The sequence below is a fragment of the Clinocottus analis genome, unplaced genomic scaffold (genome assembly GCF_023055335.1).
Source record: "Clinocottus analis isolate CAN_PGR_092001 unplaced genomic scaffold, fCliAna1.0.p SCAF_23, whole genome shotgun sequence".
NCBI classification, from domain to species: Eukaryota; Metazoa; Chordata; class Actinopteri; order Perciformes; family Cottidae; genus Clinocottus; species Clinocottus analis.
The window spans coordinates 6,583,489-6,845,697 of record NW_027175965.1 but is presented as its reverse complement, the minus strand read 5'-3'; the positions used below and the strand labels follow the sequence as shown (position 1 = coordinate 6,845,697).

Sequence of the window (262,209 nt, the reverse complement as noted above, 5' to 3'; positions counted from 1 at the left end):
AATACCTCGAAGTTCAGTTTCCGTTTCCAGTATTTTCTTTTTTTCGATGGAGGTAAACACAACCCTGCACTCCTTCCGCCTCGTTCTTTTATGGAGCCCGGGGTTCATCAGATGCCCGATGCGCGGTGTGTTTGCTTTGGCTTCAGGTGCCAGGCACCCTCCGGCTATTCTGGGCGGCAACACAAACAGCGTGATTACATAGACGAGTGGGTATCCACAAGGTTGCCTTGACAGTGAGCGCGAGCAGGCTCCAGCTACTGGCGACATAACAACACTGTTGTTATGTGCGGCTGCTCGTGGCGCTACAGCAGCACTGATGAGGCCGAGATGAAAGGGATGAGATGACTGGTGGGTTTGAATAATGAGAACGGTGCTTAGGATTTGTGATGAAACCTGACAACATTTTGTAGGTACCTCTATCTAAAAATGAATCCTTTAAAAAGGGGTTAAAGTTTGATTAGTTATCTTATTAATGATTAATTTACTATTGTCATACGAACAAACTTTGGGTTGCCATGTTGAGAAAAATCCGTTATTTTTAGAAAAGGGTCCGCTGACAATAAACATTGAAACCTGCAGACATGATGGATTTTTAAAAAGATGATTGCCAACATTTTATTACATTATGACCTAATGCAAATACAACACACAAATGCCATCAATTGAAGTATTTGACCAATAAGCCTATGTTATCACTGATCTTTACAATATTGTTAAATGAGTTATTTAACATGAGCCATGATACCACTTATGAACACTGTATTGCCAACATCAGCAAGGAATTTAATTCCCAATGCATTAGTCATACGAACTGAGGGAAAGGAATTACGCTGGCTGCCACAAAAAATATTACTTCATCTCTTATAAATCTTTTAATGATTTCTTCAACGTCTATTGAACATATTTCTTTTAGTATCACCTTAGAGAGCTCAGTTTGTATTTGTGAGGAAAAAAAGTCCAAAGTTAAACAACTACTACGTTGTACAGGGGTACAGTGTAAAAACAAACTGAGATTGTGATGTTTGCCTTTTAAGATCTCAACGCTGTTGATTAACCCTTTAAACTGTTCTGTGAATGAGAAGATTATATTGTCCTTTTATGGTCCCAACATTTGTTCTTCTTCTCATGTAATGATACAGAAACAATGAACAGTGTTTAAAGTCAAGAGGAAGACATCACAAGTCATCCAAGTAAAACGTTCAGCAAGTTAGGGCAAGGTTTTCATGTTCATTGCAGCACAACAACACGCACAGTAAATCTTTATGAAGTATGTTTGCTTCACATCCCCTCTGCTCGGTCCTGCATTAGCACACAGCTCCACCGCTAGTTCTATTAGCCACCTGTAACGCTGTCGAGAGCTCTTGACAAAGTTTTGGACTTTTTTCGAAAAAGCTCCAGTAAAAGACAGACTTGCTGTGTTTCCCTGGAGGCCGAATAGAGGGATAAACAATGAGCAGAGCGGCGATGCACACAACATGCAGCGGAAAGGAAGCGTCCACCCCCCCCGGCCTCCCGCTGTTTTCTTCCTTCCTCCTACAAACACACACAAGCATGCACAAGCACAATCTATCCCAGGACTGACGCAGGTCTCCAAGAGCCACCGTTAAGCATTTCCTTTCCTTGAATCGTATTTACCCTTGTGTGTGTGTGTGTGTGTGTGTGTGTGTGTGTGTGTGTCTGTGTGTGTGTGTTTTGTTCACTTCCCAAACTGCTCAAAGAAATGGAAGTGGATTGAAATAAAACCCCCTGTGAGTGCACGCTGGGCTCTGAACCGGGTCCACAACTTTACTTCAGCAACACAAAGCTTAGAGGATTGACAGATGAAAGCCAGAGAGCCCGACTGCAGTTTGCTGGATCAGTCGAATCAATATCTTGCTTGAGTGACTGGAACATCTTTTATTTCCAGTTTTTCTTTTGGTGTCCGGAGATTTTTTCTTTCTTTTTTTGGTGAAATGGAAACGTTACATCTGATTATGTTCATTAACGTGGAGAATGATATTATGCAGTATGTAAATTATATGAGCTTAAGCAATGATTAAATCTATTTTAAATGTCTTTGCTTGTGTTTTTATTCCCATACACAAACTGCATCAACTATGTATACCTCCCTCCAAGTAAGAAACTTAAACTCGACCCAACATCTCTTCATCAGCAACTGTTTTGCTCTCCTGACCTCTCAATGTAAACTACTCTGAGTGCTTTCAGTGAACCAGATGTTGATGTCTAATCAATACTTGGCCCATCACTCCCACAAAGGTTCATCAATGCAGATACATTAGCACTCAAAGCACTCAATAGTCATTTCCCAAAACGTCAGTAGAGTGTGCTGTGAAAAAGTCTTTCCAGCAGGAAAATTAAATAAGGTTGAATTAAAAGGATTTTGAACACGATTAAATCTATTTCTACCGTACACAAACCATTATGTATGGATACAATACAATTTTAGCCGGAAGATTACCTGATATTCAAGACTTTCCCATTCTCAAGCATTCAGCTTCACTAAAAAAAACATCAGCAGCAGCAGTTTGGTATCAGAAAAATAAATAAATGTCCAGTCAGCGTTGGACAAATTATATGATGGATATAAAATTGTTGGTGTCAGTATCCATCTCGGGCGCCTTTATAGGGTCACACATCAAAAGAGTTTATCCCCACAGTGATATTTGATTGTTAAGTGCTTCTTAAATCAGCTGACATCGTCCCATGTGTGTGTTTAGTGTGTGCTCATGAATAAATGCCCTCCCCCCTCTTCTGGTCACAGTTCAGCATTATTGCAAGTGATCTGTAATCTAACAATAACAACCTCTGGAACCCTTTGTCTGTCTAAATTCTGGCTGGACTAGGATTATAAAGCAGGGGAGGATGGCGAGATCTGAACATAAGCTTGTCGGGGTTAACAGATTGAGGTGATGATGGCAGGGTGTGTGGGTGAGAAAGTGGTGAAAGGACCGGCGCAATGATGCCCTCTGGGTGGGTGAAAGCCAGGACACCCAGCTGTCAAGGCTGAAATGTGGATTAGTGAGGAGTGCAAAGTGTGGTCGTCTTCTTTTGTCCAGTTGTAGCTAAATGTTAGTTTCCCACATCCACTTCTCCTGAAATTGTATTGTTTCTGTCATCCTGGTGCTCAATTGGTGCAACCGTTTACATAATGAATGGAAATAGACTCTTACAAGCTGGATGAAAGCGTTGACATGTGTAGCTCTCGACACTGATGTGACCTACAGTTGAGTGAAATGAGAAACATCCGTCCACTCTGAATGATTGACAGGTGATGCAGTGGAGAAACACTTCAGGCAGCTTCTCTTTCCACCAATGATGCTCCAAAAAATATACATTTAACGCTATATTGACAATTTGCACATAACCACTTCTCTCACAGGTAATGCACTCCATTCAATGTTTCCCTCAGCTTCCAGAGAAACTGAAGCGGCGCTGACAATGTGCAGCTGAGAAGATGAAGTGCTGAGCTTCAATGCTGCTGGTGTCAATGTCAGCCATTGATTTTCACTGTGAGGGAGACAGTGGGTTTGTCTGGTAATGCACAGCTCTGCTAATTGAAGCAGGCTAAGTGTTTGTGTCTGTTGTTAGACGCCTTTGTCAGCAGACATTTGTATTTTACAACCAACAGCCACAAGGAGACCACAAAGCAGAACATTTCAACTGGTTTATCGACTGAATATGGAAATGCAACGGCTTTAACCTGCGTTCTGCGCTGACTGACGTGGTATTTTTATTTCCACTTGAGCGTGTTTTTTTCCACAGTGGGTGGTACGTGCATGGAGTGCACGTAAACAATTAGAGCAGGCTGTAAAAGCCGAGTTAAACAGTGGGAAGGTTTCCTGCTTAGGACCCAGCAGAGACACGGGACACTGAAGGGTGATGGAGACTCATGGACAAACTTGCTTATTTGCTTTTTTTGATGTGAAGATTCAAACTACGCTCATATCTATAAAGTGCATATGAAGCTTGCGACCGCAGCCAATTAGCTTAGCTTAGCAAAGTCTGAAAGCGAGTGAACAAAGCAAGCAGTACACCCGACAATGAAATGGTTCTAGCTAGCAGGTACTATAGCTCTCCCTTAAACTAGTTGTGTATTTTTTTTCAAGCTAATTGTTTCCCCCTGCTTGAAGTCATCATGCTAAGCTAAGCTAGCTGCTGCTTCCTTCCAAATATAAGTTACAGTTAAATGCACAACAGATTGCAAAAAAATGGAAAATAACTTAAATAGATATCTAGGAAAGTAAAGAAGTGTGAAATATGTTTCTTGTTGCTGTCAATATTCAGTGAGGTATGAATTAAACCACAACCCAGCACAGATGCATGTGAACTCTTGATGTACACACACCATCAACACATGAACACTTTGTGTCGCCTTCGTGAAACAATCTGCTTCTTCAGAGCTTCGTGGTTCTGTCAGCCATCCAATCAGGTTAAGGGTAATGGTTATAATGAGCCAGCGACTGCAGCCGCACCGTACCACTAATCTCCCCGAGTATCTCTCAACGTCATGACAGAAACCATTCAAAGTAGTTAGTCTTCCAAAATTGGAAGGGAACACACACCAGCGGCCCCTCCTGCCCTCAGTGTGGCGAGAAGGAACCACAGATCAGGAGCAATTTATCCCTGGGTGTTGTCTTTGGACTGAACGTCACCACAGAGGGGGCGAAGAAAGCATTTAAGGAACTAATGTGAAAAAAAGATATTGATAAGTGAAAAGTAAGATTTTGAAATTCACAACAAACAAAAAGCAATACTGTATTATTGCGAGAAGGTATGCTGTTCCAGATTGATCCACATTATAGTCTTCATTTCATGGTTGAGTATAAAGTGGACAAAGAAGCTTTGCAAAAAATGCAGAGTATGAGCTCAGTAAGTTTAACTTTATTGAAGCACTTTAAATAACATTTTATGTGGATTTGTGAGCATCAATCCAGCGGTGCCAAACTTTAGCTTCTTCAGGATCTGGGACCAAAAGGGCCTCAGTAGACTGGAGATAAATCTGACACAACAACAGAGATGATATTAACAAGTCAATAGAGTATGAGAGTAAAAGTATGGAAGCCCATTTCCGCAGTAAAATAAAAAAAATGAAGATAAAAAGTCATAATCATGAGATAAAAAGTCGAAATTTGTCAAAACTCTTAACTTTCTATCTCACAATTTCGACTTTCAATTGTTTGACTGGTGGAAAAGGGTTTGCATAGGAAAAAGACAAGTGGTACATTTTATATTATTTGTTCAGATTTACCAGTTTAGTTAAAAAAAAGCTAAGCAACTTTCTGATTTTTCTTGAAGTCATGGTGTGGTCCTCTGGGTACGACAGTTTATCCATTTAATTAAGATAATTAAGATTTCGGCAAAGAACATTTGGAACAAAAAACCTGTCTTTTCCTCAATACTTCATATTATAATAATATTAATATGAACCCTGCAGTCGCCCTCCCTCTGTGTGTGTTGTTATCCAAGCTTCTCCTTATAAGTTCATCGCTGTGAGGAGCTCCTTTTACGTCGTTATTTCATACATTGTATTATGAAAATAGCTGCTTTAAATTAGTTGACCGCCTTCCAGATCTTGCATTTTTCCGTTGTATGATCGGAATTTTCCTCAAAAAATGTGCACAACCATCATAATTGAATGCACCGATTTACGCAACAGAATAATCAGACAACAACAGAATTATTTCTTGTACATTTCGGGCAGTCGCAGATTAATGACGTCTACTCTTTCCTCTGTGCTGCCCACTCATACTGTCGCTTCATAGTTTTAATCCCGTGGTCTCTTCCTCCCCTTCACGTTAACGGCGACTCTGACCACGTGACAGTTTGTTGGGACGTTCGCAGACGGAGGAATGTGACACGAGCAGGTTGCTACTGTCTCGTGTTTTTTACTCCAGAGGTCCCCGGGCTCTCCGGGACCTCTACACAGGAAACAAAGGGCAGAACTAGGCCGTGGTGTTCCCACCGAGTGACGTGATCTAACGTGGGTCGAGGTCAGCAGAGGCCAGGGTTTCGGGGAATTGTTGTTTAGTTTCCAATGGCTACAAAAAGATTTTGCGGCGAAGTAACTCATAACACGGTGAAAGACGGAGCCATCTGTTTTGCGTTACAGCGTACGCATGTGTGCACACGTGTGTGTGTGTGTGTGTGTGTTTCAGTTTCTCAACAGGATTCCCTGGTTGCAGGATACACTTTGTTGTCATTGAGACCATTTACTATTTGAAAGGTCTAAATGCATTTTTTTTTGGCAGTCTCTAGTGTCAGATGTCTACGCAGCAAATTGACAGTGAAATAAGACACAGCCAATTATTATGTTCAACCCAGGGTTATATCACTTCCAGCCTGTTTGAAGACTGAATGGAGTCGTGATCATATAATCCCAGACCAAAAGAGTCAACATTCATAATCCACTTGAGTGATCGTTATGAGATTGAGGTCCTTGCATTGTCAGACGCAAAGAGTACAGTATTGATGGAGGCGTAGGGTAGATTAGTTAAGTAAGGACAATGATTGTATAATTAGACTTTTCTGAGCTGCGCTTACCTCAGTATTTGTTCTATGTATTTCACTTTAGCATCTTAAAATGTGCCTTTATAAATATTTGAGGAATCCGAGACTCACATACAAAAAATCATCGCACTCAATCACAGGAAGACGGGGTGTTATTTTATATTTAATTCATAAGTGGTGTGTCTTGGTGGTGTCTTCTCTTATTTCCTGTCATCTCTAATACCTCAAATAAAGTGTGTTTTATATAGTTTATCACCCTAGAAAGTCTAATTTTAACAGTACTATATTTATTTCTGTAAGTGATATTAGCTGAAACTAAAATTCACACCCTAATTCACTGTTAATAAACACTAAGTAGTTTATTTTATAGTGAGATATAACTGGACAATTTTGGACAATTATGGATCATGATGTACTGTGTCTCATCTGTATTTTGGAAGCAGAGTGCTGGGTACACGCTTTCATGTTCAAAGTCTCCCAAATGAGTCCATGGATCTATATCTTTACTTTACTGTGTATCACTAAGCCCTCTGTAAGCCTCCTACTTCTTCTATGGGTCAAATGAACTGTAAATATATCCAAGTAATTGTCTAAAATGGGTGTTCATGTTCAAAGAGAAAATAGGCTATCAACCCATTGGGCTTAAACCTACTTTGGTTGTTCAAAGATCAAAGGAATATTTCCAGCCAGAGAAAAAGGGAACAAGTGCACAGAAGCCCGGGGTGTCGCCACGCCGCCTGCCCGTTGTGGACCTCAAACCAATTAGGCCTTGATTGAGTGTCAGAGTGAAAGGGGGCCATTCAGCTGAACCTCTTTCACCCTGTTAGCCAGAGACAAGCATACTTTGTGACACACGTACCGACTGATCTGGAGGCATTTCGTCCATCCGACCCACTTACGGAAAAGGCCGCCCCAGGTCCCTTTTAAAGACTCGTGTGCGTCTCATGTTTCCTCCCACAAACAAGTGGACAAATGGGGTTTGCCATGCAAATGATTGGGTTAATGGTTTTTGGTTGCATGTCAGTTTGTGCCCTATAAATATGTGGGCTAATGGTTCTCTTTTTTCCTCCTGCGTACAAGGAGAATAATGAGACACAATCAACGGGGACACAATGTTTGATGGCATCTTTCAAAATACACAGCGTGGAAGTTTTTTTTGTCACCATCCTAGTTTACTTCACTCAAAATATGATGTGGTTGTGTTTGTAAGAGGGAAAAAGCTGGACCACGGTGTGAATCACACGTTTATACGTTGGTGAATGTTGTGTAGAATCTCATGTGGGTTTGCACACGTTGAGAAACTAATTCAGCAGTTAGATGAACAAAGATGAGAAATGAAAATATATTCATCAAGCAGGGGGATATTGAGAGCAACTGCTTCCTAAAAGACCGAGGCGAGTTCATGGTTCAGGGTCGATTCAGTTCATGGATGGGTGGGTTCAATTATCTTTACTTAGAGATTAGTTAGGGCTATTCATAAATAGTAAAAAGATGATACAGAAAATTAGGTTTAGAGATATATTAATTCCACAATTTTGGGTAAAAGACCCTAAACACATTTCAGCTCTTTTTTACTATCAACCCCCACCAACAGCCTTGGAAGAAGCAGATTGGGTACCAGACTCTTCAGAATACATAAGGAGGTTTTGTTAAAGGTGGTTAGTATTTTTGTCATAACTTTTTCTTTCCATACAAAAACAGTTGAAGCCACGTTTCAGACGTTCTAAAATGGCATGTTCTGTTTTGGCTGCATCAAAGTACTTTTGTGCCCTGTAAGCGCCGGTATATTTCCTTTTGTAAACCCACTTGACAATGCAGTCCAAGTATCGTCACGTCGGTCACTGAGTAATAAAATATGTTAGCTACGCTACGTTATCCAATCTTTTTTAGTGACATAGGATGCAAAAACAAATAACTGTCGGACCGAAATGTGGTAAGAAAGTAGTTTGCTGCGCTCGGTTCCACCTGCTGCTCAACATACTTTTACCTCCTACTTTTTCTCCACTGTGGCTTCTCTCATATTTTTCATTCTTGGCTCTGTTTTTCCTCGTTCTCTTTGTCACTCCCTCTCCTCGTGAATGCTGGACACATCGATTTCCCTACAACTGAGCTGCAGTTGATCTAGGATTACAGATTACAGGGAGACAGAGGCTTTACATTCCCAAAGAACCCAAATCTAACCAACTTCCAGCGTGCGGCGATGGCAACCAAACATAAAGTATGTTTTCTTACGCTATGTTTACTGAAAGACGCAGCACAGCCTTAGGCAGCGTGCTCATACAGCTCCAAACCACTGAAGGCAGATTTTCCTCATTTCCTTTGCGGCCGTAGAGTTTTGCAGTAAACTTGCCACAATCTGACCTTTACCCCAGATGTTAAGGCCTTCAAAGCCAACGTGGATAAACATCAGTAGCTAAAGCCCTTCACGATTGCTGCACGACTTAATGCCAGGCGATCAATGACGGGTTTAGTATGTCAAGCTCGTAAACCTTTCTCCTGATTCACATTAACAGGGTTGATGGCAAGAACTGGAGCATGAAGAGTGATGTTAATACACAGACACACGTTTCTTTTAGATCAGTTTGTTGATAAAACTGTTCACATTCAGCATAGAATGCAATAATGTCACAATGTAGCATAATAACAGCGAACAGGCTAAACTTAGCATGAGCACTAGTGGAAGACTTGACTTTTATTTATTTTCTTCGGTGAGTGATTTCAAAACATATTCGAACCGTCGTGTTTTGAAAGATTGGAGAGGATTTTCGTCAATTATTTTTAACATACAACGATCCCAGAAAACGGTCAATAACAGTTTGCTCTCCTCAGAATGAGCAACACCTGACTCCAATGCCTCTCCTAATTGTATAGGGCCGATAGCCGTAGCAGGTGGCGCCCCTAGTGGTAGGAGGTCCAACATACCCGAAACATGCAAAATGAGCCTGATCCCTCCAAAGTGCTTTCTTATGCTACATTGAGACCAAAAGTGTTGTGAATATTTGCACTACTTTTGGTGTGAATGTAGCATGAGGGAGAGGTTAGTGGTTGGGCCTTTAGGTTGCTGCAATCTGCAACCTGAACACTAGATGCCGCTAAATCCTCAGCTCTACAGTGTGTTTGAGCCTCTTTCAGCTCAACGTTTTGATTTTCCTGAATGGCATGAAAGAAAATTGTGGAACAAAGAGTCGCAGAACATTTAGTTGGCCGTTCATAAGTAAGAGAGAAATACAAACTTTCATAACATTTTGATACAGTTCAGTATATGTGAAACCAATTGATATCTGTAATGTTGAAAAATTACATCCATGTAAAACAGTAAAATTACCGATTTGTGATGTAATGTGTTGGATATATGCTAAACTATGTTTAGAGTTGGACGTGTAACCTGTAAACTCTCATTCCCCAGAGCAGAGATGTGGATCAGCTTTTCCTTTCTTCTCTTCTTGCAGACTATTCTCTTTGCCTCCTTGGTTGTTTTCTCCTTCTTTTTCCACAACCCAGATGGGATTCAATCACTTCCAGATGAGAACAGCATCCGGCTGAGAGATAAATCAGTCAGGACATGAAGCTTCGTTTTGTTGAAAGTTGCAACATCAGTCAGATATCTTCTGGTAGCAAAGGAGCTTTTCTTTGGAAGTGTTTGTGCCATTTCCAGAAACATGGATCCAGGGAGGGATGGAGATGATAGAATATCTAACATTAATGTCATTAAGTTATGTACATACCCAGGTATATTAAGTATATTTAGTATACTAAATAAGTATACTTAAAGAGCGCTATTTTGGAATAACTTATTTTGTACTTAAATAGTATTCAAGCACAACTTTAGGTGTATGCATGGCTATATGTAGCATTTATGTATATATAAAGTTTTTGTTTATCGGCCTTTGTTTTAATCTTAAAATATGACATATGTTGATTCATGCATTGCAACAATTATCATGTTTGAGCTGTTTCACAGCCTGTAGATTATTCAAGATTACAAAACCAGTTTTAACCAAAGATAACATCACAATTGACCACTATGAAATATGATTTCGTGAAACTATTTATGTTCTTCATTATTGGCATTTGAAGCCTCAAAGTATAAATCTCATGGCAAAGTTCATGGCTTTGTACAAAAGCGTTTTTACCAGGAACATTCAACAGCTTAGACGTCTTCAAAGGGAACATTTAAGTTAATATGTGTAATCTTTCACAGGAGTCAGTCGATCCCCACTAATGAACAACAGCTCCATTTTAAGATTACCGAATTTCACAAATACTTAATCTGTTCACGCCACCTCACTGGCAAAGTGTTTGGCTGAAGCTCAATCTTTCTTTGGCGATGCTGATTTCTCACAGCTGAGAGATCAGCAGCAGAGCGCCGAAGAACCTGCACATGTGCAGCGTTTCTCCTGCGGGCCGTCTTATCTCATGACCCCGTGTTAAGCTGGTAAGTTTGCAGAGCAGGAAGCAGGTACTGAGATCTGTTGCCGGGGGTCTTCTGGAGGAATTTAAGGTCACTAGATTACACAAAGCATCAATCTGGACGTGTGTTTTGTTTTTGGATAAAGAGTGTGCTTTTATCTGCATCTTAATTTAGATTAGGTTGTGATCTTTAATGTCATTATCACCTTACAGACGACCTCTCAGCACATTATATTTAACCGCGAGCCCCATCCATCCCTCTATTACCATATCCGACCCAGCATGGCGTCACACCTCTGGGCTTTCAATCCTCCCCTTGTTAAAGCCAGGAGCTCTCTGCACCATCATGTCCTTCTATGGTAAACACAAGAGACGCAGCACGGAGGGCCTTCAAGCACTCAGCTCCCTCCACAACACTGAAAGAGTTACTGGCTTCCATAAGTGGCGCTTTTCTGTCTCCCTGTGGCTATAAAATGCAAGTGCATCCAAAGAGCGTAACGCTTGACCACAGATAGATATCCTTCTACACTTTTTTAATGTGTAGATATACAATTGAGTTCCCTTCAGATCCGCCTAACAAAGTTGATTCAACAAATTAAAGAAATATATTTCCCTATTTGCTATAAAGGGAAATTAAATGTCCACCACATGGAGACATTTTTTCTCATTTACAGTAATTGCCGCTGCACTAAAAGTAAAGTAGACATTTAAATCATGTATAACACAATTAACTGCACTGGAAATGAGTTCTTCAATAAAGAAATTGGAACATCTTTCTTTATGTTTTCACTGTGATTGTTATTCATAACTTCTTATGATTACATTCACTGATCATACCAATCCTAGTCACGCAAACCAGATGAACTTCACAATAAACACTTTATTTTAACCATAAAAAATACGACTATCTCAATATACAATAACAGATTTAGTGAAGCAATATTTTTTCAAACTTTTCATTTCTGTCTTCTTATTTTAGCGATACATTCTTTTGTCTTTTTTTTTTTTTTACATGGCCAAACACCGAAACAATTGATACAAATCTCACAAACGATATCAAAGTTTTAAATACATTACAGCAAAACGTACAAAAACACATTATTTGGGTCGCATGCAGATGTTGTTGCATAAGCTAATTACAAATACATTCTGTTTTCAAATATCAAATATCGCTTGCAATCACACTTGCACTACATCCGTTTTCATCATTAACCTGCATGATAGTTAGTCACACTAATAGCTTTGATGTGACATCCAAGGTTTGCTTTACCTTCACAGTCCAATGTGCTTTGAGGAGACTGCAGATTATGAGCCTTTTCTCTCTCACTATTTGTGCATCTTTTTATTCTCTTTGGAGCATGTTTCACTTGAAATAAAGCCAAAACGATTCAGCAGAGAATGAAAAACAACTTGTTTCTACTTTACAGTGGCAGCAGATGAGTGATTGTAGGCACACACAGCATTCCCAAATGTTTTTTTTAATGCATCTATATTTTGTATGCATATATTTTGCATATTTAATGCAATATGCTGCTTGTATGGATGTATATATATACAGTATTTTGAAGCCACAGGATGCCTACCACCTCTATTACTCACTTCCTGAGCAATGCATTGCTTGTACAGTCTGCATGCTGCTCTCTTTAACCTCCATTCAAAGGATTCAGATTTCTCAGCAGGTGCTCCTGCATCACTCACCGTGTGCAAAGGAGCAGTTTCGCACAGTAGAATCTGGCTTTTAAAGAAAGAAATGTCTACAAATGAGGATTGTAACGCCTTCTCCCACAGAACACAATAGCAGCATTGATGAATATCAATTCGCAATCACACATTGGTCGTGGCATTTGGAACATGTTCAGCTCCACACCTCACTGTGCCTGAAGGAACATGTGCAAACCCGCTTCGGTAAATGCTGAATCATCAGTCTTTCAACGCCACGACAGATGCACATTTTCATTTAAATGCAGTCTGTGCGAGCGGTTTGTCGTCTTGAGCTTTGAGTTGTCTTGCACACAAAGCAGTTCTGAACTGAGGCAAGTAAAGCGGAGAAAAGTCTTGCATTGTCACTGACAGCAGCTCCATCGATTCCTCAGGGCCGAGCAAAGGGTGTGACTCCACAGAGCGGTCCTCTCGGTTCAAAACTACATTGTGGAGCAGCTGAATGTTTGTCTCTTCTTCTCCCTGCCCCTCATCTTCCTCACTTTCCTCATCCTCTGCTGGATAGTCCATTTCTAGATAGTACATGTCTTTTTCTTCTCTCTCCTCCTCTTCTTTTTCTTCTTCTTCTTCTTCTTCTTCTTCATCTTCTTGCTCCGGTGTTTGAGAAAGCTCCTCCACAGAGTTGTAGGAGCAGGAGCGCCGCTGGTCGTCCATCTCTCCACCTCGGCAGCTGTCCAGTGCCCACATGCCGCCGCGGAAAGAATCAGAAATGTCTGAGTTGTTGGCGGAGAAATTGCCCTCATCGCTGGAGTTGCTGCCGCTACCACTCTTGTAGTGGCGATCAATATGCTGCTGCTCCTTCTTCAGATCAGAGAGCAGCACAGTGGCATATGTGACTGATGACTGAGCCGAGCTGTCATTGAGGCCTTCTGGTGGCGGATCGTCCAGCTGTAACGGATCTAATCTTGGGTTTGATCTGACTAAGGCATCCAAATTAAGAGCTCCATCTCGGAGCTCCTCATTCTCCATGACCTGGGCTTGGTTGCCCTCTGAGTAAGACCCCGGAGGAAGGGGGAGAGATGATACAGTGGGTGGGTCGGGTGTTATGGTCACATGTGGGGCTTGGACTAAAGCTGTAGTCAAAGCTGAGAGATGGACCTTGTCAACTATGACTTTGGAAATCTCCTCAGATGGCAGGAGTAGCTGCCAGGCCGCCAGGCCCTCTGAAGGCTGGAACAAGTGGTCAAAGGTGTCAGTCTAGAAAGATGTACAAAAACACATTTAAAGAGTTAGTTTTCAAACTATGAAAACATATGGGCTAGAAAATAAATTGCAGCAATTGCAATTATGAGGAGATTTTTTATTTTTTTCTGTTGGGGTACATAGCACACTACTCATACAATAGCAGCCAGATGTAGATAATAACATGTAGATAACATTTTTTGACAGCACGTAAACATTTTTATGACACGGGTCATTGTTTAAGAAGAAAATTGCTGTAGTTGCATAATATTTTCACCTTTTTGAAGTCTAGTCCTTTGGCCCAGGAGCATTTGTTTGGGTTGGGAACATCCTTCCACACAAACTTTTTCATCCTGGAAAGAAATGCAGCATTTATGTTTCATCTCTTTGGTTTATAACTTTTTTTTTTTTTATCTCCCTCCTTCCTCACATCTCCCTTCAGCCAGCAGTGCAAGTGTAATTACACCCTTGTGACCTGTTAAATGTCACACTCCTTCAGTTTATCATGATCAGTGTTTCTGCTGTCTAAATTCGACTGCACCCCAGAGACTTCCATCATTTATCACTTCTTTCAGGCACCTGTGTAAAAAACTAATTTGGCATACACTGATGTACTATAATTAATGCTAAGTACAAGATTAAACATGCATGTGAAGTGTCTTTTATAAGATTTGTATACTATTGCCTCATTGAAACGCCGCAAAACCGATTTAATAACACAACTTTTACATTATGTTTTGTGCACAGCAAGATCTTTTTTTTTTTAAATGTGTCTTTGGAGATTTTCCACCAGAAAAAGCGTCTTACTGGTTTTGGGAGAGGATGAGGGTGACCAATAGGACGATGGAGAGGAAGGAGATGATCAGCAGCATGATGTAGGCTCCAGGGTCTCGTCTGGTGGCTGAAACACAAGCAAAAATACACATCTGACCTATAACTAACAACGCAACAAAAGTGCTGACATTGTGTCGTCTTTAGACACTTAAATGTTGAATATGATGCTGTTACAACAGCCAGAAAACTGGTGCATACTTGTAGCGTACACTGGCTCCCCCTCTCCATCCGCAAACACTGCGTACAAGCAGAAGCTCGACTGCTCAGGGCCGAAGAAATCACCTGAAACGATGCATTGAAATCATGTTGGGTTAGCTTACGCGCTCTTTTATAGTAAAAACAAACACGAAGCAATGAATAAACACACAAAAGCAGAGACAGAGCAGAGATCCCGTCACCTCTCAGATAGACGGGGCTGTCAGTGTATGGCAGTCTGACCCATGTGTCCCCGCTCCGGCCCTTGTGATGATCAGATACCTGTTGCCTCTGTGGAGACCACTGGACCACCATGAACAGAGGGACAGAGCTGTCGTCCAGCAGACTCCAGGACAGAGACACACAGGTGCTGTTGATGACCAACACACTGAACGAACGCACAAAGCGGCCTGCAGAGGAGAGAACACAAAGAGTGAATTCAATTCTTCCGGGTGATTTCTGCTCGTGTGAAAAAAACATATTCCTTTATTTTGCTGCTTCGATGATCGTGGTGGAGAGTAATAATGCAAATGCCTTGTGACCTGGAGGGACGTATCTACGCTCATGTGTCAATTCTCCATGTTGTTGTTGGTGTGTATGTTGTGAGCGCCTACAACTGCACAGTGTTTCAGTTTATGTCTACCAGCTGCTTGCTACAGCCAAACACAAAACACACGAGAGCAGCAAAGGTGAACCTAACAGTAAAGTTGTGCTGCTGAAAACATGGAGGTAAAAGGCAATTAAATGTGTGTTTGACACAACAAGCGACTACTCAAGCGATCCATTGTTGATGTAAATATATTGTTGCATGCTTTTTTATGTACCTGAATATATGAAAAACCTGGATGAAACAGGATAAAAACCTAACAAACGCAGAGGCTTCCATACAAGACGTCACTGTTAATGGTTGCTGAAGATGTTTCATAAGATTGCTGTAGATGATTCATAAGCCACTGTTTGTCCTGTGTTGTCAACATCAGTTGTTAAGCTTTAATTCAGCTTCTAAAAACGCTGAAAACATATTCTCAGAATACGCATGGGGACATGTATTACGTACTAGTAGTTTAATGGAAATACTTTCCCCTGAATTATGAGTAACAAGAAAGAGACACACAACTGTAACACACAAGCCCCACTCTAACAGTTATTTTAAAAATACCTGTTAGAGCCCTGCTAAAGGTTTTCACTACACTACAGCTAATGGCAGCTTTGTCATTCAAATATCATGCCCTAATTGATGGCTTTTTATTTCTCGGCTTTGACCTAAATTTTCTCAGCACAACAACCTTAAAAAAGAAGCCAAAGTAAATTTTTTTTGAGAGGAAATGAAAAACAAAAAATCAATTAAGTTCACTTTTTGTTTGTAAGCAAAGAAGACAAAAATTACTGGAAACCAGCTTGTAATTTTCTTTCCAGTAAATGTGCTGCTGTGTCCGCAAGTGAAGCACTGACCATAAATCTGTTTGATGTTAGCTTCACTTTTGGAGCCAGCATTATTTTTTCAGAGCGCAATAAGAAAAACCTTTTGATCTTTGAACAGTTTTCCTATCTTTACTGGAACGTAACATGTTACAGAAACTGTTGACTCTTTCTTCTCACTGTTTGAATCTGCACTTTTAATTGAGTTGTTTGGATTGATCTTGGTGGTATTTATGGTTTTAGACAAATCCCAGGTTGTTTTGAAGTTGTTTTGAAATTATGAAATCTTTTCTTCACTCTTCATGACTTAATAATCACATTCACATTTAATTCTTATATGTAGCTTGTTTGTGTTAATCTTCTTTCAGCTATGCCACTTTGAACAAACAATATATAAACTGCAGTAAGTCACATCAGCAAAGCTAGAATCAACTGATGTTTTGCATTTTTGCTCAATGAATGACATAAATTGTGTTTTTGGTCGTCTAAATTAACTGCAGATAATTGTCATGGGTCACTGTCCATCAGCATACTGTCTTTTCCTTTACTGCCTTAGACAGGCGACATAACAAGAGCTGTCAGATTACTGCAAAATACTATGTCTTTGTAGTTATTGAAAGATCCTGTAATATTAATGTATTATTGAGAATGTGGCACTTTCTGGATCTTCAGAAACAAACGTCATTTTCCCTGGAGTCACTGATAATCGCAGCTCACTCACGTGTGGGTTGTCTCTCCAGAGTCATGTTGATGTTGTTAGTGGAGCTTCCCAGATTATTGTAGGCCTCAACAGTCACAGTTTGGGGCTCTTGGTCCCACTGAAAGCTGTAGGAGGACGCCATGTCCACATGCTTCCTGACCACAACGCCACTCCTCGCCTGGTACTGGAATATGAATCCATCCACGCAATAAGAGCGGTCTGGTATTTGGAGTTGCTGTCCCGGAAAAAAATGCAGGAAAGCAAACATCTATTATGTTACGTCTTCATTACAACTTTGTATATAATGTATACGTTTGTCAGTTTGTGTACCTTAAACAGCAGAGTTACATTAATCTCATTTCTGTGCGGCTCATCTTGAAAGACTCTCCAGAAATCAGGGCCTTGGTCGGGAGCTAGAGGAAGAGCAGCCAATGACATCACATTAGCTCTTACGCCACTGCGGCGGAGGAGAGGGCACGATGCGTATCGTAGGGGTCGATTTTAATTAAAGTGATGTAGAAGGTCACATCAGGCCTCGAGCTGCAGCTGTCTTCTTCAAAGGTTAATATTATTTGAAGTTTTGGGGTGTGGTGCCATACCTCTGCTGTTCTGAGGTGTGGAGTAGACCACGTCGCTCCATTCGCTCCAATAGCCGGTGCCTCTGGTGTGCATGCAGCGTACTTGTGCCATGTACACCCGGCACATGTCCGACACTGCGACCTCCATCCACGGAACCCGTACTAGACTCTGGACCTGCAGGCATGACATCTTATTTAGAGCTCATTTTGGGTAAAGGAAATGGAGAAAATCAGACCTGTGGAGTACACATCTGGTTCATCCATCCAAAACAAATTGAGAAATGTACAATATGTCCTCATCATGCTCACCATATTGATATCAGTATCTGTCCAACTACCAAAATAATTTTTCAATCAGAAGACATCTTATTCTAGCTTGTATAGGGTCATGTTGAACCGACCAGCTGAGTTCAAGCATCCTGTCATTTAAAAAGATATTAGACTTTGTACCAGCTGAGTCCTGGACCTCAGTGATAAACATCTTTATTACAGTTGGAAGAACATTTTGGAAAGATAGTTATTTACCAATGTCGCTTTTAAAATAACAGGAAATTGGAAGTGTTCTGCGGTAATCATCCAGTTTGCAATGTGCTGGAATAATTTGTCTGTTTAACCGCCACAATAATTGTTTTTCCATTAAGGGAAGTGAAATGCCGGCCATAGTGCCTGTTAGCGAAACAAAAAAATGTCAAAGCCTGTGGTTAGTAAATGGTCAAATGGTAAATGGCCCTGTACTTGTATATATGGTTGGCAAATAATCCAACACACCAGCTCACCTGCCACTCCGGCTGGGCTCTTACAGCGGACGGCAAGCGGTACCGAATCTGACACTGGAGCCCCTCGGCTGGCAGAGGCGGAGGCTCCCACGTGACCATCAGGACTCCACCTCTTCGGCTCACAGCCTTCACATTAGTGGGCGTGTGAGGTTTTACTGCAAGAGAAATGGGAAAAGTGGGAGTTTGTCTTATGCAACATGATCATAAATACAGTGATAAAAAAATAACAATTACAATGAAATCAACAATCATGTGCAGCGACGTCCTATATATTTAACGGTTCGCTTCAAAACGTTACGACTCGACTAATATTGCCTTCAAAACTGCAATTTGCTTCATACACATTTTCAAAGTATGGCATTTAGATACACCAGAATTTCTAGAAATTCATATTCTTCAAAGATTTCAATGTGCTATTTTATTTTGAAAATGCAAATGATGGTTCTGTTCTGTTTACTTGTGATATGTTGCACACGGCGCTCGCTCACCATGATCTATGGGAGACAGGTAGACGGGTTTCGTCCTGACGGGGCCCAGCAGGGACGGCATCTCCAGCCACAGCTTGTAGCAGTTCATCCTCAGAGGCCGGATGCTGCAGGTTTCCTGCTTGGAGTGAACCTGCGGGCAAGACGGCCCCATCACCCCCACTGTCTCCCCGGCTCTGTTCCTCTCCTCCATCACGTCGCATGGCAGGTCGGCCCACCTGGACGATCAATGGATGAAGACTTTTTGTCACGTGATTCCGAATCTGATCAATGCAGCCTGAATGCCAATAATACAATGTCGGACGCTGAAGTTGTATAAAATACAGGATAATCCCACTTTCTGACAACTTGAGTCTCATTTTTGTAATTTTTTTACATTATTTGTTGGTTGTAGTTCCCAAAGTGAGGCAACTTTTGATGAATTGAAGGAAGACGAGGCCTCTGTTGGGCCCACAAGAAAAGGCTCGTTTGAGATGATGTCCAGCAATGCATGCCTGTTAGATTCATGTCTGACTTGATCCCGACTTGCATAATAGTAAACTCCTGGCTATCGCCAGATCAAAGTGTGGATTGGCGCTTAGATTTGACACCAAACGTGCAGATACTGTACTCAAACATTTACACGTGAATATATATTAACAAACACATGAATAGATTCAAACGAGGACAGCAAACTACTGATAGCCGACAGCTCGGATCTAACAACATGTAACTGTGAAATCCTGTTTATTCTTTGAAGGATGCTGAAAACTGTTTGACTTCTTCACCACCCACTGCTGCTGTCGTCTGCTCTCGTCCACTTTCACAGCTCATCTCGAACAAGCTTCCAGTTCTGCCGAGTGAAGCCAATGCGGAAAGTGTCTTAAAACTTGCATTCTCTGTGCTGGCGAGCAGCGGGGCGACTCCTCTGGTCGCGAAAAAAAAGTCAGATTGTATGGAAGTCTATGAGAGAAGGACTAGAGCCGTACGCGGCGTCTCTACATCACTCGTGTGCGTTCCAAATATGGTCGCTTGTGTTCATTGGTTATAAAAACAACAGGGCGATGGCGTAATCCACAAGCCCATGGGTGCCGTCACGATGACGAGGTCAACTTTTGAAACACAATCTATCACTAGAAAGCATTAATGCAGATCTCCAGATCGCAGACCCTGACTGAATCTAGGCCGATTACACTTTGATGGTTACACAGTATAATTAATCTGTGGCACAACTACTGTCAGGGTGGTGGGTCAAAGCTGAACCAGGAAGTCGATCTGTAATGTGTGATGACGACACGCTTTGGGATTAACTTTAATTTTATCTTCAAAATGAGTTTGGGGATTTATGTGAAAGCTGTATGATCGTCTGACTGCTCCGGTTTCTTGCCCAATCTTCTAAAACTATGAAAGTGATATCTAAATTGTGATAAAATGTAATTATACTTATTAGCACTTATCCCGTCACTTCTAAATGGCATAAAATATCTCATTTTGTACTTCAAAGACGAAGAATTAGAGGTAAGAAAAGAAGGAAGTACATAGTATTGTTGCTCGAGAGAGTGATGAAACATCATTCTGTCAGCCCTCATTGTTCCAGTGTTTTGTTTTATGTCAGGAATTTCTATTGCTGTGAGAAGAAGTCCTGCTGACATTGATTTGTAGTTTATGATGAAACACACTTCTTAGTAATACTTCACATAATTATTTCCAGGGCGTGTTCACTAAAAGTCTGGTACACTGTGTTTTGTAACTTCCACGTTAACAATGCCGACGATTGCACAAGCATCCAAATAGACGACACTAAAATGAGACGGCTATTGTCAAACGTAAATCGCTGAGTTACCTTGACCTGAATTCAGGATTAGTCAACTGTGTGTTGGTCCAGCTGCAGTCCATCGCATCGATATCGCCGTTGGTTACACAGTTTATATTGACGGAGGCTCCTGAAACATAATCAAAAAAATACATAAGAATTAGCCTCTGCACTGTGGGAAGATTTTCGGTTCACATAATTATGTTGTCACAGGTGCCCACTCTCTTGTCTTGTCCACTGTGATGGAAAACTGATTCAAAAAGGGACTTTGAGGAACTCAAAAATATCAGAGGTGAAATGAACTTTCGCTACAGCAAGTGCTCATCCATGTCTTATTAAATGTGACAAAGCTGCAACAAAGCTCACCTTCTACGTAGATCTGGTTGTACGTGCTGGTCCACTCCCGAGTGCACTGCAGCAGGTCGTACATCTGCGTCTCAGAAGGACGGACTGTGATCTGGCTGACCTGGTTTGGGAAAGGTTATTTGCATGGATTGTACTTACTTTCCTAAAGATACACAAGGAAGTCAATACGACGTGTTGGATACGTTTGCAGGAACACGCAAACGTTGATATGTTGTTTTTCTTCTCACCCACTGGTTGACTGGGCGGTACAGACTGCGATGAAGCCGTTTGAAGTTTAGCGTCCACGCGGCCGTGCTGGCGTTGACGCCGTGGTCGTTGAACACACAATACACTGTGACGTTGTCCCCTGGTCGCGCCACCACCTTCTCAGGGATGTAGCTCACCGCTGCACACACACACACACACACACACACACACACACACAAACATGATATAGTGATAGATATACTTTTTTTCTTCCATTATTATAAGCTCCCTTATGAAATTCCTCCTTATTTAATTTATATAGAGATCTCAATACCAAATTATAAAATTTTTATACGTAAAACAAAAATTGGAAAAGTAACAAAGGAAAATAGAACAGAGACCCTCAGCTGAACGTCTAATCTCTAAGTGACATCTCACTCCCATTTACTGAAAGTTTCAACATAGACCTTGAAGACAAAAGACTACAAACTTTTTCCGGGATTTTTAAATCCCTCTCTTGCATTCAAGCAAAACATCTGAGTCAAAAGAAAAGTGACTCATCAGCGAAATATAATTCATTTGAAAAGAAAACTTTGAAATGAGTTGTGAAAAGCCATGTGTCATGTGACTCATCATTGTTCAAATGCATTTTACTGCTGATACACTTTGGGGAAGAAACTTTTCTGATTTGATGTTGCAGCGCAGAGAGCACACACTAACAACCAGCAAACAAGAGCGTTTTACAGTTTCGGATTCAAAGATTCAACTCTCATTTTCAGCTTCAATTATGTTCATCAATTTTAACAGATTTGCTGCATGAGACATTTCCTTTATTTATGTTATACTCTCCGATTTGTAGCTGGTCACTCGCCTTGAGAACGGTCTCTGGCTGTGAGTCTGTTGGCCGCACTGGAATGACTTCTTCATTAATAGCTAATGAGCTGGACTCATTTCAATAGTTCAGCATTGACATAAATCTACCTGAGAATTAATCGGGATCAATCCACCACAGCTAGTGGTGGGATCAATGAATTCTAAACTGTTCTCCCAAGAGTCCTTCAGGAGTCATTGGACTCCTGTGACACATTTGCATCGGAGGAGAAAACAAGAATATAACGTCGTGTGTCTCAGTGATATTCTGTCATTGGGAGGGGGAACGGTTCTTACAGTGCAGGTAGATGTGGTGAGGTTCACTCCAGTCGCTCCACACTGGAGGATCTTCCAGGCCGGAGCAGCGGACCTGGATGGTGTAGTTTAGTCTGGCCTTCAGCTCCAGAGACAACCTGGGCTCTGCATGTGCCGACACCACCTGGACACACACCAACACACCGCACTGACTCCAGGGTAGTGGGGCGCATTAACATGTGAGAGCCACGTTTGAGGGTCACTATGTTTCCTTTGTCCACCTGTAGGAGTCTTAAACTGTAGGTCTGAAGTCAGACCCCTCTATGAATCATGGAGTTTCTGATCCACTCCTGAACACTGAGTGCACTGTTGAACGCTAAGCACACTGTATGGGGCGAGTCGCACTGAGTAAACACACCGTCTTGTCAGTGGAAATGTGTGCTGCGAAAAAGCGAATAGGTGTGACTCACTCAAGGTTCAGACTGACTTGTGTAGGTTTATCTTTTATATCATCACTACCAATATACTGTACGTTTTTTTAAACTCACATGGATCAAAATCCATTTGCCACCAACGTATTAACATTTACAACTGCAGACTTGATGAGATAAACATCAACATTATTAATGACTTAACGTTATAGCTGCAGAGAAGGTGGCCAAGAGCATTTATCAATGGATTATCTTCAAAAAATGGAAAAGTATAAACACCAGCCATAGCTCAAATGTTATTTTTAGTAGTTTTTAACTAATCAACAACAACCAATAAAGTCAATATCTACAGTTTAGAAATTCTCTATAAAATGTACCTTATCGTAAAATGAGCGTAGTGGCAAACTCTTACACGGTATCACATTTCATGTGATCATATATTCGTGTTACCTGCCATGTTGGACGAGCGGGGTTGGGAGAGTGTCGAACTTGGTATCTCAGCGGACCGATATCGGAGTCTGGCGGGTCGTCCCAGCGTAAAATCAGTTCAGCTTTGATGGTCTGAATGTGTGACAGGTTGACTGGAGGCCTCTGTTTCACTGTAGAAATGAAACAGATCGTCTTTTAAAATACCGTACAGATATACTGTTAATCACATTGCAACTTTGATCCTGGTTTAATATCATTGCAAAATACAACGGATCGTTACAATAACCGTACATGAAATTAGAGGATCATTTATTTCCTTTCGGCTTATAAAATTACGATATCTGAGTTTGCGTCTGGAAGAGATTTAAAGCTCCACTGTGTAGCCATGAGGTCACTTGTTACAGCGGTAGTTATTAAATATGACATAACAACACAGCACTGTATATCTAAAGATCCAATTTCCTGTAATTGGTCTCACCTTCATGCGACAAAGATCCTTAATCATGTATTCCTCATATCAATATTAAATCAATGAATGAATCTTGAGTAAATATTGACAAAATATGATTTGATTTCTCTGCTTACTTTAGTTTCACTTCACCGTTTGATGTTTACATATATAAAGCTTACACACTTAAATGTCAGTGAGTGGAATTTTTAATGAAAGCATGCAGCTGGGAAATGTGATTATCCCATGATTCATCTGTAAATGGAGCTTAATATTTGGACTATTTTATACCATTACATGTGGATTTCATAGGTGGGATTTGTATCAACTGCTTCAATTATGACACATATAGAAAGAGATTATTGACTCCCATAAAACCACAAAGATGTCTAGAAATGACTCAACATTATGAGTATAAACATGTAACCTGATGAGATGCAACATACTTTTTTTTAAATAACAAAAATATTAAAGTTGAAACTATCTTTGGCAATTTTTTATTTTATTTTTTTTTTTACAATATCCAGGTTCTCAAATGTGAAAATGTGCTACTTTTCTTGGTCCTGCGTTTTTGTCAATGTAATATTTGGGGTTTTGGACTAAACACAACATTTAATGACGTCACATAAGAACATGTAATTTTCACAATTTTCTTCTGAAAAAGAAAACAATGCTAATAATTACCAGTTGGAGTCATACTATTGATTTAATTATCACGTCACATGATCAGATGATCTCCTGTATTTAATCTATATGTACAGATACAAGCAAACAACTCCTACTATTGTAACTTTCATGAAAAGCTATCCTACAGCATGTATAGTACATATCACAAATTGTTTGCCCTGGAAAAGCCTTATACTCCATCCAAACATTACATTATTAGTAGTTAATTCTATGAGTAGAAAAAGGTAATTTAGAAGGATGAAGGTTTTAACACTTTAACTTGGACAGGATGAAAAGGAACACAAACAAACAACAAGTTTCTCTTTAACCTCATGGTCTGAATGAACGAACACAGCAGGCAAAGTGCTTCTCTGTCACTGTGGAGATCTCACAGCTCGTCTTAAGCCGGATGTTTTACTGACAGGAGACATACCAGGTCGGTCAGGAATCCTGAGAGGAACAGCCGGAGCGATGGCGGAGGAGATGCTGACGGTGACCACGCTGACAAAGTTTGTCGCAGAGCCGAGTGCGAGTGAACACATGAAGGAATCCGTCCCTTCACAAACAACGGGATTATCAGCCGCAGTATTCCCATCCTTCACCCGTGTGTCGTCTGTCTGTGATCTGAGAAATTGATCCAAAACATAGTTAAGTTTCTATGTTATCTCAGTGCAAAGCATAACTTTTAAATATGCAATCAAAACTAAATATCAATGAATGTCCCAAATGATATGACTTTATCTTCATCAGCTTGGATGGAAGGTCTTTGAACACTTTACACTGTAATTCCATGAAAACTGTGCAACTTTATGTCCTGATGTGCACCAGTATATAGCAGTTGGGAAAAGATCCGATTAGACTAAAGTATGGAGGCCCATTTCCTCCACACACAAAAAAGAAATTGGGACCAAAAAAAAATTTAAAAAAAAATTCTAATAATAATGATTAGGACCAAAAAAATTATAATAATTAGGACAAAAAAAAAAAAGATTTAAAAAGTCGATTAATTTATTTTTTTTGGTCCTAATTTATTTTTTGGTGCGGTAATGGGCTACCACACTAAAGCATATACACACACAAAATAATTTTAGTGCTGCTTAGTACTCACAACACTCGCTGTAGACTAACTGCCATCGGACCAGCCTCCACCATGGGGGATGATGGAAAGAGAGGCTGAAGGTCACATGTTAAATGTTCCCAGTCTTCATCAATTCTGCACAGTATGTCCAAACAGCTGCCTGACAAGGAATCAGAATGGCATGTTAGTGGCATGACCAGCACCATAACCCTAACCCTAACCACGACCCTGTGTCGTGAACATCAGGGGACTGCGCCCTTCAAATGAAGGCTTCTCAGAAAACAGCCTACAGCTTCGTATTCTGAGAAGAGTGAAATGTTAAAGCTGCATGCGGGAACTTAGTAACGAAGTAATCAAACTAAGATTAGAGAAATAATTCTGAGTTAGACTCATTATCTACAACAGAAGTGTCCTGGCCACCTATTGTACTGTAATCCCAGCCTGCTGCCCCACACACCTGTTCTGAAGCAACAAGAATAAGACCAGTGACGAACACGCAAACAGGAATGAGCAAAACAACCAGTAGCCTTCAAAAAGCTTCACAGAGCAGTCAAGAAAACAATGTGCCTGTCAGACAACTCCTCCTTGTCTCCCTCATGTCTCAGCATTGCGTCACCTCCATCTTCACGGCCACGCTGACATCATCAAGAGAGCGTTTTATAATTATGACTCACTTGAACTGGTCCCACGTTTGCTAATTAAACTCAACGAACAATTTCCTGGATAGTTAGAAAAGGTGAGAAACAGCTGGTTTGATTCTCTGTGTGAATCCTCGTGAGCCAGACGTTGACAGCACGAGACACACACACAAGGGCCACTAGCCCTGAAAAGCCATTAGAGTGTAATAAGTCTTTAGAGGCGTCTCCGTCAGTGACACGTGACGACACTGCATTGAGGATCGTGAGGCTCTGGCCCACTGACCATGTACTGCTTTAGCAGTTTGAGAAGCTCCTTTATTGAAATGGTTTGGATGCCATTAAACGTTGATATTTTCATTCATCATTTCAGATTCGCTCAACAAAAAAAAAAGACTCTTTGAATCTAAAAGCTAAAATATTTTGGGTACAACAGGTATAAGTTGGTCTTACTTTTAAAAGCCATTTAATGCCCCTTTATAATGTGTTTTCTTAGAGAAGGGAAACACTGATGTGAGGGAACGAAGCCCTGCAATAAAACGCTGGAGGCATCACACTGTGAGTCGAGTAAAGAGTCAGATATTCCTCACGAATAACGACTGGGAGTAGCCTCGGTGATATTTCATAGCCACATTCCTGCCGTTGGATTATCAAACGGTTATGACAAAGCCTGATGTTTATATGAAGCCACTCCAAAACCTGGCAAGAGACGTCTTATATGAATGAGTTCATGTTTAATTTCAACATGAAGATTCAGACGTGGTGTGAAATGCATCCATTCACATGCACTGACTCTTTCAAAAGGGCCTCATCAACCAGGACAGGAGCAACCCGACGAGCCTTCAATAAACTCATTCTTTGTTCAGTTAATGTTTGGATGTCAGTGTCTCGGGAGCTCTTACCTCCAGAGGACTCATGAGGATGTGATCGGTTCGCGGAGCCCCTGAAGCTGCAGACGGGGGAGAGTGGGAGGTTGGATTCAGAGCGGTTTGTCTCTGTCGTGACGTGTGCGTCGCCTCCCTCGGCGGCGAGGTGGGCTGAAGGTGAGTCACAGCACAGCTCATCCTGCCATGGGAGGTCCAGGGCACCTGCCTGGAGAGAGGCCCCCTCCTCTGGCTCCAAACTCTGAGCACCTGCTCACAGAGAGGCAAGAAAGTTACCTCAGGTTCAACATATGGATAGAAACAATTAATACTCAGTGGGTTTTTTTTCTTCATATTTTATGTTTGGGTTATATTTTCCGCATCAAACAAGTCAAATTACAATATCTATATACAAAGATGGTGTTTCTTTTTTTTATTTCACATTGAAACAACTGATTTCACTCTGAATTGCTAATATAAAGCTTTTTAGATGATTAAAATGTTGCAATATAACTGCATCTTTCTGAGACATCCTGCATGTAACTGTGTATTTTGAAGCGAGGCATCAGTCAGAGCAGTTTTTAATGACGGACTGTGTTTGTGTCTCATGAGAAAAGCATCGTGAGATGCTTTAGCTCCGGCGGAACTGGTTGATTTCCCATGTAATGGCGTTCATTTTCCCACCACATGGGAAATATATGACGACTGTGTGATTCTCAAGTGCCAACACGGATGTGAGGCGGCAGCAATATACTTGCAATAACTATTTTTGAACTGCACCTTTTTCAGGTAAGTTTATCTGCTTAAACTTCCAACGTGAATCGGCTGTATGACTATTTTTTTGAAGAAGGAAAACAGGTAGGACAAACTGTTGGAGGTTGAACTCACCGTGAGAAAGCAGGAGGATGTGCACCAGGACCGTCAACATCTCGGACCGAACCCTGTAGAGATGCAGAGAGAGCGTAAGTAATGGAAGAGAGAGAAGACGAAACACTCTCTGACACTATAAACTAAAACTGGAGCACCACAGAGCACAGTTCTAACCCCTTTTTATTCTCACTTCATACATTTAATTTATATATATATATATATATATATATAATCTTTTCTAGTGTTATTTATTCTTTGTAATGCGTTTTTTGTCTGTTGTGCACTGTGGATTGTTGTCTGTATGTTTCTGTGGCAAATTAGTTTGAGTGGGATTAATACAGTTTCTCATCTAATACAATTTAATCTAATCTAAACCTCGATTTGCAGCTGTAAAAACAAGGGGAAAAAACACCTGATCAATATACATGGTGAGAGAGAAAAGAGACACAGATGAAGACATACATTAAGCAAGATGTGTAGATGGAAGAAGTTGATTTAGGGTTGCTGCATGATCATGAAGCACGTGTAAAATTCATTTCAATACCTTTAATCTTGTCCTTATTCTAACAGGATTACTCCTGGAGTGTGAAAATTGAACAGATACGATCTATCTTCAGCATTTTAGTAACTACACTGTGTGTCGCGTTCAGATTGTGCTGGACGTGGCGGTGACAACAGTTCATGCTCAAAGAGCAAACATAATGGATTATAATCTTAAAATCATATTACAGCGGAACCACTACCTTGGTTAGATCAGTGGGAGGTGTGTATGTGCACAACTGTGAACGACTGTGTGCCAACAACAGTTGAAGAACTAGTGAACCGACATCTGATGACTCATCAGGCAACAAGCCTGCGCTGTGTCTCTATGCTGGTACACGGTTCACTATCTCTGCCCGCCAGGCTGTGGGTTTGGTTCGCTGCTTTAAGTTTAGTCGCATGCCTCGTTTCCCACTACACAGAAACATCAATCCCTTGTGAAAACTTACAACACTGATTAACCTGACATCCGCATCTTAATAACACTTATCTGGCACGATTTGATTTATGAAACAATCTTTTGATGACAAGAAACGAGAAGGCAAAGCTGCAGCCGACGTCAAGAAACCAAGAAAGGCTGAAGTTAACGACCGTCCGAGATTGTCTTGAGATTGTCGAGCTGCAGCCCAGAGCCCAAAGTATTGCAAAGGCGAGTCAACCCTCTCAGACACATCCTGTTTCAGAGGCAGATCTCACACGGATAAGAGCTCCCTCTCTCTCTCTCTAGCACTCTCTGTAACACATAGACTCAAACTGAGAGTCAGAGCAGTTGTTGATAGTCAGTACTCGCGAAAAGGTCAGGAGTTTGTCATCAGGTGATCAGTCGGTGAGGGCAAACAAAACACATATAGGCGACGAGATGCTGTCGTCTTGTATCAGTTTTCTCCTCCAACCTTCCGTTATTTCGAAATGAATGCTGGAGCATAAAAGTGTCATCCTAGTTTTCTCAGATATTTCTCCTTAAATTAATTCATGGTGTGCTTTATTATGCAGCTCGTTGTACAGCTAAATGTGAGCAGCAAGGCAAAAACAAATGAATACAGTGCAACTTCCCACAACCCAGTAAACACATCTATTAAACTTTTAATATGCTCGACCAGGACCAGGTCAGCATACTGGTGAAAAACAACGCAGTGGACAAAGTCAAGACGGTAATAAGTGTGTGTGTGTGTGTGTGTGTGTGTGTGTGTGTGTGTGTGTGTGTGTGTGTGTGTGTGTCCAACAGGGTAGAACAGAGGTTGTGCAATCCGAATAAACAGATACGAGGCACACTGAATCAATTCATCATGGGACGCTGGGCACATGAGAGACTGCTGGAAGAAAATAATACATTTCATGTATTTAAACATGACAGGTGTGTTCTGTACGGAGAGGAGCAGGTGTGTTCACCATCAGGTGTTCAAAACAAACCTTCTGGCATTCAAAGGAACATTTTCACATTGATGCTAAATAATTCCACAATAATCCAACATCGTTAGGAAGTCAATCATTTGATTTGCTCCACCACCTACGCAGGTTTGATCTAATCAGAGATATTAATTGGATAGCTGTCACAGTATAAACAGTATTGCATTCATATGATGCCATAGTATTTATCATCAGATGCACATTTTGTTTCTTGTGCGAAATATGAATCATGACACAAGTTATTCATATTAATATATGAAGACTAAACTAGCTTCATACTGAAGGTGTATGTGCCCTGATGAAGCCAATGATGCTCCAAAGAAGAGATGTGGGGTGAATGAATGAGGAAGCAGAAGAAAGGCAGATAAAGTCCATGATTATGGGTCATGACATGTTCATATTAGCATAGTATAATCATTTGGGACAGTAGACAAACTTTCAATAACATACTGGTATCTTAAAATGTTTGTTATGTTGTTTTTAAAATAACTTATTGCAACATGTGCACTTCTATAAAAAACACTTTATTTGGCTTTGCTGCCGCACGCTTCCTCGCTTTCTTTGGAAACAATCAGGCCGGATCAAGATAAGAACCACATGTATTTTCCACAGAAGAAAGCTTTGCTCGTCAGCTCCGTGTCCTCCGGGGACTTCAGCTCGCCAACTTTTTACGCGCATGTGACTCACTACCAGCGCGTCTCAAGCGGACGCGTCGGGGCTTGTTTCTCATCCTGCAGCAGCAACAGCACATTGCATTAAAAGTTCATTTAAAAAAATGTAAAATCTTTTTTGTTTCTGGATTAAACTTAATTTACAGTGGCGTTTCTATTCCTGACAACAAGTTTCCCATGAAAGGAAAAGTGAATCAAGAACAAGAGAAAAGTATGACTCACCGGTCATAAACCTATCTACCCATCAACTATCCATCCATGTCTGTAAAGTGTATCTCATCTATGGACTCTAAATATGCAGATATGATCACCACAAGTCAACACATTGGGAAAAAAACATTCCAGCTGTTAGTTTGACACATAAGTTGATGAGTAAGTCACATCTGTAAAGATACAGGAAAGTTTTTTAGATCACAATAACACAAACACCTCACGTGTGGTTATGGAAAAGAGAAAGTATAGATAGAGACGTTGTTCTTACATGGCTCCCGGCAGTGTGTGATGGTTGTGTGTCCCTTTTGTCCGGCTCACAGTTCATCCAGGTGACTTGAAATCCTCGGTGAGGATCTGCGCGCCTCGGTCAGAGTCCACTGTCCATGTTGGAGTCTGAGACCAACAACAAAAATGATGAAGATTTTGCCCAAACAGAATCGTTTTCTCTCTCACACACACATACACGCGCACACACACAAACACACACACACACACACACACACTGAAACTGTTTCCCTGACGTAGCGAGAAAAGAAAAGAGACTGAGCCCGCCTGGACCACAGACTGGAGAGATAAAGGAGAGGCTTCCACACACAGCCGCGTCCTGCCCACTGTGATGCGTTCAGGAGCGCCTCCGAGAAATCCTAACACTTCAGATGACAAGTAGACCTGCACAGTTTCGTACCATTTCTTGGAACAACCGTTTGTTCATGTTGAAAACTGTGAAGCTTATCTATTTATGAATGATTGTTTTGTTTGTGTAGTATGTATTCACATCGTGAGAACTCTATCGTAGGTACAGCAATGCATTTACTGCAATTTTAATATTAGTTGATTAAATGAATCCATCCATCCACCTCCACTCTCTCTGGTGCAGGGTCACACAGCTTGTTGTTTACTTATCTTTCAGTCCATAATAGTATTAGGATTCACCATCAGCTGTATGTGATTACTAGTAACATGACGAGCAACAGGATACTGAACTACACTATACTTCCCTTCCTCTGGATACCAAAGACCTCGACGGGACTACTCTTCAGCCTCACAGATGTTCCACATCATGTCAGTCAAACATGTGTGGTGCTCGTATGAAACAGAGTCAACAGATTGGAGTTATATGGAGCAAACACAGGTGCAATAAGTCTTGTGGTGAAGTGATCTCAAGCAGGCTTCTGCTGACACTCTACTTCTGTCTTGTGTTTTAAATTCATCCTCAAAACGCCTTCTGTCTGGGTCCTGGAAAGAAAGTCTCCATCCAGACATGACATCTTTGGTCAAACCACTAAGAAAACATACTTTTCCAAATGCAAACAGACATTTCAGCCGCTCAGTTATTTGAATGGAAAGTATGTCTGTGTCACTATTACCTACAAACTCCACAGTGAACCGTTAATTATGTTGCTGTTCTGATGATGTGGACTGACGTTTGTGTTTCATATTCATACATTCCCAAAAACGCTTAACTTCCATGACACACCAGTTGAAAATACAAGATGCCCTTTATTACAGTAATCCTGCCTGGTGTCATTTCTCTAACTTTGTCCACCAATTTGCCTGGATGGACACATGGAATAACATAATACTGGCTATTGTAACACTCCAACGTATAGTTTGCCAGATGAATATGCTCAACTCTGGGCGAGTATCAGATGGTTATATACGTGTAACTACAGAGCCTTTAGAGATGAATGTCAGCTGAGAAAGAGCACACAATGATTAAACTGGAATCAGAGAGTAGAATTAGTCTGAACTACTGTGTTTCAGGTTTACTGCTTTTTTTTTCTTGGGGGGGATCTCGAGGTCAGCTTTTGTGAAGAAGCTAAGAATCGGTGAGTCGTGCATGTGGAAGCGTAACCCGTATAACAGCGTTAAGTGTGTAAAGGTGCTGAAAAAGGTGCAAAAAAAACTTATTTGTCTGCGAGCGAGTGACGCAAGTGTTGAGTAGGCTCCAGTGATTGACATTTAATCAAACCTTCAACAAAGTTAGACTGATGGTAGAGATTAGATGAGTGAAGAAGATGGAACTATGAGTGTGAATTACAGATCGTGAGTCAAATATATATCAGTGATCAGTGATTTTAGGTATTAGATTAAATTGAACGTGTTCTGTAAAGCATAGAATATAAGGCGGGGGATTATGACCGGCTTGAGGTATCAGACACTGAATGCCCTCTGTACATTTTCCTCACAAGTGCAGTACTGTAGTAATACTACATTGTGGGGACAAAACCCCGGTACCATGGTTGACCATTTCTTTTAGGGTTATACTTAAATGTAGGGTCAAAGTTGGAAGTATCCATCCATCCAATAATATACTACACAGCTGCTGAGAAGCAGGGAACACCCTGGGATGGTTGTCGGTCCATAACAGGCCTAATGTAGACGCGCAGTGGCGCCCATATGGGCAATGCAGAGTTTCCTCCTCATCTAACCTGCAGCATGCCTTCAGACTGTGAGAGGTTAACAATACCATCAGGCTTTAAGCACTGAGCAGATATGTTGCAAGGTAGGGAACACTTCCAGGAAATCATACAATACAGGGACTTAACATTATGACAGAGTCAGGCTACCTGTTTCCAGTCTTTATGCTAAGCTAAGCTAACTGGCTGTAGGCTAAAGCATCACATACAACGAAGAGAATTGAGTATCGATCTGCTTATCTAACTCTGAAGAAAGCAAGTAAGCTTGTATGATCCCAACATATTGAATTATTATTCTGTGAGTGTTTGTGTGTGTGTGTGTGTGTGTGTGTGTGTGTGTGTGTGTGTCACGAAGTGAGAAACTGCCTGCAATCAAAATCAAACTTAATGACGTAGAAAGGATGCGTCATCGCGTGCGCGTAAAGATGGCGTTCTTTTGCAAAGAGATTTCCTCGTTCTGCGACGTGATGTAGGAGCATCACTCTCCGTTCACAGTGCACTGATCTTTATGGAGATGGATTTTGTTCATTACTTAGAGCAGTCTGGTATTGCTATGTCACTGAATGCTGCATTAAGCGGGATTCAAAGCATCTGGCGTCACCCAAATCCCTCCTGAGGAGTGAAGACAGAGGTAGTAAAGAAGACAATATGAACACGTTGTCTTCTCTTCCGCGATGTGTTACTGTAGAAAATCATAGTCATGTCATGTTATGTCATACCGGCAAACTGGGGGAGTCAGAAATCTAATACTGACGAAAGAATGACACCTGATTTATGATTAAAAAATTAAAAATCTAACAAAAAACAACTGCCATGCTGGACCCTGATATAAAATACTTTTGATGGGAGTTAACACACTGCATGGCGTCAACACACTGCAGCAGCCTCTCCCACACAATGCATTAAAAATGAGATGACATCATTCCCTTCAAGACTTCATCTCACCCTGCATGTGCAGGAATGACATCATCCTCTTGGTATGTAATCCCCACGTGAAGATGTGTGTGTGTGAATGGTGCAAAGATAAATACACAATTAATAATTAACACCTGAAAATGATCCATTATTGATCTCAGCATCTGATCAATGACTTCAGGAGACTAATAAAGGAGAACTCCGATCATACATGGGTTTACCATGCCAGGTATCATTGACAGACTATTCAAATACCATGATGGTAGGTTTCAGCAACATGTCATAACCTGCATATAAACACTTAATATTTGGTTGTTGAATTTAAAAGGTAAATTTAAAATGTTATACCACATTATCTTGGTATTTTAGTCCTTCCTCAGCTTCGCTGTATTAACATCTGTTCATTCATTATTTGCATGAAGGAGAAAAAATAGTTTATTTATTCATGTTTATTTTTCTTCTTGTCGTTTTTTACTTTATCACAATCATGATTAAAGATACAAGATTACATTATTTAAACACCATGAGTTGACTCTTTCTAAACAACAGCCTCACACACACACACACACACACACACACACACACGTCTTCTGACCTCAAATAGGGAAACCGCTCATAAATAATTCATCAGATTCCTCCCGAGAGATTAAAAAAACCCTGATAGGGGGATTGCAAGAGGATGATGTGATGCTTGAAGACTGGGATGATGTCATGCTTGAAGGCTGGGATGATGTCATGCTTGAAGGCTGGCTAGGAGGATGTCACTGAAAGGGATAATGTATTCTCTTTATTTTAAATTCATGAGATTCCAATGAGATAAAATTCCTTTGGGCCCCTATTTTATATGCAGATTCAATCTGTTTGAACACTGGAGGATGCACTGTAACTTGATTGTACATAATAAACTGCAAATCCCATATTTTTCTTCTCATATAAGTGCTCTTTTGTGAAGGAAAGGAATTAAGTTCAGATTTGTGAATGAGCGTGCTTTGTGTTTAAAGCCATGGGAAGTGGTTTCAAAAGACCTTCTAGTCTCGAATGTAAATGTTCTCTTCGGAGACTTTAGGAGACTTTCAGACGATTTGTACACTCATTCCACTCTTTTCTAAAACATAAAGTGAAGCACAACATGTACAGTCTTTGTGTGTGATTGGAAGAAAAAAAAATGAAGACGGAAATCAGATGCTCATTTTTCTTGGCGTCGGCATCGAAGTGAAACTTTGAAAAGTGAAGTTCATTTCAGTTGTTTATTGAATTAAGAGAAAACTATTTCCAATTGCAGAGCTGCACATGAGACACAGCACCTGCCTCACATCGAGTACTGTGAGAGAAGAGACAGATGGAGAGCGGCGTCAGAGAAGCAGAGGAAAAAGGAATGAGTCAAGTCAGTATATTTGCCCAAATCAATATATGAGGAAAAGCATTTCGACTGTGTCCAACTATTCTGACAATTAGACGTGTGGACCCATTTGCTCTCTCTCTCTCTCTCTCTCTCTCTCTCTCTCTCTCTCTCTCTCTCTCTCTCTCTCTCTCTCTCTCTCTCTCTCTCTCTCTCGTCTTATCTCTACACCCAACATGCTCTTTGTTAAATGTGCTCATTAATGGACTATTTCAATTAAACCGAATATTCATGATGGTCAATTATCCAGCAAAAATGGCAAACATACATCGATTCTATCTGATTTATATTATTGTGAATATAAAATCTTTGCGTTTCAATCCCTTGAGTCGACAAAACAAGACCAAATTGTTGATTATTTTCTATTATTGACCAATAAACAACCCGACTGTACAGTATGTGTGAATAGAAACAACGTGTTCAGCCCTAAAGCAGAGACAGCCACAGCTAATAGATTTAATGGCCTCTATTTGTGTCAATACTAATCCACTGGCACATAAACCTAACCTGGAAAACACAAGGAGCTTTTTGTCGATTCACAAAACATGACCAACACACATTAGTGCCAGATGTGAGTGAATAGCATCTGGCAGTGACACCAGCGAGGCGTGTGGGGGTGATGCTGATCATCCAGGACCAACGCACAGCCGCACAGGGGGAGGAGGGGGGGAATGGGGAGTTGAGCATTTCTCATTCATCTTGTTGGTCTTCCTTTCTATCTCTCTACCTCTGTCGCTCTCCCTCTGTGTGTTTTACGCACACTGGGCGATGAACACACATCAGCACACAGTCTGCAGCGGTGCGCGCACGATGACGGGATGATATCTCTGCACGGCTGAAACCACATCGTCAAGAGATGGAGTGACTCATGAAGCCACGATCACAGTCTCTCCCTATAGGATACAATCTCCACCTTGTTAGAGTACACACACACACACTCACACACTCATACATTCAACTGTTCTTTCACTTATTCCACACACAATTTGGCTATGTGCCCATACACTTTCTCCTTTGAGAGACAGGTCAGGTTGTAAGGGAGTGTGTAGGAAGTGCTGAGGTGTCCCAATGACAAGCGTGTGCATCATCAGGTTATTATCATTTTCATTTCTTTTTATCTGGTGGCTGTGTTAGAGCTGCTGTCACCTCATTATATATTCATGTGACTGCTTTAAAACCAGTTGGGGTTTTACGAGAGTCATTTTTGGTGTGCAATTTGAACAAATTGTCCTTTTGATCCTGCAACATCCTGCACTCACATGGAGGATGCTTGGGCTCTCCAAAATACCATTGCAGGGATTTAGTGTTTCCTGTGTGTATAGTAATGTTGTGTTATTTTATTTCAGTGTGTTTTGGTTTATCCACAAAAGCCGCACAGAATGACACGGCCCACCAGGAAGCTTAATGATCAATATCTCACACTGCAGCACATTGATTAAAAACATGCAGATTGGAGTATTCAACTAGTCGAGAGTCTGCTGAGGAGGCAACAAACAAAAGAAGCTCCAAAACATCTCTTTGAAGGAGAGTCAAACTGATCGCTGAGTGACTGTAGACACAGATTAATAATCTGTACCACCGAATGAGCTTTGTTATTTACTTTAGTCGAAAATATTTTTGCTGAAATGTGTTCTTATGATTTGACGATCAAGGAAGAGAGCAAGTGAAAGGAGTAGAAGGAAGCTGCAGAAGTTTTGTTTCATATTTAGCCGCTAGCTAATGTCCCATGTTAGCATCCACTCTTGCTAAAGAAGTCTGCACCAGTGAAGCGACCCGTGCACGCAATAAAAAACAGGCAGCGTTCCCTCTCTGAGTCATGCACCTTAATGCCTCTCTGCATCCTCACAGCCGTCGAGAGAGTCAGTTTGGCACCTTGAGCAATTCAAACACTTTTGTAGTTTTCTTAACAAAAGCTCCTCGGTCATAACGCGAGTGGGAAGTGACATTTGAGCGTACTAAAGTTTCCTAGTGTTTGTCTAAATGAAAGCTATCGTTTGGTTTGTTTTCCATTCACATGTTTTCCGAGCAAACCTGTCTTGTAAAGGTCATTTGAGTTGTTTATCTGTCACCTGAGGCCTTTATGTACGTCTCATCAAGCGACGAAATAAAAAAAATGAATTTCTCAAATGTGGGGTTTGAAAAACAAAAGAGTGCAAACAGACAGTTTAACATGTGTACATGCAAATGCCATTATATTAGTTCATCGTATGTCTTTTTCCAGCTTTCCATTCCTGCCACATCAATGCATGAAAGCTCCAGCCTGAACATGAAGATCAATTTGAGTAGCGTGGGTCAAGTAATCATTGACACTTTTAGCGCCTGTGTAAATTCAGCCCGAGAGGTCCAACTGAGCAAACAGGAGATCTCTTTCTCGTGGTCTCACCTTTTGCTCTCTAGTTTAAATAAATCAAATGGTCGAATTGGCTGCAAAATGTCCCCTTGCCAAATGGCCGTGGCTGTTAGCTCTGACACAGATTGAAAAAACCGAGTCTCTCTACTAGAATCGAGCACTGGACTGTCGATCGAAGCCAGACCGCTCAGCTTTTTGCCCGAGGCTCATCTGTGGCCAAAGCACCTGCTCTAAACATGGTCTTTGTTTTCACTGTTGTGCGGGAAAATACCTTATGCACAGGTGTAAGAGACTAAGAAGAGTCTCCATCTGTTTCCAGAGGACAGAGTGTTTCTGATATGAAGGCAGACGACAACAAGCTACACGTGGGCGAGATTGAATATGGCTTCAATTAAAGCACCATGTGAGATTTTCAAGAAATAGATCCACATTTTGCTCTTGGGTGATGTGAGAATATCAATCACAACCTCTGTATTTGAGGAAATATGTTTATTGGCTTTCTTGAATGTATGTCTGTCTATTTCATAAGAGTAAGCGGACAGTTAGCTCAGCCTTAGCAGACAGTTAGCTCAGCCTTATTATATCTGTCAACAAGGCTACAAGGTACTGCTTCTGGACAATAAATAGTTGAGCACGTAACCCCCCTGTTAAACCTCCAAATGTCAATTTCACAGATGTTTGAAAGAAACACCATATAACATATTAATTATTGGGCTCTACAAAGGTGCTTTCTTAACTTTGTAGAGGGCCAGTCTTGCAGTTCCCTGGCTGACAGTCATTATGCTAACCGCTACACTCTAGCTTCATACTCAACACAAAGACATAAGAGATCGTTTTATCTCACCGTTGAAGAGAGAAACTAATAAATTACGAACATGTGGGATTTTAAGGAATTTCTAATTTAGTGTATAACAACATCAAAATATATATATTTTTAAAACAGAAACAGTAGAGTGACTCCATTAAACAAAAAGCAAGCTTAGAATAAGTCAAATCAGGTGTGTGTCCTTCGCGTGTCATTCACTCCACACATTATGAAACATTTAGGAAAAATGACTCACCAGCTGCCCACATCGTGTACCTTGAACAGTAAAGTTTGCCTTCCCGCTAATATCCTGAACATGTCTGGTAACAAACACAGAGCTTTATGTGGAGCAGAGTGTCTCTGGGCATGAGGGGCTATTCCTGATCCAAGGTGTCGGAATACACACCAGTCACTCGCCGCACACAGGCCGGGATGTGGATGTGCTGGCACTAATCTGTGTATCTATCTGCAGGTGTATGCACTCAAAGTGTGCATGGGGATAAGAGTTTACTGGATAAAAGCCAATCTCTATTTTTGTGTCCATGGACTGGATGTGTGTATTTGTAGCTGTTGATAGAAAGATTTCAGGGAGCCTTAGATAAACATGAACACAGGGACAAGCCCCTCTGACAGCGGTCCTCTCAGGTCCCCTCTGGTACAGTTGAGGGGCTTTCTGTGTGTGTATGTGTGTGTGTGTGTGTGTGTGTGTGTGTGTGCGTGTGTGTGTGTGTATGTGTGACATTCAATCCCATAAATCCTCTGACGCACTCACCAAGAACTGCCTTTGTGAAAACCACACAAAACCACACACACACACACACACACACACACACACACACACACACACACACACACACACACACACACACACACACACACACACACACACAAAAGCCCCTGATCCTGATCAGGCAAAACACATTTGTGACTATTCTGTTCCATCAGTAAAGAAAAAAACCCCTCTAAAACTGATTTTCAATGAAAGTCAAGTTCCAACAGGCACAAACCTTAAAGCTGCTGTAAAAAAAATCACAAATAATGTATCAAATCTTAATGTTTGAAATGAAAGAATTTGTTCCCCGGAGTATTTTAGCATCTGCTCATTGTTTTGCTTTTGTTTTTCAGATGCAATTTACTGTTTCGGTTCTCTTTCAGCACTCGCAGAATGTTTTACATTTTTCACTACAGAAAGCCAACTGTGCACACGGTCTCAGTTTGCAACGAGCTGATGAAGACGGTGGAGCGTTTAGCAGCCGAGGAGACAGATATTTCCCTTAGGAGTTGGTGAAGCTCAAAGACAGTGAACATTGCACATTCATCATGTGAGCAGAGACACAACTGAATGCGATTGTTGCTCTCTAACTGTTAGAGCTGTGATGTGTTTTGTGTGACCACAAAGTGGTGGTATAATGCAGGTTTGAATGTGCAGAGAAAGTGATGAGGTACATCACAACTCAAGATTACACCTCTATCCTGCAAGCCAGGATTTCAAGAACTGATGCGGCACCTTCACAAAACGGGACGATGGGAGCTTCACAAGCACATAGCAACAAACCCCAACAATAGCCATTCTATTTTAAATGACTGTAAAAGGTATTATCATATTGACATTGATAGTTTCCATCACAGCTGTTGTTATTTTACCGGCTTGTGAAGTGGCTGAGTCGAAGGGCGGGGCCACTATTTATAAACTGCCAGTAAGAACCAAAACTCTGCTGACAAAAGCATCTAGAAAGTTGACCTGCATGACACCCGAAGTGGTTTGAAAACACCATTCAGCGAGTGCATGTAATGGATACAATGGAATTGAGGTCTTGCTACACGATGTGGAGGCCAGAGAGCGCTTCCCCCTGAAGGAGATATCATGGACTCAACAAGCCTATCTCCTGATAAACATAATGAGGCTTAAAACTAGAAGCAATGGATTTCCTGTTTAGCCTCAGTGTAGGAGCCATGCTTGCGATAAATAGAGAGCAATGTCAACCTGTTGGTCAATTTGTTTGGTCCACATGGTAATACTTTAACAACGATCAGATGGATTGCCGTGAGTTTTTGTACATACACACATGATGACCTGTCACTTTCCACCTTTTCAAACAGAAAGTATTTTTGCATTAAATATACTGTCGGACCATTTTGGATCTATTATGGAGATTTTAAACATTGCAGGTCGGACTTCACTGATGACTCTGTTCAGTTTGATAAACAAAAATGTGTTTTCTGCTACAATTCAAAACACAAATGAGCAGCGAGACTAGTATCTACAAACAAATTAGCCTTCCACAATTCTCAGTGCACGGTATTTCTATTAATAACAGTTCCCTGGAGAGACCGTGTGAAAACATGGTTGCGTGTTCGTAATAAAGGCTGGAGGAGAGCTTCTGCAGAGGGATGAGAATTTCCCAGCAGCCTTTAGATAATAAGTTCATAGTGAAGTCGTGCATTGACCGTTAAAGTTTCTCCTTTTTTTTTTTAAGGATTATTTCTTTTAATGGACCACAGCAGAGCAGTACATGCCCTGTTTTCCAGACGTGTTCCTGGATCAATGGACAGTGGTGCTTGACCGAGCAAGAGACATCAGATTCAGAAAATATATAAAAGCAGCTTAATTTGATTTACTGGTTGATGATAGTTTTTCCATCGTATTTAAAAAAAAATATTGTTATTTTATTATGTTATATGTTAAATCAGGAAGCAGCAGCTCTTTTGTGACATTCATGAAGATGCGTATCTGCTGCTTGTGTATTCATTTTCACCCAAAGGACTTTCATGTCCACACTGTTATCAAGATGTGTGTGTGTGTGTGTGTGTGTGTGTGTGTGTGTGTGTGTGTGTGTGTGTGTGTGTGTAACAGTTTTACATCTATATTAGACTTGTGTCTAATGATGTAGGATATAACGAAAAAGGTTAATAGTTATCATCCATCAGAGCTGATTCTGTGTCAGGAAGTGCGTCAGCAGCGCATGTTAGAGAAGGGGAAAAAGCGAAGAGTGCAGCAGTAACCTTACTCTACAATGAATCACTGATTCGGGCAAGTTATTTTAAATGACCCTAAATTTCCTCCTGGAGAGTTAAACACTGACACTGCAGTTCAGTTTTTTCCGCATCTGAGCCCCAAATGGAAAACGTATGGAAACCCTGAACTGGTCACATGTGAGAGGAGATGAAGTCGTGAACAGAAGCATTGTCTGTTTGCATCATCGTCAGAGGTGAAATGCTGCACCTCGACTGAGAGGGAACATCTCTGACATTAAATTACCATTCATACAAGGCATCACTGATAGAGCACAACAAAGCAAAACCTTTTTACTGGGACATGATGGACTTCCAAATGAGAAACATTACATGCGTTGAACTGGATGACACTGACTGTTGCTGAACAGAAAAGCTGCAAAAACAACACAAAATGTGTGTCTACTATTCTTGTCAGCACACAAAGTACATGTATTCAAGTATTGTACTTGAGTACACTTTTGAGCTTTTATTTCCATCTTGTTTTTACTTCTTCTCCACTTCATTATGTACTTATCAGATACATATTTTGAGTTTCTTCACAACAATTCACACAAAAGTGCCGCTTTTTCTTGGAACTAAGTCATGTATCATGTAAAAAAACATGACATTAAAAATGACTAAATAGACTAAAGACATCTTAGCCCAAAAATTTAGCAAAAGACACTTAAGATTTTACTTTTAATGGGGTAGTTTTAGATTGTGGTACATTGTGGTAGTTTGTGTGTCGTACGCTGCTGCCCTCTAGTGATCAAAAGGAGGAACTTTAAGAACCAGTCTGTAAAACTTGATGAACGCTGCTTCTGTTTTCTGTTTACTATTTATTGTTGTGCTCTGCACTTGATCATTATGTACATCTTGTAACGGTAAACAGACCTGAAAAGGAACACATGAACATCGTTTTTACACAGTTTTAGTAATACTTGAACAGCAGACAGGCAAACACATGACGTACAGTAGTCTGTTTACAAATGGGATCACTTCCATACGTACCACAACTTCAACCGACACACATCCATTGACTACAATATAGAGGTTAGCTTTTGAACATAGCCGTAAGATTGCAGATAGAGAATTCAGTCAGTGAGGGAGCTTCATGAGGGTTATTTCACATGTAGGTCGTCCATGTGAAGAGAGCACAGGAGCGAATACTACACGCGTCCTGTGTCTGGAAAGTCACCAAAGAAAGCAGTAGCCTCTGGACCAAAGTTCAGCCTTTTCTGACTGAGACCCAGAGTCTTTTTTTCAGAGACCCATTTCAGTCAAGACGCTCTGTCCAGTTGAAGAAACAGCACTTTAAAGCAGCCATACTCTCAGCATCCAGTCAAAACCCTTAACACAGCCATCGTGACTCCAGGGTCATAATGAAGTCAAAGAAAGGGGAGAAAAAACATTATGAGGGTGACAATCTACTCCAAAAAACAGAGAGAAAGCGAGAGCATGAAATGAAGGATGGAGGATAGTTCATGAATGTGTGAAGGCAAATATTCTGCTCAATTTGTGCGTGCGAAAATTGACTGTAAACATATTTTTGATGACCGATGTCAAACAACAGAATAAGATATCTCTTCAGGCGTTACAGTAGAGCTCTGTCAGTATTGCAAAGCTGGATGTTATACGATTATTGGAGTCCTGTAAACCTCAGACCACTCAAATAAATTGAGAATTGCTGCAGTTTCTGCTTCCCAATAGGTAATTACATAAATTCAGTTGTTGCATATGTGTGTCATTGGCCCGTGGCCTTCATCCAAGGACTGTGAAGTACTTTTTTAACACAAGGAGCGATGTCAGGAGTCAATTTCCAGCATACAGAGGAACAATCCCATCAGAATATTTGTGAAATGATATGGAGAGAATTCAAATCTGTTCTGGATTCAAACTATTAGAAACCTTCAACATGTCAAGCCGTGTGTGTTGTACCTTAATGTAGATATGAGATGCATTACAGTATTCCATCCAGACAAAAAGCTGCGTGATAATGATCAGTTATCAATAAAAGTGTCAGTGCTGTGATGGAAATGTCTCACAAAACATAAGCAAATTACATAACGTAATTTTTAAAAATCAACGTGCAATCACTGCAAATCAGTGTTTTGATAAAAGTGTTGAAATGACAGATATAATATATATATATGTAGAATCTGAGTGAAATTAGTCATTTGAGAAGCGATGATGTGAGGTACACTAAACCACATTAATTCTCTCTAACAGTTTATCATCTTACAGTATGAAGATATTTTCCATCCCTGCATAATCACCATAAGTCTGTGTTTGAACTGTAGGAAGAAGGAACATCAGATGAGCAGCATCTTCTGTGGTTATGGAATATAAAAGGATATGCACAAACAAAAATAGCACGTAGTCTTACAAGCTATTTCCATGCTTTGCTCGCTTGTCAGTCAGTTGATGAGTTCAACATAATGGCCCTAAAATCCCAAACATGTCCTTTACAGACATTAGCTGATGACCTTCTGTTCTTTTAAACCACCAACAAAAAAATGCAGCAGGTCTGATACACAAAACAATCAAATGAAAACAAGCCATAAGCCAACAAATAAATAAATAATAACGGTTTACCTTCAAAGCTGCACCGAGTAAAGTTTGTGCTTTTTTACGGAGCTCCCTTGCAAAAATACATGTTCATTTATGAATGGAGCAGGCACGAGGCCCCGAGGTGCTCCATGTATGCTATCATACATGTGCTGACCCTAAAATACAGTATACAATCCTCAGTTCTCTCAGACATGGAAACGCACACAAGGCTTGATGACATCAGACACACCAATAAGGACTCATTCTCCCGCGATACAGTATTTCTCCTCAAGCACCGTTTTGTTAATCTGACATCTGAATATTAAGTCGGCAACTGAAACCGTGGCGGCCCTCTGACCAGTGTTGTTATTATGAAGCGCCATCATTTCCATGTTAAATGACCCTCAGCAGACTAAATAAATAAGGCTCATGGAGATTGAAGCTGTCAGTTACTGTCAAAAGTGCGAATAGCAGTTTAAATCTCGTCGCCCTTTCATTATATCGGTCGAAATAAAAGAGATAATTCACACTGAAACAGCCTGTTTTGTCAGTGAAACCTATTGTTGCGTGACTTTTTTTCGTCCTCAAAACATTCAACTGCGTGAACAATTGTGAATTTGATACGACAGAACTGATCATGGATCCAATTTTCGCACAAAGTTCAACATAATGTGTTGTGGGTAAAAGGCTTGATTGCTGTTAAATGCTTGCTTTGTGCCGTTCAGACGACATGTGTTAAATTTTCTCCCTGATGTGTTTATCTCTTATCGGGTGTGTCCGTCGTCTCCGTCTCGTCTCAATCAAGCCTTTCTTTTGTTTTGTTTTCGCAGCCGTCCCGGTGGCTCTGCTTTGATTGGCTTGTGTGGTTCAGGGCTGAGGACACTCCCACAGAGAAAGGGCCGCGTTGCACCGCATCCATACAGCGGGCGGGCACGTTGGAGCTACAGGGAGTCGTTGGTTCGGTCACACTGTTCGTCTGGAGGGCGGAGTTCTGCAGTCTTTTGCCGTCTTTGCGGGTCAACTGGTTGTTTGGTGTTTGTGTGCGTGTTGAGAAGAGAAATACGGGTCAAAGCAAAGGTATAAAGGCAGAAGTTGTCGGGTGCAGGCTGTAGTATGTTGACCAGAAATGGAGACAGGTTGTTTTTTTTAGGATTGGATGACAAAACCAGGAGGGAGAGCCTCTCCTCGCTCGCTTCCTCTGTGTATTCAGTAGAGGGGTTTTTGTCCTTGGCTTTCAAATTCTGACCAGGCGTCATTTAGTTCCATGAAAATCATCTTGGCATATTGTTCATAGGGCTGTCCTGTCGCCTGCGAGGGGAGACAGAAAAAAAACTGATGAACCCAAAGAAAAATCACCTATAAATCACCTTTATGCATGTGCTGTGCAGTATGTGTGTACACCTTGTTTTTATGTTTTCTGGTGTGCATTTACTTTGTGTCATATTAAATCCATATGGTCTTGATTTTGTGTGCTTCTGAGTTGAACCATATCTGACATAAAGCATTATTTAAATCTGCCCTGTTTTGAAGCTCTTGCCTAAATTCAGTCAGCAAGACTACCGTAAATCTATCTATCTATCTATCTATCTATCTATCTATCTATCTATCTATCTATCTATCTATCTATTTATCTATATATATATATATCACTCTTGCATGCTTAAGCTCGTAGTTTATTTCTCATACGTCTGCCGTTCATTTCTCATGCATGCTCATTAATAATTTAATCGTGCAGGGCTGTCAATTGATCAAATTAAGAACCCGAGTCCAAGCGCCAAAGACTCATTCAAGACTTGTAATCACATGTCATCTGTTAACAATAAACAATCCTCTTTCCTTCATCTTTTGTCTCTCCTGATTGAAATGCTGCCGTCTTGAACTGATTGATCAGCGGGTATTGATTTTGTGATTCACTCACTCGGCCCCTGTGATTGCCTCCACGTTGGCTTGTTCGGATAAAAGAGAGAATGATGAGAAGTACTTTTTTCTTGCATTTCTGCCTGCCGTGATTGCACAGCAGATCCCCGGGACATAACCTTAATCCACTGAGTATTCCTGACGGTAATAACAAAACGAGCGCGACCACAGGTAAGCTCATTTTACCAGCTACTGTTATGATTGCCCTGACCTTGTCTTGACCTTTGTAAAGACCGTGAGAAGCCTCGGTTTGTTGTGCTGTGCTGCTGAGAGCCAGTTCTCAGTTCACTGTATTTATTCACAGGTTGACTGAAAAGATATGAAGCCAAACTTTTGTGGATTCATTGCAACGATGCCGCTGGTCGCACACCTCCTGACACTGATGTTGGTGGAGTCCGCCATGGGAGCCCCAGACGCCATGAAGGCCCGAGACACACCAGCGGATGATATCAATATTTTCATGACTGTGGCATGGCAAGTAGCCAAGCACATGGGCCCAAATTTCAGCTGTTATGTCTGTGGCCTGATGCCGTACACCGCCGGAGAAGGCCTCCCTCTGATGGCCGTACCCGCCTCTGACTGTGACACCTGCCACCTGATGCACATTCCGTTATCTCAGTCCTATTCTCATCCCGATTGCTCCAGGCTCTCCAAAATGAGACCGCTTAACTGTTGGAGAGGACATGGCAACTGCTACAGGTGCCAGAAAACTCCCAAACCTGTTCCCATCCAGCTCATCCCGCACAAATTCCACTGGTGTCTCCAGAATGACGGCGAGGCGCCGGTGGGACAGTCGGACTGTTCTCGTACATTCAAATGGGACCCGAGACTGACGGATTTTGAATTTAAATCTCTGGATTCTGCACCTGAGCATTGTTTAGCAGATGCGGCCAAGGGGCGCTTCAGCGCTCTAGCTCGCCGCACTGCCAGCTGCTCCATCTCCTCTCCCGTGGGAATGTACTGGGTGTGCGGAAACCTCGCATACCCGCACCTCCCCGTGGATTACAACGGCCGCTGCGGATTGGCGTACGTCATCCCGGCTATGAGAGTGGCTCACTCGCTGCCCCGGACAGCTCGCAAACGGGTGCAACGCGGAGTTTCAGATGTCTTCGGGACTCACCATCAATCAAATTTCAAGAACGTCCTCGGCCCCCTGCTTCCTTTTTACGGAGTTATGTCTGCGTTGGATCAAATCGCCGATCTGTCGCACGCAATAGAGGTGATAGCGAATGAAACCGGGAGGGCGCTCATGCTTCTGTCGAGCGAACTGGCCTCTGTCAGACTTTTAGCTTTACAAAACAGAGCTGCTTTGGATTTTCTCTTAGCGGCCCAAGGAGGAACGTGTGCCGTCATCGGTTCTGAATGTTGTACTTTTGTGCCGGACTACAATGCTACAATTGGTGATATAATTAGCCACCTTCATGAAACGGCTAAATCTGTCCACCAGGACAGTAGTTCTTTATTTGATTGGTTGAAAACTGCTTTTGGTTCAATGAGTCAACGCGCTGCTGGAGTGCTAATCATGGTAGTTGTTTTCATTGTTTTATTCTCTCTCTTTATATCGTGTGTGAAAAAGTTCATCTTTAATATGAGTTAAGTATGAATAACTCTCGAGCATTTTCATTTTAACTTTGCCAACAAGACTAAATGATTTATGTCTGTTAGATTACAGTAAAACTGTAACAATGTGGTTCAAAACACGTTGTCAATAACATTGTTTTATTATCTTGGTAACTCCTAATTTTATAAGAATTGCTCATAAAGATTGAACAGATTGTGTGTTTTAGAACTTTAAACTTCTGTTAAATAGAATAAATGAATAAATACAATGTGTTTTTTATATGGTGTTTTTAGTAAATATAAGAGCCGCCCCCTCCCTAAAAAACAAACAAAAATACGAATACTTATTCTTATATATATAAATATAATATGATGGGTAAAAATTGCATTAAATCAGCAACTATACTATGTTACTTAATTTGAAAATGGATGGTATATATTGAATACTACACTTGTGCTGATACTTTGTAAATGAAAAATGTCCACAAAAAAAAAACTGCAATCATTTTTAAATTGTGGAAAGAGACACAGAGTCTTGTTTTCTCCCCCTGCAGTCATACAAGTATAGATCCTCAGCTAATTATTATTAAGTCCAGCAGTCGTCGTGGGTCTCACCTTATCTGGATGGACGACCAGGACGGCTTTGCGGTAGACCTTTTTGACCTGTTCCGGGGTCACCAGGTCAGCCATGCCCACAGACTTCCAGCGCGTCTCCCCCTCCCACAGCACAGTGTGCATGGTGGACAGCAGAGCGCGGATGTTACGCTCCTTCCCCTCGATCCAGTCCAGAATCTAGGTCACAGACAGGAGAGCGAATGAGAGGGTCGCCGTCAGCGAGTGAGGACCAGATTTGGAACAATAATTAGCAGAAAGGCTTTCAGTGATTTCTGGCTCTGGTGAAATGTTTTGAAAGTAGCAATTAGAGGGAGCAAAGTTGGATCATTAACTCTGCAATACACAGAAAAGCTTTGCTCAGGAAAAAAGTTTTTGCGAACACTATCCTACTTTTGGGAACCACTAAACTTTGAGTGTGCTACACTGGACAAACAGGTGACAAAACCCCCATGAACTGCAATTCTACTCAGATGTAGTGACGCAAAAGTCATGAGACTTCATGGTGTTTCTCAAAGAAACTTCAACAGCAAATAAGAGCCACAAACGACTTCTTAAATCCGAAAAAAAAAGCCCCTGCCTTTATTTTCTCAGGGTCCATCTCTTTGGCCATCTCCTCCTTCCTCATCTCTGCTATAGTCCTGGGTCCTTTTCTTTCTTTGGTCCCTGCAAAGCCCTGACCTGACAGCAGGTCGTCAAAGTTGGCATGCGAGGCTTTGGGCTTACAACCTGGGAGAGAGGAATGCAAACAACAAGGACAGAATACATACTTTTTTAAAGCTGTTTTAAGCCACTTTCTGCCCTACACCAGATGCTGCAATGCTCTGTAAACTACCGATTGAGTGTGAGATTAACTGCCGCAAAAGAATGAATGTATGTACTTTAAGTAGCAAAGACAACACAAAACAACATGTAGAGAGGAGTAATGCAACATATGTAATGTATACAAGGCATCTAGATTCAAAGAATTATGGCAATTTATGGAAAAGATGTCATGCCTACAAGACTTTGAACACATTGTATTCATCATAAGACACCACATCTCTTGCTCACCTGTGCTAGCCTGTGGTTTGGCCCCAGCGCTGGGCGAGCCTCCCCCCATTGCAGAGAAGCTGACATTGTAGTTGGGTCGGTTCTGGGGCGAAGTGTGAGGCAAGGGGGTGTGACTGGGGCTGGGCTTTGGCTGCGGGGCGGAGCCCTGCCCTGGGTTTTGCCATCCTGCGCCGCCTCCAGCGCCGGCACCTGGCTGCCACGAGGAGAAGCCGGCTGCCGTGTGGGCCTGCCACCCTTCTGCGTGCTGGGGAGACGGAGGAGGTCGCGACGGGGAGCCCATGGGAGGGAGGGAAGGGGCGGTCCCAGTAGGAGTGGTGGGTTTGCTGGAGAAGCCGGGACCTGCCAATGCAAAAGAAAGATATGAGGATACATATAGTGAGGTTGGAATAACGGCAGCTCATGTGCTGCAGGGTATTTCCAGTGACTGACCTCCAAGGCTTCCCCCGAGGTTTCCTATGTCAGCGAACGGGTCCAGGGTGTTTGGCTTGGTTTGGTGGGTGGGGGTGTTGTTCACCGAGCCCGTGGGGCTCGTAGTGGCTGACAGACTGCCCATGCCAAAGCCTGCTCCTGGATGAATTAACAAACAGGTCATATATTTGTAGCCCTTCATTGTCTGTGTGTGTGTGTGTGTGTGTGTGTTACTGGTTTCCACCTGTGCTTGTCGTGGCAGGTCTGTTCCAGTCCCATCCTCCCTTTGCATTTTGCTGCTGAATATTGACGGTCGGGTTGGTGGGCGGGACGGGGGAACTTCGGCCTATTTAAACACATAAAGATGTGTCACACACTGAGCTGAGAAAATAATCACATTGTTGGGTCTCATGAGAGGCGATATTAGAGGCCAGTTTAATAAACTTCTTGAAACTTTATTTACTGTTGGTATCTCCTTTGGTCAAAAGCCAGAGATACATCGCTCCTAAAAATGTATCAGGCCTGTTTTAAACGTTACTGCGGGCCCGTGTTGGGTTCAGGTCAGCAATATTGTACTGTCAAATGTAAATGTAGCATGATACACTGATTCATAGATGTACTGATACAGTAATGGTGTGAGTGTCTTGCTTCAACACGCACACACTGACATCATGCAAGCACATTCATCTCCACACAGCAGCAATACAGAAAAGACAAACTCTTGCAAAACAAGTGTGAGTGAGCAAAAATAGAGTAATCGTAAAAATATTGTTGGAAAAAATAATAATTAAATGAATATAATTTGGTGGGGAAAAAAAGAAGTTTGAACCAGAGTTGTTGCACAGAGACAATGTCTTAAGAGCGTGGCGGCACACTAGCAGATATTGAATGACGTGCCTTACCCTGATGGACGCTTTTATTTCCTCCACAATGCTGTGAGGGTGCAGAAGCATGCCTTACCCAAGCTTGCAGCCTGCAGGGTGGGTGATGGAGAGCGAGCAGCATGCAAGAAGGCGTCCGGCTGCGCCACATTACCTGGTCCAAGGAATGAACCCATCATGTCCTGAGGCTTGGGCATGGGACCTGCCCCAAAGGGATCAAATGCTGAGGGGCACAAACATACCTCCTGTTAATATTGTCCTACTGTAGAAAACTGCACTGTGTAGCCAAGATGTTTAACTTTTATAAAAGTTGTTTAATTTTATTGGATGAACCTTTGCATTACAGAATGTGTTGTAACACTGTTTTTTAAATAATATATTTTCAAATAATCACAACTGTTTGTTCCCTGTGCCAAAATGAAAACTACTTTATCGTCGGATGTGTTTGTTATTGTTATTAATTATGATTGTTTGCGTAGCTGCATCACACTCTGTGAAATACCCAAAATGACATATAAATAAATAAAAAATAGAACTTATTTAAACCTTTTAGAAATATTATTTGCTTTATTTTTCCAAAATATTAAAACAATTCATTACAGTGAGGTAAAATAATTTGAGTATATCTTTTTTTTTTTGCCTTCTTGACATTTTTATTTTTATGCTTTTATTTTTTAATAGTTATTATCTTTATCAGTTTAACAATATTATTTTGAATCAAGGCCATTGTCTGCGCTCATGAACAGCATTGGAAGAGCAGAATTAATGTGATGTGATGAGATTATTTCATGAGATTATTTCAGTACTATTTGAAAATTTAAGAATGAACTTTCATGCTTAATAACAAAAAACCCACTAAATGTTAACTTAGCAATCTAAACCTACTTTCAGCAACATCACATTTGAAATATGTGTTTTATGGTTGTGTTTCAAATGAAATGGCTCACCTGTTGGTGCAGGAGAGGGACATGGCGAGGCGGTGTTCGGGACTACTTTACGTGGTGTGGACTGGGCCGACGACCCTCCACTGGTTGGCTGGGATGGGCCCCCGAACAAGTCCCCGAGGAGGTCAGTGGTCGCGGCCGCAGCGGACGGGGGATGAGCTGAAGGCCGGTTGATCCCGTCCCCATCGAGGCCGAGAAGATCCACCTCCTCGGGTTCAGGGGCGGCGGCCATGGCAGCGGGCGGTTCGGGTCTCTGCGGGGCCGCGCTGGCGTTGCTTCGCTGGCTGGAGAGAGAGAGCATCTCGTCGTCCGAGGGCTCGCTCTCCTCGCCGTGGCCTCGACCGTCTGCACCCCCGTGAGGTCGACTCGGCTCTGCAGGTGTATAGAAGAAAAAGAAGAAGAAGAAGAAGAAGAAGAAGAAGAAGAAGAAGAAGAAGAAGAAGAAGAAGAAGAAAGAGACGGTGCAGAAGATTATTAAATGAGACAGAGGCACGCAAAGTGGAGAAGGTAGAGAGAAATTACAGCGCAGACAAAGGAAATTAATTGGGACAAAGCAGACAGAAATACAGAGTAGGTTAAGAGGGAAACGTTGGGCATAATGGGCAACTATGTAGGTCATCTCTGCAATAAGCACCAGCTTTTCTCCTGATGCTGTGTACTATGTGCTATAATACACCAAGTCACACACTTTGCAGTTTGCCAATGCTAGCTGCTTGTAGCTAACAATTAGAGGACATTTCTATAACCACGCCCTCAATCTTTATTCATGGTCCAATCAATAAAATATACAGTATGCTTTTAACGAAAGGATGGGATGTACGTGTGACTATAAACCCGAGCTACCATTAATCTAGAGCAATATCTCACTTTGGTAGACCATGTTTAATCTGAACCACGTATTTGCTTTCTTTAGCTTTTAGCTCTTTGGGGGAATTACATACAAGAGCAATGTATTCATGTCTCCAGATGTTTGGTATATATTTAAGAGACAGATTAAAATCATCTACCAAAATGATATATGCATGGATGGGGTTCATTCCAATTCAATCAATACAGATTCTTCCCAATAACAGGAGATATATTGGGTTATGTGTTCAATGCTTCTCTCTACATTTTAAGAGAGTATGATTGAATTGAACCGACCCCCGGTTAACTCCTCTAACAAGTCTGTGTTCTCCTCTCTTGTCTTACCCTCCAGATCCAATCCCTCCATTTCATCTTGTCGGGACAAAAATGACAGTTAGTTCATTAGTGTTCTTGTCTGCATGTACATGTCTGTGGATGTGGGTTTGGCATGAACTACATTCTCCTACTTCAAGTCATCTATTGCAATTGTGCACCACCGTAAACCTTTGAGCATATATTTGGTTTGAACGGTAATGTGAATTTCTAGATGTGTATTAGTCACTTGTTTATATCCTTGTGGACACAAGTCTGAGTTTTAGACTTTTAACATTTGGCCAGTATCAGTTTTTGTAAATAAGTACTTTTGTTTAGGGTTATTTTAGGTTAATGATTAGTAAAGCAATGAACAAATGTCAGCTATTTTTAATTTATATCAAATTCAGGCTCGTAAGCCCTACAGAGCAACTCACATCCAGAGGCATTTACTGACTCAGAAATGCTGAATAAAGACAAAAAGCTAATGGATCATGCATTATAAAATAGGTTCCCATCTAAAGTGTGATGTACATTAGGCCCATGTTATTGATTTAACATACACGTGCAGTCCACGCTGTTGTTTGTGTGCTGTGTTTGTCCCCAGTGTAACTCTACCAGCAATAGCCAGTGCGTCCTGATGCTCCTGGTGGCAGGAGAAGAGCACGCTGGGGTTGAGATCTTTACATGGGAACTGCTCCCACGGTGGCGTCAGGTCTTTTTGCTTATCCACGCTCTCCACCTCCACGTCCAGTATGGCATGGAACAGCTGGGGATACTTCTCAGGAGAGTCGCACGCATCCAGCTCTGGTCTGAGCGGAAAATGATATGGCGAGAAGCACAGAGAAGGAAAAACAGACAAACATTGCGCTCATTGCATTTTTTAGGTTGTTGGTGACAGTATCAAGATCGATTTGATGTAAAGGGATCCGCAAAGTGATCAATCACAGTGATTACGTTGAAGAAATGCGCTCACTTGTTGAACTTTAACGTCGTGGTACCAGGAGCGATGAAGCCAGTGTGGAACTGGATCTGGAAGATCTGGGTGTTGGACACCTGTTGGAGACGGTCAAATGTAGTGGAGTCTCTCACTGTACAACTATCCGAACTGTAAGCAGAACTTTCTGTTGGACTGTGTCACGTTCACTCAGTGAGAAAACGCTCATGCTTTGCTTTGAATGTGTCCAAGGATCAAAAGCTGTGAAGAGACTGGTTGTACACATGTCTACTTCAACCCATTTACCTGAATGGATTCATACACTAACTGTAAAAAGAGGGTAAAGTTATTACCTAAAATGTCAGTTAGATTTTAGTAGCTTTCTTTGTTTAATGAAAAAACTGTAGTTTCATGCACATAGACCTTTAAATTGAAATAAAACCTACAAAGCGGGGCACATAACCTTTAAACCAATATCAGCAAAAATATACTGTTGGATGTAAAATGATATGATAACTTGAAGAAACAATAAAAAGGAGAGCTTTTATTTATTGTTAACTATGTTTTTTTTTTAAAAACAACACATTCTTCCAGCGCTCAGGAAATTAAAAAATCTGTCTCTGACGTGTCGCTTCTTGCACCTTCTTTCCTCCTGACAAAGTGTCAGTTTGTGTTCAGACTCATCCAAACAAAATATGCAGAAATATGCATAAATATTCAAATAAGTAGCAGCAACACCTGACTGATTCATGGCTGATAGTTCAATGTGATCTTGTGAAAACATTGTCATTGTGCAAAATGTGTTTATTAGTCAAGTTTTATTGAGAAGTTGACTTTATCAGTGGAGAGATGTGAGTTGTAGTTTACGTAGAAATACATGGTAGAATACAGCACAGAGCAGATGGAGTTTACCTTGGCCTGCAGGCGTCCCCCGATGGTGGACCTCATGTGGTAGACTGAAACAATGACGTCTCCTTGCACACTCACGCCCAGAGGGAACACCACCTTACCCTCTTGGACCCTGTGCTCTCTGGAAAAGCAGAGTGTGCGGCAGAGAGAAACAACGCAGAAGCATCAGACGCTGTATGAAGTCTTTTCTGAATGAAGACTTTATTTAAGGCTTTTTTGAAGATGCCCCTACCTCATCCTCTCGTACTCCTGTGACGTGGAGAAGATTTTTGTCTCCCCGATGAGGACGTCGCAGAAGGGCCGACAGCCGCTGCGCTGCTTGTTGAAACAGGGGACCGGAGTCACGGTGAGACCCTTGATCATCAAGGGCTTGGAGTGAGGGAGACTGGGCTTCTCTGAGACCATGCTGCACACGTAGCCGATGTATCTGCACACGAGAAGGAAGGATAATCACTTACTGTAAATGATAAGGGGGATGTTTATGCTGCGACTTCGATAAACTCTCAGTAAACGTGCACTTAAACTCTTAAAGGATGCTGTTAGATGCTCTGACATGAACTGATAAATAATACAGCTCCTGGCTGGTGAGGTAATAAAAGGGCAAAACCATGAGGGTCTGTTAGCCCTGCAGGCTCAGATTCATGCTGAGGACTGCTGGCTGCACTATTCAAGTTTTGACTCTGAAAGGGCAGATATCAGAACAAGCATGTGTCTATTTCTGAAACCCACTCATCATGTGAATGTGTTCACTTCTGAGAGCGTCGTTAGATGGCAAACAATATTGGATTCAGTGGTAGAGAAAACACAGGAAAGAAGACATTTTTTTTTCTCAGAAACACACACACACACACACACACACACACACACACACACACACAGGGTCACAAACCTGCGGTGTGATGGCCAGAGGCCAGAGCCGGGTCTTTTGGCGCTGAGCAACTGCATGGCAGGAACTGGGTTGTTGAAGAGGTGGCAGAAGCAGAACATGGCACAAACCAAAACACCAGAGGGAGCTCGGACATCCTAAAAAAAAACACACACAGCAAAGGAGACTCTGAGACACTTCAGGAAAAGCTGGGTAATCATTATATTCTAAAGCTTTAGCTAATATATATATATGTATATATATATATATATATACTGGTCTACTTTCATGCATGTCAATCTTTGCACTGCCTCCATTTACATCGTATCACTGCAGCAATGACACCAAGATGTGTTGGTGAATTCTTTGCTGGAGATCTTCAAAGTCCTCCTGCTTTAAGAAGAACTGTTAAAGTAGCCAAGAAGCTACTGGAGCTAGCTTTATACAGCTTAAGAAAGTTCACATGTGAGTTTATGGAGATGTCCGATGATGAAACCATGCGCCCAAACAGGACAGACGGCTAAGTAACGGGAGTCAACATTTTTGCACCCTGAATGAATTCACTGTCATATATTTACTCGGTTCATTCCAGGTTACAGGAAGACAAAAGCATTCTTGTCATCCGAAGCAGAGAAAACATTTTGTTTGGAAAGTAACCGTTTGGTGGAGGTTATGCAAGATGGAGCAATTTGCCAAGCCGCAGCAAAACCACAGCGACTTGGCAATAACATGCAGCACCATGTACAGTGTGGCTGTCACTGAATTAGAAACGACAGAATACTTCAGTAGAAGTGATTGTATTGCAAGATATTTTTATTTAGGGCTTTAGCTTTGCTCAAATATGCATGGCATTATCAAACATTTAAAGGGCCAGTGTGTAGGATCAAGAGGTGGCGTATCGAGTGGTGAGGTTTGCAGTTTTTCCAACCAACAGAAACTTCTCCCGTGACTTTTATATTCATTGCACGTGCCAAATATGTCGACAACTACGGTAAAAGCAACAGTCGGCTCTGGGCTATGGTAGAAACATAGCAGTGTAGATATAAACTGCTCATTCCTAAGTAACAAAAAGACAACTATTCTGGTTTTCTGGTGAGTAAACACAAAGAAAAACATACTTATTAATATGTAAGATTTCTGCCAATAGATCCCCCAAAAAGCTATAAACTGGCCCTTTAATGTGTAAGCATATGCATACTAAAAGAGCAAATAGTTGCTAAGGAAACATTGTTAATTATATCATTATTAATATTATTTTGTTTGTTTTTTAGCGAACACAGATATACAATAAGAGACTCAAGAATCCATCTTTTTTTGTGGGATAATAGTCTAAACAGGTCCTTATACATTAAAAGTGCCTTCCCTTCATAGTAAACTAAATGAAACATGGCAATGTACGTGGTTAGAAGTGCAAAAGAAACTCATATGAGACAATCAAATCAAAAAGAAATGGAGGATAGGAATAAATAGGATGAGCGTCTTCTTACCGAGCAGGTGATGACACACACATTTTTGGGATTCTGTTTGAGCCAGTTGTGCATGTTCTTACACACAGCAAACAGGTTGTGGAGGCTGGGAGCCTGACGGGAAGGCCAATTACACTCGGAAACCTGGAAATGAGTTGGTGCAAGAAACAGGAGACAAAGGAGCAACGAGTAAAACAGGGATTGACACAGAAACAGACAGAAAGAAGCAAAGAAGAGGCAGAGAAAAAAAGATAAATAGTCAGGACGGGAGGAGAAAGGAGAGGTTGAGACCGGCAACGACATTGCATTGGCAGAGCAACACAACACGTCTGTTGCCATCATAAGTAATCTGCTAGAGACACAGCAACTTCCACAAGCAGACGGGGGCTCAATGCTTCAGCTTTTCTGCATGTTTCTGCTGGATGGCAGCAGTGTTTTTCCTCCCACTTGAAACCAAACCCAGCTGTGCAAAAGTGCTGCATGACAAAGAAAGACGTGCTGAGATAGTCAGAACCATGAAGATGGATTAAAATACAATAGATGGAGCGATCAGATTCAAATCCTTTTGAATTGATAATTTAGCTGGAAAATGTGGGATAGTGAACCATAAGTTACATTTTTCATTGAGAGACATATCGGCTCACAAGTGATTATTGCTGTGGTGAAGCATGTAAAGGATGCATGTTGAATCACTGCTGTGTTGCATCTCTTGAAGATTAAAGAGTATCATGTATACTAAAACTAAAACACACACACCCTGATGGTGCTATATCAGTCAAGACCAGACACAAAGCAACATTGTAAGTCATTTTAAATTGTGTTTCTGGCCACCTGATGAATATAAGTCGGACTTTACCTTTGCTTTTAGTATGCATTTTGGTCTCAACCAACTCCTGAGGGAAATATCTGTCTCTTTAGCTCCTAAATGTGTTGGGTATTTTGCAGTTGGGTGTCACTTCTCTGTGCGTTTGTCACTGCTTCGCTTGACCTCATGCGCCCTAGTGGGAAAACAATGACGTATTGTAGCTGGCATGACAGAGGAGTGAGAAATGATCGACCCAATTAGGGGGAATTAGAGGTTTTTCTCTGGGGGTCCCCGTAGTCTATGAGCAGATGGAACAAAAATAGAGCCATCAAACTGGAAACACGTCCTCATATCTCACCGTAGTGAAAATTGTGCACAAAGAAATACATCTGTAAGGGCTTAATCTGTAGCTTCATGAGACAGTCTCGCACTCACCCTGTTGGAGAATTTGGCGCCGCGGTAGTTACGCTGCGATAGATTGAAAACAGTGTAGTGGTCGGCATGGCGGCTGTCGAGGAAGGAGCGAATGTCCTCGACGTGGTTCTGGCAGCCAATCTGGACTGACTCCGCTGGGTAGGTCATCACTGAAAACAAATGCGTCATTCAGCTGCTGGATGTTGAGAAGAGTTGCACGCAATGTTGGTGCAGATGTTTACACAATATGCTGCACGAGAGCCTCCAACTTGTATCTGACTTCACCAATATTTTGTTGGTGGATTCGCATTTTAAATGTGAAGAGTGGGTATATATTCATGCATGACCGCTAGCCGCTGCACACATTATGAGTTCGAAGTACATCACTTGTGATTTGAACTTTCAGAATGCAGTTTTTCTGATTTTGACTTAATTATTTCAGGAGACAATGTAAGACTGCATCTACGCTAAATCCAGCAGCTAAAACCAAACGTGCTTACCTATGATCCGAGAAGTGATGTAGGCAATATCCAGCTCCCCTTTAGTGTACCTGTAACAAGGAAAAGACTGTTTTAAGAATATTTTCCCATGCAATTCTCATGACACAGAGAAAAGTAAAAGAGAATTAATATCAAAAGCTATAACGACCTTCGGCAATATTTTGACCACAGCCGATGTGATCGAGTGCACTCACACCCCGATGAGTGATTGACTTTTGCACAAAAACAACTCTGTATTGTATCACAGGTGTTATCCAGGAAGCACATGCGTTGATAGATGTCAGCATTTAAACAAGAGACTCAAAAGATGCCCTGTTCTTGAAAAAAATATCAAATCATTCAACAAAAAAAAAAAGGAGGATCAATGCATGACCAGCATCCAAAAGGTTGATCCGTCTGCCTCCAGCTGTCAGTGCACCAGGCTGCATGTCATACATATCCGAGTAATTAGACTCAACAGCTTTAGAGCAGAAGCTTCCGTGTGTCTGGCTTTGGGGAAGTTTTCTTTTTCAGGCTCACCACACCGAGCCTGAAAAAAGGGCTGATCTGCCCGGGATCAAAGGAATATTATATGTGAATTCTTCAATTGAGCGTCACTGCCTTTCACGGCTAAATTTAGCTATTCCATATGGAGTTGTTTTTTTTTTCTCAAACTGTGAGAGCAGCTGGGGTGCACACACACACACACACACACACACACACACACACACAAACAAGTGATCCACCACACACACAAAAAGTGAAGGAAAACAGTGCATATGAAACACTATGACGCAGCTGCAGAGTGGAGTGTAATTTCTTGTAACGGACTCACTAATCTGCGTATCGCTTGTATTTGAAGAGTCATTTCTTGAAATGTTTTTTTAACCCGACTGTGGCACACGGTTCGACTGGACTGCAGTTATCATGCAAAACACATTAGGAGGCTAATGTGTATCCGATTGAGTTGACTTGTGTCCCGTAGTGAAAATCCCCCAAGCAGGGCTGATCACCTCTGCGTGGTCATGGAGGAGCGCCATATGGCCCCGATGCAATCCTTGACCTGGTTATGCAACACAGTGCTACTCAACTCGTCTGCTTTTGAGCGAGAGCACGCTCACTGTGTCCGGGGATTTTATTCATTTTACATCATCATATATATATATATATCAAATCCAAAAAAAAAAGAAGAAGGAAAAATATTTGTTGTGTGACAGACATTTGCTAATGAAACAGACAAACAACCAAAGTTAAGTCCAGCAGAGCTGTTGCCTCTGTAAGCCAACCATAATGAAGTAATTGGACCACAGTTCAGGTTTCTATTTTCATCCAATTCTGTGAGTTTATCCCAGACTGCAGGTTTCACACTGTCAGGGAAGGTGAATATCTGTATATCTTTATTAAGCCAGTATTTGTCACTCTTCTTGCCCTTATTTAGGTTCCTAGAGCACATATTGTGTATTACCTCGGGGTAAAAATAGCAGAACGTTTGAAATACATTTTCATAATCAAAAATGAAACCATTTTATCTTGTCCTTTTTTTTTTGTCCAGGAAATATATCCCACAAATCCAGGCTTCTCTCTAACAATAGCGTGTTGGTTATTAAAGGATGGAAGCAGGTCAGGTGTCAGGTTTAAATGGCCATGACCAATAGACACACACTATGCAAATGAGCAGTCTCCCTGACCTCTTGAGGTTGGAGCTGCAGCCAATTAAAAACTACCGCAAGGTGTGATACGGAGAATGAATAGACGGAGAAGGACACGACTGGAAAGAAGGGCACAGCTGACACAGGGACTTTTCTTCTTCCTGCTCATCGGGCTTGCCAATATACTAGCTGCCTGGGGCTAATGTGTTTTAAACAGAAGCAGCTAATAATGTTGCTAACTGTTATATGCTTGACTCATTTTACTGAAAAATCTGAAAAATGCACCTTATTTGATAGTCTGTATGAATTTACTTCTTTTGTGAGTGCACAAAAGGAGCCTACTTTGTGTCAAACTCTTGTTTATGGAATCTCATTTTGAATCACGATGATTCAATGTGTTCTCCAAGACTGCTTTCACAGTTTCGTTATTGCTTTCAGTCCAGCTTCTGTCTTCCACCTTTATTGAAAGTGTGTTTCGCTCGCAGCATTGCAGTGTACCTGCACGCACAGAGAGGGCAGAAGAGTGATAACACACACACACACACACACACACACACACACACACACACACACATAAGATAGGAACAGCATCAAGACCACAGTGCCTATTGTTTATATTGCCTACTAAAAAGTAAACACCAGGAGCACGAAAGTCATTTTAGGCTTCATTACAGTTGTGGAGAGGTGCTCAGTGAATATATACACTTACACACACACACACACACACTCGGGCCGGATCCTGATGGATATTAGATTTGGGTTTTCTACATTCCCTCAATGCGTCTCTCCAGAATGTTATTCTTTACAGCCTATTCGTCTTTTTTAACAGCATTGTGATATGTACATCGAAATGGGAACGTTACAGTCAGGAATGGCAACCAATTCAAAGCTAACAGAAAGGCACGGATCATAAAATGTTTGCACTGAAACCCACTGAACCCAGAGTCTCACACAGAGGACACGACACTGGATATTTTTGCAAAAAGTGAGGGGGAAAAATGTGTGTGATGGAGACATAATTTCCGAGAGACCAAAGAGAGACGCCAACAGAGCAGAGGTGTCAAACATACGGCACGCGGGATCAGGAGGAAAACAGGCGTCGTGACGAAATTCAGGGAGAAAGTACAAGCTGCCAAATGGAGGATAACGTTTTGGGACATTTCACTGTCTTTTTCACCGCGAGGCATGTTTGTGCGAGTCGTTAAAAACGGATCCCGTCATGAAAGTGGCGTCACAAACGCGTCACAGAGCGAGGGGATCTGCAGAGGAGAGCCCGGGCAGATAAACAGGGGGCTGATGTGTGAATTTATGTTTCTAGTTTATTGTTGAAAGATCTTAAAATAGGGTTTATCATCCAAAAACCTCCAACGATGATTTAAACATAGAGAAATATTGTCGTTCTGTATGCGTTATTCTGCTGTGGTTTTCCTGGTCCGGCCCAGCATGTGGCCCCTTCACGAAAATGAGTTCGACACCCCTGCAACAGAGTGTGTTCGTGCCGGGGACAGACGAGAAATCAAAAATCAGCGAGAGGCAGATGAATGTGTGTCTGGAGGGAGAGGGCGGAGAGGGTCGGGGTGCAGACTGAGGACACTGTGCCTTTGACGAAAACCAGACCAGCCATCCAGACTGATCTGGACCATTGCCATTGAGTTTCTCACAGACGGAGGAACACACAGCTGAGCGTTACTGACAGATTAGTTTCCCTGCAAAAATGCTCTTCGGCCAGGTAAACATTCAAGCAGCCTGCGTTGAATTATTCAGCAGCAGCCTTTGGCCTGGAATATAGATGAGAGGCCAAGAGGAACCAATGAGGTCCAGTTGGGGTGTTAAAAGAAAGTCTTGTTAACAACTGAGCTCGCAGGGTTTTGCCTTGTATCACACAAACTCAGAGGAATTGATACTGAAGTCTTGTATATACAAGCAATGGCGGAAATTATAGAAAGAAATAATGTATTGAAGTGTTTCTGAACCGATGCCGTGATCCAAATTGTGAAGCAATGGAATTCAAGCCCCTTTTTTTTTTTTAAAGCATATCATTGTGTAATCAAGAGAAACTTACACCAATGGGGGAAAAAAAGATATATTTATCTTTTGTGAAATATTTATTGAAAACCAAAATAGAAATCAAGCCACCACAAAATAATACCTGATAGTAAAGATAGTTTTTTATTTCTTTTACTATGTTGTGTGCACTTTAAATTCCCCCACCGCGGGACTGATACAGGACTATCTTATCTTATTTATTTTTTTAAATAGAATAAAATACGTGTTAAAGATATTACTCTCCTGTTTCTTTGGGGTTGACTCAAACCTGCATTCATTTTTTTCCCGCTCACTTTGGAGAAGCGCAAAAAGCTAAAAACACAACATTGACAACACTTTACTTATGAAGTTCATACGGGGAGCCTGTGAGCCAGCAGTTGTCTCTTTACACATTCAGTAACATACAGTAGAGCGCCATTATTACAGATTTAGAGTCCACCTGATGAAGTCTGATGTCTGTTTAGCTCTGTTTTGACCTCCATCTGCCTCTTTAGCGGTGAGACGCTCCACTAAGTTCACCAGCTGGTTGCTCACTGCGCTGGCTGCTGTTTGGTGCTGAGCAGGATGTGCAGTGGTTTGAAACAAGGTTGATGAGCAGTGAGGTGAAGCAAAACATTAAAGTTGCGGACTGTAAAACTGAACACTAGAAAAACAGCAGTTACCTTAAAACAAGTTTAACGATCAAGCAAACGCTTGAAACAATTATTTATTTCAGATCAAATCGACTAAATATAAGACATCATGACTTCCCTCTAATGGATGTCGTGATTTATATATTGAAGACAAGAGAGGCCAGGCGCTATTTAGAGGAGAGAGATTTATGGAGACCTGAAGATGTCAGTGAAGTTTAATGATTTGGGGACAAATGAAAATAAGTAAGACGGGAACATCCGTGAAAGAGAGCGAGAACAGAACCGCCTCATTGTGGGTGATAGAAATCAGCGGAGCGCTCAAGAATACATCATCAGATCCTGCAGCTTGTTATCAAATCCCCCTAATTAACTGCTGGCTTTGTCTCGAAGTTTTATGGAGCAAAACAGAGAAACTGTCAATGACAGATAATCTATTTAATCCTGTCAGTATGCTTGGAACGGCTCTGTAGATCTACTATGTTGTCTGTTGTCCAGCTCACTTCACAAGATGTTTATGTATCTATGAGGGCAACAAACCACATAGTGCACCCTCATCCTTGGAGAATCACTTATGTTGTCACAGTCACATATTTCCTGTCCATCCGTCTCTAAATACAGCTATTAAATACCGCGCATACACCAGCACTCTCCCGTCAACGCTCCAGTGTGTCAGATCACAGCGGGATAGATTATGTTGACACTTGTCATCAAAAGAAACCGGTCCAAGCAGTTTTAAAGAGTCCTGCACTAAACCGTGACACATTGTTGTGCCTCTGTCAAGCCGTTCCTTTCCGAAGGCTTTCAGCCCCGATGCCACGGTCGCCTGCCTTAATTCCACCGCCCCATTATCCCAACCACCCACTCACACATGCGTCCATGTACAGTGAACACACAAACACACACAGCACCGCACTGAAATGAATCCTTCAGTAACAGCAGCGCACTGGCCATTTGGCACAATGAACTGCCGTATGAATAATTCAGCCAGGACAGGAGACGGCAAAGAGAGGAGAGGAGATGGAGGAATCGGTGGAGCTGAGGTGAGGGGTGAGAGAGGCAGCCGGAAAAAAAAAAAACACCGAGGGGAACGTCACGGACAGGAGAGTGGGAGTTTGCTGAGATGTGAGCAGCTTTCATGCTCCTCTAGCAGAGAAACAACCATCAAAGTTGCTGAGTCAATAGTGAGAGAGGAGCTGTGTGTGTGTGTGTGTGTGTTTCTGACAATACACAGGCCCCTTTGTGCTGCCCTGTGCAGATGCCTGTACACAAACACACTGGGACGACCGAGCCGTGCCAGACTCTGCTGCCTCCCTCTTTCCTCCCTCCATCTACACTGCTCTGTTTCTCCTCTAAAGCTGTTGGACACTTACATGACATTGGAATTAGTCACTGAAACCACATTCAAGGGATCAAAGTCATCATTACATTTGATATTCATTAGATGATGTGCGAAATCCAACCGCGTGACCAGGTCTGTGCAGTGTGTGTTCATGCTGCCGAGAAAACGGTTTTTCGCTTTACTTTATAAACTGCTCCAAATGCTATAATCTCACCTGGTTCTTACAACAAAGAATAACAACAATGTCACAGTTTCATGTCACTGTGGGTCCAAAAAAGTAGGTATATCCGACTACACCACATCAGTGTTAAGCATTTCAGATGCAAAGGATGAAAATGCTATTCGACAATGTAAATAGAAAAAAAACAGATGACATGTCATCAATGTTTTGAAGAAATGTGTCCAAAGCTGGCCATAGCGCTCTCACACAAACAAGCGGGAGAATGTGGGACTTTGGGTGAAATGTGTTTTTCAGCAGTAGCATTATAGCTCACCAGTGTATGCTGGTCAAATGTAATTTAATTAGATTACATTTAACTAGATTTTGTTGGTTGTAATAGGTGTCATATTATGAAATTGGGTTCACAGAAGCACCTTATTGGCATATCTCTTACATTTGTAAATGGGTGAGCACTTCTGTACCGATCTTTCTAACCCAAATTGCAGGTAATTGCACTTGCACCAGCAACAAACGAGGCAACGTCAACCTGTGTTGTTTGTCCTCGGTGAAAGGACGGAGATGGCGAATCACATTTTATTGATCTGAAGTAAGAAAGGGAATAGAGACGCAGAGGCTGGAAGGAAAGAACATACTAGTACAGTACGTCATGTGTATGAATGCAGCACTAACTTACGTGGCGACCTGGTGCATGACCTTGGTGGACGTGTCTTTCAGCGTGTCCTTCAAGTTGTCCTTGAAGTTGCTGAAGAACTTGCCAGCTCCTCCCTTCACCATGTCCAACAGTCCTCCGCCAGAGTTGGCATCCACATCTGGGGACAGAAGACCATTAGCCAATGAGAATCCAGAGAGAAACAAAATATACATGTACACAGATAAAGACACACAGAAATGTTTAAATGTCTTTCAAGGAGCTAGATTATATATATATATATAATGTGTAGACATATGTCTATATAAATAAACATGATCCTTCAATTACAAACTGGAGTTCAGAGGTTTTCATTTTAAGAAAGCAGATAGCATTTGTGGTACAATTGTGGGCATGCTTTTGATTGATTTTAACAGCAAACTTTCACACTTACTTACAAATACATTACAAACATTGTCTCGGAGGAAATGTGCAATCATAATCACCAAGTGTTTTAAAACTCTCTCACTACCTAAGTCGACCTGATCTCTCCCGTCTGGTTTTCTCTCTTTTTCCTGATTCTTCAAAAAAAAAAAGAAACTAATGCCTAACTCTGTTACCTTTACTGACTGAATTCAACTTTTTAATCCTTTAATTTGTTGATTACATCCAGGGATAATGCCACAATTTAACCTTAAATTATCCACGGGTTAGATTAGCAGATCAATATCACGCTCATGTTTGTACACTAATATGAAACTACAGTCTGCAGCTGTTTAATTAGCTACACAAAATGTCATCCCTTGTTTGTTTCATCCATACAAATATGTCAGGATTGTCTGGAGGTTTATTGTGTTGTCTTTGGACAGAAGGTGCTTCCCCTGGTTCCGGTCTTAATGCTAAGCTAAGCTAACCATTTGGTAATTATAGTTTCATGAGGGTGGTCTCAATCTCTGAAGCAGAAGAGCGAGCACATTTCTCAAAATGTTGAACTATTCCTTTCATATGGCAACCATATTGAGCGCGTCTGTGCTGAGGAAGACAAAGTGAAACGCTTCCCTTGCATTTGGGCTGTAAGTTTTGGTGTATTTTTAAACCCCCTCACTATGCAAATATTCTAGAGAACATGACAGAATGTATTAGGAAAACTCTGCCTTGAAAATAAAAAGCTACGTGAGCTTGACCTGGATCAGCCAATCATGTTCAGATCCCTGCGAAGGTAAAGAAGGATCTGTTATGATGAAGGAACAAACGCGCTTCAAATAAACCTCACCATACCGAGAGAGCAAAAAAGAGGACCAGACCAGTAGCTCACCCCTCCTCCCTGCTCAAAGGCCTCCTATCGCTTTCACAGACGACCGAGAGAGAGAGAGAGAGAGAGAGAGAGAGAGAGAGAGAGAGAGAGAGAGAGAGAGAGAGAGAGAGAGAGAGAGAGAGAGATCTCGTTGTGTCCAGAGGGATCAGTGGGCTGTCTGAATTTGTCTCCCTCCTCCTACGGCCCCAAACATTTCTCCCTCAACATCCAGCTAGGTGTGAATGACACAGATGGAAGCATGCGCACAACAATGAAGCTTGATGAAGAAAAAAACGGACTGCGCTGCACCCGCACGTCCGTGCTGCTGCACTGTGCCGGGCCGCGTTGCGTCCTGGACCCGAATGACTGCGGCTTCCACGCGGGACTCTAATCTGCTTAATTATAGATGCTGCTGGTGAGACAATGATTAACCATCTACAGCTTAACCAAAGGAGAATCCCAATGCTTTGAATGTTTGAATAGCAAGCTCCTGCAGGCTGCTAACCCCATGACACAGTGGCACAAGATGTGTTAAGCAGGTACAAGCTGACAGGTTAATACTCAAATCATTTTGTATAAAAGGTCTGAAATTTAAGGTCTTAACTACCTACAAACTACGGAGAGGCAAACGTGCCTGGGTTGACCTTGGGTACTTAAGCAAGACTACAATCCTTCCTATAAGCATTATGCAAAATAGATTGTACAACCTAAACATTAGAATTTGCAAAACAGGGGACTTAATTAGCCTTTAGGTTGAGAAATGAACATTGCTGGAGATCATGCTGAAGGTTGACGTTGCTCTTATTACCCTATTAGAATATAAGCTTAGTTTTATAGGCACCAATTGGTAATGCGTGTCTTTAAAATAGAGTATTTTATAATACAGCAACAGGCTATGGCTCATGAGTTGTACTCATCTTTGGACCAGCAGACAGCCGTGTTTGCTAGTTAACACTTAGAAAGTTGGTATACAGTCTGGACCAGTGGATTGCTTTTTAGTGACCACTTGCTTGTGAGACATACTCAAAGATGAAATATGTCCATGTCCATGAGTTGTGAGATTGTATCTAACAGATATTTGAAGAAAACAAACACAAATACTGTTTCCTACAATCCTGCTCCCAACGCAACGGACTTGAGCTGTTTTTTATAAGTGATCATCTTTAAACAATATTGAAGGCTATTTTAGCTCATATTCTCAGCTCCATTTTTTTTTATCATCCAACTGGCTCTACTATGATGTGTCATCTTCTCTTCTATGTGTTGTTTCCCATCCTGAGTATGAATACTGCATTACTGGGTGAATGAATACCTGTACTCAATACATTTCTGCTTTGCCTCTATTTTAAGTTGCATCTATTTCTCTGCATATCTGTTAGCGGCTCTATGTGCCTCTCAGTCCGGGGCCAGATGGATGTGGGAGTGTGCAGCCTGGTGAGCCAGTTACAGTGACAAACCTTGCTAATATAGACACCAGGGGGAGGCTCTGATACCGGCTCCATCAGCTAACACAGCAGCAGCAGCAAAGAGCCAAGCCACTCACAGTGAAGAGAGAGCGGGACATCAACAGAATAGAAATCCCTCAGCATCGCCAGATAGATCAATGCACGGGTCTCCCCTTCTTCTACAGTGCCAACCCGCATACCCCATCCAGCTGTTGGTGAATAGGACAGCTGGATACATAGACACACACACACACACACACACACACAGGCATATACATACATGAAAGAGAGCATCCGTGAGGTCATGCAGACCAGACAGACATCTGACACTGGAGCCCCCCACCTCCTCCTTCTCCTCCGCCCTCCCTATCAACACCAACCTCCATCCCCTTTCCTCATTGACCCTTCTCATCCAGCTTCTTTTGTTTCACTCAAATGTCAAACCTCGTAGGGCTGGCTGACTCCACAGAGCCATGCAGCGAGGCTCTGCGGCCTTTAACTTCAAACGCCTGAAGTAACAGACGCTCCTATTAGCCTGCACGTATTGCAAATAAATGGTATTATGAGCAGTTAGCAGTTATGGCTGTAGTGGTGCTAATATTACTGGATTGTTGTCATTTTTGCTGGAAACTGCACAGAGATAAAAACAGAAAAGTATTTTAAAAACACTGATGAAGCACAAACATCTGGCATTTCTTTTCTTCCTCCTATATGTTATATTTATATTTATAAATGTAAATAAAAATGTTATTTGAAACTATACTGTGGCGATAATGATTTATTTGTGCATTTATAATTGATAAATAGTGGCGTCTCGCGATCCTTTTTTGGATGGGCCAAGTGTGCCAAGGCATGATCCAGAATTACAAACTAACTAAGTAGTAAATAGGAGTTAAGACGCTCTTTTACAGATTAAAGAATTGATCTCATTGAGGAATGAGGTGTCAAAACAAATGAGCTATTATCACTGAATTCAATACGCCGTGTAGGTGATTTACCATCAGATAAATTAAGAATTATTTTAGCTTTAAATGGATACATTAGGTTTGTAATCCATCATATGCAGCCAGTTGACTTCACTTGTAGTAATAAAAAAAAAGGTATTTTGTGTTTGTTCTGACTAATACTGAAGCAGGATTTGTTCTCACAACTGCTGACACATTTAAAGCCTGTATTGAAATGTGGCAATTGTGGTATATGACACATAGCTGTAAAATACATTTGTACATATAGTATTTCATATTTTATGTTTTTACACTTCATGCAAGAACAACACATACAACGCAGATTATTTTTACAAAGTTCACACACAGCTTAATCTGTTCTGCAAACAATAGCCCAATCTCGACATGTAGGGTTGGGTCTGGGAGCCACTATGAGCCCTGCAGGAGGATCCAGGAGGTGCACACATCGCATCTCTGTATACTTTCACTGTTGTTAGCCATTGTGTTGCCCACTGCTAACCCCTTACACCGGGACAGGTGCAGGCCACGTTAATACAGCGTAACGTAATCACATGTGTACCCAAGCAGTCTCCACGTCATCCCCCTCCGTGTTCCCGGAGGCGGTGAGGAGGACTCCTACCTGAGCTGTCCATGGTGCTGCAGTCCTCCTCTCTCAGCGGGCCTGCCTTCGGTCCGAGGGTGGCCGCTATGGAGCCTGCGAGTGTGCCGCCGCCGCCGCCGCCGCCGCCGCCGCCGCCGCTGCTGCTCCCTCTGCCGACGCTGAAGCTATCTCCGCCGCTATCGACCAACTGCAAAGATTCATAGCCATCGTAAATTGTCTTTTTCTTGTAGGCCCCCAGCAAGCTCATTACCGAAGCGCACAAGAAGGGGAGGGGAAAAAAAATAATAATTAAAGACAAAAGGAGCTCCAAATGCGCAGGCTACGCTGCGCCGTGAACGCCGCCGCCGCCGCCGCCGCTGCTGCTGCTACTGGTGCTGCTGGGTGCACCACATGTCCGAGCAGCAGAGGACGACCCTCCTTTCTCCTCTGTTTTCTAGGGGGGAGAAATATGTTGCCGGTCGGCCTCTCTCGCTCTCTGTCTCTCTCTCTCTCGCTCTCTCGCTTTCTCCCTCTCTCTCTCTCGTTCTCTCCCTCTCTCTCTCTCAGCTGCACCGCATTTTACTACGACGCTTCTTGCTGCTGCTTGCTGTCGCTGTAGTCCACCCCAACTCACAATCCTCTCATGTTATTGCTGCATCTCTTGTTCACATACTAAAATCAGGAGCTCTGGGTACGCTAATAAGCTTCGTTTTTCCCCGAACAGGACATTTTTATGTCAAGAAAATATAAAATAAGCTTCTATAACAAAAATACATCGGGATAGCATAGTAAAACAAAGATCGTCTATTGAGTACCACAACACAATGTTATGGGGATATTATAATTAAACGCCTCCTGAAATAGTTAAACATATTGAAACCGTATAATAATCATATTCTCATTGGTCGAGAAGCCAAGATTGTCACATGTGATGTGAAAATGTGTGAAGAGTATGTAATTCCTATTTAGGGTGGATTTTCTCTTGAATGGCTTTCAAAGCTTCTCGCCAATTATGAGTCCTATATGGGATGCTAGATGGCAATCCGCCCTGCATCCTTGTTTCCTCACAATATCAGCTGCATTAATTAAGATATTTGAGAAATTGAGAAGGCTTTGATGATTATGTTCATTATCACTTGATCTGCCAATTAAGATATTTTCTCAATTCATTGAAACTAAAATGGCCATCATGGTCCAAGAGTTCAGCCCTTTACATTTCTCATTTCATCCATGCACCTGTCAAAAACGATATTCAATTTACAGTGATATAACCGAAAATGTAAAGAAATAAAATACATATTTAGTTGTTTATAGGATCTGTTTTCTTTGATAAAAAAAAAAGAAGCAAATTAGGAGTCTGGACCCATAAAAGAGAAAATTTCTTATTTGGTACCCCTGGCTTCGTCATAATAAAAGATCAAATGAGAGGAGGCGTATAGTCAGCATCGCATGACAACAGCACCACGCTTTGTAAGAACAGGGAAACTCCCCCTGCGTCACAGGGAATTTTCAGTACTCGACTAATAGCTGCTGAATATTAACACGCTCTTTGTATTATCATTTGAAATCCAAAAGATTTGCAATTTTTTTGTTCTAAATTTGTCTTTTAGTCCGCAATTCCTTTGCATAACGAAACTGGATCCATGAAGGACAGAACGTGGACCACTGATGGCATGCTTCCCTCCTTGGCCTTGTCCCCTGGCAACGGAAACCCGGCATGGTTCTGCAAAGAGGACATGAGCCTGGGAAACTCTTTTAGGAGAGCAGACGGGAGCTCAAAGCACAGCGAGAACGGAATGTCCAAAAGGGAGGACCGTTACCCCCACCATCACCGGACACGACGTGCTGCTGCTCCATTGTTGCCCTGCAGCTTCCTGTGCTAACTGTGTCAACCAATGTTTACCCCTTGATGTCCTCATGCGCGTGACCGTTTAGGATGCAGCAAGCAGGTGTACGTCACAATCTCTGTCACGATCAAAGGTTTACACACAAAGACAAGGCCAGACCCAATAAAAAACTATAAATAGAACTGAAACAATTCATTGTTTTGTCCATGGACATTTGATCAGTAATTTTTTTAAGCAAAAATGCCAAAGAGTCCCTTGTTCAGCTTTTAAAATGTGAATATGTGTTGTTTATCTTTGTCATGTATCCTAATAAACTGAATATCTTTCAGACAAAACAAGCAATGTAAATATAGGTCACCATGGATTCTTGGAAGCTATAATGGGCATATTTCACTGCTTTTTGGACGTATTATTGACAAACAGATTCATTAGTTGAGAAATGAATCAGTATAAATCATTATTAAAATAATACAGCCCTGACAGAAAATATTTAAACACATGTATCTTCCAACTTGAGCCCGAGCAAACTTAAAAAAGCTGATAGATTTATTCTGGCCTTTATACAACATCTTATGTCTCTGATTCTAAATGTATTAACAATATTTAGAGGCATTGTATTGTGGATCCAGCTTAACTCATACATGTGTGGGGCAACCATTGCATACGCAACCGGCTCGCAACAATAAGTAAATGCCCACATAAAGCTGGTACGGCGCTTGTCGTGGTATCAAAGTAAAACAGATGACAAATAGTCTCTTTGCTAACTTTACACAGATGTTTTTAATAATAATGTGCACTGTCCCTTATCAAATAAACCAAAGAAAAAAAACACAGGTTTTCAGTGATCTCACAAATTTGCTTCTCACACTTCTTGAGTTTAGAGTAATTATGGTGGTTGAGGTATTCATTTACATCCCTCCTATAAGAATGTTTAAAGAGCCTTCAGATGCAATGCTCAGTGACATTTCAGCTGTTTTATGACATTTCTGGGGTACTGACTGTGGCCTTGTATCTCCTCGTTGGTTTTTACCATCACACTCAAGGATACGTTGAAGATTAATGATTAAAGTAGAACAGTTAAAGTAGAATCCAGGAATCTGCTGGATCAGCTCCAGGTCAAGTGACAAGACAGATGATGGACTTGAATCTGTGAATCTTGTTGTGTGTGGTCAAAACTGAAACATAAAGTGTGATAAAAGAGGCACTGTCAGCCATGTGTCTTCGTATAAACAATGTCTGCTCTGCTTTGCTTAATACTGAGCAGGCAGGCGGCTACTCTCAGGACAGAAAGCTAAAGGATTTTCATCAGCTATATTTATCCTGTTAAAATGATGCAGAGCACCACATATTCTCTACAGGTTACTTATTTACATCCTCTAGGTCACCCATAAAAAAGGCTTTTAAGCCCAGGCCTTGACCTGAGCCCATTCCCCAGCAACCTCTCTACTAGCCTCAGCCTAAATCCCAGCCTCCTCCTCCTCCTCCACTCCCTCGCCTCATCAAAGTTGGTCCTGTCTATGCTCATCAACTGCTTTGCTACCACCGCTGGGGCCGAGGTCTTCAGTACCAGGTTGACTGGGAGAAATGTACGAGCCAGAGGTTGCTCATAACATCTGCGAGCCCCGACTCATCGCCAGGTTTCATCAACTGCACCCGGATGCCTGTTTGGACAATGAGGGTCTTTCCAATTGCACTGGTTCCCTTCGACAAAGCCCACATGCGATTTTGGATTATCGCAGAAAACAAAAGGCAGAATCCTCACAAATGAAGACGGCTTTCTTAGTTTGTGTGTGCAATTGTCAGAAGCAAAAAGAGAACGTTATATAAATGAACTACATCATGGTCACACGAGTGAGTACACACAATGAAGCTGACTCGTCCTCAAGGCCGATTCAGTGTGATGATGTTTCACTACTTGTTAGCAACCACCTTTTTAAAAAAAAAATAAACTTAAAAGCTTAAAATTTTCTAAGAGCGACATCTGACTTATATCTTACAGCAAAATGTTGAAAACTCTTAAGCTTGTGTTAACCAAAGAACTTATTTCAGGTATTCAAGCAAAAACCCATTGACTTTCAGATCAGGGAACCAAGGTGCATAGATGCTAACTCACTTCCGTGTTTGTTATGAATCCCACATGCGCTTCACAATCATTATTCAAGCTTTATGTCTCATCCCGGAAGCTCTTTATTCTCCTTTTGGAGAGAAAAAAAACAAGAATTAAGATTAAAAAAAAGACTCTAATGCAGGTGAATAGGGGGTCTAACGAATGATCACAGCATGAAACCACGGTAAGCTGCTCACGTGACGTGCGTGATGCGAGCGCTGATGTGACGTATTTGGTCAAAACGAGAGGAGCTGTCCGCGCAATACAGAGCCAGAGATGATGAAGATGGTGATACTCATCAGTATTATCACTGATCGTGATAGTGATAATAATGATAATCAAGATACAATAAATATCGCACGTTCAAATGCCCATAATATCGAGAATATATATGTATGAATGACATGTTCCTCTTTAAATCGATTTGCAGCAGGGTGCTCGTGCCTTTCACTGGTTCCCTGACACGTCGTTTGCTGATACCGACATAAGCTGACATAAAAATCCAGCTGATATCAAAGCGGCAAACCCGTCACTGTTAAATCAATATCGCAATGTATCATCATGATAAAGCAACAGTAAGCACAGCAAGGACTCTCATACAGAAAATTACAAACCCCAAATGACTCATCACCATGCTGAACAAAAATAACCCAACAATCATCCATCATGCTCGTGTGCGCATCACGCCACAACGAGGCCCTGCGGTTGTGATTTTTGCATAATTACATCCCCCTGAAGTGAAGAACATGGAGTAACCTATTCACAGAACAAGTGCATGATGTTGGTGCTAAAACCTCTGTCCACCGAGTGGAGAACCAACATGCAGGAGGAGGGGGGGTTTCCAGAGTCCTGATATTATGTAACATCCACACACAGATGCTCCCTAATGTTTCTGCCTGGTTAGAGATGTGGGCTATACGAGCCACGTCTCTTCAATCACATCAAATGAACAGAAACAGACGACTTTACCTTTCAGAGAGCTTTCTGTCATTTCAATCTTTCCCGGGAACACCGTCTTGTGCCGTGGTGGAGATGCGCTTTATAACCCGGGCTCCGCCAACAGACACCGACCTTTGATTTGTCATTCGCTGCCAGTCAAAGGTCAACGCGTAAAACGTCCTGTGAGACCCAGGACTACCCTGCAAGCATCCACTCGGTATCTCCCAGTCAACCTGTCGTTGAATTGACAGAGGCTGTACCACGGCATCATCATCATCATCATCACATTTTGGCATTGGAGGCACGAACAGAGTCCAGCGATGGCGATTGGTAGATCTGTAAGTGATGTGGATGAGCGTCAACGAGGAAGTGCAAGGTGGAGTGGATGGTTATGAGTCTGTACAGTAGAAACTGCGCCGCTCAGCGAGCTGTGCTTGAGCTGTCAGTGAGGCGATACCAGCCTGGTAAAACCTGGGCTGGACCTGTGTTGACGAGCACGAATCCCAGCTGTTTGGTGAATGTGCTGCAGAGAAATCTTAAGGCAAGAAGAGCTGCGGTAATTTGGAATATAATACCGCTGATGGGGACCAATAGTGAGGAAAAAGTGGACATTGTAGAATTAAATGTGTTTTTTTATCAGGTCACAAAACGACAGAGCACCAATTTCAAACAGCAGAGGTCCCCATAACGACACTGATCCTAATGCGTTTAAAAACACCAACGATAAACTGAAATGCAACACCAACTGTGTTGCATTTCGTGGTTTGGACCCACAAATGCACGATCTGAATCTGCATCACGGTCAATGCATGCACAGACTACATCGCTGCACTCAGCTGTATCAAAAGTAAACACAGCCGAGGAGACGGATCCGTTACACTGGAGCACAAGTTGCACCCGAGCTCTATTGCACACGGGGTGTATTTACAGGTCCGAGAGGATTAGGCACCAGTAGAGGAGATATAAACAGTATTCTAAACTCGCATGCATGTGTATGTTTCAGTAGCCTATACGTGTTATAAATATCCAAAACAGTGTTTGAGTTAAGTGCAAGTTAGCACACCCTCCTCCTGCTGCTGCTTCCTGTTTTTCTCACATGATATAAAAGATCAAGGAGCAAAGACGGGAGGAGCAAAGCTTCTCTATTATTTGTATGTGATCCAGAACTGAAAAAAAAGAAAGAAGTATCTTATTACTTTAATGAATACCCAGAGATTCGATTACAGTAGATGAGACACACTTCCATTTTAATGATTTAAAGTACAGAGAGCTTTGTAATACCTAAAGTGAATGTCTTTTGCCCACTGCCCTCTTGCTTACAGTGTTCAAATTGAGAAAGAAGACTGTTTTCACCCAACCAAAGAATACGTTAGCTGCTATTCTCCCACAAAATATGGCATACAAGTACAAGTATACGTACAAAGACACACAAAAAAAGCAGCCTTGAGAAAATAGTTTTATTAATCTGAGAATGTAACATGTTTGGACAGCGTGGATTGAAAATAAGGAAGACAAATCCCAGAATACTGGTGTTACACAACAGCAGTGGGGTGTGGTCCCACAACAACACACTTTTACTCGACACCCTCTCATTCAACAACACAGGCTGGCATCCCGCTCCCCGACATGAAACCACAGTGTAAATCCGATGCTGTGAGAGAAAGAGAGTCCTCCACTTACAGGCTCATCCCATCCACACTAATCCACATCTTATCTTGATTTATGTCATTAAAGCTAACATATTGTATCTTTATGTGTATCTTTGGTCCGCCATCTCACAGGTCTTCAATCTGTACAACATGCAAGACCCACTAGAGACGAGTAGGAAAACATAAACGCTCACACAAGCCCGTTTTCACCTCGTAAAAGCGTTTTTTTTTTATTATTGCAAACCTTTACCAATCAGGCAAAATGCCTTTATACATAGATACATTCAATCAGAAAAATAATACCTTTACATATGGTCTGAGTCATGCTTCTGAATCATAACATTTACCTATTATTACAGCTTTCAGCACTATCTTAAAGTTGAACAAACGCTGCAAAACACTACTATTTGTTAATAATCAAGGACATTTTCGATTATTAAAATCTCTAGGCAACCATATATATATATATATATATATATATATATATATATATATATATATATATATATATATATATATATATATATATATATATATATATATATATATATATAAAAGATATGTAACAGTTTTGAAGGCACTCTATATTCTGCACATTGGTCTTCATCCCAGTCACAGAGTTTGATGTAAGGTGACTGTGAGGGCTTTTAAAATCATGTGCAAGTCCAGAACCTTCCGAGTTGATTGTGCTGCATGTTATGAGTTGCAGATTGCATAATATTCTGCAGCATTTCAGTACAAAAGTAAAGAATAGCTGTTTATACAGTGCACATTGTTTATGTTATTGATGGATAGGTCATAGAAAGACTAAGCCAATAAAGCCAGAGAATTCAAAACTGGTAACTGTAACAGCAGATGTGAAGGCATTATATACAGCAAGATGTTGACTTCAACAACACCTTACATATTAGATCATTTCCCTCCAAAACGATAGAGTAGAATCATCGAGGCAACAACGTGATCATTTATTTGATAGTGAAAATGTAAATTAAAGTCTGACATACTAGCTAATCTATTGATTTCATCAAGTTTTATTTTCATAATAATTCAGCTGAGTTTGGTATCACACGTGTAATGTGGAAGTGAGACACTAAATACTAAGGTTTTTAATCAAATACTGTACTTTACCCCGTGTTGTATTGACGAAATATCCATAAGTTGTAATGAAAGGCAAGCATTTTTCTTTTGGACTTTTGTTTTCCCACAGCTTCCCGGATGAGCTATTATTTATAATGTATGTGTTGGAATTTGAACGATTGCAGATAAAAAAAAAAGACAAACGTGTTGTCTGATGAAGTGTGTTTATGTAAAAGGATCATTTGCAAAAATGAAATGTTTTGCGATCTAAACGTTTTATTACGAAAATGTAGAAATCAACACGGTCAATAGAAATATTCCCAGACCAGGTTCATTTGAAAAAAAAACACCTTGCGATTAAACCGCACACATGTTTGAATATTTTGATCAGTTCCCTAAAACCTCACAAAGAAGGAAACAAAGAAACTAAGGCCAGCATGTGGAAACATCACCCCACTTCTTCTGGCTGCGTCTGGCTGTTTCCCTGCGGTCTTTTCAATCAGGCGATCATCAGGGTGCCCGAGTTTGCAGGGCGTCTGACGGCTGTGTGTGCAGCTTGGTGCTGAGGAGGGAGTTGATATAAGGCCAGATCCGATCAGTATCTGTACCGGAAAATGAGTGCAGGATTCCTTGTGACCTGAGCAGAGAAATAAGAAGTAAATGAAGAGGAAAACCTTTTGAAGGAAAGCTGGATCAGATTTAAACAGCAGGATGGGGCATATCCAGAATGTTCTTCACATGTTTACCCGTTTTTTACTTGTTGCATCTTTACTTACTAGTTTTATACTCTTTCATGTTGTATTATCTGTGTGTGTGTGTGTCTATATATATATATATATATATATATATATATATATATATATATATATATATATATATATATATATATATATATTTGAACGGCAACACATAATTTCATTTATTTTTACTATTATTCTCATGTTTAAACTCAAAACATATGTTGTGTGGTTGATAATAACAAAGTTTATTTACACGACACATATCAAAGCCAGCAGTATTGGATTTCACGGGCAGACATAAAAAGAACAGAGGATGCAGATACGCGCACATTTCTACATAAATATGTATTTGTAAACGCATACGAATAAATCCAAACGTGATTTGTAAACTACAAGTAGCCTAAAGATCGTAACTAACAGGAAGCCATCTTTCAGAGTTCCTGTGTATACTTTGAAGGCAGCTGAAAACTGTCAGACTTGACAGTTTTTTGTCAACGCCTCCTGCTGCTGCTGCTGCTGCTGCTGCTGCTGCTGCTGCTGCTGCTGCTGCTGCTGCTGCTGCTGCTGCTGCTGCCTGCTCTCGTCTGGATTCCTGGCGAGGCGCAGCTCACGTATCTGCTGGATTATCTATCTTAATAAAGTTTCACTCTGATTTTCACATGTTGAACGCAGAAACTGACGCTAGTGGCTGCCTGTGGAAAACATATTAAGTGGCGACTGTCCCATGAAAGAGAAGTATTTACTGACTTGTACAGGTTCACGACGGGCTTGGCCACATCTTTGTAGTGTCTCAGTCTGGACATCAGGGCTTCTGGTTTGTCGTCATCATGCTGAATCAGTGGCTCCCCAGTGATGTCATCCTTACCCTGACACAACACAAGGTAACACATGCAACAATGCAACAAAAAAAAGGCAAACTCAAGAAATCCAGTGAAATCTCAGAGCAGTATAACTCAGTTAAATACAAATCACACTGCATGTAGACACATATGAGCAGCCATTACTGTATCAGTATCTTTTGACTTGATCTTTCCAGCCATTGGTGAAGGTGCTAGATTCAGAGCATATCTATGATTAAGGCATGGCCTCGACACTGTGGTTCAGGAGAGCATTATCAGCTGTAACCCCCATATGAGAGAAGTGCAACGCGACGGCAAATAGCAAGCCTGCAGGGCACGCACACAGGGACCCGCATGCAAGCACAGCCGGAACGGCAATGTCAACAACGAACAAAGAAGCTCAGATGACACCGCTGAGAGAGAGAAAGAGCAACTTCATTCTCTGCTCCGGTAGACGTCACTCCACTATATCCTTGAATAGCAAATAGTTGTTTTCTGCTACATGAATGCTCTCTAAATTTAAAATTTAGGGAGGTATTATGATGTAGTATCTTTTTTTAAATGTTTCTTGTGTGACATACAATTTCCTCCATTTTTTTCTCTTTATTTTCTGTTTAATGAAGAAAATATTGCTCATTAACTGTAGAGATGCCATCTAAACAGCCACAAAGGCTCACGAATAGCCTTTCATTAAGGAGGCGTGCAATGTCAGCATCCTTTTTTAAAACTCTACTTTAAACTGAATTCCATTTTTACTTGTATTTATTTATTTTAGCCATGTATTTTGATTGCATTAATGATCCCCTGAACACCGAGCAATACACATTCTTAAAATCACAATCACCTCTTTACCTTAATTTAAAGATACGAAGTCCATCAAAGATGAAGATTTTTTATTTTAACGTTAAACTATTGGGCACAAGACATACTGGAAATGTAAATGTATATATTTATCATGTATGTCTTACATGCTCTTGTAAGAATAGTCTTGTTTTTTCCGTTCTATGTCTGTGAAGCAACTTGTAAAGTTGCTTTTGGCTTCTACAGATTTAAGTTGAGAAACATAACGATACAAAATGTTGTTAAATTCAGTTTAACAACAGAGACTTTTTGAATTGAAATATAAAACAGCAGAAGTTGTTGTTATCGTTGTGTAAGATGGTGGGAGTAAATAATATGGAGGTTGTGCTTCATCTGGTTCTATTCTCTCCTTTCAACAAGGCTCCACCCGGGTGAAGCCAGATATTCAATCCCTACCATCTTCAATACACACTGATTATAATCCTGTGTGGACGAAACTGAGCTTCAGAAAATCAACAAAGCGACACAAAAAAATAATCTGTGCTGAATATTTTAAGCACTAACTTTTAGGACTTTTCATACCTGCGCTCGTGGTGGGTTGAAGCCCATGTTGTAGACTCGTCCGCTGCCTGGGTGGATCCAGCGGTCGCTCAGTCTCTCCCTGAGAGTCTCGTAGGGGATGTTGAGGCTGATGACCAGGTCCAGCTGGCACAAGTTGTTCATGGCTTGGGCCTGCGACAGAGTGCGAGGGAAACCTAGACAGAGAGCACAGGGAGATGGAGCAACGTGAGAGGCATCGTTGTGTATGACGTTCATTTTCCAATTACCCACATGCTAGTCCATGACATAAAGAAGACATACTCTACATGAACAGGAAGCCATTTCACAGTTTCATACAGATATCAGTCGGTGATAGCAAATAAACATGCACTCAGGCTGTTTACAGAGTTTCATTGAGATAATCTGTAAAAGTGACATAATAATATCATGTATATGTGAATGAACTTACTAGCAGAAGAGTTATCTGACACACTAGCAGCTCCATGAGGCCGTTCTGACTTTGAGCTAAATGCTAACGCGCATATTTTCAAAAACTACAGTTGTGTTTACTATGGTCACCATCTTATTTTAGCTTCTTAGCATGCTACCATCTATAGCCCTAAACACAAAGTACAGCTGAGGCTGATGGGAATGTTATGATTTTTAAAAGGTATTTGGTCATAGTATTGGACAGATTGACAATTTGACCAAATAATGTGCTGGAGTAGAAGTAAGCTAGTCACCAACGTTGTTGCAATTCAACTTAAGGGGACATGAATGTCTGCAGTAAATCTCACGGCAATTCATCCAATAGTTGCCGTGAGATTTCTCTCCCAGAGGCGGAAGAGGTCATCACCACCATCGGAATGAAAAAGTCTGTATAAAATGCAACGGAGATGACTCACTCGGGACGGTGTGGTGTGTCTTTTATAAATGTCATGGCAATCTATTTATTAGTTGAGTCGATGAGTCATTTCAAATCTCAACCTCATGATGGGTCTGGAGGAAAGGTCAAAGGGTCACTGACATTAGTAGCATTCATGGCAATCCATCCGATAGTTGTCAAAAATATGTTCAGTATTTTCATCCCGAGGTCTATGTGTTGACATGGTCTGCTTACTGTAATGTAGGTCCATTAGTTTTAAGGCCATTTTCTCTCTCTCTCTCTCTTGTTTTTGTTTTGATATGAATGCTTTTAGCCTCGTCTTGAATGTGGTGCTTCCTTATGTGTGAGATCGGAAACTGACAAACCCTCAGTATGTTCCATTGTTTGGTCACTTAAGAGCTGTTAAATCTCTCCAACCACCAGAGCATCACACTGCCCATGAATGAGTGACAGGATATCAGAGGTTACTACACAAGGGAAAGACACAGCATACTTTAAGAGGGGGTTGATAATTGAAGGCATGTGTGTGTGTGTGTGTGTGTGTGTGTGTGTGTGTGTGTGTGTGTGTGTGTGTGTGTGTGTGTGTGTGTGTGTGTGTGTGTGTGTGTGCGTGCGAGACCTTGATTTGTTTGCCCTTTCGTATGCCAAAAAAAGTCTGTTTACTGATCCTGTTTCAAGGTTTAAATGTGAGTAGCACCAACTTGTCTATTTCATCAATGTTTGGCATCTCTCTTAGCGATGTGGGTAATATTTAACTTTGAAAAGACTTAGCGACGTGCTTAGTTTGTCATCTCAGGATATCTCTATGCTAGTGGAAAGAAAGTGTTTCTGTTTTTATAACACCTCACTGGAACACACTTCATTTTGTATATGCATAGTGAAAGGGTGAACATGTTGATTGTAATAACATCACTTCATGTGTTAGAGTGAATTGGTCTCAACATAAGGAAAGACATACACACATGGTGTTTTTTACTGGCTTGTAAGACAGGTGAAAAGACAAAATGTCTGAATGCTTCATTCGATCACAATTGTCTTCCTTTACCTCCCCCTCCTCCTTAATCAGTTAATTATGGGCGTTCACTTTTTTTGTTTCGGCCCTCCTCCACCCCATTCTCCTCCATTCATCCATATTTCAAGTTGAGCTGGTACTACATTCAGCACCTCCCAGCACTAAGTATCTAAAGATAATATAAGAGTACTTTACACACACTGGATATGCCACTTTTGCAGGCTACATTTCTGAGCATGCAGAGGTGTAGAAAATGCTTGCCTGGTGGCCTCAGAAAATGACTATCAGCCTGAGGATTTTGGGGGTGGCACCTGGAGTGGCCAATCAGATTTTAGGGCTGGCAGTTCCCATTACTGGCCCATGATGCTGCACTATGAAGAACATATGACCTCACTATAAATGTTCAAGACAATGGATGTGATAATGTTTGTAGAATGTCGTTTTGACCATGCTATCTAATTATATATAAAAACAAAAACAACATTGTCCTACCATCCAGCAGCCAGCTGTGGCCAATCATCTGTTCCAGTCTGGGCAGCATCAGTTTGGTCATCACATGGTCTGGCACCAGCATGCTTCTTTCTACGTAGCTCCTCACCAGCAAGCCTGCCTCTGATGTACATCAGACAGGTAAATATACAAAAGTTAATGGATGCCGGCTTCCCCCTTCCAAATTAAAAAAAAACAGGACGGGGCATGTCAAATTTCACACACACACACACACACACACACACACACACACACACACACACACACACACACACTTGGTAAGATATTTTAATGTAATCATCAGACTAAAGAGATAGTAAACAGTTGAAATTGTCACTGCACACTTGTATTTAACCTTGCAGATCGTATGTCTGTCTTAAAAGAACACATACACACTCACACAATATGGGGTTTGCTTTGGATTCACTAAGCATGTACACTTTTAAAACTCACTGGTTTATAAGTCCTGTAACTTGAGTTAAAGCAAAAAGGCGAAGTTACCGGATTCAGCACGGCACAACTTTACTGAAATGTTTCAGTAATGGCAACCATGAACACATGTTTTTACTTAAGCGCTCTGCACCACACTGAACTCCAATTTAATTATCCAAAGGAGCATACATGGGCTTGGCACAACCTTAAATAATCTCCAGTTGGAGAGCTATAATGAGGAAGTAAAAAGAAAAAAGATGGAATCAATGGTTTAAAGTGTAAGTTTGGGGAAGCATGATATAAAACCTTTCATAGGGACACTTCTGCACTATTAAAATCAGATGAAGAACAATCACGTTTGCAGTCAAACGTCTCGTCTTGAATGGCTTGGTTTGAAATGTGAAAGTTTACTGAACTTTTGGAAAACAACAGTGTATCAAAACATGCGCATATCACACCTTATTCTGCACTCGCGTCTTTTTACAACTACGAAATGAAGAGATGGATATTCACATGCAGCGTAAACAGTTGACTTTCCTGCGAACTGGTTCTTCCTGTCGACACCAGTGTGTACGTTCGGGCTCCAGTTCAAGGGAAGATGAATCCTACCTGTATTTGCCGCTATGCTCTCTCGGAGGTAGTGGCCGCTGGAGAGATATTGCAGGCCAAAGCTTTGCGCAATCCTCTTGGATATCGTTCCTTTCCCTGATCCTGGTGGACCCATGATAGCAGCTCGAAATAACTTGGCCATGTCTCCCTCGAACACAGGCGGCAAATGTAAAACCTCTAGGATGGACAGCTGTTATTGTTTGTTATTTTTTTCCCCCCTCTTTGTGCGCGAGAGAATAAGGAAGTGAATGATCTCTGAATTGAAGCCCTGATCAAATGCGCGCATGAGCGACCCAACTGGTCCAAAGCTCCAGGCTTCTAAATTTGTCTTGCCAATGAAAAAAAATCAGTGAAAAAAAGTCAGTTTATCTCTGGGTCTGTAGTTTTTAAGGCAGAGCCCTCTCTGCGCATACTGGGGCTATCCTACTCAGTGACTCGGATCAAGTCAAAACGCTGTTTCCTTTTTTCTTTCCGCTCTCTTAAGGACACACTACACCCGTCTGCGTCTTTACGGACAGAGACTTTCCTCTGCAAATGAATGAGACAGTCTCTACAACGCCCTATTTTCTCTGCACACATCATCCAGAAAAAATGCGGATGACTGAGTCGCACGAACTTTGCGGTGTAAACTGGTTACTGTAGTTTTTATGTGCAAGGGGCGTTCAACAACTCTAGTCAGTTACTTTAAGACATAGTTTGCACGTAGAGAGGGGAATTGTGACTGATTACGTTTTAGAAGCAAATGGATGTCACACAAAAACATCCTTTCAGCTTTTTAAGGATACCTTTGTATCTCAGACAATTGGGAGGCGTAGGAATTAGGAGTCGTGTTTGAGTATGTGTCATAGTAAAAAGTTTTTTTTAAGTGTTGTTTTCCTTACTACAACATAAATGCTACTATCAAGGTTCAAATTAGTTCACTGCAACCTATCTGAAAGTTAGTAGTAATAAATAAGAGCTTTTCCAGAGAAGGCCAACTTGGATGTGCAGTTTATTTGGGAAGTCTAATCTGCTACTGCAAATGGGAAACTAGACAATGACACCTTATTCAAGTTAGAGCTTGTTACACATTCTAATGTGGACAAGCAGCCGTTTGCCACTAATTGATTACTTGCCAGAAAGGGGCGTGTACTTGTTATCCAATGTTTTTGTCACCTTATACCATTAATATATTAATATTATACAATTAGAGCAATAGAAAACTATGTCATACATGATTCTATTGTTTTTTTATAGTTATTTAAAATGTTAAGTTCAAATGTCTAGACTAAAATCTGCAATAAATATATGACTAGATAACCTCATACATATTATCCCATTACTTCGTAAAGTGTCTAGTCTTGGATTCCACCACTTATTGTTGTTTTTGTCAGTGTTATGTGTTCATATCAGAGCTTGTATGAATGATTATGGTTCATGTGGTTGTCATCGTTCATGGTGTTGTACTGCTGGCTGACTGGCGCAGCAATGCACGAGTCGCTGTCAATCCGCGCAACGTTTGCGGACGGGCGGAATCTGGTGAAGTCTACTTGTTGCGAGCCACACGGCAGCAGCAGCGTCCCGGAGCTGTCAGAGAGTGCGCACAGCCTTCAGCCCTCAGTCAGTGGAGTGCCCAGACTAATCCATCAGACAAACAACTCGGAAGATTAACCTTCTTTAGCCTCGGGAAAGTAGTTTTCGTCTCCACACCCGGAAGCCTGGTTTTAATTCCACGATCAATTTTTTTGTCACATGGCTTTGGGAGAATTCAATAACAACAAAAAATGGCGACAATCACGTTGCTCCGTGTGGTCTTGCTGCGTCATTAAAAATATTCATGTAAACACGGGGAATCAAACGGGAATATAGCAGGTAAGTGAGTCAGATATTTGCAATAAATTGCATGCGGACTAGATGTAATTAACAATATATGATTATATTTTAATCTTACAGCATGGTGTTTGTTTTTGGCCAGAAAAGGGGTGTGTATGCAATGCTGGGCGTTAACGTTTGGCTGCACAATATTCACAGAACATTGCACTTCTATTTCGCCTAGTCGCTTTTCAAAGAGCATATCCGACCCAATCACAGCAGGTATGCGTATTATTATATAATGACATCAACAACGGCGTTGCTTTTATTTGGCCAACTTTCTTTTCTGTGGAGAATAACAGCAACAAGCGTGTATTTTAGTTGTCGGTGTTGTGCGTATTCTCTAGCAGTCTCGGAGCCGTGTATCTGTCTCAATGCTTGGTACCTTCACGGTTCGTAGGTTTTTAGGCAGTTATTTACTGAAAGGTTTATGTAATATGGACGCGCTTTCTTCACTGGGTGTCTCGTTACAGTCATTGATGACAACGAATGGAGCATTCAGACGTGACTATGTGTTTGTCTGCTGCCATGTTTAGGTATTTGCGCATGTGGCTTTGCTTTTCTGACATTTGTTGTTTTTTATTTTATTTTTGGCTAGTGCTCCGAGCAGCGGAGCTAATGGAGTTGTTTTCATGAAGTGCGGAGGGCGGACTGTCGAGGAGGAGGAGCCGCTACGTCGTCGGACAGAGACGCCACCGGACTGCTCGAGACGCGGCTCGCGCCCAGGGAGGGGAGGGGAGCCCGCGAGGAAAATCATAACAAGTCTGACGTCACTCGGCCTTGTGGTTGGTATGAATAATATACAGTAGTCTGTCTCTACCAAGTCCTAGCAGCAGAGCAGTTAAAAAAAAAAGAAGAAGTTGTTTTATGGGATGAAACATTAACGAGCCTTCTGTGCAAGAGCAGAATTGAAATAATATAAAACTGAATACTTTCATATGGAAAGATACAAATAACTACAGCAAGCTTCCTCTTCCAATTTACAACAACTGTACAGTGTTGTTTTAATCGTATATATTCACAGACAGTAGGTCGTACTGGTTTTAACTTTCAAGATGTTTCCCCAAAATATAAAGGAGTTGTATATAATTAAAATTTAATAAATGTGTATATTTATTTGTGTGTACATACATACATACATACATACATACATACATACATACAGAAAGAGAGAGAGAGAGAGAGAGAGAGAGAGAGAGAGAGAGAGAGAGAGAGAGAGAGAGATGTATATAACCTTTGAAAAATTCCTCAATATTTTGGGGAAACATCTTGAAAGTGAAAACCAGTACGACCTACTGTCTGTATGTATATATAAATATATATTTAAATAAAGGATTGTGATGTTGTATACTTTTCAATTATTATAAAACAATATATATATAGAAACAAATACATCTATGGAGACTCCACTTGCATATGTTTTGTATTAGATACCCAATATGCTTCCAAAATGAAATGGGCAGACTGTTGTATTTACACCTGTTGACCTGGACGGTGATGATGAATGGAGCGAAGACCCGGCCTGCTAGATTTGTCAGGCTGCCCTGGTTCAGTTATCACAGTGCTGATGCTGTCCCCATCGAAGGTACAGTACTGTGATAACTGAAGGATGGCTGCCGACTTGACACGAGTGCAGTAAATCAAAGCATGTTCGCCACGAAAAAGACGACAAAAGAGAAGGTGGACAAGTGTGAGTATATCATAATGTATATTATGAAACATCCAAAAGTCCATATGTTTTATTTACAAAATGATTTTGTCTCATTGAAACTGAAACAACTTGTATAACTTCTGCTTCACTATAAGAAATAAAGAGAACTTTCTTTTATTAAAATATGTATGGTCTCTTATTTATCTTTATGTTTGAGGATTCAGTGGATGTTAAATATAAAAGGTTACAGTCACAACACGACTAAAGACTCCACCTGATCAGTTTTAAAGTTTGACATTGAACATTTTCTGACAGCAATTTCAATAGCATTGCCATCAAAGTTAATTTAGCATAAAAACAAATATATATCATGCAAACGTTACAAAGAAAACACATTTCCTGCATTTAGTGTATCCTCTTTATTATCAGTGACTCTGATGCGTAGGAACCTTGCATTTCACCATAAGTCATAACACCTTATGAATATAAAGTTGAGAATAAAAGTGTGTTTCTTCTGATGAAACTATCAGGACATGCATTGTTCCTCAATGGGAGCACTGGTCTGCAGGCTGAAACGGAAAACAGTGCTAAATGGTTGTTGCACATTGTTGTCAATAGAGGGAGCTAAAGATCTATAAATGATGTGTTTTGGGATCTAAAAAACAAAGCGTACAACTTTGAAGCACTGTTCCTGAAACCTTAATAATGAACATGATGAGTACAAAGTATTCATAACAAATAAAAAAGTGCCCTATTGTCTTAAGGTATTGTTAAATATTGTGTAAATATGTGTCTGAATCCAGAGAACTGTAAAAGTAATGTTCAATATGTCATATGTATCATGGTTCAAAACACACTTGTACATGACTGTACAAGTGTCTGTCAACACTGAAAATAACTGTATTTTCAGAACTATGTTTTGAATAATATGTGCACTGTTTGAGTCATGTCTGATAAACCACAGGTCAATGCACCTGTCCTTGAAATGTTTCACCAAAAGGGTACATATTGCAGCTATACTGTGGAAATCCCCAGTCATGATACAAACTTTGTTTTTGTCTCACTCTAACCTCAATCTGCTCAACTCGCCTTGATCCACATGTGTTTTTCTGACTCACCTATACTTTGCGGTAAAGCATACGTTTTTTGATAATACAACAGTGACGTGAGGTTTACATTTATTGAAAGAACTATTTTCTAAACGTGATCAGGTATTCAAGCCATTTACATGTCATGATAATAAACCCAACTGTTGTACACTCATCAAAACTATACCTGCCAGCGAATTATAGGGAACTTCTGTCATACTTCCTTTATAGCAAGGAAATATGTGTTTACTGGGATGTGGGATGGGAAGTCCCTATAATGAACCTCCCACTTTTTTGTCTTCCGGAAATCTTCAAGTCCTCGTTCCTTCATTGTTGGAAGAAAGTCATTTTCTCTTTTCTTCACACAGCTCCCTCAACCTGCTGGATCATTTGGTGATGAAATGAACATCAACCGCATGAGAAGAACTGCTGTTGACACAGACCGCTGCTCATTGTAGACTGTTTGAGAAAATACCAAATGCAACTTGAGAACATTTAACTTTAAGTCTCCCTGTTCAGCATTTGTAAGCAATATTCGGACATTTTGATAAAGAGTTTATCACAAAACAAATATAAGTGTGTTCCGATGTATTTATCCACAACTATAACAAGAGGCTGGTATATCTACAGATAACGAATGCTAGTAAAACAGGTAAAATGTATACCTTGGAGAAAGTAATAATTGCTGTCAAATACAGTAATAACACATATTGTAAATATAGCTGCATACAACTATTTTATGATGTGTTCTAAACCATTTATCAAATATTTGTATACTGCTCATAAATGCTAAATGGAGGGAGTTGGGGGAAACTCCATTACTTGTTGACACACAGAGAGCCTGCTTACTAGTTTTAAGGAGAGAATCAGTCATGTATTTTCACATACTTCCTTGACTTATTTTTTAAAGGTTCTTAATTTCCTCTTTGTTAAAATGGCCCTTTGAAAGCAGAACATGATGTATTGCATAACATGCAACAGAATTTCATAATGCAAGACACAAAGTATGGTATACCTTCAACACATTTGGGATATTGTTGTATATGTACTTCGTCAATCCACATCCAAAAGGGCAGTTATGCAAATGTTCAGGATATGTGGTCCATGCGGTGTTATTGCAGACAAAGGCAATAACTGCATGTCACAAATTAAAAACACAATCTCAAAAATGTTTCAGATTGCAAAAAAAAAGAACCAGATGCCAGGAAGGGGCGTGTACGTGTCAACCTGCATGTTTGTCACATATGGCATACATGAATGATAACCCTCCATGCTACAGTGCAAAAGAAGTTGGAAGAAGGAGAATTTTCCTCAAATTTGGGAATGTGTGGTTTTCACTGGACAGGAAGGGCAGACAATCAGCAAGTAAAGCTACCAGACAAATGTAGTGGAAGTATAACGGTGCATACAATGAAAATACTCAAGTACAAGTAACTCAAGCTTGTACTTAACCACCATTTTTAGGGGTGGCTGAGGCTAAGAAGAGCAGGTCGTCCACTAACAGCAAGTGGTTCAATCCTTAGGTCCTCCTGTCTGTGTATCTCCATGGGGAAGATATTGATCCTAAAGACTGTTTCTTCTGTGTGTGTTGTATGTCTCTCTCTCTCTCTCTCTCTCTCTCTCTCTCTCTCTCTCTCTCTCTCTCTCTCTCTCTCTCTCTCTCTCTCTCTCTCTCTCTCTCTCTCTCTGTTTTAATGAGCATTAGAGCAGCTGACACCTTGCAGCATCTCTGCTGTTTACCTTGTATGGCAGCCTCTCTGAGTGGTCTGACCACCTGTCCATATACCATTTACCTGACATTTAAGTAAATGTACTTAGTTAACTTCCACGGGGCATATATGGTCAATAGATATAAAACATTTGATATAACATTTTATTTATTTTATTGCTGTTTTTACTGTTTATTCATCTTACTTTTAATTTTAATTTTACTATGTGTATATTGTGTGCACTTTACCCATCTGCTGCTGTAATCCTGCAAATGTCCCCACTAAGGGACTAATAAAGGAATATCTTATCTCTCTTATCTCTTAATAAACATGGATATGTCATGTTAATTCTTAATGTTAGATACAGAGCACACAAATTCTAAAAAAAAGACCAACAAGTTATGTTGTTATTGTTTCATGATTCATCTTATGGGACTACATTTTTGTCTTTTTAAGAGGAGAGAGTGAGTCACCCTGACTTGAGCAAATAAAACACATACTAGCTTAAGTGCAGTAAAGGGTTAACTTGAGTGACGGGCCTAACAGCCAATCAGTGGCCGAATTCTACAGCGGGTCATTACGTCGTTTACGGGAAAGGGGTTGCTACTTGTCAGGAAGGGTTAGCGAGAACGGAGGAGAATTGAGTCTTTGACCGAACTACCAACCATCAACACATTCCCTGGAATTTACCTGATATTTATCTCCCTTCGGATACTGGATATTTTTCTCGGGAAGTTTTAGAATCTAGTAGCCGACACAAACGACAGCGTAACTTAAAATCAGTCAGGAACAACTTGGCCGAGGCGTCTAATGCGCTGAACGAAACGGAAGTAACTTGCCAGCTGTCTGGCTAAGCTCGTGAGGTGAGTCCATGCCAGTTAGCCGCGTTCTGAACGTCCCCACGGAGTCTTCTGGTAGGTTCAACACACTCGCTTTGTTTTACCGTCTTTCCCCTTTGTTGTCACGCGGGGAAAAGCCCCACTTGTTCGTTTTCTTTGTCCCTTTTGAGGCAGCTAACGTGAACGGGCTAACAAGCTAACGTAACGTCACGTTCGTGCGCTGCTCGGCTCGGCTCGGCTCGGCTCGACTCGACGAGACTTCGTCCCATCGTTAACGGTGCTGTACGGGCAGATAAGTCAGATGATGGACAGTGTACAGTGTGGTTAAAATGTAACTTTAATATAATTAATCATGTTTAATAACCGAGTGAGAACTACATATTAGGACGGTGATAATATAATGCAATATAATGGAACAAGCTCGCGCTTTCTACTGTAAAGAAAAAGAAGAAGCTTGACACTATTTCAAGACAAGAAGTAGGTAAACTATTGGGTTAGTGTGTTTCACGGCTATTCTATTATTGGATTGAAGTATATTGGATTAGGTAACTACACCGTCAAACAAACTGGCAGTACTTCCAGCCGTCTATGTTGATTAATTGTGAGCAAGGAAAGTACAATGTATAGTTTGGATTTTTTTTAATCTCATACCAGGATACCATCGGGACCCATAACTGCAAATATGGATTTCAATACAATGTTTCGGCCGAGGTTTGATTGTAAACTGACATTTAACTTATTAATATAACAGGAAGAGGATAATCAAAGGTGTCAGCTGTCTGTCCCACTCTATCATTTGAGTTGTGATGATTGGTTAATTCATTGTTTATTCCATAATCAGAAAATTTAAAAAAACATTATTTTGATATAGGATGTGACTGGTTGTTTCATCATCTCAAATGGGATCATTTCCTGGTTGTCGTTCTTCTCCTTCATATACCAGTCTACAATTTGGATCTTGATTTTTACACTTGGTGGATTGTTCGACATTTTGAAGCACTTGGAATCATTTTTCAACCAGATAATGAATTGATGAATCAAGAAAATAGTCATAAATGAATTGATGATGGAAACCTGTAGTTGCCTCCTCAGTGGAGAAAGGTTTGGGTCATAACTCATGAATACATTTTTTAATTATAACCATTTAACACAAATGTTAAATTGGATAAATAATTAAAATGATGACAAACAGATATAAACTGTTAATTGATTGCTTTGCGGAGACATACAACCATGAGGTGGTAATTGTAGGTTACTATTTATACCTATTTGAAAAAAATGTGCGTGCTTGTAAACCCATAATTTTTTGGCTATTGAAGTTAGTCAAAGAAATGTACCTTTTTAAAATGCTTTATGATAAACTGAGAAGATTGATTGATTCTAATTGGGCAAGAAATGGAGAAATGTACTTTGATATAGGCTTGTGATACAAATTGAACATTCATAGTAGTTTGAGCTCCGCTTTTAAGCTTTGAGGTTTATTGCACAGGAAGAAAATAATAGGCCCATCTTTTCATATTCCCTTTGATAACATGATATTAATCATCAAAGAGCATCAGATGTCTCACTTTTGTGACCTTTTCTTGTATTAACCAAGTAGCCTTTGGGACGTTATTTCTTTAATATTAGTTTCAGGGCTTTCAAAAAGAGAGACATGGTGTTGCATATTTTGTTGAAATGTAATGAAAAGTGTTAAAAACACATTTTTTATGCTTTTTGTTAGTTTATGTTTTTTGTTGCAAAAAATTGTACAATTAAGCCAATTTGATGAAAATTTCTTCAAATATTAGTTTCAGTTTTTAAATGGCTGGGTCCTCCTGACTGACAAAATACAGGTATACCAGTAATGCAGGGATAATAAATGTGCACAGTTACAAGGTGCGGAATCATCAAAAACAGGTTTAAAAAAATAAAATATCCCTTGTGGGATAGTGCATTAATTAAATAACACAAGACCAAACAATTAATCAAAACTTATACCACACCAAATATTCAGAGGATCTTTTACATTTAAGTGTTCAGAACTACATGAGGGTAGTCACTCACTGAATGAGGCATTATGATGACTTCTCAAGAAATTCAGCTGTAATAATTGAAAAAAAAAATAGAAATGGTGACAGCCCACTTGCCAGGGTGACTATCACGTATGTCAAATGAAATGAGTTTTATATATATATGTTTTTTATTTTAGTTTAGACTCTTTTGTTTGTGACTTACTAGTCATGCTGCTGCATTTAGCTGTAGATGCTGCCAACACAAGGGCTCACAGCTGCTGCTGTTGACATGCTGCTTTTGCTATGCAGCTGCTGTAGAGGCTATTAGGCTCATCCTGCACTGAAGCCCAGACCGATCGCAGCCCCTGCGCAGCAGCAATCTGTCCTCCATGTTGATGCCATCAGCTCAGTTTAGAGGCTGACGTCATTGCAGTCGCACTCTAGTGAGACCTCATCACTGCGATCCGTGTGTTTGTGTGTTGGGGCTCTGCACTGTATTGATATGAGTCATGCTCACGATCACTAAGTAAAAGTACTTACTGTATCACAATCACCTTTAAAACACTTGCTTGGTTATGTTAACGACACAGTGATCAGACATTTCCTCAGAGTAAAGATTATAATATAAGGCAGGGACGCTCATGGTTGTGCGCTTGGTTTCAAAAGCTTTTCATAGGTTTAAAAACAAGCCATTGAAAATGCCTGTGTTATTAGTGATACTTGTAGTAATTAATGTATTGAATAAAAAGCAAAGCTTATTTAGTGTGCACATTAAGAAAGCCCAAAAGTGTAATCTGACACCCCCACTGACTGCCCAATTTCTCTTTTTTAACTTCACTTATCCAGTGTCTGAATGCCAACTCTGTGGGTGATGGAGTTGAGCAGGCAACTCTGTGGGAAGATGAGGAGGTCCAGTAAGAGAAACCAACTCTCCTCTTCTCCTACTTCCACTCGGGGCCTGGAGATCCACTTTTACACACCGGAGCTGAACCAGCTGGAGTACTTCAAGGGCTGCTACACGGCCTTGGACCTCTGCGTGGATGCTGCCAAGAAATGCCGTAAGTGACTGACCAGTTGGCTACTTATTGTTAAGCAAAGTGGTGAACAGCTGGTGGTCAAGTAAATTGTATTCGTATAGCACTATTATGTTACTATTATCATATTGTGTAAACACTTTTGCACGGTTATGGTCACAGACTTAAGTGTAATTAATTTGGCAATAAAAAAAAGTTCTTCTTTTCCAAACACTGACCTGAATACATATCTTGTTTTGTTCTTCTCTTTCCCCCTTCTCAGTAATCTCTCCCTTGTGCCATAACCTCTTTGCCCTGTATAATGAGACAACTGGCATGTGGTACCCTCCCAACTATGAGTTCAAGATCACGGATGAAACCAGTGTCAAGTTGCACTATCGCATGAGGTAAGAAAGACTACATTGGAGTTTAGTATTACGAGACCCAAGTCCGAGGTCATGATAATCCATCAGAAAACTCTAATGTATTCCCTTTAAAGTGTTTGCAAGTTGCTGTGTAACGTGTTATGTGAGTTCGACAAGTAGGTACCTCTGGTAGTGATGAGGGGACCGGGCGTGAAGGCAAAACTTTTTATTTACCATTTGATCTACATTCCAACCCTCATATTTGGTCCAGGTGCTTTGGATAAGGACCAAAGGATGAATTATGGGTTGATATGTTGACAAGAATGTTGAAAGAATCTATTTTGGATGAAGTTGCTTCCTGCTTGCCTCCCTTTGGAAGTCTTAAGGGTGTGTCCAAAGAGGACTGAATACCAATGAGCTGAGAGACATTGCAAGGTGGATGCCAAGGATACTTTTTAAATGTTTTTTATCCTGCTGCCATCCTGACAAGTGCCAAAACTATTGGTGGAACATTCAGAGAATAAAGTTAGTATTGAATGTATTTAGTTTGGAAAACAAATGGTCCATTTTTAAGGATACTTAAACGTGTTACAAGCTGAATTAATTTCACCATAACACCTTCAAAATATTCTTAACAATTTAAGCTATATAATAAGAGACTACATTTGCTCATCATACCTTTGAGCAAAGAGTGGTGGTGGTGGGGGGGAGGGACTGTGGTGTCTATGGTGTCTATGACACTTCCTCTTTCTCTGTGCTCTGCTTTGATAGTAGCTAGTGGAGAGAAAAGCGAGTGTGCATATAGACTTACGGTGGTGTGTGCTGTGTGTCGACGTTTTTTTTTCTGCAGATTACTTTGCATTCTGTAGTGCAGTCTGCTAAACAAAGCAGCGTATGTGGTCATGTCTGGATACAAGCACAATCTGGAGCATAAATAAATGTTCTATGCAAACAGTCACACACAGTAAAGTCTCACCAGTATAGACAAGTCTGTCAGGCTGTTGTTTGCCACAGCAATCATAAGCATGCTAATATGCGTACATAAACATGCTAATATGCTTACAATGTCAATGCAACAAGCTGATGTTTCGAAGTTATAGTGTTTACCTTGTATGCTGTCTTATTTTAGTGTACTAGTATGATTATAATGCAGCTATTTTCTATTCCATTCTTTTTTTTACATGTTCTCATTTGGATTACCCGATGCACTGTACGCTGGTCCATGTCTGATGTTGGTCTTTAAATAGTGTAAACAGACCTCTATGACCAAACAGACAGAGATGATATATATCCACTGAAAAGCATAAGCTAGCTGAAAATTGCTTTTATTTTAGAGACAAAAGGAAAAAGGCTAAACCTAAAAGGAAAGAACACATATGTTGTGTGAGAGTGGAGATAATGAAAGGAGGAAAATGGGCAACTGTTTGTCATGGACACTTTAAACACTGCATATACTTCAGAAGGCAATAGATCATGTCATGTAGAATTGTTGCTCTGTGCACGCAGACAAAGTTCATGTATAAAGCACATATTTACATTTTGAAATTATTTTTTTCACCAAAGACCAAAATCCCATCGATATAACACAAGGTTTACTTTGTTATGGATAGAACTAAGATCCTTCTTCCCTTTTAAGGAATAATGAACCTAGTATTAGTAGTGAGTTCCTTGTAATGCCATTGTTTCCACTGAGTGCCTTTTCAAGTCATGAATATCTTCTTGAACGGACAACAATGTTTACTTCTTTTTCCTCCTCCCCGATCAGGTTTTATTTCAGAAACTGGCATGGCACCACTGAAGGCGAGTCTCCAGTTTGGAGACACTGCATCAGTAAACTCAGAGGAGGACTTAGCCCACAGAAAACACCAGAAGGAACTCCCCTACTGGATGCTGCCTCTCTTAACTACCTGTTTGCCCAGGTGAAAAAAATAAATAGATTATTTATATTATTTTATATTGTCATTTTTAGGCATTGCTTTCTAATTTTTCATCATGTGAGAATATATATATATATATATATATATATATATATATACATATACATATACATACATACATACATACACACACACACACACACACACACACACAGAATACTTCAAGAGATTAAGCTGCAAAAACATTTGTTATATCTTAATTTTGGATGTGCATTCTGATTAAAAGCACGAATGTCACCGCTCACAGTTGAGTTTTAAAATGGGAGGAACTGCAACAATACCAGGAAGGGAAGTACACAGTACAGTTTAATTGAGAGCCACTGTAAATACAATTCTTCAATCAATTTAAATATAAAAGGAAAAGGTTGTAACTCAATTGTCAGTTGTCCAAAATATAAGACAACCGTTGGATGTTTTGGTAAATTAGTCAGTCTCCCTCTTTATTTCGTCTTATCGACTGGACTTTCTTGCTATTTAAAGAGCCAATTCACAGTATATTTCCAGTGGAGTTATGTTACAGTGTTTTTGTACATATGCATATATATATTTTTATGTTTGTTGCACAGGGCCAGTATGACTTTCAGACAGGCGTGGTTCCACTGAGGGTGTCCCACTCAGAGGCAGAGCAACACGAGATAGAAAATGAGTGCTTGGGCATGGCTGTGCTTGCTATCACTCACTATACCACAAACATGGATATGACCTCCACCACTGCTTCCAATGAAATCAGGTAAAACATTTGATTTTCTGTCAAAGTTGGGATGGTGCTACGTCGGCAGCCTTTTGATTAAGATGTTAAAATAACAACCCCATTTTAGAATGATAGTGGCCGCACCTTTCCAATGCTTTTTTGCAAATTTGTATGAAATGTAGTGTCCCATATCAGATAAGTGCTCAGCCCACATGCAGAAGTCACAAGTTCCATGTTCTTACTTTTAAAAGACTTGCACAAAGCACAGTAAGTACATACTGAGAGGAATTTAACGTATTCCTATCTCTCTATCTCTAAATCCCATCAGCTACAAACGCTTCATACCCGAGTCACTGAACCGCAACATTAAGCAGCGCAATTTCCTGACGCGCATCCGCATCAACAACGTCTTTAAGAAATTCCTCAGTGAATTCAACCGCCGCACAATGAAGGAGAGCAAAATCACGCCCTACGACCTGAAGATCAAGTACCTGGCCACTCTGGAGGGCTTGACCAGCAGCCTGGGCAGCGAGCTGTTCTCACCCATCTCGCTCAGTGTCACGCAGGAAGGAGATCTCTGCAATGGAGGTTACTATGGTAAGAATTCAGGATTTTTATTGGATTTAGTTCTCTGGCAGTGAGCATTGTTTGTGTCATGCAACAGCTCAGTCTGGTTTTTGTTTGAGATATAGTTTTTAATCCTCGTGGGAGTTGATGTAATGACTGTAAACGAAAACTGTCTTAAGAGAAAGAAAGATTGCTGAATTGATTATTAAATTCTTAAGTTTGACAAAGGAAAAAAATATAGTTGCTAACACAAAATATTTTCAAAGGCCTTTTGCTGTAGTTGAATCAGATGTATTGGATTATCGTGGTTATGTGAGTGGTGAGTTTGGTGCTAAAATATCTTTAATTTTTTTTTTAAAAGAGTTCACTTTATTGTCATCCAAATATTCCTAAAACATTGTGGGTGTTTGTGCAGATAATGAAAACCAAAAGTGAAAGAAACAAGATGTTTACATGTCTAACCCATTTCACAGACTAGGCCAGACCCTGGATGAGTTCAACCAATGTGTGACGTGTTCAACCACAAAATGCTGCGTTGATGGTTTGAGCAGCCTGATTTAAGATCAGAGTAAACATACAGTAGCCAATAAGACATTGTTCATGTCTTTGCTTGTCTTTGCATAATCACGGGAAGAGTTTTCCAAGAACAATATTGAAAAATCAATTGACTAACGTATGAATATTTTTCCAATTATTGATATCTCTATAGTCCTTGTGCCATAAAGCTGACTGCTGCTATGTTTGCTTGCTACTTCTAGGGAACTTCAACCAAAATCAAGAGCAGAGCCAAAGTCTGAACATGAAGACGAGCCATGACATGCTTGTCTTGGTTACTGGCACCACTGGCATTTCTTGGAAGAAGAAACCTGCTACAGTGAGTGAAACTGTGTGTGAGAGTGTGCTAAAGAAACGATGATTACTAATTTCAGAGAAACTGTCAAACGTCGTATGTGAAAACCTATAAATCTGCTATGGCAATTTGTATAACTCTGATTTCTGTTTTAAAAACAATACAATTATGTTTACATAAAAACAATTTGGATAATCAATATCATTAACTCCATGTTGAGTAGCTACAAAATATGTTTATATATGAAAGATTGTGATTAAACTAAAATTAAATGCAGTCGGCACAATATTGATACCAGGAAAAGGTATTCTCAGTACTCACAAAATGTAAAGTATGTTAAACTCAATACAAAGTCAGAAGTTCTAATTCCCTACAGTCTTATAATATTAGTATTAAAATAAAAAAGCTTTTATGTTAAATAAAACAACTCAAGAAATTAGACACGACGCACTGGAAACATTTCCTATTTTTTTGATTATGACGGCCAGAATGACATATTTTGTTACTTAATTAGTGCTTGAGATAACTAGTCTAAATGTGATGAACAAACCTGCAATGGCCATTGCAGTATTTTCAGATGACAATATTGTACATTTGAAAAATACTGATGTTTTTTTGATAAACTGTGTGTTTGCATATCTTTTAAATAGTCAACTGGGATCATTAAAGAAAAGAGCAAGTCAAAGAAGAACAAGTTGGATGGAAAACAGAAAAACGACAAAAAAATTGAAGCAAATGAAGGCTGGGTGGTGTTCTGTGACTTCCATGAGATTACACACACGGTCATCAAAGAAGCGACGGTCACCATCTACAGACAGGACAACAAGAGAATGGTGAGGCATCAAAGAGCACTGACAAGGCACCCACGTCTGTTTTATTAACTCCAACGGTATTACATATTGTGTAAAGGTACTAAAACATTCAAATATTTGCTCTGAAGCCTGCTTTTAGTTTTACAGAATAAAATTCAACATCCTCATTAATTCCTAACTAATGCCAGTATTTGCAATCATTGTTCCAAAAACGATTTTCTCAAATCGTTTTTTTAAGATTTTATGGTCCTGATATATCACTAATGATACAGATGAGTGACCTGTCAGGGTGTGTAACTTCCTATTTACTCCATGATGTATCGTGTCTTCCCTTGGCCCTGACCAAGTGAACCGAGCTACAGGTGTGAAAGCACCCTTTGTGCAACATCTGTTTTTGCATCAGCCCGCCTCTTGCTACATGCTATAAGCCTTGACTAATTGTGATAGCATGCAGCATCATTAGGATTGATTTTGTGTTTTATATTACATCACAGCTCTTAGATGGCCCTCTGGAGCATTGTGGCTTTATAATAGCTCCTGTTGTGATCGTCACCTCTTCCCTCCCTTCTTCCTTCTCTCTCACCTTCCCTTCTCTTTTCAGGAGTTGCATCTGGCCTCCAGGCACGAGGCTCTGTCCTTTGCAGCTCTCGTGGACGGGTACTTCAGGCTGACGGTGGATGCCCACCACTTCCTGTGCAAGGAGGTGGCCCCTGCGTCAGTGGTGCACAACATAAATAACGGCTGCCACGGACCCATCTGGTTTGTACTGGCAGTTTCATTGGTGTAAATGTGTATATACGCATGTGCCTGTTTCCTCACAAAAACACAGTTGTTTAAACACCACAGATGACGGGCAAGCTACGAGTACAAAGGTGTTTGTTGCATTATTATCCAATATGCCAGAGGGCGTAAAAACTAAATGTAATCCTGCACAGAAGCAAGAAGCCAGCCGTTACTGGCAAAACGCCATCATTGTAATGATCTCCAAACTCATATCTCATATTGATGTAAATACTTTTATCACCTTTATGCAAGTCAAGCGTTGAATGTATTATAGTTGAAAAAAGGTTGAATATCCAGTAAGCAATTTAATTTGGCTTACAAAATATTTATTCAAATGTAGATTTAAAGACTTTTGTTTCTAAAGTATTTTAAAAAATTGTCCTGAGACATGATATTAGTGATTTTATCAGTAAACTACTTGTGACAGTCATGTCTGAAAGCCAGCAAGTATGAGTTAGCCGCTTAGTCAGAGTTGAGCGCTGTCAGAGCATTGGGAACCTTTGCTCCCAGTGAAAGCAGTGATGAAGTGCTTTTCTGGCAAGCATAAACCACGTTTTAATGGTCTCAGGCACTCATATTACTAATCACAAACCATTGGTTATTGACCTTGATTTGCATCTCATTGGCAACAAAATGGATCAACATAAATCAGTGAAACTGGTTTAGTCACTAATGTACAAGGGCAAACAAAACTAGACAGGTGCACTCAGTGTGTCTGCAACGTCCAGTGCTGTATCGTGAGATTGAATGGATAAAACCCACAATTAGCTAAACTCCCTGTCTAGACACTAATGGCTTGCCAGGCGTCATGAAACGCACTTCTATCTAGGAGACATCCGTCTACAATATATGCAGGCAACTGGCTCGCTGTCGCCAAACATTTCATAAAATTTTACCAAAACCAAATTGCCCGCGTAGCTGCAGTTGAGTGGCGGTGATGTACTGGTAGTCCCATTTAGCTGTTAGCAAACACTTTGCCCCCGCTGTGTCTATGGCCACAAATTAGTGGCGTGGGGTCGGTGAAGCACTTTGTGTTATCACTTGCGACCCCTACCGACCGGGGGTGAGGGAGGATTTAGCAGGCACGCAATGGCAGTATAAAACAGGCAATCCAGAATGTATTATTTTTTTAGAAAGTGTGAAAAACGAGAGGGCCTCGAGAAAGCAGACATAACTCTCTATTTTAATTATGCAGTTTGCTTCGGCAGAATGCACGGACGCACGCTAAAGTGATGGCATTATTACTCCCACCATTCATTAAGCTTTTCCTTCCCCAGCACGGAGTATGCCATCCACAAGCTGCGTCAGGAAGGCAATGAGGAGGGCACCTACATCCTGCGCTGGAGCTGCACTGAATACGAGTACATCATCATCACTGTGGTCTGCAATGAGGTAGGTAGTGGAGACGTAGTCATTAGGTTTTCAAAACTGCAATTTCTCAATGCCTTGATAGTGTAAGACAATGTCTAGCAATCCAGTGATGTACTGGAAAGGTTTTGCGTAGGTTATTCACCAACCAGAGGGCATGACACACACATTCAGAACGCTGACCCACTCTGTTATCTGAGCCACTGTTCATGTCACGATTTACATTAGGACCGAATAAAAGTTAGTGTAATACAGTAGTAGACACTTTTTTGTAGTGTTTGTGTGTGTCTGCAGAGCTTTAACAGAAATATATAAACCTTTAGACAAAGAAATGGAAGCAAACTGTATAAATATGATTTCAAAAAATTACCTCTGTTATATATTATTTCTAAGATATTACATTAGCCTCATGTCATTACAAATGTTTCTTGCACTGCCAATATCTCTTCCTTACTTCTCACCATTTACTCTAATATTCCCTATTCAATCAGTTTCTCTATATCTAAAATTGCTCTTTGATCTCTTGCTCTTTTAATCAACCCTTCAGTATCATGTCCCTCTACGTTATGTTATTTCCAGTTAAAAATGCTCTCTCTCTCTCTCTCTCTTTGCGTCCAGCTCGACCTGAGTGAGTCTCGTCCTGTGCGTCAGTACAAGAACTTCCAGATTGAGGTGGCCTCCAATGGGTTTCGCCTGTACGGCACTGAGATGTTTCGGGACACTCTCAAGGAACTGCTGGATCACCTCGAGGGCCAAAGCCTTCGCACCGACAACCTCCAGTTCCAGTTGCTGCGCTGCTGCCCTCCACAGCCGAGAGGTAAACTTAGTCCTGCGACAGTACTTCAGATATTTCACGATATTGCAGAACAACAGCAATGATGGGAGTTTTTAAAAGATAGGACTAATATAAATCAAAATGTCTGAATATTGGCAAATCACATGGCGTATAAAGAATAAAGTATTTTGAATCTCAGGAGAAAATATTATTTTAATTTGCTAGTTTTCTGCAATAATGTTGGGAGATAAAACGTCTTTTTGGTAAATTGTGTGATAGATGTCATAAAGGACTAGTGAGGGGATAGAAAAGAAACCAAAATGATTGAGAACGTATGATACAGCAAGAATTTCATATATACCAATGTTACAACAGACATGCAGTAAAACTCCTATTTTGGAAATGGAAGGAGGTTAAGTGCCCCTTAACGTAATTTTACTGATTAATAGCAAGTTGCTTCATTATTTAATTTAATTATCCTTAATATGTCCATAAAAAAATCAGGACATCCTGCTCGCTCTGGCATCCAGCAAACTCAGCACACACTGCACACACTATAAAATCTGCACTATTTTCTCTAATGCTACATCACAGCTGCATGTGAAAATCTGTGCAACAGAAAGAGAGGGAGATAAGAAGTTGTGTTGTTGTGTTCCTCGCTGACTGAGGGTAGCTGAAGCTGGCATAAACAATGTGTGTGTTGGTGTGAAATGGTGTCAGGGAGGAAGAAAGTTGTAAATGTTGGTTTCCGGACCTAAACTATCACTCTTGTATTTACTTCACTCAGGAAAAGGTGGAGCCATGTGAACATGGATGTGTTGAGCTGTTTATGTTGGTTGAGGCTGTGTGGTTTTCATTATTATCTTAGGGCTTGACTTTGAGACTGAAGTGCTGTGTTGTTTTCTCCAGTAAGATATTCATGATGAGTTGTACAACCTTGTTGCTGCGATTGTAACACACTGGTAACCCGAGAATACAATACAAACAATTTACTTTTACTAGTGTTTCGGTTTTATGCATGATTTTGCACTGTTGTGAAAATAATATACAGTAAGTATTCAATGGCAGATGGGGGAGATAAGGACCACTTGTTTTGTGCAATTGTGTGCAACTATCTTTTACACAAGCAAGTCTGAATAGGAGCATGCTGGCTGAGTATACTAGGCTCTATGATAAAGTAAAAGGGTTAAGGAGTGGGTGCGGTGTAATACCTGGGGGCATGTTGTTTTTGCATAAAAACTTGTTACAACGTTAAATGTAGGGTGATGCTGATTGAGTGAAGATTCTCTCTCTCCCTCGCATTTGTCTCTTTTTCTTTTTTTCCCCCATAAACCACAGTGCGCTGGTTTTGTCACAACATTAGACACCCACAGAAACACACATGTAAGCACGTATAGTACGGTAACAGGCACAAAGAAAAATGTTTTGCTTTATCTTCCCACACAAAGTTCTGTGTATATACCAGAATAAACTGCATCAGTTTGGCAACCCGACCCGGATATTTGTCCACATCGTTGCCACATAGATGTAGTTATTGAGAGCTTTTTACCACATTTTCTTTTTTTTTTTTTTTCTGGTTGTGTGAATGCATTGCAGACTATTCAAAACAATCTAGAATTTCGACACTGTTACAATAACATGACTTTGACAACAACAGAAGCAGACATGTCATTCTTGTTGAGGGATTATCAAACTCAAACAATTGTAAAATATCTGCAGCTTGATTTGAACAGAAGAATCTAAAACACTATCATACATTTTGATTATTATTATTTTTTTTAACAAAAATGGTCATGCTTTGCAGAATGCAAAACTTCATGCAAAAGCCCTGGTATGGCCCTTTTTAAATGAGTGTGTGTTTGTGTTGCAGAGGTTTCTAACCTGCTGGTGGTCACTAAAGATCGAGCACCGGCCCCTCAGACACCCATGCAGGAGAGTCAGCTGAGCTTCCATCGCATTCTCAAGGAAGAGATTAATCAGGTACACCCGCTCATCTTTGTGTCTAGCCACAATGTTACGATGGTAATGCAGTGCTTATAATAGATAATACAGTTTAAGCGTACTATGTGTCACATGTTATATATGTAAGTAAGGGTTGGAAAATCCTTTTATTGTCACCCTCAATAGAAAATTCCATTATAAAATATGACACAATAAAATACAGTCTTAAAACATACCAAAGTTTAGTCAACCTACAAACAGCTAAAGGTGTGGCGCTATATTGCAGGCTAGGTGTCCATTTACTGTATTTCAGAAGGTATTTTCCCCCTCCACCCCATATTTGCAATATTTCTCTTTTTTAATATAATTTTAAAGAGAAAAGAGATTACTCAAATATCAAGACACTCATAAGATCCATGCAGACATTATCTTGACTCTTGAACTTATAAATAAATTCTCTTGACCTCAAATGTATTTATGATCTTGTCGGACTGTGTATGCTGTGTGTCACAATTTATTTATTTATTTTTTCTTGTTGTGTTAACCAGGAGGAGCACCTTGGACTGGGCACAAGAACCAACATATTCTCAGGCACACTGAGGGTGAAGAGTGAGGAGGAAGAGGATGCAGGCTACTCATCCTTCCAGGAGGTCAAGGTGGTGCTGAAGGTGCTGGGCTCTGGCCACAGGGACATCTCCCTGGTGAGACACACTCACGTATCTTGCACATCCTGTTCTTATGAAGGACTACACCCATTCTGTAACATCTTACTATGCTGAAACTCATTACTTATGAGCACCAAGCTGGTTCTTACAGTGAGTCAACTTTGTCCTTTGTTGTCAGGCCTTCTTCGAAACAGCCAGCATGATGCGACAAGTGTCTCATAAACACATTGTGCTGCTGTATGGAGTGTGTGTTCGCCACCAGGAAAGTGAGTGCATTTTTTTAAGTACTGTGTGCATGTTTATGAGAGTGTTGGGCTGTTTCATACACCTTTTTCGTCTCTTTGTGTTTGTGTGGAACAGATATCATGGTTGAAGAGTTTGTCCAGCCCGGACCACTGGACTTATTTATGAGGAGACAGCAGAGCCCACTCGGCACACCGTGGAAGTTCCAGGTGGCCAAACAGCTGGCGTCAGCTCTCAGCTACTTGGTGAGAAAAGGAAAAAACACACACACACACACAAAGTATAGGACGTTTTGTATGCTTACTTGGGATTTCCTGCACCATGTTAGATCCATTTGTATCAACACAATCTTTAGATTTGCCATCTTGTTTTTGTACTAATAGATTTGTTGTTGTGGTGTGTCTGTGTGTCTTTGTAGGAGGACAAAAAGCTGGTCCACGGCTTTGTGTGTGCCAAAAACATTCTGCTTGCCAGAGACGGACTGGACACAGATCAAGGAGGGCCCTTCATCAAGCTCAGCGACCCAGGAATACCAATCACAGTTCTCACCAGAGAGGGTGAGTACAAAGTAAACTCATAGACTCTCACTCTGTCTTTCTTGCCCTCTTTTTCCCTCTCTCGCTCTCTCTCTCTCTGGGTTACTAAAAGTGAAACCTAAGTGTTACATAATAGCTGCCATGGACATTTTCACAATAACTTCCTCTTGCTTTCCTAGTCATCTGTAAATGACAGTCAAAATGAAAACTCACAAAGTACCACAACTGCATGTTGACATTTTGCAAACAGGAACACATTAAAGCTCCTCTGCCAGGCTGAAAGTCTGATGATGATGATGATGATGATGCTTCATCTTCGACCTGCACTGCATTGTCTGAATTGGATTTCCGATCAAGCTTCCAACCAAGCAGAGGTTATCAGAAATAGGATTTAAATTTGTCACATAATCCATACACATTACATCATGCAGATTCCCTTTTAGCCTGTAATTTGTTTTGTAAAAGTTTCTGTTTGTCTATAAAATCTGCACGTTGTGTGATTAGACCACAATGTGGCTGCACAGATGGATATGCAAACCACTGGATAAACGGGAAATGTGTCTCTGAAAATGTTTATCGCAGCACACCCCTGGGAATGCTACTCCCGCCCTTTTTGTTCCCAGAAATCTTTACATTTCTACTTCTGCCTCCATCACTTTGCAGAACAATTTGTCTTCCAGTTACACATCGACGTCCTTGTATATAGATTTGATTGAACACGGTGGGGAAAGTGCTGCGAAATCCACAGGGAGGGCTCTTCCCTTCTTCCCAGCAATCTCTGATTGCTCTCATATCCATTCATTACTGTCTTTCTTTTTTCTCTTTTTCTGACTTTCAATTATTCCTTTCCCTGCAACCATTGTTTTCTCCATCTCCCCCCTTCACTCCATTCAGCCCCTCCACTGCTTCTTCTCCTCTTTAGTCCTCCTCTTTCCCTCCAGTCAGCCCTGTGTTCCAGTGTGAGTTGCATGCACTCATTAACATACACCCCTCAGCTGATGTTATGGATTTGTTGAGCCAAAAAGCCAATTGTGGAGGTCAGCCAATCAGTTAGTCCGTCTTCCAGTCAGACTATATTCCAGCCGTCCGAAGCCAAGGTTTTTTAGATTTAGTAGATGCATTGAGTTCGCTTTGCTTTTTTTTTTTAAAGCCAGATACCGTCCAGTCAGACTGTCAGCTGTATGGACTTCATTCTCAGTTCCTGTTATTGTAGCATGGCGAGAGTATGTTAGCTCAGATCCACCAGATCATGCTCTAAGTACTTCTAAATCGTATTTTATGTTTTAAGCATATATACTGAGTTAACATTTGGTCAAAGTGATCATATTAATCAATAACATACATTACTCATTTTCCTGAGGCCAATGATGTGGAACAACCGAGATACGGAAAAACTGCACAAAATGCACAAAAACCCTTTAATGAAAAGATGACAGACTGACATTCCATTGACGCCATTTATAGAGAGAAACAACAATATTACATAACAAAATTAGAAGGATTGATTGATTACATCTTGCTGTGGACACAGTGGGTATGGTTAAAATGGCGTTAGTCAATTATTATGATATTTCAGTCAATTGAAGACGTTACTGTGTCAGAAGATCAATGAGGAAATGTGTTCTCCACTAAAAAGATTGTCAGTAAATCAAACTAATGTCTGGGGAAACGTTCTCATCATCACATCTTAAAAAGCAAATACTTCCTTTTGAGGGCGTCGTCACTCAACTTCACGTCGGTTTTATCAAACATCATTGCAATTCAGAATGTGTTTCGGATCTCTAACAGCCATCTTCTGTTTTTTACAACGACACCAACCAGTAATGGATCCACTGTTGCTAAAGCTGACTTTGTTTGCCTCTGCAGAGTGTGTGCATCGCATCCCATGGATCGCTCCAGAGTGCATAAAAAGCGCGTCTTCCCTGAGTGTCGCAGCTGACAAGTGGGGCTTTGGTACCACCCTGTGGGAGATCTGCTATGATGGAGAGGTCCCCCTCAAAGACAAGAAACTCACAGAGGTAGAGGGCGCACATGAGGACCTAGTGTGGCGATGTACATACTCGTACATCTAAAGAAATGAATGCACCTCCTCATTTTTATGTGTGTCTTTGTGCTGAGCAGAGGGAGAGATTTTATGAAACCGAGTGCCAACTGGCCACCCCAGACTGCAAAGAGCTGGCTGAGCTGATGACCCACTGCATGACCTACGACCCCAAGAAGAGACCTTTCTTCAGGGCTATTGTCAGAGACATAGACATGCTGGAGGAAAAGAGTATGTATGAGGATGTTGTGTGCACTGTACATAATACAATGTTTGGTATTTTCATATAATGGGTTGGGTGCAAATATTATCTATATTTTGTTTCTGCGCGTGTGCAGTTTTCCTGTTTTAATTTGTTTGTTTCCCAAACATGTTAGTCTTGAACCGAATTGGCTAAAAGCAGGAACAGGTTTAAAAATGCAAAGCCGTTATTACAGTTGGAATATGATATGTTTCTGAATGTTTTGCATGTTTTGTATCTCACATAGCATCAACACAGTAAACCGTAGAGAGAGAGAGAGAGAGAGATGGTGTGCGTGTGAGAGAGAGAGAGAGAGACAGTTGTTTACGACTTGAGGAAGTTCACTGGGTGCATGATCACTGATCTGCCCCTTAGCTGGGCCCCATGGCAACATAATAGACTCTGTTCTTCCACCTTCTGGACAGAATGGATACTGCAGTCAGTCCTACGAACCTTAAAGTTTAAAGTATTCATTACCTCATTGACCTTATATTACAATCCAAAGACAGCAACAATACCAATCTACAATAAATGGCACCAGAAAAAGGTTAGAAAATTCCTTGAAAAAAAGTTTTTATTAAATAAACTATTTGTAATTTTTGATAATGGTGATACAGAATGAGTCATGCTTAAGTTATAAAAGTCCCTACAAAAAGTGGCCATTTTTGTTTAAATCAGGCACGCAAAACCACAAAAAAACTTTGACACTGTCAACCACAATAGACTTCCTCTGACGCAAGTGTGCCTATGTTGAATAAAAGACAAGTTTCACCCGGCATGTTTAATGCAAAAGTTTTATTTTTCCATTTCCCAGACCCATCAATCAAACCCCAGCCGACACCAGAGGTGGACCCCACTATGTTTGAAAAGAGATTCCTTAAGAAGATCAGAGATCTCGGAGAGGTAAACCCTTCCTGATTTATTTATGTTTGTTTACCTGTTTTTACTGTTCCTAAGAATGATCAAACTGACAACTTCTAAATTCGCAGGTAAAACCACACAACAATAAATATTTTGCATTAAATCTATAATTACCTAGTAGTAGTTTGGTATGCGTGTGGGATTTTTATTGAGTTCACATTAGCTTGATCCTGTTAAAAACTGAGTATAATCATTCTTGTGATCCTTCATAACCTAAAACGAGCCGTATGGAGACCAAAGATGAGCAATTTAGATGCAGAATGTAAGGACTATAGGTAATGATGAGAAACAACTGGTCCCACACAGGAAGTAGTCAGGTGCTTGTTTGTAAACAACCATTTCTCACATGTTCCTCATGCAGGGCCACTTTGGAAAGGTGGAGCTGTGTCGCTATGATCCTCGGGGAGATAAAACCGGTGAGCTGGTGGCGGTGAAATCTCTAAAGCCGGAGAACCCGGATGAGCAGAGCAACAACCTCTCGCGTGAGATCGACATCCTGAAAGCAGTCTACCATGAAAACATTGTCAAATACAAGGGCATCTGCCAAGAGGAAGGTAAGATGGACAGAGTGCACACAAACAAACATGAACGTTATTCATTTGTATATTCAGTTGCAGACACACCCGTGTGTGTTGTTAGACCTGTGAGCTTTGTGCATGAAAAGGTATATAATACTTGTGTATTTAAAGATAGCAAACACACAAGCTTGTGTCACAAACAGGAATGTTACGTACCATTATAGATAACATAGGGGATCTGAATAAGATATTCGTGGATACATTTATCTTTAGTTTCGTGATTAGCTGCTTAGAAGACGGAATAAACAGAAACAGACTAACTGCGTGGACTCAAACTGTAGTTTGCATGCATATCACAACACACAATGTCTCTGTCTATTAAAGCACAGTTTCTGCCGATGAATTTGTGCCTCCCTCTGATTGCATTTATGTAAAACACTGTTTGTAGGTGGTCAGGCCATTAAGCTGATCATGGAGTACCTTCCACTGGGCAGTTTGAAGGAGTATCTCCCCAGAAACAAGAGCAAGACCAGCCTCAGCACTTTGCTCAGCTACTCTGTCCAGATATGCAAGGTACCGTAGTTTCTTTTCCACAAAGCAGTTTCCTCAGACCAGCTGGAACCATCAGTCACCTGACCACGATGTAGTTAGTTAAATAAGATGGTTAACCCAGCACGCCAACTGTTTGAAATGTTTCAACCCTTCCTGTTTAGGCCTTTTCAAAACGCTGGCCATGTGATCATCACATGACCAGTCAAATGGTTACTGTTAAATAAATACTGCATATAAGCCAAAAGTACCTCAGGATTTGTGATTTTGGCCTAATGGCTCATACAAATATTGGATATATATATATATATATATATATATATATATATATATATATATATATATATATATATATATATATATATATATATATGCACGGTCAAATATTGGATATATATATATATATATATATATATATATATATATATATATATATATATATATATATATATATATATATATATCCAATATTTGTATATATATTTGTATATATATAATGACGAGTGGGTGCTTTTGATGTAAATGTTTAATGATGCAACGAATACAAACATTTAACCAACATTGCTGGCAGTGCATCAAAAGGATTTCAAGGCATCAGGTATGCGTCATGTTTTTTTCTTTCTTTCAGGGAATGGACTATTTGGGATCTCGAAATTACATTCACCGAGACCTGGCTGCCCGAAATGTTCTGGTGGAAAACGAGAGGACGGTGAAGATTGCAGATTTCGGCCTCACCAAAAGCATCAAGGACAACGAGGGGTATTACACGGTCAAAGACGAAAACGTCAGCCCTGTTTTCTGGTGAGTCGAGAGGAGATGGAAGTGAGAAAGGCTCTTTCTCTCTCAGAGATCTCATTGTTCAGAGAGACTTTCTATGAAATACTATACTATGATTTCTTGACAATTTTATAATGACTGTCGTATATTTTTTATTACATACAATGCTACGACCTTTTAAAAGCAATTATTTTCCATTTTTATGACTAACTATATGAAATACTACATGGATCCATTTGTAGGATTGTCTTTTCTTTTTGATTGGTGTGAAATACTTAATGTAAATATTATTAATCCATTATATTTAAGTAACAATATACTGTTACTGCTGAGCGTTCAACAGGGAAAGCATGTTTACAAACAAATGAATTATTTATTTTTTTAAAAGGTATGCACCAGAGTGTCTGACTCAATGCAAGTTCTACCTGGCCTCAGACGTTTGGTCCTTTGGGGTGACGATGTATGAGCTCATCACCTACTGCGACCCCTCCAAGACCCCAATGCTGGTCAGTTTGACGAAATGATTTTGTGTCTGTTTTTACTCTTGACACCATTTTTTCTGGATTTTATTGTCATGTTCCACACTTGAATAATATATCCGGTATTGAATGTTGTGTATTATTTTAACCCTTCTTTGTCTTCACCCGCACAGCTCTTCTTTGACATGATTGGTCTGTCTCGCGGTCAGACGACGATCATCAGATTGATCAAAGTGTTGATGGAAGGAAAGAGGTTGCCACATCCCGAGGGTTGCCCTGAGCCTGTAAGTCGTTAACAGCACAACAATAACATGGACACTGGCTTTTTTTTTCTTTTTTAAATTTGACATGTTTTATGAAGTATTTCTTTACAAGAAAAATGCACACACAAAAAATATTAAAGTCAGTTAGGAGCAACAGATCGAAGAAAGATCAACATCTTCTTTTGTACCGTATCATATCTCTCTCGTATCTGAAAGAAATTAAAAGCTGCTGCAGTTTAAACACTGCAGGCAATACATGTTACAAATGTCTGATTCTCTGATAAATTTCTCCATACTTCCTGTTTTTTGACACATCTCGTGGTCAACAGGTGTACGAGCTGATGCGCAGGTGCTGGGAGACCGCACCCGACCTGAGAATCACCTTCAAACGCCTCGTGGAGGACCTGACAAAAATGCAGCAACAGTTCCAAACACAAAACAACATTTAGACTTCCTCAAACTGTTTGGGGCTCCGAGAAGGACTTTTGCTCGCAGACTCGGGACCAGATGTGAACGGCGAGACTGACTCCAGATCTGCTTGTGGAGCATCATCATTGTCAAAGTCCTGATGGGTCAGAGCTTCACACAAAACATTGCTCATTTATACTCACACACACACACACACACACACACACACACACACACACACACACACACACACACACACACACACACACACACACACACACACACACACACACACACACAACCATGAAAAGACTTTTACCGTCGTCCTGTTATTGTAGTCTGCCATAATTGTAACATTTTTATGTTTTATGTTTGTTAAATACATCATTTGCGTTGAGTATTTTGGATGAAACAAGTAAATCCTATCAAATCTTGCAGCCTTAGCCCATGCTAAATGTGACCTTATAACCTAGAAAAAAAAAAGGACTTCCAAGTGTATCTAAGGGATTTAACTCTCTGCATTGCCAGAAATTTCATTTCTCACGTGGATTGGCCAATTATTATAATTTGCGTCGAAGGCTTTTATGATCACGTGAGGTTGATTTCTCTCTCACTGATGGACGCTTTGAAGACGGAGAGCGGAGGAAGAACTGTTTAACGCCTACTTACAAAAACAGTTAAGACGGTTGTGTGCCGGTCCCCTTTTGCAACGGACACAGAGGATTACACACGAATCATGTTGATCATTACTTGGATGGATACATGCATTAATACAGACGCCGAAGATGTAGTTTTTCAACCGTTTGTCTCGTGGAATCCTGTTTGGGGGTGAAACTCCCTCTGATTTGTATTTCTTTTATCCTCCGAAGGCGTCTGTGATAGATTTTGTCGTCACTAAGAAGAACCAGCTTTTAATTACAGCCAGCAGTCAATGTTTCTTTTCACTGTCTTTGTCACTAGGTTTAGCTCAAATGCTAAACATTACAAAACGAGCTATTGAAAGACATCGTGTTTTCGATTTTTGGAAGCTGTGACGAGCTTGTTTCACAATTTCTTTTCAGATATTTTATAGACCAATCGACCAAGAAAATAATCCACAGGTGAATCCCTTTGAGCGGGAGCAAAGCGAGCAGACTTTCTCTGTTAAGGAGCGGTTTGAGTTGCATCTGCAAAGAAACAGGAAATCTAAATGTTTTCTGTGACCCTTTTGTCTCTGCAATCATCATCCGTGGTTTCATCCTCTTCCAACCACCAGGAATCATCTTTGCACTGTTACGGTTCTCTGATTGTTTGAGGGGGTTCAGTTTATAATCGCTCAAGTTAAGTGTAACAAAACTTTTATTGAGAACTATATGCATCTGATTAGTGGAATAAATCAAATATACAGCACGTTGTTAGTTGAGGGAGACATTAAGATAAGTACCTACGAAATACACTTGAGGGCAGTATCCCTTCACTTTCCGCTCCCTAATGCTTTGAATGAACGGACTAAAGATGGTTAACGGGTTTGAAGTAAGAAAGAATAATCATTGATGATGCACATGGCATTTTATCTCCATTTGTTCTTTTTGGTTAGAAGTATATTCATTCTTCCAGTGACTGTTATGATTATGTATGTACATTGTATTTGTAATGTTTTTTCTTTTTTAATCCACCAATATGCCAGAGCACTTTTTAAAGTGTATTGTGTCCATGTGTATGTGAAATGGTTTTGAGCAGAAGGTTTTTTTTCTGTTTTAAATCCATCAGTCGATGCGAGCCGCAAAATCACACCCATGAGTCAAAGATTGTCATGATTTCGAGAAACAGTTAATTGTTGTTTATATAAATGATATGGCTTTTACTGTGAAGGGGGAAAACACAAAGTAGCACTTCATTAGGTTTCGGGATGTAAATCACAATTCCTTCTGCTCAAAATAAGAGAAAAGAAATATATATATTTTTCAAAAAATAAGATGAAAGTATGACTTATGGAAAGAAAGTATCCATACACAATGAAAAATACAAATAAACTCTGTGTATCTTGTGTTCCATTTGTGTCCAAATGTAAATCTATACTATTTCAACATATACTAATGTGGCTTTTTTCCATACAGTATAATATGATTCTTTTGACACTGTGATATTAATATTTTCGTAATGTTATCTATTTTCAACATTTTAAAAACTTTTTGGGACATACTTTCTTGTTTTTTCAACATACTATCTACAGTGACATTTCTTTAAGTTTCTTGGGGTCTTAAGTAACCGCTTATATCACTGAAATACTAAGAAATCATTCCATGGATGTATTCAAACTGGTATCCAGTAACAATAAGAGCAAAAGACAGAATCCATGACGGTATGATGGAGCCGTCGAGGCAGCATATAATCTGTTGGTATGTTGGGAAATACTCAGAGATGATTCAAAGTGTATTTAGCAAGAGAAAACTAACAGGATTAAGTAGACAAAACCACTAAAGTCCAACAGAAAACACGCTGGAAGACGTGGACGTTAACCTCCAATCCACTTCTCCCTCAGTAGGAGGAGCCACGCAGGTGTGAACTGAAGGACAGCGACGCGAGGCTCACCCCAAGCAAATCAGAGTAAATCCTCTTGGAAATCCAAGGACTCGCTGACCAATTTCTTTGATCAGCTCCAAGAAAAGAAGGTGGAGGAAACGGTTAGGAGGCATGACAGCGATCTTATGAAGGAGGAGACGTGTGACCCGAAAGCCTCATCAACACACCCGGGAAACACTCCATGACCTGAGGAAGATCGGCCCGATGATGGAGAGGAACGAGATGTGGATCCAACAATGATTCAAATGTGTTGCCTCTGGTGAGTAGCAACAGTTTGAAGAAAGAGTGCAAGCTTATTCTGTATCGTAGGACTCAATATTCAAATATTAAAACATCCAGTCAGGAAGGAAATGGAAAATAAGGATAAAAACTAATTCTGAGCATTTAGAAATAAAGCAGTTTTTATTTACCTCTATGATATCTAGAAATGCAAATAGTTTGAGTGTATTTTATTTAGGATTTTTTTGGGTACATTTTGGGGGAGGGGCGGGGCTTAACCAGAAGTGGGGGCGTGACCGAAACAGGACGTTGTTTTTCTCGAGAAAAAAAAACACCTTCCTGTTTGTTCAAATTTGTGATATTGGGTTTGACAAATAAATGTTATCAATTATTTGAGGTGTTTCACATTATATTCCTATAAAAAGAGCCAAGTGCCATTGCTGCTGATTGTGTTATAAAAGAATAGGGACGGCACACAAAGTTGTTATGTTATGTATTAGATATTTCAAGTACAAATATACTATACAGCGCCATTTATGATTAATGTGTGCATTTTATTTGTAATGTTTTCTTAATAATCCTCCATTACCAGAACATTTCTAAAAGGTATATTTTGTCCGTAAAATGGTTTAAGCACAAGTTGTTGTTTTTTTGTTAGCCGTAAAATTTCACTCAGCCATAGATTATTATGATTTCCAGAAATGGTCGGTTGTATTTCACATGCAGGCAGAAGCAAAGAGGACCGTAAAGAAGACAAAGTTGCGCCGCAGTCCACATTTTATTTAGGAATGTAAAAGACAATTCCTTCTGCTCAAAACAAGAGAAAAGAAAGCTTTATATATTTTCCAAAAAATAAGACGAATGTATGAATTATGGAAAGTAAAAGTATCCATAAATACACAATGAAATAAATAAATAAAATCAACGTTGTGTTTTTTCGGTCAGTCCAAAATGATTTGATCAACTACTGAACTACAGTTCTATGTATTACAGTTGTAAGTATGCATGCTAACATTGTTCTAGAAGTACCTTATTCACAGTAAAACAAGAGCAATGTCATCGCGTATAAAATGTTTGCAAAATCTACAGTATATTTCAGGTCAGGAAAAAAAAAAATCCACATACTTAAAAAGCAAAAACTGTTTACAAAGGAAGAAGCGTGACACATCGAGATTCACCTACAGCCATGAAACTGTTAGGAAACCAGAGATACTTCAGTATTGCAAAGCTTTGTGATCAACACACACACGCACACGCACACACACACACACACACACACGCAGTCATTCACTATTGCAAAGTCCAGCCTCACCACGGACCCTGTGTAATATGCAGAATACAAACCGGCACAATGGCAACACACTGAAGCGCATCAACCTGAACTGATTCTACAACAAACAAACAAAAAATCACAACTACTCAACACAAGACTACAAATGCTATTTTCTTGTCTGATGCTAATGAGCACTTTCCCCCCCAAAAAAATAAATAAATATTCTTATTTCAAAATATTTGTAATAATAAAAATGAAGAGCAACACAAATCAGCTGAGACTGCAGTTCAGGCAGAAACAGACGGATCCTGAACTGATGACCAGCGGTACATCGGCCCTCTTCACGTGCGTATGCAGGCTTTGTTTGTGCTGTGTATGTTAATATGTGACAGAAAAATAATATAGATACGACTTTCTTCACTCAACATCCCCCCTAATAAAGATATTCTACTTAAGCAACAGATATAAAACATGTTTTCCTCCCCAGTTATTTTATCACACTGAAACTGCTGGAGGCAGGTTTTGAAGATCATTTTGCAACATCAGTGAAATACAAGATATATATCTATCAATTCATCACAAATAAGTAGTCCTTTGTTGAGAAACACACAACGGGACCTGCAGCACAGGAACAGAATGACCTGGGAAACTACAAAAACTACAACGAAAGGCTTCCATTTTTCTTAAATAAGACACAATAAGCTGATTGAACGACTGACGTTAGCGATGAGAAAAGATTAAAAGAAGTGTAACTTGTGTAATGAAACGACAAAAAGCATTAATATTTTCTTCTCATGGCATCAGCTGTGTCCTAACGCAGGGGTTCGCCTCTCTTGAGGGATGGAGCCGATGAAGGCATTTCCTTAAAAGACTGAAAATACTGACTGAAACTAGTGAGGGGGGGGGGGGGGTTTAGCTTCAGGCCGCTCTCGCCAACATATTAACGTCATCATTTCAAATAACTTATCCCAGAGTTAACCCCAGACCTCAACTCCCCGATGCCGAGCGTGTGCCAGATCCAAAGTACATGAATCTAGATCCTTTATCTATATGAACGCGTAACATCTCTGCTGGTACACGAAGAACCAAAACATGAAGACGAGAGACTGAATGAATAAAGACACCTTCTGCTCACAATGTTGACAGTGGACGGCTGGAGGAGGAAGAAGAGGAGGAAGAAGAGGAGGAACTCCTCATCCAACACCAGAGAGGTTTAATCAAACTGTTATTTTCTCGGTCAAGTGTGAACATCGAAGCTCAGCTGTATCCGACCTCCTCGTGTCCCTCTGTGTACAGAACACGTCAAGGCTTCCAAACACCAAACAAACAGCGGCTTTCATTCCTCGCCTTCATTATTTACAGCCTGCTCTGGCTTCTCGTATGGATCCGGACCATGCCATGCAAACAACGGCTCACCGGAGCAATTTATTGAATATGTAAGTCAAAAAAAAAAAAGAAAACCTGGAGAGCAACTTTGATCCCCTTCGAATTCAGATTAATACATTTAAAAAAAAGCTGAGATGTCTCTTGCCAGGGTGAAGCCCTCTTGATCCATCGCTCAAGGAAGTTTTCAGTTTTGAAAAACAGACTCTGAACATTTGCTTTGTCCTGATTCAACAGTCACAGAAGCCGAAGCCGCGAATACTGACGGGAAATGTTCTGGCCAGACTGTCAGTGAACTGAAAGGATAGGTTTGTGTGTATTCTATATATTCTCAGTGTCAACAAATCCCATCAAAAGACTCAAATCAAGGGGACTTCCGGTTAGCGCTACAACAGGATGGACGTGTGGTGCTGAGCTCCTCAGAGTCGGTTATTCAATATACCTCTTAGTGTCAATAAATCCCCACAAAAGACTCAAATCATCAATAAACTGATGATCATTTTTTAAATGTGATTTGTCGACACACAGAATATCCTCAGTCGTATCCTTTCACTGTGCTTTGAGGCGATTTAATGGGATTACTTGTCAAGAAACCACAAGATAGTTTGTGATTGACAGGTTCGGGAGCAGATGTCTGTCCACCGGGGAAGATGTTTGTTAATTGTCTTGAGCTCAAAAGAAAAAGTTAAACGTATCGTCATTTTCTCTGAAGACACAATTTACTCCACGAGAGCGACGCCAATGAGCAGGAAAACACGAGGACGGCGATGCATTCATTTGGATCCGGATCACACGAGGTTGTGTGAGAGTCCAGCTGATACAAATACCAGAGCAGAGAGGAAACGCTTCCTGTGTGTGTGTCTGTGTAGGTGTGTGTCAGCTCTACAGGTGCCTGCAACATGCAAGAGCCTGAAAAAAGACACACAAAAAACCATCCCTACAGGCTGAAGGCAGCTCGAGTTGTGGTCTCTTTCTCAGCCCGTCTCTCCTAACCCACATTACCTGCCGAGGTTGTGAAACAGAAACACACACCTGCAGGACAGTTTCAGTTCAACTCTCGTGATGTGAAAAGCTATCGGGTGACTGCGTGACAAAGCGTGTGGTCGTGTCCAAATGTTTGTCAGAATAAAAGAACCAGAAAATGTGCTAAGCAACGAATTTCTGGCAAACCGGCTCCAGCAGATCATGCACATGGTTGTCAAATAAATAATCAATAACCAGACCAGACACCAGGTTGGGCTTTACTGGTGGATGGGAATACGATCAACACAACGAGGAGGAACGCGAACAAAACGAGCCGACGTGCAATAATCAGGGTGTGAGGGTGAAAAGTGGAAGACAGACAGTCTGGTTTCGCAGGTGAACTCCTGGAGGTCCCGAAGCATCAGTTACATTCCTGAGTCTGTCCTCGAATGTTTAGGAATATTTCCCTTGGCACTCTCAAATCTAGATTTGCCAGATTAGAGCTATACACACACACACACACACACACGCGCGCATTCACACGCAACTCCTGAGTATACAGAGCCATGGTTTTAGCAGGTGACACATTATGCAGAGAAAACGCTGACGCCATTAAAATAATTCCGGCATGGTGGACTTGAGTACCTGACTCCGTGGTGGCAGACAGTCCGACCGGGAGACAGACGGGCTCACGGCGTTTCTGCCGCCTCAGCAGTTCACGTCCACAAACACAGCGGCCCCCGTCGCTCGTCTAAACACACACTCGCACACACACACACACACACACAGACATCGTATCCTGTCTTATTTTTTTAGAGGGCTGGAGGTGAGAGAGAACCCTCTGGAGGCCGGCTGCCTACTTTTTTTTTTTTTCATCCGCTCACGCCGCGAAGCAAATCAAACGGAGGCTCCGAGCAGACGAACAAGCAGTCCAGATGGGACGCGTCGGCATGAAATGTGCCCGTGGTGAGGTTTGATTCAGGAGGGATCCGGCTGATGGAAGCGTGGTACGGAGAATCAAATCAATACCAACGAACTGCTGAGGGTGAAATGCAGAACGGGTTGGACAGTAACAGCAGACGCAGCGAGACGCCCCTCGAAAGGGTTTCTTTCTGAACAACTTTTCATTTTCAACACGACTGGAAAATCAACTGGATTTCTCGCCTTTCCCCTGAAATGAGATTAATTTGCAATTTCAGGAGAGAATAATGAACAAACAGACAATTCAGGTGTTGGTGCAGAACAGCAGAGGAGACGATGAGATGAGTTCAAAGAGTTTAAAGTGTTTAAATGATTTATAAGAAATGACAAGAAGCAGAACTAGAAACAGATCTGTCCACACTTTGATATATTAGCTGTGTATATGTTTAATATACAAGGAATTTCCTCCCTAAAATTACATATTTGATTGGTATGTGCTTGTGCATTATGGGTATTGGTGTTTGAAACGTTACACAGCGATGGCGATGGTCTGTTGTAATCATGCATAAATTACATATGTTGTCTTTTAATTGTCTGGCATGTAACAATATTGTGATAAATTAACTGAAACAATATTTTGCAGGGTATATTATTAAGATAATAATGAATTATACTTATTATTTGGGACTGAATGAATAAATATAAAGTTTATGATATAATTAGTGATGTATATAAACTCAGTTTTAGGATCATATATATATATATATATATATATATATATATATATATATATATATATATATATATATATATATATATATATATATATATATATATATATATATATAAGTTTAACAATGACTGTACACGATGGAGAGTTTATGAGTCAGATATAATAAGTCCATTCAAAGTATTCCTGAATCAGTAACACAAAAGAACAAAAAGGGAAGTCATTGAAAGAAAAAGAGAAAGTGTGAAAGTAATTGTGTTAAATATGTGCACACACACACAAGCACTCAAAGGACACACAACAGGCTTTGATCGGCAGCTCCTCGTCCTTTCACTGCTTGTATTTGTACAAATATTGAGCACAATATATTGTGTGTTTTTGCCTGCGAATACTTTTTTCTCCATACTGTCCTCATCATTCATCATCGTCAACAATCCGTCACAGTCGCACGTTCAATTCTTTACGAAGTGAAAGCGATACCATGACGTACGTCACCGTAGAATCGAGTGAGCAGACGCGTAATCGGATGAAGCGCAAACAGCTAGCGAGACAACAAAGAGGGACAAAGAACAGATTATTATGTTTTGCCCTTTAGTTATTGTTTTTTTTTCCTACTTAATGAGCGGGTCGGCGCTGACGCTCAACAATAAACATCATGTACAACCTTCCTCACACCACCGCGTACAGCAGGGTACCAGCATCACGTACAGCAGGGTACCAGCATCACATACACCGGGGTACCAGCATCATCTGATCTCGCCCGCCATCGGGTTTCACAGTGTGATGGACACCCGCGAGCAGAAAAAACAGACACATACAAAGAAGAAAAAAAGGTTTCAACAAGTGTCTAAAATGTTATGTGTGTGTATATCTATATACACAATGGTGGGAATAATTTACACTAGAAAATAAACATTGTACATTCAGTTTTCTACAGTAGTAGGAGCCTTAGTTATTGCCGGTTTGTGCGGGTACAGAACCAGTGTCCGTGCTGTTGTGTGGAAAGTCGAAGCCTTCTCCTTTGTAACGAGCATCAAACCCTCTGGAGGTGAAGTGATGAAGTTCACAGCCTCTGCTCTAAGAAAACAAACGAAACATCCTGAAGAAGTCGGTTTTCACAAAGAATATAAAATCAGTTGTAAAAATAGTTGGAAAGAAATCAGCTTTGCTTTTTTTCTTCTTCTACCAACTCCCATGAAATCAAACACGCACAGTGGCTGTTTATAGGAGGTTTTGAAGATGGTACAATCCTTCAGAAGATAAAGACCGTGTCCCAATCTCATACTACATACCAGCTGTACACAGTGTATTCTAACTGTAATACAGTACTACCGTGTACTGTCTTTTGCAGTCAGTACACCAACACATACTTTACTATTATATAGTCACAGGAACTTGTGCATCATGAACGCTACGCAACACAATACAAGAGAAAGAGAAATGTTTGTCATAAAATCTAATGTTTGTTTCTGGAGCCAGGTGACATTTTTATTTTTTTTGAGCTGCAGAAAACTTCTCCATTAGAAGTGCAAACGACGTACAAACTTTAAGTCGGTATGTAGTATGGATTTGGGACCAACTCACGGTCTGAAATCTGTTAAAATGTTTTATTGGTACATGGAAATGGAAGTAAAGCTGTTGGAACAGATCTTCATGAAAACCCTCTCATGTGTTACAACAGATAGAGGAGGGAATGGACCGCGCCCTAATATTTGGCTTAAATGTTAAAAACCATCCAACTACATTTAAGTCAACACAATTTCAATATTAATAAATTGCCTTGGAATATTATAATATTATATTACAAATATATAACGGTATAGAATAACAGATACAAAAAAATCATGTAGTACAATACACTCATATCAGAGCAGGGGAAGGTCCATTAAATGTGATATTGTCTGTTACGCATGGCTTTATATATTCTGTATTACACACTGTATTTACACCAGCCTTTCGTTTCCTGTCCAGTCTTTATAAAGAAGGGTCCTTTCATTGAGGGAAGCTATTGTAAAGTCACCACAATTAAGGGCTTTGATTGGTTCAGGCCCTTTTTGTACCTGATGTGCTCCCAAACCTTGGGATTGAAATGGCTGACACTTCCTACAGAGACAACACGCATAAACACACACACGCATACACACGCACGCGCGCGCACCCACCCACGCACACACCCACTACTTCACTATAAAAGAAACCTGGGCGATACCAGGAAGAGAGAAAAGACACTGAAGCGAAGAACAAACAGAAGTCAGTTGGACCGACGAATCAAAGCATAGAGAGTCAGACGGCGACGGAGAGTCCAGTCCAAAAGACAGCAGGCACGAGGACAGGTCGCCTGGCTGCAGGTACAAAAGCAGCTTATACGTACAGATACAGTATAATTTAGTTTACATTATATTAGAAAAAAAGTCACGAGATAATAGTAGTTGATTACGGTTCGACACATTGACTGAGAAACGACAGTTTTAAGTTAAAGAGTTAAGGCTTGAACAGGACAAAAGCAACACTGTGTTTGTGTCTATGTGTGTGTGTGTGTGTGTGTGTGTGTGTGTGTGTGTGTGTGTGTGTGTGTGTACATACGTGCCAGGATCAAAGAGCACTATGGCTTGCTTTCATTTGAGCCATATGCAACCCCAAATTCTATTAAACTCAATACCTACGATGGGGATGCAAAATGGCAGCCATAGAAAGGCCACTAGAGGGAGCTGTGACATCCAGCGGACGCTGTGTGTGCCTCCCTCCATAAGCTTTAGGCTGTAAGGTGGTTTGGTTCATACTAGAGCCTCTTCCTCTTAAAGTAGTCGGCGTACTGCCCACCCAGACCCTGGGAGTGCTGCCCGATGTAGGCGCCATCTGATGATGTCACTTCCTGCACCGCCAGCTGAGGGTACTCCCTCTTATGGCCCCTCGTCTGGTTCTGAAGAGACAGAGAGGGATGATGGAGGTGAAGAAACAGCGTGTTGTAACTCACTTTTGTGTGGTTATTGTTGCAATATTTGTATTTTTAAATGTTTCAAAAGAGAGATTAGATTTTTTTTTTTAAATCTACAGCGTTTTTATCACAATGTTCATGAACCTCTCACACTGAAAAAGTGAAGATAAACTAAATAAAGAGATTGGAATTCGTGGAATTTGACCGCAATGCAAACATCCTGAGTGTGAAAGAGGCGGCGAGAGATCCACCAGCTCCATCCGTCCCAAACTTTGTGGATTGTCTCAAAACATGTCAGTTTATGTTTATTCTTCTGCCAAAAGCTGCTGACCACTCATACAGAACAGAATTACTCATGTGTACACAAAACAGCCTGTGCTAATATTCATCACATTGTCTTTAAGGATTATCTTATCACACAAATCTAGCCAGTAACACAAACATTAACTACAATATGAGATGTTTGGATTTTGTCAGTGTGCTCACAGGAAAAAACACAGTCCTAAAAGTGTCACATGCTGTATTTTAGATGTGGTGGATAAAATATTCAAATAAGCAATACAGCATATACTGCTGGGTCTAGTGTAATCTATCGTAGTGTCTTTGTTTGTTCCCCCTCAATATTTCTCCTAACTGTAGTGGACTAGAGGTATGATCGGTAAAGTACCTTAATGTTGTACTTAAGTACAGTACCTGAGTACATTGACTTAGTTACGTTCCCAGATGTAGTAACAGCGTCACAGCCGTATCAGAGTGTGCACTTACATAGTAGTAGGTGTTCCAGTCCGTGGCGGCGGTGTGTGCGTGTGCGACGGGGTTTGGCGTGGCCGCCGCCGGATGCGGCGCCCCGAGGAAGCCGGGCATTAAAGGCAGGGTGCTGTAGGCGGGGTGCACGGCGGCGGCCGGCAGGACGGCCGGTGGAGGGGCGGAGCCGTTACTGACCGCGTGCAGAGAGACACCGAGAGGCTTACACACCTCTACCTCCTGAAAGACACACACAAAGACACACACACACACACACATACATTGAATGACAGGTGGTTGACTGTCTTAAGACTGCAAGTCAAGAAAGATGCAATAAGGGAAATTTTCCCCAAATCTCTTACATTGTAAGGTCAATATTGTTGAAATGAACTGACTTTCTTTTTGTGTTAACTCATTCTCACTGCCACTAGCGTCACTCGCGTGCTGTCTGGTGTTATCGGGTCTTGTGTATGTCTTTCTTGAGGACAATCTGTCAAATCTAAACGCTTCAAAGTCGACATATTTTACAGTTTAATACCAGGAAGTAACTTTATTCCAGGAACCTATTGTGTCATTTTCTCCAAGATATCCTCTTCTCCACCAACAGTGAGCTCAGCAGACTAGAATGCAACTCTGGCTGCATCTTCAAGCAAACACTTGTGTCACACACACACACACACGCGCACACACGCGCACACACTTGGACTGCAGCAGGTGATAAGCCAGGCTCTGGCTGCTCAGAGTGTGTGGAGAGGTCTGCTATCAGCTGCTGGGTGCGGAGTGATGCGTTCCCTCTAACAGGGTATCGGTGTCTTCAGAGAAAGGTCACAGACAAACGGCATGTAAATAACCGCCTGCGGCTCTGAGGGCTGCGTCTCAGATCCTCAATGCCGTTTCACTTGTTTTAAAGAGCGACTGTCAGTTCTTCGATCAATAACTTCTGCCAGGAAGTCATGAACTGCCTCAAACTTGCACTTTTGAGGCCGAGAACTTCACTAATTTCAGTGAAAAATGATATATTTATAACTTTAATCAAGTGTCAATCCTCCCTGGCACATGCAGGGCTCTGACCTTAAGTGATGAGCATCTGCATTTCTGTGTGACCACCACAGTGAAGACATTTTGGCATGTCGGCTTTTGCTCTTTGAAGGTTAAGACTTTGGTCCTGGGGGTTAGAATTATTTTAGTCTTTTGTGTGTGTGTGTGTGTGTGTGTGTGTGTGTGTGTGTGTGTGTGTGTGTGTGTGTGTGTGTGTGTGTGTGTGTGTACCTTGCTGCCGTAGGCCTGGTTTGCTGTTGCAGGCTGGGAGTAGTACTGAGTGACCGCCTGCATGTAGGAATTGTAATCCCCGTAGGTCGAAACTGGAGGAGGCTAAAACACAAGAAGGTTCATTTACAAGTATTATTTAGTTGTGTATATTAAGGATATTAAGTTGTTTCCTCTTTTAAGTGCATTTTAAGGAAGTTGTTTATATCTATAAGACATAATTTAAGAGGTTAAAAATATTTTTTTTGAAGAATTTGGTGAATTTTGTGTGTTTTCTCCTGATTTATAGCTTCACTTTCTAAAAGATAAAAGATATAATGAGCTGCCTTCACAATCAGAGGATCCTGTTTTCTGGGATGTGAAGCGAATAACCCAACTATCCCAAATGTGATGTGTGGGAACATTAAACAAAAAATAAATAAAAATGAAACCGACTCTTCCACTTTTTGCTGAAAAAAAAACAACACAAAAAATGGTGGCCATAATTTAGCAAGTTACAAATGAGTGTGTGTTACCTGTGTGTGCTCCTTGCTGTAGTCTGTGGCCGTGTTGTCCTGTGGAGCGGCGGTGGCGTAGCTGTGAGCTTGTGCTTGATAGTGCTGGTACCACTGCTGCATGGCCTCCTACGACACACACAGCAAACATCCACTGCAGATAAATGAATGTTTGCTCACTAATTTTCGTGTCTTTCTTTGTCATGCATTAACCTTCACTCCTGCCGACGTCTCTCCTCTGTTCCTCTCCTTTGTCTCGTCCTTCCAGACGAATTAAACCGAGCGTTTTATTGGTCCTCTAATCGTGATTCATCCGTTTGGATGGGTAGATTATAATTAACATTTCAAATTGGGTTTGCATCGTGCCGCAACTATCGGATGTGTCACTTGCTTGCTGGAGGGAGCAGAACTACGACAAGAGCAGAGGAAGTAAGAGAGACAAACAGCCAGTAGGAGGCTTTACGGCTCCTTCGGAGAGAGACGACGGGAACAGGGACAGATGGAAAGACGTGGCGCTCTGTGCCAAACTCGCTCTCATACTGTCTGTCCAAATATACATACTAATTCCACCCTGCCTGCCGTAGTTACACCTCACTCTGTCACTTCTGCTCCCATCCATCTCCTCACTATGCATCCATCCACTGATCATCTCCTCAGCCGTCGTCCCTCTCTCAGACAATTCAGGACCAAGAAACGCAATTGTGAACGTCCATCCATCCGTCACTGTGCTTCTCCGTTTTTTTGGATCCGTGCTGAGTGTGTCTGAGTGTGAGCTGTGGTACCTGTGTGTAGGCCTGGTTGTATTGGCTGTACTCGGTGGAGGTATCGGTGCTGTATTGGGCTGTGGTTGTAGCTGCCGCGTTGTGGGAAAAGGAGCCGGAGCCCTGCGAGACCACCGGAGCTACCGAGCTGCCGTACATCCCGGAGCCGGGCGGTCCTCCCTGGACTTTACTCCCCACTGACCCTGAGCAACGGCGGAGGAGGCGCAGAGGGTTAGAAGATGCTGTGAGGTAATCACACGAACATACGTTTACGTATGTATCTGCAAATAATCTCAAAGGACTACTCCGACAGAAATCTGTTCGTGCCCTTGAAACTTGTCTCTAAGACCTTTTGTAGCTTGCACCTTCATGGAGGACGGCAGCTGTAGTCGGTTTAGATGAACAACAGTTAACCACTCCTGGAGCATCAGCCCCCCTTTTTCCACAGATGACCTGTGTCTTCGGTGCGCACCAAACAATCCTCGTTCTGCTCGGGGGTGATTCGTTGGTGTGACACAGAAGCAGTGCGTTAGTAGTACGTGAAGTATGAGAACAGGAGTCAGTTAGCTTAGCTTAGCATGAGATAGAGCCTGGATGTCCACAGGCAAAGCAATCTGCACCTCCAAAGCGTCGGTGCACATTTTCATACAAATAAACATGTGTATTTGATGTGAGGCTGGATCGCTGTAGAACCAAGCTGACCACAGCTGCCTTGTTGCAATAAACTGTGTAGAGACATCTTTAAATCCTACACGACAGACAGTTATTCTTGTATACTCCAAAGATACATTCTTATTTGATCAATAGAGGTGAAATTATTTGTTCCTAAACCAACCAAATGTGTTTCCTGGACATCAAAAAATCGAATGAATTGAGTAAGTGTCAGAGGACATAATACGCTTCTGTAAGAGGTGAGCTGCAGGGCAACAAAGAGACAAGTTAAGACAAGACAAGTCCCAGTTGATTGGGAGTCTAATCCAGGATGAAGCGGAATTATTTCTTGATCAGTAAAATCACTTTGGACCTCTCCTTGTTTCTCAACATGTAGCTCCAGAAGGTTTGTGGTGGCTCTCCAATGTCAACATGTCAAGAAAAGACCTCGACTACTGACCACCGTCCCATGAATCTGCACAAAACAATGGTTAAATAGTCCCTTCTGCTGATAAAGGACCCTGGTTACTGTGTGGTAACCCTGGTTACTTTCAAAAACTGGTCGTTTGATTATATTCATTCACACAGTTTCCACTAGAACCACAAACATCTGTATCTAAAGTCAGGGAAAGAGTTCCCTTAATGCCGCTGATTGCACATCAGTTAGAATACGATTTTAAAAAGTGTTTCATGTGTTGTGCGTCTGTGCGCTCACCTTGCAGGACCACCCCCGGCATCACACTGGCCAGGTTGAGATAAGGATTGGAGGGCAGTCGGACTTCTTTAGGAGGATCACCCAACAGGGAGCCCTGGCCACCGCTTACCTGACAACACAGAAACAGACTCATATGGTATTAGTGAGGGTTCACACGTCTTGCAGGTCAAAGAAAAGCCAATCAGTAAGTTTTGAAACACATTTCATTACTGGTCCGTCTGAACCATCAACCTCTGATCCACAGCTTTGCATCCATTCTGTCTTCACTCAGAACTTGGATTTGGATTACAGCTGGGGTCGCAAAAAAAAATAAAACCCGAGGCTCTGCAACTGCGAAAGTGAATTTCCTCTCAACCGCATCAACATACCGACGTTGACAAAGGGATTCGAATGTAAAGAGTGTGATGGAGTGCTGGAGAGGCGGTGGAAACCTGGGAGGATTGGACTCTGTTTAATTACACTTTCCCTCCATTAAAGACACTTTCGAGAAGACAGCGCTGGGACGGGAATCTCTTCCCCTCAGAACTTTAGCCCTTTGATTATCTTTGTACGCCGGCTTATTACGGATGAGGATGTTAGCATAGCGGCGCTATATTTAAAACGGGTGGAGTCGAAGACACGAAGGGGAGCAGAAAGGCAGACAGTTATTCAGTGTGTGCAGAAAAGTACATGTGAGCAGGAAGGTAGACACACAGAAAGCTCAGACTGTATTAGAAAACCAGGGTGAGAAAGAAGTGCATTATGGGAATTTCCCAAAGGGAGAGCACTTGAGGGACTGAGGCTGTTATTCATACGCTCACTCAATGTGTGTTTTGAAGCCCTGATGAGGCGAAATCTGGAATAAATATTTGTCCAGAAGAAACAGATGGGAGGAAAGAGAGAAGAGCTGCAACAATCAATTATTTATAATATCGATGGATCTGTTAATTGCGTTGGATGACAAACGTCACAAAATGTCTAAGTTTACAAGGAATTTGGTCGGTGCATACAATTAAGAGGAAATAGAAATACATGAAATAGACCAGAAAAATACAAATATACATATAAACATAATGCAAAAGATACCTGAACAAATATGTATATAACTTGCATATGGACTATGGCTACAGCTCTACTCAACTCTACTATTGCAATACAATAAATAATCATAAAAAATAAACAAAACATTTAAATAAATCACCAGCTGGTGAAGATGCTAACGTTTGGCATGTAGCTTTAGCTTCACTCTTTAAGCCTAATATCACGTCACTCCCACTGCATGTTTCTTCATCCATCCACGGTCTTTTCTCTGTCTCGCACGAGCATAAATGCTCCTCGCTGCTAATTGGCTGGAATTGTTTGTTTCCCATTTACAGAGTATAAACACCAGGCGCGCAGACATCTTTCAGCGACAGCAGATAACGAAGGGATAATGAATAATGTGAGATGCAGAACAGGAGGGTTACATTACTCAGTGGTGTGTATTTGCTGTGTGTGTGTGTGTGTGTGTTTATTTGTGCTCACCATGCTCGCCAGAGGGCAGCTATCGGTGCTGTTGTGCTGGCCTACTGACGCATAAACTCCTCCAGGGGGTTTAAGTGGAGGCGGCCCGAGGCCTGAGTGACTGATACCCAGGGAGTAGCTCTGCCCCTGTGGATGGGAGCTCATCAGGGTCCCCGGAGGAGCTGGCTGCCTGTCACAGGAGGCGGAGGAGGAAGCAGAAGGGTTTGTGGAGATAGAATAGGTGCCGTCTCCCACTCCACCTCGACCCGGCTGGAGGTACGGCATCACACCTGCTGCCGATACCACCACTGTGGCATTGTGGGTGGACAACGGACCCGACTCCTGTCCCAACTCTGTAAGAGGAGAGGAAAGCGAACAAAATGAGCATACGGAGGAGAACAGGAAAGACGAATGAGGCAAACGTAAAGGACGGGAAGACAGAGGACATACATGAAATGCACAGGGGGAAAACAAAACGGAAAAGATAAAAAATAATAGAAAGGAAAAAGCAAAGTAAAGATAAGGAAAGCAAAATATGTGAAAGACCAAACAGCAGCACAGAGGAACAATATAAAGTAACGGAAAATAAATGAAGGGAAACGAAAGCGAGGAGAGGGGAGATAACAGAGAAACATGAGAAATGCTTTCCACGGATGACCATCGATGTCTCCGTCTCCTCTGAACAGACTCAAATCACTCAGACTGGCTGGAAACAGCTCAGCCCGACCGGCCGTCTCTGCAGAGCCGGTTGCGATGTTTGAGAATGGGTTTCCTGCTCGGAGAGCATCACTTATCATTTTTATTTACAGCCCAGCACTTACTCTCTCTCTACACCCCCAAAACTTCATTCACTCCAGTGTTTAATAAACACAAATATACACACACAGGGACAAAATACCCATGCAGACAGAAATGCACACCGTTTAAAGAAGATCACACACACACACACACACACAAACTAAGGGTGTTCACACAATCACACGTGTTGTAAATGCAATATTGCTGTGACAAATGGTCTCCACAGCACAATAAGAGAATCAACTCTAACAAGCCTGCAGCGAACAATCCCAGAAGACACATGCGCGGTTAAAAGCATCACATTACAGACCCACACACAATCAAAGAGGGACACACAAATACTTCAGAACACATACACACATTTTGTAGTGTCTATGGTACATCATTTCCATTTTAAACAACACAGCTTTTCTCATATGGAGATTTTAATTGTAAATTGAATTCCGTTTTCCTGGAGACGAGCACAAAAATGTACGAATGTGAGACCTTCATGGATGTGCAGAAGGACCGCCCAGACACACATTAACACACTATTACGAGGAGTTATCTACATATCCTTTTACATGTGTATCATCAATACCTGAGAAAAGACAAATGCTCTGTCGGATGCTGAGGCATTGGGTTTATGTTCGTATTTCCTGAAGGAAAATCTGGCTATATGTTGAAATTTAATCTGATGCGCTTACAATTTTTCAAATGACTAAAAGAACCAGAAATAGATGTGTTGGACGCAGCATTGCCAATAGACCTGGTGAGCGGTGCACTGCAGGTCTCACTGTGGTCTCATTAGTTTGCATTAATGGCGGCAAGTCGTTCACCTGTAGGCGAGTCCCCCAGGAGGCCTTTCCCCAGCTGCAAAAGGCCCGGATGCCGCAGAGACAAAGCTTTCTGCATCAGCAGCCTGGACGGGTCCCCGAGCAGACTGGAGACCTGTGGAGGAGAGAAGGAGATGTGTTATGTAGAGATTACATAAAAGAAAGAAGGAGGAGGAAGAAGAGAGACAGGAAAAAGGTTCAAGCATCATGCATGTAGTATAAATGACAGATACATGACAGAAGAAAAGAACGGTACGCTAAATGTTGACATCATTATCTTTTCTGCTTTTCAACATTCTCCTCTACACTAGTGCAGATGCATATATTATTTAGAGAGACATATAAGATGATCAGGAATACAGTGGAAAAGAAAAAGCCAGGAGATATACAGGATAAAAAAGGATGGAGGTAAAGAAAAAGAAAGTAAAGCATTAACAGGATTCTCATCATCTGGATTCTGAGTCGTCATCATCATCATCCAGTTTTCTAAAACAACATCAAGTACAAACAACTTCAGTCACTGCTACTTATAACTTAACTTTAACAATTAAAAAAATAAGCAAATAGACATTTTAAAATATGCTAATCAAAACGAACTCGGGGAAACTTCAACGCCGCAAGGTCCTCCTTTTGAACGTGGAAAGAAGCAATTAGGTTGCGGGATTCTCGAGGTTGTTTAGATTCATTATGCATCGAGTGCTGAAGACGAGAATGTAGGAGCGCACATACGCACGTGCCCACAACTCACCCTCGCCGCTAACCTGTGCAAATGAACAAACACCCGCGCACACAAACACTAACAGGTGTCTTACGCTGCTGATGCGCTTGTCTTTGATGTGAAGCAGTTGTTGCTGAGCGAGCTGCATATGCAGGAGGTTCTGGAGCACGAGTCCATTACCCAGCATGGCGTTCTGCGAGGTAGAGGCGAAGAGCGTTATCGTAACGGACACATCGACACACACGGAAACAATGGCACACAGGCGTTGGTGTTATCGGGACCTGGTGAGCTTTTCCCAGCGTGAGCAGAGCGGTGGTGAGAGGAGGTCTGAGGAACGGCAGGCTGCCGTGACGCCCGTACTTCCCTAAAAAAACACAAACAAAAACCAATCAGCGCTTCCCTTTGTGAAGTTTATTTCGTTCCCACTGATGTATTATGAATCAATCATCTTTTCAACTAGCAGAATTATTAGTCAGACAACCCATCCATCAGTTGTTTGTTGAACATTTCAAACAATCAAACCACTTTCTGTTTTTATCACAAGCGCAAGTAAAGCAATATCGTGATATTATGTTTCTACAAAACAAACTCCCTCTCTCATAACTTTTTCAAGTTTAAACCTCATTTTGAAGTTGAAGACGCAGTCGAAAAATAAAACTTCAAACAAACAGTCTGTCTTTATTAAGTTTAAAACAATGTCAGTTGACAGTTTCCTCACAAACAATAGAAACAGACTCAAACACACACACACACACACACACACACACACACACACACACACACACACACACACACACACACACACACACACACACACACACATCATCTTTGGCTGTGTGAATGTATACTTCTCCTCTGAATCACAAAGCCCACTCACAATAAATGTAAAAGTCAATACTAATGGGCTAATGGTAGCTTCCTCCAGACGAGGTAGAAAAAGTTTAACATTTAATCAAGGTCCTAATTTTAGACTTTAATTGGCTACGCTCTTCTTAAGAGAGCTTTCCTCCACCTCCCCCACATCTTCTCCCCTTCCTGTTCTCATTTGTTCCACTAATGTCACATGATTTCATTTTAATACCTGATTAGCCATTCATCAAATAATGGAGCCGACCACGAGGTGATTACAGTAGCAGAGCCTCACGGGGACACAGTGCCTCACAGTGGATCTTTGATTATTACCCAAAACCCCTCTGGAGCCGAAAGGCCGCTCAAAGGAACGCGTTCAGGATGTTGAGCTCTCAAAATGTCATTTTAATATAATATACTAGTGCAGTGAATGTTGTAGTTGCAAGTTACGACGGGACAAGCAATAGCTGCAAACACAATATGTGATCAATAACTTCAAAAACATCATTTTAAGAGACGTTTGACAAACTCTCTTCTGGCGCCCTTTCCTATCAGGTACAAATCAAGAAAAAAAACATGGTATGGATCCTCCCTAACCATGTTAGGTATCAAATTAAACCTTAAAATCAGGGCTACAATAATATACATGTCCATGTTCAACCTATAAACACAACTCAAACAATAAATAGGATTAGTGGTTAAAGGGCTACCGCTAATTTCACACTTCCTCTACATTGTATGGTTTCTCTCACTGCCTTTCACTTCATTGTACAGTTGTTAATTTGTTTTTCTCACCTGTGTCTTTCAAGGTCTGTGTGACACTGACTTGTGTTGTGTCAGTTGATCTCAATCGCTCGTTCACTCCCCTCCATTCAGCTCTGCATAAAGTATGTCAGGGCTAGCTAGCGCATGGCCGCTACACACTAATAGCCCCAAGGCATTGTGCACTACATGACATATGCTGATTAATTGCCATTATGTATAATTTAGTGGGCTCAAAGAAATCGTGGAGAAAAAAAATATATTGGGTACATTACAAATTCAGTGTTAAAAAATGTGTCAAAATAAGGGCAGATTTTTTCTTTTAAACATTCAATAACTGAACATCATCAATAGAATGTGACAAATGAACCGCTTGGGTTTCATTTCGGAGACGTTTGTGTCTTGCGCTGTAGATGAATGTAGCTAAATGAGCGTGCTAACCAGCTATCATCAACCAGTTGAGTCCAGTAATAACACTTCCACTGTAGATACAATACTGAGTCGCTGCAGAGTCGAGTCCGCCCTCAGAAGAACATGAGAGAACGGAAAAGTAGAGCTGCCCCGGGGCTCGTCAATAATACATCCATGGTCCGTATATACGCTTTGACTGTTTGTGTATTGGTTTAAATATGAAGTACTCGAAAGAAGGAGAAGGGTACTACTTCCCTGCTAGCTCTGTTAGCGGCTGTGTGGCAGCTCATGTACAAACCCCAGCACTAGAAAAGATTTATAAGTGTTTTTGCCACACAGATTGTGAAAGTGAGCGATGCAGCGCCTCTCGCCACAGTAGTTCACGGTCGTACCTCCTCGTTTCCCAGTGTGGTACGGCCGCATAAGGATCTGCAGGGCAGCGGGGTTGGTCATACTGGTCAACAGCTGGGCTAAGTTGGGTTCTGGTAGCAGACCTTTCCTGTTCAGCATCTGGAGAATGTTATAGAAACACATACTGGAGTTAGAGAAGGAACAATGAGGCATGTGTGTGTGTGTGTGTGTGTGTGTGTGTGTGTGTGTGTGTGTGTGTGTGTATGTTTTGATCTTGTCATTAGGAGTCCCTAATGGTTGCACTAATCCTTACAGTAGTTTACATCAGCGGGATATGTCTGCAATGTCAACAAAGGGGAATCTATCTGGGAGACAAAATTTTAAAAAAAAAGAAGAAGGGACTGAGCTGTTTGTGAAACACAAAAGAAGCAGCAGGGGGAATGCAACGGAAAACAAGGCGGGAGAAGAATTGGCAGCGAAACTTTCTCCGTGAAAGTTGTGGCAATCGGGTGCAATCTTGCTATGTGGCCGAGGTGTGATTAAAATAAACTGAGGAAAGTCACAGGACAATTTTACAGTGAATGTGACATTTTAGTTAGAGATACTGACTTGTGTTTTCAGCTTGTAGCCCCACCTCTGATGCATCTATGTTGCACTGCTCCCTCTCTTGTTCCAGCCGAAAAGGGTTTTGTGGTGACCAGCCTTAACTTACTTGGGTGTTTTGTATTGAATGCGTCTCAAAATGTCGTTGTCGCTGCATGTCGTATCTTAAATTATATTCCAACGACACACATTTCCCTTGTTAATACCAAAGCTTCCTTTTTTTTAAATTTTAAGCTGAATTTCCTGGAACTTAAAAAAACAAATCTCTGCTGACTTGCATTTTAATAGAAAGACATACTGTCGGGCACAAACCCAAATAATTGAATCACTCATTATGCTGCGAAATTGAATTCAACGGGACTCAAATGAAATCCTATTGAATTAGACGGCGTCAAATCGAATGGAGCGGCCCCTTGTGGGTCCTCCTCAGCGCTGACGGCGTGGCGACAGTCCTCGCTGTCTGGCCCCAAAGACACGGCTATTTAAAACAACATTAGCAGGACGGTGATATTTCCTCCTCGTTCGCCCCGGAGCTACGGCGTGACTTGTTTCCTCCCTGTCACGTCCTGGAGAGAGAGCGTTACTGACAAGGATGGAGAGGCCTCGACTCCTCGCCTGTCAGCAAGTGAGGAAGAGGAAAGTCATTTGCACAAATACAGTATGTGCTTTTGTGTGTTACGGCGGGGGGGGGGGGGAATTGGTGTGCGTGCGTGTGTGGCGTGCGTGTGCGTGTGCGTGTTAAGCAAGGCCAGTCGTAGCTGACAGCGTCTTTCAAGGGAAGAGAGCGGAGGACGAGGAGGAGAGCGATGTCATTTCTTTTTCTTTCTGCCGGGGAAAATGTCAGCATGCATCAGTCTGTTTGGCTACTGGCAGGAAATCCAGCCACACACACCCACACACACTAGCACACGCCAGGGAGGTAAGGCAGCCGCGAAAGGAGGGAAAGGCGAGAAGTGTCGCGTAAGGAGAGGGGATGGAGGGAGAAGAAAGGAGGAGGGAGGAGGAGGAGGCCATCTGGTCCTCAGCGTTCACATTCATATCAACTGACTGGAGGAAGGAGAGCATCGCCTCCGAGGAGAACAGCAGCCAGGAGGAGGAGGAGGTCTTGATCTCCTTCTGAAGGTCTGAGGTTTCTTTTACCAGCTGCTCACATTCACTGCAATAATCTTAAAAAGAGTCTTGGGGGGTAGGAGCAACCTAAAGGTTTTCTGTCACCCCCTACATCCCATTTTTTGACCAATCTCCCCTTTTTTTTTCTCGCTAACTCCATGTCCTCCTTCCTCCTCACATCTGCCTCATCTTCCTCAGCTAATTTATTCAGGAGGCACAATTTCTCTCAGTGTCTTCTCATCCTCTTTGTTGCACTTCAGACTCCGTGGCGGTTACCGCTTCGCTTTTCAACCTGTAATTTTCAGCCCATTCATCTCAAGGCCACGACCTTTTTTTTTTTTTTACTGCACCTGATAATTCTTGTTCTGTAAAAGTCGGGAATAAAATCACAGGAAAATTCAGCAGTCAGAATCATCTCTTGAGTAGTAGTATAGCAGTTTGAAATTCATGAATGAGTAATTATAGCACTTTTACTGGACTAAAGTATACGTGTCCAAATTAGTTTAACAGTGTTGCAGTTTGAAAGCTACAAACTCTGACTTCAAATTGTCGCCCTCCATAAGCTCAATTAGTGTAATGTGAAATATTTATCATCTGATGGGAGTAAAGCAGCAGGCCGTAATGGTTTTCCAAGGCCTATGGGAAACTCATAATGAACTATAAACCTGCAGTTCATGGGGAAATATAATTGAAGCTTTCCATGTGACAGGAGCAATATTGTTTTAATTTGTGCCTATAGGCTCTTAAATGTGCAGAACAAAACAAAATTACCACTGACATTGTGAATGAGTGTCATTATTAACTTTTGATGATGAGACTTTACTGGACTCCATGTGAAGCCTTATTAAAGCAAATATGAAATCTAAACTATAATGTACTGTATTTACTGTAACGCTCACAGTTAACACATTGATGACAATGACAAAAATCACTGTTGGATGTTTTGGATGTTTACATCTTTTCAATAAAATACAACACATCCATGAGCAAGAAAATCTGTAACATATCCGATACACAATATTAAATAATCACAATAGTTAAACAAATATAATAAGATAAATCACAGCATGATAAACTAAAGTTTACTGGTTTAAAACATATATATAAAATGACCAAGAGAACTAGCATTTATCAGTTAATTGGTGTACTAACAACCATCATCAACAGTCTGATCAGCTGGTGAAGATAATGTACATTTAGTTTCTCTCTCAGCGACCACTACTCTCCTCTCCGGAGACGATGAGTCAGAGGCCGAAAGACAGGAGTGTGTGAATGCGTCCAGATATTTAGCTTTGGTCCAGACAACAACACGGTTTAAATGCATCTCAGATGTTTGGCCAAAATTAAAAATGTGTCAAATGAGATTCATTTTGATTGAAAAATCATTGCAATTTAGCCCAGATTTGTACACCTGTGACGTCTTCATTGCATTTAAAACCCCTGAAGATTACTACTCTACTGTAACTACTATAACTATACCCAATACTGTACAGCTTTTCACCACTGATCACTCGTATGTTGTGTATGTGAGTCCACGGCGTCTATTTAAACGTGTGAGTTTGCATGAATGAACGTCTTACTGTGCTGTGAATTTGGTTTATTTTTATTTTAGGCAGTAGGAGACAGTGGAAGAGCCCAATCAGTCTAAAGAACTGTAATTATCACGTCATGGTCTCTCCGCTACCGCAGTGCAGTGTGGGAGAGAAACCACAGCTCCAAGGACTAATTCAGAGTATATGGATATGATTACGTGAACGTAGGATGTGCAATAGCCAGGTGGCTTCACAAATAGAACGTCTGCGTCTTTGGTGGTTTACATATAACTCTGGGTAGTCCAAAGTTATGGTGATGAAGTCAATGGACTCTAAGATCTGAGGACATGTTTCTCCAGAGAACAACAATGTTCCCTTGAATGAAAAAGAGACGCTCCGTACTCACCATACCCTGGGCGGCGATGAGCGCAGCCAGGGTGCTTCTCCCTGAGGTGCCGGGGGTGCAGAGGGACAGACGGACCTCCTGTCCTCCCACCAGCGTTCGGTCCATCTCCAGCAGCACGGCCTCCGCCTGCTCCGCCCTCTCATACTCCACCACGCCGAAGCCTCGGACCGGGCTGCCCTCATCCTGAGCCAGCTGGAAACAATGAAAACAAACAGCGTTAAATTAGGGTTCGGGAAAGTGAGCACAGTGAAGTCATTGGTATTGACCCTCACATACGTACATAATGCATTGTGGGCATTTTGTGCTTCTGGTCAAGAAAAAAAAAATATATATATATTTAACTAATGAGATTATTAATGCTTCTGCAGCCGCTTTGATCCCTTAAATTGTTTATTAAACCTCCTGTTTTATTTTCTTTATGACTGTGAGTACTGAGTTTGTTTTATTCGATGTCCTAAGCCGTTTCCCCGCTTCCTAATTTTGTAAAACAACTACTATTGTTAACATTATACAAAGTCTCCTCGCAGCAAAAACATGTGGCCCGAATGAAACCTGCCACCACAGAGATAGAGGCAGCAATGAATGTGTTACTGTCAGCAGTCCAAAAACAAGAACTGTGCCAAACACAAAACACCACATGGAAGTCACTGAAGCCACCGTTCAGAGAGAAAGTCATATCTCCGTTTCATCTAAAATTGATTTTATTTTCCCCAACTAATCTTCTGACACTAAAACCTAACACATACTGCCCATGTCTCCTTTCAGACCTCTCTGTTATCTGCAGGAATATTAATTTAAAAAAACATTATCGCCAAGACTTGTTTGAAGGAGTGACTGTTCAAGAGAGGGGTTTTCATCGGATATGAGCTGCATTCTGCTTAATTTATATTTGTTTCTCTCACAAAAGAATATGCCTGGAACATTACTTTAATGTATTCTATCTTTTAAAAGTCATCAAAGGAAGCGAATGAGGTTCCTGCAAACAGCCTTTTATACATTTCTGCATCGAGTTCATAGCCCCATCTACCAAAACTGGTACGCCAGAGCAGATTATCCATCATGGTGATGTAATATGAGATCAGCTAAAGGTCCAAAGTTGCTAGCTCGCTGCTACTTATTCAGTCGTAATATTGGGCGAACAAATGTACTTGTCAAACTTGACAACAAGAACTAACAGATCAGATTAAAAAAGGTGCACACTTCCACTTTTAAGTGCGAGTGCCGGATAACTGTGTGTTCCAGTGGATGTAAAAGAGCTCGTCTCAGCTCAAAAAGGATAGATACAAAAGGACATGATGTAAGAGATACATCCTCTTCTTGCTCTCTCTGTAGTGCCCCGGGGTGGAACTGTTCACACACACACCAAACGATTACAATTGTGTGTAAAAACAACCAAAACGTGGACCGGTCTAATCCAAACGATAAAATCCTCCCACCAAGACGATGGCCTTGTCCAGTGAACATAATGGAAAGCGGATTTACAATGTTATTACATTTTTCTTAAAGGTTAACGGTCAATAAAAGGGATGTCTGCTGGCCAGACAGGACTGCTGACCAGTAACAATACTCCCGAAAGATGAGAGACGTTTCTGTCAAGGATGTTCAGTCATTTCCAGCATGTGAGGAGCAGCTAAATTATGCAGGCAGGCTAATAGCTTAAAGCTAATGCATGATATTAGATAATGACAGTGGTTGAAAGCTAATGGCGTATGGTTCAAAAATACCCAGGGTCCGTTTGGAAGTCCCTTTCTCCACTGTATTTAAAGAGAATGCTTCAAAATTATACCAGGAACACAACTAATTACCACTGATTATTTTGTTGATTACTTGTTTGGTCTTCAAATTATCAGAAAAAAGGACCAAGGTAATCTGCAAATTGCATGTTTTGTTTAATCAACAGCCTAAAATCCAAATATATTCTGCTTATTATCATAGAGGACTAAGTACCAGATGATTTTTTTTTAAAATATTTATGCTATAATAACAATTAATCAGTTATATTTACCGCATTTACAAGAAAGCACAGTCAAGTACTAAGTTTCAGAGTATAAGTGATTGCAATTAAACATAATAAAACTTTCATATAATCATATTTCTATGCGGTGAAATCATTAGAAATGTTTATTGTGAAAAAAAAAATGGACAGTTTAACAATCAGTAGGAGACAAATGTATTTGTACTTTCTCCGCCTGAGCGCCATCAGCGCTCAATCAAGTGGCCCACCACTTCCTCCCTGCCTCCACCCCTCCTCTCGCTGTTCCCTCCGGTCTGGACCGAACAGAGGATGGAGGGAACGAGGGCCGAAAACGGACGTATGCGCGGAGGAGTAGGTCGATAGGCTATTATCATCCGCATACATTAAGCAAACTGTATGGAAATGACCTGAACCACTTTACCACTCGAGAGATGGATGGATGGACGAATGGAAGGAGGGGAGCGAGAGAGAGAGAGAGAGAGAGAGAGAGAGAGAGAGAGAGAGAGAGAGAGAGAGAGAGAGAGAGAGAGAGAGAGAGAGAGAGAGTGAGAAGACGGTGAGAAAAAAGAGAGAAGGAAAGAGGAGTGAAGGAGAAAAACATCAGTGATTGATGAAGGGACTGACGAGTGAAGAGAGTGGAAGTGGGTACACTGAAAAAAACATATATTATATATTAAATTGGACTCCAATTGGATTTTGTGCGACGAGCGTTTAGGCGACCATCAACTATGTGTGTTGTGTGCACGCGTGAGTAATAATGTGAAGACTGACTGAGTCTCTCTCGACTCACAATTCGCAGATTGCACTCGCCCCTAAAGAAATGATTCAATTATTTAGATCTGCACAAACAATTGAGTGGGATTGTGTGGACAGTGTGTGAGTTGTGTAAATGCCAGCTGTCATTTGCTTCTTTGTGTTTATGTTTAGCTTAGAAAAATGAAAATACATCATGGTTCGCTGTTTGACTAATTCAGACAGAACATTTTGATGCTCAAAGGGAACGTGTTTAATTTATTGTAACCAGAAAGTAGCTTTGATATTATCCACATACTTTGACACATAAGTCAGCTGCTACGACAAGTGTTGTGTGCACAGTGTCAGTCATGACAATAAAAAAAGGTTTGTGATACTGAAGAGCTTCCGATACAAATATACCTCCAGCACCGTTTCAAAAAGTTGCTTAAAAACCTTGATAGCATTTTTAATATCTTTTATATCGTGGACATCGTTTACTTCTTACTGTAATATCTGTTAGACGCTCTGCTTTGTCCTCAAGGTATGATTTTTTTTTTTTTTTTAAAGTGTAATTAACTGCATTAATTTGGTGCTTTATCCTGCAATATTATCCTTGACGTCAATCTAAAGCTGATTGGCTCAGAGGAAATTCCACTTCTGCAAATTCTAATGATCCTCTATTATCCCAATTAACGGCAGGCAATTATTCATGTTTTGGCAAACAGGTAGTAGAGTTGGAATAACCAATTAAACTAACCCACTGCACCATAAGCTCCATGGTATGTTGTGTAAATCACAGATGTTTTTTTTGTCATCAGCGAACATCTAACGTGTTCTTCTCTGTGTATATGAAAGTCATATTAATAAAAAGTTGTAACTATGCCATCACCCTCCGCAGTGCTGAATGTTATGTACTGTTGACGCCTTTAAAAGGCAACTGAAGACCGGTTTATTTGTCCAGGCTTTTACTTAAATGTCCTGGAGCTGCTTTGATTGACACTGAGATGTTTTGGCCTTTTAAAAAAAATAATAATAATAATTTGAATTAATATGTACTTCTTAACTGTGTATTGTTCATGTTGTTATTATAAAGTGCTTCGTGACCCTGGTCTGTGAAAGGCGTTGTACAAATAAAGCTTATTATTATTATTATTATTATTATTATTATTATTATTATTATTATTATTATTATTATTGTATTGTTGACTTGTACTGAAACATTACGTGGCATCTCTGATTTTGATAATGTAATCAAACACTTCTGCTAAATGAGTCAAGTTTATGAAAATTGAATTACGGTATAATTAGCGGCGGTTGACAACCTCATGTTGTGCTTATTCTTTTCAACAGCCTCCCAAGAGAAAATCACAAGACATGTTGATTGTTTAATGATTGTTTTGTGTTGTTGGAGGTCAGATGTGATCCAATATTCTTGATTATAATATATTATAATGTTGCAACAGAGAAGAATATGGCCAAACTTCCAAAATCATGAACTGTATTCAAATGGACGCAGACGTCACGTTGGCGGGTCTCACACTGAGATGCATGGCAGCAACTTTAGTTGTCAGGGTCAACTTTATGTATATTGCAGAATATTAATAGATGCATTTTATCTGACTTCAATGATGCCCTTTGTCTAACGTCAGCAGGTATAATTGGTTCAATAGCAGAAATATACAATGTGTGTGTGTGTGTGTGTGTGTGTGTGTGTGTGTGTGTGTGTGTGTGTGTGTGTGTGTGTGTGTGTGTGTAAGAATGCAAAAGAGAAACCCAAGATGCTCAGCTAGTTATCAGGGTGTGTGACAGCTCTTGACCTCAAGTCCTGGTCCCCGGCTAAGAGATGCTGACTGAGACACCGGCTTTGTGTGTGTGTGTGTGTGTGTGTGTGTGTGTGTGTGTGTGTGTAAGGTTGTAAACGCCACATCAGCTGTCTGAACTGAGCGATGAGGTCACAGCCCTGTCACCGCCTCCTGTGAAGAAAAGAACGTGACCCATCACGGCGAGTGGGTTTACACGGACGTGAATAACCCGTTCACGATCAGGTTTTTTGGAGAATCACGTCCATGTGTTTGCACACGTGAACCCTCATCTGGCATATTCAGAAACCGGTACGAGCCCTCTCTGCTGTTCATGAGAAACCCGGGTATGCAGCTGGAGTAATCCGATAGAAACTGGGATACCGTTACACGTACGCAGCATCTTCAGGGTCTCTAAGAGCTTCGGTGGCGTAACAGAAACACAAATAAAGGCAGAGGGCGAAAGCATGTCACTGCTGGAGCAACAAAGAAAAACAGAATGTTATATTTTATCTTCGTCGACTGATCTCATCCTATGTAGTGACAGTGACAGATTAACGCCGCTGTCCAGGACACTGTTATATGAGGAGAGAGAGAGAGAGAGAGAGAGAGAGAGAGAGAAAGAGAGAGAGAGAGGGCAGCTGTTGGAGATCCAAAGCGGTTCCGATGAAAATGAGATGTTACCGGAAGCTCTTTGAGCGATCGGACTGGAAAAGAGATTAGTACTGACGTTGTCAAGTGCTTGTAAATATAAAGTCTCTCGCTCTCATCTCTGTTTGTCTCTGTGAACATCACGGCGCCTCTGCAAATAGAACACAGTAAACAGTAACCAGGTAAATAGTATTTATCCTGTATGTTCTCTGTAAACGTCATATCCCAAATATATGATCCCAACAGGGATACTTTTCATAAATGGATTATTCATGTCCACAGTGAGAGCTGAACTGAACAGATCTGTATGAAGAGACCTGGAGAGATGTGTGTATGTGTATATGAACGTGAGGCCGAGACTGAGTCGGTGAAAGTGTGACTATAGTTTCAAAAAGATCATTTTAAAGTGGAAGTTTCCAGATAAAACAATTAGACTTGGTGATGTAGGTAAAATTCACCAAACCACAAATGTTCGTGGAGGTTTTTTCATTTTCTTTGTGTGCAGCAAAATACGAAATTAAACACGACACCGATCTGAGAGTTATTCTTTCCTTGAAGAATAACTTGGAAGAAAACACTGCAGGTTCCTCCAAAGGGGGGCGATAATGGTGTCAAGCAGCTTAAGATTGTACTTGGAAAGACTTTAATTAGCTGTGCGACAATAAGTGCCAATGATTGTGAGGAACGTGTTTGTTTGTGTGTACAAAATGAGCATGTTCTGTTCCTTCTGAGTAAAACGACGCAACTGCATTATCGAAAAGTGGGCTATTTTATCCCTTTTTTTAATCGATCTTGACATAAATCCCTCCCAATGTATTATACGTTACCCTCTAGATTTTAAAGGGATATATAATGATGTTGGATTCCTCCCACATTCCTGTACAGGTTTTATCAATGGCGGGCCGTGAAAATTGTCATTTTGCTGTAGAACATAATAGGAAAACAAGAACAATCATGACCAATAATATGAAGGTTGTAGTCTTCTGGGTGAGAGGCGTGGTATAGGAACACATGACATGGACAACCTCATGTAGCCGGACACGAGGAATTGTCTCCGTTCAGTCTGTGAGGATTGGATGGTGTTGTTTCCATGAACCCGCCTCCATCCGCACTTCATACCTGTAACATCCGTCAAACAAGTCGAGCCATCTCCATCCTTTTACCGATATCAGTTGTCTCCGAGTCAGCCGTCATTACATCTACAAAGATGCGAATTATCTTTTCGTCGTGACTGACAGTCCTACCTCTCTTCACAATTTCACCTCAGCTCTCCACCTCTCTCTCCATCCCCCCCTATTAGTCCTGACACTGTCAGCCCTCTCCTCCTCGCTCCATCTCTAATAGGTCTGGCATTCTCAGCACTGTCCTCTCTCCTTCCCATCCCTCCTTACCGTCTCCATCCTGTTGTCCCTCTAATACGGTTGACATTCTTCCCCCCCCCCTCCATCTGTCCTAGATGACTTCAACTAAAGTGCTGCCAGGAGGGTCCTCTACGTGGGTAGCAGAATTACAGCGCTCAGGGTCAAGGCCACAGGTTAAACGCACTCTGTCTGCACCGAGCAAAAGTGCCAAGATGGCTGAGATCTATGTGCACAGAGCGGGAAGAGGTTTTCTGGAAGAAAAATTGCAGCTGATAGTTGACAGTAAGATATAATGTAATAAGAGAAGAATAAATGACACGCAGCAAACAAAAGGAGCAAATGGGATTTCATACATGTCATTTAACTGACACTTTTATCTGAAGCGACTTCGATTTTTGCTCCATACACCGTAGACACAGCAACGGTGAGCAATTTGGGGTTAAGTGTCTTGCTCAAGGACACATCGACATGGATTAGCAGAGCTTACCACCGACCCTCTGGCTGAAAGATGGCATGCTAACTACTAAGCTAACCACAGTTGCCCCATACAAAGATTTGCGCGTCATCATATTGGGGATGTTGCTGGCATTATGAACACCGAGCGCTCTGGTTTGCCCAAATATATCAATGAAACTATCATGATGGTGAAAAATGGTAAAGCAGACAGATTGAACAAACAATAGGGGCGACGCTTTTTAGACAATATTGGAGTTTTCCTGCCGTAAAATCAAAAGTATCCCCGGTAGTATCAAACCAGACCAGCGTGAACACAGAATGCATCAAATGAATCGGAAACAGCAATTATGATTAAAATGGCTTCGCAGCACTCCCACAGGGTTAGTAAAATATAACTATGGCTACTGTTTGAATGCTATGTTTTCACATCCCTGTTTGTGTTGTTTATTAGTGTACAAGGTTTCAGAAGCTTTGTGTTTTAAGTATTTCTAGTGCATCTAGTGAAGTCGGTAACACGCATTCGCGAGCACAGACCGTACTGTACATACAAAAAATGCTGAACCATAGGTTAAAGCCTGCTGGCCCTGCAACAGTGAAGCAACACGAGCGAAACACCCACAAAGCATCATGGGAACGGGATGATGGTGGGTGTATTGATTTCTATGTGGGAGTGGGGCAAAGGGGTGGAGCTAAAACTGGAAAAGGCAGCAGATGACAGATGCCCATTGAGCGATGTCGAAATAGGAATGTGGGGGTGCCGTGGGTGTAATGGGGCAGGGTGCTGTATAACTCTAGCTAAACTGAAACACAGCAGAGTGGGAGGAAGGGAGGAGGGAGCTCAAGGGTGGGGCCGGTGTCACGACTCACCATGGAAACGGTTGCCTGGTGATACTGCGAGATTGTCCAATGGGTAGCCCTGAATTTGATATCAGCAGATTAACGTGTGTGGAAGAAGGGAAGCCTTTCAAAGTGACGTTATTAGTTTGCGAGACATTTTTACTGAATGTATATATATGTATTATAGAGCTTCTGTAACACTATGAGGCTCTAAGAAAAGGGACAGAACATTTATCTTGAACTTTGGATTCACAGCACAGCCATGTTCAATGAGCCGCAACGTCTTAGATACATAATCGTCTATCACACACACACATGAATACACACCTGGCAGAAGACAGGTTTGTAGGTTTCTGAGAAGAGCTGGGTCAGTTCTTCAGAGTCACAGAGCTCCAGCGGCAGCCGGTTTATGCACAGACACCTGGAGTGCAGGTTCTCCTCTTGGCCCAGCTGGTTGACGTCCATCCACTGCACCATCAACGAGCGGTCACCCTTCACGACCGAAACACAGGAAAACACACAGGACCCTGAACTGGCTTTCCACTCCTACACTGCATAAGCACCCGTTAGATTTCACATGTATTGTGGGCAAATGTTCGCAAATATAACTTTGCTTGTTATTATAGATTCAGCCTCTCGGCTCGAGAGCGTTGATTTTTTTTCAGCTCATCAGACTTGAAGCTGTACACTTCTATTTACAGTTTTGTTTCACTGATTGAGCCAATCAGAAATGTGAGGTCATACAATCTCTGGTGTAATTTAAAATAAAGTAAACTGCAAAAGAATTAGAGTTTTTTTGTTCAGTGTGTCCTCCCTCAGAAAGTGCAGTTTCATATTTTGTACTTATAAATTGAAACCAAACTCATCTGGCAGAATATGCATGTGTATTGATTATCTGTTCTCTTTGGCTACAAGAAAAACACAAACCATGTCTACAAGTTTCAGCCAAGTTTTGTGAAAGTAAACAACTCAATGTCAGGATGGGACCAATGACTAAAACCTCACATCGGATCAGGGAAAACTCTCCCAAATAAAGATAGTAAAAACCCTTTTACAGGGAAAAAAGGGAAGAAACTTTCAGGGGAGCAACAGAGGAGGATCCCTCTCCCCGGATGGACAGAAGCAACAGATGTCATGTGAGTTACAGCACATTACATGACTGTGACAATGTGGCCTCCAATGGTCTAATCAAGTATAATCGATGTGCAACAGGTAGTAGGGAAAAACTCTTACAGATTACAATGTGACAATTATATGAAATAATCAAACATGACAGGATACATTTTTTAACAACTCTTCCAACATACCAGTGGCCGGCCCAGCAGCTCAGACCGGGCCCGTGAAGCCGAATCCTTCTTCATGTATTCAACAAACCCGTATCCTTTGGAGTGGCCCGTCAGCTCGCTGTACACCAGGAAGGAGCGCTCGATATTCCCGTAGGCGCGCACCAGCTCCTCAAACTGCTGGGCGGTGAAGGTGTGGGGCAGGTTGGTGAGGCAGAGCAGCGAGTCGGTGGGCTGCAGCGTGACATTGATCAAGCGTCCCCGGACAGTGCTGTGGTGGAGGGAGCGGATGGCATCCTGAGCCTGGTCCCCGTTCAGCAAAGTCACAAAAGCTGGAGGAGGGGACATTATGGAGACACAGCGACGACAGACGAAGACGAAGGAAAAGACGAAGAACGGACACAAAGAAAGAGACGGACAGGGACGCGACGGTGGACGCGGGACGAGTGAGAGGCGAGCGGACGAGAGACGAACACGAACATACATTCAGAGCAGACATTGAAAAACAGACAGGAAGCAGTGTGTGGAGGTGCGGGATGGGAGACACGACAACGATCAACACAATCATGCAAAAGAACAAACTCACATGAAAAGCAAAGGAAATAAATGGCAGGCCGAATGTGTGTGACAAAAACATAGGGGATACAAGTTTGGGCACAAACAACCAAAATTCACGGACAGTAATAAAGACAGACAGACAGATACACAGAGAGAAAGACAACACATTAGCTAGAAAGCCAATAGGGAGCCACTATGTAGGGGGAATCCACTGTGACACACACACACACACACACACACACACACACCTTATCTAGTTTGAAAACTGATGTGTCAGATAAACAATAATACTGATGAATACTACATTTAAACACTACAGACAGTTAAACTGCAGTACCTAAAGACCAATGTTAGCCTCTTTTCTGTGCCAGTGATAATATGTCTTAATGTCACTGGTATGATATAGAATCTCTCTCTCTTCCCATTACCGAGAGATCCAGTCTCATCTTGGGTTTCCCGTTCCCTTTCTTTCATAAAACTGGAAACGTTGGCTGTGTTTGAAACAATATTTATTGGAGAAAAGTCTACAATATGTCCGTTAAGTGTATTGAGATATTTATTCATAAGTTACTATCCAGTCAGAAAAGCATTGGTTAGAAGTGACAATAGGCTTCCTTTCCTTTTACCACAATACCCAGCTCAATGATTACAAAAATAAAAAAACAAAAGGTGTAAAAGACCCATTGATAAAAACCACAATCATACAAACATCTGTAAATATGCTGGAAGGGAGGAACACAGTGAATGTAGAGAATATTAGGAAACTATAAAAGCCTTAAACAGGCTTGCATGAAAAACAGCGGACGGATTCATGGGCTGTGAAATGAAGTGGTGTGTGTGTGTGTGTGTGTGTGTGTGTGCGTGTGTGCGTGTGTGCGTGTGTGTGTGTGTAAAAAGGTGAATGAAACTTTCCATCACTTAGGGAAGCTCAATGTTTCAGCTTCCCCACTGGACCGGCTCAAGAGGCCGCCAGTGAACTTTCACTAAACCTGCTCTGGACCAGGTTGAGAGATTTCGATGTGTCGCTCTGGTGGTTTTTCTAAACTTGCTTCGAGGAACCGAAAAGCCTGACATGCGTCGTCTTATCCTGGAAATGATCCGGTCCATCTATGTGATATGCGAACCAGTCCCTCAACATAGACGTTCACATTATTTCGTCAAAAATATTGAGAAGTAGTTCTATCATCTATGATTCAGATAGGCACTGGAGTCCTGGGTGGAAAATGTTCTAAATGAAATGAAATAAATGTGAACGCTCCACAGGCCTCCTAGTTTTCACAGGAACATCAACGTAGGCAGATCTAATGCTGGGTCAGGATCGATCTAACACGTAGGAAATCTATCCCCACCTCTCTGAAGCTTCATCAATCCGCCTGCCTGTACTTGTCTTTCTCCTTCTTCTCTCCATTTTTCTCTCTTTGTGCCTACTCTTCTCACCTCGCTGCTCTCCCGACTGGCATATTTCTTCATATCTATTGGCTTTATGTCCGTCGGTCCTTCGGTTCCCCCACACAACTTCGTTCCCGGTCTCTCTTTACTTTATTTCCATGTGCCTCTGCCCGTCTTCAGATACCACCTCCACCCAAATCAATTACCTCAAAACCCCATCTAATACTCTGACACACACACACTCTGTAATGGATCTCTTACACTAAGCTGAGAGCCTAATCTGGTTTTAACCCACTAAGTACGCTACCTAACATTAGGCATTACGATGAGATGGAGAGAATATGGTTTAGGAGTTATGCTAAAGCTCTCTCTCTCTCTCTCTCTCTCTCTCTCTCTCTCTCTCTCTCTCTCTCTCTCTCTCTCTCTCTCTCTCTCTTCTAATGCTGCCTGCAAGCGGGGGCTGACGTCAATCGCTGCTCAATACTTTCTCCAGCATTGAAAGGGAGAACTCTGAGATGATTAAATATCTTAAAATAATTGAATATTACACAGGCTGGATATCATTGAGTGGGTGTCCAAGCGAGTGTCTACAACAACAACGAAACATTCACAAAAGCGCATAGTGCGTCTTAATTATGGGCCTCCGCTTCTGAATATGTCGAATATGCACGCTCCTATGAGTGTGTAGGGGCGCAGGAGAAGAAAAGGAAATCTTTTTGTTGAAATCACCTCGAAGGCTGCAATTCTGCTGCCACGTTGCCTGTCGGAGGAGCTAATTAAAAACCAGGGGAGTCGCAAACGTCAAGGCGGACCCCTGAAAACCCGAGGGGGCTGGTCCTCGTGCGGTGGAGAAGGTCCCGCTGCTTCGTCTCGGCCCCGAGGCCGTGATGAAGATGAAGGAGTCCGCACAGAAATAAACAACTCAGTGGACTCACAGGAAAAGCTCAAGAATATCGGTCAATCCATACGCGATTGCATTATCGATGACCTTAAACATTCTCGGCAACGCCTCAGGCCGTCAATGACATTTATACACAGTTTGTTCTTGTTAAGTGAGACATTTGGACAGCAGTATTCACTCCTACATTTATATAATCACAGTGTTATTTTGTCGTGTATGAGGATGGATGTGTATGTCTACACCTCCACCATATTGATCGCTCAACTCTCCCAACAACCATAAGATGGATTCAATGATGTCATTTTCAGGGGTGTGGACACGCCCCCCTCACTTTTCAAATTCCTATTTTTGGCCCCCACTCTCGTTGCTCTTCTTAACATGGACGTCAACTAAATTGCTGCCGTCCACTGCCGATGTAATTAAACCCAGCCTGTAACTCTTCCATTATCATAAACATGGTCAACACATCTAAAACTTTTTTAACATTTCTTCTAATATTCAATAAATTAGACCCTGAATGAGTTTTTTTTTATGAGAGCTTTCTCCTTGACAAGAGACGGGCAACATTACATAACTAATTAAAGGATTTCACCAACAACCAGCCTGGAAGTCATCTATTATATCTTTTATGATACCTTCATCTCTTACAGGACACCAAGTGAAAAAATTATATTTTCATCCATTTCACAGACCCGTCGTCTGTGCTAAAAGGTGAAAAGTTGCTTGAGTTATGATGTCGAAGATTTCAATTTGCTTAAGAGATGAAAGGAAGATAAGAAGAAACCGAGGAGCTGAGGATGGTGTTTAGAAATTACATCATTATTGCAATTTCAACCTGAACTCGAGGTAATATTATCCGTGTGTGTGAGCCGAGCCTGACAGGCCGGGAAGGATGAGCTCTCTATGGATCTGCTGCTCGTTTCGTTATCAATCACACACACACACATAGATTATACACACCGGCACAGCACCGAGTCTTCTCTAAATCATGCTCACAATGAAGGGCCCCCGAAGGCTGTTTTTGACTTTGAACTGTAAAGTGTATAAATCATGAGATCACACAGCAAACATCATCTCTAAAGATGAAGCTTCAATCTGTGAGGCTGTACTCAAACATTTACATTGTCTGAAAGGCAAACATTACAAAAAAATAATTCCATAATAATAGAAGAATTATTTGACTTTAACTATCTAGGGCAAGCATCGATGCTAATATAATCACGCGTACTAAAACAGCTACGACGCAGCCGTGATTGTGCCTCTTCTTTCTGAAGCACCAATAAACTCTCATCTTCTCAATGGCTTTATATTCCTCCCGGCCACTCTGCTACAGCTTCTCCATGAGTAAACACTTCAGTTGGAGCTGCATCCTCCCCTCTCATCCTCCCTTGCTCTCTCCAGCGGTCCTCTCATCCTCAGAGCCCTTTGTCTTTCAACACGTCGGCCCTCCCTTCCTCTCCATCGTCACCACGTCCTCTCCATTCTGCTCCCATTTTCCTCCGTCTGTGTCACTGCTTCCATCCGTCAGTCCTCCCCGCAGTCCTGCAGTCACCAGTTTAAATGCAATCTTCGGGGGGAAAACATTTGGGCTAAAAATATTTGTGGGGTTCAATAGATTGTAATCATTATCACAAGACGTGGCTTACTGGAACAGCATGTAGCATTTTAATTAGCATCAGTAGAGTAAAACTGTTTCTGTCAAAGTGCAATACTGGTTCAGACTGGGTCCTTCAGTTTTCTATTATCTCGACTTGTGTCGGTGTCATGGGTGTTTTGATTTGGACTGGTCTGGACCTGCTTATAAAAAATAACAACCACTGGTCCTGACCAAGTCAGTTGGTCTTGTGTTTGTTTTCGGACTTTCCTTCCCAGCATTGGTGGCTGCTTATGCGACTGGAGAGGCTACAAGTCAGCTATCAATTCCCCATGAAAATGCAGAATGATTTAACATCACGTTCAGTGTCATTAGAAGAGCAGGCTTGTGTCCGACAGTGGAGACAAGTTGTGACAGCAACGTTTTCAAAACTAACTTTAAAAAGTCATCAACTGGTTACTATGGAAAGAAACTCTGGAACCTGACGTCATATTGTTCGGTGCTAAACCTTATTCCCAGTTTGACTCTATTCTCCATGGGAAACAACCATGGCTAACAAATCTCCTTTGTATATATATTCATATTTAATAATATTTGTATTTTAGTATGCTGCTAGAACCTGGTCAGGATGTGTTAACCCAAAATCTTCTAAGAGAATAATTGTGAATGTAGCAACGTTTCATACGTCAACTGACTCTGCGTACAGGCTGCAAAAAAAAAAAAAAAAGAAAAGAAGATTGTGTGCAGGGATCTCTCGTCTCATCCAGTTCTGCAAAAAACAAAATCACCAGCAAAATGTGGAGCAAGATGGAGGCACGCAGGGAGCAAGAACTGCAGAAATATGACTGAAACATGAATACAGTAGTTGCCAAATGTAACAATGTACAGTCACTTTTAAACAAATAACTTTAAAAAGGACTATATCAATACGAAGAAGTAGTCAAATAATGCTAACATCTGAGCGTGAGGCAAATATTTCTAATCATTCTGTGTGATGTTATCAGCTGTCGCAGTGGTATTTTAATGTTATAGTAAAGTGTAGGAGGCTGGTGGGTGTTGATGAAGTAATGGAGGGATGAGACGCATGAGAGGCAGTTGCCGAGTGGGATCGACCACTCAGCGTCTCTTCAACCGGCCGCCCACTCACCCGCCCACGGCTGCATTGTTCACTCCGCCACTCATCGTTGAAACATTTCACTCTAAAAATGGAGGCATCATTTAACATATCCACAAATGCAATGTTGTGAGCTTTTATACAGGGTTGTGTACGTGCAAATATTTGCATTTCTAGCGGAAACAAAGGCCAAAGCAACAACAAAAACTGTGTTGCTGCTTTTTAATTGAACATGAAATCACGCCCCTTCCCAGCCATTGTGTCATCAATTCATCATCTATTGATCCTTCCAGTAGATCACACCTTCAATATAACTGTTCTCTCTGTATTGGGCTCCCTCTTTCCATTACCTTTTTCTGATTAGTCACACAATCTGTCATATTACGTCAATCCTAACCTTCACCTTCATACTTCCATCAATTCCACTGATTAACATCCTACCATCGCCCATTCTGCAGCCGGCTTTTACTCCTCTCCTTTGCTTCGCTCTCTTTTTAGACAGTCCATAGTGAAAACTAAATATTGCATTTGATCTATGATTTAAACAACTAATCTCAAATCACAAAATGGAGGGTTCAAAAACAGATGTCACGATGAGCAGACTCGACCACGCGTTGTCTTCACGTGTTACTTTTCAAGCAGACAGCCGGACATTCTCTGGTGCCATCAGCTCATTGACTGTGAGAAAAGGAAAAACTAAATCATATTGCTTTACAATAGTGATACAAATATCTTTTGGGATGGTCAGATGAAGCAAGGAATTTGAAGCCGTCACTTATAACTTTTCATTTGTCACTTTTAATAGACAAAATGAGTAATAACTGGCAGATTCTCAAAAACAACAAAATGTATAATTTGCAGCCCTAATTGATTCAATGTAATCTTTAGCTCTCACACACATTTTAGTGAAACCGCTGTGCATTTTTTCACCTGCACTGGTGTGACCCACATATACCTCAGACACAAACTCTGGTTCAGTTTTCTGAAGAGAGAAACTTGAAGGGGATGATGAACTAATGAGACAGCTGCACATTTTCCCGTCTGCATATTTCAGTATTATTTCTGATCATCAACAGATTTTTTTTTTAAAAGTGTATTAGCCACAACTGGTTTGAAGTTATTTACACATTTCCTAGTAAACTACAGATTTTGCTTACATTTCCCAACGTGCTCACACACCACAGCAGTACTTATCTTGGTCATAGCTGCTGCTGGGTTTATGAAAATAAAAATACACCACAATTATTTTTCAGAATTATATACAGTCATAGATGACCACAAAGAAAAGCCTAAGCTTTGGCAATGTAATACAAGTTAAATAAAACTCTGCAAAAATGTTGGAGGCAATAGTGGACTCTGAGAAAGCTATTTTTGAAACCATAACCCATAACATTATGTGATCCTGTGCCAATGGCATGAAGAAAGGCAGTGCAGTCAGCGCACTGGGGCACTTGCCTGACACTTTTACTGAAGTAACATTTTGAATGCAAGGTTTTTATTTTCTTCACTGTGCTATTACTATTTTTACTTAAGTAAAATATCTGACTACATTTTCAGGCACTGTCCTCTGGTAAACAATTGAATCATAAACACATTATTTAAAAAAAAAAAATGGCAGTAGTGTTGGGGGAGGGAGACAAGGTGAAAAAGGAAAACCTGAATAATACAATATTATCATATGTGTATTATCATTATCCTGATATACATTTTATATTGTTTTGATTTTACGGTTATGGCGAAACCCTGAACTTAAAGGGTGCAGTTGCAAAGCAGATCCAAAAAGAAAATATGGTATTTGGTGCCATGTATGTATGTTCGTCTCTCGTCTCTTCTCACAGTTGCAAGCTTGTCATACAAATCCCCTTCAAACTTTTTTTTACTCATATTACCTAGCTAGCTTTACTCATATTAACTGGCTAGTTTCACTCATATTAACAAGCTAGTTTTATTCATATTACCAACCTAGTTTTACTCATATTAACTAGCTAGTTTTACTCATTACCAAGCTAGCTTTACTCATATTAACTGGCTAGTTTTACTCATATTAACAAGCTAGCTTTACTCATATTAGCTCGCTAGCTTTACTCATATTAGCTCGCTAGCTTTACTCATATTAACTAACTAGTTTTACTCATTAACAAGCTAGCTTTACTCATATTAGCTCGCTAGCTTTACTCATATTACCTAGCTAGTTGCAACAGTAATACAAAAAAGAAAGATTGAGGTGCTGAGTGGGTAACGAACAACATTCGGTACTGATGACCTACTTCAGTTGAAAATAACTGTCTTGTTGTTGCGGCCGTGACAAAGAGTCACAAGGAAAGATGCAGCAAAGTGAGACGAGTAATTAGTGCAGAAATAGCCCATGTAGCCCTGTAGCTGAGTCTGGCTATAGTCGCGGGGTTGTGAACCCGTGCGCGACACAAAGGAAATATTTTTCAAAGAATATCTAAATTGTTGAAGAATCGATAAATATAAAAATGTCCCTCGCTTTTAATTAGACCAAGGGCACTGTAGTCTCGTTGAGATAAAGTCCCTTTGTGTGAGTTTTTTCTGCAAATTTCACACTAATACACACATGAATGCACAAGTACACACACACACACACACACACCCATATATACTAGTTGTGGACTTGTGGATGTGAAATACAGGAACAATGAGGCAGCTTCTGGAGTAGCCATAGGGCTGTTTCACACTTGTCCCAGAAACAAATGTGACGGCCCCATTATTGAATATTTCCTTGCAACGAGGGAGCAATAACGCCCATGAGAACCAGCAAAGGAACCATTACAATCCTCATTATCAACTTCTTCATCTTCTCTCTTTGTGTTAAACATGAGGAGTTTTAAAAAAAAACTAACTAAAGCATATGCGTGGGGGTACTTCTCGCTTCCTTAGCTACCAACAGTGCACTTGGCCTTATAAAGCTCTGAAGGATTTAAAAATGTGTACACGGACACAGACACAGACACACACACACACACACACACACACACACACACACACACAAAAAAAGGAAAGCACAGGCCAAGACGTGAAACATAATATGACATACTCACATATTCTCATTCAACCTTGACAGCAAGAGCTAAGAGGTAACAGGGTGTGTGTGCGTGTGTGTGTGTGTGTGTGTGTGTGTGTGTGTGTGTGTTAAGAGATTACAGCCATATCACACTTGCATGGCCTGTATTGATTTACATTTAGTGATTCAGAAGGTGACAGATGGACAAATGACGACAGAGAGGGAGAAAAATAAAAGAGGGGAGTAAGAGAGGGAGACACAGAGAGGGAGAGGTAGTGACAAGCTGCTGTCCATGGAAGCAATTAGATGGACTCGGCTGCTGGAAGACAAGAAAATGGATACGAAAAAAATGAAAAAGAGTGATGTTGAGTTGAGAAATGGTTCCGTTAGCTTGTGTTGAGTCGTCCAGTACGAGCTGTTGCCCATGATTCACGTAAAAAGGGACAACTATATGATTCCTAAATCCTCGCTGCAGCAGATGTTCATCATCTCAGACATACTTGCAAACCGCTGGTGTGTGCAATTGCATTATGTTGTATCACTTCTTATTTTTGTGAAGCTATGTGTGTATGTATGTAGAAGCAGTAAGGTTGAACAACATCTCTGCAATGTAAAGTGATTTTAAGGAAATTTATAGATGAGATAAATAGAAAATACTTAATGAAAATACCTAATGTATGTGGAATTTGTTTGCAACTAAGCTGTATTTGATACCCAATCCTGTGATATACAACCCTGTGATGCTGCATATAATAACTTAAAGTGTTTTCCAAACTTCCCGAAAGCAGCGAGCCAGTCATTTCTCAGACTTCCACATAAGTGCAGCCTTCCAGACAACACAAACAACTAACAGCAAAATTAATCAACTCTCTATTCAGCGGCGCCATTACCAGAGAAACACACAAACCAACAGCAACCCGAAGACATTTATCTTTGTAAGGACGGATGAAAAAAAACGTTTTCAAATTCAGCGAGAGAATAAAGAAGAGCGAAATGAGGAGTCAGAATGGAGAAAGTACAGATGAAGGATGGTGCTATACTTGTGTGAGACTGCAGAACAACTGAACCTGTACTCATCGCTCAGCTTGTGCATTTCATCCACCACACAGTCTCACACACACACACACACACACACACACACACACAAACACACACACACACACACACACACACTAATACAAAGGGACAGGCCAATGAGCTTTATGCAAGCATGTGTTGTCTTCATTACTGGACAGTGCCGGCGACAAACACAAAGGCCTCCATTGAAAGGCTGGGATTCCCACGATAAGCCCCGCCTTTGTATTCTCAGATCTCCGGTTCCGCAGCACTGTCAAATTAGCACACATACCTCTGGACCTCATGTGGAAGCGGCCGGGTCTCTGGGGTCGGCTCGCTGACCGGTTGGATGGTTGGATGTAAATGTGAGCGTCTGTGTGCCTGTCGAGCTGCCTGTCTGCTTTTCTGTCAAGAGTTGCATCCCAGCAGGAGACACCTGACACCAAAACCAGCCTCAAACTTTCACTATATTCATTATCAAAAGAGTTTGAGTTGAATTCAAACGTTAATTGTGTTTCTTATCTGCATTATTGTATTGGTTTTTGATCTCTGACATTTGCACTTGAGAGAAGACACATTCTGAAGCTAAACTTATTTTCTACCAGTCTGTGATCTCAAAGAGTTGTGCATATAAATAATATGTTGGTATAAATATGAAGACACAGACCACTGCCTTAAGTCATTAAAATGGTTGGCAGTAGAAACGGATCATGTGTAGAATCTGATCCAAAGGAATAAATCATTTAAAACACATTAATCTCTAAATTTGTATATGATTATTTTAGTTTGGCCTGCGCCAATACTGTATCAATACCAAACAAGGGCAGGCTGATGTAATGACAAACACATAGGATAACATATTAAAAGCCTCAGGTGAGTTGAAACATTTGGGATGTGAAGACCAAAATTAAAATCATCGCATCGATAGAGCGGGAGTCTGAATGCGCCAAATTTGCAGCCAACGCGTAATCTGCTCCGATAATGAGATTTTAAACAGCGCTGGCATATCCCACCACATAATAATGCGAGTATGGAGACAGATAATGATGAACGCTTCACTTTTTGAACGTGGGCTACGAGCCAGCTAACAAGCTGCTGGGGAAGTGCCTCCAATTTGCAAATGGTGAAGCGAGAATTTAAGGAAGGAAAGAAGCAAAGGGAAAAGGGATCGAGACGCGGATGTGTGAAGGAGGAATATTGCAAAAGGACGGTCAGAGGATTAGATACTTTTTGAAAGAAAATCTTAGCAAAAAAAAAGGGTTTTGGTTAAAAAAAACACACACATCAGAAGCTTTGTATGAACTGAGGTAATAATACTTATATGTGTGTGGTGTGTGTGTGTGTGTGTGTGTGTGTGTGTGTGTTCAGAGGGTGGGTGTTCAAGGAAAAATCATCATTAGCCGAGGAGCTGAAGCAACAGCCCGAAGCAAAGCCGTAAATGGAGAGAGGGAGTTTCATACATACACCCTGACAGACGCGCACACACACACACATAGCGGGGACGCACTTAAACACACACCGGCATTACACACCGACAGACACAGACACATAAACACTCCCCATCAGTATGGCCTAATAAGTCCAACGGTGGAGGCTGGCTCCGTGGGCTGATGTGGTCATGAGGTGCAGATGCATGCCAAAGCTTTTCAGAGCAGTACTTTTCAATTAGAGCAGAGGTCGGAGACGAGTACAGAGAGGCTCCGCAAACTAACACAAACAGCGAGTGTTATGGGACAGGAGGAGGACAATTAAGCGCAAAAGCAAAATGTGTACTGTGAGATAATTACCACGGGGTCAATTACTAATGCGTCCCCCAGAACGAATCATCTTTAGTGTAGTTAACATCTGTATCTCAGGAGAAACCAATTACATACGCCTCAAGGAAAATGACTTCGCAACTGAACCACGCAAACTGTGGCAGACCAGGGGGGAGGAGCAGAGCGCAGGGGGGGCGGATCCTCAGGCCGGGGGAGGTAATTAAGGGGAGGTACTTTCCAGCGCAGGTGCTGCAATCAGTCGGCAGCTGGCACTGGACGCACCTGCAGCACATCAGCTGATTAGCGAACACTGCGACTGGGTCTATTGCCGAACACTTTACGAAGCACACTGCAACACAGTGAGCTGCGATACAGTGCACTAACGTCTGTAGTGCACTCTGTCGCTGATAAGCGCTGTATCAAATGAAACACTTACGTTAGCCAATTGGTGGAAGTGACGGACGCAAATCTGCTCGCGATACCGGCAAAACTAAAACAAAATGGACGCACTTCTTGCCCTCTTTTCGTCCCTTGTTTACCCCTTTTTCGCCACCCACATGTGGAAACTGCGACACCTCCACAATCGCGGCAGGAGCATATAAATAAGTAAATGAAAAGCTGGCGAAAAGGCTCCTCCTCTTCCGCAACGTAGCCAAGATGGCGCCCGTTTCGGGCGAGTAGTGTCCATCGTTTTACACTGCATTTTTTGGACCGTTTGCAGTGCGCCATCCGAGTACTTTCAGCACACTGATTTTTGCTATACAGCCAGAATATGATGGATTATATCTGATTAAACTGAAGCTACAAAGAATAACAATATTTTTCCATTAACTCGTGTCTGTTACAGGTTGGTCTATGTGAAGTACTTCCTGTATTTTATAGGTCTTATAATTATAAACGCTCGAGTGAAAATGAAACCGCCGTAAAAGCAGCAGCAGTCTTATTACAGACGTGTCGCTAAAAGGAATCCCAAAGCACACACAAACTTTACCTTTTCAAAACAAACGCAGACACGCACACTCCCGAGTGACAACCTGAGCATTGTTGCGCATGCTTGACTGTGTTTTTGTGTCTGCATATGTGATACACGCCGCTCAGGGACTATGTGTGCATTTCACACCCATTATAAAAACCTCTCTGCACATAATTAAACCAAATTCTCTTCCCTGAGGAGTTATGCCCTTTTTGATCCATAACTTATCAACAAGAGAGCCTGACCCACACGACAGCTCTCTCATATTGGCTCATTTTCACTTCATCATTTCTTTACCCGTGTCGTGATCAAATCAGTTTATGTTGCAGAATAATTTATTAAAATGACTGTGCAATCTAGAAGATTATTGAACTAATATAATAAAAACAATACTTCCATGTTGGGCCACATATTATTTAATAACGCTTTTATCTTATAAACTTTAAGACGGTACAAAATAATAATATATTGATGGCACTAAAACCTTCTGTGTGAGAAACAAAGTTCAGAGAGGGAACTTTCACTTCTTTCACATAATTAATATTTAACTGTGTGTTTATTACAGAACCGCAGGGCTGATACCAGCAGCGGAGTAATGTATAAAAACAATTTAAAAATGGAAGCCAATTTGACTGATGCAGTAGTTCTGCCTCACAATGACAAAACATGGCTTGTTTTAAGTACTTTGATATGAATTATGCAACAAAATTCAATGTTTCTCGACCAACAAGAGAATCCGCTGAACAAATTTACTTTTTATGCTTCGAGAGTTCCCCCGTTTGAGTTTCATGAACAATTATTAACTATGCAGCATGATTTGCAGGAAAATAATTCCATCCTCATAAAAGATTGAACACGTTTTATAATTCAACCTCACGGGGAAATGTGACTGAACTCCTGTTGATGGTCTTCCTGGTTTAAGTTGAACAAATTAAAGCCAGTTAAGTCCTGAAAAATAGATGAACAGATTACCTTCGACGGGCTAAAAGCTAATTCCTCGCTAATTCTCTGCAGAATATGAGCTCAGATTGATTATGTTCCCTCGGTTATTCTATATCTCCCTGAATCTCATCTCCTGCTAATGCAGGAAGCCAAAGAAGCGCCTCGTGCACCAGCTAGCTCCTGTTCTTCATCGGTCGTACTGCGTCGCAACCCTTTAGGCTGGAAGTCGGCCCAAAGCCAACGGTTTCAATCAAAAGCTCTCTCTCACCACGTGCTGAATTTAAGGATATTGTATTTGAGTTTCCTAGTTCATGTAAATAGGATTTCTTTCTTTTATGAAACATATTTAACGTTTTCTGTCCATATTCTAAATCTGTAAAATGTCAGTGCTTTCTTTTTTTTTCTCACCTAAAAATAAATAAGCACATTTTGTCGCAAGATGCCACAAAGTAATGCCGGCCTTTACGTAAAGAAAATACTACAAGAAAGAAGAAAGAGAAGGAAAATAAATAAAACAATTCATAAGTTGTTTGCATTCAAACATTACGAAACATAGGATCTGTTTTTGTTGAATACTAAAAGTAGAAATATTCCATCCCTGTTTCTGTTAATACGATGTATCAAGTAGTAGATTGTTTATTTAATTCCCATAATGACTCAGTGGACTTTGTATTCAAGAGAGAAGAGTGTTTATGTGTGTGTGAGAGCTGAAGAAGCAATAAATTGCATTTCAAGAGTTGTTTAATCTTCATCAGCAATTTATTCTACAAACAAGAAATTCAGACTCTTTCCTGATTTCTAAGCCTCTTCAGTGTCATGTCGTGCTTCCCGGGCTTCATTTTCTGTTTCACAGACGCAACAATAACAACAATAACAACAGCCATCCCATAGCAATCAAACCAGGAGCTCCACCAAAACTCAAAATTATGAAAATGATGTTAAGTGCAACTCAGAAATACCTCGGTGGTTGGAAGCAGACAGGGAGAAATACAAGAAGCCTTTGAGAAATGAAAATAACGAGAACCAAAAAGAGAAGGAACGTCCTCTTACTAATAACACTTTCGGAAAAAATAACAGAAAACATCAAAGAATATTTTCATTATCATCTCACAATTTCCCCGTAATGATACTGTTGTTTGACAAAATGTAAATGTACTTCCCTCACTCATGTGGAAATAGTCAACACAACACACGTCTGTATGAGACTGTGGCTCTCCATAAACAATGCTGCCATCTTTTCCCTTTCATGAAGAAGACAACTGTGTGCTGAAGGTTTGGGCTTCAAGAGCTTCGTATATTCTGAAAGTGTCAGCACATTTCAGCTCATTCGCTTAAACCTTTTCACAGACTGCGTCACTTCAAACCGCTGTTGCGCGGCAGCAAAGACAGAAACAATCTCGGTATTTTCCAAAGCTGTGAGACTTGGAGAGGCAGGAAGAGTGAAAGAGTGAAAAGAGACAGAAGAGACGGAGGGAGAGAGGAAGGAGAGAGGAGTGAGTCAGACCGTAAACACTTGGTTTGGGTGACGTTATCCAGCTGCCATGAAAACCGATCCAATAGCAAGCAAGTTCAATCTGACTTCAGTCACACACAACCGACACTTCTCACACACTTATTTACATTTGTTATGACACCCACACACACACTCACAGGGGTAAATCACAGAGGTTGAGGTTAGCTAGAGGTCTGTATGCGTTTGGGGTAAGCGAAGAGGCGACAAGTCACAGGCTAACCGGATCAAGAACGGATTCGTAGTCCACAAAGTGAAAACCTGGAGGCTTTGATATCAATCACACACACACACACACACACAACCACACACACACACAGTGTGCACCCTGCCAGCTAAAGCAGCATCCCACTTTCAAACAATCACTTTTGTAGCCTTTTCATTCGGGCTGAACGTGTTAATGATCAGTGTCACTAAAAGTTTCACTGCTCTCCGTCTCCATCGACGAAACAGAAAACATTAAGACGCAGCCTAACAGCTCCAGCTGATTGAAAAGTTTAAAACAAGGTTTCAATGGTGTCATGATTAACCGTGAAGGTCGTTAAATGCATGCTGCAAGTATAAGTGCGCCATTGAAATGAAGTTTTACTGAAAATGCTCTCCACTGTGGATACATCTGGCCTTGGGTTGGAGGAGATTTCTTTTTATATATAAATATAAATGAGTCTTTTCATCATGTCTGCATGTTGAAGTGCCTTTGAGCAAGGCACTGACCTCAAGTGCCGACCGCCGGGCAGGGGAGCGCCTTGCGTGGCGGCTTTGCCACCGATGATGTACTAATGTGTTTGAGAGTGGGCGGAAAAGTGCTTTTGTCTGGTAACGTAGAAAAATCATTTGAATGCAGTCCATTTACTACTGATGATGCGCAGTATGATGTATGTTTGTGTACTGATTTAGTTATTAATAACTTAGCTGCAACAAAAAAAGAGCAGTCCAACATTTTTGAGAAAAACATGTTTATTCGTTGAGTTAGCATGAAGCTAATGGAAAATAACGTAGGTAGGGGTGGGGGGAAAAAAATCCATAAAGCATATTATCGCGATATTTTGCGTGGTGATATTGTATTGATACACGGAAGCCATGTATCGATCTTTTATTTAATCAATTTTAAACGTTTTGGTGACAATTTTGTTGAAAAAGTTTTCGATTGGAGACTATTTGCGGTTGAAAAAATGTAATAAATCGCATTATATCGTATCGGGACTTAAGTAGCGTGAGGATATTGTGTTGTGAGACCTCTGGTGATTCCCACCCCTACTATTAGGCGGGTTACCTTTGGACCGGGTTAAACTCGTTGGTTTCCTGTTTCAGGATATTACAATAAGCTCAGATAACTGGCTAACGGCTACAGCTACATACTTAATGTCATGTCAGGTATTTCTTCTCCAACTCTTAGCAAAAGTTGAACTATCTAACCATCTATTTTTTCAAACATTTCCAGGAGTTATCAGACCAGATGTCCATGTCTGCCAGGCCGACTGTATCTACTCCACCCCACTCCTTCGCAGAGGATGATGATAATACACTTTTAAAAGACATGATAAGATTTTACCCGATTCAAATTGTTCTGGTGCTTTAGCTTGAACAGCAAGCGTATGTAATATGATCTAAAAACACAATTCTGTATTTCTGCCTCTCTCTGTGTTTTTCAGTCTCTCCCTGTTGCCCCTCTCCCCCTCTGAGAGAGAGAGAGATGAAGGGAATGAAGCGAGGGAGAATCAAGAGAAGGGGAACGTGGTGCCCTCACAATGGGTTTGGAGGAATTGTACATTTCCTCCAACAACTTCTGAATCCCATCCCACTCCACCCACCTCGGCACATCACAGCCCCAACACCCGACGCCAACACAGCCGGCTAATTAGTAGAGCACAGTGGCTGCTGGACCGACCAGGGCCTGTGTTTCATCACGCTCTCATTTGTTCCTAAATCCTATTAACCTTTTGGATTTCTGGTGCTTTGATATCTCAGCTGTTTACAGCTCCCTCTGCTTTCTAACAGCATTATGTTTCAGGTACTTGGCTGACTGGAAGGACTAAATATAGGCACTATGTACGAGGTAAGAGATTTCCCTGGAAAGGGAGACACTCTAAGGGCAGGGAGTGGTGTGTGTGTGTGTGTGTGTGTGTGTGTGTGCGTGTGTGCAAACATGTACATGTATGACTTATAAGAACGCAATGCACTCAGAATGTGAGTAGGATGTGTGAGTCTGTGCAAAAATGTACGTGTGTTACATTAGATGTCACAAGTTATGCACCCGTCACTTGTACAAAGCCTGTAAAAACACATTTCACTTTTGGGATTTTAACTCAAGAAGTAAGCTGCCAATCAAATGCTTTGACAAACATCAGCACTTTATTGAACAAAAAAATGAACTGAAACCATGTCTGACTCATAACGCTCGTCCACTAACGCTCAAGTCACTCTAACTGCTAACCAGCCAGCCTGATTTTAACAACGCACACTACACTTCAACTCCCCCGATCCTTTTTACAGAAGAAATATAAAACTATAGAATTGTGTTAACTGCAATACTGTATCCTGCTTTCTCGTGTCAATAGTACACATACGATATATTCAGTTACCAGTTTAATAGGTACACCTGTTTAAAACTAAAACAGATCAAACAAGAAATCCTCTTTTTAATGTTCAGTTTTTTTTACATTTTGGACGCATTCTTTGTAAACTACATCTTTCAAAATGATCCTAGAATTGAATCAAGCATTTCAAGCAGGACTATTGTATAAGACTATCGACACCTATTAAACTGTGAATTTTATCATTCAAATAAAAGGTGGAATTTGATTTATTTGAGTGATTCAGACACACATTAGCATTAATAAATAACTGACAGTCCATCATACACACCATACAATCACCATCTCTGTGCTAAAAACAAACAACAGTCGCTGCAGTGTTTCAAATGTATATTTAGCAGAACTGTAGTGACCGGGTGATGAGACAGATCTTCATCACTGGAGACACAGGCTTAAGTGTGACCCCTCCACTATTTCTACAGTATCTAAAAGAAGTGTTTCAGTCGTGCCATCACTACCGCACCACTGTCCATACAACTATAAATACATTTTTGTGATGAAAGACATGACATCGCTGTATGCTCAGGGTTTGGTTTACAGGATCATTTGAGCTGAAGATCGGTGTGTATGTGCTCTTGTATGTCTATCTTTGTGAGGACCTGTCAGAGTTTAAGCCTGAGGACATTTTCTATTCTGCAAATGGCTTGATTAGATGAAGAATCATGGTTAATCATTTAGTTTGGATGGGTAAAGGTTATGGTGAGGAAAGTGCATCCATGAGGGTCCTCACAAACACAGGGCTACAAGCGTGCGTGTGTGTGTGTGTCTGTTAGGTGTGAGTTTTACCTGTGCCTTTGTTCCGGTCCACAAAGCAGTATTTCAGTTCATATTCTTTCAGAATTTCATGCACCTCCTGTAAAAAGAGATAAAGAGAGAAACACAGGCGCTGAGCTGAGAGCCAGAATAACACATGATCAAATCTGGACCACAATTTTATAGGAAACATTTCTAGATTTGTCAAGAATAATGACAAATGCCTTCAATGTCTTCAAATGAGTATTTAAAAATATACTTTTTATTTTTGGTATTTGTATGAGACTATTGCTTGCAGTTAAATTCAAGTGAACAAATAATCAGTTTTTTTCAGAGACACACAAAATTAATCACTTTTACTGAAAATGTACAATTGAAAATGGTCAGCAGACACAAATCTGTAGTAACTACCCAGAAGTCAGTCACAGTATCTCATGACGCCACTATTTTAAACTAACCAGCTGCTTTCAATAACTATAACTATCACAACGCCAACTCGAGTTCTTATCAAAATGGATTTTTTTTGCTCATCGCAGCGTCAAAACCTTGTTTTTCTCCACCTTCTTCACAGCAACTCTTTGATCAGAGACTTCTCCAATTGCAGTAATTATGTTCTTTGATTTGTTTTTTTTAAAGGCTATTTTCAAAAAGATAAAAAGCTTTCTGCCTTAATGTCAGGCTCGTAATCACAGCCCACAACACTGCACTTCAATCCACGCGAGGGACAAACATACAGCTGCAAATCAAAGTAATGCATTTGGAATTTATCCTGCAAAGTAGAGCGTCGTGCCAGAGATCCTCACATCTTTTCTGAGCGACTCCGCGGCTAACTCTGCCGGCCTCGGGTCCTTCTTGATGGCTTTCACTGTCGCAGAGTCTCGACTGCACACACGAGTAACAGCGGCAACCGGCCACAGCTTGGCGGAAAAAAATGTTGTGTTTTCGATGTGCTCCTGTGATACGAGTAACCTCGCGGAGCCAGTCACTGTGAAAACCTGTCCGACAGTTTCCAGATCAAACAGGAGCACAGCGGAGGCGTAGGAACTGAGCAGTGAGCAACAAAACACAACAAAGAATAAACAAGATCTGCGGGCCACCGTCTAAAAGTCTGAAAAGGTCACTTCGGCATAAAGCAATTACTGTTAAGTGCCACCAGAGACGAGCTGTGATGGCCGGTCCACAGCAGAGTGATGCACATCAGGGAGGACTCTCAGGGGGTTTCATCCACCAGACACTCTGGATTAACCATGATCATGTCTGGATGACATCTCCCCCTCCATTTGTTGTCCTTTCCACTTACCAGCCAATTCTCAAATTGTCAAATACAGTAATTAAATGTGAATTGCATGCACGGTCCCAAATAATAATGCGGCGCAACGTATGGTAACTAAAACTTAAACGGCCAGACAGATTATTCATCAGACAATATAATAATAATAAATTACTCATTTGCGATTTGCTATAATTACTCATTTGCATGTCATCTTGGTCCCAGATGCAATTCTTGATTAATAATATGGTTGTGTCCAGTACTACTACTCACACTAACCGTATCCATTCAACTATTTCGACACTAAAGTTCATAAATGGGCCTGAATGTGAACAAAAGGAAGATGAAAGTGAAACTAATCTTTCAAGAACTGATTATTATTTGGGAGGATGCGGCTACAGATGGATGTGAGCTACAGTTGCCCGAACCCCGTGCATTTATATAGTAACAGTTCGCGTTGGCCATGTTTTTGTTGTCTCGCTTTCTATTCAAAGAAGAAAACAAAGAAATGAACTCACGGTGACACAACGGTCACATTTCACACGGGAGGGAAAGCAGGTTTGACATTTCCGGGGAAGGTCGAGTTTACAGAGAACATTTTCCAATCCCATTTATCACAGGACAACACCTTCTGGAGTGTACATGTATTCTCTTTTTCTCCTTTCTCTCCAACATAATCTAGCCCACTCATGAACACAGTGAGCGGGAAGGTGCCATACGAGTGAAGGCCACGCGAGGCGACCCCACGCTGGGGGTTCACGCTCACTCGGCCCTTAAAATCCGAGCAGAGCCGCCTGTGGTCGCTGAAAGAGGGACACAATGCAGGTTTCTGGGGGCGGGGGGGGGGGGGGGGGGGGGGGTGAGGCTCAGCTATAGGAAGTAGAACTCTGACATAAAAGGTACCAGATGAAAGGAAACCCTGATTTTCCACTGAAATAAGTGAGGAAGATAAGCAACAAAACATGAATTTGTATTAGAAATCCAGTAGAAGCGGTCGATATTAAAATGGTAGTCTTTGCAGGACTAAACAGGATGCAGACGCCGACGTGGCAGAGTACTTTGTGTCAGTCAGACGAGGTTGGAATATGCCCCTTGGTGTTGGTTCCCTCTTCGGTGGCGTGGCGTCACTCGTCCCTGTGCTGTTCTGTACTTACATCCTGCTGAGAGTTGCTTTCTCACAGCACCGGCACATTTACAAGACACTTCAAGACTATTTTTAGGTGTCCAAACATTGCTGCCTCTCTTCTCCGCCAAACTATTTACCAGTTGAGCACACCATGCCGCACGATTTTTTATTTTTTTAATTTTTTTTTATGATATTCCAGTTTGTCTCACCCTATTTCCTTTTTACAGTCCATGTTTAACGTTCTTTTCACTTTCATTACCCCCCTCACGCTGTTCTACAATGTTTTACTTTAATTTCATTGAGGTTCCAAAGACGCCATTTCAACAGCTTTCTAATTAACGGCAGCGTAATAGCAAAGCGGCGCTCTCACCAGCGGTTCAGGGAACAGACAGCGGGACCAAATACTCATACTCTGGGGAACTGAACCCACAAAACTGCAAATCATGATTTTATATTTTGACACAGATCGAGCTACACTTCGATGAATCGTACCGCTACAGTTGCATTGAACCAGTGGTTCTCAAACTGACCCCCTAGTGGGGCGCAGAGGTATTACAGGTGGGGCGCAGAAGTATTACAGGTGGGGCGCAGGGGGAGATGCCGATTCTTAATTTTTATTTTTTTAAAGAATCCTTTCTTAATCCCACAGTGGGGGAATTATTCTCTGCATGTTACCCATCATCCTTAGTAATGAAGGAGCTTTGTGCTGCTGTGAAGCTCTGGGGCTTCAGTGTCTTGCTCAAGGACACTTCAACATGAAACTATGGGGAGAAAACAGGGATCCAACCGGCTTCCTTGGTAATATTTTTGCCAAATATGAGTTATTTTTTGCACATATATAACTTTATTTGCATTGTTTTAACAAAGTGATTGCACATGTTATTAGTTGTTGTCAGATGGAGCGATCTGGTTTACTTGAAAGGGATTTACATTTTCTTTAATCTGTTAATCAAAAAAGCACAGATGGAGTTTCAAAAAGTTGGACCATTTTATTCCAGTTTTATTGGGGCGGTGGGGCCCGAACATTTTGCTTCCTCCAAAGTGGGGTGCGACAGAAAAAGTTTGAGAACCAATGCATTAAACCTTGTCAGATTTTTCACATCATTACATATTAAAAAAGACACTTGTCTTGCCCCGTTGCAATCTTTCTGACCGACAGTGATTAAATAGAAAACCTGGACAGTATGAGAGTAAACGTAGTGGGACATGCTGTTTCCTGTTCGAGCCTGATCTTCCTCAAGCTGTTCTATAATATATAACGCGCGTCATTCTGCTCCATAATGGCCTCTACTGGCCTCTCGGCGTGTTTTAATGCTTTAAGAAGCTGACATTTACAGCAAGTCCAGTCAGTACCCAGCATCAGCCTGAGGCCCAGGGCCACTGTCTGCATGCATACGCACACTTGGAGCTTTAATACTGAGGCGAACCTCCCGGAGACACTAGACCTGATCAGGAATGTGATAGCAGGCTGCCTCACAGCTGGCGAGAGCAAGTGGAGCTCATGGGCATGGTAGTAAAAGTTCATGAAGGAACATGAAATCAGCTTCACAGGTGTTCACTAGAAAAGCATCCATTGCAAAGTCTGACCTGCTGATTTCAATTTTTGCCGATTTAGGATTTTCTTTCTTTCTGAGAACTATGATTGACAGCGTGGTTCCGGCCTAACTTCTCTTTTAAACACACAACAATTGAATGATTAAGAAATAAACAATTGGAACCTCATTCAAGTTTGGTTGATGCAACAAAAATATTTCCTTTAGTAGTTTTAATTTTTCAAATTTGAACACATCATGATAGTGTCATGGTTTGAGTTTTGTTTCCAGTTTTATTTTGTAGTCTTGTGTCCTGCACTTCCTGGTGATTGTCTGGGATCGTCTGTCTACCTGGTTCCTGATTGTGGACTCCCTGCACCTGTGCTGCCCTCATTGTTTCCACCTGTTGCTCGTTACCTTCCTCTTGTAATTTAAACCTCATTTGTCTCCTGTCTCCTTGTCGGTTCGCCGGCGTACCCTGTGTGCTCCGGCGTTTCCTGTCTCTGGTCCTGTTCCTGGTTTTGTCTTCTGTTAGAATCTGGTCGGTTTTTCAGTACCCTTTTAATTTTTTGGGACTTAAATATTATTTGAACTGTTTACGGCATTTGGGTCCTACTTCCTCCATCCCTTTACAGAGTGTTATAATGTACCTGTTGCCCAATTCTACGTTTTACTGAGTAGAGCTCGAAGGCACCGTAACGCAAGTGGACGTCACCTCGTTAGCGTTCGCTGTGCGCAGGTCTGTGTGGATGAACTAGAATAAAACGAGTGTCTGATTACATTTAAAAATGTTTTTGAGGTTGTGTCTCGACGAAGAATACACATCAAACCACGTGGCGCCTGCCTGCTACTTCCAGGCCCCTTTGACTCGATCAAATGTCAACTATGTGTCCTAACTGCAGGTCTTAAAGGAAACGCCCCCTTCCTGCTTATTATTACTACTTGTAAATTACATTATGACTGGCAAAAATGACAAAACTTTGTCACAGATAAATGGCCTGACTGTATTTCTTTACCCTATGGAGAATGATTTCTCCGTGCTTTATTGATAGTTTTGTTACTATGATATTGTTTTTGTTTCTTTATTGATATGTGTTTCTTTGTTCTTTCTCCTCATTTCTATGCTTGAACAGTAAGAAAATAAGTATCCTGTTTGCCACATACATAGAATCTGAAAAATTGAAATATATGTATGTGAGATTTTGAAGACTCATAAAATATAAATAAAAATAAAAAAAAGGAAATTACATTATGTCTGATCATGATCTTGGCTTACCTTTTGTTCTCTGCTCTTTACACTTACTTCCTGCTTTGGCTTACTATATAACATGCTTCATTTTCATTTGCTCTATAGAGTATCCTCTACCTCAGCACCCCTCTACCTGGACTCCATCATTCATTCATTAAATCTCAACCCTTCTTGTTATCGCTCTAAATTGCTGTGCACTTCTAATCACCTGCAGCCTCGTGGCGCTCGTGTCGGGTGGAACCGACAGCTGCAGCACTTCATCTTGAGGGCTTCCATTTGAACTTCGCATCGGACAAAAAGCTCCTGCCAAACTAATAAACGTCATATCAGTGTAATCCAGCTTCCTGTTGGGAGAACAATGAACGACATAGCCGCTCAAACATCCGAGCGTGCAAATTGCAGACGCCACACAACCATTTTTTCCCCCGTCCTGTTTAATGTAAATTGGGCACGAATTGTGCCTGCAGCGTCAAAATAGTGCCAATAAGACCAATTACATTGGGTGCGTTTGATCTCGTGATGATCGGCAGCATCAAGACCTGCAGCTTCACAAGGATACCGAGTTGCACTATCAAAGATACACCACTTATATTTCTCAGCAGTGACATAAGTCAATTCTCCTGGAAAGCCGCAATGTTCTTTTTGTACATTAAAGCATGTACACACGTTCAAGTAGAAAACCCCAAAATACAAGTATGAACCTGAGTGTGGAAGTGCAGATTGCTATCATTTCAAAGCACTGGTGGAGCTCATCCTTGTGCTTGTAGCAACTGTCCTTCCAGCCACAGCTCTGCTGTCAATTCCCTATAAATAAAGAGCAAAGTGACTGCAAATAGCCTTTTGACTCTTCTGTCTGACAGCTCGTTTGCCAATTTAGATATTTCTAATTCCTCTGCTGCCTTTGTAAGTCGCTCTGGAGCGACTCGTATTCGGTGCAATGGAAAGTGTACAAGGTGAGAAAACCAACGGGCCAAGAGGAGAGAGAGAGGGGGAGGAAAAATGTTCATCCATTACACAAACACACATGCTCCTTGTGTGTGTGTGTGCGTGTTTGAGAGAGAGAGAGAGACGGAGAGGGTAGAGGGATTAGCGGACAAACACACACTGCATGGCCTCCTTACCGGCAGTAACTGTGTCCTTGACCTACTGATAGAGTGATATGTGCTACAGAGCGAGAACAAGAGGATGAAGCTCGGGTCTGCCAGCAAGCAGAAGGCCACACACACCATGACAATAGTTCCATTGTTATGGTTCACATTCGTAGAGAAGTTGACATTTTAGTAGTATTTTAAGTAGTACTGTACTTTTATAAGCAGTGGAAGCTGCTGTAGTCCGTGAAGTAAACACATAGTGTAGGAATGTGCTGCCTATTCATCGGAAAATAGACCATATTTGGTCTGAGGCAAGCTTTGAGTGAGAGTTTTTGTGTGTGTGTGTGTGTGTGTGTGTGTCACAGGTGGCTCAAAGCATGCACTGCACAAACTGCTGACCTATCAAATGCCTGCCAGGAGAGCTTCTTAGAAAGCACACTTACATATTGATACCAAATGAACAAGCTCACTTTATATATATATCATTTTGTTATATTCCTCTCCTCTCCTGTTGCATTATATATCTTCATCTTCCCCTCCCAAGGCTCTCCTTCTCTTTCCTTGACCTCCTCCTGTCCTTGTCCCTCCTCTCAAATGCTTTTCTCCATTTTTAATTGTATTTTCTTGCGTTCTCCTGTGTTTGCTTTTTTCTTCCTTTCTTCAAACTCGCATCTCATTGAAGGACGACCCTGCTCACCCGTGTGAGGAGTGGTCTATGTACCTTCTACATTCGGTTGCTCGAGTTTGTCCGTACATTTTTTGCTTTTGCCATAGAGAAGCTGGTTAGTTTGACATCAGAAGGGACGGAGCCGGTGGGCCGGGGGAAGCAGGTGGCTTGCCCTGAGACAGGACTAATTCTGCTGTCACCATGTGTGAGCCCGCCTCCCTCCCTCCCTCCCCCCATCCACACCCACCCGTCTCTGCTTGGCTCCGTCCCTGGAGCCACGGGCCTCACATTGGGGGGTTATTTTCTCCCCCGAGAAGGCTGTCACTCCTCACATCTCAACCGAGTCCTGCAGACATCAGGTCAAAACTCAAATTTAAGAAGATTCTTTATATGCGTTTGCTTGCAGTAACCAACATGTGGGCTGTGCCACATATTACAAAATTCAAATGTATGCAAGTGCGACAGCGATAGGGCTGTCGTCAACCAAGAATACTCTGTCTCCTCTTCAACAGATTGACTGGTTGGAGGGAGAAAAGAAAGTCTGCATGTTGCATCATGATATTGACCAACCGACCGAGCAGAAGGTGTCAACCTCCAGATGACGGGAAATATTTGAGCTTTATTTTTCTTCGCTATAGACTTTTGTGTGAGTGTTGAGATGCGTTAAATCTGATCAAAAAAATTAACCTAAAATGACGCATCAAGGTGTTGCACACTCCTGCAAACGTTATTTCATTTCCAGCATGTTACGGCACTTTAGCTTTGCATTAATGTCAGAAAAGTACACTTAACTGCAACTGTGTGACTGCAGGTGTGTGTGTGTGTGTGTGTGTGTGTGTGTGTGTGTGTGTGGAGACATAAAAGCTAAATGGCTTCTTGTTGTAATTTATCGGCATGGAAAAGGTGAATTAATGTCTTTTGCAATTGAAATGACACACTTTTGTTTCATTCCTGACTTAAAACAATCTAAGGAAGCTTCACATCACTGGACTTTCACTATCCAGGGAAGTAAGTATTGCTTTAAAACGGTATTGCATCAACACAGATTCAATGCATAATGTAAACATGATCTTTTTAATAGCTTTCTTTAGAATATCTGAAAGGTAGTGAAACAATAGTGCTCTGCCCAAAACACATTGAAGAGATATATGACGTGAGGTAACACGCTGTTACTAAAGTGAGTACTGAAACCAGCTCATGATTCAACATATCCAATTCATTTTAATGGTCTTACACATACAATCTCATTACAGTGACGTGTGATTAGTTTGTCTTTTCACATAACCAACATCTTGTTCATTGACTAACATCAAAATGCTGCGAGATTAACACAACACTTCAATAACTGCAACCTTGTATGAAGTACAGTTCCTTTTCATTTGACAGCAGATATCAAACTTTAATGTCATCGGCATCTCACAAACTGGAAACGTACTTTCTGTAGACCGATACCAACTGAAGCTGTCTTCCAACCCAAAAGAGGCATTTTGCATTTCCGACAAGTGGACTTTATTGATAAAGGTATTAGTGAGTCAAAGTTATCTTTTTATATTCCATAAAGGCCTAAAATCGTGACATTTGTGTCTCTGTTTTCACCTCGGACAGAATGACAGTTCATATTGTTCCCCGTGGGTAGACTAAAACTCTCAGATTGATTTATGAAAATAAACCCTTGACACGGGCGAGGATGGATGGGTTCATGCTGATAACTCTGACTCTGCCACACCGTCACCTCACAGAGAAATTGAAATCCATCAGACTGAGCAATAAGCACTTGTTACACTCTTGTCGTTACTTGCTGTCGTTGCCGTCTGCGTTCATGTTCACGGGGAACAAAAGTGGAACTTCTTGTTTGACCTCTCTCATTACAGCGGCATCCATCTTCAGATCTTTAGTAATGAATCCACCGACTGGATTTCATGCTGATGTGTTTTCTTGTCCAAACTCTGCTGTGCATGAGGTTTTTCCTTCATCTGACTTGATTTGCGTCTCAAACTCCAGTCGTCTGTGTTGCTGCTGCTGTGTGAACGTCAAGGATCCTGAGAACTAGTAAGCAGGGAAGCGGCAGGATCCTGATGGCCGAACAGCTCTCTACCTTCTCCATCTCACACTAACACATAACAATAACCTTCCTGTCCAATACAAGCAGTCACAATGACTCTCTTTCAGAAGGCCAAGTGACCGTCCATCATCAGAAGTAACAAAACAATCTCAGTTGAAACACACCCATCTATTTTCTTGTTTCAGTTTGCATAATGCATCTCTGCTTTAACGATTACCGCACCGTGAAAGATATGAAAAACAGGCCTTTATCAATACCTGGATCTTGAGCTTATCCATATCAGCACCTTTGCCGAAGATTTCCAAAAGCTTGTCATTGGAGGTCACAGAGTATTTCAAGTACTATGATTTATGGAAAAGTAAATGAACCTGTTGATGACGACTCGGTCAGAACAACACCCTGTTTGCTGCTGTAGTCCTATAAAGGAACATATAATCTAATCTAAAAGTGTCTCTTATATGCCTGCAGGAGAATTGCGATACAAACATCTGGGAAATTTGAGGTAAAATTACAGCAAACAGCTAAATCACAACGTATGTGCACACAGGATTATAATAAAGGCTGCCCACCGTCAGGAGGGGCAGATTCATGAACATCTGCTGCTGCTGACACACACACACACGCACGCACACACACGCGCACACACACACACACACACACACACACACACACACACACAGCATGCCAAGCAAAAGGAGGAAGTGGGTGGAAAGTGAACAGCTCAGGCACACGCTGCTTTGTGACATTTACATGTATCTGTGTTTACCTGGACATATGCGAACACTACTACACACACACACACGCACACGCACACACACACCCCGGTGTTCAAAGTGCATATAAATGTGCACACGCACACGCTGCAGCACTTGTGTGTTTTTGAGATACTGTGAATAATTTAAGGACTTATCAGAAGTCCTTGGAAACTAACACAACAAACACACAACCCATATTTATTTTACCCTCCAGTGCACCTGCAAATATGTTTTTTACACTACGTGCTTGGATTTGATTAAACATCATTCTTTTTCTTCTTGAAATTCCAAGTGGAGAAGGGGCAACGTTCTGACTCGATACCCGAGTTCAACTTCCAGCAGAACGACTTCCAACCTGGAAGCCGTGCCTGTCGGTGCCGGACTCAGTGCTGAATAGTAATAAACTATTTGATTCCAGTGGGGAACCCGTGGGATCCAGACTGTTCCAATAACTCCAAGGAAGAGTTGTAAAGTCCAAAAATTACACTGTTTTGAAAATAATTAGATGTAATCATTTCTCAAAATTCACAACATGTTTTGATCTCCCAAAATATTCCACTACAATCTATCTTTGTTGGCATTTTTAAATGTGGTCCAAAAACAGTTTGCTCCACAACACAAAGGGAAGCGTGAACTGAGGAGTTGCATTGCATGAATAAAAGTTGACTGAATAAAACTAAGAATTTAATCTGATGGATCACTTCATTCAATAACCTTCTACAATCTGGCGACAGACGTTCCTAACTTCATTCAAAAACCTCCGTGACGTTAGCTCCAGCCCCGATCAATAAAACCGACACCCACTGCCATGTTTCTACCTTCTCGGCCAACGAAAGCTGATCTCGGCTGAACATCTTCAATTTTTGGGGTTCTTTATAACTTTAGTAATGTTGAAACCTTAAAAGGAATCATATTCCGCACGCGATTCAAAAAGGATTTGGGTTCAATAGTCGACTTGTATTCCGCTAAATGCTACTCATCTGATCAAATGCAACAGGATAAGAGTCAGCGGCGGCTCCTATTTGAGCTTTGTCTGTCGCCGTAGCGCCAGCCTCCGCAGATGGCGCGCGAGCGCCGAACACGCACAAAGGCGCGTGTGCTCGACGCACTGTTCGATGCCTTATTCTACGACGCGCGAGAGGAGGGCGGACAAAGAAAATGCTTTGAGAGGAAGCAAGAAGACGAGTGTAACTAACACAGCGCCATGACCTCGACGACGCCGAGGAGGAATTAAGTGCTCACGCACTGCTTTTCTTCTCATCTAGTGAAGCCCTGGAAAGAAAGAAGTTGAGTATTACATTCATGATGCAGAAAAGCAGGTTGAATAGCTTGCAAACAATTTGCTTTGGCTGATTTTGAAGACTTCCTGTTTCTAAAGCAACCCAACAACTAATTGGCCTTCTTTGTTTAATCCCCCGACGTGTAAAGAGCGCTTTTATCAGGACATGTTGCTGATACGTCTGGAACAGCTCTGATCGCTAAGCTACGAAGATTTAGAAGTGCACGATCAAGCGCCGCGAGCCCTTCCCAACGCTTCCCGCACTACGCGCAGGCCGAATTTACGTCATTCTCACATGCCAGCTTCACTCCGGAGACTATAAACTAAATAAACTCAGCTTTAAGGGGGATAACATGTACACATCCCGGCCATTCTTTCAACCAAATGTCTCTCCCTGCTTCTCTCGTAGGAAGCTATTCCCTTTCCTTTACCTTCTTTCCTCTCCTTTTCCCTTTCCTCTCCTCTTCCTGTCTCACCCTTCTTATTGCACTCTCCTCTATGTGGTCCCCCCCCCCATCACACCCTCCCCACTTCTCTCTGAGATGAGGGCTGTCAGTGGGGTCATATATTTTACACAGGGCGTCATCGACTTCTCACACACACACACATCCAATCTACAATGCAGTGTTCGTTAATGGGGCAGTGGGCAGGATGGGAATGGGAGATGGTGTCAGCTGGGCGGGTCCATCAAACAGGTTACGCAAGAGACAGTGACGAGGGCTTTCCTTTGCCATAAATCTATGACCTTTATGGAAGACAGTGTAGATTCCTGTACAGGACAAAGAAACTTCCCGGAGCCCCATGGGGACGTTTTCTAATTGTTTTGTACATCCAAGAAACTGTGGCATGGATATAAAAACTAAAAAAACAACAACACAATATCATTTATTTTTACAATTACGTCTTGACATGGTCCATGGTCAATAGCATGGTGTCAGAGTCTGAACTGCTCCTTTTGAATGAATAAATTCATGTGTCATGTTCAGCAGGCTCCAACTGCTCTGCTCAAGCTCGCTAAACAGATCACACTCGTTCTAACTCATAAATAATGTGTGGAGGGAGAGGGGGAGAGGAAGAGAGAGAGAGCGAGAGGGAGAGAGAGAGAGAGGGAAAGAGAGAGAGAGACTCTACTTCTGCTGCTTCACCTCATCCAAGTGCCTTTTCCTCTCTCCCTTCTGTTTCCCACTGGCATCACGCTGTTGGACTCTTTTACACTCCCTCCCTTTTATACACACACACACACACACACACACACACACACACACACACACACACAAAAACAACAACAAAAAAGACACGAAAAGGCATTACTCACCTGTGACTATTACGAGTCTAATCATATCACAGCGATGCCAATTTGCGACAGTGGCAACACTTTTTCAAAAAGAGTTTGAGGAAACACTTCGGGGGAAGCCACTGACCTGCAGCAGCGTCTGGCAGCCTGTCCGAGGTTAATTGTTGTTTAGCTGAAGCTACTAAAAGCTATTTTATTGAGTTTCCTTTTCGAGGTTGACGGGGGTAATAAACTCAGCCTTCTTGGACTTCCTGTTGTTGTACTCGTGTGTGATTTGTGAATACGTCTGTTCCGCACAAGGGGATTGGTTGATGCCAGCTAAAATAATCCAACCTGGGCTTTGTATACGTCCTCATGACAAAAACAGAAGTTAAAAAAATATATACATTGACATGCCAATTAATCACACTACGCGGTATAAACGACCTCAACGTAGAATTTACACCAGATCAGTCGTTGCAGTGAAAACACCTGTCCTCATGTCAAGCTGCCATTTCTGTAAACCACATTCAGGCCAGAAGACAGTCTCACGGGAAGAAGGTCAGCATGAATGACGTCATAGCATATCTCACATGTCGCCACTCAACCGTGAGCGCCGGTTTCAAAGCAACTCTTTTGATGGGGCCTGTGCATCGCGGTCAGTTATTGAAATTGAAAGTGTTTGGCGAAGCTGACTAACAATCCCTCGAAGCCCCCCGGCATACCAGCAGCATGGCGGCACAGAAATTGTCCGTTTAAGGGAATCTCCCACACCGCCTCAAGATCATCGTCACACAATGCCTGACTTGGTGGAAAGGCGGCCGAACACGCAAACGCCCGGCAGAGTGCTGGTTCTCCTCGGCTGGTTTCCTCTTTCTAAGAATGTACGGCACTCCGACTCTCAAGGAAAACGCCATCCGCTGCTCAAGGAGGCGTGCATGCTGAGGCAAGTGGTTGATTTGAGGAGGGGGCATCAAAAAGGTCTTCAAATTCTGAACGAGGAAACGTGCATGCAAAGCTTTCGCGTGTGAACTACACAAAAACGCCGTAAAGGAATCCGATTTGAGCCAGTTGTGTAAATATGGAGACTCAGAAGACATGCATTCTGTTTTTTAAGAAAACACAACAGTCTTATTGTTCAATAACAAGCATTGTTCAAAACAATATTTATGTTACGCAAGTGGCACGAGAGAACTTTAAGTGTGCATTATTTTATTGTCTGAAACACGTTGAATTTAGTAAAGGAGTTGATTCAAATGTTATTTTTGCATGTTGTAGTGAAATGTATGCTGGGAGGCGGATAAAGAGAAAGCAGAATCACAGCAGATGTTGCAGTCACTGACAGTGGGAAAAGCACACGCACATCATTGCACGGCTCTGTGCAGTGAAAATATCCAACAATGTATAGTGGCAGATGGAAATGTGGATAAACTGTACTGCTGAACTGGTGTTTGAAGCGTTTTACTGTTGAACAAGTGCATGGATCGGTTATATTGAGAGGTGAACGTGAATGGCAGAGACGAGGGACTTCATCCACTGTTTCTCCTCTAGTTACAAGCCCCATTCAGCTTTTGTACGGAATAGTCCATTTAGATAACATCAGTAAAATGATTAAAGGTTTGTTTATATCACTATTTGTTTTTTAATGATACAGTTTGAGAACTGTTGGACATGTGGCAAGTTACAATTAGACGACAATTAGGCCTATAATTTAAGTTAAATGAGTCAGATGATGAGGGGATCCCTTCACCCTCCTCATGATGAGAGTAGCACAGTAAAGTTACATGGTGTTTATTTAATGACACACCGGATCATGTCCATCCGGAATCACCGAATTAAACTTCAATGCTAAAGTTCCTTAAGATATTTTCATGTCGTTTATTAAACATATCAGCAGATATACTGAGTAAATTAAGAGATCAATATAGAGCATCAGAAACCGGGTCGTCATCGCCATAAAAATTTTAAAAAAAAACGTAGCCTACATTTCCAAAGTGCGAACTAAACCAACAACGACGCACAGAGAGTCCCGATGTGCGTAAAATCTGGAAACGAAGTGAGGCGCGCGACTCTGCATCAGTTCCTTCAAACTAACATGTACCTGGTTCGTGGTGTCCGGCGGCAGGTTCTTAATTAGGATTTTCCTCCTGTTGCTCAGCTCCTGGCGAGTTTTGGCAAGCCTCCTCTCGATCTCCTCCGGCTCCAGGTCCGGCAGGTCGCGCAGCGTAATCTCCGAGTCGGAGGGCTGCGCCGCCGCGGCCGCCGCCTCCTCATCCCCCGGCTGCTGGCTCTCCGGGCTGTCCATCTCCGGGGAAGGTGCGCTGTCCCCGGCTAGAGAAGAGTGAACGATCGGCGGCTGGATGGATGGGGCTGCCGCCATCTTGAGTGGCTGAGTGAAAAGTGTGAGGAGAGAGAGGCAGAGAGACCCACGGAGAGGGAGAGAGAGAGAGAGAGAGAGAGAGAGAGAGAGAGAGCAGGTGGGAGGCGTGTCTGTTAGTGACAGAGAGAAAGGTAAAACATCCCGTATAAAATGCAAAATACATTGCTAACCCTCACCCTTTATTCCTGACTGTATGTATTTGTATTGTAATAACATAGTTCTAAACGTATGCTACTTGGGTATTTTTTTGCCCGGCTGTATAATCATCTCCAAACTTGTGCACTCATCTTTGTTTTGTTTCATTGCTGGTCATTGTGTTCTACTGGACAATGCGCAGCTGCTGCAAACCAGCGAGATTGTTTTCCATTCTACGTTCTTCATTTCTTTTTTGGAGGTCAGTTGCGCTAACAGTTGTAACTACAGTTTGCAGCTCACGTGGTTTGAGCATGTCCAGGCTGCACCTCGCGGACTCCTGGCGACCCCAACCGTCTGCTGAACGTATAGGAGCCAACGGAGACCCGCCCGTGGCAGCAGCGGACCATCACATGGAGTCCAGTGCGCCAAGGCGCTTGATTTCTGTATGGCATCAATGTTGTTAACAGGGGCGTCGTTAGGCTCGATTTAGGGGGGGCTGAAGTCCCCCTAAAAATGTTTTTCAGCCCCCCTAAATAATTTGGCTTTAAAAAAATATATATTGTATTTTAATTTTGGTGATGTGATTAAAATACACTATTGTTTTTCACATGGACAAGTTATTTTCAGCTCTAACATGCTAGATATGTGTGTGAGTTCTGGTTTGTATGTTTTCTGCCCCTTCAAATTGCAATCCAATAGCCTGTCATCATACCTGGCCTCAGGGCACTAGGACCTGGGGGAGGCCGCTGCGCTGGCTTTCTCACTCTGCCAAGTAGCATCTCTCTTCAAGACAGCAGGATCATGCCAAGAGTTTAGCTCAAAGTAAAGATGCACAGAGGGAATTTAAGTACAGGTAGTTACTGAATGTGGCTATCTGTTGTTGTTAACTATGGTTACCTGCTTAGATGTAGGTTTACTTGAGGCAAATCCAAGGGAATAGTGTAATAATATGATCTGTAGTGGGCTACGTTAACACTAAGCTAGCTATTTGTGTGTGTGTGTGTGTGTGTGTGTGTGTGTGTGTGTTTTTTAATCTGCCTCTAATGGTTCCTGGATCTAGTCCGATGGTGTTTTTCTCTGTACATTGCAATCATAGTTTGACTTAATTATCGTGAATGTGTTGGTTGCCTTCCATTTCAGGCCACCATACAATATTTATTATTCGATTATTAAGATGTACTTGAAATATTTTTACTTTTTTTTCATTTTATTCATGTTCTTTTTCTATTGAATGGTATGTTTGTCCCTGAACTAGTTCATCTTTATCTCAGTGATAGAGTCCAAGTGAGCATAAAATATCACCTGTTTGTAAAAACTACAGGACAACAAAATAGATGTAAATATTGATCAAAATCTTATTCCCTTCTGCTCATAATAAAACAAGTAAACTCAAAAGTTGACACTTTGAAAAATTTCAGTTTCAATTTAAAAAAAATTTCAATTAAAAAAAATAAATAAATACAAAAATTCTCCTTGGAGATTAATAAAGTACTTTTCATTCATTCACTTTCAGGTCCATTCTCCATCCATTGGATTTGGTAGTAATGCAGATATGAAAGCTTGTTTATCTGTCTTTCCTTTACAAACAGGAAAAGAATTTCTCTCTATATTTGAGAAAAGTTCATATTTGTGTTCACTATGACCCTGAAATTCTGTCTCTTGTGTTATCATACACTAATTGAATGCGAGCAAAACTACAAAATCACACTCTTTTTGATTGAACCAATATATGAACACGTCGTCTGAAACAATGGATATCCACAGCCCCAAATGGGCCCCAGAAAAAAAATTGCCAATTTATTCTCTTGGTCAAAGACAGAAAGAGAGCGCGAGGCCTTCATTGGAGAAAATCTCCAAACCACCACCACGTTCCTGTTACGCATGTGCATAATGTAACCATGAATGGCTGCGTGCCTTTCCTCCTTTCTACCCAAGTCATCCAGTGAATGCCAAGCTAGCAGCCAGCCGAGCTGCTTGCCTGCCCACCGTGGGTGGAAAGCTGCTCCTGGCAAACACAAAGGGAACAGAGCTCCCTGCCGAGTCCTCACAATGCCTATGTAGCTTCCGCAGGCTGCATGAGTCGCTGACTGACGCACACACACTGTACACTCGCACACATGAGATGCATTCACGCTCATGTAGGCCCACAGAACATGTCGGCAATTGCACACATCAACCCACCAAAGGAAATATTTAGAGCACAATTATGCCGAGGCCTAGTAAGAGATGGTGAAATCAACCTCCATGTTCTCTCTCTCTCTCTCTCTCTCGCCATCTGTGTGAAGCGTTTCTTGGCAGATCGGAGTCCAGACAATCACAGTTGTCAGTGGGTGAAAATTATCTCATATTGCCAAGTGGCTGAACCGGTGGAACTGACACACACCGACTGTACATGGACCGTTTGTATGAACGCTTCAATCAAGCTTACGCTCAGTCCACTCAAGAGTGGGGAGTCTGAAGAAAAGGGCATTGCATGACATTTTCAAACAGAAGGAACGAAGGATGATTTTAAAGAATGAACATTCCTGTGAGAGATTCAACACGTCTGCATGTGACAGCTCGGTTCTATTCGGTATGTTATGTGCTAATAAACATATCAGAAGGTAATGCTCCTTAACCATGATGAAACCTATATGAAGGACATACGTTACCTGCTAAAGGCAATAATACCGGGTATTATGTCATGATTGTAAGACGATTTCCAGGTGCACCGCTAATAGAAGCAACTTCTTGAGCTGTTTTTCTGTAACATCCTCATCATACTATTGATACTGTGTATATGATGTTAAGTCCTCGGATATGCATGTAGCAACATGTGCTACAAATTGCAAAGTAATGTCCTTTTGCAAAAGGTGAGAAATGCTCCTGACCTGCAATTATCCTGTACATGAGCGAGACACATTTTATGTCCAGTTGCAATCAGCTGAAACAAACACATTGTTTCTTGCACTTGAAAGGCATTCTGGTGAAGTCACCTTTTGATCTAACTGCAGAGCACATACAATAGTCGGTGCCTGCTGACAGATTGGGGGATATGAATCATTGAGCAGCGGTTCTCTGAAAAGACAGCGAGGACTTGCCTGTCACTTTGTCTGATTTTTGGAGACGCATGAATTACTGCACTAAGTGCTAAACAACGTTTCCATGAGAGAACAATTAATTTGTTCTCTCAGTCCCACTGGTACAAACTCATGCCACATAACACTTACCGACACACTCTAACACACATACACACACACTCACACACGCTTTCACACACTCCATTAACTCATGTCAGCCTACAGTCTCCCCGCACAGTTACACACACTATCCCCTCAAAGATTTATACCTATGTGCAAGTCAAACCCCATAATAATGGGCCCATGCTTCACAAACCAAGGGAAAGAGAGATGTTAGTCCCTCTCCATCTAAAAACCCAAGAGCCCTGCCGGTGTTTCAGTGTGTCAGCCAGTGATTCACAGCCTTTTGGAGTGGGTGGGTGTAGAGAGGAGAAGAAGAAAGCGGGAAACCGTTCGCCGCTCGCTGGGACTGAGAGTGTGAGAGTGTGTGGGTGGGCAGAGTGGCTGAACGGGCAAAGCAAGCACCTGGGATCAGCTCAGTAGGCGTGAGGATGGGTGGGGAGAGGAGGTGGAGGGAGGGAGGGAGGGGGGGGGGGGGTGAACCCTCAATGGCAAAGGGGTTCATTGCGCGTGGGAGTTTGACGTTGAGCGCATAGACATGGGTTTGCATCCCGTTTGGTTGTACATTGTGCGACTGTGAACACCTCACTCTGCAATCCTGTCTGGAGACATACAAATGGCCTGTAGCCTTTACCCAGCATCAATGAGCCGCTGCTCTGCGCTCATGAAATGACCACAGACGCAGTCTGGGGGCCGAGCTTCTCAGATCAGAGAGATTAAGGGAGGTGTGACCTACTAAAAACAGCTGACCTGGACCCACAGGGACAATATGCACAAGAGGTCCCTGACCAATTCATGTCCTCATTTCAGTGGACATAAGCAACCTCTTCACGAGTGTGTCAGGGAAGCTAGTTTATGTGTCCAGCCAGTGAATCTGTATTGAGAAAGTTGCACTTATTTTAATCTGAATAAACTGTTTCCTTTTTTTATTTCATGATCTCCATAGAGGCTCTGATTAGATTTCTAGATTTAGTAAACAAGGAAGTAATACTGTAACGGTGCACATTTGAGCGGAACATTGTGAAAACATTATTTGGCAGGTTTAGCTGTGAGACTAGTTGTGTTGCTCATCTACCTTTTTTTTAGAAAAACCCACACGATACGTTAGAAAGATTTTAAAGCTCTTTAAATTACTTGCATGCAAGACTTGAGATGATCATACGGCTGAGATGGTTTTGGGAAACTGGGACTCTGGACTGCACAAAATATGCTGCTAGTGCATGTCTGCTGTACTACTTGGCAGATCGAGGACTGACTGAAATGACCTGAGGGAGCTTGGACACCGAGCTCACTGCTCTAATTCACAGCGATTCCTTGGCAGGGAGAAGCAGACAGCTCGGGAGAAAGAGGGAGAGTGGAGGGGATAGAGTGACAGCGAAAAGTAGAGAAACAGGGCTTTGTCTGGACGGTATGAATGAATGCTGAAACTGATGGGAAGGTTCATGGGACACGGTGACAGGAAGACTGACAGAAACATGGGGAAAGAGCTCCTTCAGCTCTCAACAGTGCTGAACTACTTCCATGTTGATGTTTAGTAAACAGAGAGCTCAGCGGGCTCCTCTTTATTTTCACTTTCCATCTCAAGGAGAAACTATTTACTTACACTTGCACTCTGTAACCCGCTCTTGAATAGGCAGTGATACACCATATATAGTTATTTTAAATAAAATGTGATGAATAAAAAGATGAGATCAGATAAAAGTATGATAGAATACTGACCTTGCAAATTCACAGATGCTTCGTTTGAAAATAATGAAGTCTTTCCCATATGCTACAAACTGTGTAGTATGAAATAAAAATAGAAATATCTTGGCTAAACCTGAAAACATTTTGTCGATAGCAGTTTCATTTATAAGTTTGACAACAGGAGGAAATATGTACGAAATCATGGTTTCTCCAGTAACGTAAGTCAATTTGTCAGATTTATGATTTATTTTGTTGGAGACAATGAAGGTCTTTTACAAGGCGTTGTGGTTGTGATTTATATGAATATATGTTACATTAACATAAATGCACTCAATTCATGAACCAATATTACACACATTTATCACCCATTTCATAACAGGTAATAATAATAAACATATCTCATACAAATTAAGTGGCGCCGTCAGTGACGTCCCCCTGGGGGCGTGGCTGCGCGGGCTATAATGTGACGTCATTATTTAACTTTAGAATTTAAGCAAGAGATGGAATCTTCTAAGAGCTTCTATAGAACGCACGTTTTACTAAGAGAAAAAATAAGTGTCCCTCTTTTTCTCTTATTGCGCTTGAAGACTCCACCGAGTGAACAGCTTAACTTTCTCAAGAAAATCATTTCAACAACTCGCTAGCAGGCTAATCCAGCTCAAGCTAACCTAGCCTGAGCTAACATAACATAACTCAACCTTCAGTGAACAACAAGGTAAGGACTCAACTAGCCATGTAGCACTGTGTGTTTTCACCCAGTGTACAAGTTAAATACTCATGAAGTTGATTTTATTATTACTCTAAACTTTACTGAAACATACTTCCTCTGGTCTGTGAATTGTCAAATTGTTCACCTTAAAAAGCATTGTTGAATGACGCAGAAACTTAGGTTCAGATGTATTGTCACGGTACCTACGCTTCCTGAAGGCAACGTGGTTGAAGTAGGTGCTCAGCCTTCTCTGTTCCGCTGTCACTCATGAGACCACGCCCCTGTAGTTCATACCACACCACTCACGTCAGATCCAGGCCAAAAGTCTGAAACTAAAAAAAAATACGATCTGAAAGAGAGAAAAATTGTTGAAAGTGAAAGATTTATTTCAACCTAAAAAAATAAGATTGGAAATATATATATATATATTTATATATATATATATATATATATATATATATTATTAAAAAAAAAATCCAATACTTCCAATCTAAATTATATTTAACTAAAAAAAAAAAAAAATTTAGGGTGATACACATATTTGTATTTTCTTTCTGTAATTCGTCCTGTTGAATTCTTTAAAATTCAAGACCAAAACTTGAACATTCAGGTTAAAATTGTTTTTTTAAATGAACACATTTTTGCCTGGATTTGGCCCTAAACACAGATTCTGTCCTCTTTCTGTCTGGAGTTTGTATATTCTCTCTTTGTCTGCGTGGGGGTTCCTGTGGTCGTCCCTGGTAAAAAATAATCACTTTCGGCTAATTGTAAACTCTAAATCATCAACTCTAATTAATCATGAAAGTGTTTCTCCCTTTCATACACAAAATAAAATGAATGTAATATCAGATAAATGTTTCTGCCTCTATGGTTCAATACATACAATATTAACACAATCGTGCAACATTATGATGACAATAAAGAAGTACTAGTATCTGTTTGGTTGTGATTTTAGCTAAACTGAAGCTGATCCATAAAATGATCAATGTTACATCATAAAAGAAGTTCCTAATGGTATTTAAGGTTAACGACAGGAGCTCGTTCTTAAAAAAAAGAAAACAAAGGCAGGTCATTTAAGTGTAAAATGGACTTTATCACATTCACATTGCAATAAATCTCAATTTGATAACTTTATATGATACATGAGGGGGGTTAATGTACATGTTCCTTCAGTACATTAATTACTGCGAGTGTCCTACGCACACACACAGACACACATGTTTACAACAGCTGGTAAGTACTGGTAAGTACTAAAAAAAAAAAAGTTTCTGAAAAACAAACTCAATTTACTAAAAAAGGAATTTGCTCCAAAATCGACACACTTATCCAAATATATGCCCAGAAATGCTACGAGGCTGCGTCGATGTCCAACTGAACCGAAATGATGTACGATGTGAAGTCGACTGCTGGTAAAAATACATGTTTATACAGTCAAACCTCCAACAGTAAACGGTCGCATGACATAAACGTGATGTTCTACCTTTCTATAAGTTAAGTCTTGAGTCTAATATTCAACCCACTACACACCAGAGATCCAGAACAGCTCTACTTTAACACGAATGCAAGATAAGACCACTGTGTTATAATCTCCGCTCTAAAAAGGTGTCAAATTATTTATTACTTTTTTTTTAAAGTTTAATGAGATCACATTCAGTGAGTGTTCAAATGTTCAACTAGTGACAAACACACTCATATGACATGAATGAATGTAGCTGACAGTTAAGTCACCACGCGGGTTATTTGGTCATTACTCCGGGAAAGATGTAGTACCGTTTGTTAATTTATATCTAAATAAGTTCAATGAGAGATGAGCTTTCGTTGACATTTTGAAGACACATGATACAAACTTTTTAAAAAAACTAGAAGTATCTCAAACATAAAAAGTGTGTGTATACATTTTTTTTTCCAAGAACTGACTTCCATCCAATATGGACCTAAAGAAAAATAAATCTAAAAAAACATCCAAGGCATCAAATATATAGTGAGACACCATGAACTGACAATTGAAAATATCAAACCGAAATATCTGAGCGTCATTTGAAGCATAAATCATGTATTACCAACATAAAAAAATGGAGTGTACAGGACAGTAATAGCCATTTGTGATTCTGTATTTACATTTCATAATTAATCTCTGAAAAACAAAAAGAAATGAATGGATGTCACACTGCCATTGTTTTGACCAGCTGAACAATCAAAACGGAGCACAGATCAGGTCAAGTGACTCTTCATCAGAATAAAAATAAGTGGATTTATCAATAATAATTTCAACTATAATTCTCTAATGCTATTTGGAAAAAAATACAATGCATTCAATGAAAATATTCCAGATGGATAACCATTCTCTCTATCACACACGCGCACACACACACACACACACATACATAGAAAATACGTTTTGAGTGGTTAACCACAGAGGAGCTGACAGATGGGTGTAACCTCTGAACAGCAGCAGCAGCATTTCTTCCTCTTTCACTCTATTGAGGAGAAGGAGACTCCATCTTGGGCATTACCGGAAATTCCCCATGCTTTGCACCAAATCCAGCACACAACCGTAACATACATGCAGCATCAGCTTGGCCTCAGGGGGAGAAAGTTCTGGTAAACCGGGAGCTTCCTATACTGGTTTTTCTACTCGGTGGCAGTCGGAAGGGACAGCACTGGAGTCTCTGTGAATCTCTCAGGGACCGTTGTGAGGATCCCCAATTATCCCTCACACACCAACTCTCCAGCAGCGATTAAAGCCAGGAATGTTGTGCTGGTGTTAGTTTCCCTCGTCCAGCCCCCCAGGAGGCTTACAAAGGCCAGGGAGCAAAGTGAGTTCTGCCTCCCTGACACACAGGACATGTCCAGAATGAGGATGTCCAGCGCAGAGAGTCTTACTTTACAATTACACAAAGACCTCAGCGATTCAGAACGGGAAATACAGAAAGGAAAAAATACATCCGAGACCAATTTCTCCTAACTTTTCTGATGGACAGGCTGTGCTTTAAGGCTCATGTTTTTATTTATTTTTTTACCGATAATCACCGGCAAAATATTTCCAGCTTGAAGACACTTTTTGAAACAGACTAGGTGGTACATGGTTATCCTGGAGGAGAGATAGATGTCAGAATAAACCTCTGAAAAGAGAAATGGAAATAACATCCAAATGGGCTTCTGATAATTATGCAGTCCCTCAATATGGTGGAAAAATAAGTTTAGAATATGTCATATTTTCGGATTTAAAATAAACAAAACCAGTTACAGATATTTAGGGAAATAAAAGTAATGAGCTTTAAATGTGATGCATTGTTTACAGATTGGGTTGTTACGTTTCACTTGTCCCGACTAGTTTCTTGTTTTTGTTCGCTGCAGCTGCTTACTAATCTATTATGGAAAATCTTCCTCTTTAATAAATAGTAGAAAAATAATCTTTTCCTCTTAAGTGTTTCTTCCTGTATTTATGTGAATCATTAAAAACAATTTCACAGACACTCGTGAAAATGTCCAAATATCCCTCAGAGAAACAAACTGGGGAGTTTCTATCTGCTGAACTGAGAATAAAGCTGGAATAGAATCCCACATTAGATCCTGGTCTGTGTAAAAAATACAATATTTTTACTCTTCATACGAGACGTTTTAACAAATATGGAGGCTCCGTTCCCCTCCGGCCCCTCACCGTAGAGAGGCCTCGTGAGGATGCTGGGCTGGAGGCCCGGGGGCAAAAGGGGTCCAATCAGCATCCAGATGTCCGTGTTAATGTGATAATCCTCGGGTATTTTCTATGGCGTTCCACTTGGAAATGAAGACCCCTCGTCTGCATTTCAGGGGATTTTAGCTTCCAGTTGAGTCCTCTTCTCAATCAATGGGTTCGTTTTTATGCGCTCTTACACCAAAATCCTTCAGGAAAACCAAGAGAAAAAAGCTCACTTGGATATTTTTTTTTTACTGGCCCAGGTCAGGTCATTTAGAGTGTGTGTAAACTTGAGTACACTCGCTAGATGTTGGACTGGGTTGTGTAAAAAAAAAAAAAATGGAGATGTTGGCACAATGAGACCATGAATCATCAATTGATGGCGTCGACCCCGGCGGCCCCCAGTGACACAGCGAGTCCAGCTGGGGTGTTACCCTGACAGTACCTACTGCGCGTGCCATCTATTCAAGCACAAATGTTTAAAAAAAAAATTGTTTTGTAATAAAAACAAGTCCCGTCCCCGGCAGCAGGGCGAACACGGCGCCGGAGATCAGCACTCTGCATCCACGCTGTGCACGGTGACCGCGGCCTGCAGGTGGTGCGTGTGCATGTGCAGCGGGTGGTGGTGCGTGTGCGTGTGCCGGTAGGGGTGAAACTTGTGGCTGAGCAGCGCCGCCGTCTGAGGAGGCGTGTCGAGGTCGAGGTCGTCGTCGTGGTTCCCGACGTCGACTCCGGCCGAGAGCGGGTCGTTGTTGCCGGGCGGATTCTCGCTGTCCTCCTGCGGACTCATGGTGCTGTAGCCTGGAGATGATGAAACGTACAAAACACAGCGCAGGTTGGTGTTACCGGACTTCATCACTCTTACGTCACTTTCCCCCAAAAGTAAAACACAAGAAAACAATTCAAAGTTATTCAACCAGACAAAATATTTTGAGTTGCACGACCCAGTTGTGACCCAGAGTCTCTAAGCGCACACAGATGAGGCAAAAGCAGGTTAAGGGTCAGCTGCTGCACCCTGACCGGCTCACACGGTGACTTTAATGTGTGGTTTTAACCTCAGAACTCCAACGTTAACGCCAACACTAACGTCGGGTATATTTTACATTAAAATACAACAATACAAGGCCAATTGAAGTACTTCTCTTTTGTTTTCCCCCGATAGAACTTCTCATAAAACGAAAAACAGGTTTCATGGGGCAATCCTCAAAATTGGGTGAAAGATTAGGGAATGGTCATTAAAACTATAAATAGTCTAACTATGAACTTGTTCTTTAGTCCACCCGTTCTTGGGACATGTTATTATTTGAGATATATATATATATATATATATATATATATATATATATATATATATATATATATATATATATATATATATATATATATATATATATATATATATGTATATATATATATATATATATATATATATATATATATATATATATATATATATATATGTGTGTGTGTGTAAAAGTGTAAAAATACACAACACATTTCTAATGCCTTATTCAAGCACTGGCTAAGGGGTTAAAGCAAACGTAAAGTACTTCACAGTTACTGTACATGTGTTAGAATAGCTGTAGGACACATTGAGAAGAAATGGGAAGACCCCATAAAAGAAACTACTCAACAAACAAACGTGGCCCTCCAGTCACAGACTATCCACAGAAACATTAACGTGAAGACACGAAATCGCACAATGTCTCTCTGAAAGCAGTACAAGCTCTTTGATGGCGCATTGACAACTAAATATCCCCACCGGGCATCTTTGCTCGTTGTTCTCAGCCTCCTTATACAATTTGAGAAAAAGAAAGGAAAAAAAAAAAAGCATACATATTTATGACGCTTTCAAAACACATTGCGCACATACGTTTAACCCGAGGAGATAGAAATACAAGCCAACATGGCAGTTGAGATTCATTGGTAAGTGGAGCAGTGGGAGGGCGCTACTGTTGTCGGAGAGAAAAAGGGATTACTGGGTCAGAGAAGAAGTAAACAGATCATACTAAAGCACAATTTTAGTCTTATATACTAGTCATGTGCTCCTCCAGCATCTTCTTTTCATAAAATTCTTGCAGGCGCTTAGTTTTAACAGTCGCTTCTTCACTTTAACTCGCATGCGTCTTCAGAATAATCATCTGTCGACTGGGTTTCATCCGCTTCAGGGCCATGAAATCCATCTGAAACACACGGTCCCACTAAAAAGAATATTTGGGAGTTGATCTGGAAATGAAGCCATTTTCCTTAATTCCTTTAGTGCCATCTTTTTTTTTTTTAGGCTCTGAAGTGACACCGGCGACATGCCGCACGACGGCAACGTCAATCTGTCATATTTATAGAAAATACAGGAACATTAAACCTACAGAGACACTGAACCAAATGATTTGACAGCTGTGTGAGTCACTGGGGTCTCCAATGTCTGAGGCATGTATCGGGAGAAGGCGGTGGGCTGAGGTTTGTGTGTGTGCCCTTGAGTCAAATCTATCTCCCAACCAGCTTTTCTATCCAGTTAAACATCTAAACCACCAAGTCAACGTATCGAATGAACATTCTTCTCAGGGCTTTTGGGGGATCATCAAGCACATGCAGAACAAGGACAGAACCGAGCCAAACTCTTCACTAACAAGACTCAGAGTCCACAGCAAATGCACAGCAGCTCTATGAGGTCATCATCAAAGTTTTTACAATTTATCCCGAATAAACGTTATGGCAATCCATACACTACTGAGATATTGCCGTCTTACGTGACTTGCATTGCAATCCTTTGTCGGCAGCACGTTGTGTATCATTTACTTCCTGTCATTATTGGTGGTGTATGTCCTCTGATAGTATGTCCTCTACCAGAGGGAAATGTACGTCCTACAGTACGCCTTCATGTAAAAACTAAACGTCCTGGATGTCCCTCTGAGGAGTCCTCCAATGCTCTACTCAGAAGGAGAAGATTGCTCAGGAGTTTCCCTCCCGGATTCTCTGAAGATTAGCTGGGCTTTGATACCAAAAGAAAGAAAGAAAGCTGACAAAGAAAAGGAGAAACAAAACAATGAGCAGAGGAAGTGACAAGGAGGGGGACGGAGAGAAGGATGAGAGGAAAGGAGGGTTTAAAAGGAAAGGCAGGGATGGAGACTTCTAAGAAGTTCCAGACATGGAAGAAACAAACTTGAGCCCAGTTTATCCCTCATTTCCAAACTGCAAGAGCCAGTTTCAGGAACGTGTCCTGCTGCTGCAGCAAATCCCCCTTAAAGTCAAGAGATGTGGGGGGGACACATTTAGTCTAAATCCAGAAAATCCATCCGGAGTAGTTAAAAGATTGAGTGACGACCTGAATGACACATTAACTAGAGTGCTGGTATTTAGCAAAGAACAGTTGGAAGATTTCTAAACACACTTATTCACCTCCCGTCCAAGAGATCTATATTAATACCACTCTGACGACTCATTGAGTATGCTAGCGCTAGCAGCTAGTTAGCTTAGCATAAAGACTGGAAACAGGTGGGAAACAGTTAGCATGACTCTGTCCAGAGGTAAACATTACTGATCAACAAGTTATATCTCATTTGTATGTATTATTTGTGGGTTTCTGCATTTGTTGGCCAGGCAGCAACTTGCTAAACTAAGTGCACCGGCTGCTGTCTTCACATTTAGCATCCATACATTTGAGTTATCACCACCTTCTTACTCCCATCTAACGTTCCACATCGTCAAACTGCTGCTTTAACTTGTCTACACAATGTGCATTTTATCTTAAGAATCTCTAATATAGCACCAATCCAGGACTCATACAAAATGTGTCCTATGAATTCTCAATTAAATATTATTTCTCCATTTGTTTTATCGTCACCTCGGTCTAAAGATGTCACTCTTAAACATTCAATTACTTGTTATTTTAGAGATGGATATAACTTCAGCAGAAACGTCACCCTCTTCTCTCTAAATACACTGTACATGTACGTATAAAAATAAACCCTATAATGTTAGGGCTTGCGGATTAAAGTAGGCGATTATCTGTATGCATGCAATATGAACAGGAAGCTATTAAATATTAACCGGGTAGTTCTAACCGTGTGTGCTAATATAGCAGCCCTGCCAAACAGCACTCCGGATGTGTGCGTCACGTACAGATGTGATGCTCTGAACTTTCAGCGGTCTTCATGGAGTGTGTGTGTGTGTGTGTGTGTTTGATCATACCCTTCAGCATTATGAGTGAGTGGATTGTGGTAGGAGGACACCTTTGCCCAAGCAGAGAGGAGCAGCCACTTTGACACATCTACTTGGTAATAATGAAGTTGTTCTAATCCCTCATGGACCAACACCCCCTCTTTCCATTATTTCAAACTCTTCTTCCGTCCCCGTCCTCTTGCCCTTTCATTTCACTCCTATTTCCCCTCTTTCATCATTTTTGCATCTGTACATCTCTCCACTTGTCCTCCATTTTCTTTTCTTTCGCGGTTACGCAACATGTGATGTGGCTCTTTCTATTAGCACGTATGAATCACTGCGTTTGCGTCTTGTACAACATGTGAAAGAGAATTCAGACGCCCTTCATGAATGAGGTTGCTCGGGTTTAAAACATTTATCTGACACCTTTTCCTCAAAACAGAACACAACTTGAGTCACTACAGATGAGCTCATCTAACTAACAGAAGAAAAAAAAATATTTTCCCCTCACACCGCCAAACGCTCTCTAGTTGAACATCCATACTGTAACATGCAGCTGACAAGCCCTTAAACGTCTTTGTTTCACTTGAGCCCACTCTCTCTTCATATTCCTCGTTGTCATCATCAGTTATGCAACAAGTATTGGAGACACTCACTGCCAGCAAGTGAAGTGTTGCCATATGTAGGTGTTGAGAGCCCATGTGGGTGAAAACTGTCCATCCACGCTCACAAAAGTATCAGACTTACAGCAAAACATGAGCAACTCTCCCGGAGCTGGAGACGAGAGGAAACGAGGTTCTGAGCTGTGATGTAATGAAAAGAACAAACCAGGAGCTGAACCACCGCCAAAGATACGAGAGCCAACTCTGGATTTAAGATCACGCTGTAACAATCATTTGATAGAAGATGATACCTATGACCTAAGGGTGGGAACCACCAGAGGTCCTACGATACGATATTGTCACGATACTGCGATGCATCATTGCAGTATTGCGATATATTGCGACCGCAAATTGTCCCCAAAGGTAAACTTTGTCGACAAAAAATAATTTGATTGTGTTATTCTAGGACCAAAACGTTTAGAATTGATTCAATAAAAGATTGATACTCGGTGTATCGGCACGCAAAATATCGCGATACTACGCTGTATGGATTCCCCCCTCCCACCCCTACTAAGACCCAAATGTGTTTTTTAACCCAGTCCCTACATTTTTGAAGGAGACAACCAACTGTATGTCATGTTGCGACCCCTAGCTTGGCCTAAGTCACTGTGACAGGAGGTTAAGGAAGGTAAAACATCTTCCAGCTCTTTCTTAGGGATCCTGAGGCATTCTCGCAGCAGGTGGGAGATGTACACTCTCTGCCCAGGGTCACCTCCACAGTTAGAAGTGTTCAGAAAGCTCCCTGAATAAATGGAGTCTAAGGATTAGTCTCTCCTTGTTGCAGAACTGCTGTCTTCAGGTGAGCCCACATCGTTGCGTTGACATTATCGTTTTGAATTCGCAGATAATATAATCCATGCTGCCGATGGGCAACATTTCAACAGAACTGGGATGGGTCAGATTTGTAACAAATGAATAATTCCTTCTCCAGAAGCCATGATTATTTTTGACTGCAATATCTCTAGTACAGAACATACATTTGTGCTTTTTTTTTTAAAGTAAACTTCTCCTCCGTTATGCATCAAATGCATCTATGCATATGTGGTGAAAGATCAATTATTGGTCCTACCGTGGTCGCTCTCCGTCCCAGATCGACCCCAGTACCTCCGTCTCCGTTCAGGCGTGTGAGTGTGCCGCTCTATCACCGCAGCGATGAAGCGAGTATTACTGACTGAAAGTGACGAGAACACGCAGGTCAAAACAAAGACCCAGTATAGTGAAGAAATACACGCACTGTCAGGTTAAAAAATACTGTATTTATTTCATCTTCAAAACCTACACTAGCGTTCAAAAGTTTGGGGGTCACCCTGACAAATTTTCAGTTTCTTCACAAATTCTGGCATGGAATAAATAGCCTTCATTCTCTTTTTCTGGCCATTTTCAGAGGATAATGGAACCCACACATGTGATGCTGCAGATACTCAACTAGCTCAAAGGAAGGTCGGTTTTATAGCTTCTCTCAGCACCAGGACTGTTTTCAGCTGTGCTAACATCACTGCACGATGTTGTTTTTTTGCACAATTAGTCTTCCAAGGCACTAAGCAAACACAATGTAGCATTACAACACTGGAGTGATAGCTGCTGAAAATGGGCCTCTACACGTCTATGTAGATATTTCATTAAAACCAGACGTTTCCACCTAGAATAGTCATTTACCACATTAACAATGTAGAGAGTGTATTTCCGATTAGTTTGATGTTATCTTCATTTTGCTCAGTTTTTCTTTGAAAAATAAGCCCCCAAACCTTTGAACTTTAGTGTATATTTAAATGTTCTGTCTCATGTGTAATATACTATATATATTTATTTATCAATGGGGTATCAAACAATACTTACTAATTCCTCTATCCTCATGGCTGTCTTCATCCCGCTCATCTCTTTCGTTATCCAGGTTGGACATTCTCACGGACATTTCTGGAGCAACATGGAGGTAAAAGGGGAAGAGAATAAGAAAACTAAATGTATTGGAATATTAAAGTATGACAAGTATGAATTCTATTTGAACAGTGTTTCTTTCTCCAGGTAATGTTGGATTGAGTGGATATCTGTACAGTGAGAATAGTGTGTACGAGGAGATATTAGCCAGAAGGAAGGCTTGTTTTTATATGCGAGTGTGTGTTGAAGGGGGCTCCGTTGGGGAGGGTGTGTGTACACATGCTGCATGTCAAGGTGCTTTAAACCCTCTCAAAACCCATCGGCTGTCAGTCTGTCGACGGATAAGCCTCTGTTGGGGAGGGGCTACATTTATCTAGTGAAGCCCGGGCCAAGACTAACTTTTTTTCTTTGCGCTGCTCGTTTGGAGTCTGATTATTATAACAGAAATATGGGACTGGAGTTGGAGTTTAAAGATGTCGTGCATGATTAGATTGTTTCTCAAGAAGCCAGTTTACAAGCTAATTTTAAACTAATAATATTTCTAAATAAACAGACAAGCTGGTGGACTCTGGAGATTGCGTTTCAGCCAACGCCTGCTCGAACCTGATTGGTTGATGCCGCTCGGCTTTCAAACAGAGACCAGAACGCTTCCATGCCGAAAGCAATGTGTTGCTGCTGCCTGCAGATTGTGCATATGAAGGCAGGATCTGACCCACCAGATGGCTTGTTACACAGCAATACTCTGCATCGTCTATCCAAAGTTATTCACCAAACTATCAGACTTGGACTCAAGAGTTTTAATGAGGTTGTAATTTTGTTTGATTACATGTCAATAACACCGAGTAATCACCCAAATCATGCTGCGACAGCTGCTGCTGCGTGATGCTAATGTCAGCGGTTTAGCTCCAGCAGCACTGCCTGTTAATCAGGCCGCTTTAAAACTTGTTTCTTCCTTTGGTATTTAAAGAAATGCCAGTATGTATAAAAAAAAAAACACAGCGTCACACTGTTTCCATTACTGCTCATGAAAAAACAAAAATAAGCTGCAGGTTTACTTTGTCTACGGCGATGTATTAGTGACAAAGATGGATGTAATGTGTCTCAGTTTGATTGAGCCGTCACTTTAACTGAATGCATGTATTTGGTATCAGTCCTACCCTGTGCTGCCAGTGGGGACATGTGCTGGTGCGAGCGCCTGTGGATCTGGTGTCTGTACGCGTACACAGCCAACACCAACACCATTATGCATCCCATAATGCCCCCAGCGACTGGACCCACAGGAGCGCTCTTGATCATGTTCAGAGATGCCACCTCCTCATCTGCTGAAGAAAAGGAGAACAATAAAAAAGGAGAATAAAGGATCGGCAGAAGGATGATTAAATGAATTATAAAGGATTTCTGATGGCTGGAGAAGTGAAAAATACAACAAGCCAATATCAAACCGCTCTGGCTCTGATCCTGACTCATGCTGCGACATTTTCTACTTCACTTCTACTCAATCAGTGTGAAATGCCACAGAAAAAAATAGCAGACAGACAGCCAATTCTCCTTTTGAAACAACTGATAACTGAATCAAAGAAAAATAACCAGCCGACAGAACATTTTCAGTCAATCTGACATATTGAATATTACCTCAAAAAGGACCCTGGAAATAATGTAATCACTGCTTTTTTATTATGTTTCTTTCATTGTACTTTTACAACAGCTATTCTCAACCACTGGTGGGACTCAGAGCGCCATCTAGTGGGTCACAGAGGTACTGGTAAATGATTAGATCCAATAAAAAACATTTATCTGGTAATTTAAATGCTAGTTAATTTTTATATATATATATATATTCTCGTCAAATAAAAAAACGTCAACTTAAAATACACACTTTTAACGATCAGTTATGTGTGACTATCACAACACATGAGAAGGTATCACCCTGAATACTATGGATTATGATTCATATGGCAGTGATCGGTGAGGCTAAGCAGAAGAATTTTAGTGTTTACAGCCGACAACGGCATGAACATATATTTGTAGCCCAGCTTTAAATTTAGCACCAATATCTCATAACTGCAGGCCACTTTGCACCTTAAGTGGAAAAAAAAGCTTCTTTTTGATCCATTTCTTTTGAGTGAGCATTCACATCCACATTTCCCTCACCTAGGAGTCCCAGGCCATCCGCATATGGACTCTTGGCGCCGACGATGCCCCCGAAGCATTCCTTCTGAAGGGCGCAGTACGGCTTGTCCAGGTGAGTCTTAGCATCGCTGTCCACCATGCACCACTCGCAGTCCAGCACGCCGAAACAGTCACTGAAGGAATGGTTTTAGAGAAGGGGCCGCGTGTTAAATTATCTTTCCCGAGACAAAAAGAGAATAATACGTCTTTCAGAAGTGTATTATGAATGTAATATACATGAATAAATACCTACAATTAAAGATTTGACTGCATTAGAAAGGGACATAGTTTCTGTTGTATGCGTCTAGTGGTATATGGCGGCGAAAAAGTGTGTTGTAAATACATCACACATGCATTGGTCTATTCTTTATAACTGTTCAAATGTTCCGCACACACGTGTAGTGTAGTGTGTACCTGCTAGTGTATCTCTGGCTGCAGCGAGTGTTGATGCACTGGGGCAGCGTGTCATGCAGACTGGAATCAATCACATTCAGACTGACGGGCTCCTGATGCACCTCACAGCTGGGGTTCCTGCACAACACACAATCATAAAGCACAGCAGGTGAACATAAACAAAAAAAAGGTGCGGGTACGCTATATATTCTTTGTCGAAAAAATACAACATCAATCCAAATCCTGGAATGAAACATGATTACACAGGAAAGCAGATGCTCTTCAGTGAATTTGACGCACAAAGAAATCACAGCGTGAGCCTTTGCAGTGTTCAGGGTGTCGATTTAGACAAAGCAGCTTTAAAAAAAAAAAAAAAAAGGACAAACATCAAAGCTGCTCGACACAAAGAACACAGAAAAAAATCTGACAGGGAAAAAAATTTATAATTGTACGTCTCCCTGAAATAAAAGAGGAATTGGCATTTGAAACATTGACGTGCTGTCAGACGCTTCTGAAGGTTGATGAAAGGAGATGGGTGGGTGTGTGAGAGCGAGAGAGAGAGGGAGAGAGAGAGAAAGAGCAAGAGAGAGAGAGTCCACTTCCGCTGCTTCACCTAAAGTGCCTTTTTTTGTACTTGGCAAATGTTACATCACTGAATTATTAGAAGAAAACACACATTTTCTGCAGTAAGTTCATAAAAGTTATTTCATCCATGAGAGGAATCACATACTGTGACACGTGCATGTACTGAGGCTCAGACACGTTCGGCACTGACCTGTTTTCAGCATTGGTGAGGTTGCCGGTACACTCATTGACCTCCAGGGGGCACTCACAAGGACACTCGCACTCATTCTGCTCCATTCTGAAGAACACAACAGTCACATGTTCAGGAATAGCTATCTTTTTTTTTTTTTTTTTACACATCCCACATATGTAATGTAACGCTGCAGCATCACACTACCAGATCTGGATCTTCACTAAACTCGAGAGGTTTGTTTTTGCGATAAGGTGTAAAACAAGGAGAAGGTGAGACCTGTGGCAGTTGAGGCAGAGCCGGTCCACGGTGCTGCAGGCGCAGAACGCCAGAGAGTCACACGTCTCGTTGACGATGCCGGCGAAGGCGTTGGTGCCGGGGATTCGGGTCAGACGGTACTTGGAACAATGGCTACCATGGACCAGGTTGGTCAGGTCCCCCTGTGAGGAAGACAGGACAAGAAAATACTTTAAAAAAAAATAAACAAATAGAAAACTGAAATAGATCATTGAACCAGACATCAGTAGAAACGGTAGTAAGGGACATGAGGTGTTTAGACACACTTAGTTTTAATTTGTGAAATTATACTCAACCGGTACAATACAGTTTAGGTTGTAGAGCTTAACTTTGAATAAGATCTCAAACTACACCAAAACCGCATTTTTAAGAAAATTATAGTATACAGGAAATTGTTAAGGTTGCACCACCAATGATCACCACAAGGTGGCAGTGTTATACTACCACAGACTGATGAGGGAGGCTGTGTTTGTGTCCAGTAGCTGTCTCCTGCAGCCATTCATGCATGCAGTCATCTCGTGTTGTCCTGACTCACCATGATGCTGGTGTTGAACTTGTAGAAGCGCTGCACGGTGCGGTCACTGAAGCTGTTACACAGGTTTTTCTTGACAAAGTTGGGATGGTTCAGGATGTCGTTAGCCACCAGCGGCTCCTGCCATTAGAAAAAGATGGGAGGACCCAAAGAGAGTCAAATAAGAATAAACATGAAACGAGAAGGAAGCTAATTGTGATTATTAATTGCTATTTTTTTTAGTCTCTGGGCATTACCTTGTGTGTGATGTGCTGTTGCTCTGCAGGTGCGTGACCTTTGGGGTCGATGAGGGTAGGGTGAGCGACCAGGTACCCTCTGTCCTCCATTATGAAGCATCTAAAATGTACATGTACACACGTACACACGTACACACGTACACACACACACACACACACACACACAGGAGGGGATCAATTTAAAGAATACAACTTGAGTTCATGAATCAAGTATTCTTTCATTGGCCACCAGGTTTTAAACCTCTTTTTCCCCACCCGAGTGCTCAACTCCACCTGCAGAATACTGCTCCATTCTACTTCCCCCCGCTCCCCAAACATTCTGCCAAATACTGCAACTCTCTGCCCCAAACCCCCTTTGAGCTAATCCTGTTTCATATGGCTCCTGAACACCAACAGACAGGATGAAGGAAGTGGAGAAAGAGAGGGGAGCGGTGGGGGGAAAGAGAGAGAGAGACAGGAGGGGGTAGAGGAATAAGGATGAAGGGAAAACAAAACAAAAAGGGAGACATGAAAGCTGGAGAAAGTATGTAGGACTGAGACAGCAGCAATGCCACATCTCCAGCAGGAATGCCATGATAATCAGCTTATCGCTTCCTCCCTCCTCTTTCTTTTCCTTCCCTCTGCAAGTTTAATTGTGTCTTGTTAAAACAGACATTTTAGCCACCCTCCAAAGAAATACAAGGGGCATCCCAAATAGAGGAAATGGCAAAAAAAAAAAAAGAAAGAAGAAATGCAAGAAGTGAAAAGATAAAAGCCAGCCAGCCAGCACTGCATCCTCTCTTCCTACCTGATCTTGTTGCCCTTGTCCTGGTTGCAGATGGGCAGCAGGTCCAGGAGGACCTTATAGAAGTAGCGCAGGGTGAAGTCGATGCCCATCACTGCAAACGCATATCCAGGGGCCATCAGAGAGCTGAAGAGAGAGCGAGGAGGAGGCGGAGAAGAGGACAGCGTGTGTCAAGCAGCAGACAGGAAATAATCATACTTTTTTTTTTAAAGATTTGCTACGATTGTGTAACGGTCAGTTACTCTACAGACCGTTATGATAACACAAATGTTTACCCACACCGGTCCAAAAAAACCCCCCACACAAAAGACATTACTCACAAGTCTGTTTACGCAGACTCCAAAAAGCGTTATGTTATGCTCACAACACGCTAATCCTGACTTATCTCAGAGACTGAATGTTTACGTGTTCATTAGCATGCGCCGCGGTAAACCGTTCCCGTTGTGCCGAGCCGAGCGGCGTGCGGGGCTGCTGAATTGTGTTTTAAGCACGCCGAACTCCAAAAACATAAACACAATTTCAAAAGATCTCCCTCTCTTCAGAGACGGTGCGCTCTGCTGAGAGCGTCGAGGCCCCGCAGTGACGCCTCCACTCATCACAACAGTGAATCTGTTGATGAGCGATATCCAACACACAGACGTGATCAATTCATCACAATTTTCAAATTGGAGAAAGCAGGAACAAGTTAGAAAAACGACAGACCTATCCTCACCGTATTAGTTTTAGCAATTTATTGCAAATGATAGTTCAAAAGGTTATCCAATCTCTCTTCCCTTTTCTTAAGCAGATGCTTGTTCTGGAAAACACAGACTGACTTTGTGGGACTACTGGTGGTAAAAAATACACCTTCCTCTTCTTACCTGGAGGCATGGATGGTGTGGCTGATGGTGACAACGTAGCCCGCCCCGCCCACATCCAGGTACGGGCCAGTGAAGGTGACGAGGCCCGGGTTCGCCACCGCATGCTGGTACCTGCACAACACGAAGGGTTCGTTCTTAAAGTTAATGGGTCCTGGCTAACATAGTCAGGAAGATGGCTTTTATGATCCAGTTACAGGTTTTATCTTAGCAGTTAAGGAAACTTGAGAATGTGAGCCGTACGTTTTGAGGGGAATGCATACAGAAATAACTGAATTATACTGCCCTTATTTGTTTATGATCAGAACTATTGATTGTTTGGATTCCCTGAATGTCAGGACGTCTTGCTCTTAGTTATACATGATCAGTCAGATTAAAAGAAGAGGTCACATTTTCCTGATCTGGCTAAAATAATCTTAACAAACCAAAACCAATAGAAAAAGCTTGAAAAAGTGGACATTTCATAATTATGATTCATTATTTCATCCTTCTACTCCGCCTGTCATGTTTGTATGCATAACTTGTTTCCATAAGGAATCATGTTCATTACTCTCTGTATACTTTTGTTAATCTCCAACTAAAGCAAGAGTTCTTTTTTGTAATGCAGAACATCTTGCTGAACTGTGAAAGACTATAAGTATAATCTTTTACAGTATATGGCAAAAAAAATATACTCACTAATGGCTGGTTACCATTTTGAATCACAAACATGTGCCGGCAGTTTCCACACACTCATTCCCTTTAACTCCCACCCCCTCATTCACACACACACACACACACACACACACTTCCAAAGTAAGCCTCACCATTGTCTGCGGGTCGGGTCGAAGGCTTTGTCCATCAGTGATCCGGGGTAAATCCGAAGCACCCCACTGGGCGTTGCTATGTAACGGCGCACAATGTAGCAGTTGAGGCTACTCATTTCCATTAGTGTCATCCACTCATCCGTGACGTGACTGGTCGCCATAACCTCGTTCCTGACAGAGGACTGCAGAGAGAGAGAGACAGAGAGAGAGAGAGACAGAGAGAGAGAGACAGAGAGAGAGAGACAGAGAGAGAGAGAGACAGAGAGAGAGAGAGAGAGAGAGAGAGAGAGGAGGGAAGGTGAGGGTGAAAGAATAGAGGGATGGATGGATGAGGTAAACAAGGAGACGGGAGAAAAAAAAGTTGAGTAAGTAGGAGAAAAGTAAATCGGGGCTTTGTCCCATTTTGAAGTTGGCTAAAACTTTTGGCAAGTCGGCCTCTCGCCAACCCAAAAAGACAGAAACATTTGCAATTTGACGGTGGTGCATATTTACAATTTCCTGAAAGTATGGTCAATACATCACATAGAGTAAGGCAAAGTAAAAAAAAAACAGTAATTAGGAAGAAATAGGACTTAATTTGCACTGAAGCCCTTGAAAAAAAAAAAAAAATCACATCTCAGTACCATTTTCAGAGAGGCTTCTAAGTCTGAAAGGGGTGATGAGGTCACCAGAGGGGGCCTTTAAAACTAGCCTGGGAATCAGAGCTGGGACTTGGGCTTATAGTTCAAACTCTACCCCCCCCCCCCCCTCCCCCGCCCCAGGACAGGACAGGAATGCACACAGGCTGCCAAAACCACGTGGGAGCTTGTCCCCCTTCTTAAAGATGCAGAGCTTCATTTAAAATAGTTTATTTGTTGTTGTTATAAGTAACCGGAAAAGTTGTTTGCTAAATATTATAAGAACGATACATTCAAGAGAAAAAAAATACTTCAAAAACTATCTCCGGACCCATTTAATTGTGCGTTGGTACTGATGAACATGAACATGTCTGTACATGCCCGTCACCTGACTGCTGGCCATGTGCCATGCGGCTGTCAGGTAAACAACATTGACCCCGTGTGTTTACCTTGAGGCCCGGGTTGGCTATGAGCCTGGTGTTATCGCTCAGGTAGGCGGTGTAGTGCTCCACCATGCGCTTTGTTTCTGGCTGGCTGAGGTGCTCGTAGGGAGAGGAGAAACTACCGGCTGCCAACATCACTGTGGGGGACTCTGGGAAAGAGACAGAAGAAGGGGGAATGGGGACAGTCAGACATGCTTATGAATGATTTAACGCTGACTATATATATATATATACATACACATAGTAAAGTTTTCACCTATTACTCAGAGTTATTATACATTAGGGCTTTTTCCTCACCAACTGTGGCGAGCTGTTTGAAGTGCAGGCAGGAGCTCGGCTGACCCAGCAGGTCTAAGCGATGGTAGAGGAGCTTGGAGCTGGGGACCGTGTTCAGGTTCTTCAGGTGCTTCACCGGGATCTCCGGCTGCACGTACACGATGCACAGGATGAACGACGTGTCCTGAACCTGGAAGACAAAAAAAGACGCGAGTGGCGGATGAAGCCCGACGATGTTCAACACGCGCGTTGCCGTCAACACGTCACGTGAAAAGATGAAGACGGACGACGCAAAGACGTATAGTTATACATATGCAGATATGCATTTTAAAGTAGGAGTTACCTATTGTTTTAGCAGGCTATCCTTCAAACTAATGCACAACATTATTAGCTTTTTGTGACTAGTGTGAGCTTATTAATAATAATAGGTGAAATTCTCCTTAACTGCTCTTTTAAAAAAACATGGTGTACTCATAAAGGAGTCCTATAGATATCGTTTGTTCCACAAAATGACAGAACGGTGTGGGAAACGACAGACTGTTCGGGTTTTCTTTCAGGGAATGTTTACCATAATTGTGGCTTTGGAAAGCACATGTTAAAATAACAGAGACAGCTGTAAAACTGGCAAAAGGTGATGTGTCTGAACTCAAGCGGCTGTGTGATAAAAAAAACTAAATGTCAAAAGAAAATGTAAAAAAGACAAATGGCTTGACGTAATGTTATTGCTGTTCTGTGACATTTGTCAGTTTGCTTATTTGTGGGAGTAAAGCAGTGAACATGTGTCCGATACTTCGTCTCCAGCTCGACTTCACGGACACCTACCAGTTTCCAGGCGTAGCTGACGTTGTACGCATCCTTGCTGTTGTCCCGCAGTCGGTTTGTGTGCCAGGAGAGAGAGGAGTTGACTGGGACCGAAATGACCTGACTGCCCAGAGGGAGGCTGCAGAAATACACAACATTACACACACAATACACTCAACATGCGCTATGCATTCATCAATGGGTGGAGGAAATCTGGTTTTAAATGGGTTTTTTTTTATTTGTGTTCCCCATCCTCTCTTACCTGAGGATGTTCTGCCGGACAACAGGGAATCCTGGGATATTCTCGTAGTGGATGATGTCAGTGTGGAGAGGAGGCTCCGTCATCAAGTAGGGCCGTGTCAGTGATGGATGCATTAGGGTGTAACCTGGAAAATCAAACAAGGTACCGCCAGAATTAATTCATGTTTGTACAGAGAAACCGCAACCAAAGCCTTTTTTTTTATTAAAGATTTTATCCAACATATTGATTTCAAATCCCCTGAAAAAGACGAAAGCATCCGACTGTTCTCCCCTGAATAAGACCAGAAGCAAACGGTACTCCTCAGTGATAAACACGGCTCTCTACAGCTGCAGGAATCCTTTTGGGCGAGCCAAAAATAACATCAAGATGCTTTGAAAGAATGAAACAAACAAAATCGTGTTTTTTTTTGTAGTTTTGTTACACAGTTCTAAATCCACAGAGTGTGTGTTTTGTGTGATGTCTCACACATGCTGTATAAGCAAAGCACAGCACAAATTATACAAAGTTTACACATGAATCTATACGCAGATAGAGGCTCGCTTCATTCGGATCAACATTAGAAAAAAGCCTTCAATGAAAAAACAAAACACTCACCTGTTATTTTTAGTTCCCGTCGCCATATATTTACCTAATTGTATTTACCGACACTAATTGCTCGCAGACGATTTGAATGCCAGGGAATAACGTTAATGGGACTCATTCATCAATGTTAATAGAGTTGCTGCTAATAAGCATGGTGCAGTAATAAGCTATAATTTGATGGCAAATGTATTAGAATAACAAACATTTTAGAGGGAAAAAAGGGACTCATTGAACAGCGCAGCGAAACTCACAGCTGCAAAAATTGCCATGGAAGAGTGAGGTTTAAAAGTCCACCACTTATCTAAACCATTCAGGTGAGTAAATGTCAAGTTAGTCTGCACATAATGTATTATTTGCTCCACTAAAACTCTCCTCTCTCCTTAATATTTCCCCTCTCCTACACACCTGCCCTTCACTGCTCCATCTCACCCAAAACTAAATGCAACATCTCCTCATCTTGTTCAAGCCTTACCTTTTTTTATATTCCCTTCTTTCCTTTCCTTCTCGGAGCTTGATAGCTGCCTGCCGGCACCCAAAAACCACCCAAATCAAGTCTGGTTATCGTGGCGTTTGATGCCCGTCATGTTAGGTATGCCGGCCCTCCGACTCAACTTCTAAGTCTAGTTTATGTTATTTCGGGTCATTGAGGGACGAAACTTTGAAAAGTTATGACGACATAAGCGGAGAGTCACAGTTATATATTAAGATGTAAAAATGGACAGCGCTCCAAGCAAAATATTCTCTTCACAAATCCTCATTTCATTTCAATTTCCATTTAAAACGACGAGATTTCATCACTGTTAGCTTTCGCAGGACGACAACGACTCCGAGAGTTTCACTACCGATCTGTAGCTACAGTGCCATTGAGCAAAACCCTGTGCATTAATGTCCCACAGAGCACAAGTTACCAGCTGTGCAGCACCACAGGGTTTGGTCGAGACCCCTCAGCTGAGGCCAAAACAAACCAAGACCGGACACGAGCGCTGCCGCCCCGCGCTGCGCCAACGCGGAGAAGGAAACGCCAAAAAAGTGCCACTTCTACCAAGAAGATGTCAGTTAAGTCTGAGAAGGGAATGTGTAATTCTATTTATATGGGAAACTAAAATACCAAAATACACTCTCTTCCAATCATTTGGTGTTTTTCTTCCAGACTGATAATGATGGATGCCTTGAATACGCAGATACACGTAATCTGTGAATGATCTGCGTTTGTTATAATACCCGGTAGACCTGTTATTACTGCACACGCAGAAGACTTCAGTTAGAGAACAGGCTGTTATGATAAAAAGCCTAATTTCCTTCGCTGCCGTTCATGTGGACGACCACGAGTCAGAAGACGTGCTCTGCGGTGGATGTATCGCCTCCTCTCCGATGGACTGACCTTTGTTGTCGATGAGGAAGGTGTACGAGGCCAGGGAGTCTTGGTAGTAGGTCACGTCCTCCAAGATGTACGCCAGGTTCACGTCCACCCCGACCACGCCCAGGAGAAGGTTGCCAAAATAACACGGCCGGCTCACGGTGATAATGAACCCTGGAGAAAGAAGGAGAATCTCAGTAAAGATCACGCAACACCTCATGTTGGCAAATGTAGCTCTGTAGTTTTCCTCCAGGAAATGCGTTTAAGACATTGTAGAAAATGCACATCTTCACGTTCTTGTGGGGACTTAGACGAGAAAATCAAAGCAAGTCTGCATGATACATATGAACCTTGAGCTAGCAGGCCATTAGCTTAGCCCAACCAGCACGTTGAAAGCTCTTTATAACCTTGAATCTTGTTATAAGTCACTGTCTCAGTGTAACAATCACACTAATGTCATTTCTGCTTTGGAATGCAGTAAACAAATAAGATTTAGAGCTTGGGGATGTGTGTGTGTGTGTGCGTGCCTCTTTGGACAGATCGTAGCTGCTTCTTGTTTCCAGACGCTACGCTAAGCTTCGCTAATTGTCTGCCTGCTTGTGTTAAGCTCACCGATATGAGAGTTATTTCAGGTAAATTGTATTCAATTGATGTGAACTTCACAATGAAAGATTTTGCTATTTGGCCCAAAACTCAAAATGCCATTTAACATCGATGCAGACTATCTCACCATCTCCCATGGGGTCGGTGTAGGGCAGGCTGAAGCGGGCCAGGTCGATCATGCGGTTGGGCAGGTTGATGTAGAAGCGGCCCACGGTCGTCTCCAGGTTGCTCAGCTGGTTCAGCACCATCATGCTCCCCTTCACCACCGGCATCGTGGACGCTCCCGCCGACCCAGACGAGGACGTCGCAGACGAGCGCTCTCGGCCGGACGCGCGGTCGACGCCGTACTTGACCGAATTCTGCTCCGCGAGATCCCTCAAGAAGGCCAGCTCCTTCAGGCCCGTCACTCCCTCTGGAGGAGGAGGGAGTGGGGAGAGAGCATGGGTTCAGGGTAAGGAGGGGGATTGGTTTCATTGGATTAAACAGGGATATTGGTTTCATTGGATCAAACAGGGATATTGCATTTAGTGAAGAATTAACCTCATGTAGTTCACATGTTCACGCAGCACGATACTTGCAATATGATCATCAATCAAAGCGTTGCAATGTGGATTCAGCAGCTGAGATATTTCATACGCGCAGTCCCCGACTTGTGAACCAGCGTCGTGATCTCTATGAGCTCTATTCGGTCAGTCCTGTGCGTCTGCCAAGTGTCAATTGCCGCCTGTGAAGCTCAGAGATCACTACGTGATCACGACCCTTGTCGCTTTTAAAGAAGATATGCAGCCGAGTCGTTGAAGCGCATCTTTCCAAGCCTCATAAGGTCATTTAGAGGGGCGGGGGGATAGCCATGGCTAGCCCCTACAGCTGTCACCTGGAACATTTGGCATCCCATAACCTATTGGGAAGGGCAGAGCACAGAATGTCTGCCAGTATCCAATCATTGACTGGATTAAAAGAGAATCCCTTTTTGATGCCGAGGCTGTGCTGATCATCACGCTGGGCGACTGAGGAGGGAGGGGGGGGGAGGCAATGTCAAACCAACACAAACGAGAACCTTCCCCCGACAGCACAGGTTTCTGTTCACTTTAATGCATGTGTGAGAATACATATTCACTCTGTAATCGTCTATGATCCTTCATACCAAAATCGTTGTTTAATATGAAAAACTACCTCTTTTTTCTTTAAATGTATATTGGATTCTCACTCTAATACAGCAGATGTATCTTTCAGGCCAAACACACAAAAGGGGAATATGCAAAAGAGACATTTTTGTCTATATTGTTGTAACCTGCGTTTTCTTGGCGGGAAACCCCCGGCTGGCGGGGAACCCCCGGTCACAAGGATATATATAATTCGCCAGAAAAAACATAATTATAGACCTATTACAGGCTACTTCTGTAATTGTGTTGACCCTTGCATGGCCCGTCTGCACTCCATCTTTCCTCATCACTCTTTACAGCCTGTCATCAGTGCTCCAGGTATCAGTCCATCAACCTGTAAGAACTCTACTTAGCTAAGATGCAGTAGAGATAAAAGACCCAGCGCATGTGTAGCAAAATCTAAAAGTTCTACTTTGCTATATTTTAGTCATCAGCCCTCTCTCAACCCCCATCAGCAGTCCCCCAAAGTCCTGTCAATATGAAAATAGCCTGCAGTGCAGATAAAATCTACAAAGCTCCTCAAATGCAAGAATGTGATTTTAAACTTAACATCTGCTATTATCCGTTAAATGCAGCTGTATGCAAAAAACAAAACAATGAGTATTTTGCAGGTAATGTTCAAGGTAGCAGTTCATTCAGGTCACGCACACACACAACTGTGGCTTATACTGCAAAGGGACTCCTGAGCTCTTCGAACAATCATCACTTCACATTTGGCAGGGGATGCAGGGAATAAGACCCCCCCCCCCTCCTCCTCCTCCCCATGGTGCGCCTTTCAGCCGTGTGCAGCAGCGTCAGCAACAAAACAAATGTTTTTTTGGATATGCATCGCTAATAAACTCAGGGCGATAGATTTCTGCATCCTTTTCATCATGGAGCTCTTTAAACAGCCGAGGTCCTCTGTCAGTCACACGGCGAGTGAGCAGCACGCCCTTTGAAGTCTCACTCTCTCCTCTCTTAGATCTACCTAATTATCATTCTCAGATGCATTTGTATTAATGGTGGACTAATGCATGCACGACACGGGTTTGTGTGTGTGTGAGAGAGGGAGGCGGGAATTAAAGGAGGCAGATGGACGGATGAGGACAATAAAAGAGGAAAAGGAAGCGCGCACACACACACGCACACGCACACACACACCTTTGAGGTTTCTGAGCACCTCTCTAACCTTCATTCTTCTCTTGAACACACTGTACCAAGAACATAGAGTACGGATATCTAACGTTCAGAAACAGCTCCCAGCAGAGCAGATATGTGCAAAGCAAGAACAAATAAAATACATCTAAAAGAATGTGGAGGATATGTGACTAGCACAGCTCCAAAAAACGCGTTTAGTGACTCGTTTGTGCTTCAAGATGGGATTTTTTTTTAGCGGGGTTGCTCCTCTTAATACCCGACTAAAGTAAAACCATTTACATAAGTGGACAACTGTTGTTGTAATATGTCAGATAGCTTAAAGATAGCCTTTTTTGTACACTGCAGACACTTGAAAACCTCTTGGAAGTTTGTGCTTCTAGTTGAAGTAGAGCCCCTTTCCTGGATTCAACTTTTTTTTTTTTTAATAATGGTATTTTAAAAGTTCCATTTGCGGCACAATATTTGGGGTTAACACGGTCAATCCCTTTGTTATTTGTATAGTGTGATCATTTTCAGCTTGAACGTAAATGTGAATCAAAGCGACGTACCGTTCATCAGAGCGTAGGTGAGGATCATGACCGAGTTGTTGAGGTGCCGGTTCTCGTCTCGGACCACGCCGAGCGTCGCTCTCTTCTCCTGCTCCGACGACTCTCGAGACGTGATGCCGGACGACAGGTAGATGATCACCATGTCCGTGGCTGATGGAAAAGACACAGAAACGCAATCAACACTCGAGTCGTATCGCAAAGTAGACGGGAGAGTTGATTATGTTGACAAACAAAAGCTGGAATTGACACACAGGAAACAATCTCACTAATGCGGCCCAACGTCTTACTGGCGCTCTGTTTGCAGACACTGCTGGTGTTGCGCAGCAGCTGGAAGGCCTTCTGGAAGCCCGCCGCGTGCTGTGTGGCCGCGTCCGACGCCTTGATGTTGGAGATGAAGGTGCTCATCTTCCTCTTGGTCTCGCTGGTGGCCGGAGAGAGCAGACTCTTGTAGCACTGGTCCAGAGAACAGGAGCGCACCACCTCCGCCACTGACAAAATGGAGATCTGTCGAGGAGTTATGATGAGATGATTTCATTTAGTCGACACTTATCTAAAGCGACTTATAATAGAAGCGCATTCAACCATGAGTACAAACTCAAAACACTCAAGAAAGTGCAATTTCTTCAAGAAAGCCACGCTTCAACGTGCTATAATAAAGTGCCATTTAAGTGCATTATTCTTCACAGTGAAGGACAGGAGCTCCAATTCCCTTTCGCTAACCTTGTCGTGTTCGTCGACGGCGTTGAGGATGACCAGCGCCGAGTCCCTGGCGATCTGAAGCTGAGTGTCGGTTACAGACGCTCCGTGGTCCACCATCACCACGATGTGTTTGGACTGCGGTCGCACCGCGGACACGTACACCGGCCTGGAGGCGCACACAGGTCAGATCAGACACAGGTGCATACAACACGTACTGTGTCAAATATACAGATTTAAGTGCAATAACTACGCACACATGTGATGTGTAGTTTTCTGCGAGCCCAGTAAAGCAGGAACAAAGTGACGTAAAAAAACTAAAGTAACTTGGTTCACTTTCTTCGTGATGGGGTGCAGCGATTAGGGTGGTCAGTGGCTGTGTGTGTGTGTGTGTGTGTGTGGTCTGCTGGACAAGGACACACCAACACAGGCTGGAGAAGGGGAGTGATGTACGCACAAAGCCTCATTCACACTTGAAGCAAGCCAAGTAACGTCATTGCTCTCATGGCCGTGTGCCAGCTCACTGACTCGAACAGCCAGAAAAAAATTCTCAAAAGACATTATTTTAAAAAAAAGAAAAGAAAAGAAGCTTGAGCAAATGCAAAAAAAATGCACCAGAAAGCAAGAAAGAGACAATAGAATGAAAAGATGAGGGAGAATAGAAAGGTCTTTGAGCCGCGGCCACAAGGAAAACCACAACACTGGAGGTGTGAGATTCCAGAAGGCTTTAGTGGTACAGAGCGACATTCCTGCCAAGGGCATGTGTGGTCAGGGTGTGCGAGGGCGGCGTGCCATCAAAATGCCCTCTGGGCCACCCCACAACAACTGACTGAGAGGAGGAAGAGGAGGAGGTGGACGAGGAGGACAGAAACACGCTGATATGGCTTTGACATCAGCCTGCGCTGATACTTCGTCAAATGAGTGATTTCTGTTCACACGTTGCGTGTTTGGCAATAACTTTGAGCTTGATAATTGAAAAAAGAAATAAAACAAGTGAACCAAAAGGAGAAGTTGTCGTGATACCTGCTGCGGTGCTCGTAAACCCCCTTGCACTGGAACTTGTGTGCGGGGAAGACGGTGAAGATGCCCTCCTCTGAGCTGAAGTACTGCCACTTTATCCCGGGGTTGGACTTCAGGTTGTCTGCTAACACTGTAGAGAAGGAAGAGCAAACGTGTTAAATATATATATATATAAAAAGAGTAGGATAAAAGGGGACAAGTATGCACCCTTACACCCTTGACTGCAACCTCTGCAGGGAGCCATAGTATTTGCTCAAAGCTAATATATTTTTTTTACTGGGTCACAGAGTCAACAGTATCTTCACAGAGATTCCATCACAAAGCCAGCAACTTCCTCTCCGCTCACTGCAACACAACACGGCCTTTCACAAAGAGACGGGGGCACGGGGGGAGTTCGAGGGACACAAATAGAAACTTTGGGCCCTTTACAGGCAAAAAGCAGAAACACAGATGGGAGAACCAGAGCATGGCCATCAGCAGGCTTCATTAAAGTTACATAACACGATAATTCGGCGGTTGAATCAAATAATTTCTCAAAAAACTCAAATCATCTAACAGCATACCAAATGAACTAATCCTATGAAGATTGACAAACTAGCCGGATCCCGTCATGAACTCTAGATTAAGGACTGCGAAACAAACATTTTGAAACACTTTGTTTTACGTCTTCATACTACAAACTACTACTCGTTTCTGGCTAGAAATTACTCATTAACATTCAGTCCAAAAACAATATTTTTCTAAGAAAAAGTGTGTTTGGTTTAGCCGGGTGTTATTGCACAACATGTAATTTCTCATGACTAATAAATATTCATTGTGGTTTCTGCTCGTCATTAGCAGCTGTGCACATTCACCGGCTACTTTGCCCTTTAGCTGACTGTTTGTTATTATTGGGGTGGAGGTTTCCCAGAAGGGTAGAATTTCAATCCCATATTAATTAAGTCTCCGGTCTTTGCCAGACACGCTAACCACCATTCAACCATTCATGCCTAACAGCTGGAGCTAAACAGTCTCAAAATGTGGACTTTGGCTTGTGATCACGTTGAATTAATCACCTGCTAACGAGAACCCAAACTTTTTTCCAAACTCCCGGCAATATTACGGCGCCAAAGGCAATTTAATATTTTATGTCCTGCAGTGGAAAATCCCGTGGCAAATACCCAACGAAAGCAAAAAAAAAATCCAAAACAACTTAACAAATAGAACAATTATAGAACAACTGTGAACCTGTCCAACTGTCAAACATCATAAGCGGCATGAAAACACACCTTTGAGTAATGTAGTTGGCAAAGGAACTACATTTACGAGACGGCGCTCTTGCACCCCCGTTGCCATCATCCATCATCCCTGCGCAGTCACTCCATCCATCTCAGAGGCTCATATAAACAGGAAACACTCAGTTGTGTTGACAATGGAAGAAGGGCTGTGTATACATCTGTCAGGCCACAGAGCTCCACTCTGCCATCAGTGTTTGGATCTTCTCAGAAACAGATGGACGAGCCAAGAAACAAGACCCGAATGACATTTGGGAAACTTACAACGTTAAGACCTCAAAGTGCCACTTATATTTGGTATCTACACTTCATTCATTTAAATGTAGGTTCTTATTAACCTTTATTCACAATGAATCAATAAATTTCATCAATATTTCACTTAAAACGGCATTACAGCATAATGGTGTTATCCATTTCCGTTCCCTCCATGATTTGAGCTAAATGCTAACAGGATGTCAATGGTTCTGCTAATATTTGGTCCAAAAACTATGGGACAAACACAAATTTGGACCCGAAAATGGCGCGACAAGACAAGTGAAGGGAGCATTAAAGTTGTTACTTTTATCCTGAGGGGAACATGAAAGTCATGGAAATACATCCATTAGTTATTCGCCTGCAAACCGTAGATGCAGTTCCATACGTGCCAAAGTGTGCATGTGGAGATATTTCACAAGATAAAAAAAGGGAAAACTTTGACTGAGTGGTGGCGCAATACAGAAAGTGTCCTGTGGGGGCCATGCAGTAATGTAAACAATTTCACGGTAATCTATATCTATATATCTAATCTATAGTATAAATATTCTAGTGTGGACGACAGCAACAAACGCATCATAGCTAGATTATTGTGAGCATCTGCATGCCTTTGCGTTGCTACATTTGTACACTCATCACGTGGGTTTTCAAAATAAAAATGAGGCCCTGTACAACGTGAGCAACGTGTACAACGTGAGCAACGTGAGCAACGTGAGCAACGTGAGCAACGTGAGCAACGTGAGCAACGTGAGCAACGTGAGCAGTATACGCCTATTAGTTTGAGTTCTGTCGACTTGCAAATGACGACAAGGCCTTGCAGTGCGGCAAGTCTTCTTACTGGACAGGCAAGGATTGGGTTATAGGTCACACACACACACACACACACACACACACACACACACACACACACACACACACACACACACACACAGTCACAGAACTTGGCATGGTGAATGCAAGTCCATGGTACAGTGTGTTGAGTGGGAATCCAATTTGAGGTCAGAGTTGTTGGAAAGGTAAAAATGCACCAAAATGGATCAAATTGTGCAGGAAGGAAGGAAGAAAAGCTGCAAAAATGGATGAAAGGGGGCAAAAAAAAAAAGGGAAAAAAAAGAAGATGGAGTCCTCTAATCACGCTGCACTTTGCCACCAGTCATCTCTCATCTACTTGTCTTTTCAATCCCACCTGCTGCTATCACTAGTGACGCCTCTCACTTCCACTATTTTTCTCCTTCCTCCCCTCGAAAAAAAACAGTAAAATTATAGATGAGAGGAGATGGAAATAATACAATGCAGTCTTGATACAATTACTCTATTTCAATCAGCTCCCACTCCTCCTTTCTTCCTCTTCATTCATCATTCTCTCCCTCTCAATTATCCCTCCCTCCCTCTCCCTCCCTCCCTCCCCTTCCTTCCCCTCTGTAGCTGCTTGTTTGGACTGGGCTGAGACAAATGGGAGAGAATGAATGCACTGGGAACGTGGGGGTCAAGGAGGGCCGAGTGTGAGGGACAGGGAGAGGAGAGGGGTAACTTGAACTCGCTGTGACTGGCTCGCAGGGAAAATCACACCCAGCCGATGGTGACGTGTTATGAATGGCCGTCATTATGAATGGTCGGCGGAGAGAGAGAGAGAGAGAGAGAGAGGAGCAGACTGGGGCGTCCGGAAAAAAAAATGGGTGGGGTGGGAGGGGGCAGTAGAACAAAAGGAGGACAGAAGAAGAACAAATGATGTTGGAAGCTTCCTGTGAAAAAATAGACTGAAGAGAAGGAGAAGTGCACTGCAGGAAGGTGTCATGGAGGTGCATCGATTCACTTAAACGAGGTTTCCTCTGAACACGTCGAGGCATCCGATCCAAATGGAGCAATGAGGAGGCGGGATGAAACGCGTGGAATCGGCACACACGTTCAGATTTACAAAATTACAAGTATTCTGGTGTAGCTACCCAGTTTCTGACGTCTGTATAGTGAGGGGACGGGAGGGGGAGGCTTCAGCGGCTGTTTGATGGTCCAACAAGCACTTAATGTGAAGGATGCTGACGCCTCTCAGCAGTTTCTCCAATTACGCCCCAAATTACTACATTTTCAACAATTTGCTGTTATTGTACAATGTGCTGCGGTCAGTGAGAAAGCCATGTCATTAAACACTTACGTAATGTGTTGTTACCCCTGAATTCACTCTAAATAGGTAACGTTAAACCCCCCTCCCCCCCCTCTCCCCACCCGCCTCCTCCACCTGTGGTTAAAAGAAAGGTGTTTGTGGAGTGTGAAGCTGGATTTTTATTTGACTTTGACTGGTAAATATGGTTTTGAAATGCTTCAATTTTAAGCAGAAACAGTAATTGGTCAAATATTTTTTTCCACACAACTTTTGTAGAAATATTGAGGGGGATTTAATCTGACAGATCGGTTTAGCTTGAATTATTAGGATCATACAGTAACAGATTCCTGTAGGGAATGTGTGCTGGACTGAATGAAAGCAAAGTCCAACGTCCCGGCCCACATGTGTGATGGATGCATGCCGCACAGCTGGACATGTCTTCTGTGGAAGCAGCGGGATCGTACCGCTAACCCAAGCGATGGCATCAGAACAGAAAAGAAAAGCAGAGGGGAAAGTTGGCCTTTGCCTGTTTTGTGTTGTGTGTGAATTCGGTCCATTTTCCTCCTAATCAAAGGCACACTGACATGTGTGGTGCAGACACATGTGGCTTTCGCATGCTGATGTTCTGCAATGTGCTCATGCAATCTGGAGCCTCGATAAACGCGTAGTGGGAGCAAAGGGAACGCCATTAAACTGTTTTGAATCGCTCCCTCTTGTACGACTTGTGAGGACGCTGTCGAGGGTTACATATCATCCTGACAGAGCTGGACGCGCCGCAACTGATGCCTTTTCTATTGGAGGTGAAGTGACGCATGAAACAAAGAATTGACGAAGCTCGTTAATAACAGGATAGTAAAAACAAACACTATACCTGAATACAATCGCAGGGTTCAAAGTCAAACTAAGAGTGTTTGATCTAAGGCTGTAAAAAATATTTTAAATCAAACCAGAGGGAAAAACAGAAGAAAGAAGTGTGAGTGAGGGAGCGCAGGACGGCCCGTAAAATATTAAGACACGCACGTCAAATTATGTTCATCTCAGATCGATGTCCTCTCCTTTTAACATTTCAGAAAACAAGGAGAACAGAAAAAGATTATCCAACTTTTTAATTAAAATCTGCTTCCCATGGCAATGGCTGTTAAATTATTCAACATCTGGCCTGGCGTTCATAGTAGAAACAAATTAAGTCTTAAGTTTTAATGGTTTAAGTTGTGCGTTTCTGTGTGTGTGGTTGTGTGTTACCGTGTGTGTGTGTGTGTTTCCAAACCTGAGTTGAGGTCCCGTCCAGGGTTGAAAGCTCGGCTGTTGACGTTGGGGGAAAGTCTGTCGCAGCAGATGGTCTTGGAGACATTGGTATTGAAGTTTCCATCAAACCTAAAAAATAAAATAAAAAACACACAAACAGGCAACATTTGAGAAAAGTGTGTCAGGCTCATTTGTTGGTGCAGCAGCTCTGCGTTCTCTCAGCACTCACATTTTTCAGATTTACTACTCCACCGCTTAACTTCCAATAAAACCAAACTCACAGGTTTGCCAAGACCTCGGACTTTATGATCATGCTCTTGTTTTATCTTTAAAAAAATATTTAAAAAAAAGCTTGTGACACAAAATAGTAAACAAATCGATGTGAATCCATGAAGTTATTGCAACAGGAAACATCTGATGACTCCAAAAGCCCCTCCTCGTTTCATCTGAAGTGAACTCGATCGGTGGCTTCGTGGTCTGCTGCACAGACCTCACATCAAAATCAGGACTAATTGGTTCGTGAATAATATTTTCCATGGAAAACTACTTAAATTCTGCTTTTTTTCTCCCCTAACTCAATGCAGAGTTCCCTGAATATGTCTGAATGTGATCGTGGGAAGGGCTGCCCTGGAGAATTTGATGATTCGGATCATCGGTCACTGATCCTTAAACTTGTATTATCAGTATGTCTGCATCAACAAAGGGTATTTTTTATAATATGCAAATACATTAATCTAAATGAATGATTTAATTATCAGAAAAAATAGGTTATGACCACAAATGTATCACAAACATGTTACATCTGTTCCACAGTCTATTCTTTTAGGTCGTCACCTAAAAAAAAAAACATCAAAACGAAAGCACACGTGTGTCTTTGTTTGATTAATAATCAAATTTGGCCCAAAATAGCATTTCTTTTTACATTTTTTGATATGCTCCTCTCATGCACTTAACAAAGTGTCTGTTAGCACTGAAGCTACGCTTCTGATGGCAGCTATGAGACAGCAAACCTTTGACACGGAGGGGACTGGCAGTGTTGTGAGCTCGTAATAAACAGAGGCTTTATTACGTTTCACAATATCATGCTACCTGAGCTCTGTTGATGTGTGAAAGATGTGTCAGTAATGCAGCGTTGTCCTCGAGAATGCTCACACACCCAAATGTGTTTAAAAGATGTCAAATAAATGAGACCGAGTTGCCATCAGCACGTCTTCAACACATGACTTTTCTACGTTTGTTTTTTATTATCTCTGAGGTAAGAGAGTGTGTGTGTGTGTGTGGAGAGAGAGCCTGGTTTCCAGAGCTGGTATCTCGAGTTAAGAGCTTAGTTAAGAGTTAAAAGGGGAGCTATGCAGAGGAGCAGCCTGTTCTGCACTGCACCAAGCCCGGCGCTTTGATCCTTCCATCCCTCCAACTGACTCCCCCCTCTTCCTGGCTCGGCAACATACAGACACACATGTGCCCACATAAACTCACACACACGACTACACACTCGTTGGCTCCCTGTGCTTGCAGACCTGGCCCTGGCCCGGTTTGACTGACAGGTGCTGTGATGTACGGGCTGCGTTTGAACTTCACTCATTTAGAGTCCCGAAAGGCCAAAGTCATTACTATTCTCCTTCAACTCACTTTGCATAGAAACGGCGGGCAAGACGCTCGGCATGAATGTGTGCCAGATGAGAAAAAAAAAATAATACATTTGCAGCCACTTTGAATTCCACATCAAAAAACGCATACGAGGACAAGAAAGAGCGGAGGGAGCGAGAGCAACGAGGGGAGGAGGGCTGCGACTGTGATCAAACATTTTAATGAGGGCAGGGGAAAAAAATGGGTTTCGCAATCAGGCTGGACAGACACGAGCCCAAACAACAGCACACGCTTGATTTGATTTACAGAATATAAAGAGCATAAGTCCATGCATGGTCCAAACCGAGTGTGCGGTGCTTTAAGGAATGTATGCCATTGAATATGCATATTAATAATGGATTGTTGGAATGCTTGCTTGATTACCATACCACCCACATGGGGCTGTTCGCTGTGCAGCAATTAGAAGAGATCCTGAGGACAATTCAACAGATAGAAAGCACAAGCAACGGGCCAGCGAGACGGATTCAAACTACAACGTTTCCAGAAATGTCTTCAGTTTTGAAAACAAATCTTCTCACTGGAGAGAAGAGCACAAAGCCAACGTCTCAGAGTGAAACAGGCAGACGCCTCTAAATAAGGCAGCACCTCCCGGGTGACTCACCATGAAATCCGTGATATTAAGATGTGCCCTGCTGCAAGAACCATATGGATCCACAGAGGAGGCAATCACGTGGCATTCAAAAGGCCTAATGTGTACAATGAGCCTGAAGAGGCTCGCCGTCGTGCGAGCTCCAACGGCAGAAGTGATGCTCTTTCTAATGTGTTTGCAATCCCTCAGTGAACGGCAGCACGCTAGCTGGAGAACGACGACGAGCGCTTGAAGAAAGCTCTCTCCAAACAGATTTCATTGTGGTATCAATATGTAGAGTGGATTTTGGAGAAAAAAAAACAACCAGCAGCTACTTTCACAAGAAGGGAGAACGAAGCTACCGTGGGATTTTAATCCTGTGCTCTTTGTTTTTCCAGTTATTTCAAATATGTTTGGCCTGTCTCATGTGTGTAAATGGGAGTGGAAACAATATTAGCGACACCTTTCAAAGTCACGCAATCTGAAACAAACTGGTATTTTTTAAATGTCTTGAATATGTTATCGCAGAGCAACAGTATGGAATACACTAGAGACTGTACGGCTCTGAATAAACAAATAATTATGAACGTGGGAAAAATACTGCAGCGACAACAGTGGCAAAGATAACTTCACTAAAAGAATTCCTGTCGCAATGTTGTTGAACTATCTGCACAGGGATCGTGTACGATGATGTGAATCTGATGCCCTCCTTGATTTAGACCTATAAAGCCAGGATCAACGAGGGTTGGAGTCGGGGGTGGGGGGGTCACAAAAGGCGGATTACACACCGGGCTAACGGGACCAGAGCTCAGGGGCCTCAGACAGCGGGCCCCGCGGCGCTCGCTGTCCCGAGGGCGATCCTTGAACTGAGAGGTGTTTAAGGCATCGTGAATGTACCACAAAGCAAAACATAAGTAAGGACTGTGAGGAGAGCGTCTGGCTGCCGGATGATCTGGAGTATGAGCTCGTTTTGTTGGGCGGGGTTTTTCAAAAATCACTCATGTTTCCAGCAATACGAGGACAGCAATTCGTTGAGACACAAGTCTGCGTGGGTGTGGGAGAATAAACTATCCTTGAATATCAGCAGAGGGGAGGGAAGGGAAATCAATGTGGGGAAGACTGAAAGGAAGATGAAGAGGAGGGAGTGAATAAATAGATGTAAAGTTTAAGGGTGGGTGAGGACAGAGGAACAAAAGGGTAGATTGATATTCACAGAAGCACGAGGACAGAGAAAAAACATACGTACACCTGGTAAAGTCACTTGAACTCCCTCTCAACCTTCCCGGGGTTTCGCCGTCGCCTTCTTTAATGTGCAAACACAAGTATCATCATCTTCATCGTGCTGACTGAGCAGCCAGAAGATCAGATTGATCTGAAGCTCCAACTCTTGAGGAGCTGCTCACTGGTGCCAGATATACTCTTGATCTGGACCGTAAATCTGTCAAATAGCTCAGATGGCGAGAATTCCTCTTCGGGAACATGAGCTCTGCTTTAGCACCGTGCCGGCCTTAATCTTTATGTTTCATTTAGGAGTGAAGGTATTGGACGTTCTGCAATATCATCCCACGTATTGTATGATATCATGTTGTCTGGTGTTCTGCTTAGCAACCCAGACCCATGCCACGTGTGGAAGACTTGAAAAGGACATTCATAGATTGAATATTACGGATCATAGATCTGTTTTGTGATATAAAGAGACCCGTTAAAGTCGTCTGAAACGTATCAGTGTAAAAGATAAACACCTAGGATCAATAGAACCAAACGACTTTTCATGGATTGGTCAAAAATATGATGTCCTCTAGAAGAAAAGCTTTTCCAAACAGAAGAAGAATGACTATTCGTCACAGATGGAAGCAGGTTTGAAATGGGTCGTCACTCAGTACAGGAGATGGCGATGGACGCAGACTTGGAAAAAACATGTATCCCTTCGGACAATTTGGAATAACGTTGCTGCCTTCCCTTTCAATCTAACAGCGTCATCTCCTCTGTACACACAGTCGTGTGTAACACTTTTGGATTGTGGTTCAACAACACTGAAGCAGACAGAGTAGCCCAGCCGCCTTTACGGACACCGTGCCAAGTCGCGTTGGGTTTCCCCTCAACCTTTATCTTCTTCAATTGTGGGCGAGTCACTTTGCGTCTCACAAGATACTCCACCAGGATTATATGAATATCATTTTCCTGGCACAGTGCATTTGCAGCTTATCTCCTTCAGGAACCGCTGGTGAAATGAGACCATAAAATGCCATCTGGGCTGCTCCCAAGCACACTTCTCACTTTAACAACTGCATAGCGGTGGAACTGTTGAAATGAGCACCTGGAGAGTGCATGTTCAAAATATAACCACAGACACACACACACACACCAAACTCCACGAGACATTTTCTAATTTTAGGTCCAGCCTGTTATTGAGGCCGAGCCGTGATTAAAGCATACCGCTGGGCGCTAAGCGCTGCCCTCGGTGGCCTCCCTGTGAAACGATAGCCTGCTAGCTTGACGGCTAAAAGACACGGACACCCTGTGAACCACCTGATCCCCTCTTCTCCTCTCGCCCCCATCTAAACTGGCTGACCTGACTGAGACCCCCAGAAGCAGCTGATGCCTGAAACTAATGAAGGACACTGAAGTGGAGTACTGAGAGCTAAAGTCACCTGGCTGGAACAGATTTAAGATCCTGTTCCAGCCAGGCACATGTTGTCAGTTCATTTACCGTCCACCTTCTTCCTTGGGCATTTTATGGCTTTATTAAATAAGACACTTCATAAAGAGACGCAACAAAACCTCTTGAACGGATGCTGTTGCAGCGTGGCAGACACCTTCACTTGAACGTAGCTGAATAATGCTTGAGCTTTAACTGTTTGCTGATGAGGATTGAAAATGAATAATTACAGCTTTTTTTTTCTTAGGTTAATACAAATACCTGAATGTGAGAGTTTCAGAAATCAACAGGCAATAGGCCAATATAAATGTTTCCATAGAAAACATATCGTTGACGGTAGATTGATGATCAGGACATGTAAACAAGTGGACATCCTACATTTTAAGTACTAGCAACACTTCTTGGTTTCTGAATGGTTGGTTATAATTACATATTGCTCATTTAAGCTAACATATTCAGAGAACCAGATTCTAAAATGATTGCTACGCATTAACTCATTATTTTAAAAGAACAAAGATTTGGTTTAGCATTGAAGAACTACATTTCCCATTAGCTTGAGGAGAACATCACAGCCTGACCGAACCCGGGAGGTGGTCGGCTCTTCGGCTGGAGCAGAGAGCTCAGGGAGAGAAAGCGAAAGTATTCTCACGATCCAACATGAACCTAAAAAAAATAAAAGCAGGAGAGCTTTGTGCCTTTTTCCTCCCCTGAGGAAGATCCTTTGAAGTTCAGGGATCTGTCAGACTCGGCTTCAGTTTGGTATGTCCTCCACCACCACCACCACCTCCACCCGTGTGCCTCCCTCTGCATCATCTCATCCGTCCTACAGAATCTTATATCGCCTTTTTTCCCACGATTCCTCGATTATTTTAGACCTGGGTTTAGAGCACGCGTCTGGACATAAATAAAACATGTCTGCATGTGAACAACTGTTGCATGCATGTACAGTGTGCTGTGTGTGCATGATTTGGCTACAGGTGGTCACTGGCCCCGAGCCAGGCAGCCTCCTCTCTGCACGAATGAAGACAAGACAGGTGACCTTGCAGCCTCGCAGAAAAAAAAACTTCAGAGAGAAATAACTGGTTACATTGGCTGATAAAGAAGGGGAAGAGAGAGACAGAGAGAGAGAGAGATAGAGAGAGATACAGAGAGAGAGAGGATGATGGGTAGAGACAGCTGCTGCTCTGTAGATTAGAACTGAAAGCAGCTCTCAGCTTTGAACTGTGTTTTTGCCTGCTGGAGTTGGTGATTGGCTGAGACGCTGTGGGTCTATAATGTCGGCTGGGGCAACTCCAAACTCCGCCAGTAGAGGACTTGAATCTGAAACATTCAGTCTCACACTAAATTTTATAAAAATAGTTTTAAAAAAAAAAGGCCTTGTGACCCGTTTGCCCAAACCGTTTAAAAGAAACGCAACGAAGAGAATCGATGAGCTGGAAAACGTTGCAGGGGAGAAGGACATCTAGAAATGTGATCCAAGATGGTTACAACATGTTTAAACAAGGGAGAAATGGGGATTTGTGTGTGTGTGTGTGTGTGTGTGTGTGTGTGTGTGTGTGTGTGTGTGTGTGTGTGTGTGTGTGTGTGTAGTTGAACTCTATGTAATGTACAGAGAGCAGAGTACAGGTGTTAACAGTGGGAGGTGGCTTTACAGACAGAGAAGAAAGCTTCTGCAGATGTGTGTGTGTGTGTGTGTGTGTGTGTGTGTGTGTGTGTGTGTGTGTGTGTGTGTGTGTGTGTGTGTGTGTGTGTGCATAAGAGAAAGTGACTCACTCCATCATAGATGCAGGTATGGAGCAGCAGTCCTGTATCGCAGTGAGCGGAGAGGTGAGGTGGGCGGTGTACGAGGCCTCCACCACCTGCTTGTTCCGGTTCACCACGTCCAGGTAGCGGTTAAACTTCTCACGGATCTTTTTGGCCAACTGCACAAAGGAAACAGAGACACATCAACAAGTCAGTGATCAGTGGAGACGCCGTTAACTCCCATTCACATCTTCCTCGCTTAAATTAAACCTTAGACATTTGTGTTTTATTATTCTTTCATACACAACTCCAAATCCAGCGCTCGACAGTAATAGCTGTTGCACCGACACCACAAGCGTTTTAAAAAATAGCATCCTCCTTTTATGATGTAACGAATAGGGACAGCTAACAGCAGAATGTGCATCCCAAAATAAATGATTCTTTAAGAGTTGCAATAGTGATATGTATATGTTGCAGTTGCAGAAAACGCTGCTAGTGTGTTTACTTGTGTTGTTGTTTTTTCACGGTAAAAGTTTAAATAATTATCACGTATATGCATATAAAATAAGAAATGCAGTTGTATAAACGGACCTAAACTAGCTCTCCTCTTCTTACACAACACTTTTTTCTTTCTTTAGTCTTTAATATAATCTTATTTTCTGCTTCGTCACCATGTTTCTATTTTTTCCCCAAATCCTTATTGGCTTTCTTGGCTGCTTGCTTCTCGATTTTATATCCTCACCATCTTGTTGTTGTTGTTTTGTTCTCAATAAAGCATCTTTTTACAGCGACCTCTGCTTTCTTTTCTGTCTTTGTGTTGTGAATGCTAATAGCTAACCTCTAAATGTAGCCCTCTTTCATCCGCAATGACATGATGGATCTAAAGGGAATACTAGAATTAAACATCGGTGCAGGTAAAGCACACAGTGCCGACTCTGTCTTCGGGTTGCACAACTTTGACTGGACAAACCTCACCGCCGCATGTTTTCCATGGTTGAATGTATATCCATGTTCCTCTGGTTAGAAGTGTTACGATAGACTTTCACAAACATGTGTGTGGACTGCAAATGTAAGAATACATGTGTAAAGGTTTCTTCATCAACATTTGTTTCACGTAAAAAATGTTTTATCTAGATATACGTGTGCAATCATGGAAACAATAAAGTCCTCCCCCGAAAAAATGGAAGCTCTAAAGATCATCTTGTGATGGGATGACACCAGCGACGCCGCCATATTGGATCAGGGGTGTAAACGGGTCCTTCCACACATCCCACCCCTCTACGTCCAGCGTCCTTGCACAGACCACACCCTTCATTTTGACCACAACTACACACCTGTAATGTTTTGTGACGATATCAAAGTCAACAGACAAGACTTATAAACACCTGGTGAAGTTCTTGAAGATGCTTCTGTGGCAGTTCCAGCGACAGTAAACGTCTTTATGACACTCACAGACTCACAAGGTGAACACACAACAAATACCGCGGCCGCTGTCGGGCCCAATAAAAAAATGGCAGTGGTCTGAATACTTTCCGTAGCTATTGTAAGTTACCTTCCTCGGCCTTGTTGAATACAGAGAAGGGCTTATTTTCACAGTAACTGGAGCCCCTTTGTTCACGTCCCATAATTACCAGTGCCTGCAAAAGGGCTGCGACTCAAGCCAGGAACAAGGAAATGTACCGCGACCCACTGACCGCCTGTACACCTAATCAGCCGGCCGCTATTCCTATTAGGGGTTTAACAGGGGCCTGAGGCGCAGCCCGCAATTACTCCTGCTCCACCACATGGAACACACACACACACACACACACACACACACACACACACACACACACACACACGCAAATTAGCTGCAGTGAACTTTGTGTTAAAAAGGGGGAAACTGGGCCAGTGTTTCCATAGCCGGGAGGGGAGAGAGAAAGAGACAGATGAAGAAAGTATGACTCGACTTGAGGGAAAGGAGAAACTTCCAGCCGTGCGAGTTGAAGCTGAAGTTACCGTCGACCTCGTGGCATCCAGAGCGAACCTGCGCTCTGCAGAGTAACCGCACTTTCCAAAAGACACGGAGGGCTCTTCCCTCCGACACCATCACAAGCAGCTTTGAGGGTTTACAGCACCCAGAGGGGTCGCTTCTGCTTCTGCCACAGGACTGGAGCGAGTGGAACGGGTGCAACCTCGACGTCTCAGATTGAGAGTTTTGAGGTTTGTCGGCCGTCCAGCAAACACAGTTACTGGTGGTGGTGGTGGTGGTGTCCATGGCAAGACCAGGACTTACTCTGGTGACTAGAACAAGGACGCTGGTCGAAGTCTGCGCCGCGAACAAACAGCTCGGCGGAAACGCGACGGCGCGTCTCGCTTCTACTTCGATTCACAGATTTTGGGATTGAATGAGCGTATGTTAGCTTGTCAGAAAGTTTTGTTAGGGCTTTCACACTGCTGACTTTGTTTCCTCCACCGAATGGGATTTTTCAGGATGAATGAGTAAAGTAAAGAAATGTTTTTTAATGTTGAAATGAAAGAAAAGCTCAATTTGTGTGTACAATGTAAGAAATACCAACCATTAAATCTTAAAAGATGCTAATATGAGATGAATTTACCTGTTTTGAAAAAAAGCTGTATGCCCACACAGTGCTATTGTGTGCAATAAACATTAAATGTGGCATACAGCATTATTTAATTATTACAGCAACACACCACAGACTATTCATTTGATACACATCTTTCACAGGATCAACCTGGCAAAGACAGCAGTGTATTTTGGCATAATTAACAGGTATTAGTTGGGTGTATACCGTGTTATTCTGCTCGCTCAGTAATTGAGTTTCTTGTTAAAACAACCCATTTGCTTGCATGCGTGTGACGGGGAGGTAAGCATGAAAACACACCGCAACCCTGAACTGGGAGAGCGACATGTCAGCGAGTCTGCGTGTGTCTCTGATTAATGAATTTCCAAAAGACAACTCATCTTCAAGGCCAGAGTGTCCTCTCGGGTGCTCGTCTACCTCTGCAAACCCACTCGCTTTGCCTCCTGGACACAACCAGAGAGCTGCCATCTGAATTAGTCTGAAGGGCGTAGTATTGTAGCTGAGGTTCCCGTTTAGGGAAGTGCTTTTTTGACCTATTCTACACACTAAGAGAGACTTGCACAACAGGTTATGATGATCAAATTGAACTCTTAATCGCCTGGAAACACTAGGGGGGATGTTTAAATACTGTTTTTGTGCAAGTTTGGCAAAGAAAAGGCGTACGTCTCCATTGAGAAGGAGAAACGACACGGCGTCAAGGCCAAACTTGGAGCTGCCTCTGGAATAGTAAACAGCTGTGCAAAGTGAGAGATATTGTACATTTCACACACACACACACACCTCGACACAGATGGATACGGGGACGCACGGACAGAAGCAAGGACGCAAGAGAGACGCAAACAAACATCCACCTGTCTGTTCTTGCTGCTGGCTGTTTACCAGTCTGGTGTCGTTTACCGCCATGCTTCCAACAATCCCTTCAGCGAGAGTGGAAAACACGCACGCAATAATGTTTGACTTGACGCCAAGACACCAGAGATTCTGAGCAACGTTTCTCAAATGGAAGTCCAAATTGGCTGGCGTACATTTTGACTTAAGGTCAACAAAAAAGATGCCGTTCTCTCTATGGAGCCTTGATATTATGTCTGACTGCAGCTGTGCACTCATATTATGAGCAGAGAGAGAGAGAGAGAGAGGGAGAGAGAGCTCACAGACAAGTGAAAAAACAGACAGAGGACTTCAAAGCCAATGAGACGGCAGCCGCAGAATTTTAATAAACCACCTTATTCCTCTGATGGCGAGTGTATGTGTGACTGCCAGTGTGTCTGTTTATTGCCGCTGCTGATTTGAACACTACACAAGACCAGAGAAACACACCATCCATGGTACATGCATGCACTAAAAAGATGCACACACACACACACACACACACACACACACACACACACACACACACACACACACACACCCCCCTCCCCCTGGTTACTCACCTGCTGCACCTCCGTCTCTCCGTTTGATGTTTTCTCGTTGTATGAAAACGAGTTGAAAATCGTCTGTTGGGAGAAAGAAGCAGAGACGGTGACGTTAGATCAGAGGGGAGGCAGAGAACTCGGATCCAATAACTGAAAACCATCTCCAGAGGAAGAGTATTGGCAGACTTCCTTCAGAGGAATAGATTTTTGGGCCAGGTGTTGCCGAGCAGAGCGCTTTCGTTATCAACGCTCTGTGAGTACATCTACAAAAAGTGTTGATACAAAAGTTATTTCCATGTAAAAAAAATAAATAAATGGACACATTATTGCATTATTGTCACAAGTTTACCAGAGAGATCAAGCATTCACGCCTCTTCACGTTCAGAGCCATGCCTGCACTTTCCTTACATTTACAAAGAATCCAGCCGAACCAAGACCTTTTTGTTAAAACTACTCGCTATAATGAAGCTGCCACTGGGCTCTGAATCCTGTACTATGTCAGTATTTTTCAATTTTCTTTAGGCTTTTCTGTGATAATATTACGTTATTTTACAGCCATTTGTGTTAAGTAACCACATTAAATACATTGATGTATCGGATTACTTTGTTTTGTTCAACGAAAACATTTCAATTCATCAAATAAAAGCATCGAATAAATGTTACGTTGAATATTCTGTTCCGCCCGTACAAAAAACATCGTTACAAATCTGGTCCCTCTCAACCTGTAACGGCATGTAAACCAACGCTCTGCCCATCACACTTCATCCATGTCTGCCAGCATGATGTGATGTGGCACAAACAAAAGCTGAAGACATTCTGAAGACATTAGCACTAAAGCATTTATCCGCTCAGACAGGTGCATCTGGAGCCACTTTATCACTGGTCCAGAGAGAACGATGAACCTGGTTCAGCTGCCAAAGCGAACCCGCTCATGGACCTCGGCCGTAACGCCATTTACATCGGTTCAGACAGGGGAGGAAAATGCGTCACCTGTCTGAATGTGGAGGTCATCCATAGCACGAAATGAACGGTTTCATTAGCCCCCAAACATAAAAAGGTGATGTTGAATTTCCCCGTCCGCCTTCCAGACTGAAACGTTTTAATAGTCCCCGATTTATATTGTTAAGTGAATAGAAAGCAGAGCGCTACATTAAGGCATGGAAAGAAGAAGAAAAAAAGAGTCCTGGTGTGACCTCAGCCTTAACACACGCTAAGAGAGCTCCAGAGACACATTTAAAGAGCTGCCCGAATAACACACACACACACACACACACACACACACACACACACTTTTTTTCAGATGGTCTGCTGAGTTCCAGCAGCTAAACATTCTCTCTTTTTCTTTCTTTCCTCACACTTTTCCAAACCTAACTCCTAATGTTTGTGCCGAGGCAACAGGTTAGCAGGTGCTGCACGCGAAGCCTTAAATCACCTGGTTCCTCACTGCAGCGAGTTCCTGCTGCCCGTCCGCACCTTTTGTTTTGACACATTCCAGAGGACACCGATTACCCACAATGCACCGCATCCAACTCAACTGCAGCTGATTCACTATGGACTGCCTACACCGCAAACACTCCACTACAAAGCACTGCAAAACAAAGTTTCATAGGTGTCGAGGGAAGTTCCTTTTTGATGTTACAGCCTTCGAAACATCAGAAACCAGGATGCCGTAACAAACAATATATTCTTTGTTTGTACCCCTTGCAAAGAAATGTGAATTAATAGCAAGCACCGTATTGAAAGTAGTCCCTTAACTATGGATTGTCGTTATTAATAGATTCATCTTTTGGTCTCCAAAACACCAGAAACAGTGGAATATGTACATCACAATGTCATGGACTTTTGAAACCGACCAGCAGCGAAACAACGACAGATATGCAGGTTACTATAATATAATGACGAGGCATAAGAGCAACCAAAAAATGTACTTAAACGTGATTATCGAAAAAGTTGCAGGTCAAACCAGCACACAGATACAAAGATGCGGATAAACAAATGACTCTTAACGGCAAGATCTCCTCCCCGCGCTCTCTTCATGGGCCACAATTAGGCCATTCAGCTAATGTCATTTCTGAAAATCCAGTTGAGTGGACTAGAAACAAGCACAGCGCTAATTATCAATCTGTCGTCAACAGATTTTGAACAAAGTGCTCACTTTTAATCCTGAATGTCTAGATGGTGTCAGCGGTTGTTTTGACTGCGGTTGAGCAAATTCCTTTCATTTTACAGAAGCGTGAGACCGACAGCGGCGTGCTATACAAACAGTTTTATTATGTTATCATTACACACACACACACACACACACACACACACACACTTTACTACTGAGTTATCTACAACGTGCCACATCAAGCCCAAACAGTCTACCGTCCCATACCCGTCTTAGTAGGAAAAGAGAAGGTCCCAAAGACGTAGAAAGGTCAAATAAACACAAACAAACACACACACACACACACACACACACACAGCTTCTGCTAGTCAGCAGGATTCATGTGCCCTCAAAACTCTACACTGACAAAAGAGAAGTGAAATGGGGGAAGAGATGGGAACTGGAATGGAGAAACTTTTTGTGTTTCCATGAAGCCAGCAATTCTGAAAAATCAGGAACAAATCCCGAAGAGAGAGAGAACTCCTGTTGTTGATTAGCCACGGGTTAGCCGTCTTTCCCCCAGTGCCTCGAGTGTTTGTTGTTAGAGCTGCTTTGCGGTTTTCACAGCTATGGAGCAGCCGGGGAGGAATGCTGGGCTCTGAAACCCGAGAGGCCTGAGGCCGCCTGGGCCACCGTGAGCCTGTGGCCTCCCCTGACCCATAATCAAACACTGCAATGTACACAGACACATTCACACCAGTAGAAAAGGGCGCACACGGACAACTGCACGGTGTCTGGGGTGCACCCTGGCTTCCCTTACTGCTCACCTCCTCCGGGTATGGCAGCATGGAAGAAATACAGGATGTCCATTAGGCGTCCAGCACACTGGTAGAAACGTGTCAAGGTCGCAGCGTTACTGTTCATGTCTTCTAAAAAATGTACCTATAAAGAACATTTCAAACTTGCATTAAAATGATAGATGGATATTAAACAAAATGTAACACACACACACACAGGCTGGGAATCACCAGAGGTCCCACGATACAATATCATCACGATACATACGTCACGATACGATATTTTGGCGATATATTGCATATTGCGATATAATACGATCCATTACATTTTTTTTCAAGCGCAAATTGTCCCCGAAGGAAAACTTTGTCAACAAAATTGTCACCAAAACGTTTAGAATTGATTAAATAAAAGATTGATACTCTGCTTCCGTGTATCGATATTTTCCCCCACCACACACACACACACACACACACACACACACACACACACACACACACACACACACTTGGGAACAACCATATTTAAACATCATTATGAACCCTTTGCCTCATCAATCAAGCCGTGAAATGAAATAATTGCCGCGTGCGCATGCGGCGATCCATTTGGACGACCAATGAATCAAAGTAACAAACAAGTCCGTGTTGCTCTCGACAGCTTTTTGTCCAACGCCAAGTCAAAAAGGGAAGCGATGCACAGTCCTCCCAACGGTGTCGCGGGAGCCAAGAAGCGCTGCAATGCACCAACAAATGCAGCAGAGGAGAATGCGCACTCGTAAACGTGGATGTAAACACGGCTGGATTTTAAATAAATAAAATCAGCTTTGTAAATGTTTTCATGAGGAAGGCTAGACACCGAGTAGGTTTGTTAGACCTCAAGGATGTGTACACACACACACACACACGCACACACAATGCATTTTGGGAGAGGAACACCAAACATGACTTTTGTTTGTTTACAGGGAAACTCTGCAGGGCCCCGTTAAAATAAAATATTTGAACTGCATCCAAATAGGAAGATTTCTCCACACTAAGCTCACAAGAAATGCACTAAAACTCCTTAAAGTCCATTGATCACAGGGCTCCAAGGCCAGTTTTTTTTTTTTTAAATCCATCCACCTTGAGCTTAATCCTGACCACGGCCGAGTGGTTGATATGAATGACTAAACCTCAGTGAAAGCTCTAACTGCGGGGCGCTGAGAGTCTAATTCTGTTGCACATCTTTAAAAAAAACTGACTTAGCATTCAAACTCTCTCAACTTTATCCAGACATAACTTAACCTGTTCCTCCTCCAATTAAAGGAGCTTCAATATCGAGCATTTTTCCACATAGGAAGAAAGCGTTGCCTCTGTAGTAAATGATTTTAGATCATTGCGTTGATTTGTTGAGTCCCACACAAAAAAACAAACTCTGCCCTTTATCGTGTTGTTTCTCTTTCTTGGCTCCTCGTCGTACCCCGGTACAGCAGCTTAACCATGGGAACCCTCCTTGTGGATGTGCCAGGCATCCCTTTAATTGGGCCGGCCTCTTCAGCTCCTCCGTCCGGCTCTCTTGGGGATGCTGCAAATTACCCGGAGAGGCTCTTTGCATTTAAAAAGAGACTCTTCTGCTCTCCGTGGGGCAGAGAATTAAAATCCAGACGGACGGCCGACAATGCCAGCCCGAAGACTTTGAGTTATTTGTGTTGGTTTTCAGGGGGAAACGTACGGAGAAACAGGCACAAAGATGCAATGCAGGGTAAAAGACCTGGAGGTTTAAAAAAAGAAAAAAAACAGATGTAAAAAAACTGAAGGGGGTAAAAAAAAATGGGGCAGACGGGAGAAGGTGAAGGCAAGAGTAGGGAAGGAATAAAGGAAGCAGGAAAGAGGAAGAGGGAACCGACTGCACTGTAAACACAAACTGCACTGGAGTGGAGTCGCAAGCTAAGCTAATTGAGAATCCGACTGGAGAGCATGAACACACAAGAAAGGCCTCTGGGCTTGTTGATCAGCGGACCACGGTTTATATGTGAACGCACTAGAGGGCAAAATGTGAGCATGGGCAACTGTGTGTGTGTGTGTGTGTGTGTGTATAAAGTCTGAGGTTGAGCTGTATGCTCTTTAATGGCTCATAGTGGCCATAGGGCTCATCAATTAACCCAGCGGCTCAGGTGTGATAAGGCTTCTGGGTAGTGGGGGGGGGAGGTGTAGGGGAGGACTTTGCCGCGAGCCATGAGCGAGACAGACCCAGACATGGTAGCCACTGTTAGCTTTTGCCCTGAGAACTTCGCGCATATTGCCTCCAGCTCAGTTTTTTTTCCGTTTAACAGCCATCACTTGCACGAGACGCCGCCGCCATGAGCTGGTCGCTCGTGTCAAGCTCTCCGCGGAAGACGGGTGCCGTTGCCGACTGGACGTAAGCCCACACGGCCCACTGCCAGCCGGGCCGTCTCTTCCGCTGAAACACTTTGTCTTAGGGAACGCGCTTGCCCTCGTCCCCGTGAGAAAACCAAACCGACAGTCGGGTCGTGTCCTACGAGTCCAAGTGACTGTGAGCCAGACTGTGAATGTGGTGCAAGCACGCGGAGCTCCATCGACTGCTTATCCGTCACTACGGGCTGCTGCTTGTTGTAGGAAATGTCTGTGAACGTCTCACACACATTTCACGTGCACACACTACTAGGCTGCAGTGGAGATGTGTTGGAGCTGTAGAGCCGGAGAGATTGGTTTCCATACAACTGACAGATAAAAGCCTGAAGCCCAAGGGAGAGTAACTGCTGCTTCCTCCATGCTGCTGGCATACAGCTCAGCCTCCCTCCTTCATTCAATGCTTTATCCCCTCTTGGCTTTTCCTCCAGCCCTCCATCCCCACCGTCCCCCCCCGTCCCCATCCCCTGCCCCCAGCCAACTCTCCGCTCATTGCACTACAAAGACCTGGATCCGGTGATGCGGCATCAGAGCTTCGTCTCTGATGTGCATGTGAGTAATGTGTTTTTTTTCCCCCCCTAGACCCTTCGCTATGTCTCCTTTCCCAACCTCGCCCCCCCATCTCGATTTTTTTTTTTTTTTTTTTTCTCCCCTGAACACTACAAAGCGGAGTCAGGAAACAGGCACCTGGGAGCGTTAAAACGAGGTTGAGAAAGAGAGAGAGCGAAGGAACGAGAGAGAGAGAGCACAGGTTTCTGCATTTTCACCATACGACAACAAAAGTCGAAAATAATTGCACCTGCAGTTTACAGCTCCACAACACAGAGTGAAACAGAAGAGAAGCCCATTCGTATTCATTTTTTTTCCTATGGGGATGAACCTGGTGAAATCGGCTCGAAATGCTTTAAAAAAAAAAGGTTACGTTGTGTTTTCTCGTATCAATTATAACTATGCAGCTCAGTTACACACAGATCCAAACGATCTGGGGAATCTATACACAAGCATAAACATTGTTTCTCTCAGTCACAGCAGAAGGACGTTATGTTTATTAAAGCACGGCTGAGGACTTTCTCAATTATTGGAAACACGTAGCTGAGACTATTGTGTGGTTACACTTTGGGAAGAAGAAGGATGATGATGATCCTACTTTTTAAATGCTGAAATGAAACAACGTGCCCCCAAAAATAAATCAAATAAAGCCGGTTTCAGTTTCTCAAAACTAAACCCATCGAATAAGCTGTTTTATACACGTCCATAAACGATTAGAAAACATTTGAATAAGGTGAAATGACACATGGTGGTGTTAGTAGGAAGGCCCTTACAGAGAAGGTCTTTCTTGTGACTCTTTGTTGCTCACGTGCATCAGTGATCAGATACAAAGCAGCTTTTGTAGCGTGGGGATAATTGATATGCTTCTCTTTAGAAAAATATTTTTATTCTTAGGTTTTTGGGGAAAAGGGGAATCAATAATTAATATTTTGTGAATTCAAAAAAATCTAACCGAATGCTTAAAGCACAACATATGGCAGGAAAATCCAGATCTAGCGGGTATACAATGAATTTAACTCATTAATATTGTGACCATGGCACCATTAAAAAAAAAGGAAGGGGTTGAACAGAAGCAGACATGTGGATGTGTAAATGCCGCTATAATGACCGGAGAGAAACCAAACCCTGGTTGATTAAGTGCGTCTCTATTGCGACTCAGTGGAGAGGTTTCCTAATTAAATGACTGGCCGTCAGTGTCTGCCAACTGCTCGCTGCTGCCTTCAGAAGCTGCTGGGGGTCAATTTAATTTGCTTGAATCTAACTATCGGAGAACCCGTGGGCAACGGCCCACACACCGCGTTAGAGTGGGGAGTGCATGTTTGTGTGCCTGTCAAAAGGCTTTGAGCGCCACGGTTAGCTTCACCGTGCTCCATTTTCAATCTTCTATACGTGTCATTTGAGTGCATGTGGATGTTCATGTGCACGTGGAAAATGGAAAAGGACTGCAGCCACATGCGGAAATTATTCCAAGCTTTTATATCCCCGTAAAAAACGGGATTGTCATAGCAATGTCACTTAAGGCTGTAATGGACAAAACAGTTATTTTTAAGAGAAAGTCCAACTCCCAGGCTGCACTGCTTCACTGACGCACTTTCAGGCCTATCGTGAATCCCCCACTTTCATACTGCTCAACAGCTACTCTTCAAATTCCAGTCATGGTACCACAGATGAAGACAATACGAGGGGATCTTCCTTCAGCAATCAGATCAAATGCAGGAACAATTTGAAATGCGGATTTCAATGTGATCACTTTGGAGGAAAAGCACTGCCAGATCGGTGAATTGCCTGGAAATCCCCCAAAATGTACTAATTGCAGATTTGTGGGTCCTGAGCCAAGCAAGTTTCACATATTTTTCTCAACTTAACTTCTTTTGATATATTTTGAAGTCATACTTATTGAGTCGACAAGGAGGAAAACCCTAAAGGGACTGCTCTTAAAAAAAAAAAAAGGTTCAACAAAACAGTTGTAAATCCAAAAACACCAAATTGTTTTGACATGAAGGACAGGAAACATGTCATAGCACAACGACCAAGGTTCCCAACTCCTAAAGGAGGGAGGAAGAGAGACTTACACAAGTGTTTTACGAACGCACATTTACAGATGCCAGAGATGTTACTCATGAGAAACTTACTGGAGTACAAAGTCCTCTAACTGGACTTTATCTTCCTTCTGCCCGATTTCAACCGAGGTCTGGTACGGTGGGAGGGTGAAGCCTGTCAGCTATCGGTTGCTGAGGTTCTGAAATAACAAGACCCCCTTTTGTCCAAACAGCATCGGGGGCCAAGAGAGAGAGAGAGAGAGAGAGAGAGTCCCACCATGCAGATACACCACACACGCCCCCACCCCTACATCTACCCGAGAGGCTCTCAGTCTCAGCCTGGGATGTTTGCTCTCCCTCTCCACCAGACAGGATATAATGCTTTCCACATGTGAGAGAAAAATGGGAGGGAGGAGGAGAGGAGCAGCGAGGAGGGGCGGGGTCAGAGAGGAGCAGAAAAGACAAGAGATGGCAGAGAGAAAGCATCTTGTATGTACGCTATAACTGTGAACAACAGTGTAAAAGTAGAATATCTCACAGTGTTTCAGTCTTTATTTGGCTGTTAGCAACAAAGAGTCCTCTGAGAGAAGTAGAAATGGTCCACCATGGCTGCCATTAGGAGTACTGGCATGGATCCCACAGCCACTTCAATTCATTTAGTCGATGCAACCAAACAGCTTTTCGCAGCTAACTACCAGACGTATATTTGGTGTTGAAATAAGTACATCATGAATGATTATTGGAGGACCCATGCTGCAGACACTTTACATTTTTGTGAAATCAAACTTAGTTTGAGTGTGTCGTGTTACTCCATTTAGCCGTCCTGCAGGACAAAGGATCGTAATGAACTACCTGAATAAACCTGGCCTTCAGCGTGGTCTGGTGTGAAGTTGGCGGTATAGACTAGGCTTTACGTGTGGCTGTAATCCAGTAAACAGGGAAGAAGTTAGAAGTAGAGGTTGCAAACCAAAAACAAAACGAGTCAGCTTTGCCATGAAATTATTTACGAGCGAAAAATGAAGAGACGGCTTCATGAATTTCTTTCAATTGGGCAAGTTTATATCAGCTAGTTATCTAGAATTGGCTATATTTTATGAATATCCACACAGACAGTGGAACAGCTCATGTGACTTAAATGCTCTTGCAGCCAGAATGTATTATTTGGCAAAGACGTCTTCCATCTACCATTAAGGACATGAACCTTTTCCAACAAATGCAAACGGTGACTGGAACGCAAAGGCTGTTTTACGCAAAGATTTATTTGAATTTTGACATTTCATTACAGCTTTTCTAATGCAAAATGCCCATAAAATATGTGAACGGAACCAAAATTGGTTGAAGTTCTGTGGCAAAAATGCAACGCTCGGGAAAAAAAGTAGTGCTAACGCTGCGACAGCTTCGTCTGGTGATGCAGCTTTCTTCTCTTCGCTCAAACTCCGTGGTGTTTGTGCCTGTGTGCATTCGGTAAGAGACCGTGTGTGCAGGTCATTACCTTACAGTTTCCCCTACACAAGAAAGACCCTTTGATGCTAAAGGAGTTGAGTCATTAAAACAAGGCTGCAGGCCACAGCGACCATGAACTAATCATACTTTAACTAATTAGAAAACTAAAATAAAAAAAACACACTTGATGGCGGAATTACTAATTTTTCAATATATATATATATATATTCTGAAAGCAGCAACAGATGAAGTATGTAGCTAAGTGGCTCCGGGCCAGCAGTGCATTATGGGAATAGCAACTTGCTGTTAAAGTGAAGCCAATGTGAAAACTTTCCAAAAGACGGATCAAAGCTGCATACCCGAGCGCCTCCATTTAGCGGATAAAATCTAGTGAAAGAGGACGAAAGCAGAACCTCACACACACGCTGCGGTCGAATAAGCTCGACACAGGAATGCAAGATAATGAGAAAACGCTGCGTTTTTATAGGGGCTTTAAATGCTTCTCCATATCAAAACGGTTCCTGCGTGACGCTGTGTGAACTGAAAGATGATCCGAGTTAAACCGTCTGTGGAGCCGCGAACCAATCGATGAGTGAATCTTGTGAATGGCTGGGGACTGACGGTAATTTACTTAAGATCCAAGTACTGTGCTAATTTCATGACCAACTGCATGACAAGAATGCTAGTAAATGACTGTGTGGATTGGTGGTCAAGGAGTTTGAGCTCAAAAAGGGCCTTCGCTGTGAATCACGGCCGGCAAATGTGTACTATACATTCCTTTAATTATCACTTGGACCTATAGTGGGGTCACACACATGTTCACAGTGGATAATCTTACCGATGTGTTGCTACAGCGTCTGACACTTGCAATCTTAACGACAGATTTATGGGAGGGAGAATGATTTCCAAAACAGGCTCAGATCATATCCACTCTGTATTTCTGTGTCGACCCGAGGTTATCACAAAAAAAACACATTTCAGAACCAAGAGATTCAACTGAGAGATGACAGACGACATGACTAAAGCGAACCTATGTCCCCTGAACTCGGCTGGGCTTCAGCCCCCTCTGGGTCTATTGCCAGCCTTCCAGCAGCCTCTGGCCCAACAAGTCCCTGCAGTCACATGGTCATGGTAGACACTGTTAGGGCCAACACTTCAGACTGACCCCTGAGATGTGTCAAAAGAATCAGAAAAGGCGTGTGAGAAGGAATTGAGACTGATAAACTGCCGACCACGGGTCAAAGAAAAGGCAGAGAAAGCGAAACGAAGACGCACAGTAAAAAAAAAAAAAAGGAGGGCTCATCACCCAGCTTCAATAAATTCAAAACTTTGATATACGCGTCCTGCCAAAAGAGGCCCGCTCTCAGCCAAGTGAGAGGATGTTCAGAGGGGGGCGCCTGCACTGTCTGCACACACTATCCTGGATTATCTTCACATTCCTGTGCTGTGGACTCGTCCGTTAGGCTCTTACTTTACTTGCAGTTGGGGAGCATCAGTAGATATGTGCACATGAGGGGCGACATCGCCACAAATGTCATAATAATGAGAAAATAAGACACCGTTCTTGAATATGTGCCGTAAAAAGAAGAAAAGAAATACAACCGGCCATTAAAGAGGAAACAGATTGGAGAGATGGGTCGAAGAGATAAAGACGGGAAAGGGCAAAAGGACAGAGAGGGGGAAAAAAAATGTTCCTGGGGTGGTCCCCTTCTCCGGTTTCTGAGCCCCATGTGCGATCATGTCTGGCCACTGTTATAAGGTCTCTACAGACACGCGCTTTGTTCTACTCCATGTATTCTTAGGGCAGTTACACGCACTGATTAAGAGAGGCATGCGTCGCTCCGCAGAGAGACTTACGCTACATATAACACCAGCTTTTTTTGCTAGTTCGGCCTGGTCACGCTGAAACTTGTGACCTGGAGCTAACCTTGTACAGCAGTCTGGAAGAAATGGGTCAAGTGTGTGTGTGTGTGTGTGTGTGTGTGTGTGTGTGTGTGTGTGTGTGTGTGTGTCGGAGTCATGTCTGTGGGTGAAGTAGTTAGTCCTACTCCGGTTAGCAACAACGAGCTAAAAATGAATGCAGTCGAGTAGCAGTGATGCAATGCATTCACCTTTCACAAAGGTCACAATGCTCAGCGGTTGTTTTAACTGTGTTGGACACTTTGGAGCCGTTTGTGGTGAACAGTGCAGCAATATACATAGAGGTGTTTCTAATATTTAGGCTACCCTTGTTAATCTGAATGGGTTTAAATAGATATAGGAAACACTTTTCAACACTATAACTGTAGCTCCCTATATACCCGTAGAAGTGAATCAACAGTGAACATTAAGACGTGCATGAAGGTCGTAACTATCGCATGACTGTTGTAGTTTTAGATATGTGTACCTAATAAACTGGCAACCTTTTACAACAAGTGGGCTGATGTCGCATCCTGAGTGTTACCATTTTACTAGAACGTCGTCCCGCTGCCAAACCGACGCCTCTTCATTTCAGCGATTCATCTCATCATTTATTGAAAAGAGATTTTGGCAGGAGACTACATATTTTTTGCACTCATTTTAATACACTTTGAGTGGCTAACGTTTTTTTTTAAATATTCCGAGAAGATAAATACACGGCATTAGTGTCGCTTTACTTTTGCTTTCTTGAAAGAAGATGAGCTGAAGTGTCTTTCGTTAGACCGAGCATAAGAACAGAGAATTGTTTCCCCTTCTGTTTCACCACAAGACAATATTATTAAAACGATATCAGGTATGAGTCACATTTGACATACTTTTCTGTTTGGCTACTTCACAGCATAGTAAGTGTACTCGTGACTAGTTGTGTGTGAAAATGAAAAATGCAGATTTTGCTGTAGTAGTAGCATCTGGCTATGCAAATCATTTTAAAGTTGTCGTTCATCATGGTAATCCAGAGACCTTGAGTTTTGTGCATTCCTCTCAGTAGAGCAATGCACGCCAAAGCGTAACACAGCACAGCGTTAGCATTAATCTTTATGACGTGAGATGATTAACTGGATGGAGGATTTGAGTTGGCTGCTCAGCTGGCCGAAGGAGGCAACCTGGGAGCTGTGGTGAGGAAGCAAAACATCAGCCCACGTCTGGCTAAATAACAGGAATACATATGCAAGCGTATTTACGGAGTCAGAGACTCACGTAAAATGTACACATTTACACAGATGCATCATGCAGCCGGTGGCAACGAGCATACAACAGGACACACTGAACAACTTGTCATGTCTAACCAGTCTACAAAGCCAATGCTGTGTGTACGCACACACAAAAAGAGGACAGTTTATGAGTTATGACCCTGACTAACGGCAGGATACTACATTGCCAAAGTACACACATAAAATACACACATATTAATACACAACCCTCCTTGTTTCCCTGTGCTATTGTGCCGATGCAGTCGAGTAACTCACCAACATCATTTGGATCAGCAGCTGACAAAGAAGTCAGCAGAAGTGCCTCAGAGAGGCAAATAAAAGTAGCAATACCACACTGGAAATAAATAAATACTCTGTTACAAAAAGAGAGTCCTGTCTTCTTACATCTTACTTCAGTAGTATCAAAATACGCGTGAGCTAATTGAAAGTAAAAGTACTCATCCTGCAAAAATAACGTATGTTTATATTTTGTGTTATTAATCTAAATCTTCAAAGAAACTAGCAACTCAATGTATCAATTAAATGCAGTCAATTATAACTAAGAGTCGAGTTCAGTATAAGTATCTCAAATATCTAATAAACAGATAGGTTTGGATAGATGTGAGGGTCTCTTGAGAGATCAAAGTCAGGGAGGAAGGACGACAATGGAGGGAGGAAAGAACAGTTTAGAAATGTGCACCTGTTGCAGATTTTACCAGATACTTAAAACAACAACACAAGTTTGGAGGAAGGAGAAAAAAAAGACACTCATCTGAGACAGCAATACACAACCCAGGTGTTTGATATGGACATCAAACATCTATTTAAGTGCATTCGTTACTATCCGGTCTCACATAAAGGCCTGGTTCTAAAGAATGATGTTAAAAAACAAGCTACTCTTCCAACTAGCTGTGGTAGCGAGCAGCTATGAGAGAACCGAACATAGAAATCACTGAAGCTGGACTCAGCTAAAAAGGTCCAATTATTCCTCAGTTATACTAAAAAAAAGGTCCTAATCACTATTAATGTGTATATGATACATTTATCCAGCTACATTTTAAATCTAGCATAAGTAGCGTGCAGCTAACAAGCTAGCTAACATCTATATTCAAGTTAAGTAGCCATTCTTGTTTTTCAGAGAATTGCTAGCTCATGTTACAACAGTTAGCTCCACGTCAAGTCCATTCAATACGTTATTTTTAATATATCCGCCTCCATTACAATTATTTCACTTTACTTCTTTATGCTTCTTCATTAGCACATGACTGCCAAGTGCTATGCACAAGCGCACTCACAAATGTTTAAAGGCATATAGGCACATTTCAGCTTCTGTGTATGTTGTTACACTACGAGAGACTTATGGTAAAATACATCCCCGGGGAGCGGGTGGAGCCACGTGAGTGAACACAACTGGCAGCAAGAGTTAGTAGAAACAAGCGCTCCTCTCCTACTAGCCTAGGGGAAAGAAAATACCCCCTCCTGGACCGGCTGAGTGAAAACAAACTGGAGCCAATGCACTGCATAATTTAAAAGCAGCGTGATTTACAAGGTCAGAATATTTTGTGGGTGCATTACGCTACTTGCACACATTGAATTTATAGAAACCAAATTAACCCTTAATGTCAGCATGTCATTCTTACTCCATCACCAAGTGAAGGGTCTTCCACATACTAACCGTATTTGAGGCCTCAGCACTGGAGCAGCTTTGTTTTTAATAATAATAATAATAATAATAATATATATATATATATATATATATATATATGTTTATTTATTTTAAAGGGCTTTTATGTACAAAGAATTTAAAGTGTTTGCACTGGGACTCGCATCTCAGGCATTACATTCATATTCACAAATCTAATTATGCAAAAATATATAGAGTAAATATCAAATGTACATTCATTAACACTCCAGCAAACCAAACACAGCCTCCGTGTTTCACAAACATGTCAAGCCGAGCTCACGTCAGCTGAATATGCGTCAAGTTTCCTCCCTGAGCCGTCCAAACATGGGAAACCTCTCCTATTCAGATTCATGAGCCGATCATTGCCGTGTGCAGAAGCTCGGGTGTGAGAGCTTTCAAGACAGACAGACAGAGAGACGGAGAGTTCCCCAAGGACACTCGCACGTTTCTGGTATGTAAATGATGAAAGGCTTTGCTGCTGTGAGTACAAGGAAAGGGAGAGCAGTGTTTCTGTTTTTAACGACAGCTCCTCTCTTCCACTCGGCATCCCTGCTACACTGGTCAATCAAAAATGCAGTTTTAGAAAGCTTATTAAACCGAGAATATTTATGTATTCACATTCCAAGGCTGAGTGAAATGACAGTGTTTCTATTGATATAGCTATATACAAAGTAACAATAGTTTTATTGGGTCCTATTTTCTTCCGGTCTGTACAAACTACGGAGCTTTTTTTGACGCGTTACCGTTTGCCCTTTAGTGCAGAGACTTCCCAAAACTGACCATAAAGAGCCCCCATTTATCTGGCTTTGCTTTCTTACACTGAACCAAACCACAGTGGCAGAAACCTTCAACCCCAGCATGTGATTTTAAATAAAGTATAACACAACAACTATGTCTAGTGTGTGTCTGTGGTGGCGTTTCTGTTTGTAGTGCGGCCACGTCGGTAGTCCCGTTCACAAAATATGTTGATTGGGCTCGATGATTACTTCCGCAGTCGTCGTAATGGTGGAAGAACGATGCCATGTTTGTACATTTCATCCAGAACAGTGAGACGGACTAACGGCCCAAAAGCCCTGCCTTGAACTGACCATAAATGGTCTGACCATCATCAGTCCAAGAGTTCCTTCACGCAGACCAAATAACAGTCGGAATAATGCTTCTAGAAAAGGTAAGAGGCTCATTCACACGATCAACATCACCCAACAGAGCAGGTTTACAGCTGCGGATTAATCCAAATACAATTACACCTGATCTGTGAATGAACTCCCTCGAGACCAAACTAAATCCACACACATTTTACTTTGTGGTGTACAAGTTGTAACATTTTTAAGTTTGTTCTGCCAAGTGTGGAGGTGTTCAAATCAGCCCGTAGACTGCACAGACGATGTTGTGAACATTAGCCGTTTTACTCAGTGCTTTGTAATGTAAAAAAGAGGACATCACATCGACATAGACACTAAATACAGATATCTTAAGATTTCACGTTTATATGTAAATGTGGAACTTCACTTAAAATATTGAATATTTCCCTGTAACAGTTATTCACATAGGAATACGCAAGTTCCAGAAAATTTGGGGAACTGAATGTGTCGACGGGGCTTGTCTCCTGTTCAGCTGCCAAGAGATGCCAGCAGCAGCCCCGGCTGGCTGACGGTGCCAACACCGGGGCGAGACAGACTGAGAAAAGCTGGCATGGCACCAAGCAGCCAACCCTGGCAGTGAGCATGCATTCTGGGAAAAAAAAGAGAAGAAAAAGATGTGTCTGAGAGACAAAAGTTTGGAAGGATAGGAGAGTTTGTTGCAGAAAGAGTTAACTGGGCTTCTCCTGGAGAAAGACACACACACACACAAATGTCTAAATAGTCAAGGAGACCTGCTTGCTAAACTATTGGCTGAATATAAGACCTCTCCACTAGACCACCAGAGCTGATTTCAGTGGACAATGGGTACACAAACACAAACACAGAGCGACAGCACAGCTGCTTTTGGACAGGAAGGTCAAATTGACGCTGGTGCCCAAAACACATCATTTCCTTGGTGCCAGAGATTTTTTTCCCTAAAAAAAACCTGAGATGAAATGGATGTGGGGGTACAAGCAGCGCCACAACAACTGTGTGAACCAACCGGGTAACAAACAAAGAGACCATACAGTCTTTTCTGCCTATTTAACTAACGAGCCAATCGTTTTCTCCAACACAGCAGTGAGAGAAAAGCCACAGAGAAAAATAATGAGAACACTGAGGGCAACATGTAAAACATGCCGCTGCGTGATTATTTCAAGATGGTCCCCGTGCAACAAGAGCACTATGTTTTTTATGAAACCAGGACCCGTCAAGAGGCATTATGGTTATCATTTGAGCATTGAGCAGAATAAGTTCCAAAAAAAAAAAAAATTAAAAAACTAAAAAAGGACTTGGTTTCCATATTTCACCCGAAATGAGATCACTAATCTGCTGGGCTGACTTTCCAGCAAGGAGAAAATGTCCATTGCGATGCCGAGCGCTAAATAGCTGCAGTCTTACGCGCATGGAGTCGGGGCCAGGTTGCTGGTCAATGATGTGTCCAGATGTTTTGGACTGGGTGGCCGTAGTCGTTAGCTGCTATATGAATGCTCTGAATCCTGTAAAATCCCCCGATATAACAACACAATCCAAACTACGGTCCTGGGCAGGTAGCCTATGATAGTTTAGGACGACGGGCAATCCCCAATCACACCCTCGATGTCATTGCAATAACTCTCAAAATCATGCTAAAGAATGCAAACACGTGCGTCGTCTTAAGCAGGAAACCCCGGGGTGTTGTTGACATGCCAGCAGGGGGAAATGTGTTAACCACCGACGCCTCTCCTAATGCTCGTCTTGCATTACTCGAGTCAGTCCAGATCAAATAAGCAACTCGTGTGGCAGAAACATTACTGAGCTCAGAGACACCGATAGCCAAACACAGCTGCAGCCGCTCCGTACACGCGGAGTCTGTTTATGTGAGAAATGTGTGTGTATGGAGATAGAGATAGTGTAAGAGTGTGACTTGAGGTGTTTACATGTGTTTGGAACACTAAAACAGTGTGTGAAGCCATCTCCCCATTTTTTTTTTTCTCCCTCTCGCACTCAACACCCCGACACTCCTGTCTGCCTCCCAATTAGCAAGCTGTATCGCGTGGATCCCTCTTGCCGTTTCCTCTGCGAGAAGGAAAAAATAAAAAGCGCCGCATCTCTTTTCATCTTCCCAGACAGAATGTCCAAAGTCCAACTCATTAGATCGGGTCACTTCCCGACGTATCTTCAAAAGGCTGAAACCAGCAGAAGACAAAAAGGCACAGGACAGTTTCACATTCCACCGTCGGCAGACACAATTACACCGAGAGATGGGAATATGGAGCAGAGAAGATGAGAAGATGATGAGGAAGATTGACAACATGCATTCTGCACTCCAGTTCTTAGTTTCTTTTTTTTTTTTTTTCCCTGACAGCCGAGACCTCAAGGCACAACCCAAATCCAAAAGGAAGTATAATGATGATGTATTAATCTATAGATGGAGATCATCTCTAAAAAAACGGTGCTCAGATGTACAAAGATCATTTTAAAAACAAAAATGCATTCATGCTTATGAAGTGTCCCATGTTCTCACGGCTGTATATGATTTATTATAGCTACGTTGTAAGGTGCTTGTCGATCTAACACAATACACCAACTATGCATCTGTGTTCAAGCGTCCAGAGTTCAAAGCCCCCTCTGCCTTTCATTTGAAGCACATAAAATATCTCAGCATCCATTGAACTGACACAAACAGTGGCTAGATATGTTGCGTTAAACATTAAAGGGCGATATACACACTCTTGCAACTACAACTGCGGCTGGCCACGCGGTTGCATCGACGGACTCGTTTTGGTTTATGGTTCCCGCCTTTTCCATACGCCTGAACAGTAGGCGGCGCGAGGACCGCTTAGAGTCGACTATCCCACGCTATCTCCTCGACCTGCACACCGACGGTCACCGATATCTCCCTCCAGGAATTCACCGCCATCGTGTCCTTATACTCCGTCAAAGACGGGTTTTATAAATGCTCATATTTGCAGGACCACGTCAGCCAAACGTCCTTCAACGGGATCCACTGTTCGTGTTTCTGTGATGGCTTTTTAAAAATGGCGGTGTTATGCTATGAAACCGGAAAGGATGTGGTTCGCAGACCAATCACAGTCTTGCGGGCTGCGAACGGCTCGCGTAGCTTTGTCGGATAGTCCGAAATTTTGGGCGACGCATGCAAGAGGGCTGACGGGACTACCCAGGGGCCCTTGCGGGTTTTGCATGCTTGCGTCTTTACGTAAAAGCCGAGTTTAAAGGACCCTTTACCGACTGCAGATTTTAAAACCGGCTGTCGCCATTAGGTTAGGCAAGTCAGACTGAATGAGCTGACCTGGACAACCTTGTGACCTCAGAGTCTGGAGAGGTCGACTTGGAATTCCTCACAAATCAGAGACAACGATGCAAACCGCTGTGACATTGTGCGTTTTGTGTGTCTGTATATACAACATCAGAATATAAGAGAACTGCAATTTCTTCTCTCCCAAGTCTTCCCTGACACTCGCAACAGCCTTCTGCCTCGAGGAAGAAGAACCCAGAAGCACAGAGAAACATAGACAGTCAGATCTTCGCCGCCGAAAACGAACTCTATGCAAATACAAAAATGCTGCAAACGGGCATAAAAAAAAAAAAACGCGGATGGAAATTTTTGACACTTTTGGGAAACAGTGCTTTCTCAACAACTGTGAAGTTTCGGTTTACTGCCAGTTAATGTATGCAACACAGAGCCCTGAGAGAGAAGCATAAACAGAGAGAGAGAGAGAGAGAAAAAGAGGCATGAAAAGCAGTCTGATCTGCTTCTCCACAGCAGGAGCTCCAACTTTCTCCTCATCGGGAATGCAAAACCCCTTCACCAGGAGTGTGTGTGTGTGTGTCTATATGTATGTGTGAGGGGGGTGGGGGCCTTACAAATGCACGTCGTCTGCGGGAGGGAACCGTTCCCTCTCTACTATGCTTGGCCTTCCAGTCTGCTATTTTACTCGCTGCCCCCTTTGCCTTCCCCGACAGGCCGCCGCCCCTTTTCCTTTCCCCTTCTTTCGCTCTTTCAGGGAGAGTTCATTTTGAGTGTCGCCCATTGTGGCGGGTGAAGGGACTGACTTGCTAAGGGGGGGGGGGGGATTGGCCTCGGGTCCCTCGGCGCACACTGCCAGGTCAGCCCTGTTGGAGCTAACTAAGTAACACTGGCAGGAATCTGGAGGAAACACACAAAAGCCTGGATCACCAATAAAGATTCTTTTCACTCTTTCATTGAGTGCATTTGTTATCAGTGTGTGTGTGTGTGTGTCTAAAGACATCGCTGAAGGGGTGATAGTGAATGGGAGAGAAAGAGAGATAGAGGGGGGGGTTCATTAAAAAGGGGAGAATGAGCTGATTAGACAGCCAGTTAATTAGTTCTCCTCTTTAATAAGCAAAAGGACAGAGTTAGCTACTTTCACTGAAAACCTGCAGGGCTGGTGCACGGGACTCATTTCAATACGTAGAAAGTTAGAGCTGAAAGGATTAGTTGATTAATCAGCGGACAGAAAATTAATCTATAACTGTTTTGATAAGCGATTCATCGTTTTAACTTCTTCATGGTCATGAAATGCCAAATATTGGTGGTGAGGATTTGATCCGTTTCCCTTTTATATGTCATCAAGGGAATATCGGTTAAAAATACTGTAACTTCGGATTAATAAATATAACAATCATTAGTGTGGAAGAAATGGAGAGGGAGCAGGCAGATACGACTTTTATCAGAAATAAATTGTGGGAATCAAAAACTTGTCTTTGAGGCATCGAGAGTAAACTTGCCAGGATTTAGATTCAAGCAATTCAAGACAACTAAGTACTTATGACTATGGTAACTTCTTTTTTTATTGTCTCGCCGACGTTTATTAAGTTTACGATTATTTAAAAACAGTCAAAAGCAGCAAATCCTTAAATTTCAGAATCTATAACCGGAGGGCATTTGCTATTGTTGCTGCAAAAATGACAGACAAACAATCATGAAAATAGTTTCCAATCGATTCAGCGAATTCACTAACACTTTCAGCTCTTTAAGTGATAACAACACAGACACACATATTGTATACCTGCATGACATCCTGACATTTATCTCAAGCTAATCGTATAATGACAGGATGTTTGAAGCTGGGAGAAAATGTCACTTATTGTCCTTAATCTGAACCAGTCTGACTACATTGCACTTTGATAGCAATTCCGGAAATGTTCAGTCTAGATTCTTAAGCTCAGCATTGTACAAAAAGGCAAAAGAAAGGAAAGATTTAGGGTAAGCAAAGGCTGAAAATCACTGCAAAACCAATTTAAGTCAAGGCCAAACACACAGACACACACTGACACACACACCCAGAGACACAGAGAGGCCTTCTCCAACAGGAAATGTGGGCAACGGATCAAAAAGCGGTCAGATAAATGATCTGGCCACGACAGTACAGACAGATTTAAACCACAACAGCTGGTGCAGAAGAGGAAGAACATCGCTTTTATTCTCCGTCTCGACCGCAGCCAGCGGCGAGCCAGGAGACGGTGCACGAGGCTGCACTGTACTTACACAGGAACACAATGAAAAGGGATTTTTTTGATTGAAACAAATGGGAACCGTCTTGTGAAAAGATCTGAAGAACGAGTGTCCTCATATCGTCCAGCGGCCTTGTAGCACAGTCGAGTTAGATAATGTGAGTGGACTGCAGGTAGATATAAATGAAGATAAAGCCAAGCGATACACAAAGACTTCAGGTCTCTACGGAGGTCATTTGGCAACTGTTACTAAATGAAAAACAGCCTTTTTAATGATATCAGTGAGAAATCTTCCAACAAAAAAATAAACATCTAAAAACATCAAAAGACAGAGACAGAGAAGTAGACAGTTTATGCATTTAACAGCTAAATTCACAGTATAATTTGTTCTTAAACTATTGTGAATGAAGAGACCATTAATTAAAATAGAGGGAAAAGTGTGACAGACAAACATATCAAGAAACAACAATGTTCCTGCACAGCGGGTTTGTTTTCTATAGAGTAAGCTCTTTGTAGCTTTCATGATCTTATTTCAAACAAAACATTCACCCTTTTCCATGAGTTTTAAATCATGCCAGGATATTGCTCGCACATTGTGGGTGATCCATACATCGGATTGCCTTCAGAAATGTCAAAAAATAAGAGACTTCCTCTAAACTTTGAGGATATCTGCAGATTCCATACGCGCCGCCAAAGGCCTCCTGAGCTTCGCTACTGTTGGACTTTATTTGCAAGATAGGCAAGCATGAATACTAAAATACCTGCACCACATACAAGACAAACAAATACAGGTTATCCCATGCAGCCGTGGATCGTGTACTTCGTTAATAGCCTGATGACGGCATTTTGTTTCTGATGACACTCGTGCTTAAAAAGTCACAACAGTGGAGTTCATTTGTGAAAATGATCTTGCTGAACGACACGTTACAGTCATAAACTTGTGTTTGCCAGAGAGCTTATTTTCTGCATAAATCCAAAATAATGGCATTGGCTTCATGTCGAGGGAACCAGTGTGACGCCAACTTCGGCGGTCGGTCGACAAAAGTACGCGTCACTCCTGCTGCACTATGCAGGATATACGGTTACGTTTCTGAAATCCAGATGTGACATGGTTTCCATGCAAGAGCAGCATTTAATTCCCAGCCTTGTCAAACAAGTCGAGGGACCTCACCGTGTCTGATGTGTGTTCAGTTGCGGGTTCGAGATATTGTGGAGCGGAGCAGTTGGATGTGAAGGGGGCGCCGGAGCCTCTCGATGGCTGGACTCAGGCCAAAACACACAACAGCTCCACATTTAATGAAAACGTGGCCCATTGCTGGGTTCTCCCCCTGCATTGTGATGGGAGGATAAAAAGGTAACGGCCGACAGAACTGGGACGTTTCTCCGGTTTTGGACAGGGCCAAGAATTTTGAAGAGCGATATGAAAAGTCATTCTGAGTTTAAAAACATAGCAGATGTCGCTGTGGGACTTTGCAGCTGTTCACAAAAGCGCCGCGTCTCCATGAAAAACAGACGCAAGAAACGCAACTCTTGATTTCTATTTCACTTTTGAATTACAGAAACATTTCTCTTGGAAAGGATGACATGTATACCCCCGAGGTTATCAAATCAGTCACCATGTTTATGTTCAATTCAGCTTGGATAAAAATGAAAAGTTTGAAGTATTCACGCATCAGCAGCAAGCCAAGAACCCAAAAACTAATAGTTTGGAAAAAAGCACCAGTTCAAAATGGAAAGAAAATGCAAGGAGGTGCAGATAGTTCTGCACAGCCTCAAATGGCTCATAAACCGCCGAAGCGCTTTGTGATTTATGGTTGGACTTAAAAAAAAAAAAGGAGGAGTTTCAATGCAAAGCTGACTAATGCAAAGCTGCTGCGGCTCGGACGACCTGCACGTCACACGAGAGGAAGGAGGGGGGAGAAACCGAAGCGGTAAGTTGTTAGATCGATATCTGAACCCGATATAGGTACACGCTTCAGGAGATGTTGAGGCTTTCCACCCACAAATCCCACTTTTCTTGAAAGTACCTGAACGCAGCAGCAGCATCTACAATCAACACTTTTTATGTTGATCGTTGTTTATGAATTAACTGGGAAAGGAGACACTCGTAGTGACAAAACAGAAAATTGTCACTTAACCCCACAGTTCCCCTCCACTTTTAACTCATCGTTTTGGTTTATTCTGCTCTCTGCATCCTTGTTTTTCAGCAACGGGGCTCTAAAAAACTAACTGTATTCTTTCAACAAACAATACAGAGACAACATTATCAACTAGCTTGCCAACAGATGGCGCATAAGGTCATAATATATTCATTTTTGTACACAAAAGTGGCCAAAAAACCCCACCTTTCTGGAGGTTTTACTCCACATTATGATTCTATTTGAAACTAGCGATCGAGAGCATAATCTCAATGTTTACTGAGGAAATCAACTAAGTGAGAAGTCATTTTCTCATCGACTTCTATACAACCGGACTTCTTTTGGCAACTGGAGGAGTCGCCCCCTGCTGGCCAGGAGAGAGAAAGCAGGTTGAAAGACACTGTACTGGATTAGTTTCTTCGAACAGGAAGTCGTCACTGGTTTGCAACATTGGACTAACTTAGAGAGGTGTGTACCCTCTGTGCCGTGAAGTGCCCGTTATACCCTCAACAAGACACGCACGAATGAGCTTAGATATGTATGCATCCCAAAACGCAATATTGAACAATATTGTACGAAACAAAAGCACATGTATAACTTTATATTCAAATACACAGCGTGCATGGAGTGCAATAGCACGTCAGGCTGAAGTGAAGCAGTTCACACATCGACTTGAGACGTGAAAAGAGCACGAATGAGAGCGTAATACCCCAACATGTAGCAGGGGGCCCGTGAGGTAACCTTGACTTTTTGAATACAGCACAGGCGCTGCAGCGAGACGCGAGAAGGCTTTGAAGCCGTGCTGCAGAGAACCTTGAAGGAATCCCGATGTCCTGCTGTATATCCTCTCACCCTCCTCCTCTTCCTCCTCCTCCTCCCCATCTGCCTCCTAGTCTCTGCAAGTGATTCATTTTAATGCGAGGCAAAAAGGAAGAAACACAACATACGCATGTCGACACACAGACAAAAAGTAACGCAGTGAAACGGGATTTAAATAAAAAAAGGCAGGTGAAAGACATTCAGACATGTTAAAAAGGGCCCAATCAAAACGCTAGTCCAAGCAGAAACAGCAACAATTTGGGTTGTGTGATAGACGATGACTGGTGTTGCCGTTGGACCAAACCCATGAAATCAGAGCCTAATGACAGGGCCAGAGCGGCCCCAATTTTCTCTTTTCCTGCACAAACCCCTTTAAACTACTATCAATATTCAATTAGGGGGCCGGGGATGCCGGACGAGCCGGCCTCAATAACAAACCACACTTCTCTGAGGATTAAGGCCCTTAAAACTAAATTTCCTCTGTAAACAATCTGCCGACAGGGCATCCATACCCTCTCTGTAAAAAGCAAGGGAGCTGGACTTCTCACACAGCGATGAGTGATCTCTAAAAGGCTTCAGCATCAGCAACAATCTATAAATGGCACGTCGGTTCATTTTCAACAGTGATTAAGCGCACGTGGCTGAAAACGTGTACTGTTGTCTTGGCTCTATCACCAGGCCTGTAGTTTAATAGCATGCAAAAGGGGATTAAATTAAATATTTTAGATACAAGTACAAACTGCCGTGTAAAACTCTGGCTTTTTTTTAAACAAAAAAGACAATACATATATAAGAGAAGATTGTCTGTTCTCACAATGAACAAGTTGCACAGCAGAAATCCTCCAGATATCTGAAGTCAATTATTAATGTGGAAGAATATCCTTAACCATTTTTTCTACATGACAAGCCCTCACTTTTCTCTCTCTCTTCGATTCCATTTTTTTTTAAAATCATCTATGTTGTTGTTCTTTTTCCATTTTATTGTTATTTTCACGTGTTTGTCATCCTGCGTTGTATCTGTGCTGCTGCCTCCAGGTCATCATTGTGAATGAGAATTGGTTCTCAACTGATTTTACCTGCTTCAATAAAAGGTCAAATGAAATAAAAGACAAAGCCGGCTGCACGGGTGCATTCGAAACAACTCGACACAAGCCACACAAAGGATGTCAGGGGTGCGCTGATCCAGCTTTTTCAGTCCCGATAGCGATACCTGGACTTTGGGTATCATCCGATAAAGTAAAGTTTCCGATACCAGTGTTTAATTAACAGGCTGTGTGCCTCGCTGTGTGGAAGAGACTGAGGTCATTCTTCTGTGTGTAAGGGAATATCCGGCTTGACTTTGGAGGGGAAAAGATATAAGAAATAAATACATAGATACACATGTACTGAATTGCTATTCATTCAAATAACTGGTATCCAATAGAAGATCAGCTTATTGTCCCCGATACACTAAAGTGAGTAAATGTCGAGGCCAATATCCGATATCGGTGAATCTCTACTAAACAACACACGAGGTACAATGATCATGAAATATGTAAATTGCAGGAAAATTATGGAGATTTCATGCAAACCACTAAAACGGTCCTAGAGGCCACACTCATGAAGACAGCTCATAAACAAATGTCTAGGGGAAAGGAAATGTATCTAAAATACTGACTGATGATAAAATAATCAATAATATTACAGATGGATTAATCACTGACAAGAAAAGCAGTAAGTTGCAGCCCTATAGCATTCTTTACAGTCGCAATAAATACCAATAGAAATCCAAATTCACAACTAAATGTATGAACTACTAGATTGTAGCAGAATGGCATAACTTTAATACATGTGACGACATAAATAGATAAAAGATCCCTTAAAAAAAAAAAAAGAGTGTCAAGACCTTTGTGTCCCTTGATGATTGAATAACTCAATGACAGCTTGAACAAGGTTGACCCGGTGACTCAGCTGCTCCGACACCGACTGCCTCAAATTACACATCTGCCAGAGAATGAGGGGTGGAGCGGAGAGAGGTAGGATTACGCTTTAAGCAGCGATGCCGGCACGCACGCCCGATAACAAAACCCATCTGATCTTCTCAAAATAGTTCAGCGTGAACTTTTGCGTGTCTGTGTCTTTTGTGCCCGCCCCCCTCCCAAAAAAAGGCCTTGAAGCGGTAATGAATGACAGCCGTGACTCGAAAAATCTGAAGTCAAATGGTGGCGTTTGGATACAAACACAGTGTGGGAAACCACAGCACCCGGGGGGAAACGGAAACAAAATGCCAAAGAGACAGAAAGATATATTGAAATGGAGTTCAATGGGCAACACCTGCAGACAGCGAGCAGGTGTCCACTCAGACGGCGTGGCCGGCAGATTCCTGCAGCTGTTTTCACGGGCGGATGTGGGACTGTTATTACTGGATGCGCGTCTCTAGCATTTGAGGAACAGTGTCTTGACGAATCCATGAAACGCACCGCTTCACTCAAACTTGGGCTATCGCTTCACGCCAAGTCAGATTTCCCCAGCTTGTACAACAAGGCCGTCTCAAGGCTTTTTTTCTCATGATACAGGCCATGTTTTCATAGATGATCAGAAAGGGCTGTAAGAAATCAGAGTGAGTAAAAAAACAGAAATCTATTTGCATTACTGCGTCTTTGCAGCCGATATCACCATTTTACGCTATGAAATAAAGACTATGACGGCGGATTTATTTCACTTTGAGCACCAGCGAGATAAAAAAAAAGAATAATACAGAGCCGGAGAGACAAACGGCAGAGAAAATGACGGAAAGAACGAGGATGAGAAACAAACTGGAGCTTGGAGAAGGATGCGCAGTGACAAAGGCGGATCCAGAGGGGGGATCAGAGGAAGCCCTCAAAGCCAACTCCCCGAGCCGGGATGAAGGAAAGCTCAGTGTGGAAGCAGAGAAGATGAAACACCGTTTGGGGGCAGGGGCCCCCCCGCTGCCTCGACTGTGTTCAGGGCCTGTGAGCTCCAGTGCCTGTGAAGTGCTAAACACCCCCCTCACACCATGCAGCAGTGGGCACTGCACCCTGCGCCTCCTGCCATTTGGTGACTCAACGCCGGTCTGCACGCACGGACAGGAGGAAGTAGTGTTTTCGTTGTGATTGCATAGTGGGTCGGAAATAAATCTGGGCTGCAGCAAACAGTTGTTTTTTATGAGTGATTCGTCTACTGATAATTATCCTGGTTGATTGTTATGTCTATCACATGAAGGGAAATGGTGACAATGTTTTGGGAAAACCAATTAAACGATTTGTGGACTAATCGTGATTTAAATTGTTCCAAAATCTATAGATATTGGATTTATTGTGATGAAATAATACCTGGAAAAATACTCACATTTTTCAGTAGCTAGAAACTGTAAAATGTTGTCAAAAATTGTTGAATCACCCGACTAGTTCAGCTCTGACCAATCAAGGCTTAAAAATTAAATATCTATAAACATTATGTAGTTACTAAGAGCTAGAAAAATGGATGTAATGTCTCCAAAGGTTAAAAAAGGACTTAAAAGCATGAACTACGTCACTTCTAATAAAACACAAAAATAACTAACAATGAATCACTTTGTCAATGACTAAATTAATCTACAACTATTTTTGATAATTGCCATATCAAGGTTACAGCATCTTCTATTTGCTGTTTATTCATCTGGAGCACTGGGAACTTGTGATGTGATTTTTTTTTTTCCTCCACCAGTTTCTAAATATAATCGGAAGCATGAAGGAAACAATGTGTTTCTAAAAAAAAAAAACAGAAAAAAATGATTTTATGACTAGGTCTGTGCTGCAGCCAGTTTATATAAAAATAGATGTATTCCTTCTATTTGATGTTCAGGAGACCTACATAGCCGAGATTCCCAGACACACTTGAAGGCATGTTGAATAATAACCAGCTTATTTATCTGCACATTTGCATGTGTGCATCTTTAGAGGGACAATGTTTTGGACGAGAGCCAATCCACAAAGAGAAGCTGCTTCATGGCAGTGGATGCACCTTTTTCGGCCAAGACACGTGCAAACACACACACAAAGCGAATGTGATCCATGTTAAATTAGTATTTTTCTTAAAGCAAGTTATGGAATAATAACTGAAACACAGGCAACCGGAACATCAAACCTCCAGCGAGTTCACGTCCCAGATAAAAGCGTCCCGTCTTCAAAGCGCCTGTTGTTGCGACCAAAGAGCTTATTGTTTCGTAACACTGAAACATTTCAGTCAACTTTTCAGTCATTTTGCGCGTCGTTTTGGCTCGAGTGGCCCTGAACACACCTCGTCGTAGTAACGTTACACAGACACGAGTAAAACAAACATTTGTCCTCCGCGTTTACCTGCATAGTTAAGACTCCCAGCTCGTGGGACGACAGCTTCTTCATCTGCTCGGCCAGGACCTGCGCTTCCTCCAGGATGGAAAACTCCGTGTCGGCTCCGCAATATCCACAAAAAAGAGCCGAGCCGATGAGAGCGAAGCTCCAAGAAAAGGACAACAATCCCCCGTGAAACCGAAGGTGTTTCTCCCGGATAGCAGCGCGCGTTTTCGGCGACAAACCCAGAGGTTTCTCCCCCGTCCGCCTCGCCATGATGGCTGTGAGTCTGCAGACTTGGAGAAGCGCGTGAGTCTGAGCTGGTGGCGGAAGAAAAACTTCAAGGGGGGAAACTACTTTTACAACTTCGCAGCGGAGAGGACGTGTGCTCTTTCTCTCCGGTTCACGTCTCCAAAATTCCCAGCAACGGTCACCATTGCAGCTCCTTGAAATCCCTCAAGAGAAGTAGATCCATGCGTGAAAGAAGACACCGGTTTCCTTTTTTTTCCTTCTTTTTACCGTAGTCGGTGTTCCGTCTTCGGCCGGTCGCTCCAACTCCTGGAAGTCTGGCAAAGTGTGTGTGAGCCGGAGATTCTCCACAATGGGGGTGAAAGTGGGAGGCGTGGAAACACAAGAGTCCTAGCGGCGCCTGGATCTGTGGATCAATGGATCAGGGCTTCGTGGTGCCTTCACGGTGCCTTCGTGCTGACGGGGAAAAGGGCCACCGGTAAAAAAAAAAAAAAAAAATTAAAAAAAACAAGGTAAACTTCCAAACTATTTTTGTTTTATACATTTGTATTTATATGTTCACAGTTCTATATTAGTGTTGCATTTTCAATCAGGGAGGTGAACATGCAGCATCAAAGCCTTTCACATTGCCAGGAATAAAATGGTGGTGACAAATTATTGATTATTTACTTAATTACTGGATTAAAAGTCAAATAAATTTTACTATCCTGGAAAAAAAAACCTTTACAAAACAGCCTTGAATGGGGGAAAAGGGAGGAAACCTCAGCAGATGTGAGTCAAAACTGCTGCAATTGGCCAATAAAATGCCTCTCAAGTGTAAGTATTTCCCTGCAGGTTGCTAAAAAAAAGCAACATATTTACTTTCAGTGACTTTTATAAGTTTTCTTTCTTATATTTTTTAACTTGAAGTGGGGTTGCAGTCTTTAGTTTTGATGAGGCAGGATCCTTTTAGATCTTTTCTGCATGACACACTGGCAGTATGTGCCATCATGTGTGTAGAACAACACAGACCACCAGAAGACACAATAGTGTACTTGAGGTAAAACTCCAGACACAGAGAAAAATGCTCTGCTTTTAGGCATTAATCACATGGGCAGGTGAGATATGTGATACCCTATCCCATCTCATGTGGATTGTGGGGAATGTAACGACAGCATTTGGATGAAAAGAAGTGAAAGCACCACTGAAGCAACCAGCAGAGACTCCACTCCTGTTAAGATCCAGTTCTTCTTTTTGTTGCAGCTTCAATTTCACTTCGGCTGAGCCTCTTTGAGGAAGAGCCGAGGCTCGTGTATTTGGGCAATTCCCATTTTGATTGCTGACTGCAAAAACACATTTTTAATCTGTTCAAGAATCTTGTGGTCAAGGCCAATGATGCGAGGCAATGAAGTTGAACAGCACTCCAACCCATCCTCTTTTTGGTACGTTGCATCCAGGCCCAACATATCAGTTTCAAGGCTATTTGTTCACAAACAAATGTTTTGTACCATTTCCCAAAAATACATATGAGTTATCCTTTACCACCTCTATCTTTTAGAGACAGCCTGTGTCCACGGACAGATGCAATGGGATGAAAACATAGCTTCCTTTGGCCGTGTAATGGAGCCTCAGGTGGCGTTGTATTGATTGATTTATGTCATTTACACTCGATTTGACAGTTTTTAATCCATAAACTCATATAAAATGCACATCACGGGTCATGAGAGGCTTTTAAAGAAACCTTTTGACTGTTTACCACAGATGTAGCTGTGAAGCGATGTCACTGCTCCAAGGTTTTCGTAGTGTAGTTTGGTTTGAGGACCGACAAGAAGCTGCAACACCAGTAAAGCTGTAAGTCCTTTATGGATCAACTGTGTTTTCATGTCTTCGTGATGCGTCACTTGCTGGTGAGTCGACACATTGTAAATATATAATGTCTATGTTTTAGTCCGTCAGTCAGACATGTTCAGTCACGGTCTTGATCACAGCGAGGATAAAGCTGTCAGACATGGAGACACAGTTTTTGTTTGTGGTGTCAAACATCCTATTGTTACATGGGCTACATTAAAGCTACATATTGCAGTGGAATGAGTCATTTTACTGAATATACTCGACTAAAAGTGTAGACTACGTGGATAATTTTGATTTTAATATCATGGCTAACAATGGTTCTATTTTAGGATGAACTACTAATCACCTTTTTCTTTAGTTTGACTTTTTATTACAATTGTCACCTCAAGATTTAATTTACACGAATGGGTGGCAGACGAAATGTACGCGTAATTGATGCAGTGGACAATTTAGCTTTAATGCTTTGCAAACTATAGAGATCTGCAGCAGGAAAAGAGCTCCTGCCTCCAGACTTATGGGCTCCTGAATGGGTCGTCTGTCAGCGTCTTTGGCTGCAGCCATCAGACGTTTGCTTGGCCGTCAGATTCTTCTACACACTTACAAACACAAGGGTGTCAGCTGTATAGTGCGTGCACCACATACATCATCAGTTCCCAAGAAAATCTCTGTTTTCTTGTGTTGTTTCACCTTCTACTCTAAGTTCAACAGGCAAAACAGTTTATTAGCGAGACTTTTCCTATTTATAAGTACACAAACGGTGACTGTCTTTGACAGGAGTTCATTTCCTGAATCGGTTGCAATATTTGCGCAGGAGAAAATGTGTAAAGATCCTTGTTAAAAAAAAAAATCCTATGAATTAACATAATTTGAAGTCGACTAAAATAAATCAAAAGGGAAAACTAGATGCCACAACTTTTTTTTTTAAACGATATGGTCAATGTCTCTCGGCCACAGAGGCAGAGCCGACCTCATCAAAGCTCTGGTGTCGAGTTTGGAGGCTTTTAAAAAACCTGCTGAACTCTCTCTGCTCCACACCTATTACTTGTGCATTCGTCTCTATCATAGACTGTGTATAAGAAGGGTCTCTGTGTGTGTGTGTCTGTGTGTGTGTCTGTGTGTGTGTGTGTGTGTGTGTGGCGCTACCGCAGGTGTTCAGAGAGAAAGGGGTCAGAAAAAGACTCAACATGTGTCCCTCCTGCGTTCTAGATATCAACTAAGACAAAGGACTGTTTGTTAAAGACTTGGTCAGTAAAGCAGATATTTATTTTCCACTTAATAAAAACAACAACAACTTGTCAAGATATAAGTAAGCCAAAGCAACAAAGCAACACGTCTTTCTGTAAAAAAAAAAGACCAATCCTGACCGCCCTGCTGTCTGACTGGCATGTCTCTGTGGAGAGAGAGCGCTGCTGGTTTATTCAGAGTTAAATATCTCCTAACACAAGAAAGCAGGTAGGGGTCTTCATTAGCAGAGACAGAAGGATTTGTTTTGCAGGATTACCCCATTTGCATTATTTTAATTACAGCACAGACCCACAAAGCCACCTGGTCCGGGAAGATAAAGAGGAGAAAGTGAAGCTGATTAGTCCAGAATTCACCATTTGGGAATAAATTAAATGAGATTCTGCGGTGAGTTTTTGGGGAGGTCCGATTCAAAGCAAGACAGGAAGACTCCGGTGTTTCGCGTCTGGCTTCAAAGGAGTGAGAGAGACATTTTTAATACACGAGAACACAACATTCTCGGCTCGGGATCCAATATTACTTGTTACCCTGTGGAAGTCGAGATTCAATTTGAAGCCAGGTTCAGTCGGGTTAAACATCTTCTCATATGAGACTGTTGTGTTCGGGGAGGCGTCGCTCTGTGTGAGAAGTCGGCGATGCTGCAACCCGAGTTTCTCCTGCTGTGTGAATAAAGCCACAGCCAAACGCCGCTAAGTGAGCGTGACAATTTCCCCTCTGCAGTAATCAGTAAACACCGGGGCTGACAGTGACTCATAGAGGTTTGTTAGGCTTTAACAGCAACACTCCTTTAGGGAAAACAAGGCCTTTCATGTAACAAAGTAGGTGTGCTACACAGGTAGAAGTGAACACCGATACACCAGAGGCACTCAGGATATCCACTGGAGGAGTCGCTCTCGAGAATACATGCAGAGAGAGACGCATGTCTTTATGGCTGCACAATTTAGCTTTTTGTGTACTGTCACATGGTTTATTCTCATACATAAAAGCCCCTAATGTTGAAGGAAGAAGATGCTCTCACAGAAAGCGGGATCATTTATAACAGTCCCTACTTTACATTTTTACATTTAGAGAAGGCAAACAAACCACAATAGCTTGTGCCTTACCCGTTACGTGACTGATACTCTGTTTAAGGCGTGAAAGATGTTTGGTAACATTGAAAGCAACCTGCTTTGATCAATTATTGTAAAGTTGACTTTGGTTTTGATGTTACATGATTGTCCTCACCGCTGCTCTTTACCATCTTTCTCTGTGCAGCTGGTCCTGGGTCAGCTTTTAAACCCCTCGAAAGGAAACGTGTCGGGTACATCTGCTCTGAACACTCCTTTCTGGTTGAGACAGCGTCATCACGTTGAGGCTGATCCTCATTTATCCTCCTCTCGAATCTGAGGCGACAAAAGCAGAATAAAAATGTCAATAATGGATTATTATTACAACCTTTCAAGGGCCCCAAACACCAATCATGTCCAACATCCTGATCCTGAGAAACCTTTATTTTTTCCTCTCCTGATGACCATGGCGTCTCGGTTTGAACTCTGTGGTGAAAACAGAAATCATTTAAGACGTAAACAACCTCCCAGTTGCCGACCGACTCGAACTCACTGGCAGCATCTGAGCTTCAGCTTTAGTCTTTGGGCATCCATCCATCTGCAGACAGGAAACGCTTCAGGAACAAACCAGCTAGCCAGAACTACCCAGTTCTTCTTAATGCGTGACAGAACCCTGTGATCACACGGCCGTGACACGAGGACAGCTTCTGAGGAACGAGAACAAAACAGACAGAAATGGATTCAAAAGGCGAAGAGGTCACATAGTTTTCGGGGTCACAGACGGACGCACGGATACACAGCTGGACATTGTGTTGAGACCTTTACAGCATTATAACTAATTGCCTTTATTATAATATTAACAACAACAGCAATAGATTTTTATATGATATATGAACAGGGATGTGACATGAACATTTAGGCCGTTTTATTTACTTAACGTTAAGTTTATTTACAGGATTATTCAAATCAGAATCAGTGCTATTGACACGTACAAAGGATTTGACACCAGTTTTAATGTCGCAAAATACTGTCACATGGTTTCAAGAAGAAGATACAAATAGACACACAGATAAAAACAAGGAAAATAAAGCTGAACAAAGAGTATATATAGTTCAAAATAGATAAGAGCACACAAGACAAAATATGAGTGAAGGCTATTGATGACTATACGATTGTAACAAATAATAATAAGATAATACCAATCATCACTGGAAATGTATCTAAGACTACACTAAAGATATTTCACTGTGGCCAACCAACTCACACACGTAGACATTGCCATCCATAAAGCCTCACTGTTCTATAAAAAGTAAGAACAGTCATATCAAAGCATGTCAAGTAAATTAAAAGTAATATAACTTGCCCATACAACTTCTGTCTCTTGTCCTTTGTCTTTGAAAAGGTGGAAATGTTTAGCATACATGTGCTTTAAAATAGAGAATAGCAACACTGTCTGCACACCACTAAAAACAGGAAAAGACAGACTGGGTGAAGGATCTGATTACAGCTGGTGTTTAGAGCCACGGCAGCTAGGAGTGATAGCATAATGAGAGGGAGCCAACTTCAGAACGTCAATACAGAAAAACAAGAAGACGCCGCCAGATAAAACTAAACCGATCATTTTTGCGCAGGGAATCTAAGGCATTGGCTGCTAACCCTGTTGGGTTTAAATTAGCTGCCGTAGTGCCCATCAGCACGCACATCAACAAGATAGGGGAGATTAAAAAAACAACATAAAAGTAGTAGTAAGTCTGCACCCAGCGCACACACGACTCTGCTGCCACCAATTTATTTGCTACATGTATTGTGTGTTGGAGCAGGAGAGGGGGGGGGGCGGGGGGGTCTTTACAGCCAGCACTAGTTACCATGGCAACATGAATCTTTTGAAGTCCCCCCCCACCCGCCCCCCTCCTTTTTTACAGCTGGATAGAAGAACCAGATCTGCTCTGCGCTCTCCTCAGTTTTCATTCTGCCCCCTCTCCCTTCCTCCTTCCCTCACTCCCTCCCTCCCTCCCCCCTTCCCTCCCTCCTTCCCTCCCTCTTTCCCTCCCTCCGCTCACTCTTTCATTCCCTTTGCAACATCAAAAAATTCTCTTTGAAGACTTAAGCCGATTCCAAGTCAAACCCAGAGCTATTTCTGGCTCTATTCAAGACGAAGGCTGTGGCTTTATGCAGCACTGTGTTTGACATGTGTGTGTGTGTGTGTGTGTGTGTGTGTGTGTGTGTGTGTGTGTGTGTGTGTGTGTGTGTGTGTGTGTGTGTGTGTGTGAGAGAGAGAGAAAGAAATATGAATCAGTGTGAATGTCTATGAAAGATGTGTGTGGAAAACCAAAAGGAAATAGGTATACAGGTATACATGTGTGTGTCCGTGTGTGTGTGTGTGTGTGTGTGTGTGTGTGTGTGTGTGTGTGTGTGTGTGTGTGTGTGGGTTTGTATGTGTGTTCAGCATCTAAACAGACTGTGTGATTATAAAGCTGCATGTTGGTCGGGATCAATAATGAGAAATGTTGTTTTATGTGCTTTTTAATATGTGTGCATTTGTGTGTGTGTGTGTGTGTGTGTGTGTGTGTGTGTTGCCTGCATGCACAGACACAGCCCTTTTATAAAGAGATATCAAAAGAGAAGGAGGGGAGAGAGGAGATGAAAGGAGCCGATGGGGGAGGACAGAGAGGGCGATGGGGGGAGGTGAAGAAAAGAAGTGAGTAACACTGAAACATGCCGTGTTGTGTCATCATGGTTTTTCCGACAGGTAAAGATACAATATTAATATGCTCGAGTTTGTTACGTCCAAGACTGTGTGTGTTATGTCCACACACAACTCACACCTAACTCTGTGATTTACAAAGTATGAGGTCAATCCTACACGTTTAAATGAAGCCCAGTTTTATGTTTTACAGTAATTTGGTGTCAGTCCTAATATGTACATATGAAGCATACGGTAATGGTAACACCCCGTTAATGCCATGTGTGTGTCTCCTGATTGGTCATCCTCTTCACCTGCTCTTAGCCACGCCCCTGCCTCCCGTGCGTTTCCCTGGTGTTTCCTGATTGGTCATCCCCTTCACCTGCTTTCCATGTGTTTGTCTTTTGATTTATAGTTCCATACACCTGTGGTTACGCCACACACACACACACACACACACACACATAATAAAGACTTTGTATATGTAGTGTGCATATATATATATATATATATATATATATATATATATATATATATATATATATATATATATATATATATATATATATATATATGATAAGTATAAGACAGTAGAATAGCCCACAAAAGAAGCCCATGTAATGAATTTGGTGGCTCAAAGGAATAGTTCATCATTTTAGAAAGTGCACCGCTGGACGATCCTCACGTGTTTTTTCACAAGTGTTTTTTAGACATCCGTCTTTCTACGTCTCACGAAACAGATCCACTTCCATTTGATTAAATGGTGGAAACGCGCGTCTGACAGAGACCGTCTGTGCTTTTTACGCTTCAAGTCCTTTTTTTTGTCAATCTTAGGGAAGCATAATATGTAAAGAGAACTGTTTCAATTACCCAAAT

General features: G+C 41.9%; 7 protein-coding genes across 12 annotated transcripts; 2 read left to right on the top strand and 5 right to left on the bottom strand.

Annotated features, from left to right (window-relative positions):
- Nucleotides 1–11,791: 11,791 nt before the first annotated feature.
- lepr (leptin receptor) lies at nucleotides 11,792–30,937 on the bottom strand. The gene is made up of 20 exons (XM_068589632.1): nucleotides 30,794–30,937; nucleotides 27,713–27,765; nucleotides 26,864–27,094; nucleotides 25,357–25,486; nucleotides 24,682–24,872; nucleotides 23,156–23,304; nucleotides 22,317–22,458; nucleotides 21,191–21,348; nucleotides 20,964–21,063; nucleotides 20,628–20,727; nucleotides 18,809–19,023; nucleotides 18,321–18,475; nucleotides 17,566–17,719; nucleotides 17,297–17,379; nucleotides 16,988–17,201; nucleotides 15,051–15,257; nucleotides 14,851–14,934; nucleotides 14,626–14,719; nucleotides 14,096–14,171; nucleotides 11,792–13,833 (listed from the first exon to the last, which is right to left on the bottom strand). Coding segments are annotated over exons 1-20 (3,501 nt in total). The 5' UTR covers nucleotides 30,796–30,937; the 3' UTR covers nucleotides 11,792–12,870.
- Nucleotides 30,938–41,784: 10,847 nt separating this feature from the next.
- On the bottom strand, nucleotides 41,785–69,598 carry dnajc6 (DnaJ (Hsp40) homolog, subfamily C, member 6). 3 transcript variants are annotated; one of them, XM_068589665.1, is made up of 18 exons: nucleotides 69,165–69,598; nucleotides 64,887–65,022; nucleotides 58,388–58,437; nucleotides 57,909–58,057; nucleotides 56,690–56,812; nucleotides 55,227–55,360; nucleotides 54,570–54,764; nucleotides 54,341–54,458; nucleotides 53,468–53,547; nucleotides 53,110–53,303; nucleotides 51,337–51,705; nucleotides 50,469–50,612; nucleotides 49,753–49,854; nucleotides 49,530–49,661; nucleotides 49,101–49,439; nucleotides 48,628–48,776; nucleotides 48,051–48,227; nucleotides 41,785–45,266 (listed from the first exon to the last, which is right to left on the bottom strand). In XM_068589665.1, the coding sequence occupies exons 1-18, from the start codon at nucleotides 69,391–69,393 to the stop codon at nucleotides 45,165–45,167; spliced, it is 2,922 nt and encodes a 973-aa protein (XP_068445766.1). In that variant the 5' UTR covers nucleotides 69,394–69,598; the 3' UTR covers nucleotides 41,785–45,164. The 3 variants fall into 3 exon arrangements, with proteins under 3 accessions (XP_068445766.1, XP_068445767.1, XP_068445765.1); XM_068589666.1 differs by having other exon boundaries at nucleotides 41,786–45,266; nucleotides 49,530–49,667; nucleotides 50,544–50,612; XM_068589664.1 differs by having other exon boundaries at nucleotides 41,787–45,266; nucleotides 49,530–49,667.
- Nucleotides 46,228–47,472, top strand: LOC137793497 (syncytin-A-like). The gene has a single exon (XM_068589685.1). It carries the CDS (start codon nucleotides 46,228–46,230, stop codon nucleotides 47,470–47,472), a length of 1,245 nt encoding a protein of 414 aa, XP_068445786.1.
- A 6,637-nt stretch (nucleotides 69,599–76,235) lies between the features above and the next one.
- On the bottom strand, nucleotides 76,236–83,607 carry ak4 (adenylate kinase 4). Its single transcript, XM_068590017.1, has 5 exons — nucleotides 83,093–83,607; nucleotides 82,055–82,174; nucleotides 79,707–79,879; nucleotides 78,232–78,350; nucleotides 76,236–77,381 (listed from the first exon to the last, which is right to left on the bottom strand). Exons 1-5 carry the CDS (start codon nucleotides 83,232–83,234, stop codon nucleotides 77,255–77,257), a joined length of 681 nt encoding a protein of 226 aa, XP_068446118.1. The 5' UTR covers nucleotides 83,235–83,607; the 3' UTR covers nucleotides 76,236–77,254.
- A 6,392-nt stretch (nucleotides 83,608–89,999) lies between these two features.
- Nucleotides 90,000–111,268, top strand: jak1 (Janus kinase 1). 3 transcript variants are annotated; one of them, XM_068589543.1, is made up of 26 exons: nucleotides 90,000–90,305; nucleotides 90,401–90,561; nucleotides 93,071–93,282; nucleotides 93,521–93,644; nucleotides 95,368–95,521; nucleotides 96,106–96,269; nucleotides 96,559–96,827; nucleotides 97,556–97,671; nucleotides 98,298–98,480; nucleotides 99,061–99,218; nucleotides 100,520–100,634; nucleotides 101,229–101,427; nucleotides 103,256–103,365; nucleotides 103,875–104,027; nucleotides 104,170–104,257; nucleotides 104,352–104,479; nucleotides 104,653–104,791; nucleotides 106,637–106,788; nucleotides 106,892–107,042; nucleotides 107,867–107,955; nucleotides 108,335–108,527; nucleotides 108,940–109,064; nucleotides 109,669–109,841; nucleotides 110,206–110,323; nucleotides 110,470–110,580; nucleotides 110,889–111,268. In XM_068589543.1, the coding sequence occupies exons 3-26, from the start codon at nucleotides 93,078–93,080 to the stop codon at nucleotides 111,006–111,008; spliced, it is 3,537 nt and encodes a 1,178-aa protein (XP_068445644.1). In that variant the 5' UTR covers nucleotides 90,000–90,305; nucleotides 90,401–90,561; nucleotides 93,071–93,077; the 3' UTR covers nucleotides 111,009–111,268. The 3 variants fall into 3 exon arrangements, with proteins under 3 accessions (XP_068445644.1, XP_068445643.1, XP_068445642.1); XM_068589542.1 differs by lacking the exon at nucleotides 90,401–90,561 and having other exon boundaries at nucleotides 90,000–90,254; XM_068589541.1 differs by lacking the exon at nucleotides 90,401–90,561.
- Nucleotides 111,269–119,142: 7,874 nt separating this feature from the next.
- On the bottom strand, nucleotides 119,143–184,308 carry raver2 (ribonucleoprotein, PTB-binding 2). The gene is made up of 17 exons (XM_068589711.1): nucleotides 184,285–184,308; nucleotides 178,090–178,377; nucleotides 163,718–163,784; nucleotides 145,543–145,850; nucleotides 144,563–144,727; nucleotides 136,422–136,613; nucleotides 132,812–132,929; nucleotides 130,679–130,761; nucleotides 130,492–130,590; nucleotides 129,683–129,794; nucleotides 128,088–128,419; nucleotides 126,585–126,693; nucleotides 125,240–125,421; nucleotides 124,479–124,586; nucleotides 123,967–124,068; nucleotides 122,719–122,937; nucleotides 119,143–121,938 (listed from the first exon to the last, which is right to left on the bottom strand). Exons 2-17 carry the CDS (start codon nucleotides 178,366–178,368, stop codon nucleotides 121,798–121,800), a joined length of 2,616 nt encoding a protein of 871 aa, XP_068445812.1. The 5' UTR covers nucleotides 178,369–178,377; nucleotides 184,285–184,308; the 3' UTR covers nucleotides 119,143–121,797.
- An 841-nt stretch (nucleotides 184,309–185,149) lies between these two features.
- Nucleotides 185,150–254,837, bottom strand: cachd1 (cache domain containing 1). Of its 2 annotated transcripts, none has more exons than XM_068589958.1 (27): nucleotides 254,311–254,837; nucleotides 226,283–226,345; nucleotides 222,298–222,446; nucleotides 215,673–215,779; nucleotides 210,785–210,911; nucleotides 209,786–209,930; nucleotides 209,353–209,569; nucleotides 209,066–209,215; nucleotides 206,345–206,629; nucleotides 205,639–205,788; nucleotides 203,676–203,799; nucleotides 203,435–203,552; nucleotides 202,634–202,802; nucleotides 202,343–202,485; nucleotides 201,277–201,458; nucleotides 200,474–200,584; nucleotides 199,617–199,739; nucleotides 198,830–198,929; nucleotides 198,597–198,713; nucleotides 198,044–198,204; nucleotides 197,786–197,872; nucleotides 197,032–197,148; nucleotides 196,600–196,751; nucleotides 195,606–195,770; nucleotides 194,410–194,487; nucleotides 193,643–193,744; nucleotides 185,150–188,554 (listed from the first exon to the last, which is right to left on the bottom strand). In XM_068589958.1, the coding sequence occupies exons 1-27, from the start codon at nucleotides 254,557–254,559 to the stop codon at nucleotides 188,304–188,306; spliced, it is 3,942 nt and encodes a 1,313-aa protein (XP_068446059.1). In that variant the 5' UTR covers nucleotides 254,560–254,837; the 3' UTR covers nucleotides 185,150–188,303. The 2 variants fall into 2 exon arrangements, with proteins under 2 accessions (XP_068446059.1, XP_068446060.1); XM_068589959.1 differs by having other exon boundaries at nucleotides 195,606–195,767.
- Between the last annotated feature and the right edge of the window lie 7,372 nt (nucleotides 254,838–262,209).

Bases quoted from the DNA above. Each gene is read 5' to 3' on its own strand.
- lepr (XM_068589632.1), bottom strand. The intron at 23,305-24,681 runs GTATGTCTCCTG...TCATTTCTACAG, and splicing joins CAGGATTCCTGACCGACCTG to TGAAACAGAGGCCTCCAGTC. The intron at 21,349-22,316 runs GTAAGAACCGTT...GTGTGTGTGCAG, and splicing joins TCACCACATCTACCTGCACT to CGGTGAGCTACATCCCTGAG.
- LOC137793497 (XM_068589685.1), top strand. From the start codon at position 46,228: ATGCCGCTGGTCGCACACCTCCTGACACTGATGTTGGTGGAGTCCGCC.
- dnajc6 (XM_068589664.1), bottom strand. From the start codon at position 69,393: ATGAGCTTGCTGGGGGCCTACAAGAAAAAGACAATTTACGATGGCTAT. The intron at 49,440-49,529 runs GTCAGTCACTGG...TTGCATTGGCAG, and splicing joins CCTCGGGGGAAGCCTTGGAG to GTCCCGGCTTCTCCAGCAAA. The intron at 45,267-48,050 runs GTGAGACCCACG...CTCCCCTCGCAG, and splicing joins TGGTCGTCCATCCAGATAAG to GCGACAGGACAGCCCTATGA.
- ak4 (XM_068590017.1), bottom strand. From the start codon at position 83,234: ATGGCCAAGTTATTTCGAGCTGCTATCATGGGTCCACCAGGATCAGGG. The intron at 82,175-83,092 runs GTAGGATTCATC...GATGTACATCAG, and splicing joins GAGCATAGCGGCAAATACAG to AGGCAGGCTTGCTGGTGAGG. The intron at 78,351-79,706 runs GTATGAAAAGTC...GTGTTGTGTCAG, and splicing joins TCAACCCACCACGAGCGCAG to GGTAAGGATGACATCACTGG.
- jak1 (XM_068589542.1), top strand. From the start codon at position 93,078: ATGCCAACTCTGTGGGTGATGGAGTTGAGCAGGCAACTCTGTGGGAAG. The intron at 109,065-109,668 runs GTACCGTAGTTT...TCTTTCTTTCAG, and splicing joins ACTCTGTCCAGATATGCAAG to GGAATGGACTATTTGGGATC. The intron at 110,581-110,888 runs GTAAGTCGTTAA...CGTGGTCAACAG, and splicing joins CCGAGGGTTGCCCTGAGCCT to GTGTACGAGCTGATGCGCAG.
- raver2 (XM_068589711.1), bottom strand. From the start codon at position 178,368: ATGGCGGCAGCCCCATCCATCCAGCCGCCGATCGTTCACTCTTCTCTA. The intron at 128,420-129,682 runs GTGAACGACTTG...CTCCTCTTACAG, and splicing joins CCTGGGGGACTCGCCTACAG to AGTTGGGACAGGAGTCGGGT. The intron at 121,939-122,718 runs GTAAGTGCACAC...CTGTCTCTTCAG, and splicing joins ACTGGAACACCTACTACTAT to AACCAGACGAGGGGCCATAA.
- cachd1 (XM_068589958.1), bottom strand. From the start codon at position 254,559: ATGGCGAGGCGGACGGGGGAGAAACCTCTGGGTTTGTCGCCGAAAACG. The intron at 206,630-209,065 runs GTACGTCGCTTT...CTCCTCCTCCAG, and splicing joins CACCTACGCTCTGATGAACG to AGGGAGTGACGGGCCTGAAG. The intron at 196,752-197,031 runs GTACACACTACA...CCATTCCTTCAG, and splicing joins AGCCAGAGATACACTAGCAG to TGACTGTTTCGGCGTGCTGG.